Below are 271,313 nucleotides of genomic sequence, written 5' to 3'. Positions count from 1 at the left end.
AACCCCCTCCCACCTTTGTATAATCTTATATAACCACATACAATATATGACCATACCTATGTGAACACTTGACCATCAAGCTTTACAGAACTTGAGAATTAAAGGGAATGATGTGTATTTATTTTTGTACATCGCTCTGGATAAGGGCGTCTGCTAAATGCCAGAAATGTAAATGTAAATGTATTTATCCCTGATGAGCAGCCATGGCGACTGTGGCAAGGTAAAAACTCCCCTAGATGTTATGAGGAAGAAACCTTGAGAGGAACCAGACTCAAAAGGGGAACCCATCCTCATTTGTGTGACATTAAGACTGTGATTATAGTATTTAAACAATACAGAACACTGGAGAGTGAGAACTAACACGAGCACTGGAGTGTAAAATTGTGAGTAATGTCCTTTCTACAGTCTTATACAGTCAGGTGATGTTGTGGAACCAGGAGCTACTGAGCAACTCATAAAATAGCTCAACATTTGCGATCATCATAGATCCAACACCAACTTCTCCATGCCAGAGCTTTTCAAACATTCAAAGAGTTCCAATGTCCAAACTCTACATGCAGTAGGATCCAAATGGTGCTGGTACGTCTCTAATTAAATAGGGATTTGCTGGGTCGGCATCTTCTTCTTTGAAGGTCCATAATCTTCATGAGGTGGGACTGGAGCTGGCGCAACCTTTGGATGCCTCAAGATTGGTAGAGAAAGAGAAGCAATGAAAGCAATGGAGAGGAATTAGTGTAGCTGCTGTTTATAATATTAACAAGCACAAGTTGATAATGTGCATGTGATCAGATGTACTGGAGCACAAGGTTATGATATGATGTGTGTTATGTGTAGGACTCGCTAAAAAGATATGTATTCAATTTGCGCTTAAACTTGGAGAGTGTGTCTGAGCCCCGAACACTGTCAGGAAGACTGTTCCAAAGTTTAGGAGCTAAATGTGAGAATGCTTTTCCACCTTTAGTGGACTTTGCTATTCTAGGAACTACTAGAAGTCTGGAGTTTTAAGATCTCAGGGAGCGTGGCGGATTGTAGGGTGTTAGAAGACTGGATAGATAACTTAACAGGTAGCCAGTGTATAGATACAAGATCGGGGTTATATGGGGTGATATATCACATATATTGAAAGAAATTAAAGTGACTTGCACAGAGGCCTGACCCCAGTGAACACATTTGCAATCATTTGGAATTTCAACTTTACCTCAGGTCTTTTTGCTGGACATCATTGCCCATCTTCCTTAATGATCTTCTGACAGAATGAGCAAATCCCCACAATCATCCTCTAAAATCTAAGCCTTTTTAGAATGAAGGTTAATGCCAACACCAGGATTAGCATTTTTTACAGCAATACATTGAGATATGTATTACATTTGCATGACTGATTAACATTATTAAAAGTGACCAAAGCAGTTTTAACTATGTCATAATAGTTTATTCCCTTGTAAACCTTGTTTATGAGACATACAGAGACATACAAATACAGAGCTGTTCCAGTTATTTACTTGACTAATATTGTGCAAAAATGTGCATGCCCTTTTTCCAAAACGATTAAACTAAGAAGCCTCCTTCATTTTCATCACATTTAAACTTATTAATACTAAAACAATCCATTTAGCATGAATGTAATATAAGTTATGTAATTTTGTTTTACTTGTGTCACGTGACTTTTTCAGGTGTCTCCTGTTAGTTTTTTTGCAAATTTTTTTTTTTTTCATTTTTGCTAATTCCTATGGCAGTCATTTTTTTGACACTCACTGGTTGTTTGTGTCGGTACTTCTGACAAATCTGAATGTGTTTTAAGACTTAACAAAGACATGTTTGTGCATATATTTTAAGTCATTAGACATTATATAAATTTGCTTGATAATAAATTAACTATACCATGTCAGCAGCGGTGCAGACATTAGAGCTTCACTTCTGATTGAATAGGTTTAAAGCTCAGACTATGTTGTAATAGGGGTTCAACCGCAAAATTTCATGAAAATGCACAAAGAATTCTGGTTCACCTTATTTATTTTTTTGTACCCTGAAATGATCAGAATGCATGCTGTATGTGTGTATATCCTAAATAAAACAAACTTTTAATTACATGCGATAAGAATAATTGGCATTGCCTACCTTTCACTGTCAGCTCAGGAATTACTTCAACAGTGCTGTGTCAACACTGTACCCTAAACCCCTCAGGAGAGTTTATTCAATAACACATAATGAAAATTAGGTATAAAGACCATTATAATCTACCACACTGGAAAATCCAGCTTGGCTAAAACATCTTTCCAGCTTATTTCTTTCTTGGCTTAACTGATTAATATATTTTTAGAATTTCAATGCCTAACTTGAAGAAGAAGAAAAAACAGATTCCATGTTTGTAGGTGTAAAGCAAGAGGCACCACTTCACTGTGCATGTGCATGGGGTGTTTTCTGAATCAGATAAATATGAGAATTTGAGAAAACAGTCAAAAGTGAGCGTTGCATTGCTCAGGTTATATTTCAGAACTTTTTCAGAACGTCCCATTTTAATCGTATCAAATTTTTGATTGATTGTGATGTTCATATGAAGGCCTTTCAATCTCATTGAGCCATCTATATGATTCATAATGGATTATTTGTGTGCATGTAAAAACTTTTACCAAGTCTATAAACCAAGTTTACGTCTTATAACAATGATGATAGCAATGATGGCAAAACATGACACAACCACCTGTGTGAAGAAAACAATACAACAAATTAGCAGCAGAATGACTGAACACATCACAAATACGTCAGTAAAAGCATATAGTTTTTTGTCAGGGTGGAGGGACTTGTCACAGTCCAACAACTGGTGATGAATTGCAAGCAGTTGGTTTCTTCTTAATACTGTTAAATAAAATGCAACCTTTAATTGCCCTCCTTTATTTGCCAGTTTATTTGCACAGCCTTAGTGCCAGTGTGCACACTGTACCTCTATCTGGATCCATTCTCACACAGAGGGCAAAATCAGGCTTGTGGCTGAGTTGTGTGCGAATTGCCTGTGGATCTGAAGCAATTAGATGAATGTAGACTGCAGGGGGGCAGGATGGCGTCTGCGTGCTGCCCTCACTGGCCATGTCCGTGTGATCAGCTCCTCAAGTCGGCACAGTTCAGACAGGAGACGAGCAGCGAGGAGGAGGAACCCACCGACACAACTTGCGTCCCGACAAACATGGATATAGCGCTTTTAAAAGAGCAGTACAACTCCATCAGGGAGAAGCAGAAACGCGAAACCAGGGTGATCTGTTTTGCAAAAGGTAAAAGGTTTTACTACAAATATTTCTAGGGAAAGAAGGAGAGAGAGGATTCCCAGCTTCCTGCTACTGAACTTGCTTATAACTTTCTGTTGCGCCACAGCAGGTGCGAAGTCATTTTCTTTTATGCATCAATATTATTGTTTTATACATCGAAGATATTTTGAAAGCTTTTCTTATACAAATAATACCTGAAATTAACAACCGGATCTTTCCACCCAGTATGCAATCCGGTTCAATCCCATACTAATAGTGTCCATAGATTTAAAGGTTCTGATAAAAATCAATGGATTATATAATCTATATAATCTGTATACGTTTTATCCATCAAAGGCTAAAGATTTGAAGTCTGCTTTGAAGTATTTGAAGTCTGCTTTGAAGTCAGGAAGGTTTTTTTAGATCTGTAATGGCGTCCAAAACATTTCTTAAGAAATTCCTGAAGTTGTTCCTGCCTGGTGTATTTGCCACGCGCTTACAGATCACTTCATCACATGTCAGGAAAAAAATTGGGCAGTTCTTCAACTCCTGTCCAATGGCCTCCATTTTTTTTAATGGCGTAATGAACAAAAATGACACATTTAGAGGAATGTATTGTTTGTAGTTAAGGATCAAATATGAATGTACTGTCGGAGAAATCTCTCATTTTTTATTTAATTTTTGACGCAGATACTATATGCACAAAACATTTATAAAAAAAATTTATACAAAAATAAACATTGTCATGTCACTAAATCATTGTCATCGACCCACAATAACCAATATAGAAACTTATTGGAGTCTAAATGCTTAATAATATTTTAATGGTCCCCATTGGTGTTTAGTAGATACCAAAATGTGACCTACAAGTTGCCAAAGGTGTTTTTTTGGTCCTTAATGGAAAATAGAAAGCAATAATTTACAAGTAGAGACCTACAGGGGCCATTATTGTTTTCCTGAAAGCCAATACAATTTCCATTATAGCAATTGAATCCATTCTTTGAGAGCTCTGAAAGTTTGTTTTTCAGCAGGGAAGATAAGCAATAGGCAATACTGTAGATAGAAATGCACCTCTGTTCAAATTGCAGGGTTTGTGTTCAAATCAAGATGCATCATGGCAGATTTTCTTTTGCCTTTGTGGAAATATTTTAGGAAATAAAAAAAGAACAATAATAATTGGTTGCTTTGTTACAGCTCTAGGTGAATACCAACTTAGAATACTTTGAGGGGATCTTCTGTGTACATTCCCTTCATATCATTTCCTATGTTTTAAATAGAATTCAGATCTGGGTTTTGATGGAGTTATTTCTTCTTTGTTGACTCTGGGTTCATGCTTTGGGTCGTTATTGTGCTGAAACGTAAAATTGGTCTACATCTTCATATATCAAACAGAGGCCTGCAGGTTATTGACAAAATAGGTTGGTATTTGGAACGTTACATGGCTTAAGTAGAGCACCAGTTCCAGATGAAGAGAAGCAGTCTCTACTCTTCTGGAAAAGCTTTCCACTAGAATTTAGAATGTGGCTTTATGGGTTTACCAGTACTCATATTTTTGCAGCTTCTTAAATGCTGATGTAGGTTTCATATTTGTATCTTTGCCACATCCTTGAATAATGTTTATCAGTTCTGTAATGTCACTGTGGTGTCTCATTTTCCCCATTTGTTAACAATGGCCTTCAGTGTTCCATGCTTCATATGATGTGTTTTTTTTTTTTTTCCCGTTTTTTTTCAACAATGAGATCTCATACATGCTTGGTAAGCTCTTTCTGGATTGTGGCTCCAGGAATTGGTTGACACCAAGATGCAAAGAATATCCTACAGCAACCAAATAAACCAATGTTTATTTGCGGTTACTTATAATAATGCTGATGATCATGTGTTTAGATAATTACTTCTAAACATGACTTTGACTGTGATTTAACCATTTCTGGATGGTTTTGGAAACGTTTCTCCCTTTTTCTTTTCCCTAATTGTTCCTATTTGTTTTTTAACTTGAATTCTGAAGGTTGCTACTGTATATGAAATTAAAAGTGGAAAAAGATTTGATGTGATTTTCTCTTGACATTAAAAAGCCTGCTATATTAACAGGTGTGTAATTTTTCCATCACTGTATGTACAGTGTTGCAATAAATACCAGTTATGTGTATTTATATATATATATATATATATATATATATATATATATATATATATATATATATATATATATATATATATAATATATAAAAATACATTTCGCTGCAGATAAAACATTATCAGTTGAGTCTGAATGGTCAAGTAAAAAATGTTAGTTATGTAGTAAATAATTAATTAGAAAGCATAAAAAGTGCAAACAACAAAACATTGAATTCATGGGTGTACTTTTAATATTAAAATACACACAATTATGAACAATTGACTTTGTTTTACTGAAACTAATCTTCAAATCCTTTAAATGCATTTTCATTGACTTTAAGAATGTTATGCAAACTTGCACTCCTGTATATTCTAGGTCGGGGACAATTTCTTGTTATTGTGTGATCTTTAACCATAATATCTTTCTATGACCTATTTTTCAATCCAGCTGCATCCACCAATGAGGAGATCGCTGGCAAATCTCTGGTCAACGTGGTTCCCATGCGACAGGCTCGACACCCCCTTATGAGGCAGGCATCTGTCCAAGAAACTCAGTTTGACTTTGTAAGGGATCTAGACAACGCCACGTGGCGCACACACCTGGGACTGTACCGCAGGGCCTGCTCGATTCCTGACACCAATCGGTTTCAACCAAGCAACCATAAAAACAGCACTGGAGACTCAACCTCAACAGATATCACTGTGCACAGTGTGGAGGTCACAGATTTAAGTGATTTGTTATCTGAGGACTGTGAAGGTTATGAAAATAGAAATCATGTATGCAGCAAAATGCAGGAGGATTGTGAATCTGAGGGCTTCAGGAAGTTCTCTGCTCCTGCAGTGGTTGCCAGACAGTCGAGTTGTGGGAGCTACCGGTCCTCTCATACACCTGTGAGTTCATACTATCCCTTCCCCCAGCTCAAATGTCCAAAGAAGTCTGAGGCAGCACGTAGGCTTGGGCTTTACTCTTCATTCTGAAAACATGTAAATGCAAAAAAGACTGTAATGTAAATGCTAAAAAATGTTGCTGCCATTCTTTTTTCCAAAAATACATTTTTTCAACAGTTTACCAGCAGCAATAAAATGGAATCTTCTTACATGCATTCATCAAAATGGTTAAAATGATCAAATCATCTAAATGTGCTAATTCTGGGTTTCATTAGTGATCTATTTATTTCTGTAGTAATGGTCTGATTACAATCTTTTTTTTTTTTTTTTTAAAGAATTTGTTCTGTTTATTCATTTCTTCATTTCGTGTGTGTTTTAGTTTTCTCAGTCAGCTTGTCTTTCAGTCAAGTGCACTCTGTCAGTATTTTCCTGCCTCTGTCTCTTAATGAAGGCAAATCTGGATATTATGCTGGCAAAATCATTACCTTTTGATAGGTCCTGTTTTGAATAAAGAGTTGAATTAAGGCTATGCGTTCGCTGTGAAAATGTGAAAACTCCTACCTTTTTATTTTTTCACCTCAAAGCAGTTCATATTATCCCACTGTAGTAAAGGTTTTACAGAGCTGCCTTGCTTAAGCTCACAATGTCAACATATACAATAAAGTTATGGAAAGGCCAGTCCAGTAGTGTATTTTGTATGTTTAACAGATCTGCAATTATAATTATTTTCTTTTTAAATTAGATGGTTTTAACACCTTTTTTTTTTGTTTTAGGCAAATAATCAAATGCTTAACAATACAAGTTTAAGCCTTTAACGCTCAGACAGACTGTGACAGAATATGAACAAAACAAATTGTTAGATTGTGCTTGTTTTAAATAGTAACTTCTCCATAGACAAAGACTGTACTGTAGCATATTTCAGCCGAATAAAATGTCCAAAAATATCAAACGTTACTCTGGAATTTGATAATTTAGAGACTTTTTGACCAGATTAATACTCATATTGACTTTATGGGACCTCAATCTGAATTCATGTGACATACAAATCCCACAGATTGGAATTTGCATATTAATAGACTTTAAAATCTGATTATGTTTAGTCATTTGCATGACTTCTAGATCATTTGAAGGCAAAGTAACACACCTACATACATACAGTACCTACATACATACAGTATTTATCAAAAGTGGTCAAAGGAAGGAACAGCGGTGAACCAGTGACAGAGTCCTGGATGGCCAATTGATATTGATGCACGCAACAAATGAGCTACTGTAGCTCAAGTTATAGCCTATATAGTATAATATATACAGTACAGACCAAAAGTTTGGACACACCTTGTCATTCAAAGAGTTTTCTTTATTTTCATGACTATGAAAATTGTAGATTCACACTGAAGGCATCAAAACTATGAATTAACACGTGGAATTATATATGGAATTATATACATAACAAAAAAGTGTGAAACAACTGAAAAATGTCATATTCTAGGTTCTTCAAAGTAGCCACCTTTTGCTTTGATTACTGCTTTGCACACTCTTGGCATTCTCTTGATGAGCTTCAAGAGGTAGTCACCTGAAATGGTCTTCCAACAGTCTTGAAGGAGTTCCCGAGATGCTTGGCACTTGTTGGCCCTTTTGCCTTCACTCTGCAGTCCAGCTCACCCCTAAACCATCTCGATTGGGTTCAGGTCCGGTGACTGTGGAGGCCAGGTCATCTGGCGCAGCACCCCATCACTCTCCTTCTTGGTCAAATAGCCCTTGATGCCTTCAGTGTGACTCTACAATTTTCATAGTCATGAAAATAAAGAAAACTCTTTCAATGAGAAGGTGTGTCCAAACTTTTGGTCTGTACTGTATATATATATATATATATATATATATATATATATATATATATATATATATATATATATATATATATAAATTCTGCTGTTTGTTGCTAAGGAATAATTGATGGCATCCAGACACTGATAAGACTTTACCTCGGTCTCAACAAGCTAATAATACACATCTGGAGACCATACTTTAGGTAAGCATTGTCCTGAGTGAAAGTTGTTGCCTGTCTGATTGAAGGGGTCTGGTAAATCAATGTTTTCATCTGTTTTTTAATTATATAAATACTGCAATTGTTCTGTATGTGTTACTCATTTTATTTTCACAATCCATGCTTTAAAATGGTGGCACTGGAAATGCTTCAGGACCAGACATGCGTAAAATCATCGCAATGCGTTTATTATTGTTTTCTTCCTTGAAATGGTCTATATAAACCGACCACGCATAACATTATGATCGGTGAGTGAATAACAGATAATCTTCATCATGGCACTTGTTAGTGGGTGTTAGTTGTGGAATAAAGGCTGGTCCATGTTGTCCAATCCAACAGACAAACTACTGAAGCTCAAATTGCTGAAGAAGTGAAAGGGTCAGGACTGTTTTGGCAGCAAAAGGGGGGCCAAAACAATATTAAGCACCTGGTTATAATGCTATGCCTGATCACTGGCCTGGTCAGTGTAGGGACACACTGCAAAAAGCTACTACTCTCAACACTTAAGTAAAAAAAGGTGCATTTGTAAAATGAATGGCTTGACGTTAACACTATTGTTATACATCTTCGGCTATTGATATTGAGTTGGCATTTATATTGAAGGCCAGGTAGCCAGAAAAGCTGTTGTTTTAAAGTCATGGCCAATCATATTGATGTCCAGCCATTCAATCTCAACAATACACACACACTTTCTAAGCATTACTCTTATAAAAACAAACGTGCAATAAAACGTATAAAATCGTCTAAAACTGTAAAGGAAGATATATTGTAACAAAGATATAAAATAGGCTCAGATTGTCCATCTCCATGCAGATCTCCAGGTCTCTGTTGTTACTCCGCCCCCAAGAATATTTTCCACATCATTGGTTTGTGCAAATCTCCGATTAAACAACCTTTTTTTGTCTGTCCATTTTTTTCTTTGTTTGTAAACAAAGCAACAGTTAGTACGAGCTGGAAACAGCTGTTTATGCAAAACAGAGAGCTGCATCCACTTCCTGGTACGTCACAGAAATAAACCCCTCCCACATATCGTTAGAATCCTGTACTCATTGGCTACATTTTCCATCAATCGTTTCTATAATACTACAGGCTTTTTTATTTATTTATTTTACCACCAAGATGGCGTTTTTATGCAAAAGTTAAGCCCTGGTATCTCAAGCTGACACTTTTGGGCCCTTGAGAAAGGCCCTTAACCCTCTGTGCTCCATATATATATACATATATATATGTATATGCGAAGAACAAATATCACTGTGCTGTAATGTATACGTGACAAATAAAGGCTATTCCGTGATCCAAGCCACGTGATTGACTTGTGCTGCGCAATCCTGCGTTAAACTCCCCGGTGCGGGGAAAACTGCGCATGCGCAACGCTCTCACATACAGGAAGTAAACATTGTATGACGCACTCGGAGTCGGGGAGGTCAGGAGCTCATACAGGAATAATACAATAAACTTTAGGAGTAACACGGGTGGAAATGACAACGGAAATAATCCACAGATTTTAAACAAGTGAATGAATTGTGAATGTCTCGGGTATATTTAGATCTCGGATATCGGTGACTTCGCTGCGTTATATAAGCTTGTTATTGAGCTAGCTCGAGCAGACGGGGAATACCCCCCTGCACTGGCTCTACTAGTCCTTTCATTTTCTCTTTGCCTTTAGACGTGATTGTGCTCTGATATTACAGCTTTAGTGTGGGGGAAAATGGCCGAGCAGGACATTCAGACGAGGATCATTGCAATGCTCAAACAGGAAACGATTCAGCTCTGGATTCCTCCTTATACTACAGAAACTGGTGAAGCTGGGCATGAGCAAATGCAGGTAAGAGAGATTAAGAGAGAGTGATCATGTCGATTTGTTGTTTACTTCGAAACTATATCATCTACAGTGTTGCGTTGAGGTCATCCAATGCCTATATCACCATGTCACAATAAAATGCTACACACATATTACTGTAACATATTTTTTAATCAGAATCAAAAGTGTGTTGACACACACAAGGAATTTGGTTCCAGTTGTTACTGACTCTCAAAGTACATATAAAAATAACACTATACATTCAGCTTGGACTATACAAGACAAAAACAGACTATACAATACAGATTTATCTGTATGCAAAAGGAATATTTTTGCTGATAGGTTACAGTACATCCTATTGTTTTGAGCAAGATGTTGTCAATAATTGTACAGTTGTTGATTGTTATAATTTACCCTTTTTGGTTAAAACATCATCTCACCAGCTGAGACAATTCAACAAGAAGTACTGAATCTCTCAGCCTGTGTACCTCACATAAAAAAAGCTTTGAACCAGCATCTTCATCTTGCCTCATGACATCCATGAGCCTGGCACAATGCTGTCTGTCTGTTCTACAGCAGGCTCCTGGTGCTCGGGGAATGGTCCCATCATGACCCTGACCATGATTAAATACTTATTAAAGAGGAACCAATTTGTGTATATTGGTTGTTCTGCCACTGACTGGAAAGTTTCTGTTACTGTGAATGATTAATGTGTTTAAACACGTTACTGTCGTTACTGTTTTGCAGTGGTGTAAAGTATCTGAGTGAATGTACTTCATTACTGTTTTCTTTGGCTACTTTTTTAGTTGTACTGAGTAACTGTGCAACTTTTACTCTCGGCTCAACTACATTTATGATTCAATATATGTATTTTCTACTCTGCTTTTTTAATTAACTGACCATTACATATTACGTTTTGCTGCCGTGGCGTATTTATTCTGCGGAAGAAGGGATATTTACTTTAATTGTATTTGTCCATTGAATAATAATAAAGGTTCTTCTGCTTTGTGATATGAAACTGTCATTTTTATTTATTAATTAAAAGGTACCTGAAATACCTTTTTAATGTTGCCTTATTATTTACTTTTAGTCTTTTTTTTTTTTTTTTTTTTACTTTTTGTTTGTTCTTTGTTTTATTTGTGCATACTGAAGATTCTGATGTGTTGGTTAATACAGTATTAAGGTGTACAATGTGATTTTATATCAGTGGTCCCCAAACCCCGGGCCGTAGACCGGCACCGGTCTGTGGGTCAATTGGTCCCGGGCCACACAGAAACAATACACAACTTACATTATTTACGTTTTATTTATAATCTGATTCTAAATAATGATTTATTTTGGAAAATTACCGAATTCTCTCCTCCACATGTGTCTATGAGTCACTCTTGATGCATATCATGATGCCTCGGTCACATGTCTTACCTTCATCCGCCACCTTCTTAAAGGGGCTGCTAACACATTATACATTACAGCTAAATTCAAACCCCCAAGCGAGCAAAATAAAAAAAACAACACAGTGGATTCACGTTTTTATTAGATTTAGAAAATACCAGTTTTAATGCCGGTCGTATCATTTTATTTTGTTGTATTTATCCGCCACACGTTAAAGGCCGGTCCGTGAAAATATTGTCCGACATTAATCCGGTCCGTGGTGCAAAAAAGGTTGGGGACCACTGGTTTATATTTTAGGAAATAAAACCTCACAAATCAGCTGTGTTTGGCTTGTCAGTAACATGTGTCTTGGTGACGAGGACCTGTGCATCTTTAAGCCTACATTTAAATTCTCATGTACTGTTCAAACTAGAAACTCTAAGACTTCTACTCAAGTCATGTTGGAATTAGTGACTTTTTACTTGTAATGTAATGCAGGTACATTTTACTGTACTTTTACTGTACTTTTACTCAAGTGTGATTTTCAGGAATTCTTTTGGTAGTTTTGATGACAGACTGGCACACAAATAACATCTGATCAATCCTAAGGTGGTTTCTTTCCATTAATGGATGGGACAGACACATCGTGTGAAGTGATAAATGGAATACAAACTGTAATTGCTTCTATAAAATATGTACCGGATGAACAACCCGAAGGATGTAGACACAATTCGAAATATGACACAACTGAATAATTTGTCTTTTCTATGACTAATCCATCACTGTGGAGAGCTGTACAACTGACTTTTTATTAATGACCATCTCACTTTTATACTTTTTCGTTTTTAGGAGCTCGCTGGGAAATATTCCCAAGTTTTGGGATTCCCCCAGCCTGATATGGAGACCGCTTTGGAGGAGATAAGATTACAGGCTGTGAGAAGAGGAAGCGGAAACAAAACTTTCAAGGAGACAAACATTGCAAATCTAGATTTCATTCTACCTAAAAAGGTCATTAGAGCGCTGCAAACATAAAGTGTATTATACTAGAAATGGCAACCCAAATTTTACAGTATATCCTGTGTGTCATCTCATAGGGTCATAAAAGGAGACACAACATAAAATCAAAACTGGATATTACTGCTCAGGATCTCATAAATAAGTAAGTCTAGCTTTCTTTCTTTTTTCTTTTCATTATATACAATTGCACCAATCGCCCAGATTTTTGAGTCCTGATTTCCCCGTTATTTTAATTTTCCTTTTTTTTTTTTTTTAGGATAAAAGAGGAATGTGAACTCAAACACATAAAGCTGATTGTTAATGGGAAAGTTCTGTCTCCTGGTGTGTATTTCACTTACCTCATACATATATATATATATATATATATATATATATATATATATATATATATATATATATATATATATATATATATATTCACTTTGATGTGTGAGAATTGGGGAATATTTTGAGAATATTATTTTCACCACGTGCTCCTTTTCAGATAAGCGGCTAGATGAACAGAATGTAAAGAACAACAGTAAAATCATGGTGCTGAAGTTAAGTGAACCAGAAATAAAAAAAGAGATAATGGAGGTGGAGGAGAAGATGCGTTCTAATGAAGAAAGTGTGCAAAGAGTTCAAAAAGGTTTTCAGATCCTCTCAGAAAGAGGTGAGTACATGAGCTTTTGATCTTGCACATCCAAGAGTTTTCTACCAACATCGTACACCCTCTTTATACATAGTGAGTCATGTGGAGTGTACAGTCGTGGTGAAATTAATGTTGTAGGTGTCATATGGTTGTAGTTATAAGCCTGTTTGACTGGTAACTGTTCATGTCACTGTTCATATTGAAGACAGAGAATCTAATGTGATGATTGTAAGAATGTTTTTGAATTCTCTATACTCAATTACAACAAAAGTCAATCTTATCACTTTGAATGCATTTGCAATTTAATGATTTTAATGATTTTAATTTTCCATTAACATGCCCAGCTTCTCTGCACTTTTCAGATGGTAGTGAGGATCCAATGACAACTCCATTTCTGGAGATTGCAGATCAGAAAGGCAACCCCATCCAAATCCCACTTGATAAGAAAAAGGTGACTGAGTCCCTGCTGTGCTATGTTCTCTCTGGTGCCCTACACATATACAGTACATTTGGCAATACGATTTAAGGCAAACTGTTTAAATAGGACAGTAATCTATCCAGGTTCAGTAACTTTAGAACCCTATAAAGAAACATACATTATTTTACCGTAATTTCCGGACTATAAAGCGCACCCATATATAAGCCCCACTGAATTTTACAAAGATTTTTATTTTGAACATAAATAAGCCGCACCTGTCTATAAGCCGTCTACACTGAAACTAATTTACTTTACACAGGCTTTAAAAAAAGACACGTTACACACTGTGTAACAGGTGAAATATGTTGTGCTTCCTATAGGAGCATAGCGGTATTTTGGGAATAGCCTGGCACTGCATTTTTCCGCTATTACTGCGTGTGTGCAAGACGAGGATTATGTCCTTATTATTTTCTGATGGGGTTCAAAACGTGGGAAATAAGTAGCGGCTTATAGTCCGAAAAATACGGTACTTTAGTACGCTATATGTTATTTAAAGCCGATTCTGCTTTAACTTTTTATGTGTTTGGGGTGTTTCAGGCACTTATCCTTGCTATGGGCTTCCATGAAAAGGCAGAGCCTTAATGAAGCAGAAGGAATATAACGAAGCTCTTTTTTACCTTCTTCAAGCAGAAGACGAGTTCAGGTACTGTTCACTACAGCTATGTTACAGTAAAATAAAGCCAGCTTGTATTTGACTTATGATTGACAAATGAAATGTTTTACATGTAGAAAATGTAATTCTGCGCTTTTGACCACGGTGGATAACTATGCAGTGCTGCAGCTGGACATTGTGTGGTGTTATCGAGCTCTGGAGGCACTATCCTGTTTGACTGATTGCAAACAGAGACTGCAGCAAGCTGAGAATTGCTTCCTCAAATGCTATGGAGAAGGGCAGACGAGACTGCAGAAAATCAAGGTTTTTCACTTCATCCTCTTTAATGTACAACAGGAAAAGACCAACAGTGCCAGCATTCTGAATTTAGTAAACTGAAGCACTGCACAGTTTAAAGTGCTACAACTAATAATGCTTTTCAACCTAATCTTTGATTATTTTAACATACAGTTCCAAAAGTATTCAGACCCCTTTACTTTTATCAGACTTTATAAAAAAATTTGAAAAAAAATTGTTTTGCCATGAATATGTAGGAGAATTACCCATTATGTTATTAAAAATATATTTATTAATTGTATATTAATTGTAATATATTTATTGAGTTTATAAGATTTTATTTGTCTTTTCCCACTACAGGGTGAATCTTATTATATATCAGCAGATCTGCACAAATATATTTGATACAAATTAGGTTAAAAAACAACTTTAAAACGCAGAATGGATTAATTATTGTCACAGTACTATGAGCAGTTATAATAACATTATTTATATAATATTGTAATTCCTATCATTTCCCATCGCTACTATTAATTTATATAATCGTGATCAATTGTTTTCTAAATAATACAGTTACCAATTCTTTTATTTCCAAATGATTTAACAGACGAGTGGGCATATACGTTTTTCTAGTACAGGCTGATATATGGCCTGCAGCACAGTATTTGGATCCAATTTGCCCCATTAAGTGAAGTAAAATCGTTTTCAATAACAGCTCTATTCTACCACTAGGGGGCATAATAGAGCAACAAACATTATTTGACCAAGAAGCCATCAATGTCTTTGCCACTCTCTGGTAAAGAATTAAGTAACTAGGGCGACTTTTATGTCTTTTATTTATCAAATTATGTGCAATTGACATTTCCAACTTTAGTATTTTGGGGTATTTTGTGAAGCTGTATAGAGGTGGGGTGGTGGTGGAGGGGTATTGGGAGGTAGTGAAATTGGAGTCTGGTGTTCAGAATGTAACATTTTAGATAAATATTTAACACATTTAAGATTTAAGAGGGATTGATGTTACTGTTAACTGTATTTAGTGTAATATGGATTGTTTCCTAAAATGTGTATGTCATCCTTGATTTAATTAACTAGTAGTAATTCCTGCTTGATTGTCAGGGGAATACAGGTGGAGAGGGGGTTCTGTTTCTCAGGCTGTATCTTCTCCAGAGTCTGCTGGTGTACCTGGATGGCAAAGAGAATCAAGCGATTACAAAACTCAAGCAGGTGAGTTTGTAATTTTTTATTATTATTTTTTTTTATTCAGACACTGTTGCCCATGATATAATGTTTGGTAGCCACTTTTCTTAGAGAAGCTGTGCTGAACATTGTCTCTGCCTCTTTCTGGAAGAGTGAGGAGCTCTACAATCAGCTGTCTCTGGATCAAGAGAAGATGAACCAGCTGCTGAGTATGGGCTTCACAGAGCAAGATGCACGCCTGGGTCTGAGAGCCTGCAGAGGCAATGTGGAGGCTGCTGTGATGCACATCACTCTCAGAAGAGCTGTCAGAGATCACACACACACACACACACACACACACACACACACACACACACACACATATGCTATTTAAGGGCTTCCCATTAAAACAAATCTATAGCTTAAAGATAGCATACGGATTTAAAAACATATTGTTATAATTTCCATTCCTCATACATGACAAATATACCACATCAAATGTTCATTATATCTTCTTACAGTGCTTTTATTCTAAAACGTTTGTGCATATTTCCATGAAAAAGTCAGATTGTGCCTCAACAGCACACATCTGACTAAAACCACTGTTTATTGTCTGCATTATTTATTTGAACAACAAAAATTTAATTTACCATTTACACATTTTGCAGCAACAACAAAAAAAAAAACACTGCACTGCTTAAGCAAATATTGTTTTATAAACTAAATGAAACCACTTTCTTGGGATTTATTGGCACTAAAATCTACTGCATGATGGGCCACTGCTATTCAGTACACATTAGAGTTAAGAAAGCTATCTGTAAACTAGTGCCTAATTATGGTGCACTCTCACAGGAGCGGGAGGAGATAAAGCAGAGGGAGAGAAATAAGAGAAGGCAGCGGCTGGAAGCCATCAACACCCTCGTCGAGCTTGGCTACAACAAGAAATCAGCAGCCAATGCCCTCCATAAGGCCCATGGAGATTTAGATGAAGCGTATAGGGTATGACCTGACATGCATGTTATATCATTAACATAGCAAACTTAAATTCTTTGCTGCATTTATTAAAATAAAGGCATTTTTCTTAAAAATGAACAAGATTTCTGATTGTATACCTTTTAACGCATAGATTCTGCTGGATTGTGTGAAGCCAGCAGCTCTAGGATCCCTCAGCCAGACACAGACAGACAGACCAAAGTGGATCAGGTAAAGGGCACCTAATGAAGAAAAGATTAAAGTTTGTTTAATAATGGCTTTTGACGTCCTCATTTCTGTCTGGTTCAGTTTTTATTTATTTTTGTTCAAGCGGACACTATGCATATATCATGTCTTGTGTGTTTGTGCAAGTGTAGATTGTTTCCTTCGGCTTCCAGAGGGAGGAAGTGGAGGTAGCTCTGAGTTTGGTTGAAGATGATCAAGCTCAGGCCATTCAGCTACTCCTGGATAACCAGGGTATTATTCCCGCAGTGCTTCGGCCCCCTTCAGCTCCGTCCTCGGCTCCATCCTCCTCATCAGACGAGCCAAGCACTTCCTCAGAGGACTTAACAGGTCAGGAGCATTTATCAGTTGAAGGAATGTACAAAGTTTTTAAAGTCAACAGGCTGTTAAGAGTACTTCAGTGGATTTTTTTTTTTTTGTGTGTTCTTCTTTCTCACACCTGTAGCATATGTGCAATTATTAGAGATCAAAATTTCCGTGCGCTTAATAATTTAGACACTTTAAATAAACATCTACATCAATGAATTACTGAACACTTATATGATAACTGTATGAAGCAAAATCAACAGCATCTACATTCCATTCAGCTTGAAAGAGCAAACAATAACTGTGTTATTTCAGAAAATCGAGACCCTTCCAATTAATTTCTTATGAATTGTAATTTAGTAATAGATTTTTTTTTTTTAATCGATTTTGTTTTATTAGCCACAAAACAAGACAGATGTGATTAAAACTGTGCATTAAACACACTGTTGTCATGTTCAGCATGCGGGACGAGCCCACCCGACAGTGAGCTTGTGAACGAGGTTCTGGAATGCATCCCCCAACATGAAGAGGATTACCTGGATGTGAATCTGGAGGAGGAGGCTGAGCTCATTGCTTTAATGAGATCTTATCTGGAGAAGAGCTCTGCAGTATCCATCTGAAGTGCTGCCCCTACGTATTGTTGTGTGAGGTTAATTTAGTGTGTGAGGATATCTTTAGAGCAGTCAGCCATTAATTGGTTTACTTCCCAACTACTTTTTTTTTTCTATCACATTAGATTTGTTTGTTACAGTAATAACTTAATTTTAAAGAAAAAGTGCAGTGTTAGTTTATATGAATTGAAACAGGCGATTTTTACTTTTGCATGAGGCATTGCTCTTTACAATAAAGTCTCTAGTAGTTATTTTTAGATTTATCACTGATTGATCAACAATGCAGGATATTTGAGTTTTGTGTCGAAATAATTCATGCTTCTAAACATGTGTTCAGCAGTCTTTAATCATGCAGTGTTCTATAAACTGTTCAGCTTGGTTCAATTTTTGTTAAACATGCAATAAATTTAGATTTGCACTCCTTACTTCTTTCTTCCATCCTTTGAATTGATATTACTTTTCAGTTCTTCTGAAAATCATTCAAATTCTTTTTACCATTAATGAAACTAGTGATTTATAACGTGTCTCTCAAGAGTCACCATTATTATATTGCATTTAAAATTTCAAAATGATACTTAAGATTTAATTATATATTCTTGATTTATTTTGTTGTTTGAGCTTAGAGTCTATTCAGTCTGCTAAGTAGTGTTATCGCAGTCAGATGGAATGTGGTTTATGTACCACCGTGGAAAAGCTCATCTAGTCTTATTGAATGCATCATAATGAGACAGACACATTTAATGAAATACTGTCTTTTTGTTATAATACTCAGTCATTTATTTTACATTATATGAGTGGGAATTGTAACAATCTGTGGCCTGGCAGAAGGAGGCATGAGTGGAAAGGGCTGTAGAAGAGAGTTGGAGGTTTAGAAGTAGTTGACGATTCTGCGGATGGACTGGATGTTGGGGGTCTGGGCCTGCCACTCATTGTGGCTGCAGTAGTTTCCTCTCTCCACGATGTACATGCGGCCACGGAAGTTAGGCTCCTCATACATCACCCAGCTTCAGCCAGAAAACATAGAATGTTATAAACTGTTTTGTTAAATGAAAACATGCAAATGAAAAATAAAACAAAAATTTCTCTTAAAGTGAATGTTAGTACAAACTACATTATTCTGAGAGCAATATAAATGATTACTGGTTAAAGTTTTAAGTGGTAAAAGAGAAGCCTAAAAGAGGCGTTTATGGTATCAAAATGTTTCGGTTTTGCTCTGTATGTTGTCATATATCATATGTCATAGGAAGCTAATGTTTGATTGGATTTCTGGCCGATTCAATATTTTAATTATTATAATCTTTAAAATGTAAGCGTTTCCTGAAACGTTGCATGAGCTCGACCTACACCAGGAAATGCTTTATCAGAAATGCTATTCAGACTTAACTTTTAAAATTTAGATTGGTATCTGTCCAGTAACACTGGATACTGCATACTCCCATTTGTATTGATTCCATGCATGTTAATGGCTTCATTATAATTTTAATATAGAACTCATAAATATCTTAGTAACAACACCTCTATCAGAGTATCAAATTGTAATATGAACGTAATGAAACTGTTGGGGTGGGTTTGATCATTAATTCATCTCCAGCTCCCATTATTTATTTTATTTAACATGGGAGATTTACTACAGTCTCATCTGGCGGTTAGGCTGTAGTGGAATGCAGTGAATTACATCTTATTTAAAGATTTTATGCCATGAAAAGAATAGTTTTTCTACTCATTTTTAGTGTTATATAAAAGATGATGAGATTCTCACTGTGTGTGGCACTTACGCTCCATCTCCAAACACCCTTACAGAGTTGACACAGGGCCTGCCATAGCCACAGCTCTGCAGGAAGGGACAGTCTTCACAAAGCTCCATACAGTGACCTGAGTAGTTGCTTCCATCGTACAGCTCGATCCTGTAGTGCTCTCCATGCTGTAGAACAGAAACATACATCATACATCCTCCTTCACCTGAATTCTTCTAAAAGGACATGGATTAATACCAGCTGGTTTTGCTTTAAATGAGGATTTTAATTCAAGGTTACAAATTTTTTCATTCTTTTTTTATGATGTGAAAGGTACAGTTACTCTGTCTGGATAGTCAGGTGAATTTCTTACCATCCTGACAGTCCTGCAGGAGCCCATGTGATCATTGTGGGAGTTCCAGCGCTGGAACTCCGGGTACTCTCCACGCTCCAGGATGTACTGCTGGCCCTTAAAGTCAGGGTGGTCGTAGCAGGTCCAAGCTCCGCTCTCCACACGGATTGAGTTCACCCTGTTCATAAAGCCACGGTCCTGGAAGTTATCGCAGTCTCCAAACACCTCCAGCTTCCTGCCAGTGAAGCATCTTCCCTCGTAAAACACTATCTATGGGGAAGGAGCAGCAGGTAGTGTGGGTTTAAATATCATCATCAAGGAGGGAACAGTAAACAGAAAATTTCGTTTATAGTGGATTTGGACAGATCCGTATTTTACATCCTGATTGCCGGACCATATCTTTATTGCACAGTTGTTGCTAGGGATTTTTTTGTGTGTTTTTGCTTTAGAAGTTATTTAGCTGCATCTGCAGATGTGAAGAATGCAGTTTTGCTCCAGTAACACCTGGAAAATGCTCAAGGATGCAAAAGTCTTGCCACAGCAATCAGAAAAACATATTCATAAACTCGATATTTTACATTTTGTTAATCTCCTTAATAGAAAAATCATTAGAAGCTAGCATCAAAACACAATGAAATATCAATTTGTCTGAAATTATGTTCAATTTAGGTGCAATGATGACGTGAAAAGTGTCAGTCATTTCAGGACCCATTCAATCAATACCAAATTCACAGATTTCCATCAGTCAGTGCATTAGGATGCTGAATGAGACTGTATTCCCATGACATGTGATGATGTATGTGCTCCTGATTGGCCTGGATGCTTACCTTTCCAGAATACTGTGACATATTTCCAATGGAGATTGTCCAACCTGACCCACACGTATGAAAGTGTGACAGTAAAACTTTTGGACACCGCAATATATACGGGTGGCCGTGTGTGTAACTGTATCGCGATGTTTGCCCAACAAAGGCTCCACAATGGAAAGATTATGGCTTTTGCTGTGGTGGACGTTTTCTGTTCACGCTTACCTCTGCTGATTCTGGAGATTTGGCTCAGAGCAGATCAACAATAGATTTTGCTTCGCTTGACGTTGTGCCGTTAGCATAGGCCACACTTCTCTTTACAGCGTTCAGTTCACGGTGTGAGGATACTGAATCCTATATGCTATTGCTTGCGGATTGTGCCAGTGTAACCGTGGAAACCAGGTGGTGGGATGGTAAAAAGGTGTTAACAAAAGTAGAAAGAGAAAAGCTCAAAGCTCTACCTTGACCTTTCCTCTCTCGTTGTCTTTGTTCTGTATGCATTACAGTTGTAACCTGGACAGGTGCAGGAACATGCAGGTGCAAGGTATTTCGAGATATTTTTATTGATTTGCTTGTTTGTTTGTGTGTTGAAGGAAATGATAACGTGCTTTTTTCTACACTCATTATTGTAATACACTGATCACTAAAAAAATATGCTTATACATTTATACATTTACAGCTATGAAACAAATTAAGAGACCACTCCAAATGTTTTATTCCAACACAGGCACACCTCATTCTGCTTAATGAAGCACTGAATAGTTGATTACCTCGATCAAATCTTATTTAATGAGGAAAAGTACAAAAAACACTGCTGTGGTGATCATTATCCTCTTGCAATAGAACCAGCTGGAAGCAAAAACAGTGCTAGTAGTAGCACCTTAAATGTAACTGAAATCAAATAAAAACTAATTGCCATTCCAAAAAAGTGAGAAAAAGAAGGGTTCAATTTACTGGCAGAGGGATACAGTAAGTTAACAGAGATGATGACCACATTATTCTAGTGTCACTTAAGAACAGTAGGATGACATCAAATGACCAAAAATAAAAAAAGAATGGCAAATGGCAGTTGGGGTGAAGTGCGTGGTTAAGACAGTTTGAAACTATAAAATAAAAAAGCCCTTCTTCAATGAAAAGCAAAAGGTTTGCAAAAGACTATAAAAATTGGATTGTAGAAGATTGGAGTGAGGGCTTCTTCTCTGATGAGTCCAATTTTCAGCTTTGCCCAATACCTGATCGCCTCATGGTTAAACAAAGACCTTGAAAGGCCTACAAGCCACAATGTCTTGCACCCACTGTAAAATTTGGTGGAGGATCAGTGATGATCTGGGGAAGCTTTAGCAAGGCTGGAACAGAGCTCTTTCATCTTTGTGAAAGGCGCATGGATCTAGCTACCTACAAGGTTGTCATGGAGGAAAACTTGCTTCCTTCTGCTCTGACAATGTTCACCAACTCTGAAGAGTGTTTTTATCCAGCAGGACAATGCTCCAGGCCACACAGCTAGGTCAATCAAAGTGTGGATGAAAGACCACCAGATCAGCACCCTGTTACAGCCAGGCTAATCTTCACACCTGAACAATACTAAAAACCTCTGTAATGTGATCAAGAAGATAATTGATGGTCACAAGCCTTTTAAAAAAAGCCTAGCTTCTTGAATTTTTGTGCAAGGATTGACATAAAGTCATCCAACAGCAATGTGAAAGGTTGGTGGAGAGCATGTCAAAACACATGAAAACTGTGATTAAAAATTTAGGTTTATTCCTCCAAAGCAATATTTGAATGAATATGAACTTGTTTTCTTTGCATGATATGGGGTCTAAAAACACTGCATCTTCTTTGTTATTTTGACCATTTGTCTTTTACTGCAATTATTCTCTGAATGACAACATGTTTATTTGGTACTTGGGAGAAATGTGTCAGTAGTTTATAGAATAGAACAGAAATGTTCCTAAAAATATATAATTAATTTCTTTAATAACCATTGGATATTTTTTCAGAGCTGTATATACAGTATCTCACAGTGGTGGGGGGTCAGGGCCAGCAAAGCCTTCTCTGCTGGCCTAAACACTATCAGAAGCACTGACCTACATTTACAACCTAAATTCTATTATTTGTTCTATGAAATTGTATTAATTTATTCCCAACAGTTTATTCACTTCATTTCGTAGCATTTTTCTTGACTGCACTGCTTCCAGTATGTGTAAAGATGTTAGATCTTATTTGTTCAATCAGATTTCAGCCTCTATGTGCTGCCATGTCAATCTAATCTGCCCAGGGCCTTCAAAGTCTGTACTGCTGGCCTTTTTACCTCAGTCTCCTTAAGAAATAGCTCTGTTTCTTTAACCAATCAGATTTTATATTCGCCTCACAAGGCAGCTAGCTGGCCTAGAATAGCGTCAGCATTTTTCCGTCCTCTGATTGGTTGGTCAGAGAGAAAATGTTACAGCCAAGTTCGACTAGCAAAAAACGTGTGTAGCGCGGCACACATTAATACATCTGAGTTAGACTTTTTTTACGCCTATCGAGGAAGAGAAATTTATTAGGTCTCGGATATACTTAAAAATCAATTTTCAAGAAAAGCTAGACATCGTGAGGAGGTCGGCCAACCCTGAAGCTAGCTAGCTTGTCTCAGCCCAGGAAAGGGTTTGTTCTCCACTTCCAGACCAGTGAATACGAGCGGTACCACTGGATTACAGCCTCTGAGGAGCGGTGCAAATTATGAATATGCATCTCTGGTGAGTAGATTGTATTTTTTTTTACATTTTTATGTTTTTGTAAAGTTATTAGACAAATATTGATGCTGAACTGCTCCAGGTGATGTAGGTGGCACAGTTGCGGTTGTAGTGTAGAGGTTTGGAGCTTGCTTTAGTAAAATGGTATTCACGCTCCATATGTGAAATTCTCTGTAATGCCTATGCGTGTTTGTATTGTATTAATGGTTTCTATAATTGCGACGTGATAGTGGTGGTATTAAGAGGTGGATAAGGTCGGGGGAAAGTCCCAACTGAAGGCCCAGGTACCAAATGCACAGGTCTTCCAGTCTTCCAGTCCCCTAATGAGGAGCTGCCGGATGTTTACCTTCCACTTAGTGATGCCCCACAGGTGCTGAAAAGGGTTGAGGTCTGAAAACATACTTGGCCACTCCATCACCTTCACCTTCCTCAGTAAGGCAGTTGTCATCTTACTGGTGTCTTTATTTATTAATTTTGGGTATGTGTTTGGGGTCGTTATTATGTTGGAAAACTGCTGTTTAGCCCAGTTTCTGAAGGGAGGACAGTGTGTTCTGCTTCAGAATGTCACAGTACATGTTGGAATCCATGTTTCCCTAGATGAACCGGAGCTCCCCAGTACCAGCATCACTCATGCAGCCCCAGACCATGATGCTACGTCACCATGCTTGACTGTAGGCAAGACACAATTTTCTTGGTTCTCCTCACCAGGGCGTCGCCACACATGCTGGACACCATCTGAGCCAAACAAGATTATCTTAGTCTCATCAGACCACAGGACATGGTTCCAGTAATTCATGCTCTTGGACAGGTTGTCTTCAGCAAACTGTTTGTGGGCTTTCCTGTGAGCCAGCTTCAGAAGAGACTCCCTCTGGGACGACAGTCATGCAAACCGACTTGTTGTTGTGTGTGGAGTAGGATCTGAGCACTGACAAGCAGACCTTCAGCTTCAACAACCTCTAAAGCAATGCTGCAGGACTCATGCATCTGTTTTTTACAGCCAGTTTTTGCACCTGACGCACAGAACAAGGACTCAACTTCTTTGATGGACCCTTGCGAGGCCTGTTCAGAGTGGAACCCGTCTTGAAAACCTCTGTATGACCCTGGCCACTGCACTGCACTTGTTTCAGATCTTAAAGCCTACGCCATCAACAATCTAATTCTCAATTCCTTAAAGAACTCTTTACCATGAGGTGCCATGTTGAACATACAGTGGTCAGTATGAGAGAATTGTATTTAAAGCACCAAATTGTAACTGCTCTAATACAAGACACACAAATTTGTATGGTCCTGACATGCAGACAAAAACTAGCTGCACCGCCCAGATAATTCATCTCTAGCAGAAGCATCAATATTAATATTAATAATTCAATTTATTTTTATTTGTATAGTGTTTTTTAAAATGTACAATCATAAATCAGCTTTACAGCGCTAAAGTGGTTATAAAGTTGTATAAAATAATGTGTATGTTTAGTATTTATATTAATTCATTGTGTACATTTTTGTACATTTTTTATGCATTACAGTTTTCCTGGTGATTTGAAATGAAGGCAAATTGTGTTTTTGTGCAAACCTAATGGGAAAAAACCCCAGCATAAATATATAAATGGTTCATGAAAAATATTAACAACAGTTTTATATTGTTTTGGCTAACCCTTCCTCACCATGTCCAGCTTTTCTTAAAAAGCCTTTCTTGAAAATTTTCTTGTAATTATATCTGCTCCCAAATCAATTTCTTCAAATCAATGGAAAGCAAATACAGTATACAGCTATTAAATCCACATGAATATACAGTATTTAATCTTGTACAGTTTGCTACAGATGCGGATGGTGAGTTCTGACTATTGCGCTCTGTACCATAAAATCAATGAACGTGAAAATACCGACATTATTGTACACCTGCTAAAAAGCCTCTGAAGAATATTTTGTTTGCAATATTTTGTTTACATTTTTGCTACTGTTCACTGTCTCGTTATAACATGTTTACTGGCGGAGCTATTTTGTGTTCTGTGTATTGTCTTGCACTGTCTTGTCTTGTCTTTGCACTGTTTGCACCAGGTTGCACACATGCACTTTATGTGGCGAGGACACGTATTAGTCCTTGGCCCTGTGTTTTTCTGTTTCAGTGATTGTTGTTTATGTTGTTGTATGTAGCATCAGGGTTCTGGAGGATCGTTGTTTAATTTCACTGTGTACTGCGTCAGCTATATATATGGTTGAAATGACAATAAAAAGCTTGTTGCCAGCATGAAATCTGATTGGTTAAACCAACAGCTTTGAGCAACATGCATTTTAAACTACAGACACCCACACGCATGATGTGAGTGCTGAAATTTGACTGGATAGACATTCTAACCTAAACTCACACTTAGTCGCGCAGCTCCTAGAAGCATGCATCCAAAAGAAACACTATGAAATGAGAATAGACTATTAGGAATAATTTAATACATATTCATGTACAAAAAGAAATAAAATATAATGTAGTGATTCTAATAGAGTTTAGGCCAGCAAATACTGGGCGCTGAGATATAGGATATTGCTTCGATTTTTTTATTATATACTGTATGTCTAAGCTTTATGGGTATAGAAGTGTGTGGCTCCAGTCAATGGTTTTAAACAGTTGAACCCAGACGTGTTGAATTTTACATCACACATTTTAACCATTACTGTGATATTATATTTGCATATGATTTTACCTTTGCGTAAAAGACTATCATCTTCTTCATCATTATTATTATTATTATACTCTTTATGATATAGTGTCCATAGACTATGAACAAACTGAAGTGTATGGTTTCCTAAGTACAGGTGATTCATTTACACAGTCAGCTTTTTCCTGGGTGGTGCTGCAGTGGATTCGGAGCTCAGGAACACTTGGCAGGCACCCAGAAATATATGCCGGAATACACCCTGCGTGACCATACACACACACACACACACTTATTATAAATAAATGCTAGTAGGTATCCTAGTATAGCATTGTGCTATTAAACTATATGACTGCAGTGTGTGTGTGTGTGTGTGTGTGTGTGTGTTGGTGGGGTAGGCAGAACTCCCTTGCACTCTGCTTGAACATTAGCTGCTGTGCACTGCAGTGTCTTATTGAATTACACATGCTGAAAGTGAAAACGTGAACATGCTGAATCAGCTTCTAGGGCAGAGAAATCTGCTTCAAAAGATCTAAAAAATGTGTTTGACTACAGAACTTAAAAAAGACATTTATTTGTACTCACTTTATAATAATTGCTTTTAAATAAGAGTCTAACTCATTTTAGATCCTACGTTACAAAACATAATACAGATCGGTTTGGAGTGAGGGATTCATGCAGTGCCTACAGTGTCAAACAGAATACAGGGCATGTCCTGATGACGCCTGCACCTTTCTAGCATCAGTCACTTTAGCACCTCATATAATCCAGTGTCATCACTTAATGCACCTCAACATCCCATTCTATTATCAGAACACTGAAATAAGTATATCTAATTATTTTACCTGATATAAAATATGTGTGCATGTATATATTTTGGGTTTAATGCCTAAGAGCTGTAAATCTGTTTATGACAGACCAATACAATGAAGAAGTCAAGACGTAGTGAAACAAATGCTGCATTTAATGATTACAATCAAAAAAAGTTAAACATCATTCATTACAGAGGAGAATGAATGCTGGAAACTTGATTGGCCATGATTACTGTTTAAGAAATACAATATACAAATTGCTAATATTGTGGAGGGAAAGAGGAAGGTAGAAAAGAAATGAGGGAGAGATGAGTGGCGAGAGAGTAAGGCTCAGTACTTCATAAGGTTTTGCTTGTAGTGTAGAAGAAGGAATGGCATGGATGGAGTGACTGGGAACAGTAAGCGGAGAGAGAGAGGGAGAGAGAGATGAAGAGGTTTGCAGCTGAGGAGTCAGTGTGTCTTCCAAAAGAATATTTATATGTTTTTTTCTAAATACACAACAAAAATTTAAAATGAAATGAAGTATAAAAAAGGAGGTTAAAAAGAAAAGTCAACATTTTTATGGAGGAAAACAGGCAGTTAGCCACTTCAAGTAGAGGGATTTCCCAGTGTCCAGTGTTGTGGTAAGGAGGTGGGAGTTGTGGGGGAATTTTGGTAGGGAAGTGGACTCCAAACAGACTTTTCTGGTGAACATTTATCATTAGCTGTGCTTAAGTGCCACTGTTAAACCCAATCCAAAACCTCAATCTGAACCCCCTGACACCTCATTCTGACCCAAGCCAAAAAAAATTATCTAATGTTCCCTTAACTAAAGGACTGATTGAAAGCATTCTCCAGAAAGGTCCGTGTGTGTGTCCTCCAGTGGACAGGACTGGCAGGGAGTGCGAATCTACATCAGCAAGCAGGGTGTCCGGCCTGGAGGGGCGCCGCCATCGATCTTCTCAGCCTCCAGGATTATCCTCTTGAACACCTCCACTGCAGTCTGAAGAGAGGGACAGAGAGAGAAGCAATTAGTCATGAATTTATATAATCAAAACAAATTTAACTAAAGAGAACAGATAAATGTGATTACACTGAATCATTTCATATTCTTAATGGACACAAAAGATGAACCACATTTCTGTTACAATCCAGACATTTGAAGCAATAATTAAAAAAAAAAAAGCCTAAAATATTTTCTTCGACAAAATCATTTTAATACAGCATCAGTATAGATATAAGAAAGAAAAAGTAAAAGAAAGAAAGATGCTTTATGCTTTTCAAAATTTTTTCTTCGCATATCCCAGCGACACCAGCCAGCGCAGGGTCAGCTATGATACAGCACCCCTGGAGCACAGATGGTTAAGGGCCTTGCTCAGGGGCAGCTTGGCGATACCAGGGCTTGAACTCACCACCTTCCAATCAGTTACCCAGAGCCTTAAACACTGAGCTACCACCTCCACCAAACACTTCCTCACCTTGCTGGGATATGCGATATAATTTCATATAAAAAAGGTAATCTAGTTAAATGCATAAACACTTTCACTTCCAGTCATGTTAGAGCTTTCTCCCCCAGGCAGGCTCATAAAAATGTTTTGCTATATATGACCTTTAAGTACCAATCATGCCTGCAAAAAATTTTTTTTGGGTCGGCATTTAATCTCAAAAGGGAATTCATTAACCAACAAAAATCACAAAAAAATATTAAATAGGCCAAAAATAAACTGTAGTGTTAGAGTCATGGACGGCCAGCTCAGAGAGAACGCAGACATGTTCCTCATCTTGGAGGTGGATGGAAAGTGGGGCTTTGGTATTCAATTATGAACCATCACATTGTCTCCCAGTGTGGAATGACTGGATCTCTAGAGAGATGCAGCTCCTCAGAATGACACCCATACAGACAGGAGAACTGCATTTGTATCACATATTTGTGTTCTATATTTATTTTACGTTTATTTATGGCCTATTTAATAAAACACTATTTGAAGACTAAACCCAATAATAACTTATAGGGGGATCAGTTTTAGGAAATCTGATACACAATTGTAAAAAATTTGATTTATTTTATTCAGAACCACCTTTATACAGCGTTAAAAAAAAGACAAACATTCCTTATTAGTACTTTAGATTTATAAACAAGTATAATTGTGAATATAATAATATTATTTGAAGAGTGAAATATTTTTTGACAGAAGTAACATTTATTAACCTCAAAGTGACGTAACATGAGTAACCTGAGCACTAAGTCATTTCATTGGTCATGTACTTCCATACTCTTCCCTCCAGGTACTCGCTTTTCCTCTGCAATGCATCTCATAATGCCATCACATGACCTTATCGCCATAGCAACAGTATAGCAACTGGTCCTTGCCCCACAAACCAACAGAATTAATCTTGTATGCCTGAAAGAGTCACATACCACAGGAAGGGCCCTTAGCGTAGCCTCTGAGTGACAGAATTCACCTCTGGGTGAGAATCAGGTTACATCAGGAGTTCTTGCTCGGCCCAATATACAGTACTGGTGCTATTTGCTCAGCGATGAACGTAAGGAAGTGTGTGTCTTTTGGGTCCACGAAAAAAGATCTCAGGTCTCAAAGTCAAACAGAAACTTTCAACCTGGTAGAAAGTTTAAGCCAAACTTCTTTTAAAGCTCTTTTTTTTTCAAAGACAGAAATATCTGATTTTCAGCTATATCTACTTTACACAATGAGAGGGACATACAGAGCATGTGTGTGTCAGAGATGGCTTGTTACCTGGTTCTCTTTTGCAGAGGACTCCATGAATGCTGCATTCCATGATTCTGCCAACGCTTTGCCTTCTTCACAGCTGATAACACTGAAAGAGAAAATTGCATTTAAGGTTAAGCGGGTCAGATACTTATTGAACACATTTCTGGCCACAAGCGTTAGAATCCTGAAAGTTGCAATCAGGCTATTCACATTTCTGTGGATGTGCACTGGTTTGTGGAAATAAATGCTACGAATCATTGAGCGTCTTCGAGAAAGAAAGTCAATGTATTGCAAGTTACGGTATCAGATTCTTAAAGTGTTTTTTTAAGCGTTTTGTATAAAGCAACTTTTAAACTGAAGAATTAAGCCAATCTGAGGCAAACGTTCTAATAGGAACTGAAAAAAGGCGATCAGATGGCTTCTTCCTGATCATGTAGCAGGTGGTCAGCTGTATTTAGTAATAAGAAGTTGCGATATTAGAGATTGCACGGCAAACTGTCAAATGCCATTGAGACATATAACAGTACATCTATGAAGAAGTCCAAGTTTCAAATCCAGTCCCGTTTCTCTAACAGAATATATAGTGATAAACCCTGTAACACACAAACCTAAATCTGTTTTATTTCTCAGCTTCTTATATATAAAGCACGTAGAGTACAAACATTTTTACAATGACTTGCAAATTTCTTAAAAAAAAAGAGTAACATATTCTAAAACTGTCAGCATGGTGCAATAAGCTTTAAAACCTGGGGCACATCAACTGTTGATTCTGACTTTCTACTAATTAGATCCTGTGAAGGATGTTAAATCACGCATGCTCATCAGAATACTAATTATGGTCAGACAGTGCTGAGATCAGTCCGATCAGCATAATCAAATGGGTTTAAGCATTTTTTATTTATTTATTTGATCAATATTGGTGATTAAGAAAACACTTGCCATGTATATATTATACTACATACTCAAACACACATTTTTGTGCAGCGAAAGTTAAACTGTACTATTCTAATAAACAAATGTTCAACATCTCTATTACTGCTGTGAGAGCGAAAGCGGTTGCTGTTTATGTGCCTGCACTGCCTCAGCTGGGAGGTTGGCCTGCAGATTGGAGAGCATATAAAGCTGAATGTACCAGTCTCGTTGGATTGCCTTCGCCTATTGACAGAACTGTAATGGAACTATTGAACCTGTATGGTTTATAAATAACCCTTGTGCACACGTTACAATACTGCTGATCTGCAGACAGAGCAAATTCACCAGTCTGCAGCATATTTATGTGATTCACCATTTAATTTGATACAATATTCAAATATAGTATATAAGTATACAATAAAAATTATTAGCAAAGTTTCCACTACAACATTAAAGTATAAAATCTCCAGCTGTCAGCTTTTGGAAGGACTTTTTCTAGCCAGACATATAAAGATATAAGTATGCTAGCAGAGCAGATTTTTTTTATTTTTTGCTCCAAGCCAGTTTCATAGTGTAACTGGTTTTCTCAGTCCATTTACAGCATCCTGAAAGGAACATTTAAACATTTAACTACCCTGTACTGTTCACTCATGCTGAACTGTATTCATGTCCTCACAGGAAGCAAAGCTGATAAACTCCTAGCCCTAACCCTTCCCACTCCCATGCAAAACCTTAAAGATTATATACTCACAACATTTTGATTTTAAAACAAGTCAAGCATTTATAGTTTTAGGAATTTGAGAGCCTGAATACAAAGCAGACATTTTCAAACCAACTGCAGGAGGAAACCTCAGACATTATGCAAAATGTGAATAAATCTCTCTCTTATAAACAGCTTTTTCAGGATCTCTGATCTCTTTATACGAAAATAACTTGACATTTTAAACACGTGTTACTAGACAACCCCTGGAATTGCTTGTGTGTATTATATTTTACACATCGGGTATAAATGTTCTGAGCCCTGCATTGACATTATGCATGGATGGATTCTGGCTGTCAGGATCTTGAGCCTGTGGGGTTTAGGTACCGACTACATCACACCCAGAGTAACAGCTTTACCCACCTCTAATGCCAGACGCACAAGCACTGCACATACTGCACGCAAGTGCGTGAGAAAACGGGGGAAAAAAAAGTATTGGCACAGCATGTAAATTAGCCCTTACAACCGACACTGTTTAAACTGGAATCACAAGTCGTTGTGCTCAGAGCAAAATAGTGTGTGAAACTGTACTGAAACAAATTGTATGGTTCTCAGGGCAGCATAAAGAAAGGAAAGACTGTGGTACACACACACCCTGCCTGCTTTAACGGAGGGAAAAGTTTCACCCATTATTTCATATCCTGTGGAACAACATGCAGGGCCAAAGCAACATTAATTCTATTTCCTGTTTGTTCTCCCTGTAGTTCAGCCTTATGGAATATTCAATAGTGTCGTCTAAAGCACGAGGATAGTTGAACACGTTCCTCTGTAAGGTGCTAGACTACACAAAGCCTCGCGAACGTCTCAGTCTATAATAAATAGACTATCGTGCAGAGAATCTTTTCTCGGCTGATTGCGCACCATCACAGAGTGTTCCCAGTGTGTTCCGAGAGCTGATCCTGTGACTCTGACTGACCTATTTATCACTCTTTTTCTACCCTGCTTACATCTCTACCCATCCTATGTGGATCTCTATGCTAATAACTGAACACTGATAACTGAACACTGGAAAGCATGTTCTCGAGGGGTTGATAAAAAAAAAATTGGACGTATTTCAGCTTTTGTTGCAAATTTTGTTGCTCTGTTGTGACTAAACTCATGTATTCATGTATGTTATTAACGTGAAATGAAGCTCAAGTGGAAAGTGTGCAGTTTTTCAAAGCCTGTCATACAACCCCTATTCCAGAAAAGTTGGAATGCTGTGATGCAAAAAACAGAATGCACTGATTTGCAAATCTTATAAACGCATATTTTATTCACGGTAGAACATAGTAAACAAAATATTTAAACTAAGGAGATATATCTATTTTATTTATAGAATAATCTTTTAGGAAAAAAGAAGGACTTTTTTCAATGCAGTGATGGCTGCAAAAGATCTCAAAAAAAGTTGGGACAAGGCAAAAAAAAAAAAAAAGACTGGAAACGTTACTTAAAAAAAACAGCTGACAAACATTTTGCAAATAATTAGGTTAATTAGCAACAGGTCAGTCACATGATTGGGTATAAATAGTGTATCTTAGAGAGGCAGAGTCTCTCAGAAATAAAGATGGGCAGAGGTTCACCATGTTCCTCAACTTAAAATTGTGAAAATTTATATTTCATAATCAAAAGTTTTCAATCTGGAGAAATCTCTTTGCGCAAGAGAGAAAATCTATGTGATCTCTGCTGTCAGAAATTTACAATGCTTTTTGGAAACCATGGATGCAGTGTCCTCTGAACTAAATTGGAGAGAGACCATCCGCTTTATCATCAGCACTCCATCTCTGATGGTATGAGGTGCTTTAATGGAATAGGCAGCTTGCACATCTGGAAAGGCACCATCAATGCTAAAAGGTTTCAGAGCAACAAATGATTCCACCCAAATGGCATCTTTTGCAGGGATACATTGTGTATTTCAGCTTTATTGTAGGAGATTATTGGTTCTGAACTAGCCTTTATACTAGTCCAGACCTTTATCATGAAATGAAAAAAGCGACAAAAAAGACCCAGGACTGTTATGCAGTTTGAATCCTGTAGACACAAATGGGACAACATTCCTCTCCCAAATTTCCAGCAACTGGTTGTAAACATACACTGCCTGTTTTGTGGTTACACACTGGTAAACGTGCCCTGTCAAATTAATAATTACCTTAAAATGGTACATGAACTCAATGTAAACATTTGAAATGTTTCTATTATGAATAAAATACAGGTTTATGAGAAATCATTGCATTCTTTATTTACATTTTATATACAGCATCACAGTTTGTATTGGTTGTAGATGTTTTGTTTTCCCTTTCTTATTTGATACCAAACCAGTGATAAAAAAACAAAAAAACAATGACAAACCACCTGTTTTAATACGATTAGGGGAGAAAAAGTATTTAATTATTGACTGTTTCAATTTCAAAACTCACATATCTCAAGTTCAGTATGAAACTAAAAAACTCCAGAAGCCATAAATAATTGTTATGCACAAATGGGTTAACAGTTGTTGCTGTCACAGCAGGTATTTGTAGGTTATCAGGACCTTTATAAGCAAGGAATATTATGTAGCTGACCACCGCAATGATTTATTACACACACAACTACATTAAAGTAAAAATGAAACTGTGGCCAGTGGCAAAAATTTGTTAAACCCATGTGTATACTTATTAGATTAATCCAAGCTCATTCCAGTAGAATTTTTTTAAAGTTTGCTTTTAGGCCCAACTCCTTTGTCCTATTTACTAAACTCTCATCTACAGCACATCAACAGGCACAATAAATAGTTCACATAAACCTAACACAAATAAATTATGTCAAAGTAATCAATCCTAATCAGATAACTATTGCCAAAAGACATTACCAATAAAACTAATCTTTTAGAAAAGCTCCATATTTTTTTTATTTTTAGATAAGACCATTTGAGCTGTCAATGAGGAGAATATCTTATCATAAAAACCGTGTATTGCCCCCAATATATCACATGCATCACTTACCGCTCCATATGGAGATCTTTTTTATTTCCCACCAGCATTATTGGCACTCTGTAAAAAAACAGAGGCATGAACCCAGCATTAGTCTGTCTCCATGATATCAAATGTTCAACCGTTTAAACAAAATAAGACATCAGCAAAAAAAATTAAATAAATCAAAAATCAAAATACTTACTGTACTTTTCCCACCATATCCAGTAATTTTTCATGAATAACTTTTACTACTTCAAAACTGTAAGAGAAAGAAAAATGACATTTTTAAGATGGTCAGAAAAAGATCAAATATTTAACCAGGACTTCAAATGTAATCAAACTATACTAATCAAACCCTTGTGTGTTCAATAGCACAATGAGAAAAGTCCTGTTCTCTATAAGAAGCATTTCATGCACTAATATACATGAAATTAACTTTATAAAGATCTAATTCATATATTTTATTTGTTAAATGTATGTTATAACTATTGCATTATTCCGAGTGTGTGTGTATGTGTGTTGGGGTCATTCAAGTGATAAATGTAAAGTAAATGGGAAATTTCCACAATACCAATCACTTTAACTCCCATCACATCCCAAGATCTTTAAAAGGGTTCGCGTATTCACATAACAGGAGTCTGTAAATGTTTTTCTCTAGAGAAAATGTGGACTTCACTATAAAGCCCAGGGGACAATGTGACTGGGTTATGTGACAGTTTTATTTGCAGGCATGCCAGAGTCTTCTCCAAGCAAGTGTCAGTGCAAGGAGCTCTTCAGCACTAGAAAACTAGTTTAAAAATGTCTATTGCCTTCCTTTCTGTAAAGGATTTCCTGTCATTCTCTATTTTACAGTCTATCAGTCATCCTTAGCAGGTAAACCAGAATATTAATTTATAGCGTAAAAAAATAAAATAAATAAAACATGCAATTTGAATACCAGAAGCCCAAGAATATTCAATATACTACCATAAATAATTGGAAGAATGACAAATTAATCAGTAGCATATGTGATGATTGTGTTCTATGTTTCAGTGCTGTCAACTAGGCCATTCAGTGACGCAGCTACAGTGAAGAGACCTAATTCTGTACCCAAACACCACTGATCTCCACTGCCTGAGAAGCCCAGCAGGAAGTGGCATCAACATCTTAGTCTGCTGCTGACTGAAAATAGTGCTGTTGCTGGCAGATAGCGGTGCTGATCTAAGCCCGCTTTAGAATGTTTTGTCATTATCAGGATTGGGAGCTAGATTTGCGGAAGTCAGTGCTGGAGGAGAGCCTGAAAGAGCCGGAGAAGGCATTTCATACCACCATTACAGCTTCACTAAGTGTTTTTTCATGAAATCAGTGTCTTGACATGGTGTGATTTTCTATTAGTGATAATCAAGTGATAATGATCAAGTACAGGAGAGGGTGATTGAAGTAAATGCACCGACAGTGAGAAAGGTAATGGATCTGTCCAGCAATACACTTCAATGCTTTTGCACAAGTTTAGAATTATATATGGTCTACATCAGGGGTAACCAACCTTTTTGAAACTGAGAGCTACTTCTTGGGTACCGATTAATGTGAAGGGCTACCAGTTTGATACACACTTCTGAAATACCAAATTTGCTCAATTCACCTTTAATTATATGTTATTATTAATAATTAATGATATTCATCTATATCCTGTCATCTATATTGTCATATTCAAACCAATGCAAGTGTGATTTAAAAAAGAATAGCAACAAAAAAAATTGGATGCAGCTTACTGGTAAGTGGCGCTATGGTGAGCTATTTTTTAGAAAAGGCCCTTGGGCGACTCATGTGGTCCTTGCGGGCAACCTGGTGCCCATGTCGGTGACCCCTGATCTACATACTATAGCACTGGTTCTAAAGACTATGCTTTAATTTAACTCATTTACTTCAAGAATACAGAATCTGCCCATCGCAGGCATCAGTAATTTAGCCATTGTTTGCCACCCATGTAGCTGATCTGGTAATTCACTGGTAAAATAAAATGGGGTAAAACTAAAGACAAACAAATCAATCATTCAAAAGAAAGTAACTTTTGGCTACAGTTTATTTCACATCTCTAGTTTCAGTGAACCGCATAGTTTTATTCACATACAGTAGAAAGTCCATATTTTAAACCTACCTTTTATTTGACGTAACAGAATACACCAAAATGTAACCATTGATGTCTATGGAATAGGTCTGAGGGAAAATAGAGTACTCATCCTGTGAAGGGAAAAAAGGGAGTGTAAATCATATAAAGAGAGAAACAGCCATTATATAATTTACAATTTTAAACTATCACTTTATAAGTCATTGTTTTTTTTAAACAAAATGCAGATGTGGTTGGGAAAAAAACACCGCCATCATTGTACAAGATGGAGGACAAGATTCAGAGGCTCATCCTTCCTCTCTGCAGTGCACTGCATATGCACAGAGCTTGTATACATGACGCCATTTTCTTCCCAGCTCTGTCACTGGCTACTTGCAGCACCACTGCCTCTACACTGCAAGATGTGCATTTGTATCCATTTTAAATAATGAAATAAAATAAAATCCTGGCTTGGAATTAACCTGTGCATCAAAGATAGTCAGCTCAAGCAATTCTTGCTACCAGTAAAAAAAGTAACAGGAAAAAAAACTAACAGGAGTCTGACCTAGTTCATTCTTGCTCACTTGTGCTACTATACACTGTACTAATCCTGCTTAACCACACCTTACTGTGTGTATGCAAATGTGAGTGTGTGTGTGTATATATATATATATATATATATATATATATATATATATATATATATATATATATATATATATATATATATAATGTATGTATGTATGTATGTATGCGTGTGTGTTCTACCTGCCCTGCTGTGTCGACCAGCTGCAGATGGTACTCTTGACCGTTGACTGTGATCATTTTAGTAAATGCTGCAAGAGTAAGAGAAATACAATGATGTGAGATGGAGCAGAAAAAAGAAAAAAGTGCTCATGAGTAAATGAGAGGTTCGTACATGCTGCAGACCTCAGCTTCTACTCTAGGGAGAATCGATACAAGGACAACTAGGGGGTTGGGAGTAGGGGGTGGAAGCAGAGAACAATATCAAACCGGGAGCTTTTCAAAACACTTACTTCCTTTATAAGCTTTCTGTAACTGACGCCCCAAACTCACAACACAGTCGTTCTTTGTCATTGCATCTGCCACAGAAACCTAGTTTCAGACAGACAGTGATGCTAAATTTTTAGGGCACCAATCTTAAATAGATGTTGTTTACAAAACTCAATTATTTGCAGAATGGATGTAGGACTGAGATCAGTACAAGATTGAGGCAATTGACACAAATGCACACTGAGGCATTTGTAAGAAATGCTATGAAGCTAATACATCAGCAAGAGTGCAGCACTTTGCTGCAGCCTGAAGCTGTGTGGCTGACCTCTCGCGGGGCTAGAAATCTAACACACAGTCACACGCAAAAATCTGAAGACGTGGAAGATCCCCAAGGACAAGTGGAGCCGCCGAGCCGAGAAAGAAAATAGCTCAGCGTGAAGCCGGCACGCCTAGCACTATTACTCATGCGTTCAGACGCATTGAGAGCAACGCACCTCTCGTACTACCCTCCTCAATCTTCTGCTCTTTTCCAAAGTCAAACAAGCAAGTAAAATCGCATCGCAAGGAAAGGAGAGGAGGAGGTCATTCCTTAGCAATAATAGTCAGTCTGTCTTACCACTAAGCGTGGAATGAACAGGGAGTGGGGGTTCATGGCTTGGGGGCATGGAAAAGATAATCACTGCTAACTAAACAATTAACTGCTCCACACCAAGTATGTTTCCATCCAATGTCTTTGAAAAGATCACCAGGCGAATATCTGGCCATGCATAATTACAGAAGTGCTTTTTGAATGCTGGAGTCAGTTCAGCCACTCTAACACCACAGCTAGTGTAACTCATTTGTATATTTATCAGTCTTTTATTAGCTTCTTGAGAGCAGAAGACAGTACCAAACTAAATCTTTGCAGTTTATGTGTTAATTCAACTGAATTTAGTAAGATTTTTAGACTTTTGTATATTTATGGCCTAGAAATAAGCCTCAGTGCCATATGGGTAAAATTAAACAGATCAGATTTGACATAGTTTTAACAGGAGGTCAATTTTATGGAAAGGGAAGAGCAGTAACTGCAGCTGAATTTCCAGCTGCAAAGCAATTTTTATCACACTAACAAGGAGAAAAGAATTTGATGATCCAACTGCAAGACACAAAGCCCAGGCTTCATTAAGCTGTTTGTGTGTGGACAGTTTGTAGCAGAGCTGAACCTGACTGCGTCACAATCGCAGCCTGCACACATCACCAACACAAAGAGAACGATCAAATTAGCAGAGAATTACTCCAATACTACAGTCTAATATTATATATCCATCTAAAATACCAGTTATCTACGCAGCAAAAAATAACTTTTATGTTTGAGCTGTATTACTCATTTATTGATGTATTGTTTACATGCTACCGCCTTCAACTGTGAACTGACTGAACCCAACTGAACACCCACAGGATAATTTGAACAGCTAGCTGATTTCTGACAAACAGTTTGCTGTTTATAAAAGATAAGAGACATGCTGAATAATCTTTGCATACTGCTAAGTAAATTAGCTTGATAGCTTATTAAACAGAATATTAAATAACACATTTCCAGCACACAATCATGTTTTCTAGTGGCTTACTTATTCAACATTGGTGGATTTGTGAGATAAAACATCAAATCTAAATTGAATTTGGCAAAAAATGTTAATAGTAAAGGGTACATGCAGATCCCAACCAAACATTAGCTACCAACCAGCGAAAAATAAACTCTGAGAACTAAGCTAATTAGACCCGTTCAGATAATATATGAGCTCACAAATAAATAGTGCTACTGCGTGCAGCTAATTCCAATTTTGGCATTTTTTGTCAAGATTTTTGCAACTTTTAGCTGGATGTCCAGTTTAACCAGGGCTTACACAAGGCTTTCTACTGCCACTAGCCAAACACTCTCCTTTCAGAAGAATAGCATTCATGCCTACAGAAACTTTCACAGAGACTTGTTTATTTCTCTTTAGCAACCTTTTAAATATTTGCAAACGGAGGTACCTTTGTGTGTATGTGCAAACACATACCATTCACAGATTTACCTACAAAAACTTACCAGGCCTTTCAGCAACCAACCAACAGAATTAGACTATAAATGTTCTGTCATAAAGATCCATGAGTCAGTCAGCATGACAAACAGATTTTTTAAAAATGCATATGTGAAGCTAAGTTAAAAAAAATGTTTTAGATTTAATACTGAAAAAAATCAGTATCAAATTTTTGCAAGAAAGTCAGAACAAAAAGCCCCTAAGTAAGGCTTATACAATTTACTCACAGCACACCTCAGAAGCCTGCAAAGGATTTCACTAAGTGGTCCAAAAAAATGTTCAATAAAACACTGCCTAAATATGGCCTGATGCTACCAATCACTTTTTCTTCATTTGAAGAAAGCTGGAGGAAAAAATGCACTACTCATATCAAGCATCTCAACACAACATCCTGGTGGCTCTCGGCTTCCCTGTCCGATATCCGAGAGTTGTTTTATACTGAATGAAAATGTCAGTAAGAAGATGACGCCTGTGACAGGTAAATACGAGATGCCTCTATGAAGTCGAGGTGTCAGCTATGAGTAGTGCTTTAGCAGGCTCTTGCTGTTTTACCGCTGGTCCGCATGCAAATAGCTGGCTGCGTAAGTGCCCTCTCTGCTCCCTAATGAGGAGCAGAAGTGCTGATTCTGACAGAGATAACTGTCACAGTGCCATCACAACCACACCGCAGCATTCACTGACACACCGAGAACAGAAATGTACCCGGTACCGCTCCAAAGCCCATGTACAGACTCACACACACTAAGGCCATACAGATGATAAAGAGAAATGGGGTCTAATGGTCTAAATAGCATGCACACACACACACACACACACACACAAAATGAAGCAGAAGGCAGCTATTTAACAGGGCCTCTCTGTCCTCTGACTCTATCCTCAGTCTGCTAGATTAACTGAAATGCACTTACTGTTTTCTATAGTCGGGTCATACGAGTCCACAAACTGGCCTTCCACAAACTGTATTGTCAAAGAGGATTTCCCTGCAATGGAGAAAAAAAAGTAATGTAAATAATACTGACACATTGATTTATTCAATACATTGGGTCATGGAAAAGAAGCCTGTATGTATTAACCACATGCATCTATTACACCACACTGCACTCACACACGGCCTAGAAAGGAACTATTTCCAGCTCAAGTAAGCGCATATAAATGTCAAACATTGCTCAAAGACATAAGCTTACTTAATACTCCCCATAATTATTCCATACACACTCAAGATAATGTTAATAAGCCAAAATCGCCACTTCACCGTACATATTTTCAGTGCTTTAAATCTGTAAAAATAAAAATAATGCACTTAATTCTTAATAAACGTGTAAGGATTTAAATGCAAGCGGACGTTTTCTTTATAGAAAAATAACGCATGATGAGGTGACGTCAAACACATGAAAGTTCAAATCTTCTCATCAAAGTTCAAACAGTGTGTTTTATTCCTCTGGTCTTTATTAAAGAACATTCCATTTTCTATATGAATATTGTATACTCCATACTTTGTATCTGCCTTCCATGAGTTTTAAACAGATAGGTCACCTGAACTTCATCATAACTAGCACTATAGAAACTCTACGCAACCAGAATCAGTCTTTCAGAGCAAGTCCACCGAGAACAGGAGTCCCAAATTGAGCAAAGACAACCAAAGGCAGACTCTTTTTTTTTTTCCCCAAGATGATTTTTTTGTGTGTAGTAGAGAAGTGCAGAGCCGAGGTGTCCGAGCGCGTGGGCAGACAAGTACCGCAGCCTGTTGCTATAACAACCGCTCGGCCCCGCCGGCATGTGTAAAATGTGAGCCCTCATTCAGAGGGAAAAGCCCAAAGTGAAGACGTGACTACTCGCACAGGAACACCCAGCTCAGTGAGACGGTATATTTTCCACACGCGTCTGAATGGGCTGCGAGAGTCTATTAACAGGTTATATAACAGTGATCAATCTGCAGGCACTACGGAATGGGGGGAAAAAAAAAAAACAGTTTGATGATACTTTTAAATCATTTATAGACTGGTAGAAAGACAAGATTGTAAAAACCGAACAATTGTAGATGAATGACGATCACAATTCCTTTCTTTCATCTGACAAGAAAGAAATGTTGGGATGAAGACTGGTATTGAAAGTCTATGTATTAAAAACTGTGAATGTCTTGAATGTACATCAATCAATCAAATCAATCGTACATCAGAACAAGTGTCATTTTCAACATTGCCCTGATCTCTCTATTCTCTTTATTTGATTACCCCTTGCCCCCATAGCAGGTCTTTAAAAATGAAACTGCTCCTTTAATAGAAAACCCACATGCTCAAAATCTTCATAATACTACACTAACTCCATTTATACCAATATAGCTTTACAGATCAGACGAGTTTTATGAACCCTCTTGGCTTTAACGAAGATGTATGGAAATTAAAGCATGGTTCTGGCTATAAATAGGCACGGCGACAGAGTGGGTAGGGAGGATCACAGAGCTCTGACAGCTTAGTGCAGGAAAAAGAGATGTGGGTGCAATATAACACAAAAGAACACACAATGAAGAGCATGGATCCTTCGATGCTGAGACTCCAGGAACAAGTGTCGCTTGCCTGCATTTCAAGAATTTCTAGACACAGATGTGACTGGGACAAACCTGTGCTGACGTACAGTACGCATTAGAGCGCCATGATTTGATTCGTTTAGAAGGAAGAATGGAAACCAGAATAGATCTTCATAGAACTGCATATGTATGAGGAATTAATACTTTTATATGTTTTAGAGATCCATTCATGATTCAGTATGCATTTGATGGTCTGGAAAAAAGTGTCTGGGTTCACTTAACAATAACAGCCTTCTAACCTAGTGACCATCTCAACTTTAAGCAACCTTAAAAATATTTTAGGAAATTTTCTTTATTATAATATATTGGCTTTGGCCGCACATGACCCAGTCACCAGTTCACCACTGTTTCGTTCCTAGACCACTTTTAATAGACCACTGCAGTCCAGTACCAGCCCACAAGAGCTGCTGTTTTGGAGATGTTCTGACCGAGTCGTCTAGACGTTACACTTTTTTCAAACTCACTCAAATCCTAACGCTTGCCCATTTTTCCTGCTTCTAACACGTCAACTTCGAGGACAAAATGTCCACTTGCTGCCAAATATACCCTACACACTAACAGGTGCCTTGATGAAGAGATAATCAATGTTATTCACTTCACCAGTCATAATGTTATACTGTCATAATATACCAAAGTTGTTGAGTGGAGCTGACATTTGCACAGGGTATTGTCAAAGAGCAATTATACAGCTACAGTGATACAAATACATTCTATGCAAAAAGGTGCATTTCAAACTTTGTGGCAAGAAAAAGAACATGGTGATAGACAGAAAACCACAACTGTAAGACTCAGGCAAATACACCATACCCAATTTAAACTGGTTTATATCCAGATATAGGAAATATTGTCCAATTAGCGAGCAGAGATTTAGGAAAAGTTTGACATTGCTTTCTAAGTGTCATATCGTCACTATGCAATGAATAATAGTAAAAGAGACATAACCCTAAGCCTTCAAGTTTGTAAATCAGTGCTGGTTGGAGAACTACCAGTATATAAATAAAAATGTGCAGGGCTTTTCCCAGACTGCCCCACACTCCCAGTTCCGGGTTCCCAATTCGAGCCTGGGCTTGAGTTACAGTCTGGGTGGAATTTTGTGTTCTCCCCGAGCGTTTCTTCCAGGTTTCCATTCAACTTCCAGAAAAATGCTGGATGCTACAAATTGCTGACAGGTTTAATTAAGTGTGAATGTGTGTGCATGTGTGTGCACATGAGGTCCTATTATCTCAACCACACCCACTGATACACCACAACCAGGATACATTGTTTAATAAAAATAAATGAATGTTAAATAGATTCCTATCATCCCATTTAAAGATGTGTTGCTGAATGCAAATGGGTGAAAATGTTCCATTACAACAAAATATCTCTGTGACTATTACAATGCCATGTTCTATCACAGTAGCAAGCTACCAGAGTCCAAATACAATGTAAATACTGTGTATTCTATTGCCAAGAGTGCAACCCTCTACACCTAGCTGGGTGTGTGACAGACTAAGTGTAGACAAGTCACTGTGTAGTAAATAGTCAAATTAGCATCCATAAAGCTGATAATAGTGACGCACTTGGTGATTTTATATATATATACCGGATCGGTCGAGGCCCGGGTTAACAATGACCGCCACAGGTATCGTTAGCCGACAGGGTACCGGTGGAAATTGGGCTACTGTTGGCCGAAGGAGGAGAAGGAGAGGAGGAAGACATCTACAGAGACGGCATGGAAAGGAGAAGTGTAGGAGAGTAGAGGTTAGGGTTGGTACTTTAAATGTTGGTACTATGACGGGTAAAGGGAGAGAGGTAGCTGATATGATGGAGAGGAGAAAGGTAGATATGTTGTGTGTTCAGGAGACCAAGTGGAAAGGAAGTAAGGCCAGGAACATTGGAGGTGGGTTTAAACTGTTTTATCATGGTGTGGATGGAAAGAGAAATGGTGTAGGGGTGATTCTGAAGGAAGAGTACAGTAAGAGTGTAGTGGAGGTGAAGAGAGTTTCTGATAGGGTGATGATCGTGAAGGTGGAAGTTGAAGGATGATGATAAATGTCATCAGTGCCTATGCTCCACAAGTTGGCTGTGAGATGGAGGAGAAGGAAAGATTCTGGAGTGAATTAGATGAAGTGGTAGATGGTGTACCTAGGAAAGAACGATTGGTGATTGGGGCAGACTTTAATGGGCATGTAGGTGAAGGGAACAGAGGTGATGAGGAGGTGATGGGTAGGTATGGTTTTAAGGAGAGGAATGTGGAAGGGCAGATGGTGGTAGATTTTGCTAAAAGGATGGAAATGGCAGTGGTGAACACTTATTTTAAGAAGAAGGAGGATCATAGGGTGACGATAAGAGTGGAGGAAGGTGCACACAGGTGGACTATGTGCTATGCAGGAGATGCAACCTGAAGGAGATTGGAGACTGTAAGGTGTTGGCAGGGGACAGTGTAGCTAGACAGCATTGGATGGTGGTCTGTAGGATGGTTTTGGAGGCGAAGAAGAAGAGGAGGAGAGTAAGGACTGAAAGAAGAATAAGATGGTGGAAACTGAAGGAGGAAGAGTGTAGTGTGAGGTTCAGGGAAGAGGTCAGACAGAGGCTTGGTGGTGGTGAAGAGGTGCTGGATGATTGGGCAACTACTGCAGGAGTGATGAGGGAGGCAGCTAGAAAAGTACTTGGTGTGACATCTGGAAATAGAAAGGAAGACAAGGAGACGTGGTGGTGGAATGAGGAAGTGCAGGAGAGCATAAGGAGAAAGAGGTTGGCAAAACAGAAGTGGGATAGACAGAGTGATGAGAAAAGTAGGCAGGAGTACAAGGAGATGCGGCAGCAGGTAAAGAGGATGTGGCGAAAGCCAAGGAAAAGGCATATGAGGAGCTGTATGAGAGGTTGGACACTAAGGAAGGAGAAAAGGATTTATACCGATTGGCCAGGCAGAGGGACCGAGCTGGAAGGATGTACTGCAAGTTAGAGCAATAAAGGATGGAGAGGGAAATGTGTTGACTAGTGAGGAGAGTGTGTTGAGAAGGTGGAGGAGTATTTTGAGCAGCTGATGAATGAGGAAAATCAGAGAGAGAAGGTTGGATGATGTGGAGTTGGTGAAGCAGGATGTAGATAGGATTAGTAAGGAGGAAGTAAGAGCAGCGATTAAGAGGATGACGAATGGAAAGTCGGTTGGACCAGATGACATACCGTTAGAAGCGTGGAGATGTTTAGGAGAGATGGCAGTGGAGTTTTTAACCAGATTGTTTAACAGGATTTTGGAAGGTGAGAAGATGCCTGAGGAATGGAGAAGGAGTGTGCTGGTACCGATCTTTAAGCATAAGGGAGATGTGCAGACCTGCAGTAACTACAGGGGAATTAAGTTGATCAGTCACACCATGAAGTTATGGGAAAGAGTAGTGGAAGCCAGGCTGAGAGAAGAGGTGACCATCTGTGAGCAACAGTATGGTTTCATGCCGAGGAAGAGCACCACAGATGCCTTATTTGCTTTGAGGATGTTAATGAGAAGTATAGAGAAGGACAGAAGGAATTGCATTGTGTATTTGTGGATCTAGAGAAAGCGTACGACAGAGTGCCAAGAGAGGAGTTGTGGTATTGTATGAGGAAGTCAGGTGTCTCAGAGAGGTATGTGAGGGTGGTGCAGGACATGTATGAGGACAGTGTGACGGCAGTGAAGTGTGCAGTAGGTACGACAGACTGGTTCAGGGTGAAGGTTGGACTGCATCAAGGATCGGCCTTGGAGGAGTTCAGGTACCTGGGGTCAACAGTGCAAAGTAATGGAGAGTGTGTTAGAGAAGTGAAGAAAAGAGTGCAGGCAGGGTGGAGTGGGTGGAGAAGATTGACAGAAGTGATTTGTGATAGTAGGGTACCTGCAAGAATGAAAGGGAAAGTTTATAGGACTGTGGTGAGACCTGCGATGTTGTATGGTTTAGAGACAGTGGCATTGAGTAAAAGACAGGAGGTGGAGCTGGAGGTAGCAGAGCTGAAGATGTTAAGGTTTTCGTTGGGAGTGACGAGGATGGACAAGATTAGAAATGAGTTTATTAGAGGGACAGCGCATGTAGGATGTTTTGGTGACAAGGTGAGGGAGGCGAGATTGAGATGGTTTGGACATGTGCAGAGGAGGGACATGAATTATATTGGTAGAAGAATGCTGAGGATGGAGCCACCAGGTAGGAGAAAAAGAGGAAGGCCAGGGAGGAGGTTCATGGATGTGGTGAGGGAAGACATGCAGGTAGTTGGTGTGAAAGAGGCAGATTTAGAGGACAGGGTAGTATGGAGACGGATGATCCGCTGTGGCGACCCCTAATGGGAGCAGCCGAAAGAAGAAGAAGAAGATATATATATATATATATATATATATATATATATATATATATATATATATATTTATTTATATTTATATAAAAATAGGAGTAACCCTGGGACGCTGGGATTCACTGCTGAACCCTCTGGAGGTGTCGTGGGCCAGCAAAACACCCAGGAAGGAGGGTGCCATCACTCAGTTGACCATCCCACGGAGTCTCAACTGTGCCTCAGTGTACTGAGTTACGAGAAAGGAGCAACCTCAGGAGAAGAAAGGACTGAGGAGTAGTGTGGCAGAGGGTGCCATCACTCAATTGACCATCCCACAGAGTCTCATCGGTGCCTCAATTATGCATTAAGGAAAATCAACATCAAGTCCTATACAACAGTTCTCATTGCCACTTAAAAAAAAAAAAAAAACACGGACTTGGAGAACGTGTGAAACTTCACAAAGGTAGTAACATGGCCTTAGGATCAAAACAAGGACCCTGGAGCTGCGAGGCAGGCGTTCTTTCCACCGCACCATCACCACACCAGCATATTAGACTGTTTCCCATTTGTTTCCATTTCCATCTTTGTTATTTCCCAACATTATTTCTTCTGCTTTATTAATCCCTAAGGAAAATTGTCATTTTTGCATATCGCAGCTACTCAGGAAGCCGGGATCGAAGCACTGGGTCAGGTATGGTACAGACTGGAACAGATAGGGTTAAGGGCCCAACTGCTGTAGTTCGGGGCGCAACCATATGAGTAGTAACCCAGAGCCTTAAGCACTGAACCTCTGTTTGCTGTTACTATAAGTTTTATTAGTTGTATTATTTAAAGTATAGACATTTTATATAATTTCTATAAATGCAATTATTTTACTGATCAGAAGGTCAGGGGTTCAAGCACCAGTATTGTCAATCTGCCATGCCAGGGGCCCTAGATCAAGGCCCTTATGTCGCTATGCTCCAATGGCACTGCATCATGGCTGAGCCTGTGCTCTGACCCCAGCTTTCAAACATCACTTGGATATACCAAGAGCACTTTCAATGCTACATACACATAATGACAAATCAAAATCGTCCCCCCCCCCCCTTCTTATAAATATGCAATCTGCCCCATGACGTCACCTCACGACTTTCTGAGCTCGAATTATCCCCATCCATTGAAGCCCTTTTCTTCTTCACTTCACACAAAAGAAAAAAAAAAAACGCTCTCCAACGAACTGCATTAACTTCACCCTCACTGATTCCTTCTTCAGCAGCAGCAGCGGTGATGATGATGATGATGATGATGGTGGTGGAGATTCAATAAGAAGTCAATTACTGCGACTTTTCTAGGGTGTGAAACAATTTATTCAGCCATCTCAACGTCTATTAACACTTTGTGGACTTCCCTGACTCGTTCTTTTAGCCAAACAGACACGCAAATACAGACAGTAAAAGACATTAAAAAAGAATATGAACAATTCAAGGCAAGGTCACGGACAGCATGAGAGCCCATGGAGTTATTTTAGGAATGTACTGTTTCTTCTCTCACACACACACACACACACACACACACACACACACACACACACACACACACAGAGAGAGAAAGAGAGATGAGTCAAAATGAACTAAACAGCCATAACTGGACCTATAACCACTAAGTTTGATAGATAGATAGATAGATAGATAGATAGATAACATTTTATGCTGATTATATATATATATATATATATATATATATATATATATATATATAGAGAGAGAGAGAGAGAGAGAGAGAGAGAGAGAGAGAGAGAGAGAGAGATAGATATAGCATATATTTCAGGATAAAAATGATGCTGGTTCTGAAGGAGCGTGTAAAAAGAATCATTCAACTGTTCCAGTGAATCAGTGAAAGGACACGCACACGCGCGCACACACAAACACACGATTAAGCCGTGCGCAAGCCCACGTTAGCAAACATAAGAAATAATCAGCCCCGTTCCCCATCGCGTCTTGCCCGGGAGCAGCACACGGTCATGCCGGACAGGCGGCACCGAGCGGCGGCTCGCGTCACCACTCACCCACGGATCTGTAACCCAGCACGGCGATCTTTCGAGATTTGGGCTGCGGCATCTTCAAAGTCTCCTGAAATCAGCGAGCCCACGCACTACTATCGGCATAAAGAAGCGCTCTGGCCTGCCCAGTGCACGCGTTTACATTTACTCGAGCTGACACGACGATGTGAATCCAAACGATCAAGAAAAACAAAATAATTATAATACTAATTAATAAAAGTAAAAACCAGGCGTTCCAAAATATGGGAAATGTCTAATAATTTATTTGAACGGAAAAGTAACCGAGCATCTGTATCCTGCTCTTCTCTGCGTCACTGCCCAAAGCCGTTCATGTGAATATTCAGGATTGTCGCTTTCTGATTGGTTGCGTCAACCCCGAGAGGCGGAACTTTTCGCCTGCATCATATTCCGATTGGTCCATGCCCTCTCCTCGTTTCTCTCAACGATCAAGTCATTGGATATCAGGAGATGTCATTGATACACTACGGCAGTCTATCAATAAATGTACACAACTTTTTTATTTTTAGTGTGTGTGTGTGTGTGTGTGTGTGTGTGTGTGTATATATATATATATATATATATATATATATATATATATATATATATATATATATATTATTATTATTATTATTATTATTATTATGAATATATATACACATACATACACACACACACACACACATACATACATACATACATATATACACATACATATATATGTATATATAAAGCATTAAAATGGGGAAAAAAAACATTGTATATACGCTTAAATAAACTAACAATCCAGGTCATTGAGTGCAGTGGTTTAGTGGTTTTAAGTCTTGACTGTGCAGAATAGTAGACTGGTGTTTGTATACATTGTTGTCTTTCAAATGTTGAGTTTTTTTTATTGATTGTACCGCAAAAAAATGCATAATAGCATCAGTTACGTTCTTGAAACGCATATTAAACAAACCATTATATATTATATATAAAGAGAACAGTCAGAAGTTTGGACACACCTTTTCCTTCAGAGTTTTTCCTCGTTTTATTATTATTTTATTTTTTTCTACATTGTGCATTAATACTAAAGTTATCAAACAAAAATGTTAAATAACCCGGAATATTTTATAGTTTAGATTGTCTAAAGTAACTACATTCAGCTTTGTGGACAGCTTGGCAAACTCCTGATGTTCTTTCATCAGATTTACGAGGTACACACCTGGAAAGGTTTTCCAACAATCTTGAAGAAGTTCACAGAGGTTTAAGTGCTTGTTGGCTGCTCCTTCTTCACTCTCTGGTCCACCTCATTTGAAACCAGCTCAACTGGATTTAAATTTGGTGTTTGCAATGGCCAGGTCATATGATGCAGTACTCTATCGCTATCATACTTGAACAAATAGCTCTTGCATACTCTAACGATTTATGGTGCAAAAAAACATTGACACCAGCAAAGTACCCCCACACCATTATACCTCCTTCACCATGCTTCGCAGTGGGAACCACACACTCAGGAACGGTCCATGCAACCTCTCTACATCTAACAATGACACAAAGGTTTGGACCAAAAATCACACAATTTGGACTTATCTAACCAAAGAACAGTTTTTCACAGATCTAATGTCCGTTCTTGGCCCAAGCAACTTTTGCTTGTTGATGGTTCCTTTGTTGCAGTTTGACTATAAAGACCTGACTCAAGCAGTCTCCTCTGAGCAGTGGATATTGAAATAGGTCTGCCACTTGAACTCTGAAATGCATTTATGCAAATTTGCAGTTTCTGAGGCTGGTAATTCTGATTAGCATATCCTCTGCAGCAGAGGTAGCTCTTAGTCTTCCTGTCCTGGGAGATCCTTATGAGATCCTGTTACAGACATGTTCTTTAAACTATACTTAAAGTCTTTGAGATTTTATGTAGTGACTGACCATTTCTTGAAGTACTAATGGACTGTCTTTTCTCTTTACTTTAATGAATGTTTCTTGCAACAATATGAATTTGTGCAATAGTTGTAGTACCTCTAATAGGGAATTGAAAACCATTCCTTGTGTATCTGATGAGAGAACGCTTTGGGTTTTTACAAGCTATCATCAAAGCTAAATATAGCTACTTTGTACAATCTAATATAAAACACATACACACACACACACACACACACACACACACACACTAATTTATATATATATATATATATATATATATATATATATATATATATATATATATATATATATATATATATATATATATATAAAAATAAAACTGGTAGTTTATATTAAACTGGTCTCTACTGCCATCTATGGGACACTTTTCTCAGATATTACAGTCCTATTGCCACTTAATTTATAGGCGCTACCATTTAGATTCATATTTTAACTTATGCTTTATAAAGGTGGGACTACATTTAAATTGAATACATTACTTACCATAATTAATGGGTTATGTGGCAGATTATTGGTCCTGACTATACAAAAGTATGTATACTGTATTCCTGACCATCACACCCATATGTGGATCTTCTCCATATGGTTTCTAACAAAGTTAGAACCAGACATTTGTATAGAATTACTACGTATGATGTAACTTCAAAAATGTTAATGGAATTAGGGAGATCTAAACCTGTTCCAGTATGACAATTCCTATGCGCACAAACTTAACTCCATGAAAACAAGGTTTACCAATGTGTGAGGGGAGAAGCTTTAGTGTTTTGCAGAAAAACCTAACCTCAAACCCCACTGAATCCCCCAGACCTTCTCACCCAACATCAGTACTGCTTCACTAATGCTCTTGTTCATAAATGAACACAAATCCCACAGCCATGCTCCAAAATCAATTGAAAGCCCTCCCAGATGAGTCGAGTTTATTATAACAGGAAAAAGGAACTGCATCTGAAATGGGATGTTGAAATGTACATAAGGGGGTTATTGTCCTACCTTTGGCCATATAGTGTAGTGTATCTTTCTGCATCCTTGTTAATGTGCTGTAAAAATTAAACAACAAAAATTTGACAAATACTGAATTATAGAATTCATTCATTCATTCATATGTTTGTGTATATTTGTTTAATTTATTAAACATAAATTAGTTAGGAAAGAATTACTTAAATAAATTAATTTCTGAAATTATTTGTCTACAGCTGATAATTAACAGTTAAATATATCACAATGTATTCTTCCCCTTTGCTGAAAGATATCACATTGTAGATTTTTGACCTAACAAGATATTTTGATTTAACTTTTACATTACAGTCATAATTGAATCTGCCCAATGTAAGCTCTGGATGACATTTTGTACTAGTTTGCTAAAAACCTGAGCAGGATAATAATAAACTAAATTGACTAATTAATTTCAAGTGCAAAATGTTATTAGTCGAATACTAAAGTAATATAAATAAGATGTGCAATGATCATAGATGAGAAGTAACAAAGTATAAATACTTTGTTACTGTACTTATGTAGATTTTTCTGGTATCAGTACTTTACTATTTATTTATTTATTTGTACTTTTTACTTTTACTCATTAGGTTTTTGACACAAATATTTGTTATTTCTATTAAAATTTTCAAACCAGACTCTCTATTTAAGTTGTAATCTATTTGGTGACATGATCAATATTGTTTCTTCTCATTACGCACCGCTTTCAGCCCATCAACCCATTTCTTTTTATTGCGCGGCTTTTTCAATCTTACCACTGGTGTATCATTTCCTGACACTCACACACCACAGATGTAGACTAGTTTATGAAGATGACAATGAGCAGAAGGCAGCTAGAAGTCTGTGGTTAATGTGGATGAGACAGAGGGAGTCAGTGATGTAAACATAACTGAGATCAGAGACATTCCTGATCATCATCATCTTTTCTCTACTTGTGTTCTATATAGTGGAAGTTGAATCAACTTTAATTCATTCAATAGAGAACATTTGAAATGCTTTTGTATTCTTATTCTTCCTCTTCTTTCGGCTTTTCCCATTAGGGGTCGTCACAGCGGATCATCCGTCTCCATACCCCCCTGTCCTCTAAATCTGCCTCGTTCAACCCAACTACCTGCATGTCTTCCCTCAGCACATCTATAAACCTCCTCCTTGGCCTTCCTTTTTTCCTCCTTCCAGGCAGCTAGATCCTTATGATGTGAGGTCCAGTTACCAGCGTGACACTAAAACAGGTAGAAGTAATGGTTACTTTTTACTTAAGTACATGTCAGAACCTAAACTTCTTTATTTTAACTTGAGTGAAAAAAATATAGTCAGTACTTTTACCAGAGTATTTTAAAAACATCTGTATCTGTACCTCCACTTGAGGGAAGGGTGTGTGAACTTTTGCCACCACAGTCAGAATTTTGCATGTAGGCTTCAAGCTGATTTATGATAATTACTTTATGTTTTGGCAATTTTTGCTTGCTACTAATCATGATTAAAATCTCTGTTTGTAAGGAGAAGGACAGTTGATTGTCCATAGTTACCACAAGCTTGCGAGCATGAGATGAAACACCTGGATGAGGAGCAGTTCTGTTTTGCTAGGGTTGAGTTTTAGTTGATAAGCATTCATCCATGAAGATATGTCTGTCAAGCATGCTGAGATCCGAGCGCAAGCTGTGGTATCTGAGGGAGGAAAAGAAAAGATGAGTTAAGTGTCATAAGCATAGCAGTGGTAAGAAAACCCATGTGAAGATATGACTTCAAGAAGAGAGGGTATAGAGGGAGAAAAGGAGGGGACCAGGTACTGAACCTTGTCGGACACCAATGAAGAGTCAGTCAGATGTGTACCCCCTACATGTTTGGACCCCCTCCATGCATGTATAAAATTTGCCATTGTGCCTAAGAAGTACAAATGAAACAAAAATATTATTGTATTTAGATTCTTGAAGCCCTCTTTTTACACATGACAATAAATATGAAACTTAAGTCTTCATTGCTTGGGAATTGTATGAATTATGTAACAAGGAGGTTTAAATGCAGGATTCTCTGAGCTGGGCCACAAACAGACAAACATAAATCCAAGTGCAGAGCAAAAAGAAGGGCCCCAAGTAAAACAAAGTTTATAATATCAACATTTTTTGGCTCTAACTGTACAGATATATATTTCATTGTATTATGGTTAGCATAGAAATAATATATAAAAAGTCTTGCCCTAACAATAATGTTACAAACCTGATTGAAGAGCTTAAATAGACCCAGGTACAGGTGTAGCTGATAGCCACTGATCATGATTGAGAAAGTGCTCTCTGTCTACATCTAGTGGCTAAAGTTGGCTTAACATCTCTCGGCCTCCTCATAGCAACACAAACAAAAGCATATGCGTATACTGTATAACACAAACATATGCAATGGCAAGTTCGGATTGTAGTAAACTTTACAAGTTGCTTGAAAAATGTTTGATTGATAATTACATTTTTGGAAGTTTAACCATTTAAAAATTTAGCATTTTGTCTTTCAGATCACTGCTCACCTGACTAATACCTGACTATCCCCCACCCCCAAAAAAATAAATAACACACACACACACACACACACACACACAGTTCCTCATGCCTCATATTTACATTTGCACATGTACACTTTATATATGCATGTGCCTTTTCATTTCCCTGAATTTTTGCACTATTATTAATAGATGTTTTGTGTTTTCTTGTTGTCAAGTTTAAATTATATCAGAGGTTGCCAGGTGAATTTGCAGAGTAAGAATTTAATTTGTATAGTGTTACAGACTGTTTACATACAGCAAAAACTGAAATATTGAATCCAAAGTGATTAGTAGGTTTAAGATCATGTGAGGTTATATGTGGTTTTCTGCTTAATTCCCAAAAAAAATGCTGGTACACACACAAAATCACTGCAATAGCAATAACTGCAATGACATAAAACAGTAATTGTCCTGTTAGTTGTAAGGTTTGTAGTATACAGGAGCACAGCATGCACCCTGACAGAAGGCTTTGAGGCCTTTAGCTTGGACAAGGAAATTCACATGCTGATTTTCAAAATATTGTCTATTTTTCCAGCTCTTCGACAGTTGTATTTATATAATACAGGATACATTAGGGTCTTTTGTAAAGTCTGAATTCATATACATAATGTATATATATATATAATGTTGGCTTGGATAATTCAGCTAAACCTGTTTTGACTCTACATCCCCAATTCCAATAAAGTTGGGACACTGGGTAAAATGTTAATAAAACAGAATGCAATGATTTGTATATCTTATAAACCCATATGTTATTCACAATAGAACATAGAAATATATCAAACATTTAAATGTCTGAAAAACGTTGGGACAGGACCATGTTTACCACTGTGCAGCATCCCCTCATCTCTTAACAGTTTGTATACATCTTGGAGACCAGTTGTTGTTGTTATATTTGTATTTTTTGAAAACATTGTTCTATTATACATGTTACGTTCCAACGGCGAATTAACAAATCTTTATTCAATTCAATTCATTTTTATTTGTGTAGCGCTTTCAACAATGAACATTGTCTCAAAGCAGCTTTACACAGATAATGTGGTGATAAAAATGAATACGATGTTCTTTATAAGTAAGTTTGTCCCTGATGAGCAAACCGGTGGCGACCGTGGCAAGGAAAAACTCCCCGAGATGGCATAAGGGAGAAACCATATGAGGAACCAGACTCAAGAGGAAACCCATCCTCATCTGGGTTGCACCGAATGTCTATTTATTGCAGATATCTGATGTTGAGGTGTACAGTGATGGTGATCAGAAGCAAACTGTAGTCCTGAGTCAGTGTAGCAGACTGTTGACATTAACTACAGTCCAAATCCATCTTTAAAGCTCCCGTTCTTACTCCGGAGGCGTAGATGAGAAACCGTCCCAAGCTGCACAAAGTGGCCTTCAAATGAAGAGAACACTATCCAGAGGCAGGCCTGGACAAAGTGGGAAGATCCACGGAGGGGAGAGGGGCAGGAACAGTGGTCACTGGAGCCTCAGGAGCTGTTTAACTCGACCGTGGGAGAGAGAGAGAGAGAGAGAGAGAGAGAGAGAGAGAGAGAAGAGGGGAGACAGGGAGAGAAGGATTTGGATTATTATGTGTCCTTATTGTTGTATGAAAGTTAATGTCACTGTGCAGTTTGGACTCTGGCAAGACTTGCTTTGGCAGCATAACTAAAAGGGAGAACCAAAAGGTAACACAGACATGAGGGATCTCTGGATAAGAGAAGACCCACCACACCACCGTCAACAAACCTGAGTGAACGTGTGAATGTGAGGTGATGACAGCATACAAATATCCCAGTTTACCAAACACACTATATCCATGATCCCTCCAGATCTGCTCCTTTAAAAATCTACTGATAAAAGACTTGACTAAATAAATACATTTTCAACCTCAACTTGAACACTGATTAAAAAGCAAAGGCAGTTCCATAACTGTGGGGTTTATAAGAGAAAGATCTGCATCCTGCTGTAGTCTTCATTATTTGAGGTACCAACAAATAGCCTGCACCTTTTGATCTCAGTAAGTAGGCGTGGAAGATCATATTGGTACAGAAGTTCACTCAGATACTGCGTCGTGAGTCCGTTAAGTGCTTTATACGTCAGTAGTAGTTTTATAATCAATGCGAGATTTAATTGGAAGCAGTGTAGACTGATTAAAACAGGGGTGACATGGTCATATTTTGTAGATCTAGTGAGGACTCTTGCTGCTGCATTCTGAACTAACTGAGAGCTTATTTATGCATTACTTGAACACCCAGACAGTGAAGCATTACAGTATACAGTATATACAGTCTAATCTAGATGTAACAAAAGCATGAACTAGTTTTTCTGCATCCTGTAACGACATCATTTTACAAATTTTAGCAATATTTCTAAGATGAAAGAAGGTGAAGAAGTAATATTATTCACGTGAGCTTTAAAGGAAAGACCAGAGTTAATAATCACATCAAGGTTTTTGACTGTACACAATGAGATAGAAACACCATCCAGACATGCTATGTAATTGGTTATTGACCACGCATATCTTCTAATGATGTAAGAGCTATAAATACTATCAAATAAGCAATAAATTATACTAAAACAAATCGAAATACTGTATACAATATTTTGTATTAAGTAATAAAAAAATAATACAAATGATAAAAAAATTCACTTAAAACTCGCCCTAGTCCAGTGCACATTATTATAGACTCATTACGGTCGACGACTAGCTAGCGGCATCTCTCCTCAATTTAGTATTTTTTTTTTTACTCTAGACAAATTTCACTTCTGGGACAGGTTTCTTCGTACCCGCAAAAGTTCATAAAGTGATTGTTGGTAAAGCGGGGAGCCTTTGTGTGTGTATATATATATATATATATATATATACATATATATATATATATATATATATATATATATATATATATATATATATATATATATATATATATATATATATATATATATATATCTTTCAGCATTGTTGGTGCCAGCCTTTCTGGATCATGTTCACAACATATGGCTTCCTCTTTGCATGTTTGTGGATAGCATGGCAAACTGTGTTCACAGACAATGAACACAGATTCTTGGAATGTTTCGATGATATTATTTACTGTAGATGATCTATTCAAAGTGTTTACAATTTGATTTTGAAGTACATTATTCTGGAATTGCTACACAATTTGTATATTTTTTTAAGACTGGTAAGCCCTGTCCATCCTTACCTCTGAGAAAGTCTGATTCTCTAAGATATCGAATCCATGTATTTTAAAGTTTGTATCTGTGATGTTTGCATACGTTTGTTATAATGTCAACATTTGTTTATGTATTGAATTATGAGTGCTCCTTATTTGTCCTCCTATATGCACTTAATTACATTACTCAGGTACAGGTTAATCTATCCACTCGTCACTATACATGGAATTAAACCCTCTGTTCTTGAGGTACTTTCTGTTGTTGACACTTTCCTTTATACCTACCTGACATTTTTTTTTGATTGAAGGAATCCACTATCAAGGTACAGTATACTTTTATTCGTGTTTTGTTTTGTTTAATTTTTTAAACTTTATGATGGCTTGCTTTGGCAAGTAGCTCCAATTCCTAGCAGACACTGTTGCCTCAAACCAGGGACACAAAGTCCCAGACATTTTCCTTAATATTAACCTGCTACTGATTATCAGTGCTCCTGCCATATTTAAGAGATTCTTACACACAAACACATTGCAAATTTAATACTGACGAATTGTTTTAGTCCTTGTTTGTTGATCTTGCCTGTCCTACTAAATATGTTGATCTGCTATATTATATATATATATATATATATATATATATATATATATATATATATATATATATATATATATATATATCCCTACTTTACCCCGTTTGAATCTCGCCCGGTTTATCATGGAATTGCATTTGCCACATAACTCATTTGTTTGGCTGATTTTCCCGGTCTCTCGTGGATAGCACGAAAGACTAAAAAACTTAAAGGGAATTGTTTTAATTAAGTGTGATGTTGAAATAATGTAATTTATTAATACAAATATAATTATTAATTATTAAATGAAATAAAATTTTAATACAGTACAGTACTGCTACAAAATAGCATTTTGACAAGGTGTTTTGTTTATCGCAGGTGGTTTTGGAAGAATTACCAGGGTGAGTGTGTGTATATATATATATATATATATATATATATATATATATATATATATATATATATATATATATTCAAAAAAGATCATCAAAATAGCGAGGAATATTTTATATGTTGCAGCTTGATAATACTACAATAAATCAAATTCTTTTTTTTTTTCACATTAATTTACACTCACAACCCCATAATGACAAAGTAAAAACGGAATTCTATAAATGTTGCAAATGTATGAAAAAGAGTGGTAGACTATCAGTGCCCAAAAAAGGCCTTTTTTTTTGCTATAAAATTGTAATTGTATTAATTTATTTCCCACAGTTTATTCTCTTCATTTCGTAGTGTTTCTCTTTCGGCTGCACTGCTTCCAGTACGTGTGTGTGTATGTTAGATCCAATCAGATTTCAGCCTTTACGTGCTGCCATGTCAATCTAATCTGCACAGGGCCTTCAAAGTCACTACTGTTGGCCCTTTTACCATAGAGAATATTATGAATAGTTCTGTTTCTTTAACCAATCAGATTTTAAATTCGCCTCACAGGGCAGCTAGCTGGCGCAGAATAGCGTCAGCATTTTTCCGTCCTCTGATTGGTTGGTCAGAAGAACACTGTTACAGCCAAGTTTGACTTCCAAAACATGTGTGTAGCGCTGCAAACATTAATACATCCAAATTAGACTTTTTTACGCCTACGAAGGAAGAGAGGAGCGGTGCAAATTATGAGTATGAATCTCTGGTGAGTAGTTTTAATTGTATTAAAATGTTTATGTTTTTGTAAAGTTATTAGACAAATATTAATTCTGAACTGCTCCAGATGATGTAGGTGCACAGTTGCGGATGTAGTGTAGAGGTTTGGAGTCTTAAGTGGATTTCTTGCATTAGTAAAATGGTATTCACTCTCCATATGTGAAATGCCTCTCTCGCTGTAATTGCCACGCGTTGTTATATTGTGTTTTTGTATTGTATTGATGGTTTTTATGATTGCGACGTGACGTGATAGTGGTGGTATTAAGAGGTGGTGTAGTCCCCACTGAAGGCTTAGGTACCAAATGCACGGCTTGCCACTGATAAAAAAGGAAAAACCTAAATATTATATTTACATTAGTATTCAGACCCTTTTCAACAACACCTGAAATTTAGCTCAACCCAACAGTAAAGCCTGGTGTAGGCAGCATCATGCTATGGGAGTTTTCCTGCAGTAAGGACTGGGTCAGGTTTGTGGGAAAGCTGAAAGTACAGAGAAATCCTCAATCTCTGAAAGGAGACCGGAAAGTAGCTGTCAATCGACAGCTCCCAACCAACCTGTCCCATTTTGAGAAAATATGTGATGAAGAACAACAGAATATCCCCCAATCCAGGTGTGCAATCCTTGCTGTGTAATAACCCAAAAAAGACTTGAGCCTGTAATTGCTGCCAAAAGTACTGAGTAAAAGGGTCTGAATACTTATGTATATGTGATGTTTCAGGTTATTTTATTACAAAAGAAATTTACAAACATTTCAGGAATTCTGTTTTCACTTATGGAGTATTCTACTATTATTATACACAGTGTGATAAATTTAGAATGAATACAAAACCATTTCACCAGTTACAGACTGCACTGAATGTATAGTACTGTATATCCAATTCTGTGGCATAAAAAGTAAAAACCACCACCAGTTCAGTATAGATATGTATGTATTTGTATTTTTTTTATCCATATAAGATAAATAAAAACATAACATCACATCCTGGTCACCATTATTATGCCAAGCCTGACAAAAGAGAAAAATAATAATGACCAAATAAAAACATGATTGTCACTCAATGTGCTTCACAAAAATAAAGGCAAAATACAAACAAAAAACAAAACAAAACAACAAAAAAAACAAAAAACCCTTCAATGAATAAATAATCTGCCAACCTTCAAGTATTTACAGTATTAACAAATGGTCACACATATAAGCTTTGGATCTTTTGACATGACATTAAGCTTGCTTGTGGATCGCGTCGACAATTAACAACATTTCACAAGCAACCACAATAATGCCAATGCAACCTTTAGGATCCGTTCTGTTAATGCCATTTTGAACTTCAGATACACGTCATTCTGTTCGAGTCTGTCAAATTTCATTTACAAAAAAAAAAAATCTGAGAAAAAATAAAATAAATCAGTGATCAAAAATAAACACTGCCACATTAGCCATATATCTATCGCATTCTCCACAAAAATGGAAATGACAGCTATCATCCACCGAGGGTAAAAAGGCAACACAGAGTTGTCACAGGCAAGAGGAGGGACTAAAAAATACAAACAAACAAACAAAAAACCCCCCAAACAATAAAATAATCTGCAGAAACATATAAAGCAGCAGTGAGACGTGGACAGCTGGGGATTAAAGTACATCAGTGTGCTTGTGGAATAGATGTGTCACGTGAGTGTGGGAGTGTGTGTGACCTGTCCAACTCACGCAGAAATGTACATACAAAGAGCAGAAAGGACAGGCGAGGGAACAGGGGCAGAGTTCAAAGTTCAACTGTGGACAGTTCAGCTGGGCAGTGCAAGCGCGCAGTCCTCTGACCCTAAAGACTGGTTTCTGGACTCATTCAGCAACCATCATGGCCATAGAGGTCCAAACAGCACACTTCCTTACATTTCCAATCCAGCACTTCAACATTCATGTGTGGTATACTCTCTATCCAAGGAAAGACAGGGCTGGGGTACAGCAAGGGACTGGAAGGGGGACAGCCACATCTGGACAGCTTAGCCTGAATTCAAGTACTCCAGAGCCACTTCATAGCAGAATTTATACTGATCCTGTGAAAGCAAAACACAACAAGTAGTTTAGATATAACAACAAAGACAATGGACCTATTTAATGCACAACAGTATCACAAAAGTTTTTAAATATAGAAAAGCTCAAATGAGAACATAGTAACTATATTGTATTTATTGTTTTGTAAAGTGTGCAGCATATTTCCCCTAATATAATATATTTTTCTACTAAGAATTTCATTCTGTCCTTATACCAAGGTCAAACACAGGTGAGAGAACCTGTGTGTGTGTGTGTGTGTGTGTGTGTGTGTGTGTGTGTGTGTGTGTGTGTTTGTGTTGTGTGTACACAATACACTATGTGATCTCTGTATAGCCACCTGTTGATCACTGGACATTCATTTCATTCATTGTACAATGAACCACTACCATTAGTACACTGCCATTTGCATTGAGCTGGTCTCGACTTACTGCGCTTTTTTGTAGAAAACAATATTCTATGTACATATTACAACCCCAAATGCAAAATAAAAATTATTGGGATGCTGTGGAAAATGTAAATAAAACAGAATGCAATGATTTGCAAATCTCATAAACTCATAATATATTCACAATAGAAAATATATAAAATATTTGAACTAAGGTAATGTAAAATTTAAAGAGAAAAAAAACATTTCGAATTTGACATCTGCAGCACATCTAAAAAAGAAGGGATGGGACAACAAAAGGCCAGAAATGTACCGTAATTTCCGGACTATAAAGCGCACCCATATTTAAGCCGCACCCACTGAATTTTACAAATATTTTAATTTTTAACATAAATAAGCCGCACCTGTCTATAAGCCGCAGTCACTGATGTACTTTACACAGGCTTTAACGAAAGACACGTTACACACGATGTAACGGGTGAAATATGTTGCGCTTCCTTTAAGAGCAGAGCGGCATTTTGGGAATAGCATGCCACTGCATTTTCCCGCTATTACTGCGTGTGTGTTTAAGACGAGGAATATGTCCTTATTATTTTCTGAATTATGTCCTTATTATTTTCTGAATATAAGTTTCTTTGACTAACCCGTAACGCTGTTGCCAAGAAAAATAAAAAAGCACGAGTTTTGGAAACCTGTCTGTGCTTATATGATTTCTGTTGCAACTGGAGTTAGCGAGCTATCCCATGACCCAGACTCAACGTGTTACAACGGCTTGTATCTAAACAGTAGCCTACCAAGAAAGTCATTGTTCACTGTCTTCCTCCTTTCTTTCACAACTATTTCTCTCAGGAGTTTACCTTTTGGCATCGTCGTGAGTTTAAAAATCACCCGGTGGAAGTTTTTCTCCCGATGCCGTGCAGCTCAGAACACAGGTGAGGTGCGTTTTTTCGTTTCCGTTCGGAAATTTCATTGGTCTAATGTTATGGGGTTCAGTTTTTTGGCTTGAAGTTTGTGAAACCGGGAAAAACCCAGGAAAAATTCATAAATTAGCCACTTTGTTGTTTAAGCCGCGGGGTTCAAAACGTGGGAAAAATGTAGCGGCTTATAGTCCGAAAAATACGGTAAGTGTTACTAAAAGAAACATCTAGCAACTAATTACATGACTGGGTACTGGGTCTCTCGTAAAGATGGACAGAGGTTTAACAATCTGCAAAAGACTGTGTCTACAAATTGTGGAACAATTTTATAATGTATAATGTTCAACATCATCAAACTGTATAGACTTCATATATCTTATTATCTACATTTCATAATATCATTAAAGGTTTAAGAGATTCTGGAGAAATTTCTGTGCGCAAGGACAAGGAGAAAAGGGACTTCAGACCCTCAGGCAGCACGTATTAAAAATAGGCATGATTCTATAATGGAAATCACTGTCCACTGCAATAGAAACACCTCCAGAAGTCATTGTCTGTGAACACAGTTTGAACACCATCTCAAAGGCACCATCGTATATATGTTCAGGTTTCAGAGCAACAAATGTTTCCATCCAGATGACATCTTTTTCTGGAAAGGCCTTGCATATTTCAGCATGACATTTTATTCCAGGGAAATATAATAACCTAATCAAAGATATAATAAACTTATCAGAATATATATTTTAACAATGTTTCCCAGTTATTAGCACTAGAAATTCTTAAAAAGAAGAATGATTATGCACAATGATCTGTAATGTTCTGGGGCTGTTTTTCTTCCAAAGTCCCTGAAAACTTGTTCAAATTAGGGCTGTAGCTATCGATTATTTCAATATATATCGAGAATTCTAATGATTATTCTAGCGATTAATCGAGTAATCGATAAGAAGTAAATTTTCTTTATTAAAGTGCAATACTAAATATACAAGAGAAAATAACTCTTTTCTCGTAATTTCTATTTTCTCATAATTCTGACTTTTTTTCTTGTAAACATACAACATTTTTGGTGAATCCACCGGTAATCATGGTAATCATCAGGTAATCATGGGCCTGAAGTTTGAAGTAGCCCATTTCATTTTCAATGTGTAAAACCTTCTGGCGCTACAGAGGAGCTGACTTTTTTAATGTGGCAGAAACGGGCTTGCATATGAATCTTCTCCTTGTCCCTTGCTGTGTTCTCTTCGTTCCTACATTTTTCATTCTGCAGTGTCTTCTGTGGTTACCTGTCAAGACGATCCAGTGTGTATAGTGGGTGGTGTAGCAGTAATAATGGTCCCCAGGGAAACACAGTGCTCCGTGTGTAGTTAAATGGACTAAACGAAGCATTGAGGCAAATAATTTGTAGTTTTTGTATTCAAATTCTTGTATTCAAAAACTCAAGGAATCGTTCCAGCCCTAATTAAAATACATGACATTAAAGACTAAATGCAGTATGAGAAGATTTTACCAGAATCTCCGGCTATCTCTGCCAAAAAACTATTTATGGATTACATTAGTTCTTTCAGAGGAAAGATAAAAAAGGATCCAAACAAAAATAGCTTGATGACCACAAAATTAAGCTTTTGAGATCAACATCCCAGACCCCTGACTTATACTTAACTGAAAAACAATGACATTAACTGAGAAGGAGAGTCCACAAGGGAGGATCTAATCTGTGTTGAATAATATCTTAGATTCCTAATGCAAGAATGAGTACTGTATTAGGCAAAATAGGGTGCCAATAATTATGACACATGGTTCCATTGAGGGAAAAAAAAAAACATTTTTGATAATTTTTATTTTCTTATATATTTATAAATAAATATATTTATACTGTGAAAGCTCAGTTTCCACTCATATCACTGTAAGTTGAAGCTAATTTACCACAAAAACATTTTTATATATTAATATTAACCAGGGTTGCCAATAATTTTAGAAATGACTGTGTACCAAGCCTGAACAGTTTTGTCTTTTTCAGATAAAAAAGAAGTAAAAAAATTCCTATCTTTTAGATTCCGTCCTTTTTCTACTGATGTTACTGCTTCTTTATTAAAATGATCAGGGAAGAATATTGTGCCATGCTATTAGTAAGGCTAACATCAAAAATATGTTTGTGATCAGTTTGTGACCTGTGTACAGAACAATGAGCTGGAGATATGTGAAATGAAGCATTTGTGTATAACATCTGTACTGGTCCCCAGTGATGATGCTTACCAAGAGATCTACCATGTTGGGCTTGTTGTTCCTCAGTGTTTTGACAGCGTGGAACACATCCACAGAGCGCTGGTGCCGTAGCATCTCACACACAATACTGATTGCACAGAAAGTTCCACTTCGTCCGCCTCCATTCCTAGAGAGAGAGAGAGAGAGAGAGAGAGAGAGAGATAAAGAAAAGAACACATTGAAAGCACACATTGAAAGCTCACATATTTGAGGGCTTCTCTAATTTAAAGTGCCATGCAACTGACTTAAATGAACTGAATTAAAAACACAACCTTTAAATTGGTAGCCTAAAGCCTTATATATATATATATATATATATATATATATATATATATATATATATATATATATATATATATATGTAAGTTTAATTGTTCTAGGAATGAATTACATTTTAATTAACAGAAAGTACGTCTAGAGAGCGCTACTGGATGCATCACCTCTAGATGGCGCTCTTCTTCCACTGATTCCCAGCTGTAACCTTTAAGCTCTAGCACGCAGCAAAAAAAGCACCAGTTTCCTGTTTCCTATTACATGCCACAGCTCAAGTTTCAATGCCTCAGAAGTTAGGAGGACCAACTATTGCTTTCAATAAACAGTAGCATTTAACTTATGAAGCCTCTTATAATCCTTAATGACCATGAAGTGTTGTATATAGTGTTTTAAACTGTACTGTTAGGGCAAGTAGCACTAAACTGGGTCAAAAAGCATTAGTTTGCTAAATACTAGTACCCCTGCAGATGGTAAAGTGCTCAGGGTGGGCAAAATTTTGCCATTATGTTTAATGCTCAGGGTGGGCAAGATTTTGCCATAATGTTTAAAGAAGACAATGCTGTCGTAATGTAAGATAGAAAACGTGCCTCTGTGTGTGTGTGTGTGTGTGTGTGTGTGTGTGTGCACGCATGTGTTAAGGGCTGTGAGATTGGAATCTAGCCGGAAATCTAATGAGAGTCACATGGATCCTCTTTTCGTGGTGGCTCAGTGGATGGGATGGGAATGGAGGCCTGGTCTCAGGAGTGCTGGGCCAGATTAGCTCCACCTCAGCCCAGTCCACACACTCACACACACACACCCTCTCTCGAGCAAGCTGATCTTATTTCTATCTAGGCAGGGCCTCGGGGAAGCAGGCCGCTACTGAATCTCCCTACCATACTGATCCCTACGAAATGGGAGGCGAGATAAGGTAGTGGTGTGACTGCGCACACACACACACACACACACACACACACACACACACACACACACACACACACACACACACAAAAAGCCCAGCCTGAGGGGAAGACTCACAAGGGAGGCATGGGCTAAATCTGTAGAATAAGGTTTGATTTGAATTTATGTACTGTAGTATCTCCAGCACATGACCTACGACAACAATGCCATTCCTATAGCACACTGGGATTCTGTGTAGATATATTTGGGCAAAACCATTTGTAAAATAAGACTGTTTTTGGTATTTGGTAGTTTAGCGCTTACAATGACTCACAGATGCAAAACCTCACTAAAGCCCTATTTAAGCCATATTTGTGTTTTTAAACCAGTTCCAAAGTGTAGTGTCTGAAAAAATCCAGCAACGGTAATTACAAAGTAAATGATCTTCGATAATTCGCTGAACACACAGTGATAATAATCTTGTTCAAATCAATCTCACGGTAATATAATCACTAAAGCGGGAAATAGACACGGCTGTGCAGCGTGGTATTACTATTATTGAGTGTTATGCCTGTCATGTACCCCTGACATGTACACCCAGGCTAAAATGTGGAAATTTGGCAAATTACACAGATACTAACACAAATATCTGACAGTCAAATCCTTTAGTTACATCAGTAAACCTTCTAAAGCTTGTGTAGGGCTATAAATAAGTTTAAATTCTCAGTTTATAGAATTGATAGTAATGTTTCCTTTGTCTGTGTGCAAATGGGTCTGTTTGAATGTGACAGAAATGAATAAACAGAGAGGAAAAAGACTCACAGGCAGTGTACTACAGTGCGTCCTTCTCCTCCATCGTACTCCTCCTGCCATTTGTCCACCTGCCGGATTAATTTGAGGAATGAGCGTTTGGACACAGGTGTGTCTCGGTACATGGGCCAGCCCAGGAACTGAAACTGCTGGACCATGCGGTACCCGTCCTGTGGCTGACAAACAACAACACATTGGGATCACCAGCTGTCTCACAGATAAAAGCATTGAGCAAATCAGTCATGTATTTGTAAGTGCACTTACCCGTGCAGCGTTATAGATGCGGAATATCCGACTAATAATATCCTCCTCCAAATCGGCAGATACAAACTCCACCTGGATAGGTCCATGCCTGTGTACGCCATTCTCAGGCCAGTACTGTGGACACAGCTGCACAAAACCATGTACATCAGCCCCCTTCACAGTACAATCCCTTTTACTATGACAGTACAACAGTGCAGCATATACTTTTTAGTTTACTGTGAAAACATTTTTGCCGCAAATAACATAATGGCATGGCAATTAGATGGGTTATACACATTATAGTTACAGTCTGAATGATATGGGAACAAAAAGCTGGTAATTTAATGTAACTTGTATCTAAACTGTTTCCTGATAATGTTATTTTTCAAGAAATCCAATTCCTAGAATTCCCTGCTAGCAACCATGCCCGCTATTGCTTCCCACCAGTCAGTCCTGCTCAAAGTCTCTCTTCAATTAGACATTTTAACTTGGCCCAGTTCACCAATAAGGGTGATAAAATTGCTTCATAAAAATCTTACACTATCACCAAATGAACAAAATAATTGCATTGTATTTATCTGAAAAAATTTAAGTCAGCAAGACACTACAAGCTTCCTTGCATTCATGCTATTGCCCCTGCTGCATCTGTGCTTCATTTCCATTAATACTGATACACTTAATTACATACAGCATATCTTTAACAAACTGCAGTGCAGTGCATCCTCTGTCATCTGTCTCATAGACACAGCTAAGAGTCCAACACACTTCTCATTATTCCTGCTAGCAAACAGCTTATGAAACCATTTTAATTTAATTACACTGCAAAACTAACATTGATTCTATCTTTAATATAAAAAACATAAAAAAGAAACGTATACGATAAAATAGGATGAATAGGATGAAAAAAAGTTCATCCTATTCACAGAGGACACATCATAAACACACACATTTGCCACACATTCCATGTAACTGCTCTGTATGTATTCTGCCTCCGTGACTGTCTTCTTCCACTTTTGGCTTTTCATGTTGCCATTTTTTCAACCACTGAGCCATCACGTGCACATTTATATATCAAATCATGTATTATTATTATTATTATTATTATTATTATTATCATCATCATCATCATTATTACTGTTATTATTATTATTCAAATTAGCTTCTAACATTCCTGTTTTGTTCTTTGTTTCAAGCCACAAAAAAGCCAAAAAGGATCACCATGAAAAGCTTTGAATTTGCGTGAGTCGTGTGATGTGTCAAAAAATGCATCTTGGAAAACTTTAGGTTTAAATCTGCACTAAAGGCTTTTTTCTGTAAATAACTTCTATTGAGATTAAACCACAAGCTCATGAAATGACCAGGTAGGACTATAATCTCTTCATTAAAGATTAGGATATGGAAATTTGCAGCCTCTTACAGACAGTGCAGTGTGGTGTAGGTGTAAGTTTGGGCTTTGATTCTGACCAGCATGTCTCTTGGCTAACCTGCTGCATTTCCAGAGAGCACTAAATGTAAATGTGTACAAGGCAGAGAGTGAGTGAGCAACAAAAACCCTGTACCTGGGCAGGATCCACATCGTTCAGCATTACTATAGAGGTACAGTGATAGTCCAGGACCAGCCTCCAGAAGTCTTTTACAGTGTTGGGCAAAGGATGCTGGGTAACGATGAAAGCAGATGGTTGCTTGTAGCTCTGTAGAGTGATCCAAAGACAAAAAAGGAGGAGAATGTGAATAAAATGAGTGTGGGAAAAAGAGAGGGTGTCAGCACCTTTTTTTTGTGTGCAAGATTTGCTGTACACTGAGAATGTGAATGTCTTTAGTTAACTAATTGATTTAAGAGGCTTTTCATTTCCGATGTTTTTACTTGTTATGCCCTTATTCTGTGCGAGTGCTACTGGCAGTTCCATTTGCTCTAATGAAAATAAATGCTCTGTTACTGCTCTTTGAACATATTTTCCATAAAAGCAATCTAGATGAAGTCATATAGTGGGGGGGAAAAAAGATCTACGGTTGCGAATAAGTTTTATGCATTTGCATGACAGTGGAATAAATCAAATCCATCTGTTTTTTAATCATTCTCAATAAGCACATAATTGCGCATGGCATATTGAGCGAAGTAGTTCGCATTTATCATGTTTGCTCCCCCCACTGATCTGCTTTGGCTTTCTGGAAAAAACAAGTGATTATTATAGGGATGAATGTGCAATTTATTGTCCCACATGGACAAGCACGTACTGCTGAATCGAGAAATCTGATATGTCCACTGCTCTCCCTCGCTCTTTCCATATGGCTTCCTTTGCTTTCTACAGCAATCTTTTTGCTGTAATATTTTCCACTCTCCACTCCTCTCTTTTCTTTTCCTTTCATCGTGCAATATGACATTAAAAGCATCCTGGTACTGTTTTCATGTCTCTAGGTGAATAAATTCACTTTTATTGTAACTATACTGTACTATTAATGTTGTTAATTTACAAAGCAAGCTAAATGTAACACATGAGATTGAAACCCTGTCAAAACTGTGGATGTTTGGTTCACCCATGACTAAATATACAAAAAAACCCTTAAGGGAAATCTATTCTTGTGAATGCTGTCAGACTTCCAGACTAGAAAATCTGTTTTGCCTGCGGAAGCTTACAACAGTGTTTATGTACTGGTACATACATCCATAAGGGCAGCGTTGATGTAGTTGCTGCTCTCGCCATCAATAGTGATAAGGAAGGGCAGGCAGCGGTCAGGTGGTAGCACGTCCATGCACCGATTCTTCTCATGGTTCCTCGGCAGCAGAGCAATGCTGCAGTCCTCGACACGCAGAGTCGGCGTGACCATGTTCAGAGTCTGAGTAACAACACAATGTAACACTCACGCTGTTAATCCTGTGACCTTTAAATGCAATTCACCATGTTTTTATTACACACTTAACTGGTGCTACGGTTAAACATAAACGCACTCACTCTGAACTCCTCTTTTATTTGGCTTGAGTTGGTTTGAGGATCCAAGCGGTTCATGTCATAATACACTGAACGCAGCTGATTGGCTGGAATGGTGGTGTCACCACACAGACATGCCTCTAAGATGGCGTCATGAATGAACACATACTGCTCCTGAAAGCAAAACAAAACAGTGTTATTTGTTGAAAATGATGGTAAAACAATTCAATAAAACAAAACAAAAATCACAAGCAATATAATTCAAATTATAATATTATATACACAATAATATAAGAAACCAATATAATAATAATTACCAATCAAACCGGATTATTTTCTAATATCAGCTCATCCCAAATGTATTTATTGGTCAAGATGGATAGATAGATACTTTATTCATCCAAATGGGAAATTTACAATGATTGCAAACTAATGATTGAGATTTTTGAATAGTTTGTAGTTACATTTAATGCATTTTAATGTAAATTCTATGTGTGAGTTCTTATTATCACTTGTTATAACAGCTATAAATATTGTTCTCTCAGCAACCCACCTTTTTACTCTCTCGCAAAACTGCCAACTTTTCTGCCCTTAAACATCCTTATATTCCATACAGAAAATTCACTATATATAGTAAGTCCCTGTGAATAAACTGTTACTATATAAATAATATTAGGTTAAGCGCACTCATATACTAACTACATTGGTCAGAGAATATCTAATATAATTCAGCAATATTAAAACAGCAAAAATGGTGTTGTATTGATTATTAGCATGTCTGTGATTACCTGTGATACTCAGTACAACTTCACAATTGTGAGTGTAATACAGATCTATACAACAACCCTATAAACACAAAGTAATGTGGTACTTTAGTCTCAATGGGCAAGTAATTTGGTCATTTTTGTTGTCAAAAAATAAATAAATAGAGCTAAGTAGAGAACAGTGTGTTGCCGTGCAACGCACAGGTTGACTGACAACCTGCGGTAAGTGCAGTAATGGTTTATGTAGCGGACACAGACAAAGTGATAAACACAGCAAAACGTATCAGCACTTGACCTATCACTCTTGTAGTGCCGCTTATCCAATCAAATTAGTGGACTGGAAATAACTGGTTGTGTAAATGAATTTAAGATTTTATATTTCTGTTAGATACTACTATACATGTGTTGCCAACACATTCAGTAGCTGTTTTCATAGATTATCATTATATCGAGCTCAATCACTCAATCAAACTTAATTTCCAGGTGCTACTGTGGTGGCTTGGATATAACCACAGGGCCATCAGTCACTCCTCCACTTTTGTCTCGACAGGCACTCAGACCTGCCTGCCTGACGTTAATCTTTCATGAAGTGACATTTGCGAAAATGGCTTGAGATGTCATATTTGACAAAAGTCCAAGCACCAGGTTCAGTGGCTTTCAGGCTAGTCTACTGTAGCACCGCTGATGATATTCCTGTCTTGCCACGGATTATCGGATTATAATGATTCTGAGTTTGCTCTTATTAAGAAATTCAAGAGAGAAACCAGCTGTTCTTGTTTCATGAAAAGTAAAGGTCTCTTCCCATAAGTACTTTACCATTTTAATAATATTTAATAAATTAGTTACTTATGTCCTGGGTAACCCAGCCATTAGGTTTGCACAAGCCTCTTAGTTCCGGGCCCAAGCCCGGATAAATGGGGAGGGTTGTGTTAGGAAGGGCATCTAGTGTAAAACATGTGCCTAATCAAATATGCGGATCACGAAGGCCTGGGGTTACCAATGACCACCACAGGTATTGTTAGCCAACAGAGTTGGTACTTCAAATGTTGGTACTATGACTGGTAAAGAGAAAGTTAGAAATGTTGTGTGTTCAGGAGACCAAGTGGAAAGGGAGTAAGGCCAGGAACATTGGAGGTAGGTTTGAACTGTTCTACCACGATGTGGATGGAAAGAGAAATGGTGTAGTTATGCACAGTAAGAGTGTATTGGGGGTGAAGAAAGTTTGTGATAGGTAATGAACATGAAGCTGGAAGTTGAAGGGGTGATGATAAATGTCATCTGTGCTTATGCTCCACAAGTGGGTTGCGAGATGGAGGAGAAAGAAACATTCTGGAGTGAGTTAGATGAAGTGGTAGAAGGTGTACCTAGTAAGGAAAGATTAGTGATTCTGGCAGACTTTAACGGGCATGTAGGTGAAGGAAACAGAGGTGATGGTAGGTATGACCTAAAGGAGAGGAACGTGGAAGGGCAGATGGTGGTAGATTTTGCTAAAAGGATGGAAGTGACAGAGGTAAATACTTATTTTAGGAAGAATAGGGTGACGTATAAGAGTGGAGGAAGGTGCACACAGGTGGACTATGTTCTATGTAGGAGATGCAACCTGATGGAGATTGGAGACTGTAAGGTGTTGGCAGGGGACAGTGTAGTTAGATAGCATCGGATGGTGGTCTGTAGGATGGCATCGGAAGTGAAGAAAAAGAGGTGGAGAGTGAGGACTGAAAGAAGAATAAGATGGTGGAAACTGGAGGAAGACTGTAGTTTGAGGTTCAGAGAAGAGGTCAGACAGGGGCTCGGCGGTGGTGAAGATGTGCTGGATGATTGGGCAACTATTGCAGAGGTGATAAGGAAGACAGCAAGGAAGGTACTTGGTGTGACATCTGGAAAGAGAAAGGAAGACAAAGAGACGTGGTGGTGGAAGTGCAGATAAGCATAAGGAGAAAGAGGTTGGCAAAACAGAATTGGGATCGACAAAGAGATGAGAAAAGTAGGCAGAAGTACAAGGAGATGCGGCGGCAGGTAAAGAGAGATGTAGCAAAAGCCAGGGAAAAGGCATATAAGGAGCTGTATGAGAAGTTGGACACTAAGGAAGGAGAAAAGGATTTGTACCGATTGGCCAGGCAGAGAGATCGAGCTGGAAGGATGTGCTGCAAGTTAGAGTAATAAAAGATGCAGATGGAAGTGTGTTGACTAGTGAGGAGTATTTTAAGCAACTGAATAATGAGAAAAATTAGAGAGAAAGAAGGCTGGATAATGTGGATATGGTGAAGCTGATTGGATAAGTAAGGAGGAAGTCAGAGCAGTGATTAAGAGGACGAAGATTGGAAAGTCGGTTGGACAAGATTACATACCAGTAGAAGTGTGGAGATGTTTAGGAAAGATGGCAGTGGAGTTTTTAACCAGACTGTTTAAGATTTTGGAAGGTGAGAGGATGCCTGAGGAATGTAGGAGTTTGCTGGTATTGGTTTTTAAGAATAAGGGAAATGTGCAGACCTGCAGTATCTACAGGGGAAATAAGTTGATCAGTCACACCATGAAGTTTTGGAAAAGAGTAGTGGAAGCCAGGCTGAGAGAAGAGGTGACCATCTGTGAGCAACAGTATGGTTTAATGCAGAGAAAGAGCACTAAGAAAAGTAAAGAAAAGAGTGCAGGCAGGGTGGAGTGGGTGGAGAAGAGTGGCAGGAGTGATTTGTGATAGAAGAGTGAAAGGGAAAGTTTATAGGACTGTGGTGAGACCTGCGATGTTGTATGGTTTAGAGACAGTGGCGTTGAGTAAAAGACAGGAGGTGGAGCTGAAGGTAGCAGAGCTGAAGATGTTGAGGTTTTCATTGGGAGTGACGACAATGGACAGGATTAGAAATGAGTTTTTAAGAGGGACAGCGCATGTAGGACATTTTGGGGACAAAGTGAAAGAGCCCCAATTGCGATGTATTGGACATGTGCAGAGAAGGGACATGGGGTATATCGGTAGGAGAATGCTGAGGATGGAGCCCACAGGAAGAAATAAAAAGAGGAAGGCAAAGGTAAAGGTTTATGGATGTGGTGAGGGAAGACATGCAGGTAGTTGGTTTGAACGAGGCAGATGTAGAGGACAGGGGGGTATGGAAACGGATGATCCACTTTGGCGACCCCTAATAGGAGCAGCTGATAGAAGAAGAAGAAGTTACTTATGTCCTGGGTGTTGAAACACTCGGGCAAAAGGCAATTTGTCCCTAATTTGTTGAATATAAACTGGTACATATGTGCAACAAATCACTCTAGTAGTTTTGAAACTACTTTGTATTTGCTTTTACCCATCTGCTTCCATTTGCAAAGCTAATTAAAAACTAAGTTTTATATGCTGTCATGAAATTAATCTGCTTTCATTATTTTATTGCTCTAAGCTAGATCAATATACCAACAGCTACAAGCTACAAGTTTTCAGGCTCTGTTTTTAGCTGTGTCATGAAGGGCAATGAAAGACACAGAATGACAAAATGTCATTGCAGTACTGATTACATAAGCAAACATATATATGTAAAGATGATCTTTGGGAATCAGTCGGCAGCTGGGCAAGAAAGTGAAAAAGCTAGATACATAGCAAACACATGACTATGTGTAGCTCTGTCCAGGACAACATGTGAAAGTGGTTAAAATCAGATTTTCACTAAAAAATAAATAAATATTATAGGTTCTGTGGAAGTTCACAGTGTTGCAATTTCAAGAGATGGGTGTTTCTGGGTAAGTTCTGAGAAAGTATACATTTCTGTGTGTGTGTGTGTGTGTGTGTGTGTGTGTGTGTGTGTGTGTGTGTGTGTGTGTGTGTCATCTGGCTTTAGTACCTCTGTCTGGACCATGTTGACCCTGCGTGAGCGCAGCTCTCGCACACAGTTATAGATGTCCACCACACCCTCACGCTCAGCCATGTCCAACATGATGTCAATGACGATAAAGCAGCCTGTACGACCAGCACCAGCACTGCAAAGCAGAGTGAGGATGTGTGTGTGTGAGAAAACCATTAAACAATGAAAGACAAATGAATCATACAGAATATAGAGCGCACATAGGAAACTGTCAGGAGCAAAACAAAGTCATAGATGTCTGTTCATATCTACTGACTAAATGCATTCATAAGAGCCACACAGCTACAGAATGGCTGCATTGTTATCCTCACACCTGCAGTGGACCACCATTGGGCCGGCATTAGCTGGACTCTTGGATTTGACTCTGCGGATGAAGCCCAGCAAGCCTGTAGCATGGTATGGTACTCCGTGGTCTGGCCAGCCAGTGAAATGGAACTGCCTGATCTCCCTGATCTCATGAGCTCCTCGCTGCAGTGAACAAACAATCAAACACACATAAACACAGCAAAAGTGTTTTAGAGTGAGGTCTGTTGGCCGACACCAACTCCTTTTCAAATTCCCACAAGTATCATCTCTAAGTATCTGTGGTGTTTGTGTGTGTGTCTTAAGGTTTGTTCATTTGTGGGAGGATGAGAAGGAGTACAATACAGCTAGAGGAAAGAAGACCAATGATTCACCCTCTCACACACATGCACACTGTCAAACACCTACACACGCCCTCTGGTATTTAGCAAAAAGAAGGGGTTTAATGCTAAGTTAGACAGTTGTAACAACAACAAAATGCTTGTTTCTCTTTATAGTGTATATCAGTATTCATAGAAAAATTTTTTAACAAGGCTTTTAATTTAAACATTTCCAAGTCAAACTACTAGCCTTTACCTTTTCCACAGCAAAGGTTCGAATGACATATTCTGAAAGCAGCTGTGTCTCGATCAGTGTCACTTTCATGTCCCGATAGATCTCTGTGTCATCTGGCCAGTACTTGCAACACTTTACCTGAAAGACACCAACACACACATGCACAAAAACAGGCAAATGCAAGTTAGTAATTCTTCATTAACCAGCTTCCAGTCGCTGCCAAATTACTCAGTGATCTAATAATTTCAGCGAAGAGAATGTGGTGAAGAGAACTACATATTTCAGAGCTCATATGCATTTTTTGTATATCAGTAAACAGTTGACATCCTCAGCAATGATGAAACTATATTAAATGGACATTCGGTGCCAGCCAGATGAGGATGGGTTCCCTTTTGTCTCCTCTCAGGGTTTCTACCTCATATCATCCCAAGGAATTTTCTTTTGCCATTTCCATTGCACACAGGCTTGTTCATTGGGGATAAACTTACAAGTTACCATAACCGATTAAATTCTGTAAAACTGATCTGGGAGATTTTCCATTGTTAAAAGGATTATACAAATTAAACTGAATTGAATTAATTTGAATAATAAATTCACGTAATGATTTGTAAATATTTTTCACACAGAGTTTTCTGGAAGGTAAACCATGGAATACAAAAAAGGCTTTATTTCCTTTCATAAGCCAAATGCTACCATCTTGAGTGCCCCAGATACATGGGAAGCTCTGGGCCTGATGATCCCCTGACTAATTACCCCCAGTGGCTTGCTCTTGAACTTTGGTCCACACACAACAGGACCCGAACAAAACTGCTATAATCAGGCCAGGCTTCTTTACTCTAAGAAAAACAAAGAGCACATTTTTATACCACAGTACATGGTCTGTATTATAGCCTTGATGTTGTGATGATCAATACCATTTTGCCCTGAATGCTTTCAGGAGCCATGGGACCGATTCCCTTGCTTTTGTTCCGTTTGATCATTTACTGCCCTCTTTTCTCATTCACTCACATTATGCTACACTTCCCTTTCTTTTTTATTTGCTTCTGACACCATTATCATTTTTTTGCCCCTCCATCTTCTTTACTACATTTTCCTGCTTTATGGCCTGATTAAGGCTGGGCTAATTGCTGAAATAATTATGGTTTAATGGGTGTTTGGAAACAGCCGTAGTCATGCTAGCTCTGCCTGATGGATCTTGTCAGAGAAAAACCGGTAGTGAGATGCAATCTGCATTCTCTAACTGTCAAAATGAGATTATGGATGCAATCTAAATGAGGAAGCATTATTTAGGCAATAATTCATCCTCATTTATTTTGCCAAATAATTCAGAAAACATTTGGGCTTGTCCACATCTGTCATACATACCAAAAGTTAATACTTTATATAAATTCACTTTGATTTCAACAAATTTATCATTCCATTTGCACGTTAATAACTTATTAATAAGTTACATTTGATGCTCTGCTAAACCAGCCCAGAATCATTTTGTTGTTGTCAGATATTCAAAGGGAGTTTTAGAAATCCCATTAGTTTCAAGCCACGGATTTCCACTGGGAATGTTAGGGATTAGGCCTCTGCTTGCCATGGGCATCCTAAAGCACAATGATATCACTGTGTTTTAGTCCCACAGTGGATTGTAGCTCCTTTAGCAGCCATGAGATATGCTAACGTAGACAAATCAGGCATGAACATAAGGAAACCAATATCCTGGATTAAAGCACTATGTATACAACTAATGCTTTGACTGATTAGATTCTGTGGCTAACTCTGAAGGATAAACCTTTGCTAACAATCCACAAATTACCTGATGTAAGTATGCTAATGCTGACACTCCCATTGCTAATAATCCTCAGATTTAATCAGCAATCTGTATTGAACGCAGTCTAAAACAAGGTTTAATGTGGTAGGGAAACAAACATGAACAGAGCAAATGAAAAAAACCTAAACTTAGGCAGTATGTGCAAATATACTACAAGACTTGATTATGATCAGAATGTTTTAAGGTTGAAAACGGTGTTTTTTCTTCTGAAATATTATAATTTACAACACAAAACATGGCTATAAAATGGTAAACAAAGTGTTCAATAATGATCACACAGTATTCTATATCTGGCACAGTTTACACTCCTCATAAATTGCTCCTTAACACTAACACAACACTTATTTCCAGTAGATTAACCGTATAAGTCGTAATGAGCTTTAGAGAAGTCTAAACAGCATTATGTATGTGTACATACTGTGCATGGATATGTATTGGTACATGTAAATGTTTGTTGGTCAAGATAAGGCTCATTAAAGAGGTTAATAAAAATGATTGCTTCTCTCTAAGGTTGCATGAGGTGTTTGTGCTTTTGAAGGAGTGGAAAGAAACTGTCCAGCTGAGAAGCAGCTTGGTGTGAATATGGAGGACACAGAGAGGGCCGAGTCCAAATCCCAGAGTTCATCAGCAATGAGACACAGCAGATGGTGGCAATGATGAAAAGGGAGGGCCGTGATTCGCTGCTGCTGAGACGGATGACTACTCAGTTAGGCTTGATAAAGAATGCAAGTCTACTGGGATATTAGGCACTGTACTTTAAACAACAGAAGCAAGGGACCAGATGTGAATCCAGTGAGGAGTGACTGAAAATTTGAGTAATGCACTCAGGTTTTAACTACGGCAGAGTGTGAACATTGTTGAGTCCCTTGCAATTTTAAACAGTATATACAGGTGGAAGGTTTGACTGTAAAAGACTGTAGAAAGAACATTACTCATAATCTTACATTCCAGTGCTCATGTTAGTTCTCACTCTCCAGTGTTCTGTATTGTTTAAAGACTATAGTTACACTGTTGATGTCACTCAAATGAGGATGGGTTCCCCTTTTGAGTCTGGTTCCTCTCAAGGTTTCTTCCTCCTAACATCTAAGAGAGTTTTTCCTTGTTACAGTTTGCTTGCTCATCAGGGATAGATACACATCGTTCACCTTAACTGTTAAAATTCTGTAAAGCTGCTTTGAGACAATGTCCGTTGTGAAAAGTGCTATAGTGGAGGCCACTCTGTGCAGCTGGGGACGGTTTCTCATCAACGACTTGGGTGGTTCCATGAAATTCCGGAGTAAGAACGGGCATTTTTGAGGATGGATTGGACTGTAGTTAATGTCAACAGTCTGCTACATCGACTCAGGACTACTTTTCGCTTCTGATCATCATCACTGTACCCCGCAACATCGTATATCTGCTATAAATGGACATTCGGTGCAACCCAGATGAGGATGGGTTCCCTCTTGAGTCTGGATCCTCTCAAGGTTTCTTCCTTACGCCATCTCGGGGAGTTTTTCCTTGCCACAGTCGACACCGGCTTGCTCATCAGGGACAAACTTACTTATAAAGAACATATTTACTTTTAATCACCACATTATCTGTGTAAAGCTGCTTTGAGACAATGTTGATTGTTAAAAGCGCTATACAAATAATAATTAATTAATTGAATTGAATATAGAAATAAACTTGACTTGACATGACTTTGCCTCTATACTGGGTAGATAATGCACATGGATACTTATACTTGTTATAAATAAACTCAAACACACACTGAATAGTTGCTGTTGGATCACAAATACTTGTAAAAATAAGCATTCTTAATTTTTTTGTTTTCACAGATTTTGCCCAAAACTGGCTAAAATACTGATCAGGATTAAATAACAAATATTCACAAATATTCAAATTTTGTATACAGTTTGTAATTTTACAGCTTTTACGCATGAGAAGATGGCCACAGGAAATACAGTATAAAACAATGGAATTTACTAATTAACTTACCCTGCCAACTTCCACCAGGTTAGTCACCATGACGATGGTAGCCGTATTCTCTTGCCACACCATTCTCCAGAAGTCGTAGACTGTTTCTTGCATGGGTCCTGACACAGAGAAGATGAGACAAAAAAACGAGTTGTGAATAATTATATAACACACTGATAATGGTTATATAAATAAAGAAATGATTTCTGTGTACACATGGGGCGAACTACAGCACATATTTCAGAGCAAGAGGCTTTTAAAGGAACATTATGTGTATCAGCACCTAGAAACATGCAAAATGATTGCTTACAGGCTTGTGTATCTACATCTCCATTAAGCTCCAAAACACCTTAATAGACCAACATTCAGCAATGAGGACGTAGTGCAAGGAATTAAAATCACACAGTTAATTAATTCTAATTAGCATTGTTTTTAATCAACAGACGCATTACGAAATGACTTCTGACGAGCTAATTAGCTCATGCAAATCTGTGTGCGTTTTCCCCACTGCCGATGCTTTACCTCCAAACCAAAGTAAATTACATCCACCAGAAAAAATTAGGGAAAAGAGATTTGACATATTCAATCCACAAATAACATCGGCATTACCAAACCCTTGGCTTGCCCTGAAAGTATCCAAAATTACTACTTGTATTAGAGAGCGTTTCTCATTACTGGTCTTGTCTAATGTTGTTTATTACAAGTTCTTACTGCAAGAGGTCATGCTTATTCTTGCTTTTACTTCTTAATTGCAGAATATATTAAACATTATGGCGTACAGTGTTTAATAGTTTTTATATCGCTCATTCCAGTGTGCTGCATGTGTAATTTCTGTACGCTTACAAAGTAGAGGTCGACCGATTAATCGGTTTTGCTGAATGAATCTGTACCGATAATTGATTGCAGGAACTATCAGTTATCAGTTGTTTTTGCAAAATTGCGTGCTGCACAGAGAGAGCACGGTGCATGTCATATTTATAATTTATAATTTATTATGTATATAATTATATTCTTTAATTGATATATTTAGATTGATTTCATTTAGCACATTTTTATGACTCAGTAATGTTTTTTATTTTTGTAATGAAGTTCAGTACTTTTTTAATAGACTGTTATGATTGTTTTTTATCCAGTATCCATTTTAATCGATTGATTAATCGGTTATCGGCAAATATGATCCAATCTAGCAATTGGTATTTTTAAAAACCGCTATCGGTCGACCTCTATAACAAATGACACCAGAAGATAGTGATACTGCAAACACACACTGAAAGAGTCTGACTCCTGGAAAGTAGTGGATACAGTAGATGCGGGTCTGGATTTCCAGCCAGTAACAGCAGGTACAGACTAAAAAATGCTGCTGTAATTTGCAGATACACTAAAAAAGTCCTGTTCACCTATAAGTGAATTCAAGCCCACCCAATTAGACTGGGAAAGTTCCTCTAGCATACAGGAAGAGAAGCACTAAAGCAGTAAGTGTGATGGCCTGTCAGACAGCTGCTCTGTCGCCACAGGAGGAATGTCTCGCATGGAGCGTCCCAGTGAGTTTCTCTCACAAGACTTCAGAGACTGTATGCAAAAATATCTCCCATTTTTATAAAGGAATTTCATACCGTCGGATTAAACTGTAGAGAAAACATTATAAGAACATTATAAAAACTGTATGTCACCATGTAAGTGACTGGCTCACATCAGGCAGTTAAGCTCTGTAACTGGATTGTGAAAAACACAATCTCACCATTGGTCTGTACATTGAAATCTGCTGACTGTTCAATGCTTGGTCAGAATAGATTTTCCATTAAAGCAGGCCTGACATTAGCTTTCATTACATCTATACATTATACATTATTTACATTTACATTTCATGTTCTATAATCACAACCTACATAGAAACTGCATGGTGGAACTAAATACGCTCCTGAGTGAACTCAGATTTTAACTATGTTCCACATGTAAAAATGACTGCATTTGGTATTTATCTGTACAGAAACATCTCGAGACACTATTTACAGATTCTATACTCAATTATCTACTCAATAAGGCCTTTATTGATTATAACAGCTATGATACAGTCAAATGGTCTCAGTGATTGCAAGTAAAAAAATAGATAAAATGAAAGAAATAATGGACACAGTTAAGCTTCGTTTGAGTGAACGTATGGTTGGGAAAGAGGGAGGATGTGCTGTCAAGCTTCAAAAAGCCTGTTGAAAATGTCTCTTTGATCTCAAAAACTTCTGAGCTTTTTAACTTTTTCCCACCATAAAGAAAGCCTTTCTTTTGAAATCTGCCCACATTGAATACAGAGTATCATCAGTTGCTAGATCTTCACTTAATTCACAGTGCATGCTTTATTAATTCTGTTTTGCACGCGTTTGCATTTCCAATTACATCTTTTTTACTTCTATAATACAATTACTTATACATAAGACCTCTTATTATAAATGCTGCTTGTCATATACAAAAGCTGATACAGATGCAACGCCACACTTTGCTGGTGGGGGAACCTGGAAATGAAGTCGGGAGAAAGCGTCGAAGGGTTGAGGAAAAGCAGAGAGAGAACTTAAGAGGCCATTTAGACATGGAGCCGTCTCTGAGGACAGGCCAGGCAACGCTCCAATAAACAAGTAATTATGCAACTCCCAATGCCACTATACCAGCTTGTGAGTCTATTAGGAGAAGTGATTGCGTTCAGCGCTGTTTCTCGTCACTACAGCACCTCCACAAGCCACCAGCATGTGGGAAAAACATGGCATCCAAGAAGCTCACAACAATTAACTATCAATCAAACGCTACCTCCAGGGGCTTCTCGGAGAACGGGCACTGACCGCCAGATTAACTGAGCAACAGAGTGCGCAAGTATGTACGGACTAATCCATTTATTTATTACTCACATCCTTTAACAGCCATCCCACTCCGCCGCCTCTGCCAACACTAAGGCTGATTAATTGTTCCAAGACGCTGCTTCAGCACAAGATGGCTCAATAAGTCTGAGTGTCTCTATGTGAGTGTGTATGAATATATGGTTAAGTGTAAGATGGAACCATCCAAGAACTATACTACACATCTGAGGGTTGTTTAGACAGCATAAGAAAAGAAAAGAAAAGAAAAGAAAAGAAAAGAAAAGAAAAGAAAAGAAAAGAAAAGAAAAGAAAAGAAAAAAAGACAAAAGAGCTTGTATTGTTACCTTGGGTAGCTATGTAGTGATTTGGTCGATGGTATCCCTGTAAAGTAAAAAAAGAGATAATTATTATTACAAATTACAAATAAAAAAATATTTATTAGTTATAAAAAATTATTACATATAAAATAATAATAAAAAAAATAATAAAGACTGCCATTAAAGTTCTTTCTAATTCTCTGCAATGCACTGAGGAAAGAGGCGAAACAGAATTATAACTTAAACTACTATTGGAAAATATAGAATGGTATTTGAGATAGCACTTATTCTTCACTAAAACAATAGTTTTTTGTTAAATTTATTAGAATAGTTTTAAATATACAATTACCATCTTAAATGAATGACATATTCTAATATGAGAAAACACACATACATACACGCATTTCCACCCTAATGTTTTTTTTTATATAAATTGTTATATTATATTATGGAATAGGCTCATTCTCTGTGGGATCAAGCTAATAACCTCATTTTATTTGTCAAGCATAAACTGTCCCAGCACAGGCTCAGTGTGCAAAAACTAAGCATTAAGAGGAAAAAGCTTTGGTTTTGGCTTGTTCAAGACAACCGTTAGTGCCTCTAACTTATTCTTGTACACTTATCTGCATCATATTTAACGCAGTTCATCTGTAATTAAAGTTCAGAGCTGGAATAAAAGGCTTGACAGAGGAAAGGAGACATGCCCTTGTTCTTCATCAGGGTACTCTGCCTTTTTTTTTTTTTAATAACTTCTTTATTTTTGTGCATGCTGCAATGAAATATGTTTATACCAACCCTGCACTTTGTCTAGTCTGAATGGACATGTGCTGAGGCCGTATCAAGTGGCTTAAATTGGTTGAGTGGTTACTATTAAAATACATATAGAATTTTAATAGTAACATATTTACCATTATTCATTGTCCAATGAAATACCCAAACTTTTAATTAAATGACTTAATTTTCTACTTTCCATTTCGATGTCTACTCAGCTTTCCTCTAATTGAAACATCCAGTCTAATGCTTTTGTACAGGCAAGTGCACTAGATTGGTGAAGCAGTTACTACGAGTCTGTAAATTACTTTAAGCCTACAATTGTCTTACAGTTTATATTTATCATCTACATTTCAACTTTTCATTTTTGAGCTACAAGTGCCTGATCAGAGTGACCTAAATGATCAAAAAATCCAGTTCCAAAGTAATTTAGATTTTGAACACATTTTTAGTTGATACACATAGATTACATTAACATCATCATTAGTCTTATTATAAATGATATAACTTTAATCCATTACCTAGTTTAACCAACTAAATCAATACATGGTGCTTGACATTTATTTAGAACATTTTAATGTATTGTGATACATTCAATGTAAGGTTTCTTATCTGACAGAAAATACTAAAGATATATGGGACAGCATATATAAAGTTAGTAAATTTAATCCTAAAAACCTTGTTTTAATAACATTTTCATGATATAAATGTCGAGGACATCTTATAAAGCAACTTTCATTGGTACCATTCCCGAGTTGACAAGCAGCACCCCTCCATCTCCCAAATAGCAATTGAACCCTAGTCCTTGAATAGACAGAGGTGGTCCGTCCGGAGCAGTGGTGGCTGAGTGGTTAATGCTCTGGAGGTCTAATATTTATTGGGCCCTTGAGCTAGTCCCTTATACCTCTCTGCTCCAGGGGTGCTCTATCATGGTAGACCCTGCCATCTGATTCCAGTCTTCTTACTTTACTTTAAAAAAGGCCTTAAAATAATTGCAACCCATTACAACGTTACAATTGTTTACAATACTCCACTTACACAGTACTGACAAGCTCTAAAAGGAACAATAAAAATGATTGTATATTGTTTAACTAGCCTGAAAAGTCTTGTCTTTATTGTAAGTAGGTTGAGAGGACAATCAGATGACCCAGGTGCCTTACACATTCCCTAACAATGTACTCTAAAAAGAACCTAAACCAAGATATATTCATCTGGAAATAAAGCTTACTGCATACCAGGTATGTGTATGCACAAATACCACACTCTGTTTAACTGGGCCCTTTATCCTTTATCTGCAGTAAGTCTATACGGCTTTGTGTCATGCATTAACTAAACTGCACACTGTTAGCATGTCTGAAATGACACAGTAAATGCTATAAAGCATGAAGGAAATTATTTTTAGATTTGGAATACAGCATACACGCAAGATTAAACCTCCTTCACATAGCACTCCTTTGGGCATGTACAATATAATGATGATGTCTGACAACGAGACATGCTTTCACTAATCGCCCTTTGAGATGCTAAGTGTCCTGACCGTATCGTGGCGCGTGCTAAAAGCTGGCCAGGTAAATAATTCAGTGTGTGAAGAGCTTGCTCCTTTTGCTTCAAGCATCCATGGATCTGTTTGCAGGCAAGCGTAAAGTGTCCTAATGACAAGTGAATAGGCATGCTAAAGAGGGAAAATAGAGATGGAAGAGAGATTGGGAGAAGGCGATGAGTATGTGTAGGGGCTGCTAGGGCATGTTGATCCAAAGTGGGTGGCTGACAGGAGGTGAAAATAACATTTAGTTTGTCCACAGCTTCAGCTGGAAGTGTAAACATTAGAAAGAAATGTTTCAGGGGATTGGGTGATAACCCAACACACCGACAGACAAGCACAGACAGGTGACAATGAATATTCTTTTTATCTTTTGACTCCTATGACAAAAAAAAGGCATTGATCGACAATAGTTCAGTAAACATTCAAAGTCACTCCAGGTTGCTGTGCTTCTCCAATGAGGTCAGAAGCTGAGCTCAGCCCTAAGCAGCAGTGAAACTACAGCAAGCCTCTATTATTCAAAACAACTTCCTTTGAAGTGCAACCACTTTGCTCTTTCAGTGAAATTATAAAAAAAAAAAAAAAAAAAAGCCCAATGGATAGAGCAAAGAGAGTGAAGACAATGGACTGTGCTTCTCTACATGTAACTTCATTAGACAGTGTGACCCGACTGAGGTTCTTTATATTAAAGCAGGAAAAAAAATAAAAAATGATATACTGGGATGTTAGACATGTTTAGCCATCCCTTTGTGCCTAAATGTCAATACCATGACTGTTTCTTAAATAAAAGATAACTGCCTTAATGCTCTTTTGCCTATGTTGGCAAAGTAACAGTTGTCTTATAAGACAGCACAAGGTAAACACACGTGGACAAAATTGTTGGTACCCTTCGGTCAATGAAAGAAAAACTCACAATTGTCACAGAAAAAAACTTTAATCTGACAAAAGTAATAATTAATAAAAATTCTATGAATGTTAACCAATGAAAGTCAGACATTGCTTTTCAACCATGCTTCAACAGAATTATTTAAAAAAATTAACTCATGGAACAGGCCTGGACAAAAATGATGGTACCCCTAACTTAATATTTTGTTGCACAACCTTTTGAGGTAATCACTGCAATCAGACGATTCCTGTAACTGTCAATGAGACTTTTGCAATTCTCAGCAGGTATTTTGGCCAACTCCTCATGAGCAAACTGCTCCAGTTGTTTCCGGTTTGAAGGGTGTCTTTTCCAGACGGCATGTTTCAGCTCCTTCCAAAGATGCGCAATAGGATTGAAGCCAGGGCTCATAGAAGGCCCTTTTAGAATAGTCCAATGTTTTCCTCTTAGCCATTCTTGAGTGTTCAGTCACAGTGACTACCTGGAGCCCTATATATAGGCCCATTGACTGATTACAAGATTGTAGACACCTGTGATGATAATTAGTGGACACACCTTGAATTAACATAATTAACAATTATTTTCAATCTTTTCTATGGGCACCATCATTTTTGTCCAAGCCTGTTCCATGAGTTTATTTTTTAATAATTCTGTTGAAGCATGGTTGAAAAGCAATGTCTGACTTTCATTGGTTAACATTCATAGAATTTTTATTTATTATTACTTTTGTCAGATTAAAGTTTTTTCTGTGACCATTGTGAGTTTTTCTTTCATTGACCGAAGGGTACCAACAATTTTGTCCATGTGTGTAAAAGGTATGTTACTGATCTACATTAACCTTAACCTGAGAAATGTGAAAAAGTATTGTTGGAGAACATTGAACAAATATTAACAAACTAATATAAAAACATAACAAACAAACTATACTAAACAAACTATTTCTTCCAAAAAAGCAAAGTCTTAAGCCGAAAACAGTTACAGATCATTTTGTTTTCTGAGTAAATTTTTACATGCTGGATGGCACACGAGTAATAGCTATAAGCATGCATGTATGCTTGATGCAAGTACCTGAGAAGACATCTTTCTATGCAAACATTAAAAGCCTTCGGGCTATAGCTGGTCTTTAACCTTCGCTTGTAGCATTTCTATTTCAACACAAGTCTAGAATGCTAAACGTCATTTTTGGAAAATGGTCCCACTTTTGCAAATTTGCATGAATCAATCTGATGAAGGTTAAAGTTTAAGTTAAGAATTAGTATTTTAATTTATATAAAATCTAACAATCAACCATAAATAAACCAAATCCCCCCCATTAAATCAAATTAGTATACAAGTCTCTTGGGCTCAGATTACATTTTCAAGTTGAAAAATCACTATTCTCAGGTTTAAGAACTACAGAAATTAGAATATTATACATCCTATTCATATTAATTGGATACACGATACTCCTTCCACATCAGATAGTGAGAAACATATACTTGCTTTGTGTCAACCAGATTAAATTACTATTCTCTTAATTGGCCTAGATAAGAGCTCAAGTAATAATAGGCTTATGTATGGGCTTGAAAAGCCAGGCTAAATCTGTTAGCACTGTGTGGATTATTGATGTAGTGGTACGTGTATAGAAGGGTTGAGAATGTAAACCTTAACCATTTCCATTAGATTATAGAGAACCACATCTACATACGACCCCATTGACCAGAAACATTGACCTCTGTGTGCAAGCACTGGCAAGTGTCCATACTTACATCGATGTAATTTGCATTAATATAATCCGAGCTCTGCTCTCCCTCTATAGCCTGCAGTCTGACACGAGAGTGATCATCTACAAAAAAAGAAGAAGGAAACAAGGTGAGACATTTAATAATAACATTACCACTTAAAATAAATGAATGTGAAAGAAAGTTTGACACAGAAGGGTAGTATGTGTATTTATAACTCTAGCAGAAAACATTATAAATGTTATATTAGTGCTAAAGAGCTAGAGATGAATTTTATAATATGAAATGTTTGTTTCAGGTTATAATGATAATAATGATTTTACAATATGTACAGTGACATTGTCAATGTACATCAACAGATAATAACAGTTAACATTGTGAAATAAGCATCTGTGGCTCTGTCAGTCACTAATATGACTAACTAAGACTAGTTCATGTATAGCAGCTTTTCCCTCCTATTCATACAGGAGATACTAAATTGTTGTGAAAGATTTCCACTATGCAACTCTGCCAGTCCTTTGGGAGTGCTCTCTCTATCAGGTCTAACATGGCCTAGGGCTCATGCTCGCCTGGGATTGGCTGGTGCCTCATTATCCAGAAACAGGAAGTGTGTGGAGCCAAACTGAGCGAGCTGTTTCCTCTCAGAGGGAGAAACGGTTTATAATGAGTTCGCTAGAAGTAGAAAAGGTGACTGATTATGAACTCCGGTGGAAAAAAATAGACTGTTGCAGCAAAGGCCTCATCTTAAACAGCATTCTGATCATTTTTTCTTTTTATATGGATGTATATGTGCAAAACAGGCACACACATAGCAGTTTGAATGAGAATCTTCACTATAAGGTAAAAAGATGGGAACGTTATCAAAAAAGTAATTACACATAACAGGAAGTCTAGTGAGCTACGCTCTGTGTCACACAGATGCATGCTGATAGTGAGACCAAATTAAGATTATCATCACATACATGCGATGATGTTTCCATAACGGTTCTTCATCCTGTTCTCATCTTTCTTTGCAGAATCCCAGGGTGCAGACTGCCCTTCGAAGAAACTCTGTTAAGAGAAATCAAAACAGGCAGAGACAAGCGTTAAGAAGCAAGAGCACAGAAGGCACAAAAAAAGGTCAAAGGTTACCATCTTAAATGATGGCTGAGTTGGACTTCAAACAGAACCAGTAGAAAAGAAGACAGTTGCACTAACTACATTCACATCATTATTTGACATCAAGGGACAGGAGCAAGGAACCCCAGGAGTAATGTCAGAACTAAAGGCTATTAGAGGTGCTTCGGCTCAGAGTTTTGTGGCTGAGACAAAACAAACTCACTGCCTGTCTCTCTAGCACCACTAAAAGGGCTCGAATGGTAGAAATTAAAGCCAGAAAAAATGCAGTCAGCGGTGGATAAAAAGCTGACACTCTTCTGAACAGTAACTGATGATGAAATATGAATGCAGTGTGGGGAATCTACTCATTCAAAACTTCTCAGCCACACAATTAAAGCTAATTATGAAGACAAACTTCAAAAGCAGATCTAGTTTGTTAACGTTGGTGGGTGGGTATTGGAGTGCTCATGGTCGCAGGCATGTCTGCTCATAGTAGCTTCTTAATGCTGCCAGCTGCCTGCTTCCCTCTGGATAAAGTGCGTATCTGAGGTATAAATAGAGTATAATGATGCATTATTATCCACGAACGGCCGCACAGACAATTGATATGATTGCTGGTGATTGCAAATGACTACTGCTCTTTCTGTTAGGGAAGCTGAACATCCTTTGGCTATGAATGCGATGATGACACTGGATGTGTCTGAAGAACAAAGTGCCTTGATCAGCCTCAGCGTGGTTAATGACACCGGCAGAGTGATGATTCCCGCTTTTCTGCTGAAGTTCCCCACAGAGAAAGCAGAAGGCAGGAGGGAGCACCTGGGGATTGGAGGCATGCTGTAGTCCTGTCTCCTGCTGACTGGGTGCACTCACAACCTTTTAACCATTTAACTGACTTGTGTTGGGATTGTTTTAAGTAAAAGTAAACCATTTGCTGGTTTTGGATCCTAGCCATTACTCAAGACTTAAAATGCACAGATCATTTTTCAATACGAGGTAATACAAATTCTGTCATATTACAGTTTGCACAGTCCTTAATATGCAAACAGTCTCAGATACAGGCAAACCTTCCTCCTGGATAAAAAGAATGACATATCACATGACCTTTCTGCTGACCAGGCAGGGCCTTGAGATAGGTCAAAGCAGTCTGACCGTCTCAGGGAGAGACACTTTGAAGGGCAGTCATATTTAATGCAGATTGCTTTCCTTTCCAACGCATCCATTGAAGGTTAGTTAATACATATTGACAACAATGTGAAGACTTGGCTTCTCTCTCCTGTTTCTCTCTCTCTCTCTATCTCTCTCTTGATCTGTCTCTACCCAGACTCAGTTTAAATTTCAAAAGCAATGCTGGTTTGTTATTCATCGCAGCTTTGTGTCTTTGGAGACAGCTGTCCTTTCATGTCGGGTGAGTGACAGCCAGCCGTGGCATCTCTGAGCCTGTGGAGGGCGGGGGAGTGACGAACACCTTTAGATGCTTGGTGTGTTTGGCAGGCGGTAATGAGATGCAGAGTCCAACAGTGGGACTGCAGTAGGGGAGAATAATGAGAGCACAGACGAACTAGTTCAGACACGTGTCGAACTTCTGACTGTGCCATGTCAGCTGGAAAAAAAAAAGCCAGCGGAGATATTCATATATTCAAAACTGAATAAGCAGTCGCCTTAAAGACTGTTTATAAAGTACAAATTCTGTCAAACTAATAGTGAAATAGACTTTTTTATGATTGCACAATGCTTTAACCGGCATGCAAAAAAATAAAATAAATCCTAAATTTGAATAGAAAACATTCAGAGCAAAATGGAGGGATAAACTCAGTAGTGCTTGACTGAAATTTTAGAGTATAATGATTTCCAGACTTTGCTGCACGTAAAAAAATATTTTAAATATATATCTATGGAGCAGAATCATTAAGATCCAGTGCAGCATTGCAGCAGATGGAGACAGAATAAAAAGCAAAATAGCTGAGAGGGCGCTCCAGGCTGCAGCTGTCCCTCTAGGCCTCTGAATACTATTGGTTGCGCGTTATCATCTCAGTCAATGAGCTAAAACCTAATTGGTGGGCTAAAAATAATGAGTCCAAACATGTATACGGTTGTGTGCACGTTCAAAAAGTCACTCAGGTGATTTTTCACAGTGGATTACTCCAGGAAAAATCAGATGGCTGCATCAAGGGACCACATCAAACTCGGAGCACAAACAATAATTACAGATTCATCACTGCCATGCCTCGAAGCAACTTTTCAATAGATAATAATACTCAGGTTCTTGCTCACATTTGACAAGCACCCTTGTTGTGTCTCACAACTTTGTGTGTTTTGTCTCACTGCCTAGGAGGATTAAGAGGGAGGGTGGTTATTAAAAATCAGTCACCTGTTTCAGACAAAGCATTGTAATCTGCACCTGTACCGATGGCAAAACACAAAGTCTTTGGAGTTTTTGAAGGGTATCATGTCAAAGCAAACAAAAAACTAAATAATAATATGACAGTAAAAATGCATCACGGCTCCTGATGAAAGAAAATATCTCCAGTAGGTGAATATGATTTGCTAAGTAGGACATGTTCCTGGATCATCAAATCCCTGCTACTAACATTAATGTGCACCTCCTTTTCCTTCCACTTTAAAGTAAGTTAAACATCTTAATAAGAAGGAAATTGAACAACGTCCTTTAGCAAAGTCCTTGATTCCTTAAAGCTAATAAAGCCACACCTGTTCCTCATCTGTTCATTTAATTAAATAAGAACTCTAACCCTATGTTCACAGTAGTCTGTGCCTTGTCTCTTGTGGGCAATATTTTATATACCTATATTTACACTCATAAATAGCTTTTAATATGGGCATCTTCAAATGCCATAAATGTAAACACTTCGACCAATAGAAATAATAAAAGAAGATATGAACTACAGTTAAAGTAGGGAAATTGGAGAAACATTAAACCATGCATTCCATATGATTGGACATAGAAATGATTTAATCCAGTCATATGAATATGTTTCTTCACTGAGTCATAACAAATTTGCCAAGAATTGAGAAAAACTCAGTTGAGAGATCACTCTTGCCACACAGTCATTCTACTTCTAGCTTCTGCTGCTAAAATCATAGTTCTGTCTCACACAGAGACTTAATGGCCACCTGTCAGTTTGTAGATTTTTGTAGAGAATTGTAGAGTTAGTACTTTGTATTGCGGCTATCTGAACCGCATAGCTGAGAGTAGCTATGTTTGCAACAATACCTACACAGGAACACTACTAACTGCTATGCCAGTGTTTCAATATTTACTACAAATACATTAGTTTTGCTGTGAAAACGTTTATACAATGAAATGGGGATAAAACATTTGAAAGAGCATTTGAGGGAATTTTAGCTGAACACACACACACATGAATCCTAAAACATGTCCTTCTTGAAGAAATCATGTCCATCATCAGCACACATAATGATTTTGCTTAGACAGTTGCTCCTGAGTAAACAAGATTAGCTGAGCACAAAGTTGATCATATAATATCAAAATAATTAATCTGATGTTAACCAAGACACATACCTGATTCCTGGTTTGGCAAATGTTAGCTGGCTACACTAAATTGTCCAAAGTTATGAATGCGTGTGTGAATGTGTTTGTAAAATATGCAATGCAATGGACTGACTGGTGTGCGACCAAATCCTGACCAGGATGGAGCCGTTTCTGAAGACCAATAGATACTTGTTGGACAGCCTAATGGGAAATATGTTTCTAAGATTTAACTACACAAAATAATTATCCATGTATCTGGACAACAAGCTTGAGAATACTTAGCAATGTTAGGTAGCTGACTGGATTATCTAATGTAGACAACTATGATTTGTTTTAAATGTAATATTCATGCTAAGCAGTGTGTCAACCTGAAAAAATAAAATAAATAATAATAATTTAGAAGCCAGTGATATTATATGATCAAGTTTGTGGGTAGATTATCAAATTGAACTTAAACCATTTGACCATTTTCCATTCAACACAGTAAGTGACATTCGCACAGGAGAACATTCTGAACTCTATCCACAGCCTCCTGCATGCTGGTATGACATGGTTAACATATACAGCCGTTAGCATGTATGGATGCAGTGCAACTTCATAGCAAAGCATGGTGTCACATGTTGTCCAGAAACAAACTGGCAATGGTGTGCATTAGCATGAATGGCAGAAAGGTCCATAAGAAAGGCTGTTAGTCAGATTTATATTCGAATTGATTATATCTTTCTTAAAATATAATCAAAAAGGTTTGACCTCCAATTAATTTGAAAGAGTTGTGAGTTAAGTCATTAAAAAAAAATGATAAAGATACTAATTAACTGCATTGAATTTACATACATGAGATAGACACTGCACATGTACATGGTGAATTGTCACACATCCTCTACAGCCACAATATAGGACCTATATGACAAGCTATTGGACAGTTTTAAGCTGGCAGCTTCTGGCAAGTCATAGTGCAAACTAGCAAGCAGCTATAACAACTTATAATCACATCCAAAAACGTCTGCTTACCTCATTTAGCTTCCCAATGTTAATGTATGGAATAACAAGAAGCATGGATCAGGGAAAAGATAAGTTCAAGAGTTTAGTGCTCAGTTTTAGACCTCATCAGCTCTAACGTATATTTAGCTAAGACAAGTGAGTCAAGACAGCAAGCGAAAGCACACTACAATGACGTTGTGTTTTTTCCAGCTTAATGGGCATTCAAAATGAAAGAGAAAAAGAAAACATTTATACCAAGCACTTTCACGTGGAAGGAGGAAAGGGGGAAGTGAATGCATCTAAAAAAAAACCTGTATTTTTAACCTGCATAGCATTGCTACTAAATACATTTACTCTAAAAATCTTTATTCATAATGAATCGAGCCCTCAGGGTAGCCTGGAATGAGGGCTGAATGAGGGTATTTAAGATGAAAAATGTATTTCATTCTGGTCTTATTTAACAATGAAGTGGCAGGTGGAGGAGGAGAGCATGAAACGTGGGTTGGTGGAAAGAACACACTAAAGGTGAATCAGGTATCATTTGATATCGAAAGTGGAAGATGAAATGGACAGAGTGCGTGCACACAAATGGATGAGACAGTGGATGATGAGAGTGTGTGTTGAAAGAGCCGTTTGTTTAATGTCTGTGAGTTGTGGGCTCAAACTCAGGCGCTTGGCACCGCTGACATCTCTCAGCTGTCTTAGCTGTTAACAAACAGTCTCAGTCACTGAATTCCCCAAGTGTATCTGCCAGCAAGTGTGAACAGGGGACTTTCAGATTTACAAGCTAATTTTTCCACCAAGATAATTTGGGGTTGCTAGGTGCTTAAACAGATTCCTGTCTTTGGGCCTTAAAGAGCTAAGCATGGTGCTATGGAGTCAACAAACTGCAGGAGCATGAATATGGAGCTGTAGGAGTGGAGTGATGACACAGGCACTAAGTGCAAGGACATAAAATCTGTGCTTTTTGCATATTCACAGTTCACGAAACGTCCATTAGAGAGATAAAAAAAACACATTTATGAACTCCATGCACAACAAGCAATTATGAGTCACATAGTAAGAAGAAAAATAAATAAAAAAGGGAGGAAAAGGGAGGGAAAGAAAGAAAGAAAAGAATGAATGAAAGAAAGAAAGAAAGAAAGAAAGAAAGACAGAAAAAAGAATGAATGAAGGACAGAAAGAAGGACAGAAAGACAGAAAGGAAGAAAGAAAGAAAGAAAGAAAGAAAGAAAGAAAGAAAGAAAAAGAATGAATGAAGGACAGAAAGAAGGACAGAAAGAAAGAAAGAAAGAAAGAAAGAAAGAAGAAAGAAAGAAAGAAAGAAAGAAAGAAAGAAAGAAAAAGAATGAATGAATGAAAGAAAGAAAGAAAGAAAGAAAGAACAGAAGAAAGAAAGAAGGACAGAAAGAAAGAAAGAAAGAAAGAAAGAAAGAAAGAAAGAAAGAACAGAAAGACAGAGAGAAAGAAAGAAAGAAAGAAAGAAAGAAAGAAAGAAAGAAAGAAAGAAAGAACAGAAAGACAGAGAGAAAGAAGGACAGAAAGAAAGAAAGAAAGAAAGAAAGAAAGAAAGAAAGAAAGAAAGAAAGAAGGACAGAAAGAAAGAAAGAAAGAAAGAAAGAAGGACAGAAGGACAGAAAGAAAGAAAGAAAGAAAGAAAGAAAGAAGGACAGAAAGACAGAAAGAAAGAAAGAAAGAAAGAAAGAAAGAAAGAAAGAAAGAAAGAAAGACAGAAAGAAAGAAAGAACAGAAAGAAAGAAAGAAGGACAGAAAGAAGGATAAAGGTGGTATCTCACCTCATACTCCTCCTTGAATCCATAGCCCTCAGCACATTTCATCTGGGTGATGTGCTGAAGCAGATCTGCCACTCGGATGGCCGGGTGGAGCTGCCCTGTCTGGTAGGGAACATCCACTGCCTCCCTTTTCTTAAAGGAATGAGTGTGGGACTGAACCAGACTGCTGGTCTCACTTGTCATCGTGTGGTTCTCATCTGCAGGAGGTCAGAAAAACAGGGAGGCCAGAGGGAACTGGTCAGGCCTGAAGTAACATGCACAGTTCTTCACAAATTTCCGACAGCCCATCAGAGAAATGGATGAATATAGGATTTTACGATCGAGTTACAACATGAGATCAACATGAGGAAATGAGCATTAGTATCACAGTAGGTACAGTACTGTGCAAAAGTCTCAGGCACATGTAAAGAAATTCTGAAAAGATGCCCTCGAAATGAAACACTGCTAGATATAAATACTGAGTATAAAGAATAACTATAATAACTAACAATGACTATTGAGAAAAAAACAAAACCAAGTTGATATTTGGTGCGTCCAAACTTTTGCATTTATGAATACAACTTCTCACTGAGGTTCACTAGTTTTGTAAAGATAATGTTTTTTCCTACATCTTGGAGATACTGATCCTGACAAAAAACTGTGACTATCACACTTGCTGCCTCTAGATGGTCTATTAGATAATATTTTTCTTAGCTAGCATCTTCATGGCAAATGATTGCTTGAAGGACATTGAAAAAAATTGAGTAACACTTAACATCAAAACGTGGCTGTTCAAGAATATTGCACAATACTGTATGTGTAAAGCTAACAATACAACATAAACATAGAGCAGATTAAAAGTGAAATGCTGATTAGATTACCTGACTAGTCATTTCTAACAGCACAGTGTTACAATAAACTCCTGTTCTGATACGCTACCTGACAGCTCAGTTCTCACAAACTTGCTATGCAGAATTAGATCAATGGCAAAATGGCTGCACAGATGGTGAAAATGGCGAATATCTGTGGTTCTCCATGACACATGATATAAAACAGGGTGGGTGACCTTAGCAGTTACAATGACGATGTCAATGTCAGATGGAACACCTTCACAACAAAGTGACTGGGGTGTGGGAGTGAAACCAAAGAGTAGAATAATAGGGTGCAGGTGGGAGGGGGGGAATGTCACATCGTCCACGTATGCATGAAGAGGACGCCCACGGGTGACGGCCATGCTAACTAAATGGCTGCACAGGTGGACAGGGGAGGGCGAGATGCTACGCAAGGCCATGCGAGGCAACACAGTTTGGGGGAGAAGGTCCCTTCGGCATGACCCACATACATCTCCACCCCCAAAAACACAGGGCAGACTGGCAACTTACCATTAATTGGCACTTTTTAAGAGGATACATAAGAGGTTAAATGTGAAGAAAAAAAGGAGAAGAGAAAGGAAACAGGGTATAAGCAACAAGATAGTTGAAACAAGAGCACCTAGACATATTTTACTCTTGTCCACAAAAGGAGCCTATTCTGAATTTCTGGCTGGGATGACCTACCGTTTAAAATACAGTAACAACAATTAAGTGTTGTCTTACTGTAAAACAAGAACTACTTGGCCAAATTAATGAGTAAAATTCATACTGTATACTGTCCTCTTCTAGCATAGTGGATTTGTGCCAAATGTCTGATTTGATGACACATTGTGAGTATACTTTGTTTGAAAGCTTATGAGACGGACAATATTGAAGTTCTTCCAACTGCGCTATCTGGACTTTTTTGCTCTGTCATTAAGAAATGTCTAGATGGCCGTGGGCTGTTGTTTTCTTTATGCGTTTGTTTATTTATTTACTGCACCACACTGTCACCCCCCCCTCATCCAGTCCACATTATCTGTCCATGCACATGAGAGGTCATAGACATAAGTGACGTCACACGCACGACACGGAATGCGGATGGGATGGGGTGAAGCCAACCTGAGCTCAGGGAGAAAAAGACCCTCACCTCACAGAGAAGAGGAAAGCAGGCAGGTATGGATGTGAGGAAGCCATCATCAGTAACAAAAATAAATCTCTCTAATCCTTTCCTCTCTCACGCTTACTGTCCATTATCCTGATGTGTCTCTTAAAAGCTATCACAAGAATGCACATGTAACAGCTCACATGACATAAAGCTAGGTACTGGAGAAACAGGAAGTAGAATATTGTCTCACCTAAGATAGCAGTTGGCACAAAGGGGTCTGCTCAAAACCGTGGCAGATTTTTGAAGGGTATAAAGAAGAGAAGAAGTGGGAAGGTGAACACAGAAGAGAAATCAGCATGAAGGCATGACAGTTACAATTAAATAGAAGACACTTTAGTTAAAATAAAAGGAAGAACAATTCATGTCTAGTAAAAATCTTAAAACAGATGTCAAACTTACATTTTCATAAAAAAAAATAAAAAAAAGTACAATATGCAGCCCTTGTGTCATGATTTTAAATGAGTTGTATTGTAAACACAGTTGGCCCGGTGCCAACTGTTTCCATCATGTTTGGATGTTAGTCTAATTTACAATGATTAAGCTTTCTGTCATGCAGGTAGTGCAGATGGAACACGTACATTGCGAATTTGATGGACAGTAGCGCTACAGTGAGTAGTTTAGTGTATTAATGGTGTTTCAACATATTCTTTACTTTTTGTGGAATAAATTGAATGAGTGCCTTATGTTTGACATCTGGGTTTTTTTTTATTTTATTTTATACAAATGTACTAAATTCCAGGTATGCATTTAAATGTACAATTGTTATTATAAAAATATGAATGTTGCTAACTATATTCAGATATTCAGATACATTTGCATGTATAATTTATGTAAAGTAGAATCAATCCGCTATTATTATCCCCACATGTAATGTTTTTATTGTATACATTAACCTTTGGACATGGTTCTTCCTCTTAGATGTCAGATTAAAGTTAGTCGTAGAGCAAAAACATGAAATAGGAATTATACTTTCTTTTTCAAATTCAAGATCAGAAAAATACTGCATTATAGTCCTACAATTAAAAAGTAAGAGTATGATGGAGGTCAGAGGTAAGAGCTGAGGTTACCTGGGTAATAGGTGTTGGGCACTGAAGTGCTGAGTGTGTTAGTCTTCATGGTAAATGATGACGGTGAGGAAACAGCTTTTAATCAAGAGAAGAGAGAGAGAGAGAGAGAGAGAGAGAGAGAGAGAGAGAGAGAGAGAGAGAGAGAGAGAGAGAGAGAAGTAAATTTACTTCAAAGAAAAACACATTCCTTTGTCAAATATTCCATGACCTCTTTAAGTAAATGACATTTTCCTATACCAAACATGGTTTGTGCCTTTCTTTGCATGTTATTTTAAGATTTAAGGCATCCATAATTCCCAACTGCCAGTCTAATTCAGTCTATGGTTGTCTAATTTGCCCTAAAATGCCCCTGTGACGTGAATGAGGAATAGCTTGAATATTTTTAAGACGTAGCAAAAATAAAATCAAGCCCTCCCTGAAAAGTCATATGTGGTTTACGATGAAGATGTAACGTTAAGCCAGTAGGTGGTGAAGAGTTGAATGGACAGTTGACAGTGAGCTTGGGCAGGTAGGTTCTGGCTCTCTGACAGCTGCCAGAAGGCACTGTCTAAAGTGACCTGCCTGTCAATCATAGCTATGGTGGCTGACAGCAGGATAAGGTCACGCATGAACTACCCTGGCGTCTGTTGCACTTCTGTCCCGGTCGCTAAGAGCGCATGTTTATTTATTTATCCTTGCTTGCTGGCCACTTTGCTGGGTCAAACATCAGCCATGTCGAGTGGAAAAGCAGGTGCAGTCTGGCTGAAGTATTAACCTCTACGAGATGAGCAAAGAATGATTGCTGTCTCAGCACCATTTTCTTATTCCGTGACATACAAAACACCGCGTGAAGCTACTGATAAACATGCCTCACAGCTTCACAGTCCTACAACAAAACACACATTATAATCAACACTAACTAACTATAATGATGCAAATAATATTTTGTTAAGCTATAGATGTTCCAAGGTACAAAATTCAAGTAAATATTAGCTCACGGGTGGGGCCATGATCTCTTGCTGTCTAGGTTTGCATTACTCTTTTCTGTCAATCAGAGTGACATTAGTTAATCGTGGGCTTGTGTGAGCTTATGTATATTAAGAAGACGGCAGTTAGTGCTTTCCTCTGTTACTCAGCATGAACAGCATTCAGAAAAGATGCAAATTAGACGAAGTACAAATAAAATTGACAAATTCAAACAAATACAGCTTTAATGTTCCTTTTAATGTCACTAGCCATACCCTAGTAAGTTTAAAACGCCAGAAAGCTCATTCTAAGGAAAGCTTTCTAAATGAACAGACAGCTGGATAAATAAGTGAATTTGTCCCGAGCCAGTAAATATCGGAAAATCCACATCATATGCTCCCATTCTTTAAAATCCTGGACATCACACATATCAGTGTTCTCCTATAATTACACACTTTATAAATAGTGAGAAAAACAGAGCTGGAACTTGAGTTTGTATGACAAGTTAACAATATATACTTGTGCTCTGTTGGGTGTTTATGACTACTGCAAATCATTTAAATGATAAGAACTCCTGAGCCACCAGTCTCTAACAGAAGACTACTGATTAATCCCACAAAGGGTTAGAAAAGTTCAACATGTCCTCTGGGCTCAGCAGCTAGAGAATTGAGGCACCAAAACAAGTCTAAAGCTTGGTACTTAAAGTGAACACTGAGCTCAGAAAGGTAAACCAGGCAAGGCTCTTAGCCACAAAGGTTAAGAGGTCACTGGTTTTAATAGTTCTGAACTGTTAGCACCTTTTAACAACTATTATTCAGCTGTTCTTGAAAGCACATTAATTAGTCAGTGCCTTAAATGATTCAGTCATTAGAGTTAAACTAATAGGAAAGGTGTACAGGTATAAGAGAAGAATGTAATTCTGGGTCTGCCAATTGGTCCTCAGAGATTAAAAACATAATGCATTTGATTACGAAATAGCATTTTAATACAGAATTCCATCAGTAACCAACTCACTTCTTCCATTTACGTTGTGGGTGTCCATGAAAGAGATGGCCTCATCACAGTTAGTGCCCTGCTCTGTGTAGCTTTTATCCATGGAGTTCACCATAACCGTCATCTCCTGTCTTGTGCTGCTGCTCAGGGTCTCCTTACGTTTCTTTGCAAGTTTCCTTTATTTAAAGACAAAGAAATCATACTGTAACTTATGAAGACTTACCAAAGAGTAAAAACCTAAAACATGATAAAATGGATGAATGAATAAAAAAGACAAACGATGACAAAAATATGTTTCACATTACTGTTTTCATAAAACAAATAAAACAACAAAGAATCCTGTTTTCATTTTGCAATTATGGACTGCTGATTCCTGACTTCATGCTACGCTCACATTAAATGTCAAACAAGTCCTCTGCCATGCTCAGAGCGGGACAGTCACAGCCTTAAATACCTGCACAATGACTACTACCATCTCACTAATGCGCCCTCCTGAGACATGTTGTCACTACGAAGAAGAACACACTCTATCTCCTTGACGAGAGAGAGAGAGAGAGAGAGAATATGCTGATGAAGAAAAGAAACAGTCTCTGAAACAGAGGAGCATCTAGCCTCAGGCTATGTGACGCTGCCAGGGTTGACTTCAGAGTTTTGAAGGACACGAATGTGCGCACAGCTAACTCGAACAACTCCGCCCGGTCATTGTCACTGTGTTTCTGCTATTAATTGAAGGAGTCAGTAAAGCGTGATGTGGCACTTTGGTTATGATGACACACTGTTGCTGTGGGAATTGATGCAATGCTAGTCCTTATCTCTAGCAACCTTGCCAAGGTGTTGGTTCAGTTTCTTCAGGGCTGCCTCAAAGCTAGAGAGACACTAACACTGCAGATGTCTTTATACATTTCAGAAAACATTAAGCTATAATTAGTCTGGCAGCTCCTGAGCAGCAGAAATAACAAGCCAATTGTTTTACACCAAACATTTTCTTAATTGTCTGGTTGAAGTTAAAACTAAATTAATATTGGTGTTGCCAGGTAACGTCTGTTCCTATAATCAATTTGACGTTAACCAAAGATCCATTTTTTTGGGGGGGCTCAATCAACCTACCTGGTAAACCAATTACCAACCCTAACAATTAACTCTCAAATGCTCTTGTGCAACAAACCAACAGTAATTGCTTTTTGTTCTATTTCTTGTAAAATTGTCAACACATTCCACTGATAATAGCAGTCCTTAGATATTGCAACAAAGTCAGGAATGGGATAACTACAGGCCTAACCATGGCAGGCAAACATTCGCTTGCGTAAATAAAGCTCTACTGCCATCATCTGCAAATGAAGACTGCAAATGTGATTAGCAGGCTGGTTAACATCCCAGATGCCCCCCAGAGCAATCACACTCTCCAGCATGTAGGTCCAGGAGCTGGATGCCATTCTTATGCAGACAGCGGCGCCTACCATAGCTGCCACCGCCAGGCTATTAGGAACCTGGCTGGGGACTTGGTCTTATCACTAATGGAGGTCTCTTCCCCAGAATCTGATGGATCCTGCGCAGCATTAAGTGGTCTTAAAAAAGGACATCAGCAGACAGCCAAACATGGCCCTGTAGTCTGCACATTAAACATAAATAAATGAAAGTAAAGCCATCTCTCTCTTTCCTCTTCACCTTCAAGCGTTTAGCTGCTGAAGGTCAGAGAAATTGGGGCTTTTTACAAATGGAAAAAAGTGGAAAGCTCTCCAATAGCCTGAGGGGATTTTTTGGGTAAAAATGCATCACTCCCATGCCATCTCATCTCATGGCTTCCTGCTCTGAATGTGAACTTTTCTGTAGCCCTTTCCATCAAAGCAAACTTTGACATTATACAACACTGTTCAGTTCTTCCATATGGCTAAACGGTTGTTTCAAAACACCACTCACTCATCTTCAATAAACCCTTTATCCTGGATAGTCAAGATTCTTAAACACTATGCTATTGTTTATATTTGCATCCTATGCAGGACCATATCAATAAGAAGTCCTAAAGAAGCAGATAAATGATTACCTGATTCTGATGTTATCACAGTGTGACTGTGGTGATTAACCTGCACCTTCGTCCCTATGTACTGCATGGCATTTCTTATTGTCTGTTTAGATTAAATCATATTAATCCATATGATGTGCTGTAGCACTGCTGACCTATTCAGCACAAATATCTCCCATTGGGAACTGCAGGCTTCTAAAAAAACTCTTACAGACTGTATTCTCTTTATAAGCATTTATGCTAAACTGCTATTTAATGGTTAAATGAAACTGCTCTCTGATTTTAGAGTGCTTTGTCTTGAAAACTACACCTGCCATATACATATGCTTGCCTAAAGCAACTGATTGGATATTTGCTAAATGATGCCTAAACCACCACAAGACATTTGCAACATTCGAGTCGACAAAGAGCATTAAAGTATTTGTATAGAGAAAAACACTCTGACCAGATGCATATAAATAATTTGCTGTTTAAATGGCCATTTGACAACTGTATGCTAATTGATGTTTCCAATTAATTAATTCTGATTCAGCGCAGGAAGCTTTCATTGCTAGAAACACTTTAGATACAAGTACACAGATATTTCTGTAACTGCCGATGCTTAAATCTCTCTTGCAGCACTCTACAAATACTGGCTTAAAAATTTACAGGCTCTTGTCCTCCTCAAACCCGGCATCTCGTCTCAGATGCTTGCAATGGCAAAGATTTGTCACCATGCAGTCATTCTCCCGCTGCACGTAAAAACAAATTAAAGTGTCTGCAAAAAGTGTTGGAAAATTACAGTGGGCACGATAATCACAAAGATGGCAGAGCTGAGCTCATTTCAAAGCATTCATGTACAGGGAAATAATCAGAGCTGGTAAATTGGGGACAAATTCCAACTTGCACAACACTAATGACTCAAGAGACAGACGCAAGCTAAAGCGCTGCAGTGCAAACACAAAGAGCAGCAAACAATACAGAGTCCTGCCGTTCAAAATTAAGGAAACGAGAACAATATGAGCTTATTGCACATTTCTGTCATAATGGATGATTCCTCCTCCCTTTTCATCTCTTTGAAGAGAATGGAAAATCTCACTAAGCTAAATGACAGCAGGAGTTTAAAAGCGAGACCTCGCGATTCCACTGAAAGCCTGTGGTACATTTGATGGGTATAATTGTATCTCATGCCGTTACTGCAACAGTTGAAAGGAGAAAAGCGGCAGGTGACCTTTAAACACAGCAGTGCGTAGTCTCCGCTAATAGAAGGCCAGGAGCTAATGAAGCTCTCCCACAGTCACCAACTCTTCATAGGTCTCTGACATTCAGTTCGCTTCCAGATGGCCGCCAGCACCCTTTACTCTCTCGACATTTCTACAAGTGGGTGACTCAACAGGAAGCTAATAGTTTAACGGTTTCTCTAAATTTGTTTGTTGCCGAAGTGACACTTTAACGTACATTGTCATTTAATGTGTAATCTGTAATTTGGTGCCTGGGAATTAGTTCTATTAACACTATAAATACAAAAGGCACCCGAGGGGGAGACACACAAGTTCACTTTAACTTATTGATTCTCATTAAGACTCATCTACACAGCATGTTTAATGGTTTAAGAGAATGATGTGTATCCTTAAAAAAAAAAAAAAAAAAAAAAAAACACAAAATGTCATTATACTGGAAAATAGAGCTAACACAGATGTCAAATTTTGTGGATATACATGCGGATCATGAATACGGATGATCCGTTGTGGCGACCCCTAATGGGAGAAGCCGAAAGAAAGTTTGGTGTTGCAATGACTATTTGCTTCATCTGCTTCATAACTATCTCTTTCTATATATACTAACCAAAGGGTTGCAGGTTTTAGAAAGTGAAAAAATAAATATTCTAGAATGCACCACATCATACGACTTACATTTGTATGTTTGGTACAGGGCTTTTATCCAAAGCAACTTATGAGTGAGATTTAAATCAACTGAGAGGTTTTTACAGCCGTGGTGAAGTACACAGTGGTGTAGTTTGGTGGTGCTGGGGTTTGATCTCACAACTTTTCTTCTTAGGAGTGCATAGCTTTAAACACCGCAGCATAAACACAATATCCAAACACAAAATAGCATTTAGTTTGTTTTTATTAAATCTGCTGTTCAAACAGCAAAAAGGCAAATACAAAGTTCATAAACACAGAATTATTTTTATATTCTTCCCTAAGCTTTTTATTTTACTGGTGTCAGCATTTTGCTGTTCACGTGTAATGAAACAGCTACAATATATAACATATAATGGCTCAAGAGTACAAAATTACCGTTCAGAGATTTTAACACATTGACATGTAGTGTGTGAATGGATGTGCTCTTTATCAGCAACATCACACTTGGCAGAAAAATCCTGATTGACCAAATGCATTCCCTCAAGTGTTTGTCCGGGTTTTATTTTCTACCTAAAATGATAAGGTTTTCAACAATACCAGATGCCACAAACCATCTGGAAGAACGCTAACTTCTCAATAACAGAACACAAAGTAATAATGTTGGTTTCTATTAGAAAAGTATGTACATTTTTTAGTGTAAAAACTTTGTAGGCACCATAACTATGGAACATTTTATCCATCTTTTCGATGTTTAAATTGTCTCTATTTCATGTAGTCACCTGGGAAAGAGGAGCGATTGAAGGCCTATCTAAAATAACGGCAGGGAATTTGACAAAAGTGAGAACAGCCTATTTCCTTGCAAATGTCAGAATGCACTTTGTTTCATGGTGCAATGAGGACAGCAAGCAGAGAGAAAATGGAAAACAAATGTGAATGTGCTCTAGCAGATCTTCTGATAAGAGATGATGAAATTTTAGGGACAGAGACCATGTCTAGAGATCAGACGCTACAACGCCTCCACTATGTGTAGAAGAGTTATAACCCATCTATAAGGCTGCCTTCGATAAGTATATAATAATTGCATGGATCAGGAAAATATTCATACTTTGACTAAAACAACTACACTCAGATGAAAATTCTGACATACCTTAAAAAGCACTTTCTTCACTGTTTGCTGTTGAGGAAAGAAAATGACACGAGACAGAAGACATGGTAGTGCTCAGTGGCGGTACTATCAATCCTGAGAAGGAAGCCAATGCTGGAGAAGCTGCTAAGGGGCTTTAAGAGTCTGACACCAGCTGATAGAGAAACACATCACTTCAGATGAGTGATGCGTCTTTGTAGCCGCTCTGGCACCTCGGCAATCCTGCTACAGTTCCACCAGTCTGGGTCTTAAAGAGCAATGCTAATACTGCAACAAGTTACACTTTAAGAGTCCAGATGGTGGAATCTCCTGTGTTTAGAATCCACACTGCATTCTGCCTATTTTTTGTGTTTCTGGAATGGAAGTGCCCCCCACAGGATTTAGATTTCACTATAAATGCTGGGACATGTTTGGGTTTATTCAGTGGCTCCCAGCTATGCTGAAATGGTGGGCAAAAGAAGGACAAGCTGAAGTACACAACCACCCAGGAACATCCTGCTGTGCTTTTACCAGACACATGGAAAACACATCTACTGCCCATGCATACCATATGCCTGTCACTGTCCCTACAGACTTCCTCTCTAAACCTTTCAATATCTCTCTTCTTTTTTTTTTAAACCAACCAGAGCCATTTTTATTTCTCCTTTTCATCTGCCCTTCCATTTGAAAGTAGATTCTGAAACCATGCACATAGAAAGGATTGAGGATGGAGGAGAGGAAAAACATTGTAAGATCCTTTTAAATAGAAGTGCGTTTTCCTTTTTTGTAACGGAAAAACATAAATAAAAGCTCCCGCCATGCTGTACGTGGTTAGAAGCTATGATGGCCAAGGCCTCTGGAGAGCAGAGCTGCAGATATACCCTTGAGTAAGGCACTCTGTCCAAACCACCAGTGCTCAGAAGCACATTTTGTTCATCATTTACAGCTATAAATCTGGATGTCTGACACAGGGTGCACTGACACTGACCTTGGGGTAAAAGCCGAGGTATTACACACAGGAGCACTCTGGCAACTTCATCAATAATTAGACAATATACTTGGACAGAAATATTGTTGTTTTTGACAAAAAATAGTTTGTGAGATGAAGGGCAGTGGTTGAAAAGTTGAAGGAAATAATCTCAGTGGTGTGCATAAATGCTTTCTGTTTAATACCCACTGAGGAGCAAATCACTATTATGGGTTTACACAGATACACACATGACTGTAAAAAAACAGAAAACTTTGACTTCATACGAACTGCCTACGTTTATTGTAGATCAATTTATTGTGCAGAAACGCATGCATTCAGATGTTTTACTGTTAATATAAATTCCTGTTTGGACCAAACCAAAATGCAGAGCCAAAAAAGCCCCATGATGAATTATCAGGACAAATTATCTATTAGTATGTATGCCGATGATGAAAGGTTTTCAAATGAGCAGCGAGCGCACTGGAGCTTGGGATGAGCTGTCACTATGGCATCAACTGCATTTCTACAAACACACGCTGGGGTCACCTTTAGGTTTTCTCTGACACATTTCCAATGTGTGTTATTTCAGGATGACATTTTTGTCAGAAATCCTTATAATGAGGGCTTGTATTTTTTTGAGGGGCTTTGCATGAATTTTTCTTTGCATGAATTAACCCTTTATGGTCTATGCTTATTATTCAGACTGGAGTGAAACATATAGAAAATAGATAGATACCATACTGAAAATATGTGTGAAGTGATGTGGTCAGTGGCAGCAGATTTAAAGGCATTGCGACTAAAGACAGTGATTTTTGGACGATATTGGCAGCTTTAAAAATGTCATGCTATTTCTGATGTACACTAGTTAATATGTGATATCAAGGATGTTCTAAATGAATACTAATAATTTTGTATAACCATGAATAATTATACAGGATTTAAAAAATATATAATTTGCACTCAAGAATCCCTTCCTCTCCAGGCATACCCACCATGTTTTACTTTTTGCAGCAAAAACATCTGGGCAACATTTACAATTTCACTTGATTCCTGAAACGATTCCTGGGCAATCATTAAAAAAAGGATTTTTTGACCTTAATATAGACTGAACCAAATTTGCAATTATAATTTGCATGTTTAGATGAGCAAGTAAATTCAGACTGCATTACGATTCAGATGTGTATCTCATGCGTGAAGGATCATACAGGATGACGAACCTTAAGACATTACACGTTGACAGCTTAATTACACTGTTGCAGGTGATGCACACCATCTTCCTTCAAAACATCTGCTGCTCATCGCCAGACACTTGTAAGACCTTACATCAACAATCTGTCACAGCACAGACTTATCAGCACCAATGAGGCTTTACAGAGAAGAAGAAAAAAACAGCTGGCAACTTCATTCAAAACCAGCCTATTTCTGAATATTTCTGAATGCCTGGTGGAAAATTGCAGCTCAAAAGGATTGGAACATAAATCAGTCCCTGACTGTACTGACAAACCATTTATATATGATCAAATATTTTGTGGCACCGAGTAACACCTTAATCGATGAAAAAACAACAGCAAGACATCAAAACCAGATCATTAACCAAAAGATAAAACAGACTTTAATTCACCCATAGAAAAGCACATACAGACCTATTTTTAAAATGTTCTATGCTTGGTCTTGATCTGGAAAAATCCTTTACTCAGCTCCATTAGCACTGACCCAGACACACTGAGCTGATCACACAGTATAACTGTATACATTTAAAAACTGCTCTCAAAGAGATTCATGTTTGCTAAAGACTTCCTTTGGACTTTTCCCCTACCATCTAGGGATGTACCAGTGCCAATTGGATCCCAATACATGTGTGGAGTTTTGACATTGGACCTCCTGGAGTGTTCAAAGGATCTGGCATGGAGAAGCTGGTGCTGGATCTGTGATGATCACAAATGTTGAGCTCAGTAGCTCCTAGTTTTATAACCATAAAGATTGTATAAGACTGTAGACAGAACATTACTTATAATCTTATACTCCAGTACTCATGTTAGTTCTCTCTCCAGTGTTCTGTATTGTTGAAAGATTTATGATCAAACTCTTGATGTCACCCAAATGAGGATGGGTTCCCCTTTTGAGTCTGGTTCCTCTCAAGGTTTCTTCCTCATAACATCTAAGGGAGTTTTTCCTTGCCACAGTCGCCATGGCTGCTTATCAGGGATAAATACACATGGTTCACCTTGACTGTTGATTTCTGTAAAGCTGCTTTGAGACAATGTCTGTTGTGAAAATGCTATAGAAATAAACTTGACTTGACTTTTCTACATTTGAAAAAAAACTAGAAATATGTTTACAGCATTCATTGGATCATTCTAACTACATACACTCTATGGACAAAAGTATTGCAAAATCTGACTATCAGCACAAAGTTGGAGGCACACATTTGTATAGGATGTCTTTAGATGTAGTAGCGTTAAATTTTGCTTTAATGTGAACTAAGAAACCCAAAGCACAAATTGAGCTCCATGAAGGTAGGTTTTACATGGGTTGGAGTGGAAGATCTTAAGCCTGCTATTGAGCTCTGATCTCAATTCTATGGAACAACTCTGAGATAAATTGGAAGTCTGACTGCACCTCGAGCCTTCTCATTCTACAGTACATCAAGGGTGGAGGTTATTATAACACCGAATGGGGACTAAATAAAAAAAAAAAAAAAAGTATTGTATGGTTTGTCCACTTGTCCATATAATGTATTTATACTACTGTATTTAGCAGAAATGTTTAAGTAACGTTTTGAATGGAGCTTCCAAACACATGTCTTCAGATACAGAGAAGTCTTCAAAATGAAGAGCTTTTTCCATTAAGGTTTCTAATTTACCATGATCGTCATTTGTATTAGATTCAAAAGAGCAATGAGTAAGTGAACAGTTGTTTATAATGTATCTGATAACAGGAACTTTTCTTGTGGATGTTTCCCATGACAATAATGTAGCAACAAACATTTCAAATTTTGATTTGTCATTGTTAATGCATTAAAATGTGCAATCATTGCTGTGGTGTAAGAGGAATAAAACATTTCATGACATGCTGATATTAAAACTAATCCCCTTCTGCTTCACATGGTGCCACATCATGGCTCCTGCACATGTTTATTCATTCATTCGAATATTTATATTATTATGTTCAATATACAGAATTGACATTTTGCAACTAGATTAGTCTCATGAAACACAGTAATGTAGGAACAGAGTACCTGCTATCAAACTACTACAAAGAGCTACACTGTAACAGAATAAATCTTTGTAAGGTTTTCTTCTTTGAAAGCATTTTTCCCTTTTTTCGCCTCCACTGTAACCTGTCAGTCAATCATATTAAAACTGTCACAAAGCAATATTAATAGATTGCTGTTTATCCAAAGCACCAGGGACAAAGCTTTATACTGAAAGGGCCTCTCAGTCAGCTGCAAAGTTCTCTCAGTGGTTTCTAATTTAGCCTTTTGTATATTTTCACTAGGCTTCTCAAAAAGCCAGACGTGCAGTGAGTTCAACGACTGGCCTCCAGCAAGCAGAGGGTCTTGTTCTTTGTAGAACTCGGTCGATTGTGTAGGTAGTAATGTAGCAGAAATAACCTTTGCCATCTATTTAGCAGTAGGTTGGCACATATGTCTCTTTTTTTCCTCTTAGTAATTTTCTTGCTGAAAGGTGGCTGTCAATAAAGAGCTTCAATGGCCTTTTGATCCCAAGTACAGAAAAAAAAATGTCTAATGCTAATGTTTGTATGCTCACTGGTTGGGTTTTATAATACTTTTCTATATCTTCAAAAGAAACTGAAAATGACATCACACCGTGCAGAATCTTTAATGTTTGCCAATATGTCTTTTCCGTCCACAGGGCTGTATGGGAGTGTGCCTGCTATGTCTAAATCCCCAGGTGTATTCTCATTCACCAATTAACACTAATGAATTAACTTCGGGTCGTGTTGGAGTGTCTGCTGCTCAGCCAGACCCAGTGAATAAATTACTGTTGCTGGCAACTCATTTACAAAGTGTTACTAAGGTGGCTTTTCATATCCCCTTGCTGTAAGAAAGGGGTCAGTAGGATGAACTGCTAAACTTGATTGAGGTTTACTTGGCAAACGAACAAGGCACCTGGACAAAAGGTGACACTTGATGACTCCCTGATCTAACATGCTTGTGGTAAGAGAGTGCAATTTGCGTTGACTTCCCTCTACACTTCCTCTACCTGCTGCTCCTCTTCAGCACACAGACGCTGTCAAATGAGACAAATGCACAGCCCCTTGTTGCAATTAATTTGAATCTTGTTCTGCGTGAGCTCTCGGTGCAGGATTTAATTAAGGCTCGCGCACGCCGGGGCTCACTCTGTCGCAGGCCTGAGTTAAATGGGCCTGTCTCCCTGCCTTTCCTGTTAAGCACTATCGAGTGATGGAGAGAGAGAGAGAGAGAGAGAGAGAGAGAGAGAGAGAGAGAGAGAGAGAGAAGGGAGATCCTACCAGAGACTGTTCCTTGCAGACTTTATGAATGCCATATCGGTGAAAGTGTCTATCTGAGGAAGTGATGGAGAAAGTGGAGCCACCGGAATGTTTTTCGGGGATGACCAAACATTCCTTACAAAGTAGCAATTGTCTTTTAAAAGTCCAAAAAGGTTTTAGAAAAAGGAAAAAGTCTGATGTAAACATTTTTCTTTACACATTGACTGTTTGAAAATATGAGACTCAAATCAAAGACTGTTAATTGCTTATATAAACTATTATGCAAGTAAACTAACAGGCTACTATCTAACAGCAGTAATATCACACACACACACACACACACACACACACACACACACACACACACACACACACACACACACACACACACACACACACACACACAGCTATATGAAGTTGCTCAATGCATGGACAGATTTGCTTTAAAGTTATGAGAAATAAATAAACAAATCTAACATGCTTTTCAATATTATTATCTTGCTATTTTGCGATGAAGGGAAACCCTGTTTGAATAAGGAGACCCTACCAACATTAAAGCATGTCTTCAAATATTCCAAATATTTAAATATATTGTGTGGGAAAAAAAACCTGTTCCTTTCATCACAGAATTAACTACAAGCCCTGTAGACATTCTGCAGAGTCTTATTTAAATACTAGATTGAGGAATAGTGACAGCTAGCAATCTGGCACACACTGTAGCCAACAAAATCCCACTAAAAGGCTATTTGGTACCAACGAGAAACTCTTCTGAACCGATTATCACAATCTAATTATGACTCAAAATAAACTCAAATGCACATCTTGACATTAAGGTGTTTAAAAAGCACAAGACTGTACTGCTCTCTCCTCCCTCTGCAGCTTGCCTCACTCTGGGCCTAGACAGAGACGTCTGGCTCTTTCAGGTCTAAATGACTGCAGACTAATAACAGAGAAAATAGCTTTTTAAAGCGTAAAGCAAAAGAAGGCTTTACATGCTGTCAGCAATGCCATGCACAAACCAAAGCAAAACATGGAGAGAAGAAAACCAACTGAAGCTGTGAGATGAGCGTTGGTTTAACGGATGATTTAAAGCGTTAAGAGTAATGAATAATGGCAGCGTGAGACGGATTCAGTATAGGGTTACGCCAAACAAGAAGACACAACCGTGGTTGGATTTGTGTCCATTTGATGTTTGTGGGATGGCAGAGGCTTCAGGTTGGTCATCATTCCATTGCATTAAGATCTGAGCAGCACACAGCTTTCCCATTGTCCTCAACATGTAGCAAGGGGAAAACTAGTAGCTCATTGTTCATTAAGGAAAATGTCCAAGGGATCAATAAATAGCAAATTCACCCTTCAAACTGGAGCAGTGCAAAATCATCTCATGATGTTAAATGCCATATTTCAAATGGTTTTCGTTTGTCAAAATACAGCACAGTTTGTGCTCATGTATGATTTCTATGTGAATAGAATGACAAAATAGACTTGGGTGGCACAAAAGATCAAAATATCAGAGTGGACCCTGAACGACAAACATCTTCAGACAAAATTGTGTTATTTCAGTGCCAGCAAGAACACTAGAAAGCTTGTGCTTCAGTTTGAAAGGAGGAAGGAAGCCACTGGGTTTCATGCATAGAATATCAAATGGTGTGGTGAAGAGAAAGCATGGCAACTAAGATTTTCACAAAGTGGTTACTTACAGGTAATAAGTGTAGGAGTGATAGGTTCTTCTGCCGAGTGGGGTGGTGGAAGGATTAAAGCAGTGGTGGAGAGGGGAGAATGTAAAATGGAAGGAAAGAAAAAGTAAAAAGATTAATGTCTGAAAAATAGAAAATGAACAAAACCTGATATGGTGACACAAGTGAGGAGCTACTCGAGTGGCTGTAAGGGCAAAGACTTGTGATTCCTGCCTTTGACTGACTGAAGGAGGGGGGGAGTGCAGGGAAGGATGCTTACTGCCAAATAAACTTCTTCAGGTCTTAAGTATGCACCACAAGAGAGAGGTAGGCGAAAGGAACTCTGGGAAGCTGTTACTCAAGCAAAATTGCTGCTGTCACATTAGATAGCAGAGATGGAAAGATCAAGAAAGACAGAGTTACAGGTAAAGCTGTTAGGATAGAGTTTGATTTCCCCAAAGGATTCACGCATAAACATTATCTGTAACACTGTATAGTCTTGGAGACTCGGTCTAGCGGTTAAAATCATTTTAACAATAAGATGCTTTTGGGAAAATGGGCCCCGTTTTTTTTTTTTTTAGGTATAGCTAGAGAAACAGACAAAAAGTTTCCTATACAGCTACTACATTTTATACTACATATTATGTACACTGCTGGCATTAACACTATGACAGTGACTAACACATATTCCAGGGCTAATCAAATAACTATACAGTACCGCATACACTTGATTATGTGTCTGTCTTAATCATGATGTTAGTCCCTTCCCCATCAAGTCACATTTATTTATAACCTGACATGCCAAGCTCATTATGCTAAAACTAAACTACCATTGCAAATAATCGATTTGATGTAATTGCCTGTCTTGCTTTGTCAGCAAAATAAAGGCAGCCTCTTTAAATATTTGGCTATTTCTAACCAAAATCAATAAAGATGAATATCCTTATTGAGATGAGGACAATGACACGGATTAAATACATATTTTCTCCGTCTTGCTTTTTTCTTTCAAATTACATCCTGTCCATTTAAAGTCACTAGCATACTTACAGAGTGTGTGTTAGCAGCTCTGTGCACTATAAAGACGTTGGTCTGTTGGAGAGTTTTTCATCCTTTTTTTTTTGTGCAGAACTCAAAAGGCTTTGCACTCCAGCTGAGGACGAGAGCTAATGTAAACCTCCCTGAAGCAACATGCCCTAGGCCTCTCTTTGGGGGGAAAAATAAGCTTTCATCAAATTTTCCCTCTTATCTTGCTTTGCTTTTTCACTATTGCATGTGATAAACTTCAGAAATGTTTTCCTATTTCCTGTTTCAGGGTCATTAATGCATGTTCATTTGTTTGATTATAGCATGGAGCAAAAAAAAACGATGAATATTTCATCATGTGTCATACACTGGTGCCACGGCCAGTTTAATGGCGGTTATCAGAGCAATCAAATCAATTATTCTGTCTTCAGCTGACAAAAGGGCGTGTTTCAGAGTCGAGAAAAAACAGAGCGGATTCACTAGGGTTCACTTTCATGTGATGATATGCACACAGTCGCTAAGCTTTCATTTATATCTGTTTGCTACAGAACCATAACAAGAGGCTTGACTAATTGATCAAAATCAGTATTTTAAAATTGGAATGAGAGTGCATTACATTTTGGAACTGCTATGGCAACAGCACACATGCATTACTGAGAAACTACAGAGCTAGGAATCTATCTATCTTACCTTTTTTTCATGACCAGCACAACACCAAGGAAGATGATGACAAAGAGGAGGATGCCAGCGATGACTCCGGCGATCTTCACGGTGTGGTCTTTTGGTTCTCCTGGTTCCACTGCATCAGGTTTCCTGGTTGCCGCCCCTGAAACAGAGTTAAACTTTAGTCTGTGTCATCATTTATGTAAAATGTTTTGCTAAACAAGTTCTATGTGCATTTAGGACAGTTATTTCACCTCAGATTAGAGAAATGCATTAGGAAATCACAGGAGGGGCATGTTGAAAGCTCAGATATTAAGCTCATGGGCAAAAAGGCTGGACCTAGTAGTAAACTAGATGTATTTAGCCAGTGAGTTGCTGGTGCATATTTACTGTGTTCATTCATCCTCAGTAAATGCTTTAGCAATGTTGCTAATTACTAATTGGTGTATATTTTGGGAAATAAGCCCAACTAAGTTCATTAGTTCATTATAACTGCAGGAATGGACAGGGCTGTTAAACTTTCCCTCTGCTCACTGTTCATCTTGGGTCTTTCTGAAAAGTCATCAAATACTTATTAAGCCTTTGGGCTTTTTTGTCATCTCAATTAAACCCGAAAAAGAAATAAAATGCGTTGGCTTGTTCAACATTATTCACCCATCCCAATTTGTTTATTTAAATCTTCAGCTTACAAACCATATGCAGGAACAGGATAGCTATTAAAACAATTCCAGAAACACATTTCAGCTTATATCCCAAAGAGATACAGCACACAAACCTAAGTGTCTGATCAGATATACACCACTTGCTTCTTAGGGCATAGAATGATTATTCTAATAGAATTTTTAATGTGACCCTCAGATTACTTTTTTCTTCAAGGCCTAATCCACTGCTCATCACCTACTGTGGAAACGTCACTTAAATCTTGGTGGTCCGGCATACATAAAGTAGTTATTATACTCGTTATATTATCATGCTCTATCCTACTTTCAGAGCTTCTCTACCTGAGAGTAGGTGATAAACCCATTAACCATGCTTTTCCAATTGTATTGTTTTTTTTCCCTTTTGTTTTTTCTCTCCATGGCTAGAATATAGCCTCTCCGTCGCCTTTGGATATTCAAATCTGGGTCACATATGGTAAGTGGCAATGTAAAAGAGGCAAAAACAAGCCTATTAAATGAGGGAAAGAAAGAGTGAGAGGATAACTCCTTCCAGGGCCATTTATTCCTTAATCAGGCAGTAACTACCGATCACACTATAGGTCCAGGGTTTAATATCTGTTCGAGTCAGATAACCAGTACATCTTACCACCTAGTCTATTACATCAGTGTGGAAGGAGAGAAAGAGGGAGAGAGAGACTGAGGGTCTCACACATACACAAAATCTGTGGTATGTGAATGAGCTTGGGGGGGGTTATTGTATAATGTAATAACATGTCACTTATGAACCGGTTGAAATATCAATTTCCAACACCTTAAATGATTACGGGATAAAAAATTGTCGGGACACGGCATTCAATTTGACCCTGGCTGTTAAACTATTCCCGCTGCCAACTCAACTTTTTCAATCAGTGTGAGACAACATCCATCACTCCAGCCTGAGTGGCATGGTTACTTTCGTGGCAGTGAGCAAGGTCTAATTTTTGGGAGAATTTCGGCTTTTCTGCCAATGACGACAAGATGAGACCATGAAGACCGCAAAACTGCTTACAACTTCTGCTTTACCTCTGAGAGCTGATATAAATATTAGCTCATAAATTAATACACAATGAGTTATATCATTATGGGCTGATAATCCGATCAGTAATACATCAGTACTTCAACAGCAATTGCATTCTTAAGATTATTAACATTATGAGATGAGGAAGCAGGCTTCCAGGCCACAATGATCTGTATTTTGAGAAATCATGACTCATGACTAAATTAACTGATCTTTAACATAAAGAAATTACTAGCTTCCAATTTTCCTTTCTTTTTATGACATTAATACCATTTGTACCTGGGTGAAGAAAACAGTGTAGTGTTGTAACAGTGCAAAACAAGTGCTACTTTCTTATTTAGAAATATTGGCTGAGCTTGTCAGTGACTTAAACGTTCTGGTGAAAAATAACAATAGAAATCCTTTGAGAAATGTTTATGGTTTTAATAGCTATAATAGGAACTGTATAAGTATTAAAGAAAACTGTAATGTCTCTGTGGGTTTCTACTGGTGATTAGTTGACATCTATTGGTGGCATCTTATGCCTAGTGGATACCATTAATGACCAACTGAACACCTTTGCCAACTTGTACTTTGTACTCGTTGTTGACCACATGATGGTATTTATCCAGATATACATGTATATCAACATATGAGGGGAACAAATAAAACTCTGCACAGTATTCTGACAGTAACAAAGCTCAGGATTAATGCAGAGACTCTGGAGCTATAAGGTTACCCTCTGCACCAGTGTGTAGAAATCACATTTCTTAAATAACTTCTGCGTTTAAAATAGTATATTAAAAGCACTCTTTTACTTTACTTTAATTAGCATGTAAAAATGTTAGCATGAGATCTAAAAACACTTTCACTGCAATTTTAAAACAAAATTTGTGTTTGCCAATTGTTGACGCATTAAAATACCTAGTAGACGTCAGAATATGTGTTTATATCATATTATACTGGCATTTTAGCCCTTTCAATTTCCTAAAATGGTTAGTAAATGGCATAGAATTGGTCAATAAATGCTCTTTGCATACTTGGCACTGATTTCCATTATTCTCTTATATCTGGCTATGTGTGAATCATAAGATAACGCACATCCAAGCTGCTCTGACTTAATATCTGATTCAGGCACAGTCTGAAAGAACATACTGTGCATCAGGCTTTGAAATCAAATGCATAATAAACATAATGGAGGAGTCTGTAATAAGTCTTCTATGTATTCATTTACTGTATATCTGCAACCAATTAAAAGTTATCAGACCTCGAGCACTCTGAATTGAGCTGCCTTTCAATCCATTTCCTTCTTCCTTTAAGTTCCACGGCTGTATGTAATTATCAGTAATTCACAAAGCAACCCATTCAGGCAAGACGTGCAGTCAGGAGAAGTAGTGAGCAGTGTCTTTTTGGCTGCTGCAGAGGTGCTGATGCTCATGTGTACATGCCAGAGGGACGTGTGGCCTCCGAGAGCACTGAGTGGGAGGGAAGCTCTTAAGACAGCCTGCAGTCATAACAGCTGCTCCTTCAGTACACAGTAAACAAACCCCTCACTTCTAATGGCAAAAGGTGAACGACACAGAAACACACACACATGCACAAACACTGCATGCACATACACAAACACAAAAACTTGAGGTTCGGACATAAAGACACAGTTTACTTTCGATTAAACAAGTTTCCTGTTTAGACTTAATTTTTTTTGAGTGGCCAAGAGTGATTTTAATCATATTTTTTTGTAATGTTTGGCTTTATGCTTTACAATATATATATATATATATATATATATATATATATATATATATATATATATATATATATATATATACACATTGCGCAATAAAATTGCTTGTCGTTTTTTATTAACACAGTTAATTATAATTAAAGTTTTTAAGCATAATCAGTTTACATTTTTGAAACAATTTTCTATAAAATGCCTGCTTGGTTTTAATGCAATACACCTTTTATTATATTAAATAATTTGAGTAACCAGTTAAATTGGCAGAAATTTAATTCATTAATTAAAATTAAATAAATGGAAAAATGTAAGTAAACAGTTTACATATGTTAGACCCTATTTGTGTAATACAGATGTGTATGTAAATATGTGTGAGTGTGATTTACATTAAATATTAAATTTTTTATAGATATGTTCTACTTAACTGTTCTACTTATTCTAGCATACAGCATACAAACGTCTTCATTTCTTTCATCCTTAATTCACTCACTTGATATGTGGGACTGTCAGGATTTTCTTAAAGTTGGGCATAAAATGCAAAAAAACCTATAGTGCTAGCAGTTAGCGGTTAGCCACTTCCTAGTTAGCGGCTACTCTAGTTTCTTTTTTATACCCCTGGCATTGTTGGGTATGTTGAATAATTTTTAAAAATGCACTCAAAGTGCAAGACTAAACAAACTTGCAGTCCACCACTTCAACTATCTATGTTCTGCATGCAAAAAGGACTGCTTCCCATATCGAACCGAAAGCCCTGTACCGAAGACGTGTACCTTTACACCCCTATATATATATATATATATATATATATATATATATATATATATATATATATATATATATATATATATATAGCGGCTCTATCCTTTTCCCTATTCAGACATGGCAAGCATCCAAGCACCGAAACAAACAAAACAAAACAATAAAACAGTAACACTTTTTTTGCAAAAGTTTGCAATTCTTAAAGGACTGCCGCCACCCGCACCCCCACCCCCACCCCAACAAACACCCCAGAAAGTTTCCATCTGACACGTCGCTGCTGAGGCTGGTAAATATTTAAATGTAATGTTCTGACAGCAGGTTGAACACAACAGCTTTCCACCCCACAAAGAGATGAGATTCACACGGCCTTGTAGTGCTGTATTGATTCCCTCTTTCCATTCCGCTCGGAAATCCTATTCTAATGCTGAATAAAAATGAGCCAATGGCTCTTTTTTTGGCCAGAAAATGGTATTAAGTGTGCAGAAAGCAACACCAAGGCTAATCCAATATGAGCTGACCTTCTCCATTAGATGAATTTTAAATAAACAATGTGGCTTGAACCTGGCTGTTCTCTAAACACGGAATATTTTAGTCCACTGAGACTTGCTAAAAAAACAAAAACAAAGAATCAGTTGCACATACAAAATTAATGACAAGCACAAAACTAAAAGTCTAGCAGCACAAAAATCACTGTTAAATGGTAAAGTGAGATTTACAATGAACACACTCTACTGCTTAAGACTGGATGGTCTTCAAAAAAATTTATTTTTCGAAAGCAAAAATTTAAGATTAGACATTCAAAAACACTATTTGTCAAAAGGATGGGGACATGTTTTAGTTTATTTTAAGAGTAATACTTGATTTTTGGTGACCTCAACAACATCTCAAAGCTTATATTTGGAATAACCCACTAGAGATGCCTGACAGGAGTCAAGTTAGAGAGAAGAGAGAGAGAGAGAGAGAGAGAGAGAGAGAGAGCTCTAAACATCACCAAAAAGCTTATGGGGTACAGAGAAGCATCTTTGGAAGGAATGGCCAGGAATAAATGACTTAAGATCAAGCATATGCAGCCTTTGAAAAATAATTGGAAATAATTGTTTGATAATTGTGAAACTATTTCTAGGTTTTCATTATGGTTAAAAAAATAACTAGATGTCCTCAAACCTTTGATGAGTAGTGTATATGCACACACACACACACACACACACACACACACACACACACACACACAAACACACACACACACACACACACACACACACACACACACACACAGAAGTGCGCACTGCATCCCGTACATCAGCTGGCGGTTTAGTGACACACACAATCACACAAAGAGCTGAAAAGAGGCTGGACAGAGGGAGGTCTGACCTGTTAGCTGGCTGTCGCCTGCAGCCGGTGCGATGCGTACGTACGGCGTGGTGAGCTGCGTCACAATAATGGCGGCTAAAAGGAGAGTTCCAGGCAAACATGCACACAGGAGAGAGATACAGAGAGAAAGAAGGGCAGGCTGAAGCCAGAGGTTGGCCAAATATATTCTTTAGTCACAGTGCTAGGCAGACAGAAAGACAGACAAGCCTACTGTTATTCAACACATTTAAGAGTTATCAGATGGTAAATTCAGCACGTTATTTGATGCTGTCTGAGTGTGTTCTTGAGGTAATCTGCACTATTTCTGCCTGTCTTACTTAGGGATCCTACACTGCAGCACAAGGTTAGAACATATTATACCACAGCGCTGCATGATTCTGATTGGGTGATTTCATAATTGCAGTAATATCCATAATCATTTTTTTTTAATAATTATGCACTGAATCCAGATTGTTAACATAGCTACAGTAACAGCAAATTTATCTTCAAATAATCAGAACCTCAAAGAAAACATAATACACATGCTGTTATTTGTATAAATAATCCTTTATCATTTACTTTTTTTTTTTTTTTTTTTTGTAAAGAGACTTTTTTAACATTTATGGAAAGAGTTCACAAGAATATTAGTCTTCAGGACAGAGAGCACAATCTCTATGTAACATGAGCAGCTACTTACCTCTGACAAAACTGATAAAAGATTATTTTAACACATATGAATGATGTGGAATACAAAATAAGGCATTATAAAATGTGCTATTAAAGGAAAATAATCATTTGCAGGGTGCTATCAGTAAACCCATTTCACATCTGGCCACATTACACCATCAGGGCATTGATTATTTTGATCAATGAAACACACCTCCAAGTGTTTTACTTGGCTACATTCAGTGAGAGTGACAGACTCTAGATAAAAAATTCATGCCTGTACATTTTCACTTGAACAATATAGTCTTATGATAAAAAAAAAAAAGAACAAAACATCTCTCGTAATTGTTGCTCTGGGGAGACGGTATTTCGGTGCATTTTGCTGTCTTGAAAAATAAAGTGAAAAGGAGATCATTTGCATAGCACAGCTCTGGCACCATTAAGAGAGATGGCATGTAGTAAGGAAAATAGATTATCTACCATCTGTGCTCAATTAAATTCCAAACGATGTTGAGGCTAGTGTCGGGGATGAGCCTGTGGCTTCCTAAGTGCCTTTCGTGTTTGCTAATGGTCCACGGGAGGTCAGGACTGTACCACTGCCAGGTAGTTCTGGGACCTGAAATCAAACACGCTTCAACTTTCAGCAGAGCTGTGATCCATCTGTCAGGAGGAGCAATGTTTCCCGACAGCACCATTAAACTCTGCTCCTGTTTGTCTTTAGAGCTAGACTGACGCTGACATTCACTCTACTTTAGATCCAGTATAGGATTCTGACTACATGAACAGGGAACTGACTGAAGCTGTATGTACTGTAGAAAAACTAAAGGGCCTTTTTAATGTGCACTTCTAACAGTATATCTGTGATTAATTAAATGTCTAATGATTCTATAATCATAGCAATGATAATAAACATTAATTACTGCTCATGATTGTCATTACTAGGTATAATGAATTAGCATCACATTTAATCTCAGACACAGAGATATATAGTCTGTCTCAAATATATTGCATTGTCAGTTTAGGAAGTGATTTTCTAAAAGAGCAGGCTGTAATTTAAAATTACAGGTTAATGTGCTTTTTTCAATTAATTATGTATTATGTATTATTTATTCAATTCAGTTGATTGATTTCTAGAGCGCTTTTCACAATAGACATTGTCTCAAAGCAGCTTTAAAGAATGTAAGAGGTATATAACAAATTTCAGACCTAATAAACAGCTACATCTACATCGAGATAATATAAGACTAATGATAAATGGATTTAAAATTCATGATATAGTTTCTCTATAGAGATGCACCAATTTTGAAGATAAACTACTTTGCGCTTTCCATTTGCTCAGTAACATGAGTGGCTACATTTTTGGCAAATCGCTGTGGTATAAATGGACCAAAACAAATATATGCAGTTATTGAAAAATGACTTTGTTGAGAACTTTCCTACAACAGCACGCCCCATCGTTCTTCATTCCTAAGAGTATCTGATGTGCATACTGACAATGTAAGCGATCAGTACATTGCTGAAGCATCTTGTGTTATTTTTTTTGTCAGTAATGTTAATACATGTTAGATATCAGAGCTCTGAAGCAGAGATATTAAACTGTAAGATACAAGCATCTGTACGCTTCAGTAAGACATGAGAACCATGTGAGATGACAGGGATCTCTACAGACATGTGAAAAGAATCAAGACATCTTTCACGCATTCACCAACATATAATTAAGCTTCACACATGATGGTTGTAAGACAGTCCTACCTTTAGTGGCTACCCGAACACAATCGATTTTTGTCTCCTGTGAAAGAGAGAGAGGGAAACACAGAAAGGAGAGTGATAGAGAGAGTGAGAGAAGAAGACAAAAACACACAAAAAAGTGGGGACAGAGACAGAGGGAAAAAGGAAAACGTTATTTTAATTTTATTTTGTCACAAAAATTGCCTCCTTTTCTGTTTATACTTTGCTGAGCATTTTGATTTGATGGTCCTTGATAGGCCAGTTTTGTAAATTCACACATAGTTAACGGATTTAGTTCTCTGGTGCATTTGGGGATAAAACTATGCTTAAAGAAATGGAGGGTTCTATTTTTAGAGTTTGCAAGTGGAATGGAAGTCCATGTTGGAGTTGCAGCTGCTTCTTCCTGCCACGATATAAAACCACCCTTGGTTTGTGTTTGACAGCACAGCTGAGGAGCATTGAATATAAAAGCTAATTCTTAATTCAGTAGTCTGCAGTTGAAACCAGAAAAAAATAAAAAACTGCAGTCAAGAACTAGTCCATAACTAGCAGTATAGGTGTGAAAGTGGTGGATGATAAAACATCTTCCTTAAACAAAACTCAGCAGCTCCAAACTAGGATATGTGCACTTCTTCCCCTGACATTTCAAAACAAGACAAAACAATAGACGAAAAGAAGACAAAGCGGTGACAGTGTATGGAGCTGCATTCATTGTCTTACAAAACAGGAACAAACAGGAACAAACAAAAAGAAACCGGGGACATGAATATTCAAAAGGCTGTAAGTGATGGAAGAGCCTTTTTTAATCCCTTTAGCTTTATTACAACAAAATGCACTTGTGAGGCCTGATGCATTATTAAAGAAATGACAAATTAAAATACAGGGCTTTGAATTATTGAGGCTGGTGGCAGGATGAGGAGGAGCAGGTACGGCAGCACTCACTCCACCGAAGTTCTCAAACACATCTCAAATGAGCAGAATGAATGGGTTAAGACAGAACTAATGTAAAGAGGTGAGGTTGAATAGTGGAAGCAGGCCAAACATGAATAAAGCATGGATCCAAACATAGACATTTAAATGATAGTGTGTTCATACTCATTATTGTCACAGCTTTTCTGGTAAAGTTTAGGCTTTGCATGATTTCAGTAAATGCTTTATTCTGGCCAGGGTCATGGAAGACCCAGAATCTACACTGAAAACACTGGGTGTGATGTAGTACCCACTTAATGGGATATCAGTACATAGTCACACACTTTTTAACCCCTAGGGACAATTTAGAACACCAAATTCACTCACTGGAATCTGACAATTTGACAAAACACAATCAGAGAAATTTGAAAATAAATTCTAATGACTATACACTATATTGCCAAAGGTTTGTGGACACCTGGTCACAAGTATGGTATGTGCTTTTTGACCATCGCATTCCTCGTTTCATCACAATTTGCTCTTATATTTCTCTCTTTTCTTTTGAAAAGATCTTTCACTAGATTTTGGAGTGTGCTTGTGGACATTTATGCTTATCAGCCACAAGGGTGTTAGGAAAGTCAGATACTGATGTAGGGTGTGAAGGCCTGGGGTATAGTCAGCGTTCACATTCCTATAAAAAGTTGTGTAGAGTGAGGTTCAGATCAGAGCTCTATGGCAAGCCACTCAAGATGTTCCTCTCCAAACCATGTAGGCCATATCTGCATGGAGCCAAAGACATCCAAAGACGTCCTATACAACTGTGTGCCTCCAGCTTTGTGGTATGTTTTGAGAAGAACCACAGAAGGCAAGAAAGCTTATAGTGTCCCAATACTTTTGTCCATATAGATTCTATCAGCTTTTGTCCACACATACTGTATACCTTCTTGTTCTTTTCTTTGAATTGTACTAGCAAGTTAGTCTAACTGGGAGGGAATGATGTCAAAGGTGTTTAAGGTACTTTCATTTAATGGTTAGTGCTCGGGAATAGAATGTACAATGGCATTGAGGTTGACTGAGCTACTGGCCTGTACACATTCACCTCTCTTGTTAAAACTGAGCTATTTCCTAATCACTTAAGGTCAAAGAGCATGAGAGGGTGAGAGTTTGGCAGGAGAACCCAGAGACTCTTTACAGAATGAACCTGGGAGCTTGCAAGCAATTTGCACTGAGCTGCCTTCTTTCTGAAATGTCACTGTGTAACAATTACTTGAAAACACACACACACACACACACACACACACACACACACACACACACACACACACACACACACTTCACTATATCCTGTTAAAAACTGAGTCACAGTGGCAACACATCCACATGAATGCAGTGATTAGAAAGGGATGTGTGTCTTTAAGGTCTGTAAGGTGGGCAGCAAATAGAACACACACACACACACACACACACACATACACACACACACACACACACACACACACACACACACACACACACACACACACACAAACTCATACCCTGCAGGCCGAGTGCGTCCAATTAGAGTCGGTGAATTATCTAATGGCCTGAGCTTCACTCTTGTTCGTTGGCACTGGAATAAAGGATTGGCTTTTCATTAAGGTCAATTTGCATATAAAAACGGGAGATGGCTGATAATTCTAATTTCCAATTAAACTGGAGTGTTAATAACGCAGCCGTGAATAGCTGCCTTGTACAGTACTACTGAGAGGCTCACTATGAAAGCATTACCCCCTCACTGATAGTTTCATCTGCCCCTGTCAGCTTCACTGTCCTGTCAGTGCAAAATTCCCCTTTAACGGTCGGAAATTCAATATTTCTAAATTGAGCATATCAATCTGCTGATGGAAAAGGGCTTGATGGAGAAGCATGCTGGTGAACTAGTGATATATCACAAATCATCCTCTATCGGATACTAATCCACGCCTCACTGTCTCCGATTCACCGTTCATACAGGGACAAATGGATTCCACAGCAGAACGAAGCGCTTCTAAAGTAACTGATCGACAAAATATTTTTTTCATGGCCATGAAGGCCTTTTTTTACTGTCAGATTCAAAACATGATAACTTGACATTCATTTAATAAAAATATTGTGTTCTTTAAGAGTTACTTAAGAGATTGACTTTATAAAAATTTTTCATTTGGAAGAAAATGCAATATTATTTAAAAGTTAAATTGGGTTGCAACTATAGACTGTTCATAGTGAAGGTAGGGTAAAGACGTACACCCCACAAACCATCTGTATAAGATATAAACCCGTAAATAGCAGTATTTCACGTATGTAAAAAGCAACAGTCGTTTAACTGAGCACACATCTTGATTAATAAAGCAATGTATACCGTAAGTGCTAGTATTTTAAAAGAAACCACAGCCATGTTTGTATTCAGTTTTTGTTGTTGTAAATGATTGTTCTTTTCCTTTCCAACAAGTGATATCCTGATCCTACTTTGTCTTCATTTGATGCAATGATGACCTTCTTTTAGACAGATAAAGTTTGAATTTAATGTCAATGACCTATGTCAAGGATTCTCAAAGTTTTTTCACCAAAAGAACGCTTTTAAAAGAAATTCCATGAATATGCTCAGTACAGATTTACAGTTCTTGACAATATATTCTTATTCAAACTATTTAAATAAAAGGCTCATTAATAATTTGTGTACAATAATATTACACCTAATAACAAGATCCATATAGCTTTTTACTCCTGCACTAAAATATTGAAATATTGGAACCTTCTGAAAGCTTACTTTGTAATTAAGTGGTAAGTCAAATGTGCTAAAAACTACAGAAACTCAACAATATACTTTAATAGGCTTACATAGAATAGTCATACTTTAGCCGCAAGTTTAGTGAGATGCAGATGTGTCTATGCTAACATGATTTAAGCTAGCATGTTATGACCCATGCATCAGTGTTGCTTACTCATGAAGTCTGTATTCATCATGCACAAACTTTTGGTTTCTCAACACTCACCCCATTAGCTTTGCTGACAGCCTGGTAGTAGATGCTGTAGCTCTTATGGGGCAGCAGTGGGGTGTTCCAGTAGCCCTCATAGGTCTTGTTGTCTCCAATGGTGAAAGCCAGAGAGCTGTGGACACGGGAAGCCGGGAACTCAGCGGTGAAGTAATACGGTGAGCTGAGCACAGTGGCGTTCTGGAAGTGGATGGGGATGGGGTAGCAGCGTAGAATCTCAGCTGTACGCTGCGCTCGGCGGGGCCTCTCTTCCTCTACCACCACCTGATACACACTGCAACAACACAGGATCAAACATTAGAAATGTACACTTTTTCATAAAAAAAAAAAAACATCTGACATCAAGGTTTGTTATAGGGAAGGCAGTGAACCAATATTGTATACGAAACGACATTTTATACTGTGAAATATCTGTTAATCAAAACATACATTTGACTAAAAACATCCAATTTATATTTTGATTACGCTTGGTAGTATTTACTAAAATTGTAATAAAGCTAACCCATATCACACAGTGTAAGACACTATGCAAACACGCAGTGTAAGATAATGAGCACTGTTAATGTGTTAGAAAACACAGTGTGTGTGCAGTTCATATAATCTCAGACTGTAGGTAGAAACTATCACTGTTAATATTTTGTCTCCTCTGGTTGAGTCTGTGCAGTTTTTACTAACTAGCCTATGCCTGGGACCTGGGGTAAGTAAAAAATAAATTGTGAGAAACAGCCTGCTTTCTAATTCTGAGTGTAGCTTTCCCAGGGCCAGAACCATCTACGGTGAGGATTTAAACAGCATAGAATAAAAGCCTCTGGTATGAGACAGTAGTCTTGCTTTCGTCTTTTCGGATATTAGACTCAGGCAATCGAGAATGAATATTGAGTCGATAAAAAACAAACAAAATGAGTCTACAAAAGCAAAGCAAAAAAAGAAGAAAAAAATTCATATCAACATGCTGAAATGACGGTCAACGTGTAAGAAAAAGATCAACAAAGGAACAAAGAGCAGGATTGGTGATATGATATGTTGGATGTTGGATAGGTGTATTCGCCCAGCGGATCAAACATTCCTGAGCCCAAAAGCCCGGTCTTTCCCACCGCAATAGAGGGGGATATTGGTTGGTGCTGAGAAGCCAAGACAAAATGAAATGGAGCTGAATTTAAAGGCAGGTTGGATTGATGTCTGGTTATTGGAAAGGGGACAGAAAAGCAAAGGTGAACAAAACTTCAGTGGAGCAGTGAATATGATTGGCTCTTCTTCTCCGACTCAAGTGAAAAAAATAAATAAATCTGAAAGCGAACAGACCTTGACTTCTTTCAATAAAATAATATAAAAAATATAAATAATAATATAAAAAAATACTAAACAAATAATAATACTAATAAACAAATAAATAATTTGGATACTACCATAGCATTAACCATGCTGGGGTATTAACTTAATGTAGAAAATGCAGTTTTCTTGTCACTTTGGGATCTACAGCTATTCCAAAGTCTTTTATTAATCCCTAATTTGATATCCTGCATGAATAAGAATTTGGGTTTGCATAGTTTGTACATATACTCACTAATTAACAAGGCTCAACTGATAAATCCTACTAACAGTTAGAGTAGATCGGCCACAGCTAAAAGACAATAAACTATGTAAATGCTTAAAGCACTTCTCACAGCCTGCAACGGAGACTTTCTGCTGTGTCCTAATTGTGTTTTTACACGGACTGCTGCATTACGCGCATCTGCTTTGTTATTATACCCCCCAGACATGTTTTATCACACCTTATAGATCTGAAAGCACATGTAGGACTAGAAAAACCTTGAAGCCATTTGAATATACACAAGAGACCCATAATGTAAAAGACAGGACTGAATATCTTCACAGCAAAGGTTTTTTATTATTATTATTTTTCTCAAACAAGATTCATTTGCACTTTTATATCTATTATAATAGTTGTGAAAATGTAGTATTACCTTAGCCTGAACTATTGCTATATAAATATGAATAGTTTCCAATTTGTTTCTGAGCACCGAATAAAATCCTTCTAAATCAGAGATTTTAGTGTCCGTATTTTGTAAGTGACACCTTTGCACATTTAACTGTGACACATTATAAAAAAAATTCCCTGCACTTTGCGCATGCTGCCCTTTTGCTGAGCGATAACACAATACAGAGTGCCTGCTACAGTATTTAGTGATAAAATCTAATGTATGGAAATAATAATTACAGCAGTAACGAACGGTGAGAAATATGAAGTTAATTACTGTAGTTCATTGAAGAGAAGAAAGGCCAGGACTGGGTCTATAGTGGAAAAAGAATAAAGTAGCTCCCATGGCTGAAAGAGAGAAAGAGTTGGGGGGCAGTGTTTCATCTGGATTTAAGACCTCTTTAAAGGCCAGCCATTAGTTTAAGTCTGTCTCACTGATGATTTACAGCTCTTTTGTCCTACAGAGAGACCAACATCACTTCCAGTCTCTGGAGCAAACTCATGTTAATACCTCATACTGCCTGATTAGATCACAAACATGCTATAATTCAATAAGTCGGTGAACCAGGTGGAGCCATGCGGGAAACCCTTCAGGATAAATGCAGTGTGATGAAATACAAAAAGGGAAGAAGAATTGGAGTTTAAATCTAAAAACACAATATTAGTTTATCCAGGTGGAAATCAAACGTAACTGTGTACTACAGAAATAAGCTTGGCACACACGTTTATTAAACATGTTGATGATTAAGTGTTTAAAGTGCAAAAATTCACCATTGATTTTAACACCACTTGGCAACAATGAACATGTAGCAAATAAGTGATTTTATAATAATACATTTCATCATTAAAATACTGAAGTGCTTGTTATTATTAAACAGGATTTAAACAGTTTTTAATAGTTTGATATATTGATGCAATATGTGAAGTATTTGAACCCGCAGCCAGCAGCAGCTTAGATTTTTTTAAAGGTAAGATTATTAAACAAATTAGTAAATAAATTAATTAAGGTGAGAAAAAAATTCCCCATACACTAATCCTACCTCATTTGTCCATGGCTGACTAATATAGAAAGCCCTAAATTGTCTCTTTCACAACAATCAATATGGGGTCTCCAGGAGCGAGATGATTTTTATTTGCAGTATGCCTATGCAGCTACTGTGGGAAATACCTTTTCCAGAAACACTGATTGGTTTTAGCTGTACTTTATCATTTAATTGGTGAACAGAGGCTGGACATGGCCTTGGAGTATTAGCTTTCCTCTCACACATTCCCATGCCCTCAAAAGGAGGGTCTCAGGCTTTATATCCCTCTCTCCTCACAGATACCCAACACCTTCATCGGTTTTACTCAGCACATTTGGCCTTTGAGCAGCACTGCCTCAGAAACTGTCTCACTAATTAACACATAAACCCAAAGCCATGGGAATGGGAAAGCATCCAGCTAGCATGCACTGTTGTAGTCGTTACACACACCGGTACAAGTGTGACGGGATGTTTTGAGAGGCAATCAGTCCAGCAGACAAAACAAACCATATAAAACTAACAACAACACTAAGACGTACCTGGTAGGTCATTAAAGAGACACGGTTCAATGGAAGGGGATTAGAAGGTGCATTTTTGTTCCTGTGACCCCCTGACACACCAATTAATCCTGCTCACACCATTAAAGCTTTGTAAGGTCAAGTGACCAACTTCTAAACACAAGCTATTACCCAACAGGCACGGTCGGAATGAGACCAGGATTTTCTGTGAATGGACCATAGTGAAATATTGAGTTTTATACACGTGCAATCAGTTCTAGTACTGTCAACCTTAATAAAATATAATGTAAATATATCACAATGAGGTTCTATAATATATATATATATATATATATATATATATATATATATATATATATATATATATATATATATTTTAGATACTCTATACAAATAAAATGGAATTAAACTGAACTCTTTTTTAGATTGAACCAATATATATGTCCTTCGCTTGCACCTCTGATGGAAAATATGTCTGGAGTGATGGCTGCACTGAGAGATCTGAACAGCCCTTTCTGATGCCTGTAGAAATTTATTTATACCCTTGTCCATAAATGCACCCTGGAGACACAAATAAAGGAAACCACTCAGTTTAAAAGTCACTTAAATCTTCACAAATGCTGGGCGTCCCCTATGAATCCTCAGCAGGAAACTAGATTTGGGAGGCAACCAAAATGCAATAGGAAATTAGAACATATCAGCTGTGATATGCTGTGATATGTAGTCCTGTTGTATGACATGAATTGATTAAGTGGCAAAACAATTTATTTCTAACTGGTTTTAATGCTGAAAACAGAGGTTGCGGTTCATACATTTGTTGGTCTTTATCCTGGTTAATGGGTGTGATTAATCTAATTGGGGAACACGTGGTGGAAATATTCCCTGGATTGAATGATACTCTTACTATGTGCACACGGTTACACCTAAAGGCAATTTAAATTAGCCGATCCACTTACTGGTAAGTTTTTGTGAGGTGGGAGGAAACCAGAGAATTCAGCAGAAACCCACACAAAACTCTCCACACAGAAACTGGAGCATTGACACATCAACACTACCTACTCTGTGTTCTGTGAAATCAAATCAGACCTACTACATTACAAATATTGTTATCAGTTACACCCTGCAATGGAATGTCATCTCATGCGTATAGTGTATAGTGTATCCTTCCTCTTGCACAATGTTCCAGGTCTGCAATCCTTTCCAAGATAAAATGCTTACTGAGTACAAAAAAATGTATAATATTATTTAGTTATTAATTCTTTCTTACTATTTCAACTTTCAACCAGGAATCACTTGTTAATAAGATAAATAAAAAACCTGCATAAACCGAACAAAAACAGGAGAGAGGTTGTGGGCTGAACACGTGAAGCTGAACATATAAATGTTTCAGTGTGTTTGACAAACTCTCTACTTGTCTTATGTTCTTTTGCGATTACATGTTACTGTCTCCCTCTAGAGACTTCAGTAAAACAAGAAACATTTACTGTGTTCTGCAAACTGTTGCTCAAACACTGCCAGGTTACTCTACTGTGAAAATATGCCTATTCTTGTGGAAAAAGAGCAGACCCGGGAACATGGTGTCCCGGGGGAAGAAATTGCAAGAACAATCCAGAAAACTACAGGAGTAATTGTTGCCAGAAATAGGCGAGTAAGCTTAGCGTACTCTTTTCCTTTTCTCCTTTCACTGTTTTCCATTGGACTTGGCTAAAAATTAGCTTCCTTCAGCGACTGTAGTGATGCTAGCGCAGAGCTTTATGAATTCTTTTCTCCCCATCCTGCAAATAGGACTGGGGTTGGCACGAGGCTGTGTGGGAGGTGTGAGGCCACGATGTGCCCAACGTGGGAGACGGAAACATTAGTGTAGCGCAATGTGAGTGACAGACGGGGAAGCTAATCCTCTTAGACTACATGAAGAGCTTTCCCTCGCTGGTATAGGCCATTGTACCAGCCTGTATGTAGTCCTGCCAGACCAGACATCAAAACGCAACTCATCATTGGGCACTGGCTCGAGGTGAATTCCACACATAAATACATCGGGATGGTGACATGAAGCGAAAGCTGGCAAGCATCATTTACACACAGAAACACGTATTCAGTCAAGTCAGGAATATTTTTTGTTCCTACGCATTCTTACTGGAGGAAAATCATCTTAATAGTTGACATATTATGATCAATGCATTCTCTAAATAGTATCATAGTGAAACATCTGTTATTTGAAATACAAACACATGGTCCCTGCACGCCTTGCACAGTTTCCTATGAGCTTAAAGGGTTTTTGTGTAGTTATGAGTACTTGAGTACAAGGTATAAACATCAAAAAACATCAGCTATATTTGCACTGAAACCCAGATTTATTAAACCCCCAATACATGTAAAGTGTTTGATATGATATGAATAATTTTTTATCAAAGTTTATACATTAAAAGGAATCTCACTGACTGGTTCTGGGTTTCTCAACCTTGTAAATACAGATGGAAATGCTATAGCCATGTTACAAATACAGGTGCATCTCAATAAATTATACTATCATTAAAAAGTTGATTTATTTTAGTAATTCAATACAAAAAAGAGAAACTTGTATATTATTATTTATCACTGATAAACAGTGGTCCACTGCGTTTTATCAGGTCCAAGGTCAGCACAGCCATCTACCATTGATTGGCCAGCAAACTCACCTGACCTAAACCCCATGGAGAATCGATGGGGTATTGTCAAGAGATATGAGACACCAGACCCAACAACGTAAAAGAGCTGAGGGCCGCTATCAGACCAACCTGGGCTTCCATAAAACGTCAGCAGCGTCACAGACGATCACCTCCATGCCACGCCGCATTGTTGCAGTAACTCATGCAAAGGGAGCCCCAACCGAGTATTGAGTTCTGTACATGTTCTTACTTTCCAGTAGTCCAACATTTCTGTGTTAAAATGTATTTTTTTTTTTTAATTAATATTCTAATTTTTTGAGATACTGAATCCTGGGTTTTCATTAGCTATAAGCCATAATCATCAAAATTAAAAGAAATAAACACTTGAAATATATCAGTCTGTGTGTGATGCAATATACAAGTTTTTATTTTTTAATTATTAAATTACTCAAATAAATAAACTTTTTAATGATATTCTAATTTATCGAGATGCACCTGTATTGCAATTTAAAATTGCAATTTATAAAATAAAGCTTCTGGAATAGCCTTTATTTGTCACCTATACATTACAGCACAGTGTAATTATTTTCTTTGCATATCCCAGCTTGTTTGAAACCTGGGGTCAGAGTGCAGGGTCAGCCATGTTACAGCACCCCTGGAGCACAAAGGGTTAAGGGCCTTGCTCAAGGGCCCAAAAGTGGCAGATTGGCGATACATCCCCATTCTTCCAAACAGTAACCCAGCACCTTAACCACTGAGCTACCACTCCCCCACTCCCCATTTTTTAGATTATCTACAAAAAAGGGTTAAAATAACAGTTTGCAAATTTACCACATAAAGCTCTTGGATTATTTTTTTCTTTAAAATTATGCTTTACACTGCCTTTTTGATTTACATATTTTGCCTCTGATACACACAATAAAACCAACACTGTGCTTTTCAGTGCTTTCAAAATCCTGCCATGAAAAAAGCACCCTTTTCAAATCTGCTTCTTTTCATCAACCACTACTTCCTTCCTTTTCCACCCCCTCTCTTTCACGTTCTCTGTACAGTGTCATTTCCTTCTCTGAGCTCAATGAATCAGGTTTTTTCATGACAACCCAATAAAAGTCTAATTTTAGTTGCCTTCTATTGTTATATATTTTTGCATAACATTCCCCTCTCTCTGCATGCACCCTGCACTGCCAGTAACGCTGCTCACTTCACATTAATTTACTGACTACAAAACAACAAAGAAGCAGAACGCTCTAAATCCAACGCGTCTTTCTTTATTCATCACGTTCTTGATCATCAGTATGATTCTGTCCTCATTCTGCCATGGTAAAGATGGACATTATAATGCCATGACACATTAGTTACTCAAACTGTCTGGAACAAAATAAGCTTGAGCCAAATCCTCCCTCAATGTGCAAAACACAACTGGGGCACACTAGCTGTAAACAAAAGCTGGCCTTATGGGGTAATCAACAAGGTCTGCAATTCATTAAGACGTGCTAACAGTAATTAAGACGACAACACTGATGCCAATGACAGGGTGACAACATGGCTGATGACTGCTGAAACTCCTTCTCCCCTTCGATTAAGATCAAGTAGAACAGCATGTGTGCTCAGATTTGTGGAAGATGACAGAAATTTTTTATTTTAGCACATTTCTAAGGTGCTATTACTCCTGACAGAAAATAATAGCATGTGTGAATCTAACATTACAACAACAATATAAAAGAGTGCACGATTTAGGTTCTTTCCTGAAAGGATCACAGCTCTCTCAGAAGTGTTGGCACAGATACAGAAAGGAACTCAAAATCTACCTTTATGCTTTTAAAGTGCTGTCTAGAAACGGCACGCCTTTAGTCAGACTTCTGTCTGTCTCCATTAAAACCACCGCAGACATCCTGGGAGTCCATGTAGCACTTTGAATTCTTCATGACAAAGCACAAGGTGCAAAAACTGCATTTGGGTTATTCATACTGATGCATTTAAACTGCCTTTCTGATTCAAGCCAACTATAACAAAAGCCTTTAACCAGAAAAAAAGTTCTACTAACTTTTGGCTCAGTGCAATGCAGGAGCACGTCCTGAATTGCCGTTTGGTTATAGTTTCTTGGTGGGTGGAACACTAGCTTATCGTATGTGTCTGTGATATCATGCATAAGACAAAGAGAGGTTAGAGTTTGCGTTTGAGGTTTCAGCTGTTCATGTGAAAAGATGCATTTTTTCCATGTGTCTCAGAGGAAGCATATGTTATCCTTCACCCTTCTGGGCTGGTAGCTGCCATGTCATAAGCGAGAAGTCACTAGTGACTGGGATTTATGTCAGACAAGCAAATTAGGAGAGAAATGGGTTTAAAAAAACTCAAAGGAACCCTGTCAAGATAACTCATAACAACATGTAATGATGTGATGTGAAGCAACATGTAATAATGTGATGTGCAGCACCATGTAAAGATGTTTATCTTCGGATGTCCATTTGACACCAGCAGGCATAGCACTTGTGTTTGCACAAAAAGAATATTAAACTGGCATGTCTTTTTTTTGGCGGATATTGTGTGTAATGTGAAAATTCCTGTTTGTATAGAAAGTTGACCTACCTGACTGGTGCTCCTCTGCTCTGTGCAGGCTTCAGCAAAACTGTTACAGTGCTGTCTGTCTGGTTGAGTGGTGTCTCCTGATCATAGGCAGGCATGTGCGGAGCTGTCAGAAAGAGCATGCACATAAACATACACTCACAGACAGTTAACAGCACTAAAACAAGTTGCTCTCATTCACATCATACACACACAGACACACACACACACACACTCATATGCACACTATTTGTGTCTTTGCCACAGCAGTTATAACCTTACATGAGATCTTAGTGGTAAACTGGGTGGAGGCTGGGGAACCGTAGCCTTTGACAGTGCTGGCTCTGATGGTGAATGAGTAGGTAGAGCCTGGGTACAGCCCAGTAAACACGTGAGACGTTTCATTACTGGGCTTTAACACTTTCCCACTCTGATTGGCCCGGCTGAACTCTGGGTCAAATGAGCTCACGGCCTTGTAGAATATCTGTGGGAGGGAGAGAGAGAGAGAGAGAGAGAGAGAGAGAGAAAATTATGGTTTCATAAACATTAACATACACAACTGTTATAAACCCTCAATGCAGACCACATTACTAAAATAATGTATGATTCAACAGCAATTTTGGGATGTTATCCAATGGCTGATTTGATTACCCAAAGCATACTGAGATGTCTCATAGTTTCAGTAATTTGTACTAATATTCTTCCCTTTATTGCGGATATCACATAATGATTATTTAAGACACAACTCCTGCCCAACTGCCTAATATATAAAATGGTTCAAATGGTACCAATGCAACTACCTTGTTCTGTTAGGAAAAGATAAGATGTAATGTTACCCGGAAGACCACACATAATTACTTTATTAATTATGATTTATTTTTATGGGATCTCCTCATCGTTTTACAGAAGGTAAAATACCTCACCTCTCCATGTAAAACTAATCCATTGTTCATGTTTTACTGCTTTAAAAATACATTAAAAAATAATAAGCTTATTTAGATAACACCTAGTCCTTTACCTTACACATTAAATAATGAATTATTCATATGGTTTTAATAGTTATGCCTCTGTTGGTGTTATTTTGCTCTGTTCTTGTCTCTTTTAATTAAAACTCTTACATCCACTGTAAGCTATAAATCTGTGTAATTATAACAATTTTGGTTAGTGGCAAATGAGCAAGATTTAGGACACCTGACAATGCTAAATCACAACTTATTAGCATTGCTATCATTAAATGATCGTATCAGAAGCACTGATTTAGATTTATCACTGGAGCTACCATGGAAGCATTCAAATATAAAAATATTCTTGACTTGACTATAGTGGAGACCTGCCAACTAATCAGTATTCTACATAGCTATATCATAATTTGATATACTGTTGAGCATATACACAAATAATTCTGCTTAAAAAAGATGCCTTACTGTGAACAGGACTATGTCTGATAGCCACAATCAACAGAGACAACCCTGTTTATTTATAGTTAGACACATAAAGCGTCCTGAAAGCCAAATGCATGAAACGTCTAAGGCTATGAAGACCCCTGGGGACAAACAAATATTCATAATAATAATGCTTTCAGGGTCTTTAAAATGATCATAGTTAATGTATACTGTACACCTCTTTTTATTCTTGAATAGATGAGAGGAAGATCCTCCTCGTCCTTCTCAGTGAACTGTATCAATGTGGTTAAAACCTACATTTGAATAAATTGTTCCTCATGGTGGGTGGCCTCTCCATCATACTTTCATTCTGATTCCAATTAAAGAACACAAAGGAAGTTATAGGAGCAGCATGGATAGAAGCTGTCAGGTGTGAAATGCTAGTCAGCCTCCTTCCATTAAACTCCAGTGCAGTCGGGCATCTGGAAGCTTTCAAGCAACCATTCATAGTCAGAAAAAGAGCCTTTTGGTGTAGATCTGTCGGAACTGTGAGATGAATGGGGACTGGTGTGGTGATAAAAAAAAAAAAAAAAAAAAGAGTGCTTGTCCAAAAGGGTTTCATAAACTCCAGGATGATTTGTATGGAAGGCATTTGAATTATGCTTTGGCAAGGAAAGATGTGGGAATTTAGCAAAACATATGCCGCTATTTTTAGTGTGTTACAAAAAAACTTGCTATTAAAGGAGCTTCTCCATTAGCAAGTGTATCAGTTCCCAAACCCCTAGAGTGCTATTGGCAATATGGATGCATAGGCTCACCTCAGCAGCCTTTTACTACATTTACTACAGACACTATAGCAGACATCCACAAGAGAGAACCATCATGCGTCTACTGAAACCAATTTCTGACTGTTGCGATGTTACTGTTAACGAAATGATGTCAATAGAAAATGCAACAATGCGTTCTCTATGACAAATAACATGACAATTCTTTAAGGATATATTAGTAGCAAACATGAATAGGCAAAGAGTAAGTATTTGGAGCTGTTCCTGTGTGTTAAAAAAAAACAATGTGAAATGTCTATTTATCAAAGTTCAAACTTGAGGAATTTTTTTTCTGTACATAGCAGGTGTGTTATTTTCGCAACTTGCTGCTTTATTAATTAATGTACACAAGTGACTATTTTAAAATGGCCACTTGCTCAAATTCAACAGTTACACAAACTATAAGCCTTTTAGACTCTGTTTGTTCTTTCATTATTGCTGTTCTCTTGTTGGTGGCTTTTAGGGTTTAATAAAAATTATCTAGTTTTAAAAAGCCATCTGTCTTTACCCATATTGGCACTAATTTGATCAAAGTCACTGATCTCAAATGATGACCACATACTTCTTTGACCATGAAATGAAAATGAAATATGACAACATGACATGAGTTGCCCAGCTAATCACAGCACAATCAATTCTTAAAATTAGATCTAAACAACAAAATGGTCCTTGGACCAAGAAATGTGCTTATATAATCACACCAAAATGTCATATGAACTATAGAAATGGCAGAAATCTATCAGACTTTAATGAGGCGGAAAGCCTTGATTTATTCCTTTTCCTTTAAAACTGGAGCGGATCATACTCGTGACACGGTCTAACAGGCAAGAGACGTGACAGAATATAATTTCATAATGTGAACGTGACAGCTTAATTGGGAGAATTTTCACAAATGAAGTACTGCTACAATAGCTCTTTTGAATTGCTACATTGTGTGGAGTTCCAAAGAGTACATCAAATCATATGGTCCTCGGATGCACACAAAGTTGAACATGACAATAAAGCATACACTTAAAAAAAAATACTTAAGGTAAACTTTTACAATGAGGAGACTCTACTCCGAAGAGTATCCAGTGTGTAACCTTTTGCAGCTATACTTCTAAGTGCCTTTATAAGATGCTTATTTTGGATAGGAAATTAAATGTGTTTTGTCTTGCCCAATCTTTACCCATAATAACTAGGGATGCACCGAAATGAAAATTCTTGGCTGAAACCGAAAACCGAAAAAGAGGAAAGCAAGGCCGAAAACCGAAAACCGAAACACCGAAAGAAATTATGCCAATTATTATTACCATTGCATTTATGGCTATAACTGTGTACTAAACTTACTTAAATCAAGGCATTTAAATTTTTGTTTTAAAGAATAAATCAATTACAAATTATGAAAATATTTATTCATAGCACATTGCAACAATGCACAGGATAAAATTAATTAAAATTCAAACTTAAATGTTTAACTTAAATGCACTCATGTGTACATTAAATAATAATGTACAGGCCCTCTGGCCTGCTGAAAGGTTGTAAAATTAAACATGTCCTTTCATAAAAATACAACAATATCACTGTTAAACTTCCTTCCTTTTCAAAAACGTCCACCACAGACTGAGTGCGCATGCTCGGAGGGGTTTTGCTTTTCTGTGCCGCGTTCCTCTCATATTCAGCATAGCGATCGGGATGTTTGGAGTTCAGGTGATAAATTAAACCAGACGCACCCCCTCTTGAAATTTCGGCATTACATGTTTTGCAAACTGCTATCCGTGGGTCTTTCTCCAAGATATACTGAAATACGTCCACACCGACAAGCACGTGCAGGCCGCGGTTTCTGTTTGCGTCATCACAACAAACTGTTTCGGACGTGTTTTTTCAGTGTTCAAATGGCCCAAAAATGCACTTTTGGGCCATTTTCGGCCGAACATTTTCGGTGGCCGAATATTCGGTGCATCCCTAATAATAACCCATAGTAATGTGTGATGAAGTGCACAGGTATGCACTCATCACTTTACACATGTTTTTATTGGAATGAAACACTAAAAAAACTCCCAGAGGAAACATGTGGCAATGTCACATCATCTCTACATGCTTTCACTGGAATAGTAAACTGTCTTCAATGAGCTAGAATATTCTTTTCCTTGAACTTTATTTTCACTCAGACCTTGTCTGACACAAGTCAGACAGCAGACAGGCGAAAGGTACTGTAGATAGTCGGGTTATATTGCAAATGTAGGTGTTAGAGAGACATTAAAACTGGACAGAGAGTGAGTGTGACACTGTGTAGATAATGGAGATGATATCACGCTGCACACTGGCAGTTTTGCGGTCGGATTAGCCATATCACAGGCCTTTGCTGGTAATAGATTGTGTTAACAAGCTCCTGAGCATTGAGGGCTTATGGTTATTAGGTTAGATTTATTAGTCAATTAAGAGCCTGGAGTGAATGAAGGATGGAGGAGCTGAAGGCAGCATGGCAGGCTAAAGATGGATGTGTCGTGTGGAGTGGTTGGAACTGGGGAAGACTTACTTCATACTGTTTAATGATTCCATATGTCTGGATAGGCTCTCGCCATTTAAGAGCGATCTTCTCTTCATATGTGCTTCCCTGGATAGACTCGACGGGCACGGCACCTGGTACTGAAATTTAAAATAAATAAATATTGAAATGAAATATTCACTTAATCATATAGATTCATACTGGGAATATAGACTTTCTCATCTTCTTCTTCTTCTTTCGGCTTCTCCAATTAGGGGTCGCCACAGCAGATCATCCGTCTCCACAACCCCCTGTCCTCTACATCTGTGTCTGTCACACCAACTACCTGCATGCCTTCCTTCAACACATCCATGAACCTCCTCCTTGGCCTTCCTCGTTTCCTCAGCATTCTTCTACCGATATAACCCATGTCCCTCCTCTGCACATGTCCAAACCATCTCAATCGGGCCTCCCTCACCTTGTCTCCAAAACGTCCTACATGCGCTGTTCCTCTAATAAACTCATTTCTAATCCTGTCCATCCTCGTCACTCCCAATGAAAACCTCAACATCTTTAACTCTGCTACCTCCAGCTCCACCTCCTGCCTTTGCCACTGTCTCTAATCCATACAACATCGCAGGTCTCACCACAGTCCTATAAATGTTCTCTTTCACTCTTGCAGATACTCTTCCATCACATATCACTCCTGCCACTCTTCTCCACCCACTCCACCCTGCCTACACTCTTTTCTTTACTTCTCTAATAAATATAGACTTTCTCATGCTATGAATAAATACTCTCCTACAACCCTATCTTAGACAAAGGACTTCTCACTTTTAATGTCATTTTGATTACAGGTACGATCACAATAATTACATATAACTACCCATCTAACAGCATGGTGAAATGGAATATTCAATTATCCAAAGTTCTTTTAGCTCTCACTCTGCAAAACCTTCTCTACATATTTCCCCTGACCTCGGGATAACCTTGTTGTCTTGTTACAGACTCTCCGTCTTAACAGACTATTTCTTACCAAAGGCAGTTTCATAACAGACTAAAATAAACCAAAGGAAAGAGTTTTGCTCGCACACCATATACACCACAGCAAAACAAACCACCACTCAGGTCAAGGATGGATCAGAACGACCAAATACAACAACAAAAAAAAAAGAAGCAGAATTTTTCATTTCCGTAATCAAAGTGAAAGGTCATTGTTTATTTGCTCTCTCTGAATAACTAAGATGTTCAACAGGGAGCTGCTATCGTAATTGGTGCAATTTATAATGCTCAATATCTAACCATGAATTAGATGGAAAGTCGATACCCTTTGAAACCTTTCAGAGCATAAAGTTCAATCGCTATAAAATACATTAACTCAGGCAGTTACTATTAATCTTACAAAAATTTAATCCAAACTCTTACACTTGTCTTAAATGAAGAGCATGAAGTGGTTAAATAAAGCAGCAGTGCCGCTTATACAGATAATCATTAAGTGACATGAAAATTTCATAATCCCAAAAAAAAAAAGTTAATTAAACAATTTACCATCCTCGTCTGTGAGAAGATCTAGCTCCTGACTCTCCTTTTCACCCTCTCGGTTTCGCAGCACCAGCTTGACGCTGACGTTGGTGTAGGGCGACAGGTTACGGATAGTGTGTTGCGGAGTTGGGCTTTGCAACTCGTAGCACACTTCCTCTCGTTTTTCCTCCTTGCCGTTCACTTTGTAGCGATACTCCACTGTCAGGTTGTAGCTGTGGCATCGGGTCACGTTGTAGCCGAACGGCTCCCAGCGTACAGTGATCTGCCTGGACTGGATATCCACCACCTCCAACTGTCGAGGGCCGTGCATGGGGTCTGAGAGAGGAGGTAGTGACAAATCATTTATTACTGAGATACTAAAACACAATGAATTTCTCATGAAACAATACAAGTTCAAAAATAACATCCGATAAAACCTGCTCATTATTTAAATGTTTTATGTAGCAGTTTGAAAATATATTTATGCTATTTAATGCACATTGTCTGTATTCTGACTATAGCACATGTATAACCAGTTTAGGGTTTTTGTATATGGATTTTGATTTTGATTTTCTTGTGCCTCAACAAAAGATGCAACACACTGTTGGCCAGGAAAAACTAAGCAGCTAATAATCTCATTATTTACAGTACAGTGAAAGGCTGAGATTATGGATATTGTTCCATGGCACTTTCCATGGCATTTTTATAATCTTACATGTGAAAAAAATCTTTACTGGTTATGTCACATTTGACTGACTTTCTTTCCCCATGATTATTATATTATATATCCCAATACATTATATCCCAGTATTTAATACAAGTCATGAATTTATATATACAATCTCCAGTAAACGTTTGATCTTATTCATGGTGACTGGGCCTGAGACAGGAATACATGCTGGATGAGATGCCAGTCTAACACAGGGCACCAGGCACACACATTCACACCTGTGGGTAATTCTGCGAAATCAATCCCTATTCTGATTGGACAGATGGGAATTACCAGTAGATCTGCAATATTTGTTTATCTTTCATGCAAGTGTTGCTTTCTACACTATACCTGGTTTGATCTTGAAAGGTTACTGCCAGTGTACCCTTCAGAATCATTTTCCCATATCCTCATGTACCCATATTTTAATCAAATCAAATCAAATTTCACATACACATACATACAGGATACGACATACAGTGAAATGCTTATTACGAGGGTCCGGCATGAGGAAAAAATAAACCAAGAAAAAGAAGGCAGATAAATAAAGTATAAACTATATAAAGTATATAAAGATATATATGAGAAAAAAGGTGTATATACAAGGTTTGCTGATATGCATATGACAGTAAACAGTAAACAGTAAAAATTTTAGTTGGTTGATGTGATTGTCCTTAAAGTGGTAAAAAAATATATATATATTGGTTTCCTCCAACTTCACAAACAAATGCTGGTAAATGGATTGGCTTTATTAAATTCCTAAGCATGAATAAACGTGTTTATGTGTGATACTCGCTGATTTGGCATCCATTAAGGGTGGATCCCCGCTTTACGGACAGCGTTTCCAGTAAAATTAATCTCATGTACTCATGTAAAAAGTTTAAATTAATGCAGCAGCAACATATTTCCACTTTGCTACCTTTCATCAATGCAGATCTAAGTTAAGACCCTCAAATCTTAAATTGACACGTTAAACGGTACTCTTTCTCTGTTGGCTTAAGGAAGGGCTGCTACAATAAGAGTGTTGCAGCCGTTCCCCCTTCCTAGGCCCGGTTGGATGAACCCTGTCAGGGATCAGCGCTCATTTGCAGAAAACGTCTCCTGGGCAGACAAGCAGCTCAGGTTCTTCCCACCATCAGGTCTAATGAGAGACACATGCTGCCTGCACACACCTAGCACAGGCTCCCAGAGGAACTCCAGGTCTGGTAATAGGATCAATTTCCATCCTGGCTTCAATTTGTGGACCATTTCTGAGGAATTTAGCTCTAAAACACTACTTGCAGGGTATCTGGCTCTCACATACTGTAGACTGCTATTTTAACGAACAATGGGATGCACCACTAAGGTAATCTGGTGTGCTAGTAGTACACCCTGATGAGGACTGACGAGATCTAACAGCCTCTTGCTCCTTGTTAAAAGTTGTCACAGGGACAAAGCAGTAAGGTGAAGCAATATCACATAAGCCTCATAATTTTCCCACACTCCATGAACAAGAATATACAAATCACAAAACCTAAAAATAATTTGTTTCTGTGTTTCCTAACATTCCTTATCCAACATTATAATCTTTTTTATCTTTATCAAACACTTGATTAAAATGCTTTACATATGAAAAGCCAATTCCTCTGTACGAATGTCTTAGAGGAGATGTCTTTATATATTTATTCAAAACATGTAGAACCTAAAGATTAAAACAAGAAACTAGCAATGGAAAACTTTAATTAGAGTACTTGTAATAAAGCTCTGAAGAAGACTGTTACGGCATCTGAGGATATTTGTAGTGTGTAGGTAGAACGTAATGAGAGGACATGGCATTAATCACAAAAAAAACATGCAATCCAATTAAAAAGGTGAAAGTAATCCAATAATCACTTTCAAGGTAGTAGTTAATCAACACCAAAACAGAATAAGATACATCTGGTAAAAAGGGTCAGTGAATATTGGATTTATTTATTAATTTATTTTCCATATATCTTTCCAGGTTGGGGATCTCCAGTGGCAACAGGATGAGAAAGTCGGTCCTGACTATGCTATACTGTACCTGGCTGTAGATACTACAGTAGGGCCTCTGGGGATCCCCCAGGTATTCTAAGGCTACCGGGGTGATCGTTCTAAAAGGTCCTATCCTTGCCACTGGGTCTTTATCTAGAGGTATATTCCTGACACAGCTCTTGAAGCTGGCATGCTTTTTAGATAACAACCTCAACTGTCTGCTCTCCATTCAGAGATGAGAAGAAGCAGCTCTAGTTTAAAGCATTGATAAAGTCAAAATTTTGTTGCAATTTTTTTGCTACACACTAAAGTGAAAATATTTATTGGTGAAACACTTTTTATCGTATTCAGTTGTTTTTAATTGTTTTACAAATCAAATGTTCATGAATCCATATAAAGAACAATGTCTATTGTCTACTACAAAAATGTGACCTGAGGGGGTAAGTGTCTACATTTTCTTGTCCCAGGTTAAGATTTGTACTTTTCTTTGAAAAAAGAAAGATACAATGAAATGATCAACATATTGAAATACATTTTGGATTGTTTAGAATTTCAGTTCCAGTTAAAAAAAGGAAATCCTGCTGATCACCTTGTCATCTTGCTTTACCTCTATCACTTTAATATATTTAAAAAGCACATCGTGATCCATATCAGCAGTGCATCAGACACTAACTACAATTTTGATCTACCCCACAATCACTAACAGACATCTAGGTCATTTTTTTATTTTAACCCCAAAGTAAAATGAAATGATGGGAAAAAAAGTTAAAGGAGAAATACAAAACATTACGCTTATTACTGTATATACAGAAGAAATACAGAAAGTTAAATTGTTAGAAAGAAAACATTTAAATTGTTGTTGTTTATCAGAGACTCATTAGGTGTTAAAAAGCACTGAAATGAGTGAATCAGTTCTCCTAACGCATTTCAGTGAAGGTCACGTTTCTCAAACACTGTTTGATTAATATAACTGTCATCGTCTGCATACATGGAACAGGTTCTTATAATAATAATTTACATGGAAGTGGAAAAAAGAGGATGGTATAATTCATTTAGAGCACAGTAATCAACATCGCCAATCCCAAGAGAGCAGCAGCATCTTTCTCAAAAGACCTGTGTTCATTGAATTCGTATAGAGCAGCAATTTCCGCACACAAAGGAACTCAAAGTTCCTTTGCCTGCTGTTACGCCACAAGGAAAGAAGTGTCTTCGGTGAACTAAGTGCAACCGTGGGTTTGCAGCCTTTTCCATCACAACAGAGACGTTGATGCTGGAAGAACGGAGATGGCTTTCTGAGCAGGTGCGTGATTGGAAAATGCAAACAATGCCTTTTCTGTTCCTGCAGCCTTTGATGGCACTCCACAAGAGCCCATGACTACAGTCAGATGAGGGTTTGAGAAAGCCTCCCAGCATGAGAGCCAGGCCTTGTGCTCTTTGAAATGCTTTTGGCTTAGAATGGCAACAAACATCATCTCTAACTGAGCGGACTACAGCAGACGTTATATCAGACTGCAACAGGGAAACGGGTTAAATGAAACAGCTGGCATGAGATCTATATGTAGAGACATGCAAATTGGCTGCTTGTTAAATCCAAACACTGAGCTGCATTCAAATGTATAATTCGGTGCCAATGACAAGGTAAGGAGAAGCGTAAATTATACTGCCAGCCATGCACAAGTTCAGTTTGTCATATTGGAACCGGAAAATCTAAAAGAAATGCTTATATGTACAGCATATTTGGTGGCATTTGAAGTTTTAGGTGAAATTACCAGAGGTCTTCTTCTATTTTGTGCAATGTTATATACAGCATTAGAAAGTCTGTGTGTGTGTATATATATATATATATATATATATATATATATATATATATATATATATATATATACACACACACACACACACACACACACACACACACACACACACACAGTAAGTAATTTAATGTGCAGTTTGTATAGCAGTACGATTTACTGTTCTCTGTAAATAACTCTAAATAACTGGCAACAAAAATGAGTACACCCTGAGTGAACATGTCAAAACTGTCCAAAGTGTCAATATTTTGTGTGAGCACCATTGTTATGTAGCACTGCCTTAATCCTCCTGGGTATGGACTCCACCAGAGCTGCACAGGTTGTTGCTGGGATCCTCTTCCACTCCTCCATAATGACATCACAGAGCTGCTGGATGTTAGACACATGGTGCTTCTCCACCTTCCACATGGGAAGGCTCCTTCTGGGACAATGGCCATGCAAACAGACTTGTTGCTGTGTGCGGGGTCTGGTCTGAGCACTGACAAGCAGACTTTCTGCTTCTGCAACCTGTAAAGCAACGCTGGCAGCACTCATGCGTCTGTTTTTTTTAAGCCAGTTCTGCACCTTACACACAGCATGAAGACTCACTCAGTGATACCCGTCTTTGAAAACCTCTGTATGAACCTGGCCACTGTATGAACCTGGCCACTGTAACTCAGTTTCAGGGTGTTACTGATCTTCTTATAGTCTCGGCCATCTTTGTAGAGAGCAACAATTCTAATTCTCAAATCCTCTTTTCTTCTTCTTTCTCTTTTTCTCGTTTCTTTGCCATGAGGCGCCGTGTTGAACATCCAGTGTTCAGTATGAGAGAATTTTATTCAAAGCACAAAATTTTAACTGCTCTAATACAAGATACACAAATTTGCATGGTCCTGTCAAGCAGACAAAAACAAGAACATAATGAATAGGACATGTGGCTTTGCATGATTAAATAACGTACAGCTGTCATCACTTTGGGTGTACTCACTTTTGTTGGCAGCTATTTGTTCAGTTATTTTCAGAGGACAGTAAATCTGTACTGCTATACAAGCTGCACATTGACCAGTCTAAAATATATCCAAGTTTAATTTCTATAGTATTAGTATAGTATACCTGCATATCGCATACAGTACATGAGTAAAGAAAATAAAGTGTACTAGCGGTAGGTGGCAAGTAGCCTCTGATTGAAGACTCACTGTGAATGAGTGAGTGAGTGAGTGAGTGAGTGAGTGAGTGAGTGAGTGAGTGAGTGAGTGAGTGAGTGAGTGAATATGTGAGTGTGTATGAGAAGCCCTGTGATGCACTGGCCTCCCAATCCGATTGTACAATATCATCATAAATAGTTTTCCATGAGAGAGTCTTTAGAACGATTGTGATTGTGACCCTGACCAGGATAAAGAGGTTACCAAAAATGTATTAATGATGAATTAATAAAGCTCTACAGCGTAAGTCTATCTATTAGAACCAAAAATATTTGGTGAAGAATTAAGTGAAAAACTGCTTAAAACATTGAATTTAGTATAGAAAAAAGAGAATATTCGATTTTCTTTTCATTCCACTCTTTTTACTCTTTCATTCATATCTCCATCTCGAACATCAATAAAAGCATAGTGCCATATAGCGTGTAGTGGGAGAGTGGGAATGAAGAGTGTGAATGAGAGAGGAGGTCAGCCTGGATAGCCTGTAATGGCTGCCACCTGCTTTTGTGAGATGATGGCAATGGGTCTGATTGAGAGGTGACTTGGGGAGAGGAAAGTGCTATCTGCAGAGCGAGCGGGTGAAATTCCATGGCTGATTTTGAAAAGCGGCGATGAGTATGAAACACTGTGCATTATACAGATCCTGAGAAATGAGAATGAGAGAGAGAGAGAGAGAGAGAGAGAGAGAGAGAGAGAGATATAGAGAGAGAGAGAGATTACTGCTGCAGTGGACAAGAAAAGTTTTCCCATTCAGGACAGAGTGATATAGACACTGAAGTGCACATTAGCACATTTACTGATCTGAATCCAGAACTACTGGCGCCCTAGTCAGGCAACTGTGTCCGTTTTCACTTCCCATCTATATAATGACACCCATGAAATCAGCAGGAGTTGAGAAAGGTAAATAGGTAAAATAAGGTAAAATAAATAAATAAATAAATAAATTAAAAATTAAAAAGATTATTAGTTATAACACTGCAACCCCCACCCTTTTTTTTTTAACTCCCTTCATAAATGCCTAGTGTACTGAGCACACCAATAACTCACACTATTCTGCTGGATAACCTTTAACCTCACCAGAGCATCTATGAGGCCAATGAGGTCACCTCTATTAAAATATATCACGGAGGGCATTCATGGAGTCACTCAAAACAAGTTACACATCATAATTACACAAGAGAGGCTATTTGGAGGCCGTGCTCAAGCCAGCAGCTCAGACTGGAGCAGAAAAATGTGCACTGCATAATGTCATGGGGGGTTAAAACAGATTACTGTGCAATCTTTCATCACAAAAGCAAAAAAATACTCTAACAAATGAGCATTTATGATTTACCTGATACACTATATGGTTTGTGGACACCCGACTGTAAGATTCATTTGCTTTTTGAACATCCCATTCCACATTTAGTCCCCATTTGCTGTTATAATAACCTGCACTCTTTTGCACAGCTATTCCACTAAATTTCTGTAGTGTGTGTGAAGTCATTCAGTCACAAGTTCGTTGGTAATCAATAGTAGGGTGTGGAGGCTTGGAGTGTAGTCAGCGTTCCAATTCAATCCAAAAATGTTCAGTAGAGTTGAAGTCAGAGCTCTGTAGCATGTAAACTATGTCTTCAAGGAGCTGGTTTTGTGCACGGGGGGATTGTCATGTTGGAACAGGTTTGGGTCTTCTAGTGAAGAGACAATGAAATAGTACTGAATCCAAAGATGTCCTATTTAATTATCCGCCTCCAACCTTGTGCTAACAGTATGGAAAACAACCATATAAGGCTGGAAAAATCAGTTGTCCCAAGTCCATATAGTGTATTTGCTTGCAGGAAAACCTACAGTGTGTAGTTAATCTAAAAACCCAAAAACCATTTCAGAATGGAACCCGAGAACCATTTTAGAGAAAAAGAGAGTGGTGCAGTAAAACAATGTTGAAGCAATTTATAAGTATGCTGCTATTAGAATGGAATACAAGTCTTTCCACTCTATGGACTGATGGATTTGAAGAGAAATATAACTAAAAGGTTGACAAACTGTATTACATATCATTTCTCATATAACATGTTTCTAATTTCCACCCCTCAAAAACACCACAGTAATCAATCTACACTTTCACATATACCTGGACTTTGAAACATCTCAATTACATTTTTAAGCCATTGATTTCCTCCCTGCTTTCTCTGCTGGTCATAACTCATAGTGACAAAGAGTAAAGTGTGTAACAGCCTATTGATTAGCCTAAGCTGTGCAGCACAAAGAAAAACTCCACCAGACAAATTGTTGTTTATTTACACACATTATCTTTCGCTGATGCCCTCTTTTTGTGTTTGTGTGTGTTTGGAAGGAAGTTGGAAGAGAAGAGTAAGAGTTATACATATTTACTGCATATTGCAGTTAAACTTGATTTAATTTTCTTGCCTTTTTATCAGTGCAGTAAATTTTGTGAGGCCCAATCCTACAATCTTAAAATTACACAGGTCTAAAACACACAAACACATGCCGATGCACACACACACACACACACACCTTCTGCTTATGGAAGCCCTGTATTCTGTGTTAAAAGGAGTCCTAGCAGGCCATGTGGATGCTCTGCCCTGTAATTCTGCCCTGTGAGAAGATGCAAATGACCATTCGACTTGGCATGCCTAGCAATATGTCCATAGTTTTCAGAAGTACTGCTCTCCAAACAGCATTACAACACAACAATAAAAACGCCCACATTCCCTTAACTGAAAATGCCTTTGGATTTGGAATATGGTTAAAACTTTCTGAAAAGTTACACACTTTTTTCTTTACAAGTTGGGTTAGGACCAAAGGGTAGTATGGAGATTGTAGCTTTTGTAAGAAAAATAATAAAAATGTCTTGAAATCACATTTTTAATCCACATGGAATCCCATATAAAGGAACTGCCACATTTTTGGAAGGCACATACTTTTATATATAACGTTTGTAACCCAATACTTCAATCATTGAGCCACCACTGCCCTGGTAATATCAAATAAAAGTAAACTCTAATTCAGATAATAATTAAACATTCCTTCTAATGACAAGCAATAACAACAGTGTTGTATGATCACTACTCAATGACAATATCAGTGCTTAGTGCAAACTTGTGTTTTAGTTCCATGTGCATTTTTGCATCAGCTCTTGAGAATGGTGAGTAAGTGTAAAGCCGGCCAATATATATCCAGAAAGGACGCTTAAGACCCATCATGAAACAGCTTGAATGGCTTCAATCAGGAAAGGACCAATCTGAGCTCTCGTTCAGGTAATAGCTTCAAGGATCTGACACTCTTCTGTCATGAAAATTGAGGGTGAGGGGTCAAGGTTGACTGAGAAGTGAAATTTCATTATGCCTTAAGACTTAGCTAAGGGGCTTTGCACTGACACCCATCATAAATTCTGTAATGGATAGCAAGGAAACTGGATTTTTTTATTACCCCGTGCTTTGAAAGAGATGGTGGACATGTAGGTGACAGATGATGTCCTCCATATTTTGCTGAAGACAGATGTGAGAAGAGGCTAATAACCAAAAGACACGGTCAGCGTAGTGGCTTTTATTGCCTGCGAGTTTCAGCACTGAATTTTCTGTTCAGGTTAAGAGCCACTGAAATATGGATTGCTTAGTATTTTATTCAGTGGATATATCACATTTCTGCCAATGCAATCAAATAATTCTAATTTGACATTTAGGTACCAACTATTCACATATACCAAAGACTTGACATTTAAATAATGCTGCCTCTCATTAGCATCTCATCTTGGCCTTTTTGAACAGTGGTAATGGGTTGCACTGGCAACCTTTCTTCATTGAAGCCTCAGCTGTCCACTACACAAGTCGAGGTGAGTCATGAGAAAGAAAACTGGAGTTTCAATTTTACCATGAACATGCAAGAGTAGAAAATAATGCAATAATCCTGACTTTTCACTGACTACCTGCTCTGAAGCCTCGGAATTGCCCTAGTGATGTACGGAGAGCACTGGGACAGAATAAAGGTATTAGTCCTGGATGAAGGAGAACAAATGGGCCGTGGATGTGGACATACTTTTTTATCCTGAATATAGGTCGGGTGATTTAATTGGCACAGAGAGATAGAGAGATGTTATCGTCTTTTTGTCCTCTTCAGCATGCCAGAACAACACTTGTGGTCCAGCAGATCAATGCTTGCTTCGTCAGTGCAAGGCTTTCTCTAGGATTGTGATCTAGGTGCCTTGTGAAAGTGCTCTGCTAAAATAATGCTAAAGATTTATAATCATTTGTAATTTAGCTTTATTCTGGTACAGAAACCGACCCGAGGTGTAGGAGTGAAAGCTAAGTTATAATTTTTTGGTATGGATTTAGACCTATTTTCTCCCCGAACTGGTAATTTTCCAACCCACCAGCTAGCACTCCCTTATTACACGACAGCTATCAAACAGCGAATAGCAGTCATGTGTCGTCTAAAACCCATGAACCAACTGCAGTTTTTTTAACTGCTGTGTCACAGAAGAACAAACAAAAACTGTGACCCTCTTCCACATACATAAGCTAACAGGCAACAATAAATGTTTAACGTCAGGAAGATCATGGAGAATGCCTTGTATATCTTCCAATCAAAAATCTCTGATGGTTTGGTCATTGTCAGCAATAAAAAGCTTATGAAATAATTTCTTAAGGTTTTATAATAAAGATTTACTTGGTTGATGTTTAATATTCAATATTCAATAAAATAAATGATCACTGGTTATTTTTCTACTATTGACATTAAAACTGTATTAGATGATGAAGATATGTGATGTGATTTGATGTGATGAAGATAAAATATCTGAATTGCCCTAAATAAACTCTCTGGGAAAACTCTAGTTGCCTAGCACCAAAAGGTACCTTACAGAAAAGCATTCATTACAGAGTTTTACATACAGTTTCTCCCAGAGGCACATCCCAAGATCGCTTAATGAGTCTAGTTGGACCTAAGAGGGTATACCTGCAACCACAGGTTTGCATATAAATTTTTCATGGTCACATGATCACTTCAGCAGCAGTACATGTGAACAATTTGATGACTGAAATCCTGCCCTGTTTATCTTTACTGTCTTTTCACTCTGTCACACTATGTTATATGTGGAACAGATTTCAGCTCTGGCTCTGAATTGAGTTAACGAGGTTATGAGAATAAATATTTGTGCTTTTTAAAGCAAGTTACCAAACAATAATTGACATTTTTTTTTACATTGATGCCATTTTTGAGAAACCAAGCTCTGAGTGGAGAGAAATCAGTATCCATGGCTGTATTTATTCAAAACAATATATGTAACATGATCTTACTGCGAAAAGAATCAAACTAAAACAAAATTCTTACATTTAAAGGTCATTCGGCATGCTGTATTTAGAAGCAACATTGCTAATATTGCTTGTAAGAAATTCTTAGTATGCAGAAAGAAGAAAAGAAAAGAAATTCCAGCCATATTCCACCACATTTTATCAATGGAATACATTTTCTGTCACTCAGATCTAAATGTCTTTGTTGGTAGCATAGAGACTAGCGTCATACTGTGATCTTAGTAGATACTGTCCTAAACCACTGCCAACAACAAATTTTCACAATTCCGTGTTCCATACTGCATGCAGGTGATTCTGGAGAGAATGTGTGAACATAAGCTAGCAAGCTAATCATATAATCAGCAAGTAGCAACTATTAAGACAATGCAGTAAAATGCAGGGATAAAATATAGCTCCAACACCTCTACTATATTCATGTTCTTGTGCTGTTATTTATCTTCAAACACACGTTACATTTATGATAACCAGGCCAAAACTGAATGTGTACTGTTTCAATTGTCATGGAAAGTTCAACTGAGGAATTTTGGAGGCTGTGCTGTGACAGTACAGATGTGCCTGTTAATGCAGCGAAAAGACAGCACTTCACATTGAATGAATGTCCACTGACAGAAATGCCTCTAAAACAGAGACAGGAAGCACTACCATTCTGATCACAGAGGCCTTTAGAGGATGCTTCGTAGAAAAGGCAAAAAACAGGGCGCTTATCAAAAACACAACCTAAGGCAGGATGCCACTAGAGGATGCATTTCATGGTCGTGTCGGATTCTCACCTGCCTATAGTGTGATCTCCTGTCACTTAATTTGATTGCTCTAGAGCCATGCAGCGCTGGCCCAGCTGGGAGAGAGTACGCCAGTGATTCACTATTAGCAACCCGGTTTCTCTCGACTATTATTAAAAAAAAATCGGCAATTGAAAAAAGGGCAGCAAGAGGATTCATGCAATATCAACACTACCATCTGGGTAATAACGAGGCTTTCATCCTTATCAAAGGCCTTTTCATGGCTGACGGAAGCAGAGCAATAATGATGGCTTTTTGACAACCGACAATCAAAACTCAATTTCTCTCCCGAGTGTGTTCTGCTACACAATGGCACCGCTGCAAACATGGCACACTCCTCATGGCACTGCATGTCACTGTGAGAGCTGCTTTCCGGCACAAACCCGCCATGAAAACAGCCACGTCTGTGGCGCAGCTGCCATTTTTTTTATTCATAACACATGTTTAGACGTTTGCTTCCCAAAAGGTTGGCTTTGATGCATCTTCATTCACTTCCTGTACTGATGTCAGTTTCTTTGTGAATAATGCGAGTTGATGTCATAGTTGCCATGGAGTGAAATTGCTGCATGAAATGTGCGTTTGTACCCACTAGAGAGACGAAAAGTTAAAAAGTAAATATTCTGTAACTTTGCACATTTATATGCAAGAATGTAACCCACTTTAGGCAATAAAACATTGATCTATTATCAAGCTCATCTGTATTTTGGCTTAAGGAATGTACTCAATATATGTATAGATAAAATATATTGTATTGCTTAAAGGTGCAAATTACAAACAAATAGTGTCATTATGTTGCAATGAAGTAGACTTGTTAAATAGAATAGAATAAAGTTGAAGACACACACTTGTATAGTATGCCTTTGGATGTGGTAGCATTAAATTTCCACTACAATTGAACTAGAAGACTCATACCTGTTCCAGCATGAAAATGCCCCTGTGCACATAGCCAGCTCCATGAAGATATTTTTCACATGGGTTTGAGTGAAAGATCTTGAGAACCTTACTGAACACGATCGGAATAAATTACAATGCTGACTGCACCCCAGGTCTCCTCACCCTACATCAGTACTTGGTTTTACTAATGCCCTTGTGGTTGAATGATCAAAAACCTCTGTAAGCACACTCCAAAATCAAGTAGAACATCTTCCCAGAAGAGCGCAGGATATTATAACTGCACATGGGAACTAAATGTGGAATGGGATGTTCAAAAACCACATACGAATCTTATGGCCAGGTGTCCACAAACATTTGTCCATATAGAGTATTTAGTGGTAAAAACGATCTTGAGAAACATCGCTCAGGGTTTCTGCATTGTATGAGGGCTCAAAATTAGGTATAAATTAGGAATGTAACACGAAAATCGAGCTTTGTCTGTTTACTGCTATAAATATATGATTTCAGATTTAAACTTAAGTAAGAATTACCTCAAAGAAAAAGGCTATATCAACCATGAGCAATGTTACATTATATTTGTACCTGCCTACATTATTTTCTTACAAGTTCAGTTTCTCAATTACTTAAATATGAATAAATTAGTAGTCCAATTTACAATACTGACCAGACAGCTGCTAAGGATGCTATAAATGCCTTACTTTTTTTCAGGTTAAGGAACATAGATGTCTTTGTTGTTCTAAATATTTTATTTGTATTTAGTTACACCCTTAATATAAATAGTTAAAGTGCCCTAGCTGTTATTTTTTGGTTTCTGGCTCAAACTGTCAAATAAATCAAAAGAAGCTTACATTTGAAAGAAGTTTGGATAAATCATATTAGTTACTTTAAACAAATAGACCAATCATGTGGCCAAAGACAGACAAAGACAAATCTGTTTTTGACTTATCCAGTCTTAAGAAACGAACAACATATTAGCCAGTCGTGTAAACATGTCAGCGTTAAAGAGAATTAAAGCTCAGTTCAAATAAGGCCTTGCTTGAGAAGACAGAAAGATGTCTAAGGTGTGCTCTCACAAACAACAGGTCCTCTATGTCAGTGTGTCTGGACATGACCAGAGGTGCTATCCTGAGAAATAGCCCATTTAAGGCAGATGGGATTGCTCTGGGTTTGAAATGTAGACTGCATAATGATGTCTGGAAGCAAGCTATAAGACTCCAGCTCTTTATGGTGAGTTGGGGGATAAACATGGTTCCTGGGCATTCTGAAACCCTAGATCTGATGATTAATAAGGGCAGCTTGGGACACAGGAAAAGGGGCAAAAACAGACCAAGGATTCCTGGAAAATGAATGTGAGCTTTAAGGGAAGTGTTGATCTGCTTTCAAAAAAACTGTGGAAAGATAAGGTTCCTAAGGAATCTCAATGTTCGGAACATAACATTCAGAAAATTTCACATCCACATTTAGACTATACATGTTATTTCCTGACATGCTAAAATTTTACATGTCAGGCCTCACACCCCACAGATATAACAGTGAAATATGTTCCCAAGTAATTTAGGACTATAGTAGGGCATGGAATATCAAGTTAAAGTTGTTTGAGGTCCAGCATTCCAGTACCATTCTCACCCATATTTAATTACATATAACCACATAGTATATCAGTGTCTGCTGGCTTGACACCGACGACCTTTTTAAGACTTTTTTTACTCAAGACCCTGCATACATTTTTGCAGAATGAAAACCTGAAAGAAATCAGAAAAGATTTTGTTTATGAGCAAAAACAAAAAAATACTTGACCAAAAAACTCATACAAAAAAGAGCCCATTTTACCACCCTTATGGTTCTTTATTAATAATCCCGCTAATATTAAAAGAAATAAGAAAAGTCCATGGTATTAAGGCTGTAAATAATGAAAGAACGGCTGGAATTATCTATAACAAAGGATAAAGTGGAGTTGAATCTGTGTATACGGGCCAGATCTGGGACCGCAGGCTATACAATAATGAAACTGAGAGCTGGCGTAAATGAGAGGATCTTTCCTTCATTTCCTCCAAGCATTTTGTATTATATCTAACTTTCATACACATTAGTCCCCCCAATAAACCACATAACTGAACTTAGGCACGCTTGCATGCTGATTCCAGTAACTCTGGCTCTGTTTAACCTGGGGCACTTCTATAAATGCATTTAGTATGGAAGCCAAAGTAGCCCCACTTGGTCATCAGTTTCTGAAAAAATAGTGCCACTGTTTGATGATGGCCCTAAACCTAATAAAAAGTATGAAAGAATAAATGAACGTCCATCTGCTAAGAATACCCTGGTCCCTATTGCACTCAAGACTGAGATGTAAGAAACAAATTTAGTCTATTTCCCTTTCCCTTTAAGTCTTCCTATTTATCAGTACCTAGGGTGTTTTTGTCAAGATAAATAATGGCATAACACTACACTTGCAAGAGAAGATGAGTATGTCAGCTTTCATTTGAGCAGCAGTAACAGCTATTGGGCAACATATGCAGAGGAGTTGATGCAGGACAGACAAGGGGGGGGGGGAAACAGAAAATTGCATTGCCTGTTCAATAGGCCAATGAGATTAGGCAGAAAGAAAAATTATCATAGAAATGATATTTTTGAGACATTGTCAAAAAAAAAAAAAACCCTGATTGTATTCAGGACATGGAAGAATTGTCACAATAAAAACACAATAAAACATCTTTTTGTTCCTTTAAATAAAAGGTGTGCATAAAAAAAACCTCTTCTTTTGAAAATATGATTTTCTCATTGTCTGTGTGGGAGTATTTATGACGCATGGCAAATACTGTGTGAATTCTTGATGTGCCAGATAATAGTGCATGTCTGTGTACACTGTACATGAAACAAGAATTTTATGTATTCTTTAGTACTCTAACAGAAGTTCCTCCAAGGCTATGGAAGCTGCCAGGAATGTCATTAGTATTCATACTGCATACTCGTTCCCCAGGTCCCTGCACATGTTTAGAAATGTCTTATTTTCCAAGGGTACATTGTAATGTACTGCATTGCACAGTATGTAACTCGTTTATATAAACGATGTATTAAATGTTAGAAAGAAAAACTTTTCTAGTAATTTTGTCTTTGCAGAAAAGTTTGGAATAAATGGTAATATGAATATGAATATACGTACATCTACGTGACAGAAAGCATAATGTCACACTATGATGGAAAGTAAAACCTCAGGGGAAATCGGATTTCTCAGAGTTCACTGCTCATACGTGTGCTAGGCGTTTCTATGATTACTAAGGACAGCACTGAACACAAAGCATAAAGTTGGATATGATAGTACATTCACATTCGCATAGCACAAAAATCTAAGTGCAAAACCTTGAAACTGATTTTTAATTAATGCCTTGAAAAAAATATTTAATTTAAAGCTTTTATAAACAGTTTGGTATCTATGTATTATAGGACACAAAGCCACAATGCTTTGACCCTCAATACACAAAAAAAAAGATATATATGATATTTAGTTCTATTGTTTTATTGGATGTTCAGTGCCATGCATGCATTTCAGTGGCATAATACATTTGAATGGTTTAATGTAATTGCATGATGTGTAAAAATTAAACAAAGCATGACACAAGACTTGTGATATAAAGATTATGAGTTTGATATAGTTTTTCATTTTATCACACTTATTCTGGCATTTTTCTACACAGTTTTGTAATTCTTGAATCTGATTGGTCCAGTTTTTTATAACTCAGGGGTGGGGCCAGGGGTGGGGCCAGGGTGTGTCATTGCTTTATTGTTTCTTAAGTAATCAATAATTGACAGTGATTTGTATACTAACCATGCCATGTATTAAAGTCTAATAATAACAGATGACTAATTAAAGGAGTCTCTGTTGTCAGCACTTGTCAGCAAACTGTGTAATTTTTAGTTTGTTTAATGGATCACAATGTTGCGTTCTTCAGGATCTTGGTAACAGGAGAAAGTAAAGGAATGACAGTGTATAGCTACTTTCGAAATAACAGGAACTACTGCAACTTGATTCTTCTTCATAAATAAAAAAATGTAGTTGCTGACAATCCACTCTGTTATAAAGGGAATAAAACAATATGGGAATATAATTAACTTCTATAGCAGAATGTGCTGTTGTGTTTTATCTTATTCAGTGAATCTTTCCTATTTCCTACTTATAACCCACTAGTGTAAAGACAAAATAAAAACAGTCAATGGCAAAGCTAAAACAATGTTGCGTATGGGTTTGGTTAAAAAACATTTTTAAGGACAGTGAGAGCAGCCAAAGTTATCTCTAGCAGGCCTGTTGTGTTTTACAGCCCTGTGTGGGACTGTGTGGTTACAGTAATTGAGATGTCACTGTGCTTTATAATCCAATAATGGACAAGGCTTTGCTTTGCAATCTGTTTGGCTTGGGCTTAGGTTGTGAAAATAAACTGTGTGCATGTGTGTGTGTGTGCATATGTATGTGTATGTGCATTTCAGGGAGGCTGGGGCCACTTAGTTGTTGTGCATTCAGCACAAATTCCAGTCCCTAATACAGGCCAAATCTCCAGCAACACTGGGTGTCTAGCTGAAAGCGTACGGCTTGAATAGTCAATCTGAGCATCTCCCTAATGTGAGAGCGGACACCACCAGCAGCCTGCAGCACAATAATGTGGTCAGCGAGCAGACTGGCAAAGTAAAAATTTCGTTTGTGATGGCCATGGGGAAGGAGCTCACAGTGCTGATCAGAAGCTGAGACTTTTCACTTCGCCTGTCTCTTATCTGTCTGCAGAGGACAGTTCCCTAAGGTAGTGATTGGGGTCAGAGCAGGTGTATGTACAAGCCTTGTGCATGGTTACAGCAACCTGTCTTTGCCCATTGCAGCTGTTAAGAGAGAGATAGAGAGAGCACTGAAACACTGCGAACACGAATTTACGGAGAGCAGACGATCTGTTCTGCCTCAACAGGGGGAATACAGGATGTCACGCTAAGCTCTGGCAAACTCCTGCAAAATGAAATGTGACAAATGGTGACAAGTTAGCGAATCAGGTTCCCTTTATTATTCCCTCATTCTCTCTCTCTCTCTCTTTCACACTTCCTGTCCAAATTTCTCTCTCGGATAGTCTGAAGCACTTGACTAGCAGAGCATGTGAACGTGAGGCTGTAATTGACAAATTTTGATGGGCACCCGAGTGGCAAGCTCCCATGGTGCCTGGCGGAGACTGAACAATACCCTCCAAATGCAACAGAAATTGTACGAGAGAATTGTATAATCTGACACACACGCACAGACACACACACACACACACACACACACACACACACACACACACACACACACACACACACACACACACGAATGCACTCTAACACTCAATCTTGAACAATCTTGATCAGAGTTCTTGGCCTTGACTATTTTATCTGAACACTGAACATCTCATGATTTTAACAACACAATCACATCTACATTTACTCCACAATTTATGTTCAAGGTGCACGGTTTATTTCCGTCTGCGAGAGATATACAACAGGCCCTTTCACCAAAGCACTTCAACCGCTGATAAGAGTCGCAGCAGCTATGGAGGCCGGATGATAGCAGTGCGCCATACTTCTTCCCCTGGTATTTTCTCCAATCTGATCGTTTTTCTTGTGGGGAGCAACAGTTTCATTTTGAAGGTGACTTTCAAGAGTGTTTTGCTCTCTCTCTTTCTGCACTTCTCTGGCTGTCTCCCTTGCAGTCAGGCCTATATGAGATTTAGTATTTCATTTCCACTGGGATCATCATATTTAATTTGCCTGCTGGGAGGAGTGAGGCAGGGAGGAGGAGAGTATGTGTGGGTCTGTGCATGTGTGGGTGTGATAGAGAGCAGGAGAGTCAGGCAGGGGGATCATTTATCATTCATTCAGATAATGATAAATGCTAAATATCTGCAGTTTTTTTCTTGCATTCCATATATCTTGAAGTATATGACCATTACATATTACTCCTGGAAGAAACCATCAAACATGTCAGATTATAAAACATGTCTTGTATCCTTCTCTCACTCTTCTCTTAAACCTCTAGTACCTTATGCACTGGGATATTAACCTATACAGAATACATACATTATCTATACTAGCATACATACAAACACATTTGCTACATAAAAAGCATATTGCATACAAACACATGTTTGTGGACATCTGACCATAAGATTAGTATGTGAGTTTGTGGATTCCACATTAAGATGTTCCACTAGATTTTGGAGTGTGATTTGTGCTCATCACAAGGGTGTTAGTGATGATGGGTGAGTAGGCCTGTGGTGCCATCAGCATTCCAATTCATCCCAAAAATGTTAAATAGGGTTGATGTCAGAGCTCTATAGCAGCCCTATCATGATCTTCCACTCCAAACCATGTACAGTAAACCATATCTTCATTAAGCTCACTTTGTGCACACAGGAATTGTCATGCTGGGACACGTTTGGGTTTTCCTTGTTCAAATGAAGGGAATAGAATTACATATGGCTGGAAAAGTCAGGTGTCCCAATACTTTTGTCCATATAGTGTATATTTAAATAATGACTGTCATTGAAAAATACGAAAATATTCGAGATATGGACACACCTAATATCCTACCTAAAAAAAAAGCTAAAAGAAAAACACTTTCTAAAAAGGCTTTTAAGAGCTTGTTGGAGTTTTGAGTATGTAGTTGTCTTTGGTACCCAGAGAAAAGAGAGTGAGGGGACAATAAAACAGGAGCCGGAGAGATAAAATGGTTCGGAGGGAGCCAAGCGTGAAAATCAGGCGTGTTATGAGAAAAGGATATGAGGCAGAAGCTTGGACGAGGAAATGGAGATGGGGAAGGAAAAAGAGACACCGGAATGAGTCAAATGTAGCAACAGGGCAGCAAAGTGGAAGATATATGAGAGTACATTTGCAAAGAGACTATTAAAAAGCCCTTGAGGACATGTAGAACATACACAGCGCAAGCTTTTAAAACAGGGCCTTGTTTTTGCAAACAGTTCACAACCAGCCATCCGCTACACAGTTCCATTAGTTACTGGAATGGACAAATGTCTTGTAATATCAGAGTATAATGAGGTATTACAGTAATAATTAAAGTGCAATTTGTGGAGTGGGGTGAGAAGCCGAAGTCTCTATTTCAGCAGTGTTGTAAGAGCGACCAGTGAGCAGTCAAATCTTCTTATGTTTAAATTGAAATGGAATTGAACTTACATGGATAATGCGTATGATCTATGCTCCAATCTAAATGCTCATATTTGTTTTATTATTCATTAATTTTTTTTTTTTTTTTTTCATTTAACTAAATGGAAAGGAAAACAGTAAATATATGTGGGTTGCAGTTTTCTTTGGACCTGTATTTGATCATTTATAAATGCTATTTATAAATGCTTATAATCTTGTTTCATCACCTTTAAGTTCACACACACACACACACACACACACACACACACACACACACACACACACACACACACATACAGATAGGAAAGTCAAATTTTGTCAGGCAATATCTACAATGTGTACTTTGTGCAAAAGATGTTAGTGTCCTGGCATATGTGCATGTCCGTGTGTGTGCTGATTGTGTTGGCACACATTTAAACCCCCCCATGTTTCCATTAGCCACACCCTGCTCTGTGGCAGAGGAGTAAATGGGTTGTCAGGATTGAGTGAAGTTTTAAGTTTGGCAGTCAGAGAGCTGCTGCACTCGAAAAGTAATACAAATGACCAGAATTAAACTGAGCAATGAGCCTACAGATCCCATCTCTCTTTCTCTCGATCTAACTCTCTCTCTTTCTCTCTCCCTCTCCTCTCTTCTACACACATGGACGAGGCTGAGTGAAAACCGCCTGAGATAAAAAAAAAAAAAAAAGAAGGTGGCTAAGGTAATGTAGCGAATATGTTCAATTTGAAGTTTTTTCGCAGTGAGGTCGTTTTATAGATTTAATTCATGAAGTGCATCATGAAATCATCCCATCTGTGCAATAGGGGACGTCTTTGATATGACTGTGTTCAGTTTCATAGTTCATCAGTCAAACAAAATCTGCTGCAAACTAAAAACTAAAAAAAAAAGAATGAAAGAAAATAAAAGAAAAAAAAAATGAAAGAACCGGAGACTACTAGGACAGGTCAGTAAGACGTTATCAGATTATTAGACGATACATGTTGCTTTGAGATGCCAAAGATATGTTCCTTGTGGCTCAGTAATGAGAAGCTGATTGGACATTATAATCTACTTTTGGACTAATTAATCCATTTAACCTCCTTTTCTTTAAGTCATTACCTCCACTGGCAAAATAAAACATTGTGAAACATAGTGTGAATTGAGAAAATGCCCACACACTCACACATCGCCATTTAAACCGCTACAATTCAAATACAAAAATGCTGCATCTATTTACTGAAATATTCAGGCACTTTTAGTAAATAAAGAAACTTAAAAACACAAAAAAAAAACAAAGACGAATCCAATTTGAGAATTTGGTCCGAGGGGGCAGAGACGGAAAGCCAAACTCGAGTTCTGATCCTGATAAAGTTTGTCATGTTACACAATCCAGGCTCTGCTCTGCCCCTGCCAAACAACAGTGTAAATGAAATGGCAGGAGACAGAAAGGCTGAAGGGTGAGGGGGAACATTTCTTTCTATAATTGCTTTGGATATTTGTTTTCCTGTTTACCTCATCTTAGAAACTTGTCGCCTGAAAAAAAGTGCATTAGCGGCTACATGCTCAGTCACACTTTTACACACACACACACACACACACACACACACACACACACACACACACACACACACACACACACAGAGAGACGCCCTCGCTGGCACAAACACACAGGGTGTGACTGCACATATCAGCAAGTAGTTTTTTTTTTATCCTTTTTTGGATTGGAATTTCCTATTTTCAAAGTTTTTCCAACAATGGACACACACACACACACACACACACACACACTCCCTGTTTTCCAGGTTATCTGCTACCTCTACACTAGTCACTAGTTTACAGACCTATTCAATAAAGCCAACACACATTCACACATTCTTTCTTTCTTTCTTTTTCATTTGTTTCAATTTTTATTAGCAATTTTAGTTCAACTGACTGTAGAATCATTTCAGCACATTGACACCAACATTGTGACGACACTGTGATCTCAGTTATACTCTAGTTTATAAGGCTGAAACGATTCCTCAAGCAACTTGAGTAATTAGAATTTATTACAAATTATTTGCCTAGATGTTTCCTTTTGTCCATTTAACTACACACGGAGCACTGTGTTTCCAAACGGACCATTATTAATGATGCACCACACCCTAAAGTCTGAAGCGCTCTGGGGGTCTCATTTATAAACCCGCCATACGGACAAAACGGGGCTGAAGATGTACGTACGCCACTTTCCACGTAACGGTTGTGTTTATAAAAAATAATAATTTGACTGGAGAATGTGAGCACCTGTAAGTAAACTCTGAGCCTCGGGTATGCACAGTGTGGAAACACAGAAGGCAAGAAGGGGAATTGGCGACACATGAACTGAAATCAGATTGTAGGAAGTATATGTGAGAAGAGCCTCACACACATTAAATTTTACTCCATATCATACGCTAGATCCATGTTATCATAAAGATTCAATCCAGCAGTGTTATTTGCATGTGTACTAAGTGATAATTGTTTCATAAACACCATATTGTAAAATCAACTTTAAAATCAAAATTCATTGTAAATATTTATTCAGCGCTGTCTCACCGTCACATTAGTCCAGTCTGGTATATCACAGCTGTCCCTAAATGCCATAAAATTAAAATGCGATTTAAAGCAATGTCTATTTTCCCAAATGTAATAGGCGCAATTGACAAATTTGTTTATTTTAAATGAAAGGAGTAGAAACATAGTATACCTTCAGATCTGACCACATTTTCTTTAATTCTGCAACTCTCCGTTCTGTAGCACACGTTGCCACTCACGCGACTTCTTTTTATTAGTGATTCCGCTGCTGTGGCAACCAGATAACGTATTTTTCCAGGGCCTCCACCTCACCTACAAGTGTGTGTATCTAAGTATCTGAGAATTTATTTCTTTGCTCTTATCTCACCTGCTGCCATTATTCACCGTAACGAAAGAACAATTGCATTTATTAGGTTATTTGCATTGACTATTTATGGTTAAAAGTGGGCATGAGGCTGATTCATGCAAATGATACATAAATCTGTATATATTTTTGGGCATATGCTATTTTTGCCTTTCGAGCACACGCACTCTTTTGTGGGAATCCTATGCCCAGTTTTATAAAAGAGACCCCTGGACAGATAATCGGAAAAGACGCTGCAGAATTAAAAATGGCGGAACGGAGACAAACCAGCGAGGAGAAGATTCAGGCCAAACAAAACCACAGAAAGTTTCCAAAGTTTGAGATCATTTCAAACTAAAACATAAAAACATAAACATAAACAAATACTGTGCAGCTACATTTTTTAAGTAATTTGAAACTAATTTTTATATTTTTATTTATTATTTTTTTTATTTATATATACTGGTACACCGTTGAGAGGTTAATCATTTCTGCAGAAATATAATAGCACAATGATTCATTTGATTAATTATAAACAACCAACAATCCATAGACCATTGCTACAAAATAACAACAACAATAATAATGATAATAATAATAAATATAAATATAATATTTAATTGTAGTAATAGTTTTAGTGGTATATTAGTAGTGATAATATTACTGTTACTTGTATTAATAGTACTTGTATTCCTGTATATGTTTCTAGCCATTTTTCTAGCTTTATTCTTGATGACCAAAAAACAATATTTTTTGTTAATGTTAATACTGCACTGGCAGACAGTGATATTATTCAGATATTTACACAGTATAAAAAAACATTGCTGTTGAAGTTCAGATTTAGCCTAACGTATTGCTACAGACATGCTACAGTAAACTGACTGTTTGGAGCAGTCACACAGGTCGCTCCCACGTCTGGTCAGTGTCTAGGCAGTGTGTGGAAGTCAAACATTAGCCCTCTAATGAAATATACACACTTCATTATAACAATTAGCACGGTTCACTAGCCAGGGGCATGGTGTAATTACAACTATCACCACACCTGCAATTAAATCTTAAAATCCACAGACCTGCTGCATCTACCAGACTGCCATCTAACAGCCAGTTTACTTATGTTATGTGGGAAGAAACATTACAGCTTGCATTACCTTTTATATCGTTGGGTTCTTGAAAGACTAGACTTTTATTCATTAGTGGCCATTTTCTTCAAAATCAAATTCTGTTAACACACATGTGTCCCCTCAGCAATGAAGCCTAATTAGCTGTGATGTTTGGTGATTAGTTTCTTACCTGACATGAGAGTGATCACCAGGAGTACTCAGTGGACAGGGTTGAAATGTGTGACACACAGCATGATTGGTATGTCTGTCTGTGTGTGTGTCAAATGTCATACTAATGTGAGGGGCATGCTGGTTGGGGGCCAGGGCATGTCCTGGCATGCTGTAAAGCACATTTGGAAGCATGTTTGTTCTCTGCCTTGCCTATTGTATCTTTCTAAAAGCTCTGGCCGATGCTATATGATATCCTCTGTCTCTGTCTGATGGGTGCACTCTTTTCTGCACCCTATCGCCTTTACCAGTTCTAGACAATGACGTGTACAGTTCGGTGCTCCTGAAAGGGTTCAGTGTTTTCCCCTGGAGCTGAAACTCTGACTTCATACAGTTTATTATCATCGCCCTGTTGGCAAGATATCGCTTTATTCTCGGTCTTGTTTTTAATTTAATAGTGACACAGCTGATAGTATCTGTTTTTGTACGCCTTACTATCCTGAGGGGGCTAAAAGCTAATGTTGACCAGACAAGTGAATAAATAATAAAACTGTGATTTATGGAAATGTGCTTTTACTATGCCCTCAGCATCCTTTTGCTCATTGGCTGACGAACAACACGGTGCGCTAATGGTTGGTTAGCACAAAAGCAAATGGAAAAGCGATTAGCTTGGCGTGGGAGAGCGATACAGACACCCTTCTGCATTCCTACCGTTGCTCTAATCACTGCAGTCATTTGAAAGAAGAGTCATTGCACCTGTTTAATTACTGTGATAATTGCACACCGTTTGTTTGTAGCCCAGGGGGTCCTGATCCATGTTGCTAATGTTCCCAGCATTTTTGACGAGTCCTTAATAACGTTAATGTATCTATGCCATTACAGGAGATGCATTTCCTCCCTCCAGGCGGGATACATGCACTGGACAATGTGTTAGATGGGGCGGCTGCTTACCATGCAGGAAAAACATTGGAGAAGTAAACAATGCCAGTGTTTATTCGATTGTAATGAACTTAGCATTATCTGTCTCATTGCTTGCTGTCAGTGTTGTTCCGGACAAGTCTTATGGATAGGGAACCAATAGTTGCCTCCTCAAGACAGACTTCAAAAATAAAGGGGCTATACAGCACATTTTTCTGCTTAGTCTGTTCTAACACACTTTTAACACACATTTTGGGTTGAGTCAGGTGTGTTGGGAGAGTAGAGAACACTAAAAATTGCAGTGTAGCGCTAGTCCTTAGCAGAATAGGGAAATATTCCGGAGTCTGCTTTTTGTTTCTACACATACGTTATATAAAACGTGGAATGAAATTGTTCCATGGTTTATCAAATCTATTAAGGTATCTGATACCCTCAGTCTAAAAAAAAGTGTCCGTAAACAGGAAAATGAAAATGTGATGAAAAATGAACTTGTTTGTGAACACGTGCTATGACCTCTTACACATACTGGTGTTGAAACAATAGATTTACAAACCAAAGTCAACAGAAAGGCACGGATGATCGAAACGGTGGTCATATAAAGTATAGTTCCACAGACGCTTATAACACCGTGAGATTGTACGGGATTTCTCCAGCACAGTATGCCAATAATCATGCTTCTTATTTTCTTCTGACCAACCATTAATGAGAATTGAAAAGCACTGTGGTATATTTATAGCTACTATTAACACAATATGGATAAAAGTTTGTATTTCTTGAACACCCAATTCCACATTTAGTCCCTATTTGCCTTTATAATAACCTTCACACTTCTGGCAAGATTTTCCACTAGATTTTGGGGGTGTGCTTGGAGATTTGTACAGCCACAAGGGTGTTAGTTAAACCAGCTACTGATGTAGGTTGTGGAGGTCTGGGGTGCAGTCAGTGTCCCAATTCATTCCAAATATAATAGGGTTTAATAGGGTTGAGGTCAGAGTTTTATAACAGGTCACTCAAAATATCTTTTACTCCAACCCATGTAAACCATATCTTCATGGAGCTGACTTGCATGGGGCATTGCCATGCTGAGACAGGTTTGAGTCTCCTGTTTCAAGTTAAGGGAAAACTTCATGCTACCACATCCAGAGACATTCTATACAATCGTGTGCCTCCATCTTTGTGTAGACAGTTTGGGAAAGAGCCACATATTTCTGGAAAAGACAGGTGTCCCAATACTTTATTCCGTATAGTGTATACTGTAGCTAAATTACTAACTGAATTTAACTGAATGTTGCTCATTAGGTAAAGACAATTATTCTGTAAGTGTTGCAATATCCAATATCATAATATTATTACATTTTTCAATCACCAGAAATTTTGGTCAGTTTAGCACAAATTATAAATGTTAATAGTGGGCAAATGTCTAATCATTTGTAGATTGAACTGGTTCTTTTCAGATATAAGAATCTATCTGCAAATACTATGCTTAAAATATTGTGAGTTCTTTAGGGAAACATACACGCAAATAAAAGGTAACTAGTTCAAAATTGTAAAACTATAATGTGCTAATATTTTATATTATATGTTATTTAAACTACATATAAATCAAGCATTTCAAGAGCTTCTGATGTGTAGGTATGGACAGTGAAAAAGTCATTGTATCATGAAAATATTATTGGAGAGCTTTCCAATTTGGTGTTAAGGTTTACACAAGGGACATCTTTGTATTTACTTATAATTCTGCACGTACAACTGCAGTCATATTCATGAATAAATGACACAGGAGAAGACAACAGAGGCTTAGGTACTTACCAGCACACTTGGTCCTGGCTCGCAGTGGTGGACCTGGAGCTCCAGTGCCGCCCTCGTTGGGTCTTGTTAAAAGAACACTGATCTCATACTCTGTGTCTGGATCCAGGTGGCCGATCTTGTGGTTCGGCTTATCTACGGGCTGGTTGTCAATCAAGCTTCCAGACATTGTGCGGTACTCAACCTCCTTCTCGATGATAGGGCCATCGCCGTTGATTGAGTTAGCATTGAGCTGGATCCATAGATAGGTTGCACCGACTGCAGTCAGCTGAGGTGGTGCGATTGGGATCGGAGGTTCTGAATAGGAAAAGGAACATCTTTTTTAATGACAGCTCTTCGTTTACATGCACACTGTACCACATATAAACATTATGCAAGCAAAAACAAAGCATACCATATTTCTATCCATTTATTGGTGCCAGTTGAAAGAGGTGAAGAGGTTAAAAGGTGGGGTTTGATACTATCTATTCAAATTGTCTCCTTCTCATTCAATATAAATGTTAGATGTGCTCATGCATATTATATTGATATTATACATACATATTTATAGTTCATATCAAGATTTAAATCATAGCAATGACGGGCTGACTAAAAAACTTTTAGCAAAAGTATGTGGAGGTTCACTAATATCAAATTGAAATAAATATATATATATATATATATATATATATATATATATATATATATATATATATATATATATATACACACACACACACACCGTATTTTCCGGACTATAAGCCGCTACTTTTTTCCCATGCTTTGAACCCCGCGGCTTAAACAACGAAGCGGCTAATTTATCCTGGGTTTTTCCCGGTTTCACAAACTTCAAGCCAAAAAACTGAACCCCATAACATTAGACCAATGAAATTGCCGAACGGGTTCAGATGAACCAATGAAACTCTTTATATTAAATCGCGCTCCCACTGAATCGAGCCGCACCACATCATAAATATGGATGAGGTTCCTCTGATGTTAGATCTGCCGCTCAATTGGACTGTCTATAGAAAAGGAGAATCATTCATCAAGCTGAAAACAACCGGGCATGAAAAAACGCACTTCACCTGTGTTCTGAGCTGCACAGCATCGGGAGAAAAGCTTCACCGATGGTGATTTTTAAACACACGACGATGCCAAAAGATAAACTCCTGAGAGAAATTGTTGTGAAAGAAAGGAGGAAGACAGTGAACAATGACTTTCTTGGTAGGCTACTGTTTAGATACAAGCCGTTGTAACACGTTGAGTCTGGATGAAGGGATAGCTCGCTAACTCCAGTTGCAACAGAAATCATATAAGCACAGACAGGTTTCCAAAACTCGTGCTTTTTTATTTTTCTTGACAACAGCGTTACGGGTTAGTCAAAGAAACTTAGAAATGAGCATCAGAAAATAATAAGGACATATTCCTCGGTCTTGCACACATGCAGTTATACCGGAAAAATGCCTCTCTGCTCTTAAAAGAGCCACAACATATTTCACCCGTTACACCATGTAACAGACACTGTCTTTCGTTAAAGCCTGTGTAAAGTTCATTAGTTTCAGTGTAGGCTTATAGACAGGTGCGGCTTATTTATGTTCAAAATAAAAATCTTTTGTAAAATTTAGTGGGTGCGGCTTATATTTTATATATATATATATATATATATATATATATATATATATATATATATATATATATATATATATATATATAAAAGGTATTAAACATATATTATACAGTGGAACCTCGGAGCTCATGGCCTCAGCGCCGCGACCGCATGCTCCCGACTTTCATTCCGACCGCGACTCTCATTCAGATCAGCTCGTGAGCAACCGCGAGCTGCTCAAAACGCTAGTTTTAACATTTCTAATCAAGGTTTATCTCATTAATTATTATGTCTAATAATTAAATGTTATGGAGTGAAATAGTGTTATTTACTCATTTAAATCGATTTCGTATAGTGTTCTTTGGGTTTTTACTGGGTTGGAAGGGGCGTATCAAAAGGTCGCGAAAATTCGGAACTCGCGACCGGTCTTGGTCCCTAACCGTCGCGAGCTCCGAGGTTCCACTGTATATATATATATTATATAATGTTTGATAGGTGTGAAGTAACTGATATGTATATTTTACTTTTTTTTACTGTAATATTTGCGCCATGTGGTCCTAATAGGTCCTGATGTAAATAATCGCAACACAAAAAAAACATTTTAGGGTTTAATTTATGTTGGTGTGAGTTTTTAGTTGATATGATGTAAACTGGCTACAGAAGACAGTTTGCACAGAGGTACTGACTTAATCCAATTAATTTTTGACCCTCATTGATTTAGATTATGAGCTGAAATTCATTACTTATCACCCCTATGGTCCTGTTCTATTTCACCATTGACCCATTTTAGTGGGGTTTCATTATAAAACACAAGCAGACACACATGCATAGACACATGCATAGTACTTCACTGAAAAGGATTTGATCTACTGCAGTGCACAGCATAAAAATCTATTACAATAAATACAAACATAAAGTCAATTTGATTCTGTGTCTGGGGAGAATTTTGTAATTGTATAAAGCCTGATTTGATGTCTTTGAATGATGTTGCTTGTCTAACGGAAACCCAGTTTGTCATGGAAACCTTGTTTTTTTTGGAAACCATTTGGACAAAACTATTTCATATTTTGCCTCATTATGCCCTTGAGCCTTCTCATCTTTCATACACTCTCTGTTATCTTGGAAATTGTTGCCGTAGATCTGTGCTGAACTGCATGGCGATGTACTAATGAAGAGATGAAATGGCTCCGTCTCTCACCAGAGCCTCAGAGCAGTCGCAGGTTTGGGTAACCCAGCAGCTCTGTGGTGCAGAGCAAACATGGGATATGATATTGATTTGGGCCACAGAGAGTGCCAATTACAGCTGCAGTAATGGGGTATCCATCTTCCTGACAGTTGTGTCCAGGTGTGACCAGAGCAGGATGGTTGTAAAAAACAGCAATGTTTCTCTCCATCTTCTTTTCTGATGGAATCAGGATTTCATAAAGTTACATTGTGTAAGGGTCCAAAGTGGCAAGGCAGCTGAAAATGTCACTTGATGCCTTTTGTGAAACGTTGTAGTAAACACAGGGCTAACAACTGATGACTGACATGCATACAAGAAGGCTGCAGCATCTGAAAACCCAGTATCATGGAAAAAGGCTGCATCCTAAAGTAAACACTTTTGCATGTGACAATCATATAGTGGACCCTGGTTTAAATCCTAAGAACAGGCACTGCCTGTATGTATGTGTTGTACCTGTGGCCATGTAGGTTTCTTCTGGGTCTTCTGGTTTCCTTTTAGCATCAAAACATGCTGCTATTTAAATTGCCTATCCTGAACTGATGCAAATATTTCGTTGAATGGGTGTATATCAGGGGTGTCTAATCTGTTCCACAAAGTGTGGGTGGGGGTTTTCATTCCAACAAGGGCCACACCTGATTGGCATTGAAAATGTAAATCATTAGATTTAAACAGGTAAAATTTGGTGTGAACTTTCTGGGTTGCAATTAAAACCTGCACCCACATCGGCCCTTTGTGGAGACCCCTGGTGTATATGATGCACAGAGGCATTGGTGGCTTGGTGGTTACAACTCCAAACTGCAAATTAGAAGGCTATGATATTGAATTAAAAGAAGTGAAAAAAGTAATAAAGTCTAATCTAGGGTGTATTCTCAGAATATGCACCACATGCTCATAATAAAAATCTAAGTAAATTCAGTGCAGTTGTAAGTGATTTGGGATGAAGCCAATCAAGGAAGCCTAGCTACCTATTTTTAGCTGTCGTGAATCTATTTAATATGTCTACTCAGCCGTTTTGTTTTAAAAATACAACTAGCTATATCTGATTATCAGAAGTGGAGAAATGCTGAGCAGATGAGTCAAGATGAAAAAGATGAATGAGATATTCGGTATGTGTGCTCTCTAGAGATTGCTGTTTGCTTGCTTTGCTTGCAAGGCTGAACAGCCAATCATAGACCTTGCACTGCTGCCAGCAGATAGGCATTGGAATACACAATAGATGGATGCATCAGGGCACAGAGTGTAAATGCAAAATTTCTAAGCAGAACAAGTCTTCAGTGTTGATCATGCTGGTATCCTATCAGTGTAAGTGTGAATGCATTAACAAATACCCAGCCATTATCATAAATCAGTTTAACACAGACTGTGTGATTGAAAATCAGTTTTTTTTTGAGTAGGCTGGTTAAACTTACTGTTTCTCTCTCAACTGAATCATATCAAATTGCTTTAATTGCATTGAAAAGACTTTGCCTTGAACTTACAAGCAGCTTTGGCAAAATGCAAAGTGCAAACAAGGTGTGAAGTGCAAACAAGGGTACCCAGGCAAAACAAGAAATGTCTGGGAGCTCATATTGTATCTCTAACAGCATGCAAACATATGACATGGTCCCCTTGTCAAAACACAAGCCTTCATGTCTGTCTCCACTGCTGTATAATATTGCATGTGGCAATTTAAATGTATTCCTCTTTACTCCTTCTCTTGTAAGCCCACTCCCTGTCTGACATCTCAATTTCAGCCTGGCAGACACAGAACAGGTGTGGATGCCCACAGTGAGGGGGGCAAGGTATTGTCTCCCCCCCAAAAAAACAACAAAAAAAAAACAAGCCTTCACGGCACAATCATTCAGCGCCGGGTTAGGCTAGATAAATTGACATTTCAATCTGGAGTGAAAACACATTTTAAAGCAGAGATTGTACGGAGGATTGTACAGAGACAGAAATGCATCATTGGCTTCGTTCTGTCCGTGTGTCATTGCGTTTATTTATGATTTGGCAAGAAGGGGCATAGGGGTCTGACTGATTTGACATTCTTTTACCTGTTTTTTTTTTCTATGCTATCATGTGAAAACATAGCCACTGATGCATCTAACCACCAGCCAAGATAATATAACTCAGGCTTGGCACATCTCAATGGATATTGATCATTTCTAGGATGGTTTAAAAAACGCTTTTTCAGCATCCAAGCAAAAAAATAATTATAATAATTTATGGCCCAGAAATAAATTAAAAATAAATTTCAATCAATTCGAATTCAAAAAGATTAAACATACAAAAATTAAACAAAATGCTAGAGAACACAATCAGAATTTATAAAATATGCAGCATTTATTATTACATTATTTAAACTATAATTCATTCAGCAACTACAATGAAAGTAATGTATCAGATTGGGGAATCTAAGATGGGACCTTCTGGCTCCCAGGAAGTTAAGGGGTTAAAATTTACAGGTCACAGGGCAAACTATTACAACCATGATGTGCTGTGCTGCTTTGGAAGAATGACTGCTGCTTGCCATACTTCATGTGTTTTACAACACACAGCTGTGTGTCTCCATGCCATTGCACCCGGCACACAAACCCATTCACTAAATCCTATTCCACATTCGGATATATTTAGAAGCATATGGTCATGCAAACTGACCCCTATACCCACATGATCTCTCTGATATAATCCATTCATTTCTGTGTAAAACTGCCAGAGATGTTGCTGTCACCCAAGGAACCTATTTGTTATTTTGAGGGTCAATGTTTCTACTACCCTGTTATTTGGACTTGGTTTGATCTGGTTTCACAAAGTTTTCCAATGCAACACAAGCTCTTGTAGATGTCATGAATTTAAGGTTAAATGCTAGGCAGGGAAAGCAAAAGCACTCCAAACTTTTTCTGGGAGTAAAGTTTTTTTCTTAGAAATCAAGGAGCACTTCCTACAGCACCTCAAGCACGCCATCTGTCTTTACAAACTATGACACACCAAGACAACTGTCGTCTATTGTGTCAGCACCTTACACATTGTCTAAAAAAATATCGAATTCTTGCACACCAAGCACCAAGCTTTAAAATATAAATCGATTCGTAATGGTGTAAAAATGGTATTAAAGCTAAATCCAACTGCACAACATCAAAACAGCACACGATACACTATATGAACAAAAGTAGTGGGACCCCTGACTTTTCCATTCATATTTGGTACATATGTGGCACTCCAAAATCTAATGAAACATCTTCCCAGAAGAGTGGAGAGGATTCTAAATGGGGACTAAATGTGGAATAGGATGTTCATGCAAATCTTATGGTCATGTGTCCACAAACGTTTGCATATAGTGTGGATTCTGATGTCTGGTTGATAGGCACCATACTATGTAAGAGAGTAAACAAATACAAAACCAATTTTTAGATAGCTTTCCAAAGTTCACATAGCAACAGGATAAGTTTAGAGATCATGTACAGTATATATCATTCATTAATTTATCCATTCATTTATTGAGTCATTGATCAATAGGGGGATATGCGTATTGGGATATATGAAAGAAAAATGTATCTGACAAGATAAAAAGCTCCTCTTTCCTCCTTTAAAATAACACTCCCAGACCTCCAGGGATAAAGCTGAGGTTGCAAAAATTTCAAAGCCAAATTTTACACTCGTGCTTACATTGCTGTCATTTCTACTTCAGTTTTTTTTTCTCTCAATGTTAGGTAGGGGGTCGAGTTTGGAACATACCCACAGACACTGGTATTGTGTTACAGCCTCAGTACAGGAAATTTGACTTTTCCTTTCACACATATTTTTTTCTCTGCAATGCAATTTTTTCCCCAGTTTTCTTGGTTGAGTTCTACTTCTCTGACATCTGCTGTATTCCTCTGAATCTTCTATTCCCTTCTGGCCACCCACCATGCAGGAGATTAAAAATACAAAATGAAAGAAAAACAGTGAGATAAAGCACACCTGTGGCAGCTGCAGGTGTATGCTACAATGCCAGTATGCACACTGCTGGCACTTGAAGGCGTGTAATGGCCGCATGGGGTGTGAAACAATGTATAAGAGCAGAGTGTGAATGATTTATGTTCGCCATCATGCAGCCTCAGGAGGGCAGGTCAGCTTTGTTAACCTGCAGGCTTTGGGCATGCTGTTGTACATGTTGCCCTCGGCCAACTCTTCGTGGTATTGAACTAAGCACAGCCTGAATTAGTGCTCCCTTCAGCAGACGCTCGTAATGAGATGCATCAGCCTTGCAAAGTGAACAGGTTGTGCTCAATGAGCGCATCGGATACAAGGCTGGGAAATGGGGCAATGTTTAATCGGGAAACGCGGCACAGCTACAGCAGCTGAAAACACTGAAACAAATTTGGGCAAATAACTGAAAGAAGTTGTTGTCGTTGTAATGCACTCCAATTACAAGCTCGTAGAAGTGACACCTTCTGTAATACTGCCTAAATAATGATGAATAATGTGAGACGGCAGGCAGGAAAGAGCTTCTGCTGCGTGTGAAAAAAATCATAGCAAGATTTAGTGCTGAACACTTGAGCACCCTTCAGCTCATTTACACTGACAGGTCTCATATATATCTCACATACCGATGACTGCACAAACACACACACACACACACACGCACACAAAGACTCACCACACGCATTCTGTATTTTACATTAAGATATTGTAGGAATTACAGACTGACTCAACCCAGATTCCACCCCACGCTATATCAAATTAAGCTCATCCACAAAACGGCTTAAATTTGATAAAAAAGTAGTTATGTAGTTTGATGTAGAATTTCAGTTGTATTAATCTCAATCATAGTCTTAATTCAGACTTAAATTAGTCTGATAGAGGCAGCAAGCCATCAAGGCTAACCAAAAGGTGTCTGAGACCATGATTATCATTTAAACAATACCATTACCTGACCTGCTGTGAGGGCCGGCACTAGCAAAGGTGTAAACAACAGGGACCTCCGGCTCGATAGTGGTATCACCCAGCAATATGTTCCTTTACTGATTTCCTACACTAAAAGCTAAATCCTGTCTACATTTCAAAGGGAAGAACAATATAAAATATCTGAGCAGAGTTTGTTCTGGGTTCTTTCTGACTCAGATGAACCCAAAGTATGTCATGTATTTTGTCACTGCTACGCTGTTATAAACTTCTTCTTAATTACAATTACTGTTGTCCTCATCATTTTTTCTTACAAAATCGATTTAGGAAACACATGCTGTTTTGTGGAATAAAATAGTGCAGAAATGTATGGAAAAATAATTAATTGATAAATCTATTTTAATACATAATCAATGAATAATCTGAGTTGTGGCCTTTCATGAAACCTGTTTACCACCCAAGTCCATTATTGTCTATTAAAGCAAATCTCAAAGTGTTTCATTCCTGCTATACCACAGATTATTATTTTATACAGAATTACATCATATTTTTATCTATATATCATTATAGTTAATGTTAGTGAAAGTAGCTTTATTACATGTTAAACAGTTATTCCTTCTCTTTCTCCTGAAGTCAAGAAGACCAGAAATTCTTTAAATGCAGTGAACGACCAAGAAAAAAAGCTAATCACATCGGTTTTACAGAACACATCGATTACAATGTATTGATTTGCTGAATGGAATGTTTCATTTCAGCCGCACAAATCTTTATGTATGAGCTGCTGCTACTGTGTAGTAACAGAATATAAGAACAAGTGCATTACTACAAAGCCGTGATATGAATTACAGCCAGGCATACTGTCAGAGCTGTCACTGAAAATGAATCAACACCTGCTGACTGTTAAACAGCTCTGTGGTATAATACACTAGAATTTACTAATTAAAATACCAGCATACATGTATATAACATGTATATAAATACACAGTACATTAATATCTCACTAGCGTAATGTAGCTAGTCAACAAACTAACTGCAAAGAATTGTCCAAAAGTGGGATTTCTCAGTGCCTATGACTTGACTGGCATTGTTATAGTCTTGGGAAATTTTTTACCAGTTACCAAAACCGATTTTACTTTTTTATTACTAACATTAATAAGACAGGTAGCTAATTTCTAGTGGCAAACTGACAAACTGAAGCTCTTACTGAGTTTTTTTTACAGGCCCTCAGACATATGCGCTGCCTTGACAATGTGACTTGTGCTTTCTTGACAAATTTGCAACCAAAACAATAACCCCCTTTTTTGAGTTCAGAGGTACTCTAGGGCCACAAGTAATGAAATGAAAGAAGCTAACCTATGGCAAGAGCGCTGAAAACGTGCTTTCGGAGAAATGAAATATAAGGAGTTAGTCTGAGGCCACACACTCTGCTGTTTAACAAAGTACAGTACTACAGAGGAAGAAGGGTGTTTCCTGCTGTGTTATGATTTACAGTGTAATGATATTCTCACTCAGATGGAAAAGTATTTAAATGTAGCTCTCTTTTATTTTGGCTGTTGCTCTGTCAGAACTGGAGGCAGCCGTTTTGGGTTGTGTGTTTGAGAATTGATCACACACACATGCACACACACACGATTGGGCTGTTAGCTGTAGTTTGTTCTCTCCCACACAGAAAGACATATCTATGCTTATTTTAATAGAAATATATATTTGATTACAACGCAGGATACATTGGGTGGGCTGATCTAAATCACTATGATAAGCTGTAACAGATTAATCTGACTTAAAAGTATTTTCTTTGTACAGATAAGTTAGGGGTTATTCTATACTATGATTTTCTTTGAAGCTGTTGTATTAAATTTCAGTGTATTTTTTGTTCTATGACACCATTTTCTTTACTATTTCAATTCTATTCTGTTGTATTCCATTTGATAACGGCTATTCTATTTTAACCTATTATATACTATTTTCCTATTACTATTATATTTTGTATTTTATTTTAATCTGCTCTTTGCTACTCCACTATTTTTATTCTACTATATATAATATACTTTATTCTGCTGTTTTATTCTACTAAATTTCCCTTTTCCCTTTTATGTTTTGCTTTGTTTAATTCTATTTTTTGATTAGATTTCAATGTTGTATTCTATTTTCTTCTATTTAACCTATTCTATTCTATTCTATTCTATTCTATTCTATTCTATTCTATCAATGGCTGAGCACTTAATGGATGATTAAGTGAAATCCCAGCAATTTGTAATATGATGTTTAATACTTACGCTTCACTATAAGCTCAGCATAGCTGGACACTCCCACTCCCTTGTCTGATTGGACAATGCAGCGGTAACGGCCTGAATCCCCCTTGGTGGTGTTCACCACATCAAATGTTGCCATGTAGCGCCTGAGGTTCACTGGCTTGGTGTCCTTCATCGGAGCCTCTCGGCCTCCGATACCCTGAGAAGAATAACAGGAATTTCAGATATTCCTATCATGATACAGTAAACAAACACATTCCTGTCTGTTAGAAAACATTCCTGTGACCCATATTGTGGTATAAGTGCAAAGATGCTGTAAAATTAGCCAAAATGGAAAACATGAACATGAATAGTTCAGGCAATTAGAGGAGCTTGGCATCCCTGAGGGATAATTTAGAGAATAGTTTGAGGCATGCTTTTGATGTCTGAGCACGAGGTCTGGACATTCCTCAGGAGTGTTTATCAGTGAATGAAGCAAAAAGCAGGCATGCAGCTGCTAATCTCTTGGGAAAGAAGCATACACAGCCTTGGATTGCAGGAAGAGAAGGAACTTTGTGGTGTATAAAACTTTTAGAGAGAAGTGCAGCTCTAGCCAAACTTACTCAATGGACTGGATACATTTTCACAAAATCTAATCACTATCCGACTATTCAGCTACACCAAAAGCTTTGTACATAGTTGTGTGTGTTTGTGTGTGTGTATTTATTTCTGTACTCCTTCTCTGTTTATATATCGCAATAGTGCATTCTCAGAGAAAAAAAGGGAGTGAGAGCTGTTTATTCTTCCTTGGGCATGCACTCACTTGCCTCTGATTCTCTACAGCTGTCACACACTCACACACATTTACACGCACTTTAACATCTAAAAAACACACAACTGTGTGTTGTTTGTGCATGCACATCCGCATGCTGTGGACAGATGGGGACATTTATTCCTCAGAAATATTTCTCCATTAATGTCGTGAGACGCATCTCTCTAATCGACTGTGTTTCATCTTTGCTGTTACAAAAAGACGAGGACGACATCAATAACCAGAAAAAGTGGGCAATATAATGAAGCACGAAACCGTTAGCACACATGAAGCTGTAGTCGTGTTACCTGTAGCCACAGTTTGTAGTTGGCGTGGTCCTTGGGCTGGCCGTTAATAGTGCAGTGGAACATAGCGGTTTGCCTGGCATTAACCTCTACACCTTTAATGTGCATGAAGTGTGGCGTGCTCACTGCAACACAAAAACACAAACATGAAAGTATCCATTTATATTTACACACAGTACATTTCTATCATTTTTTCTATCATTTAGAGCACTTTAGACTTAGGTAGGTATGTTGCATTGAAAGGGCAATATTTCCTCTTCTCACTCCAAACCTTAATAAATATGATGTAAAAGTGCACATGTCAGCTCTCATTCATAAAACTGGTTACATTAATATTGAGTTAATCATACAGGAATCATAACTCTTCATGATACTCTCAGTTTTCTTTCCAAAATTGAAGGATATTTTTGTTTACTATGAGCAACACTGAATAAATTAATATTGTATAAGGGCAATTCTTTTTTCGATTTTGTACTTTTACATATATAATTATATTTATACAGCACTTTATTTCCCAACCACCAGTACTATAAGTAAGTAAATATGTCAAATGTACAAATTATTGTCCATTGTTATTGCTCATACTGTACATTAGAGCTGTACCAAGCAGAAATGAGACTGAAACAACCCTGAAGTATTCCTTTAATATCTTAAATAAAAAACAGTAAATAATTTACATTCAAAATGGATTGCTCTGTCGATTCCATTTTGTTTATCCGATTCAACTGTGTATTGGTTTTGAATTGGTATATTATACTGGTGATAATGTGATGAGACCATGCAGCGTAGTTAGAATACATTCCAGGCAGTGATTGCAGTCTGTCAGATTTAGTTCAGTTAAAGGGAACTTGAAGAAAGCTTTACCTGACACTAGCAGACATCAGATGCAGTGAACAGTGAACCCCTGCCCAACAACCTCATTAAAAGCTGATTGTAGCTTAATGTTATTCTAATTTCATGGCGGGACTGACAACAAAGTAAAACAGGAATCTGGGGTGATGTGAATACATAATAAAAAGTTCTATATAAAGATCACAGGTAATGATGAAAGTACATATTTTTATATGAATCAACTCTCATTGATCTCCAAATATAGCACTGTAATTGCTAGACAATTGTACATAGCACACAGTCAGCAATGAAGCAGGTTTAAGAATAGATCTCTGGCTTGCTGTTCTCTTCAATCATAACTTGTTTGAGTTGGATAAACTGTGAGACTCTTATTCCAGGACTACACCTACAGTGGTGTTAAGCATTTACAAAAAGCATATTTTTGAATTTCACAAATAAAGTCACAAAGATTGTTGAAGTAAAAAAGTATGATTTTTTATCTCTGTGGCACTGCCTGAAATTTAAACATTGAAACTAATCAGTAAATAGTAGTTATATGGGGTGGTTATGCGTTATGTTCCTGACCTGAGAAAGCTATAGAGCATCTGGTTATAGTTTATTTCAGGATTGTTTCACTACATATGCCAGGTTTCATATCATGTACCTCATGTTGTCAGCTACATAGTAATATATTATCATGTTAGCACTTTATTACCATTGTGTAATAGGGCGCTATAAAACTTTAAATAGGAATTTGTGAGTAGAAGAGGAAAGTAAGAGTACAGGCAGAACTTATCAAAATAACTCAAAAGCTTTACAACATAGAAATATATATTGATATTTATATAAAATAAAACATGAAAGATTTGTTTTTCAAGCGGTGATTAAATCTTAAATCAGACACTTTTGGTAGAAATCTTTTACGTTGGTGTACAAGGTAGAGGATGTCAAAAAGGAAAATGCACTAAGATGGAGATATAAAAAAAATGCGATGAGAGAAAGTAATGTGGGAAATATCACGAGGCAAAGATCTGATGGAAAGCTGAAGGAATTATGGAATGTCTGATGGAATAAGCAAGAGACTGACAAAGCATGTGAGAAGAGAAGATGAAGGGGTGAAAAGTCAAACGCTGTGCGAGAGAAGTGGATTAGCAGGTGGAAGACAGAAGGTGAAAGCTGAGATGGAGAGAGGAGCGGCGAAAAAGATTGAGACACGAAACAGATCAAACAGTTTTACAGGAATCGCTCTTCTTATTTTCATGTCTGTGCTGTGAGTAAGACAGTAGGTTTAAATAATACGGTAAGAAACGCGTTAATATGACCACTGGCATGTAGCCTATCACAAATACTTTATCGTTACTAAAATATTAAACAGCTGGTTCGAGAACGAAATGCATTATCGCATCTTGACAAATATCATAACAGATATCGGGCCATGCTATCAGAGGTAACAGTGAAAGACAAGTCAAATTAAATGCAAATTATAAAGTTAATGCATCTGTCCGCTCTCATTTCCACAGCTCTGATATATGAAAATATGATTTGATGTAAGTTTATGAACAGATAAAATAACATAAATTTGGTGTACTATCTTAAGTCAGTAAAATAATATAATTAATCTATGATGCAATCAATTACCATATTAATAATAAATCAGTATCATGCCACAAATCCATTGTCACTTTTTGTCATGATTTCCTCTGCCAAGTGACTGGTCTAGTAAACTAAGTGCCCATGCTGAATCTCTTGGGAGTCATGCATACTGAACAGGGGAATGTGGGTGGAGCTGTAAATAGTGCAGAGCACTGATGACTCAAACAAAGCCGTCATTCAAACCAATAAACCGCCATTATGAGGAAAACCGGGACTGGTGCAGTGAATATTTTTATTCTTCTTTTAAATGTCATTTTTGGTGCATTAAAAGGAAGACACCATCACAGCTTGTATTTAAATACCATGGTTGGGTTTAATTTATATTAACTTACCAGCAGTAAAAATCTCTTGTCTTTGGTATTTATTTTAATGTATTAGATCTTTGGTAAACAAATATTTTGTGCTAGACACTCTATAATAAAAGACATTATATATATATATATATATATATATATATATATATATATATATATATATATATATATATATATATATATATACATTAGATATTCATATCTAAAAGTTTAGTTAACACTTGCTTAATTAGTCCACTACCAGGAAACAGTGCTGGATTAGTAAATGTAAAAAAGCATCCTGACTAGTTCAGAATTAAGGTTCATTAAAGCAGCAAGGCACAATAAAGCTGGTAAATGTTTATTTTACTGTACATTCTCATAATATTTTAGTATTCAGGCTTTGGCACGTTGGAACAAAATACATGTGTTTCATGGTGCATAGGTAAAGAAAGAGGAGAGAGAGAGAGAGAGAGAGAGAGAGAGAGAGAGAGAGAGAGAGAGAGAGAGAGAGAACTTACTGCACTGATGTCCCTGGAGGGAAATGTCCTTAATAGCCAGCAACCCGGGCTGTCCTGAGGTCACAACTTCAAAGATGAGCTAGTGAGTTAGAGAAAGAGAGAGTAAGAAACAGAGAGTAAGAGAGAGTTAGAGAAACAGAATATAAGAAAGAGAGAGAGAGAGAGAGAGAGAGAGAGAGAGAGAGAGAGAGGGAGAGAGAGAAGGAGAAGTGCAGAGAAAGAGCAAGAGAGAGAGAGAGAGAGAGAGAGAGAGAGAATAAAAGGAGAAAGAAAGAGAGAGAGAGGCAGAGAGAGAGAGAGAGAGAGAGAGAGAGAGAGAGAGAGAGAGAGAGAGAGAGTGAGAGAGGGAGAGAATGAGAAGGAGAGAGAGAAAGAGAGATGTTTAATGACTAATATGACACCAAAACACTTCTCAACATGAAGAACTCAGGTTACTGTTATAGAAATGACTCAGGAGTTTCAGATTCCCATGGGAGCAGGTGGTGACACATGAAGTTTGTCATTCACCTCATAGCATGCATGTTACTGTATTCATCCGTTCATAATTAGTAACAAGATTATTTTGTTCATATTTATCAGAACATTTGGAGTGTAAAAAACAATAACTGCAGGACTGGTCAGACTGTTGGAATGGCTCATAACTGTACAAGCAATGAACAGCTGGTTAGTTGTAAGGGGCCCACTGTATTTGTTTGCTCCTATATATTTAGAGAAGGATTGACTGTGTTAGGTAGTCTGTTCTTTACATACATTCATCAGATCCAACAGGACGCTTGCTGTTGTGAGAAAACTAAATTCCCATTGGCCTTGGTGGAGCACAGAGTCAGGTTTCCATGACCTCTTTACATTACTGTTTTGGGTTACTAATAGCAGCTGCTGAGACCGGTCTAACAATTGATATTTTTTTTTAAACACTACTATGTAGTGTCCTACTCTCACTCTTAACACCAGACCACACAACAGATGGAGAGAAAGCATGACAGAGGAAAAGGAAAAAGTCTCACTACTCCTATCACTCAGGAAGCAACTGGTTAAAACACACATGCTGCTTTTTCCTGTGTGCTCGGATTTCTGGAGGCTTGCTATGGACTTGACATGTGCAAACAGCACCTACTTATCCAATAATTTCCACTCAGTGTCTCTAATTATCTTTTACTTCTTCCATCCTTCTGCTAACTCAATAACTTTTGAAAGTGACTTGCCAATTTGTGAGAGGATAGGAAAAATGGTCAAGTTATTATGTTTCGTAGTTTTTAAGGCTCTGTCAGGACTGTGGAATGGTAAAAAGACAACTAATGGAAAAAATGTGTTTGTGAGAGTACAGATACAGCGGAAAATATGAAATGCAGAGAGTGAAAAAGTAATAATCTTAGCGATCTACACGGAATCTGAAAGCTTTAAATGCAGTCCAATACTATTTACATGGATCTGCAGAATATAAATAACAGTATTTACAGGACATCAATTCTTCTTAAAGAGCTTTAAACAGTAGACTTTTTTTGCACAGTAGCTTTACAGAAATCAAGATATAGAGTTTGGATTTCAGTGGCAGTGCCAATGGTAAAACTCCAAGAGATGACATGATATCTTGAGAGAAACTCAAGAAAGTAGACCTCCTCCTCATTATAAGATAAATAACATGCCAAAAAAATATGTCATGCAGTGAAAATGTCTTCTTCTTCTTCTTTTTTTTCTTTCTCTGTCCATAAAAGTGTAAACTCTTTCAAATATATTTTGTCTGCCCTTGATTTAATACAAAAATCTGTATTATATTGAAAAACAGGGCAGTGGTCAGCTTGTCTAAAAAATCATTCTATTTAATAAACCTTTCTTTCTACTATTAAATGAAATTCATGGATCAATAATAACAACAGGTGACAGTTTTCCCTCAAACCCATTTACGTTGCCTAGTATGACTCGAGTGTGTCACTCCAATGTAAAGTCATTAGCACTAAATAACACTGAGCAGCCGTTCAAACTAGATGCTTTTTAGACCATTCAAATAGGTTTAAATTGATTTCAATTCCGCATCAGTCTGAGAAACAGTTGTACGTTGTCTGGCCACTAATTAGAGCTTTATGAGGGGCTAATTTAAAAGAAAATGAAAATCCAGTCTTGGGCATGTTAAATGTCATGGCGAGCTGCCGGGAGATTAAATCTTTGGTGTTGATGTGTGTCACCACACTGCACAGTAAAAAAGTTTTGATCCCCATGGGTTTTATAAATATGGCCAATGTGCCACAGGCTCTCTATTGTTAGACTGTTTTCATTAGCTGAATTTATAATTGCTCAATTACAAAACCTATGATGGCTACTTAAGAATCAACATACATTATAACATATATACATATATATATATCATTGTTCTTCGAGCTGCAAATACTCCCCTTTCATTTGCAAATCTGATCATGCACGAGTGGTGTTTTTCCTCACATCTAATTGTAATCCAGATGCTATAAACTGAAGCACAATAACATACTTCAGCACAAAATGTCAGTGAAGATCAGAGAGCACCAGGCCATAGACATTAGCATATTCAAACTGTGTGCTGTTATTTATTAAAAGTTTTCCAAATCGACCAAACTGGAGAAGTAATTAGAACTAGTGATGTTCTCACATTGTACAGTGGAAGAAAAGTGCAAAGGGAGATGAGAAAGGAGAAAAACACAAACCCTCTAATTACAAAATAAGAGACAAAGTAAATTCTCAGTACCAGGTGGTTTCATTTTGACAAACACTTAAGATACTGTGCAATTATGCAAACCCATAATTACCTCTCCATTGCTAATTAGCTACAATAACATAGATTGCACGTTCTATTGTTAATCATTGTACTATTAAGAAGTCGCAACTGTATTCTCCAATAACAACTTGCTGTGGCATTGAAAAAGAGAGCTGCGAAGATGGAGAAGTGTCTCCTGCCAACCACCCTAAATACCCAGTAAGTGTTAGTTATTTCTCTAGGGACCTCAAGTTTCATTTAGAATTCCCTTTGTCCTCTAGAGAGCTGCAACCATATGATAATAATTTACATCGTATACATGGCTACATGCAGCTTGTCTGTTGCTGGGAAGCAGTTTAACTCTAGATCAGGGGTCATCAATGTATACGACGACCCTTGTATATTTTTAGAAATGATTTAACTAGCAGCTCATCAGACCAAAGATTATATTACATATTTGTTTCTTTTCTTCATAGAATGTATTTATTATATTGTGTATAATAATATATAGTATGCATTTATTTTCCTTGCACACAATTTTAAATAGATCAATTTAATCTGCTCATAGATCATTGCACTAGTCAAAAGTGTTAATGTGTTGTACCAGCGCAAAACTTAATCACTGCAAAATGAAGTAGCCGTGAAGTAATCATTAATGGTTAAGCATTCAAATTAAACCACTTCAGCCATTCAGCTGTCTGAGTTAGTTCTGCATTCCTTTGATGAAGGAATTAAATAAAACTGAACATTTACAAATTCAGTTTTAACCTTGTTCTAGGTAACAAAACTCCATTTGCAAACCATTTGCAACTACTAGATTAGCATTAACCCACCTTCTTAGTTTAGAAATTAAACGCAAATTTCTGTGACTGAATGAAGGGGAAAATTGATAGAAGCTGCTAGACGTGGATGAGTAACCTTAATTACCTCCTGCTACTGAGAAATATATTGATTAAAACTGGAAACTGTATAAGCTCAAATGCTTTAACTGTAATTAAAACAGGAATAACACAATACCAAAAACATGTGCAAGTATTCCATATTCCATTTTTTTGAAATATCTATCGCAGAGGCTTTTCTTGTTCCTTCCTTCCGTCAAACTCTTGAGCCATCAATAATTTGTATAAATATAAATAAAATAAAATGGAAAAAAACATTTGATTACCGTAATTTCCGGACTATAAAGCGCACCCTTATATAAGCCGCACCCACTGAATTTTACAAAATTTTTATTTTTAACATAAATAAGCCGCACCTGTCTATAAGCCACAGGTGTCTACACTAATGAACTTTACACAGGCTTTAACGAAAGACACGTTACACACGGTGTAACGGGTGAAATATGTTACGCTTCCTTTAGGAGCATAGCGGTAGTTTGGGAATAGCATGCCACTGCATTTTTCCAGTATTACTGCGTGTGTTCAAGACGAGGATTATGTCCTTATTATTTTCTGATGCTCTGATTTCTAAGTTTCTTTGACAAACCCATAACGCTGTTGCCAAGAAAAATAAAAAAGCACGAGTTTTGGAAACCTGTCTGTGCTTATATGATTTCATTTGCAACTGGAGTTAGCGAGCTCTCCCTTCACCCAGACTCAACACGTTACAACGGCTTGTATCTAAACAGTAGCCTACCAAGAAAGTCATTGTTCACTGTCTTCCTCCTTCCTTTCACAACTATTTCTTTTGGGAGTTTATCTTTTGTCATCGTCGTGCGTTTAAAAATCACCCGATGGAAGTTTTTCTCCCGAAGCCGTGCAGCTCAGAACACAGGTGAGGTGCGTTTTTTCGTTTCCGTTTGAAAATTTCATTGGTCTAATGTTATGGGGTTCAGTTTTTTGGCTTGAAGTTTGTAAAAACGGGAAAAACCCAGAAAAAATTCATAAATTAGCCTCTTGGTTGTTTAAGCCGCGGGGTTCAAAATGTGGAAAAAAAAGTAGCGGCTTATATTCCGAAAAATACGGTAATCATAATTAAATACAAATGGCTATGTAACAAGTCTGGAATACATTAAAAAAACTATAGTAAAAATTTGTCTCTGAACTGTTTAGACACCACATCATGTCCAACGTTATAACGGCATATTTCTGAATTTTAGTTCAGTGAATTCACAAGTTGCAGATGTAGTGCATGCTTATCAAAACCCAAGGTAACAAGCAAACTGTTGAATGCCCAAAAGTTAAAACGACCTCCCTTCTGACCTTCTGGTGAATCCCTTTTTGTAAAAAGACCACTGAAGTCTTTGTATTAAGGGCTACAGAAGCAAGTTCTCTGAAGTCCTTCCTATCTTTAACCTTATGTTATATCCTGACAAACACTGAGTAACACGTCCCTTCTCTGACTAAACCATGGTACTTTTGCTGCCTCTTTTCTCCCAATTGTGCTAAAATGTTCATCTCCAGTTGAGTCAATGAAAGATCTATTCTGTCACAAAAAGGTTTCCTATGGTGCCACTCCTTCACACAATGACTTTCAACCATTAACGGTGCATGCTGTGTCCTTACTGAACGACCGAAGTGCAGAGACTGGTTCTTATTCTGCCTCTATTCAGCCAGACCTTGAGGAGCAGTAAAGAATCAGCTGCAAGAGCACCGGGAGTCGATTTTGCAAGAAGTAATTGGAACTTTCTGTTGCAATTAGAATGGATTCCCTACAAGGATCAACAGGCAGTGCTACTCCAGCATGGCATGTGTCAAATCAGCCTACCAGGGCAGCCTACTGGTTACATCTTAAATGTGAATAAGCTTGTTATGTGAACTGAATTAATTAGGATTCTCTGTAGTGTATGATACCAAAGGAAGCTCTGAAATTCACAAACATTATGATGACAGTAGCACCACGTTTTCTATTAAGGTTAATGATATCAAGCCCAACATTTCTAACTGTTCTATAGACACTTTTTAAGATTCTTCTAACGATATGGTTTGGGGTTTCCATACAAAATGTTTAATTTGTTTATGTGTTTGTAGTTGTTTCGTAGATGAAACAGAAACAATTTATAGTCTTATTCTGTAGTCAGCTGTCATAAAGACTGCTTCTGTTAATGCTGACAGCACAGCACCTGTTTCAAGCAACCTAGATCATTACTGTATGTTGGGATAATGTATATCTATACAGGTGTGTAATGATGATGAGTTATGTGTATTTTCTCAGTATCACAATCTTTATATGTTGTGTTGTTTTGTGAGGTGTTGTGTTATGTTATAACTTATTTCTAATTCTGCAGGGAGATTTTTGCATTTTTGTTTCATCATCTACCATTGTGGATGATTTCATATGAATATCCTGAAGATCTGTGCATCCCAAAAGTAGTTTAACCCTAAGTATCATACCTAGATAATCCTATCTGGATACTGTAGACTTGTAAAGAAGAACTGTGGTGTTCATAAAGTGTTTGTTCCAGGACTATATACAATATACACATGCTATACATCCATTCAACATCCTTGGTACTGTTTACATTTGCATTTCCCCAGTTATATATAGTAATAAGCAACTCCCCTTTGACTTGCAAGGTTTTTAACTTGTGTTTGTCTCAGAGAAGTTTTTCGTTGTTGTGTTAAAGTACTAAACATTTTTTTGAACTCAAAGGGCTATGACAGCATTGTGCGAGAGTTCAGTATATTTGTTCTGACCTTGAATTAAAGTTTGTTTTTGATGTTTTGCTTATTAAATCATTATGTGCATTAGGTGACTCAGTGTTTAAAAGCACACTGAGCTTAAACACTAATCGGCGAGGCGTTCTAACTTAAGTCAGTAAGTCAGTCCACAAATACATCAGTGCTATATGAACCATATATCAACAAAAAAAACCAAGCTCAGCTGTAGGAACTTGTTCTGAACATTGAAATTGGCAATCATAGTCTCTAATTCTGGAACACACCTGTATAAACCATGAACAAAACCTTTATTTGCTTTTATGTAGGTATATATTAGCAATCATGCAGAACTCATGCATAGGCATAGCCACATGGATAAAATATTAATTATATTTTATATTACAACATTTGCTAGACTTACAGTTACAGAACATTAGAAGTTTACCAATGATATATAAAGAAACAAGAGTTCCCACCTGGTAAAAGTTGGGCCAGAAGGTGCTGACTGCCAGTTCAACTTGCCTCCATGTATGAAAGGCAGGTCCAGAAGAGTTCCACACAGGAAAGCCCAATGGACTGTTGTTCTCTTTGACATAGATGTAGAGCTGTCCTGGACTGGAGCCCTCACCACTGGCTGCATAATACTGGAATATAAGGCAGTGTGTATCATTCTCCTTCAGCTGAGGGACAACCAGTTGAGCTTTCTGTCCAGAGAACCTTCCAGAAGTGTTGACCATCATAAAGGCTGAGCCTGCACAAAAAAAAAAAATCCATCTTTGAGTACTTTTACATTGATGTATGTAGCATTTAATAGCCTCCTGTCAGACGGAAAAACAACAAGCAGGAAAAATGGGCCACAGAAATTAGATTTGTAGTTCTTATGATTTACATATTGTATATACTATATGCAGAATATATCGCCAGAGTAAGTCTGACAAATACCATGTGTTCAGGGATTTGAAAGACTATTAAGCCAACAGACATCAATTATTAAACGTTACACGAATATGTATAACACAGAATATGAAACAGCGTATGTTATTCCTAAAGACAAGAGCATGCAATTCATCTAAATGAGCAACTTACACTTGGGAATATTATTTTACTCAATTTATTTCTATATAACACAGTGTGTAAATCTTACTGGTAAAGCCATTATAACTACAGATAACTGAATAATCATAAAAGAAACATAAATTAAGCCAACAGTATGTCCAACAAAAGCGCACACTATATATATATATATATATATATATATATATATATATATATATATATATATATATATATATATATATATATATATATATAGTGTGTGTGTGTGTGTGTGTGTGTGTGTGTGTGTAGCTATCTATCAGAGTCACATACTAATGAGACACACTTGCAATGGAAAAAGGGTGACCAATACTATTAGCAGACTTGTGGACACAGTAACCGATGCAGCTGTTTGTCCCGGAAAGACAACACTCACTAGATACATTGTTCTCAGCAGCACAGTGCAGACACACCAAGGTCAGCAGATACACATGCTACTTCCTCCATCCCAGCAAACACAGAAACACACTCTGCATATTTCTTTAGGTTGGGCATAAAACTATTCAACCACCTAACAAAGTCAAGTCTCAATGTTTTTCTGCACATTCATTTATTCATTGAAGTAAAAAATTAAAGCTATGACCAGTGAGCAAACAGAAACGTGTTTGTCGATGATATAAACCATATGCTCTAAAAAGCATGAATGTGTGAACAGTTTGCTAAGCTAACACATTGACAGAAGGAAGGGTTCAAAACACACAGAGGAAGTGTGTCTTCGGAATGGTTAATGAATAACCTCGGCATAACATTAATAAGAGCTTTTTTACTCTTCGAAACCCGAGTATTGACTCAGGAGGCTGTGTGTTAACACAGATCTGAGAATGTGTGTGTGTGTGTGAGAGAGAGAGAGAGAGAGAGAGAGAGAGAGAGAGAGAGAGAGAGATGGACAGACTAATCAGGAGCCATTTTCACACATTTTAAGTGCATGAAATGGGCTTGGCATGTTTGTTATAGTATGTCAAAAGGGGGAGTTGCTCTGGCCTGCGTCCCCCTTCACTCTATACACTATCACATTTATCACTGTGAACCAAAACTAAATACTGCTTGAAACATGTTTGAATTTTGTTGTATTTTTTAACTATTTGGAACAATATATATTTTCCTCTGCAAAATAAAATGTTCAACAAATGTGTACCTTTTCTTCTACTTGCACTTATTTTTTTATTCACATTTAACTTTCTTTTTTTTTTTTACATTTTACATATTATCCTGCCTATTTTGTCATGTTTTATCTCTGATAGATTATTCACTCTCTACACTAAACCTAATGGGAAAAGGCATATAGTTACAAGTGCGAAGAATGTATTAAAGAGGTTAAGAGAGAAAAATCCTATCCACTGTGGCTAAAATTAATGTAGGAACTGCACTAAAACAACAATTCCTCCTGACAAATTTTCTTAACAGCATGAAAAAAAAGGTATGTAGTCTCCATAGCCTGCAGTCATAATACTAGTGAAGTGTCAGAAAACACAAAAAACAAGCATATTCATGACAGATCCTTCAGGCAAGGGTTATGTCAGAGCACACAGCATGCATTTATCACATATAAATCTGAAACAAATCCTTACGTAAACAGACGAGAGATACAGCCAGACCCACAGTGAAGTTTTGTTGAGCCACAGACTGCTGGAAGCGCTTGTATCACTATCAGTGTTCAACTCTGCACCCACATTTGTTCTAATCCCTTTCTAACATCTTTTTTTGATTTTACTGCATATAGGACACATAAAGGCTTCTGTACTGGCTGTTGAAGCCTGCATTGTTTGTGTTTATTTTAGTCCTAACAAATGGCCCGATTCCTTTTGCATAACTTTAGAAAGGATAAGGTTATTAAGGTATTAATACTGTCATCCAGTCATTTTCATAACCATTGGTTAGCTAAATGTTCCCAATATGCCACTGCCACGTCTGAAAGCATATCATCTGATCCCCAGAAAACAGTGTGTAAAAAGACTGATTAACTGTAGGCAAAATACAGCGTGTATATGGTGTATACCATATGCCACAAGTCATCACACAATGAACTCATTACTGAACTGCTGAGACTGCAGTATATTGGAGCCATCACCTCTTAGTAAGTAACCCAAGACATCTGTGTGTATGTGTGTGTGTGTGTGTGTGTGTGAGAGAGATGTGTTTGTGAGCAAAACAAAGAGAGAAGACTACAATAAATCCATGCCAGGAATACAATAAAATGTTACCCGGGTTATTTGTGTTCATGACTTTTTTTGGTGCCTCCAATATCCCACTTCACGTTGTGCCAGTTAGCACCTCAAGACGGATGATCCAATGTCATTGTCTAGCACTGAACTTGTTAATTGACCCATTACAGGGCCCGTGTTTAGAGCAGGGATTTTTGCGAACAGTTTTGTTAACCATGAAATTCACATAAATAAAAACTCATTTGTTTGCACTAAGCAAACCTGAAAGTCAGACATATAGACTAAAGGTCAGTCAAAATCCAATTCTCTAGAAAGAGATGAAAGAAAATGGTGTGTTGTTTAATTTCAGGCCTTCACCTCCTTCAGCTGCACTGCCATCCTGCAGGGTGTACCATGGAAACGAGAAGTGTGAAGCAGGGATGCAGCAAACAGGTTAGTCTGAATTAGTCCATTAGTATTTCATGGCTACCTTTCAAACGTGGCCTTGAGCTGAAGCCTAGAGAGAGGTGGATCAATAAGACCACAATACTTTCTTAAGAGCAGTGAGGGGCAAATTGAGCTTGAGAGGCTCCATGCCAGCTCTTGACAATCACTACTCCGTGGGTCAAGGGTTATTACAGAGGCACTCCTGTCTATTTCAGGATTATAAATCCCTAATCACAGAACACTATTCTTTTAAGTGGAAAATAAAGAAGGACCTTTGGATAACAGATACATAATGTTTATTTTATTTTATAAATTGAAGGACAAACACGACAAATTGTGTGTGTGCACTTACAGCTAAATCTGAGTGCAGTAGAGACTCAGCATCAAATATGAACAAGAAAAATAAAATAATCATTCTGGTGAACTCTAATTAATACTTCAACATGCTTTTATTCTAAAAAGGACATTTTGTCAGGTCTAATAATGAGTCATGCTGCTAAATAAAAGAAACAAGGGGAAATATGAGTGAGATGAGCTGACTTTTGTGTGGCAGGGCATGACTTATAATTTCTTAGTAGGTGCCTCAAAAACTTAACCAGTTAGCCACTAGTTTCCTTTTTTCTAAATCATAAGCAAAAGAAACAATTATATTTCCATACATTTTTTAATCATGTCCATTACAAAAAAGTCTTCAAATTGCTGTTTGTTAAACTGCCCTTATTGACGAATAAATAATTATTTTAACAGCCCTTTGTTCACACTATCAAGTAGCAAGTCTTTTCATTTGTTTTGTCATGGGGGTGTGTTAACCACAACCACTGATGCTTCTGGGTGTATACCATCTGCATTTTTTTCAGCTCTGATATGAAATATTAGTATCCAAAAATGTTTGTGTATATATAGTAAATATGTACATGTGATAGTTACCTTTATTTAAAATGCATTATATACAATAAAGACATGTTTTCTTGCTTTTTAAGCACCAAGTGAGCGCTAGAGTATAGAGGGTGCTGAGAACAATGTACAACCTGTGCTTTGAAAATGACTGGACAAATCTACTGAATCCAATTGGACTTATCTCTTTACAGCCTCATACCTGTATCCTGGTTATCTGTAGCTTTGTCACATGCTAGTGTGAATGCAGTGCAATTGGCCACTCCACTTAGGTCAGTTTAGATCCACATTTAATTGTTAGTAAATGTGTTATTATTAAAGTATTTTACTGCTACAACTGAGAAATGGTAGTAATCAGTTTAATTACACTAAAACCACTGAATGATACACATTGACATTTACAAAGCATAGAAAACTATAACAATGAACAAGCTCAGCTGGCTGCTTTATAGCCCATACTGGAGCTGCCTTTAATCAGTGAGAAATCTCGCCACTTTGAATTTCCTCTGTTAGGGTCGGTACCTGGACTATGCATGTTTGGACCTGTACCCAATACACATGTAATTATAAGTAGGGGAAAGCTGCAAAAAGACACCTTTACATTGACTTAAGGGCTCCTTTGTGGTAGCAGATGCAAAACAATGAGCGAGGCAAAGCAACATGCTCAGTCTTGTCCATTTGTGCTTTCCGGTATCTCACTGAAATTGAAGGTTGGGGTGTTAAGTTTCCCCCTGGATGATTCATTTCCTAGACAATCATATCGTTTATCTCTTTTAGCCTCTCTGAATTGCAACGGGCAGTGATTTGATCATTCATAAGCACGGTAATGCTGCAGCATCTTAAGAAAACCAGAGAGGACTGCGATAAAAACGGGAGAAAAGAAGCCAAGACAGGAAGTGACCCCTCAGTCGAGATTGAACCTCCCTTTGAGATCCTTCATTAAAACCTTCTATTAAAACCTTATTGCACAGAACTAATTTAACTGAGCTTTAATTATTGACCCCCTAGAGAAAGAGAGGAAAGAGATTGAGAGAGAAAAAAGAGCAAGAGAGGAGAGAACATGTTTGATCCAGCATATCGTTCCACTTTAACATGTCTGGGACATTATCACATCAGCGTGTGTTCCTGACATTTCAGTGGATAGAAGAGAAACACCATTTATAAGGGTAAGCTATTAACCACCAAATAATAGGCACATGTTAAACTTTCAGCCAGCTATATGTGAATGGCAAAATGAAAATTAATGATTTATATTTGCAGTGTCTAAAATACATATTTATATATTAACATATACTGTTATAGTGTCCTTCAAACTGATTTCATGTAGACTTTCCAGTGAGAATTCTCCTCAAACGTGTCTTCCAATATCCTTCGAGAGTTTGCAGGTCACCTCTTTTAAACCCCTAAAATGTCAAGAAAAAACTTTGCACCATCATTTCCTTTAATCCTACTTTGGCTACTTTAGTAATCTTCCAGTAAAAAAATTAAACACTTTAAGATACAAAACCAGCTTTTTGATTTTGAAGTACGAGCTTACAAGCTCAGCTTTTACATTTCTCACACTGTTTTCTGTGGAGCTCACACAAACCCAATAGCCTGCGCTCTCACTGGGTGGGAAATACACCTTATTTCTCTCTTCATGTGGATACCCAGCAACGCGAGCAGATCGAAAAGATCTGAGAGAAACGCAGCAGTCCGCTCTCTCCTCAATTCACATTCAGCCGTTGTGCAACATTTGAGCGGGAGTCCAAAACAATGTGGTGATTGACTACACATGTTACTGCCATGAAACAGGGAAGACCTGCAGTGAGTGGTAATAGAGTGGGGATGAATATGAAAAACAAAACAAGAAAAACCCTACATCAATTCAGATAACATCTGGCTGATGCTACATTTCACATTTCTGTAGCAATTTCATGGAACACTTGGTACATATTAATGAGCGGTTTTTGATCAAATATACATTATCAAGAACGTGAACCTGATAAGCAAACTGAAGTAGTTCGGAGTATAATTATAGCAGATTCTCATCCAAATTTACCTGAATATCTAATAACTTTTTAAAGCTTTGACCTGGAGATAAAGTTTAATGACTTGCCTTCGATTATACGTGCTGAGTTGAATGTTTGATCACCTCACAGTTTAGGAATAAATCTAAATACGTTAAAGGTCTTTAATGTATTCTTCAGTCTGACTCGGCTCCAACATTCTTTCTCTCGTTCACGTAATGTCTCATTTCAAAATAGCATGGAAGCTTTGGCTGCTATAAACCCGACGTGTATAATCTTAAGTTTCTCACCTAAACTAATAGTGATAGCGTAATGTATTGAATTACAACTTGCTGGACATGGCGGGCTATAACAATTCTGTGCTATAAATTCAATTACAATAGCAGATGTGCTCATGTTCCTGGTACCTTATTGTTTTATGGCTCTTCTAATGTACTACAACTGCTTTAGTGGTGCTATCAGGTATCACCGTCTGGAGCAGAAGTATTTTTTGTTGCTTTCCTGAGGCCTCTGATGGCCTTGCGCATTCAGGAGGCATGAAAAAAAGCCGGGTCCCTTGAAAAATTCAATTATGGCTGCATTGCGAATAATGGAGTTGGCATCATCTGCATATTACACACCTGCCACGTGCCGTTTTTATACCTCATTAGACTAACAAAACCATTTTTCCCCTCATACCTCCAGAATAACCGAAGCAATCTGTCTGTGATTTGTGTGCAATAGCATGCGGGACGCGAGTGTCTCAGCGCATGGCCATTTCTGTTCGTGGCATTGTTAACAGCATGCGAGCAGAGGTTATGCATGCATTACGGCTGGCCAGTCTTAAAGTTTGTAGAGGGTGAAAATGCTAAAACAACAGAGGCTGGAGACAGAAGGATAATAACAGAGAAGGGCTATCTGTTCATCAAATGGAGAAATTAGAGGCTGTTGGTGTGCGCTGACAGAGAGCCAGGCAGCCACTGGCAGAATGGCAATGCCTAAGTATCTTCTGACAGGAGAGAACTGAGTGAACACCCTCATTACTCCACATCTGCACATCAACAGGCTCTGCAAAACGCTGTCTCCAGCCATGGTGATCCCAGATAAGCTCCTAGGAAGTGTAGTTACTCAGGGAGAATGCTGACATCCAGTCAAACAGTCCATTGTCTCTTCTTAAATGAGATATTGAATGTGCTTTCTTTGTGGCATCAATACAGCCTTGTGTGTTATGTATAACATCAACAAGAACAGTAGAGAAGCTCTAAGTGGAGGACGAAAAACTGCAGTTACTGAGCTGCTCATTTAGCTATGATCCCAGGTGTCGTTTTCACAGGATGGCAGTTTCTTGGGTTTGATAGAAATGGCCTCCCAGTATCGTAGATCATTCTATTGCTGCTGATTGCCATCAGACTGCTTTTGTCTTTCCTTAGGGATAGGTCCGTTTAAAACAAGTTGTACACATTCAGGTTTACAATGGAGACAAAAAACAGTGAATAGGAAGGCAATGAGCTGTATGACCTTGTACCCCACTTGCATCGTTATAGCGAAAACATCATTAGGTTCGTCTGGCTCGCCCTCCCCTGAACGGCGAAAACCCAAACATTAGTTTAGCTTTCACAGGCCTCGCCCCCTCATGCTTTCCACCACAAAATGGGTCGGGTAATTTCAGCAGTGGTATGCAATTTCCAAAGTATTTTGAGAGCAAATGGCTTTTAAAAGCAAGTGAAGAGCTGTTTATTCATTTCCATAAAGGACACTTTAAAACTGTACAAATCACAGACTAATTGCTTTGTACTTTTATATATATATATATATATATATATATATATATATATATAAAATACTATTCTGTTCATGCTCAGATAACGTTTTAGAAGTGCTTTGTTTGCTTAGAAATCATTACTTCTGAAATCTTCACAATATTATATGAAAACAAAATGTAAAATCCATGGTCGGCTGATGAACTACATCGATGGCGAATATAAAAAATCTATTTACAGTGATTTCTTATCTATTCTTTGCATTATTTTTTTGGGAGTTTGCTCAAACTTGCCACTTTGACTAACTAATGATTTTCCAAAAACTATTCCCGTTAGGTCGCCACAGCGGATCCTCCGCATGTTTGATTTGGCACATGTTTTACGCTGGATGCCCTTCCTAACGCAACCCTCCCCAATTTATCCGGGCTTGGGACCGGCACTGAAAGTGGCTGGGGATGGTTCCCTGACCGAATCGAACCCGGTCGCAGCGGTGAGCGCTGCATCTTAGACCACTAGACCACCAGGGGACCTACTTTGACTAACTAATGATTTTCCAAAAAAAACTATTCACGCAGGCTGTAGCAGAGAGCATCATCTAGATGATGACCACAACTGTAAGATTTTTAAAGTTGGTGTGTGCCAAAAGATGGACCGTCTTTTTTCCCATCCATGGCACGCAAACTCTTTTCAGAATTGATTTTAGCTAAGTGCTGCCTGGCTCTGAAAGGAGCAAGTGCATAATGATGGCGTTAATTCCAAGTTAATGGAAGACACTGTTCTGATGCATGTTTTAAAAAAGCATTATGCAAAAATGCCTTGCCCTGTGCTGTCTACAAGGCCAAGTTCACCAGTGCACTTAAATATTTTAACGAGCTACATGATTGCAGAGGATAAACGTGAGGGAAAAAGCCTGTACATTGTGAGAAAGAGGGGGCAGGATAATAATGTTGGTCATGTTGTACAACTGTCTTGTTGGTTCTGTTCCAGCGAACTTGTTATTGGATGTAAACACCTCCTCACGAATGAGCGCCATTGTTAATGAGATTTTTCTACTCGGGAGGAGACACCAGCTTTCACATTCACATGGATCAATGATTCTGCATCAGACATGATGGATTCGAAAAATAGGTGGGTTACAATCAGGGCTGTTTGTTAAAGTATTACCTTCACAACAGCGCAGGGAAAGAGTGTGAGCAATCGGGAGCTGTTGGCATTATTTCAAAGTGAACTCTTGGCAACAGAAATGAGTATACTGTATTATTAACAATTAAATATTAACAATAAAAAATAAAAGGGTGGCAGGTTGACACAGAAGGTAGCTGTCCTATCCACATTACTCCAGGATAAAAAAAATATTGCTTGGTCTTTTTTCCAGTTTTTAAATGTCTAAAGTTTTGGTGAGCTGTTTGATATGAACTGTTTTCTGAGATGCTTTTCTTCTCATGAAGGTTGCAAAGAGTATTTAGTCTAGCCTTCCAGTTAGTTTAAACCTATCACCCCTCATATCACCCCTGACACCATCATGGCTTTTCTGACTACAGAATTGCAGCTTACTGGTTGTTTGCACCATTCTATATAAACTATAGACAATGCTGTGCTAGAAAGTCCCAGAAGATTTCTTAAGTACTCAAACCAGCCCCTACCGAGAGATAAGCAAAGTCAACAAGCTCACACTAGCGAGAGCATCGTGTTACTTATCCGCTTGAACTTTTCCCGGCGGCAGCGTAACAACTCGTTAGTTGATGCTCGTGGAATGATGAGATGGACAACATTAGCCAATGCATAACCACTTTACTTGTTTTTATGAAGATAGATTAGCAGGGTTACAGTCTTTTCCGAAGTACAATACCCATAATGAATTTCACTCTGGACTTCAATAGCAACTGATAGTAGCCTTAAAGAAACAGCTCTCATTTTCCCTCTAATGCAACAATTGTCTCAGCGTTCGTGTTAATAACACTGTCTTTAATATTCTATAATATAATATACAGGCACGTGCACAGGTAGGGCTCAACCTGTGCAGAGCACATGCCCTTTTTGCCCTTATACTCCGAAGTGCCCTTTTTTTGGTGGTGTTTTTTTTTAATCAATGCTATTGGTCACCCTTTACGTCTGTCTGTCTGTTTTTAGCAAATATTTAGCAAATGAAAGTTCTTAAAACGAGCTTGTGTAAATCTTATTCGATCCTCAAGCTGTCAGTACGCTGATAACTCTGCCCCCTCTATATTCATTGAATCAACTGAAGTTCCACAGCAGCCGCACTGTAGACAACAGCTGAGCTTTTGCGAAGGGTAAATAAATATCTTGTTGTTTGAATAAGTACTACTAAACACTATGTCTATAAAGGCTAATATTTTATTTATTTGATGTCTGACTGACTCACTGACTGAGACATGTGGGACGTCGCCTGAGAGAGAGGGCTAGCATTTGCCATCTAGTCATAGCCAATACATAGCCAACACTTAAATAGCCTGTGCATACAGTAGCATTTCATCTTTTATAAAATGCGATTTTGGCCAAATGCATTTTACCACAGGAAAAACTGAGCGCTCCGTCTATATAAACCCTGTTTATCTATATTATCTAATTATCTAATATTATTATTATGGTTGTTATTAATCGTGAATAAATCTAAAGCTTTTGAGACTATTATTTTGTGTTATTGAATTTGTCATGAAGATGTGACCATTTCTTCCTTTTATGCAGGCTTACTAAATAATCTTGATATAAAAAAAGGGAGGGGGGTGCCCTTTTTCAGTTTCAGCACATGCCCCTCAAAAGGTCTGTGCACGGCCCTGATAATATATAATAATATATAAATAATATAATATAATAGGATTCTCCTTCCAAACAATAACTCTCCCTCCTCCCCTTCTACGAACGTCGTCTCCTGCAGCGAGTCTTCTCAAAGGGAAAGTACCCGGTAAAGATGTTTTCCTCTTTTGTATGTTTTTATGTGGTATGGTTTTAATATAACATGTTAAAAGTAAATAATATTAGTGAATATTGGCTTTATTTTTATTTAAGTAATATTTTTGGTTGTCCAGAACGAATTACCGAAGTTTCTGTTCCTTATTATGGGGAAATTTGTATCGGGATACGAACTTTTCAGGTTACGAATAAAGTACCGGAACGAATTCAATTCGTAACCCGAGGTTCCACTGTACTTAAGTTCACAGACATGTTTTAGAATGACATAACACTGTGTACAGAACAACCTATATTAAGGATAGTATGAGTCCTGCACCTCAACCCCACCAATCTGCACCCCAGATCTCCTCACCTGAAGGGACAACACCTGAAAGAGAATGTTTAGAATGCACATAGTGATGTGATTTTCAGGTATACACGTATGTTTGGCTACATTGTGTATTTTAAATAGAATAAAAAAAATTGTGTGGCAACTGAATTACATGGTGCATAATCTTATTCAGCCCTATGTCTGATGTTTTCAAGTAAAACACATGACAGACATATGTTTCTCTCTATCTGAGAGCTGACAATTGTAACTCTTTCAAACACCAAAATGTTTTCCATTAAAGAGTGAGTCGGACAAGGACAGATGATGGTTGAAGTGATATTGCTTGGTGCAAGTGCTCCAAACAGAGAGGGTCAAAAACAAGACTACACTACACAGATCTGTTCTCAGCATAGAGCAGGAGAACACAGCTGCATGTATTCATGATGGATAACAGGCATTGACAAGGACCGAAATCTAATTAAACTACATTCATAAAAACTCAATCTCGCTTTCCATTCAACTGATTAACCTGAATGGTCCTTCATCTGCAATTTTAAACCTCTGTAGTTATATATGAGTAAAGGCATAGCTGAATACATAAGACAGCACAACCAGAGCTAGCCATTATCTCACAAACCCTTTAATTTTATAGCTTATTGTCATTGCAATATTATTTGGAATTCAGTAGCATTGTGCAATTCCAAAATTGGAAATTGCCATAACAAAAGACACACATGACACTCTCTGGAAAAGTCTTGCAGGTTCATGAACATGAAGAGAACACACACTCACAGAACTAATTTGCCTCAGTGGCTCAGGGGGATGCTGATGAGCACATTTGTTTGTAATTAGATGGGTGTTTTCCCTGTTTTTTCATGTGGGATTAATGGTTGCAACAAGGTCCCTGTGCACATGTAGCAGGACATTGCTGCACCTGCTTTATTGATTAACCTTCATGTGTAAAGCGCTGTGTAAATTGAAGCCAAGGCTTATTGGAAATGGGAATTTGCATAAAGCCGAGGTGACAAATCATTTCCATGTGCAGGATGGGACCATTCGGATCCATCGGGCTTTGGAGGGAGGGGTGATTGCCTGAAGCGGGGTGTGGTAATTGAGTTTATAACTCATTTCAATACTAGCTTCATGTGTAAACATACACAGGAGCTTCTGGGTCCTATTAAGTAAAGTGCTTTGCACACAGAGATGGCTGGACAGTTCTCAGCTGACCTTTACTGATCTCTGTTCTTAGTTTAACGTGAAGCAAATAGTAGGATGACGCTGCTCAGTTTCCATGAAAAAATGCATGGATGAGCAGGTTAAATTTCATTCATTTGAGCAAAAAATTTATTATTTTTGCCATATGATATTCGGTCCAAACTTCCTTGAAATTATTCCAGCGCACAATTGCATGCCCACCAAATTAGGTGTCAAATTTGCATACTTTTCCTCATCAACCATCAGCTTTTCCATAGCAATGCTGGCTGGTACTGTCCACTCTTGAGACCAGATGCAGCTGTGGGGCATCTGGGTGGCAGTGATTCTAAGCACTCTTTATGGAGACTCCCTGATGGAACTCAGAGATGGCTGTGTGCTTTTGGCTTAGCTTTACTCCTAGCGAGACACCTGTGACATGGGCTCAAGGCCTCAGCCTGCTGAAGAGCTGTAGCTTTACACTGGAAACAGAGTGCCAGCAATGCTCCACTGTGCCAGTACAAAATGAAAAAACATTTTAATCAAATTCCCATCCAAGCCCTTGATCCTATCCAACTGCAATGGCATATCTGATTACTAAAGGAAAGATTTTTCTACCATGGCTGTTCAAACTTTACTGGCAACTCATGCATTCAACCATTGATATATCTTCAGTTGTAGCATCAAGAACAGTATCGTGGAATACTGAATTAGTATCCCATAAATTATTTTAAATTTGTTTATTTGCTCTTACATTCTGGGAAGGTTTTGGAGTGTGCTTGTGGAGATTTGTGCTCATTCAACCACAAGGGTGTTTAGTAAAGTCAGGTACTTATGTAGGGTGAGGAGGCCTGGGGTAAATTTCAGTTCATCTCAAAGGTGTTGAAATAGGGTTTAGGTAAGAGATCTATAGCAGGCCATTTCAAATCATTCACTCCAACCTTATTGTCATGGAGCTGGCTTTGTGCACAGGGGTATTGTCATGCTGGAACAGGCCTGGGTCTCCCCTTTCAAGATAAAGGAAGGTAAAGGAAACCCACCCAGAGACATCCTACACGATTGTGTGCCACCAACTATCTGGTAACAGTTTGGGGAAATAAACATATATATGGCTGGAAAGGTTTAGGTGTCCCAATACTTTGGTCTACGTAGTGTATTTATCTATGAAAATCAAGAATGACCTTATTACATGATGGGTCAGAAATCACGAGATTGTAGCCACAAAATAGGATTTGTTTTTGGGATTAGGCCTCCACCTGCCTGTAAAATTTGCCCTTTATACTATATATATGCTTGTACAACATTCTTGTTTGCTTTACTCTGTCTTCTTTGTTGGGATGAGTATTCATATCCATGTTGGTGGACATCCCCCAGATGCATTACCGCTGTGCAGCAGGCAGGCGGTGGACCTTGGTGGATATAAAAGTCGCAGCTGCACAATGTGGAACCCCACTTACCCACACAATACAACTGTTGACTGAATGCATTTAAAAAAAGCCTTTTGTTGTTTGACGGAAGTGTGGCAGTGACGGTGAATGTACACCGGCCGTCAGAGATATTTTGTCTCGCTGTTTCCTGCATGTGGTCCAGTAAGAGTGCAGGAAACCCGATTCAATAGAACACATGAAAAGCAGCCTAATCAGGCAAAGACAAATAACTCTAGTAAATGTGCTATAGGAAGGGGATGATTGTCCTCTTCAGTCCATCGTAGCATCAAGACGTTTCAGGGAAAAAAAATAGCAAAACTATAAAATACACTTAGCATCGGATGTAATATACGTGCATGAATCTGCTGCATGTTGTTATTTTAATATGGATTGTTGCTTTCTCATCAACAGAACTGTACATTGTGCCTGATTACAATGTAGTAAGAATAACATCTTAGTGACAGATTTTGTGTTTGAAATGATGCAGCTCTGGTGATTGTGAGTCCAAAGAAGGTTATCATGGCTATCAAAACGAATACACTGTATGCACCAGAGAGTGATAAAGCTGCACATTTGCCTTAAGTACAGCCCATGTTTTGCTCATTCTAATAAACTATTGATGGACGAACATAATGGTTTATTCTCAAGCATACTTTAATGCATTTCATTACAACATCAATAACAGCTGTTAAGCTATATATCTCCAGCGAGTATAGGCTTTCCCTTTAATTTCATTACACACGAGCTCTAGATTTAAAACTATAGGAGAGCATTAAGATTAGGAAGCGAGGCTTATAAACACTATTGTGAAATCACAATAACCTGTATGTGGTCCAAGGTTCCCCCCTCTTTTTATAATAATAATTAATAATACCGTAATTTCCGGACTATTAAGCCCACCCATATATAAGCCGCACCCACTGAATTTGACGAAGATTTTTATTTTGAACATGTCTACATTGAAACTAATGAACTTTACACAGGCTTTAACGAAAGACAGTGTCTGTTACACAGTGTAACGGGTGAAATATGTTGTGGCTCCTTTGAGAGCAGAGCGGTATTTTGGGAATAGCCTGCCGCCATATTTTTCCGGTATTACTGCATGTGTGCAAGACCGAGGAATATGTCCTTATTATTTTCTGATGCTCATTTCTTTGACTAACCCGTAACGCTGTTGCCAAGAAAAATAAAAAAGCACGAGTTTTGGAAACCTGTCTGTGCATATATGATTTCTGTTGCAACTGGAGTTAGCGAGCTATCCCATGACCCTGATACAACACGTTACAACGGCCTGTATCTAAACAGTAGCCTACCAAGAAAGTCATTGTTCACTGTTTTCCTCCTTCCGTGGAAGGTTTTTCTCCCGATGCTGTGCAGCTTAGAACACAGGTGAGGTGCGTTTTTTCGTTTCCGTTCAGACATTTCATTGGTCTAATGTTATGTCACTCAGTTTTTTGGCTTGAAGTTTGTGAAACCGGGAAAAACCCAGGAAAAATCCATAAATTAGCCGCTTCGTTGTTTAAGCCGCGGGGTTCAAAACGTGAGAAAAAAGTAGTGGCTTATAGTCAGAGAAATACGGTACTTCTTGATTACTTTTAGTCTGTCAATCACCTATAAACATACAGTAATGTTGGATTGAAGGAGTTAGCGTTTTTATGTGCAGCAAGCAATCTCAGAATCCTAATTTTCCGTTTTATTGTACATCCGTTTTGCTGTCAACTTCAAATGTTAATTAGCATACTTTGGGCAGCTGTACATTTTCCGTTGCCTACACACAACCTGCTCTTTCAGCACTCTGTTGAAATGTTTTGTAGTGGGGGGGTTATAATCAGGGAGAAGCTTTACATGAGAACAAACAACTAAATCACGAATCACCCTAAATTAAATTTTTACTTTTTCAAAAACACAGCACGCTCATGATCATCAAAATCACCACATAGAAAACATGCTAGGTAATGCCAGACAGGATATGATTTCAGTCCTGTTGTTTGAAATTGTGGTGGCCTTGCAATGAGAACATACCAGAAATGTGTTAGTTTCTTTGTGAAAAGCTCTGCATTTTAGCCCTTTGCGCATGAATACCTCATTATAATCATTACAGTCAATTTGTATATTCTGTGCTTTCTTTTTCACCCTTTCTTCATCTGTGACAGTTCGTTTTGCCCGTGCAGCCAATTGCCCCCCCCTGTGTGAGCGCATACACATACACACGCAGAAATGCACACAGAGAAGTGTCAAACTTCTGCTGCCAAATTCAAGAAGTACCATCTGCTTCCTTAGAGGTGACAAGCTTACTCTAGACTGGAGGTACTGCAGTGTGTGCATGTGGTAAAAAAAAAGAGAATTCACAAACGGAAAGTGTGTTTACGCTCCTAGTGGCCTAAAGGTATAAATTGTAGGATGTCTCCCTAGTGGATTCCCCCTATTTACAATGTAAACAGGCGAACTGGTGCAGAAAGGGGAGAGGTTTAGGGAGGATGCAGGCCCATGCCATGACAAAGTATGCCTTTATAAACTAGACTCAGAATGCCTAAAGGAAGAGCAGAGTCTAGCCAAACCTGTTTTGTTTAGGGTTATCATTATTTCATGATGCTGCCGATAAAAAGATACCAATGTAACTCTTTTCCAATTGGATTTTTTATTTGTATTTTTTTAAATAGAAAAACATAACAAGAACTTTCTTACAAAGCAGCTATATTTGTGCTGAATGCATACACTCGAGAGAGACTTTCTCTTTCTCTTTTTCTTAAGTGCTATTTTTGTTCCTGTTTCTATATCATGCATGTAGGAACATTCAGTCCATGGCTGCCTCGGATCAAACCATCATCCATCATCATACATTTAGGCTCACTACCAGGGTCTGGCTCCAGTTCAAGTGGACCCTCCCCTAAACATAGCCTCTGCTTTAAAAATCAATTGACAAACACTTCTATTTAGTCTTAATCCTCTAAAAGCATCCTGGTCACCTCTGAGCTCACCTCTGGCTGCATGTAAACATGGGAGGAACCCGGGAGGACCATGAGTCTGACTCTGTCTGCGTCTGCGGTCACCTTCAGCAACCTCTCTCCGAGTTTTGAACTGACTCCATTTCAATCTGGATTTTATTTGTCCTTTGAATCCTGAAGCGCTCTCCTCTGCTCTCTTCTCTCCTCTCCTCTAAGTGGATCACTCCAGGCTGGATCACTTGAAACCAATCTCATATATACACATACACCACCTCTCACACAAACACACTTCCAGGTGATCCATCATTGTCTTATTAAGCTCTAAACATGGAATTATTTCTGGTAATTGTGCCGTGGCGATGGTGATGGCGCGAAGGCCAGCTGCAGTGGCGGGCTCGTCTCAAACAGCACCTTGTTACTGCCTTCTGATAAAAGCCGCTCTTCACTGGGCTCCACTCATTACTGTTAAAACAATCTTGCTCATGAAAGTGATTAGAAATAATTGGTGCAGGTTGTTGCTCTTTCCATATTCAGACTTCCAAATCAAAGAGACCAAAGGAAAGTAAATGTGAGCTCAGATCAGTTTGGGAATATATTTGTTCACTTATGCAGTAGCACCTTAGAATATTAATGAACTTAATAACCTTGTTTTTTTACAAAACACTTGTGTACCTCTATATCATTAGAGATACAGGTTTTAAACTAAGTGCTGATCACTAACCAAATGTTCCCTTCTCCACTTTAGTCTAGAGGATGCAATGTCAATGGTTTCCAAATTTTTGCCTGACTACAGAATAGTTTTTTTCACTTTGCCTCATTTAATTTTACATTAACTTTGGACCAGAGAAGACAGCAGTGTTTCTGGATCAGGCTCACATATGGCTTCTTCTCTGCATGATAGGTTTTTAACCTGCATTTTATGGATGGCACTGTGAACTGTGTTCACAGACACTGATTTCTGGAGCGGTTTCTAGTCCCATGCAGTGATTTCCATTACAGAATCATACCTGTTTTTAAAGCAGTGCCACCTGAGGGCCCAAAGATCACAAGCATACAATATTGGTTGAATGAGGGTCAAATCACGTTCTCACTGCAATCACGCCAAGGTTCGTTTAGCGGATGACTGGGATCATTTCTGTCAGGCTTTGGTCTATACAGAGTGTAATGTGAGGCGTTCTCACCTGCATAAATAAATCTTGCCAAGCGGACAAACTGAATGAACTACATGTTATATGTGAAAACACCAAGCTACTTGCTTGAGGTATAAGCAGGTTTTTTTCTGTTATGTGTACCCTGTACGTGGTCTGAAAAGCCTTGGTCTAACAAGGGATACATTTTTATTAACATTATGGCCTGTATGTGTACTGGTTCCTGACTAAATGACTTTGTTCTACAAACAGGTGACTGCTATCAATTCAGTACAGACATAAACATGCATTAAACACACTGCTGCTCAGATTGACAAACCAGCATGGACTGCTGTTCTTTATAGTGTCACAGTTACTCATCCGTCTCCAGCCCAGATGCCAACTCGCGTGTGAAGGGATTCTGCTGCAATAGCAGCCATGAATTGATATTGTCAGGATCTTCCACTATCGTGGCACGTGCTTCCAGTTTTTCGCGGCCATCTTGCTGTTTTTCCCGCACCACCTGCTATTTAAGGACACCCAAGACATTTAAAATGATTATGACCACAAAACCGAGCAAATAAGGTTACGGGCATTGATGCAATTTACAGTCATGGGGTTTATTCCATCATTTATAACTCTCAAAATGTTATGCTGCTGTTAAACTGGCGTTGAGGTGGTATCAAAAAGTTTCGAGACTAGCTCTGTTTACAAGAAAGTACTTAATTCATCTACGTTTACACACTATCACCTTCAAAATTAGTCCCCCTGCACAGCAATGCAGGACTCCCAGCATTCCTGTAATTTCTGGAATCTGTCCTGCAAATCTTCTTTTCAAAGCATGTCAAGCACCTTCCGTGATTTGCATTGGATCTCTGCAATGTTGTCAAAACAGAGACCTTTGAGCTGGATCTTCATCTTCGGGAAGAAGACAAAGTCTGCAGGAGCCCAATCTGGTTAGCAGGGTGGGTGTGGAAGTGAGATCATGTGGATTGTTCTCTGATGATCATCATGCACAATTTGCTGAATGGTTTCGACATTTTCTTGGGTTGATCTCTTGTCGTCTTCCAGGGTTGTTCTTCGCTCTTGAAGCATGTGTGCCACTCAAAACACCTCGAAACACCTTCTCTGTCCCACAGAACTTCACCTCTGCTTTTTGTTCTAACTTGCTGCCCATGATAAAATTGCAGACATAGTAACGCATGTGGTCAGAATAGCACCAGTTAGCACTATTAGTCCCGAAACCTTTTAAATTCACCTCGTATGTACGTGCTAATAGATACCATCAAGTGCCAAATACAACAAGTTTAAAATAGAGCACATGCCCCACCATGATTGGTGGATTTCTGCGTGCTTAACCAATTAAGTTTTTATCCACTCATAAATAATAAAAAAAAAAAAGATTGATTTGGCAAAATAAAGTTCAAATATCTTAATGTAATTAAAATATTTGACTTTGAAATGTAGTGAATTAAAGTAAAACTCTCCCCAAATAGAAATACTTTAGTGAAGAACAGATATGCAAAAAAGCTACCAAAATACAGTAACGAATTACATTTATTTGCTACTGTCCACCACTTTGAGAAATCCATGAAAACTAAACTGGCTATTGCTGCCAAGCTGCATCTCCTATATGACAAGGCTTAAACTGGATGCCCAAAACAGAAAATCTGACAAATTTAGCCTGCCTCACATGGCCTGACTGCATGAAACCGAGTGCCTGCTCCAACCACGTGCATGCTGCACTATTAGCAATTTAATTCGGTTTTGAAATTTACTTTCTAGAGCTACAAAAGAGGCCAGATGATGATAATTGTGTTATTTTATGTAACTTGGCACTATTACTCTGCACATAATAGTACCATGGATATAACAGATGACAAAACGGTGCCATTTTATATCTGAACTTTGTAGTGAAATTAATCAAATAGATCTCATTGTGTAAGATTCTATGTATAAAAAGATTTTTGCTTTTTATGCTTTATTCTCTTACAAATTCAAATAAGCATCTTCAAAAAAGAGAGATAATGGTGAGAGAAGGCATTGCTTATTATTCAAGCAATGTCTCCTGTCCCATCTCCTCTGGGGTCTGAATGACCGTTTTATATTCTGGCTTTGGAGAGATATAGAGAGTGGCAGATACTAAAAGACAAACCAAAGGAGAGAGAATGTCTTTCAGACCAAGAGACAAAAGGGAGTGATAGGTGTGGCCTCTCTGCTTCATCACTGGCAATAAGGTGCACTAGATACCCCACATGTAACAAATGCTTTGAAAGCATTTTGCCTGCCAAGTAAATGCAATGATGTGCTTGACGAAATACCTAATTCATTAGGTGGAAAACGGTGGCTAACACGCTAACAAAACTTGCAACGTAATTTAATATTCATATATTCTAGTTAGCTTATTAGCTGAGTAATACAGACTATGAAAATGAACAAGTAAATATTAAGTTAGAATAGGAATGACAGACATAGTCATTCTTCTGTACTAACCTCAGCGAAACATCACACAGGTGTCAGCCAACGATTTTTCTAAGAGCTTCTGATATCTGAAGAGAATATATTATTTTGAGATTGTCTAGCATATTTATTTTGTTTACATGTTAAATCATGTGGTGACTATGTGCTGTATTACTTTATGGTGTTATAGCTATATGACAGATTTGTGCTCCACGGTTTCCACATGCCTCTGTTTTCCTGATACTGAAAAGATTATCTGTCTCCTGTGCATGCTTTTTTAATCCACCTTTGCCAAATGTGTTTATAGCAGCATGTGGTGCATCACACCAGAATCAACTTTTACTTATAGTAGTAATAGTAATATTGACTTCATTTTCTGAGTTTATTTTAGTGCTCTGTTCCGCTGTGAATACCTACAAGAAAAAAACAACAACAGCCCAGCCACTCAGTCAACTGATTTCTCCACTCTTGCCTAATGTTTCAAATATCATTTTAGTTGCATCTACCAAATGGAGCTGCTTATTTGTATATTTTTGTCCTTTCCCCGTCATAACAGCACTGTGCTCTCTTTTTCTCCAGACATGGTTCACCCCAAGTCCCAGATCAAATCAAAACATGCATCCTCCCTTCCCTGAACCCAAATTACATGCTGGCTGCTGAAGGGAAAAGGTTTCTGTCAAGGGCCAACCTTGCGCCAGCTGCTGATGTTAGCGTTTGCTCTATCGCACAGTCTTCCTGCACTATTAGCCATTCTATTAGGCCACAAACCCCCTACTCTGGTCTCAGTGCCTGTCCTTTTGATGATGAGCTCCTCGGGTGAGCAGGGTGACTTTCACAGAACATTATAAAGTGATAGAAGGCATGCTCAGTTAGTTATATGAAAGGGGGGGTAAATTCCTGCAGCACAAGCAGACAGGCTCAGTTGGGTTGCCAGGGACCCTACAGGGTGCTCGTCACATTATCAGTGTTTGTTTGCGTGGAATTAGTGGGACTGGGTTTAATTACTGCCATGTGCCTGCTGATTGGTGACTATAGAAATCAAAAGGCTGGGCCTGTGGCATCAGGGTGAATTAATCCGCTCCCTTATGACAAACATGCAGCTTTCAAAGCCACTGCCGTGATAGAGGGTTTGCATAGTCATGATAACGGGTTTTTGACACGGAAAATTAACCCCAAGTTCCCAGCACCCAACAGACCCGCAAATAGCTTTTTAATGTTGCGCATTAGAGCGAATGAAACAGCTCTCCGGTCCGATGTGCCTAGGATAGATGTCTGAAAATCATTCTGATAAGATGATATTGTGGAGCAAAAGAAGGTCCTTTTCATAAATTCAAGATAAAAGTCAACCCACTTTGGATTATACAGCGTTACCAATTTGTAATGAATTAAAAAGCATGAATTAAAAAGTATCCACAATTTTGAATTTGCAAAACAGGGCTGATGGAAAAAGTCTGACACAAGTTTAATTATTTCTATAACAAGGTCTTGTGTTCTGATTCATGCTCTGCTTTGCTGAACTCCATGTTAAGCTTATACACAAAGTTCACACAGAGTGAAAATTCCAATCAGGAAACATGTAGTGGCCTTTTTAATGTAATCTTTCTTAAACAAATCCCACTGCCTTCCCTCACAGAGAAAACCTGTGCAAAGGACAAAAAAGGGCAAGTGTGCAAACAAAAGCATGTTCTCCTTTCTTTAGTGCAGTGGATAAATACTGAAGCACCATGGCATTTTGTAAGGCTTTTATATGCCATTTGGTTTGTGTCTATGTTTTCTTTCAGTGTGCCATTCGGTGTGCATTAGTGGTTGTTAAAAGAGACAGTGGGCCAATAGTTCAAGCTGAATCCGTTGCAATTACATGTAGTGTTAGCAGTTTAATTATCTAAAACACTATGCTTTGCCATCAAAATTTCACAAGGATCAACACACATATGCAAGGGTTAAGCACAGAAGTGGAGTCCTGACACTGTTAGTGGATGTGAACAGCAAGCAGAAGTGAAATCCATCTACCCATTTCATATGATAAAATACGCTGACCTTTAGACAGTTACAAGTTACCCCCACCACCCCCCCATGCGGCATTAATTCTTCCAAACTGTTCCCCAGTACTGCTTCACATTGATTTGAATCCCTGAACTTTCAAGTTGATCCTTCCAATTTTTATAATATATTAGACAAGTACAATTAATCCTGCTGTTTCATAGTAACTGACAATGATTATATTATCAGAGTACTACTTTGTATTCTGTTGTGCTTTATTCTGCTATAACATTATCCTCAGTAAACTGAAGTTTGTGGACAACTGACCATAAGGTTCAATGCTTTTTGAACATCCCAATTCACAATACGTCCCCATTAGCTGTTATAATAACCTAAACTCTTCTGGGAAAGTGTTTTACTTAATTTTGGAGTGTGCTTGTAGAGATTTGTGCTCATTCAGCCACAAGGGTGTTAATAAAATCAGCTACTGATGTAGGTTGAGGAGGTCTGGGGTGCAGTAAGTGTCCCAATTCGTCCCAAAGGTGTTCCATAGATTTGAGGTCAGAGCTCTATAGGCGCCCACCAAAGCTTTTCCACTCTAAACCATATCTTCTTGGAATTGACTTTGTAAAGAGGGGCATTGTCATGTTGGATGTTAATGTTACCACCTCCAAATATATCTATACAACTGAGTGCCTCAAACTATGTGGTAACAGTTTGGAGAAGAACCACATATGGCTGGAAAAGTGAGGAGTCCCAACACTTTTGTCCACATAGTGAACTACCTGTTGATTATATAACCAAACAGCCAGCCTTTTTCATTTGCATAGTCAGTCAGGGTTTCTGAAAAAATTCAACAGGTAGCCGTAGAGTATATCTTGTGAATGGACATTTTATATAAGATTAGGATAAGGGATAAGGGAATTTAGCAGAAAAAGCTAAATATATGCTAGTGTTTCTTTGCTAGCTTAACACTATAAACAAATAAATATTTGCCAGGAATAGCAAAAACAGTGTTTTTACTCTTAGCGATTCTCTGTGTAGAACAATTCACAATCTGCTTGTCTGTATTCAGGATGAGTTCCTGTACAGCAGGTCAGATAGAACAACTCTTCCCTCCTCAATTCCCACAAATCTAATAAAAAAGCACCAATGACATTATTAGCCTGGCAGATGTCAGTTATTTAGCTTATGACAGCAAGGTCTTTAATCACAAGAGGCCATAAACAACAGTGTGTCCCTTTTTTTGCGCAGGTGTGTACGTGAGCTCCTTTAAATGCTGTGTGTGCTGTACTGTGACATGTTTTAATGTAATAAAGTCATCTTTATGCACTTGCTGCTCCCAATTACTCCCCCAGCTCCTGATGGGCTATTGTGTCATCTCATCTCCCCTGGAAAGGATATGCCTTGCATTTTACACAACACCCTCTTCCGTGACACACACTCACACACGGCACACACACTTCCGTTCCCCACCCTCTGTTTTTGCTCCTTTGCATAATTTGTGCTCTGAAACCATCCTAGAGGCCAAGTTAACATCTCAAACAAATATTGTATGAGCAATTAGCTGCCCCACCCTGGCTGTCTGGAGTGAGTCAGAGGATAGCTAGAAGGATTGCCAGAGGAATAGATGAAGAGTTAGAGGTCAAGAAAAGAAAACCCTTTGGGAATGCAAAAGCTTATCTGATGACCTGTAGAAAAAGATGGACTCGGGACACAGAAGCAAAGTGTTCTGGCAACAGTTGAGAAACAGAAGTGTTAGAGTCTAAGAGTAGCTGGCAGCCCTTTTTAACTAATAACCTTCTGCTTCCTAAGAGACAGTTTTCAACAACAACAAAATATTTTAATAAAAAAAATTACAGACAAACCAGTGTGACACATTTTCTCTGCACAATGAGATTTGCCCTTATATCATATGTTTTGTTTTGGGTTTTTCATGTGCTATTGTCTTAGATGACCTGTGCCACTGCTTTGGTCTCATCTCTACCCTCTTTTCTCATTGGTTTGTCAGTCGATTGTGTTCACCTGTTCTATGTTATTTTTTTATTAGTTTGCTTACATTATCCTATAGTGTATTGTAGCAAAGTCTGATGCTATTGTATTCATCAGGTCAAACCCTTTTTCCTTGTTTATACATTCACGTTTTTTTTTACTCTTGTATTTTATGTATTGATAGAGTTATACTAGTTTGACATTGCCTGTCTATGTTTTGACCTATGAAGGTTAGCATTAGTCTTATTTTGATCAGCTTTCTACCGATCCACTTAAATTTATTTTAACAATACTTTCTCAAAAATGTATACTATTTGTAGTTATCATCTTTACAGAGTGTATGTAAAAAATGAGTAAAAGGATCTTAAAAACATCTACAGGCCCACTTTAGACTCTGAAATTCCAACTAAGATGTCTGCACTTTTGAGATCTGCAGTTTTGAGATCCTGTTTACTAGAGTGAAGATCTCTCTGAGTTAGTGGAAAGTGGGAATCTGACGGATGTGTGGCTAGATCTGTGCTTCAGTGGTGAGTAAAATACATTATTCTGCATGTGGAGCTGGTCACTTTAATTAAGTCTTATAAGCAAGACTGTAGCCAAAGACATTAGCTGTCAGCATTTTTGCTGCTGTATTGTAAAAATGCCAAGTACACTGCTCCAATTCTTTCCATGGATCTGCTTATCAATCCTGTCCTACTAGAGCTCTTCCAGGGAAATGGTCCAATAAGACGAGAACATGAATTCGTGTGCAGACTACATGGAAAGCATGAAACATAAAAAGCAACAGCAAATGGTGGGCATCTATAAATACATATATGAATCTGCATATGAGTAAATCTATTTTCATATCTGGCATCCGACATCATTCATGTCCACTGTCCATTTTGTTGCTGGGTGCTTATATTGGCCAGTTCTGGGCTCTGCTCCCAAATGATCTGCCAGAGAGCAGTTTTGTGCTGCCATTATTGTGTGGACACATAAAAGGGCCACTATGTCAGTCTGAACTGCAATCTTCACTTTATTTACTTGTGAGCAGCTGTGCTTGCCCTGATAACATGGCAGATTTAAAACATTAATAAGTGCAAGCTCTGAGCCGAGCATTTTGACTCTGCATCGCCCTCAAACATTTAGCATTGCTTACTACATAAGCACAGTGTCTTATGGTCAGGTATTAGAGATCAATGTGGTGGTCATGCTGCCACATTTCACCGTGAGCATGTTAGAAGTATCTTTATAGAAATTATTGGCAACCTGAAAAACGGATTACCTTGTTAACAATTGTCGGGTCTAATAAGCCCTTTTTATTAATATTACAAGGAAAACTACTAGTAGAAATGCTATAAAGCAAGTCCATGCTTGTAATAATAAAGTAACCCAAATTGGCCTCAAAATAGATTTAAAAAAACTGTAAAAAAAAAAAGACATATTTTCAGCATTCGTTTCTGTTTTCTTGATAGTCTACCCACAGAGGACTGCTAATTCCTTTCCTAATAAAGAAGTGTCTTAACAAAAAAAAAAAGATATTTCTTTTATTACCTTCTCAGTATCTTTTCCTGGTATACCATGTCCTTATTTTGTCAAAGGAATTTGTAAAAAAATAAATAAATAAAATACACCCACAGACAGACAGACAGTTAGATAGACAGACGGACGGACGGACGGACGGACGGACGGACAGACAGACAGACAGACAGACAGACAGACAGACAGACAGACAGACAGACAGACAGACAGACAGACAGATAGATAGATAGATAGATAGATAGATAGATAGATAGATAGATAGATAGATGGATAGATATCAACTAAGCATGAATAATTTTGGCTTCCCTTTATAATTAAAGAACTTTTAATCAATATATGGGAATTATAGGAACACTGTAGAATGGACATCTGCTATAATGCCTTTTACATTTAGCCAGCAGATAATAGTGTTACTATAATACATATAGTGTAATGTTATAAGGGCAAGCTCTGTGTGAAAGACTTATCAGATGTCACTTGCAAGCCTTAATGTGGTTCAGTGTGTAGTAGTATCACATTCTTCACATAATCTGCTAGTAAACTTAATTACAGCATGCACTATTTAAGACCACCAGAATAAAGCCTTAAAACGAACCATCTCAAATATCCTGGTGCGCATGATTCACCCAAAGAACAATTCTCCTATAATGCTCCTTTGAATTCCATGAGCCAGGAGTGATTTAATGGTAGCACACCAAGATTTGCAGGATTTGTGGACTATGCAATTGAGTCACTTCCTTTTCCACTTTTAAGTGATACATGAATGTTGAAAACACACCTATTACTGCATGGCTTTGAGATGATTACTGTATTCTGGAACACATTTCCCTGCACATTACCTACATTGGATGAGCAACCAAATTATGGGAAAATCACTAACATTTCACTCCAGGTTTTTATTTTTCATACAATGTCACTCACTGCTTTTGCACCAAGTCTGCACAGGCTACTTAAGTCTAAACCCCTTAATCATGATCGTCAACTCAAAATCATTTCACATTTATGACATTTATGTTTTCTTTTTTAGGAGGGTGAACAAAACCAGAAAAGCTTTATGAAAATCTATACAGGGAAGAAACAGGCAAAGCCTGTTCTGAGGGGAAACCTGGGTTCTCTCCATTGTACCACCATGACACCCCTTTATTTGAAATGGCCTGTTCCTTTTGAAACCATAATGGACTTTAATCATGTTTGCATCATTAATAAAAATATTAATTATAAAAATAGGATGATATCTACCCATCATATCGCAAGACTGATACAAACAACTCCAATACAGCATACTCCGTTAAATATAGAGAAAGGTCATGCTCATGAGGATTTTCGCCAGTCCTAACTTTAGCACTTCATGCTTTCATGTCCAGTGTGCCATAGGAAAAAAGATTGAAGCTGTATTCACTGGCGATGTTCAAATATTTTCAAGAGCAGCAAGAGCATTTTCACAATTGGCCTGTTAACCCAGCCTGACACTGTACCCAGAACAGCCAAATCATCACCCCCTGAGATGGCCAGAGGGGCAACCCTCATCAAAATGAGGCCTTGTTTGTCAAACACCTTTATCTACAGCAACTGACTACTGAGGTGGGCACAGAATCCAAGCATACTTCAGAGCAGATGACTGGGTTCGGTGGCAAAATCTCTTAACTGTAAGGTCAGATAAATCTAAGACTACCACCCTCCATTGTGCCATGTTGATGTCATGTGTAGCTTTAGACTGCCACCATTTTAATAGAGGGTAAGTGGCCATAGAAAAACCAGGCCACTTTTCTGAGCACTGACCACCTTGTCCTGTTTTTCCCTCTCACAGTCCCTGTCCCACATTCCCAAGCAGGGTCATTTGATTTATTATGTGGCCACAGGGCACGCTATTATCAAGAAGCTAATGAGAAATAAAAGAAAGCTAAAATGTTCTGACTTCCCTCAGAGGACATTACTTTAATGGTGACTAGAAGGAGAAGCGTGCCAGCTGTGTTCTTTTCTTGTAGAAAGCATGCAAAGTTGGTCCATGGGCCATAGCATGAGAATAGTGTTGCTTTCACTGAACTCAATTCTAGTATCCATGGCTGATATACACCAAATGAAAAATATGAGCCTTGACCTCTCAAGCAGTGCAATGGAATCAGATAGATAAGACCTGTCATATATATTGGGGGGGAATGAACTATTTCAGACTGACTTGCCACGCTTATATCAGCTTCAGGTATCGATTACTGCCAAAAACCACTTTCATTATGTTGGCATGGCATTTCGTGGTGAGTGCTGGGAGATCTGTCATGGTCACTGAATCTCTGGAATGAAGAAAGTGCATCCATTCTTTGCAGGACTTCTTTAAGCACAAATCTCAATGGATATACTAACTAAGTAGAAAAGCAGTGAGAGGAGACAGCAGGATGAAAGAATCTAAAACTCTCCAGATTTTAGGCAAAAGAATCACTTTTCTCACATCACATTCAAATGCTGCACCCTGTTTTGGTTTCGGGATGTGAAATCAGTGATATGAAATGCATGAAGCAGCGTCTAACATGTAGGTCACTGCCCCGCAACCAGGCTGGGCTTTAACCTTCTGCTGTTTCCTGGCAGGGAAACATAAATCAATTATGGCAGAAAGGTAAACACTTCCCATTTTTTTTTCAATTCTCTCCTGCCTGTTCTCTGTTGTCAGGTAATTTCTCTGAGAGTCAGTGGTACGTGCTGACAGAGGTGGGATGAAATTAGCCAAGTCCTTGCAATTAATTCTGCTGCTGCAATTGCTTTGGAGGAGTCAATGAAGGTGGAGCTCGCGCGTGGTTAGGCATCAGATTTAGAAGCTGGAGCAGTATTACGGGCTTTAAGTTTATGAGGGTGTGAGAAAGTGGATCTTTGATCAGTCATGTATCTCAGATGTGAACTGAGGGGAAAACACTTGCCCTGATGCTTGAGGAATAAATCATGCACATGCTGTAAGTCTCCTGAGGCACTGCTGGTGCTTCACTAGCTGTTTAACCTATTGGGCAAATTACTATAATAAAGCAGATAATTACTTAAATATTTTATAATACCTATCATGAAAGTATTGCGGAAATGAATATTTAATTGGATTGATTTAACAGCGCCCCAGAGTAAATGCACCTTTGCTCAATATATACTTCAGTTTCATTTTATTCTAACATTGATTCACAGTTTATTTTAACCATTTTTTGTTAAGGCTCCACAGTGCTAATGAATTAAATACCTGACAATCCAAACGTATTGAAAACACACTGAGCCGAGATGTGTACCTGTGTGGAAACATTCAACCAGACCCTTCTTGTGCTTCATTATTGAACACTGAATCGATACTGAGGATGGGGAAACTATATGCTGGTGTAGAGAAACTCATGTAAAACACTACTTTTAGTTATAAATCTGCAGAGTTTTTGTCTTTTGTTAAGAACAAGCAGTATATGTGAAAATACTGTGTGCACATGCTGTGACAGCTTGAATTCTATATTTCATATTTAAGACTCAACATCTGATAAAGGCACTTTGAGTGATGAAACATCTTGACAATTAAAGCATAAGTCTATTCAGCTCACTGTATTCCAAACAAACTGAATAATTAAAACACTTTTCTCTTTAGTAGAATCTCTCTCTTACAAAGCTAAGTTGGTGTCTATAGCTGTTTTTACATTTGGCTGAATTAAGGATTAATTTTGGCTTTAGGACTATCACAGGTGTATTTTCATTCAGACAAATTGCTTTCAAACTTTGCTTTTTATACATTAGATGTGTGAACATTTTTTGCCAAACGGAGACAACAAAACACAATATGCTTTTTATTGCCACTGGAATATGTCTAAGCAATGTAATGATTTTCACTGGCAATTAATGTGACAAATTTAACCATTTGCATGATCTGGCCAATAAAGGTATTAGTATCATGAAGTAAATCTTAAACTTAACCATCTCCCCGTTTGAGAAAACAGCTTTTCAACATACCAAATATACTAAGCAAATGTCCTCAAATCTGAAAAAATTGTGTACCTGTATAAAACTCCCTAAAATAGTAATGAAATCAGTTGTAGTGAAACACTGTGAAGGCTAGACTTAACTGACCTGCTGGTATCCATGGGTCTGTTGATGGTCTCAGCTTTGTGTTGACCTGTTCCCAGTCAAAGTCATCATCTTTGCCTTGGCTGTAGCCACACTCCGAGTGGGGCCTCTCAAAGTTACAGTCTCCTGAGAAAAGAAATGGGATACATATGGTTGATTAAGTGAGAGAATGACACACTTATTCTAATAGCAAAGTCATCATCAATCTCTGTCAGCAGAAAGAAGTCCACTAGTGTTCAAACACGGGGCCTGTCACCGTGGAGTATTAACGCTGTATAAGCAGCAATTAATTCAATTCCCTCTCTGCAGGTTCCCATGGTAGAGTATAATCACCGCTTACTGGCCTGAATTCAAAATCTCTGTCACTCAGAGAACCACAACATTAAGATGAAGAGCAAAAAGACCTAGCCACAATGTTAACAATAGCTTCCAGGTATGCACAAGATCTGAATGTGTCTACAATGAGCATTCATCAATGAGCAGGAAAAGATGAGTTGAGCAATGGCATGGTCCCCTAAAGCTCATTCAACCTCAAGGGTACAAACAGACCCACAAAATTGCTTTTCATTGTAAGGTTTGATCTGAATATATACTGCTCCCAGTTCCATTTGCATTACATGCAGCAGAGGAATATGACCCAGTTATGATTGGCATTCAGTTCATTCATAATTTCATCTCATAACCAAGTGAGGGACACAACAGAGAGCCTTAATAAGACACAGCTTTACTTTAACGCCTCAGAGAACTGCTGAAATATTGTTCCAAACTCGGCGTGACTTCCTGCGAATTTGGACAGAGGATTTAAAATATCAACATTCTTCCCTAGAAGGCACAATGTCTTCCATATAGTCAAATCTTTATACGATGCAAAAAAAAAATCCCCTTTCCAGTTATGCTATGAATATCCCCAACAGTGCTATACAGTATATTATTTATCATTCTTCTTTGGTGTCTAATGTTATGATTCCTTGTAAATAAATATGTTTCTAAGTCCCATAGGCTTTTGACACCTTGTCAGTTTTGTATGTGATCACTGCAAGATGCATGTAATATGAGCACTTGTAGAGGGAGAAAGCTGTCATCACCTACACGACTGCCACAACAGAATCACAGCAAGACTCTGATATCTCCTTGTTTATGTTGACGAGTGTGTCAAGTGTTTCCTGCACCCAAGTAAAAGAGAGAGAGAATCTTATTAGATAAACTACTTTCCTGAAGAGATATCAACTTTCATCCAGTGGAAAAATCACATTCATTTGGTAGGATTATAGTTGATATTTCACTGTGTATACACTTGAAAGGACTCATGTGGCCTTTAAGCCCCTGGCCACCAATCAAAAACACCAATCAAAATAAAACCTTATTATTCTTTTCGTTTTTTTCTTTTAAAAAAAAGGTCCTCCGGGATTTTTTCCCTTTCAAACTAATGAATTCCAAAAGCTTTGCTGAAGCGGTAAACAATCTATTTTGTTCCACGCTACATGGTTTCTGGTTCAAATCTCTTTATGCCGCTTCTCAGAGTTCTAGTCCTAGAGGGTCACATCTCTGTTTAGCATTTTCTAACACACCAGCCAACTTCATAATGAATTCAAGATTATTGGAGACTCATAAGCACCCCTTTGTTATGTTACAACCCACCACTAAAGTATAATAGATCGCTAAAGGCCTTGCACATTGTTGCCTGCAAGTCAGTAGAATCACTTGTGTAGAGAGATCTGAGTGTCTGTCCAGCTTGGTGAATATTTGCAAGAAAAGAAAAAACCCGGAGTAACAAATCATGCCAACAACACTCTTATAAGGGCACACATTGAGTATTACATTTACTTTTTTTCACTCATTTTATTCACTCAGCACTTTCCTCTGGTTGGGGTCACAGTGGAGCCAAGCTGGAGCCAATCCCAGGAACCCTGGGCATGATGCACCACTGTGCTGCCCTACTTTTGCTAATCTCCTTGTTATTTCTTAACCTCCCCTCAATGTATGAGCTACCTAAGCAAGCTGTTTAAAAAGATTCAAAGAGGCATGAAAACTAGCTAGGCCTGATTGTATGGCTCTGCATCCTTTTGCACAAAATAATACAACCAGACACTCTGCCACTAGGCCATAAAAAATGGACTTTAATAAGTGGAATCAGATGCTAGACCTACTATTTAGTATACTACTTCAAAATTATGTGTTCTCTTTTTAAAATATTAATTAAACCACTGCCCCCTCCTGGTTTGGAGACTTTCCTATCATTCAGGAACAGGATGTATGCTCAGGTTTCCTGTGGATCTCTTTCTGGTGTGCTTGAGTGGAAGATGTGAGGTAATGGTGAGGCAATGATGAGGCAATGATAAGGCAACGGGAGATGATCATTAGTTAGCCTTGGTTGGCGCCGGCTGTTGACGATACACGGTGTGTCACAGCCTTTACAACATCTGTTAGATAGTGTCAATAACGTGTGGATTATTTCAGGGAAATTACACCATTCTTAGTCTAAATATTCAAAATCATTGTGTTCAGGGTCCATTATAGTAAAAATGTGCATAAATACGAATACAAATTGCACAATTTTCTTTTACATAAAATCCTTTACGTAAGCTTTGACTATAAAAGAACAAGGCAGAAAGGTCTACGTATTCAACAATGTGAAAACAGGAGACGGTCAGTGGTTATCAAAGGACATGACCATGATAATTAGACATTCCTGAAATAAAAGTAACTAATTATCGTGTCAAAGCACACTCTGAACAATAGCCTTTCTGTCTATATGCACATTTCAGGTTCATTAGACCAGATAAACACCATGATCCTCCATTCTATTTGGAAGGCAAGTGCATGTTGAGTGTCTGTGTGTGTGTGTCAGAGTGATTGTGTGTGATATTTGGAATGTCTGAAATGAGCATGGCTGTAGCACTTTTTTTTCTTTTATCTTCTTTAGCTTCTCTTTCCAGTCTGATCAAATAAATGTGCTTGGATCTGCGTGAAGCCATTAAATCTATTAAATCCAAAACAGTTGCAGAGATGCAGCAAACGAACACACAGGGATCATCCACACACATCTTTGCTCTTTTGCTCTACCTTGTTTGCTCTTGTAATCTTACTCTGACTTGGGTGTTCTCAGACCTGATAACCTTGTCTGATAAGCAGGATCATCTTGAGCCAATATCTTCAAATACTGTATGCTGGGGGAAAGTGTTTAAGATTTGTTCCTCAGTGGCTAAAACTTTTTTAGAGACACATCTGCAGAAGGTCATATATAAATCCTCTGTTCCAGTCTGGCGACAGCGACCAGCCTTCGAAGAGAGGGTCTCCGAACGGTGGCTAAGCGTGGGCGGATGCCGAGAGAAAGGTGTGCCGGTCCGTGAGTGTGCTCGGGCAGCTGCTAAAAAAGTGAAAGGGTGCAGATCTGCGAGTGAGACTGGCGGACAGTGAGGAAAGACAGGCCGATCTGTGAGTGGGCGGACGCTGAGGAAAGGCTTCCGTAACCACAAGAGTGTGAGTGAGTGCTAAGAGTGAGTGCTGGGAAGGAAAGCGCTGGGGTGAAAGTGAAAGTAATTAAAGAACGTTCTGCTTGGTAAACAATTGCCTGTCTTTCTTTCTTCCAGCACGAAACCAGTGACATTTGTTACAGTGGTGCCGAAACATCATGCTGGAAGAGAGATATGATGCCAGGAAGACTTTTCCTGCGGAGAGAGCACGACTAGACCAAAAAGAATTGCTGTAGCCGCCGCGGTCGCCACTTGCGTCCTGTGTGGCGAGATGGGACCGGCAGTGGAACAAGAACTCCATCGTCTTGTATCAGAGCAGTTAAAATTTGGTGCTGTGGGTACAATTCTCTCATACTGACCACTGGATGTTAAACATGGCACCTCATGACAAAGAAACTCTGTGAGGATTAAAGAATTAGAATTGTTGCCTTCCACAAAGATGGCCGAGGCTATAAGAAGATCGGTATCACCCTGAAACTGAGTTACAGTACAGTGGCCAGAGTCATACAGAGGTTTTCCAAGACGGGTTTCACTCTAAACAGGCCTCACAAGGGTCAATCAAAGAAGTTGAGTTCTCGTGCTCTGCGTCAGGTGCAGAAACTGGCTTTAAAAAACAGACAGGAGTGCTGCCAGCATTGCTTCAGAGGCTGCAGAAGCAGAAGGTCCCCTTGTCAGTGCTCAGACCAGACGTCACACACAGCAACAAGTCAGTTTTTATGGCCGCCGTCCCAGAAGGAGCCTCTTCTGAAGATGGCTCACGAGAAATCCCTCAAACAGTTTGCTGAAGACAATCCATCTCCTGTGGTCTGATGAAACTAAGATAAAGTTGTTGGGCTCAGATGGTGTCCAGCATGTGTGGCAAAGCCCTGGTCAGGAGAAAATTGTGTCTTGCCTACAGTCAATCATGGTGGTGGCTGCATCATAGTCTGATGAATAGTCTTTGCATAGACTAAATCTTTAGTCAAGGCTGGTCTTTACCAATTGCCTGGTCAAAGCTATAGTTTTTTATATGTTTAAAGGAGGTTCTTGTTTTACAAATACAATTAATAACATTGCATCATATTTGTAGTTTGTATGTTTCCCCAACACTACAAAAACATTTAAGAGCATTATGGCATTGATGCGGCAATGCTCATACATGGTTGCATAATGTATATGTATAATGTATACCCTAGAACAACACACACTGTCCTCTACACATATAACAGCATCCCTTCCCCAGGTCTTGCTTGGCATAATTTCAATAATCACCTGCAATTGGAGCTACATTGTAAAGTCCCTCACAGAGTTATCAGAGGACACAGAAGGTATTGGAGATGGCTCGCTGCATCTGGCCTGAGATGATGTCTACGTTTCTATCAACCCCTGAGGTTAAAGATGATTACATCTCCATGAGGGGTGCAGAAGCACACCAGCCGTTTCTAGCTAGCTACAGACAGACTAGATGAGGGTTTCAAACTGCACAGTGTCTGTACCCGTGTAGCATCTCTTCAAAATCAGAGCAAACCTGTCTCATGGGAAAATGCTGGTAAATATATCCCTTAGAAGATATTTTGCTATGTTTAAAAAAAAATTCGATTCAGCTCATTAAAAGATCACTTTTTCTCTGTACTGACAAAAAAAACAGTAGGGTTTGGTATTGTGTTTCGCTGCCCCAGACACAATTTGTTGTGTTTGGTGTGATTTGCTCTGTAGGACCTGGTGGCACGTCAATAGATCCATGCCTCTTGGTGGTCATATGCAGCAGTTTGCTGCCAAAATCAACGAGTGGTAACTAGCTCATCACATCAATCATGCAGTCAGCAGATGGTTTCATTGAACTGTCCATAGATGTCAATAAAGTGCTCATCAGGTGTTGAATGAAATTACCAAAACATTATCTAGTGAACAAAAACAGACATACACACCTGCACACCCACATATTCACATCAGGGGCCTCTATTGTATTGCTTTCTAAGGGCCTGAATCTTGCCGTGAACAGAATCTAAACACTATAGACAGCTGCTTTAAGTGATATCTAGCAGAGAGATTGAGCTTTACGCTCACAGACATTGGGCTTTCACATGAAAGGCTCTATGAGTCTCTGTGGGACTTCCTCCCTTCACCATCTCACCAATCGATAGTTTCTACCCTGTCATCTGTATTCTCTTGCAAAAAAAGTAAAAACGGCCGAGCAAACAAAGCCGACACGAAAGCCTGTACAAAATGTGTGCTGTAAATATTTCAAATGCTTCCAATGTGAAGAGAGTACGGCTGTTTTCTTAGACTTGACGCACTGTGCATTTTTAAAAATCCATCTGTCTTTTTTTTCAGGCCACAATCAATACTTCTCCTACTCACCTACGAATATATTTTATCCAAAGATTTCCAAGACCAACATGAAAGAGATTCTATTGTTGCACCTGCCACTAGAGTACACAGAAGTCCACCGAGGTGAATCACTGACAGGCTTGCAAGTAAAAAACATAAGTTCAGTTTAAAACGGCTTTTTTGTCTGTACACGTTCATATAGTTTTCCAAATCCTTACTGTGGAGTGTCGAAGTATTAAATACACTGTGAGCAAATAACATTACATGTATTTAAGTGTAATAGTTTGACTAAGAGAAAATAGGAAGTTTTGGTTTGTTTACTTTTTGTTTACGTTTAGCTTTTTTTCACACTGTACAAACACTTAAAAAACCAAAGCAAAGGCAAACCAAAGCAGCCAAACCAAACCATCTAAACCAAACAAACTAAAACAAAGCAACCAAACCAAACCCAAGCCAAACAAAACACAACCAAATCAAACCAAAACAAAATCAAAATCAATCCCAAACCAAACCAAACAAACGGAAACCACACCAACCAAAAGAAAGAAACCAAAACAAAACAAAACAAACCACAAAAAAACAACAAAAAAAAAACAAAGATTGTCCTAAGGGTATGTGAGGTTAAAAACATAATCATAAAATTATTTTCTTCTTTTGTATGAAATGCAGTGATGAAAAATACAATTAGGAAAGCTCTGCTAAGTGCGCACAGGTTTTAACCAAGCCTACAGAACCAAGTAACCCTAAATAAATAGAAATAAGTATTTTTGATCTATTATTTAAATAGTTTAATCCAGCCAGGCTCACCTTACACAGTAATTTTTCTGTAATCTCACCTTTCCGAGGTGAACTGTCCCATGTCTTAATTCAAACACACTAAATTAAACACTGCATACATGAAAACAACCTGAGTGTCCCCAAACAGTGTCTAAATTACTACAAGGCAGAGAGCTACAGCCGATACAATGCAGCCTGACACCCAGGCTTTGGATTATTCAGTGTATTTATTGTGTCTCCCACCTTTATGGTATTGCTTTCCCGTTGCACTGACACCACTAACAGGTCCTGCTGTAATAGCTAATGCAATCGAGATGGCTGATAACCTTCCTCGCTACCAGCTCAGCAATTGCACCTCTGCAATACCCATTCTATGCAACAAGGAAGGTTTTGTTGCACATTATCATCCCAGAGGTCTTGCTGGCTAAGATGCTCTTTTATGAGCAGTCTTGTCTTCTGCAAGGACAAAAGCTATAAAAGTAATATTGGGTAATTTGACCCAGTGCCTGCAATTCTTCCCTCTTCAGGTAAAACCATGTGGAGATGACAGGCCTATTCCCTACTCGAAGATCCATCATATTACTTATCACCACCTAAGTACCTGGGGTTTCACACAAGCCTTGAGAACATGGGTTTTGTTTCCGAGCACTAAGCAGTGCTTTAGATCTAGGGTCAGTGACTGTTCTCAAGGACTGCACACTGCAGATACTACTACACCAATCCTATTTCAGAGGGAAAAAATAAATCACATGACCAGGCTAACACTGCTATGGCTAATCTGTATCTGTAAAATGAAATGCCAGCCGTGTACACACGTACAAGAGATAACAGCGCAAAGTAAGGAAATGAGAAAACACACAAATGCCCAGAAGGAAATTAGATCTCTTAATCTTAGTATTGATGTATTTATGACTCCTTAGCCTCAATGATAAAGTGCCACACACACACACACGGACACACACACAGAGATACACACAAAGACACACACACCCTGCATTCAATCAGTGAATAAAGTTATAACGGACCCTTAGACGAATGAGAAACAAGCTCTCGCTGCTATACTGGTTCACATTACCACCTGGTGATGATGTGTTCTGGCACTGGAACAAGACATTACTGGAAAACTGATGCGTCCTCAATTGCCCATTTGGGTGTGTAGTACTGTGTATGTTTAAGCAGACTTTTTCTTCTCAAATCTTTGCAGAATATTCACAATTCACAGGAACACATTTACAATGTGTTTCTCAACTCCAGTACTACCGTTTTGTGGTCTGACTCTAACACACCTAATTTAACTTACAAACACACCTCAATACTTTGCTTGTACGTTAAAAGTCCTCATATGTAAATTTCCTATTTTGTTTACAGTCTCCAGGGTTGGCATTTCTATCAAAATACACTATGTGGACAAAAGTATTGAGAGACCTGACTTTTCCATCCATGTGTGCTTCAACCCCAAAACTATTAGCACAAAGCTGGATGCTCACAATTGTATACAATTAATGCGCTAACAACATTTTCTTTACATAATCTAGAAGACCCATAACCCTATTGAACAACTTTGGGATGAATAGGAACGCTGACTGCACCACAGAACTCCTCACCCTATATCAGTTTCTGACTTTACTAATGCCCTTGTTGCAGAATGAGCACAAATCTCCACAAACACACTAAAATCTTCCCAGATGAGTGGGAGTTATTATAAGAGCAAGTGGAGGGCACGTCCCGTTCCGCATTTAATCCCTGTTTGCTTATAGTCAGGTGTCTACAAGCTTTTGTCCATATAGTGCATATGTGGCACTAAGGATTATTTTAGAAGCATTATTTACAAGAGAATTAATGAACAGATCAAATATATGTTGGTAAAGTGTATTTATTGTAAGGCAGTTGTAAGGTAGGCTGTTTTCTGCCTTGCATGCATGATAGTCAGCAAGAAAATAGTTACTGCAGATTCATCCTTGACCAGACAAAATGTGTGAGAATGAAATTTAGGCACGATGTGTAGAAAAAAATAAAGGTGGGAGTGTGTAAATGTGATTGTATACTAACACTTTAAATGTTTAACAATGCCATATTACATGTCGGGAGAAGAAAACATTTTATTACCCAATTAACAAAAGTGCACCCCTATGCTGTTAATGTTTCCTATAGATAACCATCGTTGCAGACCAGTTTGGTAGCTAACATTAGCACCTAGTTAGTGAAAGATAAGTAGCCTGTAAGATGGCTACGATTAAATGATTGTGCTAATTGAAATTTTGCTTATTTTTATTTAACTTAATCATTTAAAACAAAAGGAAAAAATAAGACCTAATCCCATTACAACAAGTTCCAGTGAAGGAGGCACAACAAACAAGACTTTTATATTTTACCAATAAATCCAACTGTATGATTTCCTGTCAGAAACTCAAGTTACTGATTTGACATTTTTCCACAGCTATCACATTTGATATCTAATTCATATAGCAATCAGCCCTTACTACCACACACTCTATTTACAGCAAATGCAGTTGTGTAGATATAATTTATACAACTAGGTAATAGCACTGTAACTGCAGAAGTGTTATTAAGCTGCATTTTGCTGATCCTAATGTTTAATAATCAAGAATTCATTAACATCAAATAATAATCACATTAATATAATCGTTATGGTTTCATTTCTACTATGACATGCAAATTATAGATAGATTGACTGGTCTATTACATTAAAGAACATGCATCAGTGTGTTAAAACTGGCTACTTTGAGTACACACAGTAATAATCACATAGTTTTAGCTAAAGCACCCAACCTTTCTGCACCTAATTCAGACTTGTTATTTAAAAAACAGTTCTGTGAGAAGTGATAGCATTGACTTGCTTTGTTATTCTGACTGCCAAACTGTGGCCGATGAATGATTTGTTGATCTCTGACCTGTTTAAGCAGCAAGAGCAATAATCTGGCCTATATATATATATATATATATATATATATATATATATATATATATATCTCCTTGTGATAAAGGTTTTCTAATCCTGAAATATTTTGAAATAGAAAAATAAAAAAAATCCCCTTTTGTTAGGATAATGTACATAATAAATGATTTTCTATACTACTCCATTTACCAAAGCTTCAATACAATGCACATGAAGCAATCCTTTCTCTCACATTTACACATGGCCAGCCCATGCTAGTTGTTGTTTATGTCTGCAGAATACCTGTGGGAAAAACTAATCATTAAAGCATCGACTAAACAACATGGCTATTCAGGAGTCAATTATGTATTTATCAATAAGGGCACATAAGGCTGAATTTCATTCTAGGACATGTTTAGGCGGTGACCCTTAAAAAAATTTTAATTAATCATATTACACTCGTATTGAGTATGATATAAGTATTCAGTTTATGAATGGGACAGCACAGCGTTGCTTGCATCTTCTCTGCTATTTAGCTTTTCTCAGCGATGCTGTCAGTTCCCTAATTAGATCAGAGCATTTAAATGGGAAAGATTCCTCACCTTTTTAATGAACTGCATTCAGGTTAATAGTGTACTGAAAAAGCATGTGATTGGCAAGGAGAGGAAATGTTACATAAGGTCCAGTTTTTAAAATACTGGAATTAAACTATTGTATGATCAGCTGAAATACTTGCAATATTGGGACTTATGTACCAGCCAAAAGGGTACAAATGCAGAACTTTTTCCCTTCTTTTTAATCAGTTTAAGGAAAAATAGGTTTTAAGTAGGAAACCCATCCATTAGGGTTGCAAAAGCCAGTACACTCTTAGTGCTGGTCCCAAACCTGGATAAATGGGGAGGGTTGCATTAGGAAGGGCATCCAGCGTAAAACATGCGCCCAAAAAAAAAATGCGCATCACAAACCTAAATTTTATACCGGCTCGGTCAAGGTCTGGGTTACCAACGACAATTGTACTGTTAGCCAACAGGGTACCAGTGGAAATTGGACTAGTGTTGGCCAAAGGAGGAGAAGTAGAGGAGGAAGGCGTCTACAGAGACAGCAGGGAAAGTATGATGGAAATAGTAGTGGTAAATACTTATTTTAAGAAGAAGCAGGATCATAGGGTGAAGTATAAGAGTGGAGGAAGGTGCACACAGGTGGACTATGTTCTATGTAGGAGATGCAACCTGAAAGAGATTAGAGACTGTATAGTGTTGGCAGGGGACAGTGTAGTTAGACAGCATCATATGGTGGTCTATAGGATGGCGTTAGAAGTGAAGAAGAAAAGGAGGAGAGTGAGGACTGAAGGAAGATTTAGATAGTGGAAACTGAAGGAGGAAGACTGTAGTGGTGAGATGCATGGAAGAGGTCAGACTGGGGCTCATGGTGATGAAGAGAAGGATAAGAAGGAAGTGAGAGCAGCTATTACGAGGATGAAGAGTGGAAAGTCGGTTGGACCAGATGACATACTGGTAGAAGCATGAAGATGTTTAGGAGAGATGGCAGTGGAGTTTTTAACCAGATTGTTTAACAAGATTTTGGAAGGTGAGAGGATCCCTGAGGAATGGAGAAGGGGTGTGCTGGTACCTTTTTTTTAAATAAGGGAGATGTGCAGAAGGAGTTGCATTGTGTGTGTGGATGTAAATAAAACATATGACGGTGTATGAGGAAGTCAGGTGTGTCAGACGAGTATGTGAGGGTGGTGTAGGGCATGTATGAAGACAGTGTGACAGCAGTGAAGTGTGCAGTAGGAACGACAGACGGGTTTAAGGTGGAGGTTAGACTGCATCAAGGATCGGCTCTGAGCCCTTTCCTGTTTGTATTGGTGATGGATAGGTTGACAGATGAGAACAGACCAATCATGTTGGACATTTTGGAGACAAGGTGAGGAAGGCACAATTACAGTAAGATGGTTTGGACATGTACAGAGGAGGGACATGGGGTAAATCGGTAGGAGAATGCTGAGGAGGAAAAGAGGAAGACCAAGGAGGAGGTTTATGGATGTGGTGAGGGAAGGCATGCAGGTTGTTGATTTGAAAGATGCATATGTAGAGGACAGAGTAGTATGGAGACGGATGATCTGCTGTGGCGACCCCTAATGGGAGCAGCTGAAAGAAGAACGTTTTAAGAAGGAGTTAGGGTAAAGAAGAGAAGTCTTTCATGTCCTGATTAAACTGACAACACAACAACATTGTTTAATAGGATAACCTAAAATATAGTGGATTAGAACAGGCTTTTATTTGGTTATAGGCTTAGGATTTTAAATGGTTATTCTATAAAGCAACACTCAAACTGTCAGGAAACCCAGAATAAAAAAACCCTAACCCTTTAAAGTATGCTTTACTGTCAGACAGAAGGCAGATAACAGAGCTATTGAGTTTGAGTCGTCACCTCTTATTACTACAGTCAGATTATCAGACAATCTGAGAAGCACTAAAGTATGATAAGTAGTCTGAAAGCGTGTAAGGCTCAATGGGTGATCAAGAAAGCTTCTTAAAATCACCCAAGAAGTTGTGAGAGATGGCAACCCGTCTTTCCGGCCTAACCATTAAATGATGATGGATGAGAGCCGGTGTTAAAGCGGAGCTCGCCACGTTTCCCCGCTCCCTCTTCCATGACACTCATGAAGCACTTCCACCTCATAATTATGCCAGATCCATCTCCATTTGTACAACCTGACACTGTACAATTAGGATGAATCTGGGCTTCATTGGTGTGGCTCAGAGCACCAGCATGAGGCCAGGCATGAGTGCTCAGTGCTGCACACAGACCCAGCTGTGCAGCAGGCAGGGACAGGCCTGGGACAGAGACTAATTAGATTACGCAGAGAATAGAGCATTCTAAGTGAATAGTGAATATGGGAGGCATGTTCAGGCAGTATATCATAAAGCTTCTCTCCAGCTGAGGTGATGCTGTGAACACCAGGGGGCCATTCTCGCAGACTTTAACATACCAAATGCTCAAATCTGTGTGTTTTAAACATTAAATGCAACTAACTAAATTTCAGTGGCAGTACTATATAATTTTATTTAGTTATTTATTTTTAGCCCTCGGTGTAATTCTTTTTTGGGTTATCAATACAGATAAACACACTAGTACCAAATTCTTTGATGTGATTGGTTAGAAGGCTGCATAAGAATATATAAGTTATATTAACAAACTAAGACTTGTATTGCAGACACTTTATAGGCCTAATAGCGAATTGATGAAAAACTAATTGATTAGTTTCACTTTTTTAATTACTGATTTTGTACAAGGAGGTGGGTTTTTTCAACATTTATGGAAGGAGTGTTTAGTGTCAGTTCTCTGTAGTGGTTAGTAGCGAACAGAGGTCTTTGCTTATAACTGCTTTAACCTAAGTGATAACTGGACTTAACTTGAACATTAAATTTATTTCAACATTGAAAAACATAAATGGTTAAAAAGCACAACCAGTCATTTATTAAAAATAAACTTAATTCTTTAATTTAATAATCAATAAATAAGTTATTTTGAAATTGTACAAGAGAAAAGAAAATACAAAGAATAGTATCCATTGTGGTGGAGGTAGCTTAGTGATTATGATGTTGGATTTCTGATCAGAATCCCTGCACCACCAAACTGCCACTGCTGGGCCCTTGAGCAAGGCCCTTAACCCTCAACTGTTCAGTTATGTGAGATACAGTAATTGTAAGTCCCTCTGGATAAGATCATCTGGCAACTTTTTTTCACAATTTTGGACTGTTGATTATTTTAATATTACATCACCCCTTATCATGTTTTTTTATTGATATTTCATTGATGTTTCATTATTGAGTACAACCTCAGGTACAACCTCTATTCTCTTTCTTTCTCTTTCAAAGAACTTCAACAAAGTGTCTGACTTTCATGTGCTTCTACGTATATTAGTAAATGATGCTATAGTTGCCCAGTGGGTTGTTCCTTATGCCAGCACATCTGTGCACTGCTAACATGCCAGGCTCTGTGATACGGGCTAATTCTCAGCGCTTCTGTGTGACAGCAGCACTGAGGCGCCACTAAAATATGACCTTGCGGCTCATAGAGTGCAAATTACACCCTTAAAAGCTCCGCACATAGAAGCACATTTGACGCTATTTAATTTTAATTTAACATATGCTTTTTTTCTGTTTGGATCCACCGTTACACACAGACAGTGGCATGAAATTGAACACAGCCCTTGAAAGATACTTTAACACTGGTGTGCCAAAACTATAAAAACAGGGAGTTCAGCTGCTATGCTTTTACAATAAGAACAAGTGTAAGATTTTTCTTTTCATCTGAGCTGCTTAAGGGGTTTTATCAAAACACCTATCAAAGAGAGACAAGGACTCAAGAAAGAGTACATGGATGGAATAAAGGAAATAAAAATGAAGACACAAGGCTTTGACTTGCTTATTATTCGCTACAACTACCTTACACAATGAAATACAAGACTTCACAAGAAAAAACCTGCTGAGATATAACACCAAAGTAATGGATAATGTATATGTATATTGGATAAAAAAATGAAATGCAAATCCTCGACTCAATCCACAGCTTAATTTTCCTCCATTAATACAAATAGGGCTGTAAGAAAAGCCTTACAAGGACAGACTGTTTGCTCTGGCTCTCGGTATAGTGAATTCAGTAGTACAGTGACCTTATAAAGGACGAATATATCTTAGAAGTGAGTTCCTCATGGTTCTTAGTTATTATCTTCTTGAGTTCAGATAGGTACATATGTAGGCAATGTCAGAAAAAATTATACTACGGCCCTCTAAAATATTATTTCCTCAAATAGGGAATGGAATACCAACCTAGTGCTACTTGACCTCTTCTTCTCCAGGAAAATAATTGTTATTTATTAATGCAATTTGTTTTATTCTTTCATTTTTTCCAAAATTGCAAACCATATTCTTTCAAAGAGAACAGCAAATGGACTCAAAATGAGCTTTTTCATTCATTATTCTTAAAGTACTGTATCCTGGCCGTGTGTTTTAGTGAAGATGAAGTCTATCCTAGGAGCACAAAGTGGGAATACATACTGGATAAGGTGCCAGTGAAAGCAGGGAGCCATGCACACACACTAACACACACATTCACTCAATCATTAAGATCTGGGGAATAAAATCCAGTTTGAACAACCTGGAAGAAACCCATGTGAGCACAGAAAAAGCATGTGAAACTCCACATAGACAGGAACCTGAGCTCAGGATCAACCGGGGACCATGAAGTGGCCATCACTCATAACTAGTGAAAAAATTAATGTAATTTTTCAATATCCACCGTGTTTACTGTAAATGTAATTTTATTCCAAATCATTCCGTATTATTGTGCCTCACTTTGCAGCCTATGCTTAAGATTCATTTATTCAATATATAAAACAAACAAGCTTGGTGGACCAGGCAGTGTGAGGATTCGATCCTGAGCTCGGGTTTTTGTCTGTTTGCAGCCCTTAATAAATAAATTAAGAATAAATGTATTTGCTCATTTCTTCAAATTTTCGATGGTGTGTTAACTAATGCACAGTGAAGCAAAGCAAAGTCATGTCAACAAATAAACACTCAAATCAAACAGCACAATCCTTGATGAACAAACATGAACAAAAGCATCACAGCACACACACTTTTGTGCAGCAGATATCGTCTGTTACACTCTTGTGTCCTATAGTGTATCCTCCAATGTTGTACCAAACAGACCCAAACAAATCAAACGTCCCACCAACGCAGCTGCACTTCCTGTTGCCCTGGCCTCCCTGTGGCTATGGCAGCCAGGAACATGATGGATGGTTATTTTTGTCGGGGCTGATTCACTCGGCGATGACGGCTCAATATCAGGAGGCTCCCAAGATGATTTATTCCCGGCCTGCTCCCATTCGATTAGCCGTAGGCTGTCGTGGGGCTGCTGGGGCCACGGCGCTCCGAATAAGAAGTGGGCTCAACATATGATGTAGAAGAGGGGACTGGAATGGCACCTTACTGACCTACCCTCCTCTGCCTGGCGAGGAAAACTGAAATCTCATCCCTCCCACCTAGAGGCAACGAGGCTTCCCATTGCTGCAAAAAACCCACACAAAGTCACAGAGATACACAGAGCATACCAAGTTAAAAGGATGGGGGAAGGTGGAGTTGCCGCTGTGTTTACACATCTCTTCATTTACCCCTCGCTACGCTAGGCCTAATTTCTCCAAGCCTGTGTGTTACTCTGCCAACAATTACTCTGAGGAATAAAGCTTTTCAGATAAGCAGCGTGTTAGGTTTGATCTCATAATCAAGAAGGTAAACAACTACACCAAAGGGATTTTTTCTTTTGCATTTTGAACATGAGCTGAGTAAACTTTCATATAAAATCTTCACACTGACAAGAGCACATGTTATTTCAATTATTTGTATAACAAAAATTCAACTCAACTCATTCAATTCCACTTTTAAATCTTCTGAAATGTCAGAGATAAATGCCACAGTGCTGTATCATTTGTAGCATTTCAGTGTAAAAGGGAAGCAAAATACTGTATAATGTACAATGTGAGCCTTGTTTTTACACTTGATTAAGATGTAGCTAATTTGTTAAGAAGCTCATTTTTCCGATGTGGAAATAAAGACCCTTAATAACTTTGATCTGAAATATATGGAACAGAGTTAATAGAAAGACATTGTGTTAAGACTTTGAGTCCGATTTGTTTCAGGCAATTCCATTAAAGCTGGCTTTAAATTAACACCAGTATAAGTATGTGATTTCTTTACTTTTCTTTTCCTCATTTGACTCACAAATCTGAGCCATAAAGCTGCTCTTACAAACATTTGTGTATTCCCCTAATTTTGATTCATCTCATTTCCTGGAACTCAAACATTATTTAATAAATGATGGGTGACTATAAGTTCAGGACCATGTAGGCCTAATAAGCTGTTTCTTTTTAGGGAAGCACTTTTTAGATTTTTTGGATCTGAGTATTGACAAATACCCAAATACTGAACTCAGACATTGAGTCACTGCAAGCTTCTACAGAAAACAGACTTCTGCTTTAAAACGAATAAATGTGTGATGAATACTGGACAAAGACCTCGACAAGAAAAAGAGAAAAAAGTAAAAGCGAAATTCACAGGTCTCGCTTGCTGCAGGAATGAATAGACTTGTAATAACCTTTAACCTACCAATGAATTGGCAGAAACAAAATATCACTCTCTAATAAAGTAAATAGCATGCATCCAATTCCGAGATAAATGTCACTGCAAGGACACCCATTATAAAATGAAAATAGAAAACATACATAAAAAACTTATTTTTTTGTCCTTTTCATTAATTCAGGCATTTAGACTCTCATTTATCTGTCTTGCAGTAACAAGGTTATTAACTGAGTCTGATTTGTTCTTAAGACTCTAAAACTGCTTAAGGTCATAACTGAGAGCCATTGCTTGACCCATTTTCATCTGATGAACTGACAGTCCATTTTTCATCGAACTCCTCCTACTAGCCATCTGCCTTTACTGGGAGAATTTTAATAGATTTCTGCACTGCTCAATCAAGAGTTTAAGCTCCGGGCACCATCTTGGCGATCCTAAGGGATTATAACAGAGGATTTATGGAGAGAAAGCAGCTCTCTGTGAAATATCATTATGGCTGGAGAGCTGTCTTGTAAATTGCTGTATTGGTGAAGTTTAGTGTCAGTCACACTGCCAGGCGGCCTGATTTATTCATGTGTTTAAAAAAAATGCCAGCCCTCCATCTCAGGGATGACTAGACTTCTGGGTAATCCTTTGGAATCAAGCCTTGACTGTATCATATGTTAAATATGGCACACATCGTTTTAATGGGCTCAGTGTCAGATTTCGGCATCATAATTAAAATATTAAGCTTCATTACATTATTAGCATAAACAGAGCAGATTAGTACACAAGAGCACTGTCAGCATATTGTTTTGTTTTTCTTATTAATTGCGTTAATTTCTTTTTATGTCAAGTGTAAACTGCCCTGAATGGTGTGTGGATAAATTGTTCACGGAAAACAAATGAGTTTAGTAAATTAAAAAATTTCACTACTCAGGAACGACCTGGAAAAAATCCAGCCTCTCTGAACTTGTGTTAACTTTAAAGTAAAGCAAAGGGACATGTGTTAAAATAATTTCCCTTTGGAATATGGATCACGTTTGTTCTTTATTTTGATAAATGCATCCTTACTGGAATCAGTGTCTACCTTATATACTTCTAAGCTTCTTAAACTAAAATTTCATAATCTGGGATCTTCTTCATCCCTTCCACAACTGACCTCATCAACAAGAACCCACCATCATCTCTGAACTGTCTCCAAAACCATCTTTTATGTGTTACATTAATACAACCAACATAGTCTACTATACTGCAACCCTGCACCATGGACTTATTTGGAAATATTATTTTCATTGCCTCAGTTTTACATTTAATTTGCCCTGCCTCCTTTTACATACCCTGCACAAATTATATAGGCAAGTCTTTATTTTTATTTATTACTTTATTATTTTATTTTCATATATTTTATAGTTTTTCATATTTGATAGCACCAGCACATCATAAAAAATTCCTTGATAATAAATAAAGCAAGTCTGTCAGTCTGAAAGACCTCCTTAAGTCTGTGACAGAGCAATACAGTGTCAGCATCAGGAGGGGTTTTCTTTAGTCTGTTCCTAGTCGAAGGTAAGAAATGACAAATCATAAACTTTATCAAAAACAGCATATATATATATATATATATATATATATATATATATATATATATATATATATATATATATATATCCTATAATATATAATAATATCTAAATACTGTAATGATAGTCTGACCTTGTTGGGACATTTGGCTGGTCAACATGCCATTTAAATTTTGTCACAAGAACAGTAAGACAAACATGTGTGTGTGTGTGTGTGTGAGAGAGAGAGAAGGAGAGAGAGAGAGAGAGAGAGAGAGAGAGAGAGAGAGAGAATGATTAGGGGGGTTTCAGGAATAATGATAATAATGGGGGGTGTTGTTCAGGAATAAGCTTTCAGTTGTTCCTTAAACAGTTTGTGACTAGAGCATTTCACAAGCTTTGCCTCATACTAAGAGATTTCTCGCTGTTACCTACAGTGTACACCTGTTGACTATGGAGGAGCTGTTTTATTTAGACTTGCCCCGGTGATATTAATACCTAATACATTCCTTGGATTGCTGGCAGAGAAACACTTTACACTATGTTCTGGAATGACCCAGGGAACTACTCACAAGTGCTCATGTAGGTGTTAAAAGTCAAAATGAATGAGAATGCAAGGCTTGAACTGTTAAAACCCCCCTTCCTTAAAACCTGCTCATGCCCCCTGCTCCACCTTAGTGACCTAAACATTCCAGAGAAGACTCACTTCAATGTGAGAATGAATCTTCAAAACCCCCCAACCGTGCTCATAAATTTTCGGCTAAGCTTTTGGCCAAAGTTTACAATAGTGATTAAACTGTCGAGGCTGCAGACTTGCAGAGAGTGTCTCCGCCCGCTGAGCCTAAACGGAGTTTTCCCAAAGCCCCCTTTCTTAATAAGTTCTTAAGAATACCCCACCTTTGTGTGAATGTGTCAAATAGGTTTCTCATGACAAAATAAGGAAAGTAGCCACACTGTTTGCCAGGACCTGAGGTGGTCTGCTAATGAGGTAATTCACTGGAGGCTTCACATTATACGTAAATGAGAAGGAAGAAAATGTCCTGCTATAGTTAAATGTAAATCACATAAAGTAATCAAGTTTCACACCACTTTATTGACTGGATTATTGAGCTGCTACCTTGTCACAAATCAACAAAAACGATTGCTCTGAGTGTGATTTTTCCCCAGTCCAGTTTCACGTGACTGAATTGCAAATTCAGTGCAAACGTCCAGTCGAGCTGTGTCATGAAAGGCCTACTGTTCATCTGGCTGAAACCAAAAACGTGCTTGATGTGTCTTCTGCAAACTAAAATGGGATCCAATCCTTAGTCTTTGATCTAATTTTAATGCTGTACAAAAATATCAGTAGAAGCTTCGTATTTTTTCTGTTTGCTTTACTCAGGAAGAGTCGTTCATTAAAAGCAATACACAGACATGATCAGATGAGCAGAGAGGCCAACGCTGCTAACAAGAGAATCCTAAGAGGCAGAGAGGAATAACATTTTACCACATGTCTCTGGAAAGTGTATTTTTTCTCATATGTGCACCTAGCAACGGTAAGAAAACAAAACAAAAGTCCAATATGACCACTCTTTATAACCTTCATTTTCTGACTGTCAAAAGAGACCACAGGTTTCTCCTAGCTCATGAGTTCACCAAGATGAAGTCGACACGTGTCTTTTCACCTCAAGGTTTTTCACCCAGTCATTTTTTTCAGAAGCCATAATTGTAACTAGTAGCAAGGAGTTAAAAATCATCAACGCTATACCTAAACTGTACATGTTACCGACTCTGTGTGTGAAAGCAAGCAAAATCTTAATATAAAAGAAGGAAATCTAAAATTTGTGTGTGCGCGTGTGTGTGTGTGTGTGTGTGTGCGCGTGTGTGGGTGCGTGTGTGGGTGTGCGTGTGTGTGCGCGTTTCTCCAGATGCTCCCATTTGTACATGTTGGATTTGTTCTTTGTGTAGAAGAACCACACCCTTTTTTCACTGGTCTAGGAATCTTTATAACACAAAATGAGAAATTGCAAGAATAACATGGTGATTCCTAGCCATGCTCACAGACTCCTACACATATATTTTAACACAGACACACTCGTCTCTTTCCTCCCTTCTGCATTCCCAAGTTCAGGAGGTTCCTGGCCAGCCTTCTCACACCCACAGAACCGAAAATCACACTCGCACGGTGTGTTCTGCACAGATCTCTCCCTTATGGCTCAGTGTCCTTGACAGGCAACTCTTGCTTGCTGTGTAAGTTATGAGGTCATTTCTGGCGATTATTTGGAAAGTGTTAGTCAGGACATGAGGGTACCTCTTTCCTCCCTATGAAACCCATTCCTCACAGGCCTACTCCCTGCATCCTGCAGATAGTACACAGGCGAGAACGGCGGCGAAGGGAGGAAAGGGAAAAGCCTGGCGCAGTCAGGCAGAAAATACCACGCTTGACAACAGAGGCCACCTCATTTTTCACCCTCCCCTATTCCCTATATACGTGCAAAATAAATGCTCCTTAAGACATAACTGCTGCATAAACACAAAGCTAACGAAATTAAAAGTAAAGCTTGAGCAATTAACTGTTTCTTACTTCCGACCGCACTAAATTAATTTATGGTGTCTCGCGGAAGAACAGTTTGAGGAGGAGGAAGGAGAAATGAAGTGCCTTGAAATGTAGGTAATAAATGGATGACAATGCAATGGACAAGGTACGGAGCTGTGATTTATGAGCAGACAGATTTAAGAACACAGCAGAGAAAATGAAAATGAGGAGGCTGCTGCTGAAGGAGAACACTTAAGAAGATCTGACAAGCAAATACAAAGATGAATATGTAAGAGGCATGTTTTTTTGATTAAATCTGTCCCTGGGAGGAGACACTGAGACGGGATTACATTTTACTAAATCCGAATGATCTTTAAGAGAGAGCATAAATTTGCCTGAAGATTTGTGCTCTTGTTTTGCCATATGTGGCACCAGAATTTAAAGGGGCTTTTACCCCCTCCCCAATATGCCAATCTCATATTCACTTACTGGACATCAGCAGATTACTCATAACCCACAAAGAAAGGACAGGAATTGCACTTCCTGTAGAAAAATGCTATGTCTATGGGCACGCAAGAACCCAGACTGATTAAATGCGGGTGTATTATCTACTTTACTCACCTCGACCCTACATGCAATCTGTTTTTCACAGTAAATTGGTCATATGCCATGCCCATTCCTAGACGTTAGCAATTTAATGTCGGAAAAACTAAATGGGGAAAGCAACCCGCTTGCTGTGTAATTGTGGAGGAATATTTATGATGGTATTGCTCAGTAGCGGGCTGTGCGTGCCCGACAGGGTGCTCCAAATCTCAAAAAACTAATATCCATAAACACCAACACCAGGGGAAAATAATTGCATTATTTCAGGAGGACTGAGCAGCAATAAAGGTCTCCTCTAATTAGCGGGAGGCATGCGGCAGTGTTTGGAAAGTGTCATTCATGACAGCAGATCGACTGTGACACGTCTCTGGCTGGTGACATGCGTTAGCGGCATCTCCGTCCTGAGGGAAAGCTTGCCGCAATCGACGCAGCTGGAGTGGATACGCTGTGACAGCATGAGAGGGACAGAAGCACAGCACCATCAAACACGCTTTCACTCTTTTCCTCCAACTACACACCACAGCATGGGCAGCCTACAAGCTTACGGACTGGAGTGGGGGAGTACAATCACAAGCATCCAAGATTCTTGACACAATTATATTCTAATGGTTTATTCACATTTATTCGAGACAATCGAAATCATTTGACGTGATCGCGATGAATCGTTAGTTTCTACAATCATGCTCTATTATTGGTTTTCTGATTAAGTAGAAACAAAGTAGTATATATTATATTTTAAAGCCGTAACTACTTCCAACTAAAAAACACTGTCTGGGCAGTTTCATATGTCCAGATGGATTGCTGCTGATGCTTTTAACTAACAATTTTTACCTTAGGCTGGGAAAAACAAAGAAAACACTTCAAGTATTTTTGTAGCTACAATGAATGGAGGTTGCGAATTTCATGATTCTGATTCGGTGTAAAGGGCCTAGTAAGATGAGGTGACAATCTCTCAGCAAGTACTCAAACTCAATACATGCTATAAGACAGAGCCATCAAACTGAATTAATTCTAGCCTAAGGCAGGAAGTGAGGACAATGTGCTGGACAATGGATGAGAATGGTGGCATATGAGGAGTTGGTTTTGAAGTCTGAAAGGCCTCTTTTGTCTGTGAGAGTGCATGTTGTGACATACTCTACAAGTATCTGCAGATTCCTTACAGCACCACCACAGACATGAGCTAAGTGACGACAATGGTAACATTTGTGTTGCAGTTGGTACAGTTGCTCTACATACACAAATGCATAACTTTGAATAGTGTGAGCTGTATTAAACAAAAAACTTTCAAGTGGGGGAGGAGAGACCACCCAAACTACCTAATACAATACTTTCCCAGTATGAGAATAGTGACACTGATGGTATCCTACATTCCTACACTCTGTGGCCTTGTATTTGCTTTCCAGTTCTCATACTTTTTCTGATGTTTTCTTCCTTACTTTTTACTTTCTATTATCTCCCCTTAGCCCTCCTATCTGGTTCTTTGCATGCTGGACATGTTTGGATGGAGCCAGTGCAGTTGGCAGGCCGCAGCGGTTCATGTTACAGTAATGTGCACACACTGTTTCAATCTAACCCACTCCCACACACTCCCTCACACTCGCCTTCTACATTGATTTCTATAAACGGAACATTGATTGCAAACAAAGTTCAGGAGTGAGAGCCAAAATTCCTCCCCACTAGTTCCTCCCCTGACAACACTTGCTACACACATATGTACACTACACAGGACCAAAGCTTTTCCTCTGTGTTAACACTTCACTTCTGTGAAAACACCTTAGAGTGGGGTATTTATGTGTGTGTACTGTGTGTGTGTGTGTGTGTGTGTGTGTGTATGTGTGTGTGTGTGTGTGTGTGTGTGAGTGAGATTAGGTGTGTGTGTGTGAGTGTATGTGAGTGTGCAGTTCCATGGTGTACTGCGCTACTTTGCTGATACTCATTCCTTGAATTTTCATAAACGCTTTTCCATCCGTAGCCACAAGTTATACACACATGGAAATGTTAGGAAAGAGAAGTGGAAACCTCTTGCCTAAGGCCTTTAATAAATTCCGGCAAAACATCATAAGTATAAACTTTTCTGCTGACTTGCCTTACTTGGTGATTCGGTGATCTAAGCAAATTGAAGTAAACAGACTGCAGTGTACCTAAACAACAGTTCCGATGCACATAAAGGTCGTCTGCCTCTACCTTCTTTTATAAGAATATACAAACAGACTCTTAAACAGACAGTCCTTACATTCAAACACACACATACAATCACAAAATTCCTCTCTCTGTCAGATCCTCTCTAGGTTACGTCTGTAACCCTGGTTCCCTGAGGGAAAGAGACGCCGCTTCAAACACACTTTGGGAACGCTTTTGCGTTTCCGCGCTATGAATCACGTGTGTAATCGGTCCAACGGAAAATGTGTGATGTCACCGGCGAAGTGGCGTCACAACCAGGAAGCTAAAAAAGCACATGCCGTGGAGACGAAAGTGAAGGAAGTGCTCGCAGAGATGCAGGGAGTGTGGGAACAAGTGTCCAATTTCACCAGACTGACTTGTCCCTGCCTAGCATGATTGGGCACAGCTAGGTCAAAGGACAGATGGGCCAGGTGTGGCACTAAGGTCAAGGCTGTAAGACCTGACGAACATCAACAGGGTGGACCAGCCCACAGCGTTGAAAATGTCTTGGAGAGATACCCCAGAGGACAAGGCCTTAGAGACTTCACTTGGTCAGGACTCTCAAGCTTCTCTTGGTCGGGGGCCTTAAAAGGAGGAGGATAGAATGCCTGGTGCACGAATGCTCGTGGGACGACAGAGGGCACCTTGGAAAAAAAAGGCCTCTGGCAATGCCTGGAGTCTACAGAAAAGAGGTCGCCACGTAGGACCACAGGTGGCCACACAGGTGGCCAGTAGGAACACAGTCTTGACTGTTTTCTAGGACACCTCAGACAAGGGCTTGAAGGGAGGCTCAGATAGGGCCTCCAGGACAATGGCCGGGTCCCATACCAGCATTCTGTATCGCACCTAAAGTCTACCACAGAGGAAATGTGTCACTAACGGGATTTTCCCTAGTGACTACTCAGCAAGCGGAGCATGATAAGCCGCAATAGCGGACACGTAATCTTTTGGTGGAAGGAGACAAAACTTTGGTGAACTTCCAGCACTTGGCCACCCGGACAGTTAACTGGGACCATGTAGTGAACAGGTGCCACTTTGCGGCATACGTCCTCCTCCTGGATTGGAGAATGGTCTCTACAACGTTGACCGAAAGACCAGTAGCCTCCACAGATCGGGGCAGGGTTGAAGCAAGGCGCCCCCCGTGCAGGCAGCCGGCTCAATTGAGAGATCACCAAGCATGCCCCACCCGAAGCAAGCTACACACAAGCTGTGTGTATCCCCGTGATAAAGCGGGGGGAAGGAGGAACACACAGCCTGTAAGACCGCTTGCCTTTATAGTTCTTTTCCTTTCTTTGGCATTTTTTGTTTTGTTTTGCATTTTACGCCTACCAATACTCTTACCTGAGTTCTTCGGCAGACTCAGACAAACAGAGCGCTTCCTAAACAAACAGAAGCTAGCGCTGTCTCCACGGCATGTGCTTTTATAGCTTCCTGGTCGTGATGTCACCCTGCCGGTAAACCGATTACACACGTGATTCAGAGCACAGTAACGCAGAATTGTTCCAATGTGCTAGTTCCTGAAAGGGAACTCTGCTTTCAAGGGCATGAGAGTTCATTTTTCCAGTCACTCTCTTCCCATTTTCTTTTAAAATTGGATAAAGGGGGAAACATGATCACCATAAACAAACACTAATTGGAAGCTAATTTTGTTAGCTCTGACTGAGTTATTGCCTTTGGGCTGGTATGAATAATTTATTAGAGTGGCATACAGCAGGGCGTTTGCAAACTGGGAGGGTCTGGATTCATTACGCCACCATGTTGAGTCTCTTCTGGCCTCTCTCCCATGTCATTTAAAATAATATGCAAATAAACAGCCTCTGTCCTTGCCTTCATGATTTCTTCATCTTCATCCTATTCTATTCTTCTGGTGTTACATCCAATACCGCAGCCCCACTGGTACCGCTAGCAGTGTGCACTAAAAGGCAAAGGATGCAGGGAAGGGAGCCATGTGCCTGCATTCACCAGTTGTTTGGAAAACAAGAGCCGGGTGAAGGAGAGACCGTCTCGATAGACCGGTTGACATTTTGTTGGTGCTCGAGTGAAGGGAATTAGGCGCAGGCTGCTCAGCATGGGAACTAGCTGGTTGTTTGGCTGCTTGTGGGCAGCATGTACCAATCTTCACACAGAGCTGAATTTGTGCCCAAAATCACTGTAAACAGCCAGCTTATTTCACTACTTGCTCAGGTCATGAAACCCCCACCCAATGTTCTGTGGCATAGGCTAATCAGTACAACACTGAAGCAGCCCACAAACATTCAACAACACTGTCATAATGTTTGCCCATAACAAAAATACCTCTCATGTAACTAAGGTGATTAAAGCCCAATACTAAAGGACAGTAAACACACATGCATAGTATGGTATCTGGCCAAAAACTTAATATGAAGTTTAAAAATAAGCAATTCAAGAAAGATCATAATGTAAACTATACAAAAACTTATTTTATTTTTGCTTTTTTTAGTATTCAGCTGGCCAATCTGTACCCATTGTGTATTCATATTCTTGGTTATGGCTGACTGAAGTGCAACCTGTTGTGGTTTTCTACTGTTGTCTTCCATCTACCTCAATGATTGATACATTTTGAATTCTGAGATGCTTTTCTGCTCACTACAGTTGTAAAGAGTGGTTATTTGAGTTAACAAACCTTCCTGTCAACTCGGACCAGCCTGGACAGTTTCATCTAATTTCTTACATCAACAATACATTTCTGTTTGCAGTTTGTGTATAGTCTCTGCTGATATTTTTATATTTTTATACAAACTTTTCATATTGCATTGACAATGCAAACACTTGATGAGAGAGAAGAGAAAAGGCATTTCGAGACTTTGTATGTCTGCACACATGGACAAATAAAAACCATGAACCTCTACTCAAACTAACCTCTACTCTGACACCAACAAACACAACCAAAATGAATGAGACCTACATGTTTAAACAATATTTGTTTCTACTGTTCCATGTCACATGTGAAACTTTTTGGAAAGTGCTGATGTGTATGGGCGAGTGAAGAAAGGTGAAGAATGACAGCAATATAAACAGTGAAAAAATCGGTTAAATGGCAGAGAGTGCCCAGTCAAGGCATTTGCACCCCCTGAGTGCTGCTTGTCTCCCTCAATATGTCAGAGTCATGAAGACGTGCCACCTCAGGAGAAAACCTGCTGCAGCCCCTGGCAACCACAACTAACTATGCCCTTTTTCATCCTTCATCCCTCTCCTCCTTTTCTCTTCTTCTCCCAACTCAACTCACTCGCTCTTCTCTATTCTCCATTTCTCAAATCCACTCAGTCTATTTGTCTTCAATTCCACTCCTCTGTCCTGATATGCCTCAGGGCCATAGGGGTTTTGTGTGTGGTCTCTTACTGCATCTTTCCACCTTGCTTATTATCACACACTATCAGGCCAACAGCCAGAAGTCCACATCAGAGACCTTATGACACAAGCGTAACTGTGCATCACCACAAGTGACAGCTGATACTCTCTATCTCTCTCTCTCTCGCTCTCTCTCTCCTCACACACACAATAAACACACACATGCACGAAGGAGCCAAAGGGAAGTGCTTCACACTCATAAGCATTGCCCCAGGCTTTGTTTTTCAACTCTGTAAACATACAATCCTGACTTTTTTCCCAAAATGTGATATCTCACTGTCTGTATTCCAAAAATCACTCTTCTATCTTTGACGGTCTTGTATTTTAGTGGGAAAAAAAACAATGGTAGCAACTATGAGCTATTAAAAAATAATAAATAAAATACAAATGTGTGTGTGTGTGTGTGTGTGTGTGTGTGTGTGTGTGTGTAAAGCTGAATGAAAGTCCTAAAACAAGCCTCCTGACCTCATCATGAAGGATCTTAAAGTAAGATTAGTAAACTCACCACCTGGTAATCATCTCTATCCCCAGATTAAGACATATCATAAGTGCAGTAAGGAAGGACCAAAATTAAAATGTGAACTTTTTTCTTGAAAAAAAGGATCATGTGACTTTATCTACTCTTAGTTCTATATCTTCATGGAGATAATGAAACACACCCACTGGCTTTTCTCCTTTATCTTAATCTCCCAGCTAATGAAAAATGGCCCACTTAGGAATATTAATAACACACTTCAGGTTGGAATGTGCTCACAGATGCAGATTAAATACGATTTCCTGCATTTGCTTCCCCTGATACGAGATAATGCACAGACGAGCAGACAAAATCCCAAGGCTCCTAATCCTGACCTTCACTGAGTGGGCCCTCATTCAATAGGCAGACAATGAGGAATACACTTCTCATGAATATGAAGTAATTATTAAAAGATGCATTTTACATCAACTGCCTCTTACTTTGCAATGCAGCATGCACGACAAACAACACATTACCATTCATGTATCTAAGAGCTTTTCCAAGGTCCTTAGACAGGACAAATTGCAAGTGACTGCTGAAAAAATCTAGAAAAAAAGCTCTAGTCTAAATTTGTAATGGGAGAATGCTATGCGCTAAACATCCAAAAATTAGCACATTCTGTGGTCTCTATGTGAGTAATGATGGGGAATATTTCATCTGACTATGTCTTGCTGTTTTCATTGGCCTGCTCTGGTTATTAATGACTCGTTCAAACAGCGACAGCACAGCACCAGAGAAATTCTCCACCATGCGAGAACACAACACCCCGATCAATAGGCCATGCAAAGTACAACAGAGCAACCTGCAGGGTGCACAGCTATGTTTGGCTAGCAAAATGTATCTATATGTGACAAATTGTGCTGTTTTTCTGTTTCTGCTGTCACTATAGGAAGGTGTTGTCTTGCTGCTGTCATTAAAGTGACAGTTACTGAATAATTACTAGCATACATTCGAAACAAAACTAAAAAATTAGTGGTGACTAAAAATGGGCTTTGCTTTTCCATTCACCAAAAAAGTAGCATTTATTTATTTAACACTTGTAATTCTTTTGCCCTGTTTAGGTTTGAGGAGAATCCTCCAAAAATACTAGATTTGTAGTGTGAAAACTCCCTTGATAATGCTGTGTTTGATTTACAAGTGGAAGTCTGACCTTAGATAAACATCACTGCAAAGGACATTTTGTGAACAACCCGCTAGTAAGCTAACATTAACTCTCGTGATTTTATGCAATGCAATGTAATTACTTACAAAATTTTGCCAGCTCTACAATCAATAAATATAAATAGATGTTGATTGATCCAAGGTATGTACCACTGTAAACTCTTTCATTGATAATGAAGTGAAAAGCCATGTTGACATCAAATGATGAACTCAGGGTTGAGGAAAGTTAGTAGAGTGAGGTATTTTCTTTGTGTTTACTAGTTGAGGTGGGACGTTCCGTTTGACGAGCTTTAACTAAATGCAGCATGAGATAGACATTCACACCAAAAGTCAATTTAGAGTATAGATACATCAAACTGGAAAGGCCAAAGCTGTGACTTCCTGCTGCAAAAATACTGGGACTAAAAAAAGATATTGTGTTTGTCTTCAGATTTCTATTTTAGTCCAGTTTTAACAAGCAGTGTCACTCAATAATCCCACATATGGTAGGAGGAAGTTCACTGTTTTAGGTCGAACAATGATTGCATTTTACCCTAAAATAATATAGTTTAAAATATGTGGTCACGAGTTGCAGGCAAATTGTGCTACATGCAAATGTCTCCACAAAGACTCCTACAGACTCAGGATCAGCTTTAATGCAGCTGTCTACAAGTTGCCATTTTTAACTGAAATGTTACAACAGCTGAAGGTAAAGGAGAAACGCATGGTTCCAGCTGGGACACACTTGCAGGAGTGCTGATTCAAACCTTTCCTCATGCCCAATGGAGAAGGTTTATTAAAAAGAAGAAGACAATCAAAGCTTTGTATTCCACTAGGAAGGTGGCTGACCTCTGTGCCTTGTGACCCTGTTGGAGCCTTCCATCCCAAGAGCTTTGAACTGACGTAATACTGAACCTCTGAAATACAAGACACACTTGCACATGCACACACACACATTCTCACTTTCACTCTAATTTCCCACCGAGGTTGTTCACCAGGCACTCTTACAGGCTTTTCTCCCCTAGAGGGATTTTAACTAAAAGCCTCCAGTTCTCTCTGTCCGAACGCTGCAATCAATATGGCGATAAATGAAGCTCGGCAATTGACTCCAGTGCATTCATTTATTATTAAAATCACACACTAAATGGACTTGATTTAAGGCACCAGTCTGTTGACATTAAGCCTCAGGTTTAGGGATCTATTACAAATCTTAACACAAAGAAAATTGGAAAACTGTTAGCCTGTTCAAGCCAAAACTCATAGCAGCAAACCCTTTGCATTCAGCACATGCTGACTTGCTGTTTATCTTATTTTTCCCCCCGCTAAACATGGAGGGATGCCATATTGAGCTAATTTAAAAAGGCAGCAAGACTAGGACTTTTTCAGCATGGCATCCTTTAAACAGCAGCAGGGTTTAATCATCATAAACTCTCCATTTTACTGACAGAACACATCGACCAGCTGTAATCAATATGAAATAAGATTCAGTGGAACTTGGGTGCCATGTTTTAGTGCTTCAGCAGATTGTCACTAAATCTCTGTGCGGCGAGCTCTTCCCTCAAGGCTCCTGTCTCCCCACCGCCCCGTTCTTTCCTCTCTGAGGTTTAACTCAGCTTCTAAGGATTAAGGTCACAAAGATAGGAATTCAGAAAGGTGTATAAAAGACATTTTCGGCTGTATCATTCAGCAGCCTAATTGAGGCTCTCTGGTACATGTACAATTCCCTGTGGGAACAAAAGTAAAATACTGTCAGGGATTAGCACTAAGGAGGCATGGGCTATCCAGCACTCTGAATACACTCTCAGTATTGTGCATTAAGCAGAGTTCACACTACATGACATTAAAAATCTCTCCATCTTTTAAGCACTCACACTACACACTTTCGTCACTTCACACAATCATTAGTTTTGTGGATGATGGGGTGTGCATGCTACACAAGTGATCAAAGACAAAGCACACACACACCACATAATATATTACCTGGAACAAGCCACAAATAAGCATTCCAGAGTCCTTCCCTCTCACAAAAACACATGACAGCAACTAAATATGACATCTATCATGCCAACTCTGGTTGTACAGACGATGGATGGAGAGACATGGCAGGATTGTCTGTTTTGCAAAAAGTGAAGTAGAGTACAAAAGTTTTTGCTGGTTTTATACTGCGTGCTGCTAAGAATTTTGTCATGGTTTTCTATTCCTAACAACCATTTGGTTTTGCCAAATGATTTCTATTACAAGCTATGCTATTGCACTTATATTTGGCCCTCACCTTCACAAGAAATAGATTGATGATAACTGGAAAAAGGAAGTGCTGTGCATGAGAGTAAATGAATTTGAGTTCCTCTTAATTTCTAAATATTTCCCAGCACTGTTCCTCCTTCTTGTAATAGAGGTTCTCACACTACATGATTCATCATGGAGATTATCACACCTGATTGAAAAAATCGGCACATCTGCGACAAAACAATCAGGTGACCAAAACCATGTAGTGTGCTCTTAGCTTTAGTTAGGAAACCAAATTCTTCAAGTCATTACAAATGCTATTCTGCTTTTGAGAGTAAACAACTATAGAGCCTGGGAGCAAAAGAAATCCTGACACCCTTTTGTGAAAGTGCATGTCCAAATGATGGTGTCGAGCTCTTGATTTCCACTGCATGAGCTCATGGCCTGATGTGATCTCCACTGCTGTTCTTCTGCTGCTCTGTTTCCTTTTGCCGGCTTCCTGTGTCTCCCTGCTGTCCAGAGAGAAAGCTGATCTCACCGGGCAGCAGCGTGCACTCACTCGCTGCCACTTCCTGTAAAGATGGAAAGTCTGGGCGAGAGCAGAAGGGGGTCAGGGGCTAAATGAAAGATAGAAAAGTAAAGTGAAAAAAATATGTTTGATGTGTGGGAGAGAGAAAGAAAGAATGAATAAGGGAAGAGAAGCAGGCAGGATTGAAAAGAGAAGACGAGAAAGAAGAGGGGCCGTGGAGATTTATCTACCCCGAGTAGCATAAATCCTCAGAAAGGCATGATTCCCCGCAAGCGTGAATATCTCAGCACATGACATGCCTTTTGGGCTGGGTTCCAAACATCTGATGTAAAAAGAGAGTGGCACTGCGTGGGGTCTCGATCTCAGAAACATGTAGTAGGTGGTTTGACAGTGTTCCATTAAAACACACTTTCATGCACGTATACCCATCCAGGCAAATGTCTGTAAAAGGTCAGAGCTGCCACCCCGCCTGCCTCAGCCGAGACACGATCCAGGAGAGCCACAGCTCTCACCTTTTGTTAGTGGAGTGATATTCCTGCCTCGCTACGGCTGTGAGAAGGTCATCTCCAGTCGCCAGCAGGAGTCTGGCTGCCTCCGAAGACCTCCACCTATTTACCGTGATTCACAAAGGTCTCCTCCTGAGCTGCTTCATTGTGAATCTGCTTCTGTATCGCTGGCTCATACTGAACAATGTTGTCAAGCAAATGCAGCTCATATGTGACCACAGTCAGAGTTGTGAAAGTAAAAAAAACAGAGAAAAGGTCTATATTTGAATCTTAAATAATATGAGTATAAGTATAATCAGGGGAAAAAGTATAGTAAAACAAGCCAGTCAAGAGGATATTTATTGTGACAGTTTTCTATAAAACACTGGGTCATCACTAAGAAACTGAAGACTTTCTCGACGCATGCTTAGTATTCAATTTTGAAAGAACAAGCATTAAAACTGTGCTTACTGTCAGACATGATTATAATTAAAGCAGCACGTGTCTGCTGTAATCTTCCAATAGGTCCTATTTGCATACCTTGCTAATTTCCAATTTCAATGTAAAAATGACCTCATCCATCGGTGCTCCACTGTTAGCGTTAAGCTGCAACACGATCTGCACGCAACGTAAACAATGGTTCATAGAGTATATAGACACATGCCACACTACCCCAGGCAGAGCGCAACAGGTTTACACAAAGGCGCAAGAATGTAAATTCTGAACCAGTCTTGCTCTGTAATGTCACAATCAGTATGCTCTGTTCCTGCTGTTTTTATACTCTCAGCACTGCTCCTGACAGACAGAACAGGAATGATCCGTCTCTGCTTGCCTAACAGAGTGTGGCCACATAAAGCAAACACTAACCATGACATCCCCAGTCTCGCAAGTCTTATTTGCAACTTATTCTTGCAGAAATGGACTACTCCGTGACAGTCAGTATGGCGTTCTGTGTGCCAGGCGGCTCTGAGAGAACTGCACAAAAGCCATGACACTTGATGCTTATGCTGGAGAGAGGGAGCAGCAGGGCCATTTTGTGCTGCCACACTGGTGACAGGCCATAACGGAGCCCACAGCTCTCCCGCTTCTCTCCAGCAATTAGTAGTGTCACAGTTTCATTAAAACGTCAGCGATCGGCTTAAGCCTGGTCTTTAGAGTACAGATAATAGGGAATCTATCCATGCCTTTCGCTGTGGTCTTTGTTGAAGAGGGCAGAGACAAAGCTCCAACAGTGACAGTAAGTAATATTGAGCAAAACTTGAAATTTGTGCAATAAGGCAAGCGACTTTCGATTTGTTAGCAAAAGATATCAGGATACAAATTGCAAAACCATTCAATTCAAATAAGCAAGAAGTGTTTCCCATGTCTCAGTGGGGCATTGAACCATATGGCAATAGTACTTAAAAAAAGTCCTTTGTTCTTCCTTAACATGATACTCCCATCTCATACTAAGCATATAAACAAATGAAATCCTAAACTAAGAGCAAGGACAGAGTTTGATCAGAGTTCCAAAAAAAAAAAAAGAAATCTTTTTTTTTTCCCATTTGAAGCCAATAGCTTATGTGTGGGATCTGGAGGAAAAAATTATTGTATTATTTGGCATGTTAAGAAGCCGGAGCAACAAGTGTTGACCTGGTTGAATGAATGAATGAAGCAGTGAGAAGGCATGACATGAGAAAACTTTTTAGTTTTTCATCACAAACATTCAAACGTTTATTCACAAACATTACCTGATTTCTAATAGTACAGTTGAATTACTAGATAAAAAAGGACCAGATCTGAATGTTAACCATATTCTGCATTTAAAGCTTTTTTCCTAATAAGCTATGAATGTGTATGTGAGCTTGTACAATGCATGCTCCCTATAAGCAGGCAGAATGGTCAACCCTGCTGTTTGATATTGCTTCTCCTACAGTGACTAAACAGGGGATATAAAAAAAACTGGATGGCTGTAGTCAGCTGCTAAAGTCCTATTAGCCGTGAAAGAGAAGTCTATTCAGCTCAGCGAAGTAAACCCTCTGTGGAAACCCGGGGACCGTTCGTGCTTGAAAGTGATACATCAAAATCTAACAACAAGCCAAAGCTCTCCGATTTAATCCATCACTTACTTGAGAAAAATTAGTGATAAATACATGCCTTAATTACTTGCCTGCAATGAGACCACATTTACACAAAAGGTAAGGGCAAGGCTGCAATTCTCTCAGCAATTAGATTTCACACAGCAGAGTATCCAAACTACATTACAAAGTTTAGCTTATAAAACTTACTATAGCTGATCAGGATTAAACGATGACAGATTTACACTCTTGGGATTTATAGGATCATTTAATCTCCTCTTCATGTTTTAAGATGTCTCAGATCACTGCATAAAGAGATGTTGATAAAAATGCGGTGACGGGCTTAAGCCCTGATTAATGTTGGCCTTTAATCCAACATTTTATCGTTACTCCCATTGCCATGTGAAATGTGGTTTCTCTATTCGACAGTCAGGTTTCCGCAGACCTTATTTCTAGTATTATATTCTAAGCTTATATAATGGCATATTAAAAAAAACAAAAAAACAAAAAACACAACAACAAAAAATGCACAAAAGAGCATCTTTTCCCTGTCTTGTCAAGCCAATTCAGTTTGTGATTATAATCATTTTGACCCATATAGTCAATTTACCACACAGAACCTTTCAGTTGTTTTCTCTTCAAACATCTGTGCATCATCAGCGTGCTGCTATTAAAGCCATATTGCTTTGCGTATATAATGTGTTGCATCATTCTTGTACACTGATCACAGAATTCACAATCACACAACTGCTATTTCAAATGAAAATGTTTGAGCACTGTCTCATACTTGTATAAATATAGTACTAATTAGTATCACAACATATTATAAGAGTTCTTGTTTCAGGTAAGTTTACTACAAGTGATGTACAAGCTGTTTAGAGTAATAATGTAGTATATGGCTTAAAAAGTAGCTTATATCAGTATCATCACTTATTTCAGTCAGTACATCCACAACCTCAAGGCAGGTATAAATAGATCTGTCTAGTGTATAAGTGCTTTGTAACACGTAGTTTAAAACCCATGCCAAATGTGGCATAACTCCTGCTTTACCCATGTCAGAAACAACATTTTCTTCAAATATATGTGAGTAATTTTTCAATATGGCAGCCCATATACGTACTGTATAGAATAGATGTCCGCTCTAAAAGCTATGTCGGTAACGGGATGAAATCCTGGAAGGCTGCTCCTGGGCCTGTCCTTGTTAATGTAGTGCCCCTGGATAAGCCAGTGGCCCAGTGACTCCAAGAGCATGTATGTGGCATGTCATTTCACCTCCCTGTATGTCTCTCCCAATGCCTGTCAAATTGTCCCCACTGTCCTCTCTCTCTCTCTCTCTCTCTCTCTCTCTATCCTACTTTGCCTTATATTCTTACATCGGAATTTCTAGACAAGCCTTTACCAAACTGTCTTCCTGTCTGTGTGAGTATGCAGGCTAGAAAAAATCCCTAACAGCTAACAGTCAACCAAAACCACTACAAAACAACCTTAGCCACTTCTAAAAGCACTCACTATGCCGTAGTCACCAGTCTGCCACAGAGTTCTAGCGTTTTATCGCTAATGCTACTCTACAGATGAACAGATGAGCAAACAAATCCTTCAGACTCGGCGGTCATAGTGAGGCAAATTTCACTATCTGTCCTCTCTTCAGAGATTTAAATAATTGGAATGAGAACTTGAAGAAACAGAAGCCAAGTCACACACAACACATACAGACTTCCTTTTTCAATTATCTAAACAGAGAAGGGATTTGGCATGAACTAGCATTTGCCACTGGAGATTTGTCTCATTTATCGTCTTGGAGGGTTTATATCAGTATTGACTTTCTGCTGAAACTCTTCTGAAATGCTTGGAGTGAGCTATGGTATTAGTGATCCTGTTAGTCTGTTTACCACAGCAGTCCTCTTCAGAATAACCCTCCAACCCATGGGAAAGCACTCCATAATAACAGTGTTCAAGCAGCACTAATGCAAGGTCTAGTTGGCTGTGGAAAGGTGTCGCCATTCCACTCTCTTAAAGCATTCATACTAACCTTGGTGCAAGCTGACCAAAAAGTTCTGTTCTCTCAGGCCCAGAAGTATTATCTTTTGATTAAATTATTCAATGTTTAGTCGCACTGCATAAGGAAATGAAACCAACTGCCAAGTTTAAACTACAAATCTGTGAATCTACTGGTTTTGAGGCAGGAATACACCCTGTATAGGATGTACATTTACAACTTTGGACAATCTAAATGGCTCACGCTTTTGGCCAATCCACCTACTGGCATATTTTTGAGAGGAAACAAGAGAACCCAGAGAAGTTCGCTGAAAGACACAGGGAGAACATCCAACACTCTGGATCAAACCTAGAACTACCTGATGCACCTCCACACAGTCATTTTCACCCAAGTATATATTCCGATATTATATATATATGTAAATTTTAATTTCAGTATTATTCTGATGTCTGACATGTAATGCGTAGTTTAATTGTCTTACAAAGGCACCAATGTCAAGCTGCTTGTCCTGTTTTCTTTAAAACCTCTCCTGATAACAAGGTTAGCTCCTAAAATGGTCATCTGCTCTAATTTTAAGTGTTCTTAACCTCACTTAACTTTATTCATGCCACTCGGGACTCTTCCTGTGTTTCTTGCAAACAGCTCCACCCCTCCCCCATCTCTAGCCATCTCTGATCCTCTCTCTCATTTATACAAATGACATACATGCAGGACTTCATCAATCAAACACGGATGAAATATGGGGTGCAAAGAGGAGCTGGCCAAGCCCCAAGATATTTAATACATCCATAAATCCTCCAGTTGCAGAGTGGTGACCCAAAATCTAATCCAAAAACAGACACGTGTAACACCACAGATACACAGCCTACATGCTACACCTGGCATAGTGGCACAAAAGTATTAAATGATAACTAAATAAAATAATAGACTAGATAGACTAAACTAGATAAATAATTCTTCTGTTAAATCCTTATGTTGACATATCCTGTCCAGCGAGAACTTCCTGACAGAGGTCAGATTAAATAGATTCTCAGAATGACGAATAAATATGAATGAATGATTGTATGAATGAATGAATGAATGCATGAATTGATGAATATTTACTGAAGCAACATGAGTTAACCACATTTCTCATAGTGACAGAAGCACTAACCTCTGCCTGGTAAGCTACTGTTCCCTTTCAGGAACTTGAGCTGCGTCAAAAACGTCAACATCATGGCTGAAATGCAAACAAAATTTCGCATGTGTGCCACACCTTGCGTGTGTGTGTGTGTGTGTGTGTGTGTCTCAGATCAAGTCAACTCTGAGAACTGGAATAATGGAAAATATGATGCTAATTAAGAACTGTAACATCCAATTAAACATTTTAAATCATTTTAATTTAACTGGTTATTTTTAGAATTTGAGAGATCTTTACAACACTACTGACTTACTTATTCTGCAGTTATTAAATCTACTCCAGACATGAATAATGGTCCCTTGGGCACAACATCCAAAAGCACAAAAAAATGATTGTTGAAATGACATGGTAATAATATGTCATGTTTATTACTCTAACTTTTTTTCTCTCTTGCTCTGCTCTACAGAAAACACCAGCATTAATGGCATATATGGATCACCTTTTTTATTTTAAAAGGGTCAAAGAACCAAACTAATAACATTCTGCATTATGTTATGGTGCTTTCAATTACTTTTCATATTAATGAATGAGCGCAAAGACACTGACCTCAGCTAAACAAGTTTAAAGTGAATCCGTTTTCCAAAAATAACCTGTATCTCACAGCAAGCTCATGTTTGGGGTTTTTTTCATAGTAGCCCAGAACCAGTTAGGACCCCGCCACTGTTTTCATTATCTATATATAGGGACTTTTTATAATAATTAAGGAAGACAGAGAACAGAAGCAGACTGAACCACTGAACCATTTTTTTCAGCTGAAGGGTTCACAAGGTTCTTGTGAGATGAGGTCTGCAAAGTATACTGTTAAATAAATGTTAGTACTACATTGGCAATTGCAATACTAATATCCAGTTTCCCCTGTTTGAGCATTGCATTCAGGTCCTACTGGCTTTGCATTTCCATATAAAGGATTTCCATGTAAATACTCTATTTATGTACACTATTAATATTTCACATTCAGTCAGTAACCTGGTAGCCCTGCTATAGCCAGCAGCAAAGCAGGAAAACAAGCAAGGCTACTAAGCAATAAGTCAATCTATCTCTCTCTCTCTCTCTCTCTCTCGCTCTCTCTCTCTCTCACACACACACACACACACACACACACACACACACACACACACACACAAAACAATATACATATATACAACAATAATGTCACTTGCACCGACTGCACTGCATTTTGGCCCTGCTGCTCTAGTTCAAAGCAAAGCCAGTTAGGTTACACACTCATTTGATATCCATTTATCTAAACGTGGGAGGTTTGCCCAGTCCAATTCTTTCACTTTCTTTGTTTTTTGCTTTCGGCCTCCACTTTTATGTCTATAATCACAAAGCATTCTGACACTTTTTGCCAAGTAGGCTGGCAGCTGCTGCACTGTTAAAAATTAATAACTCCAAATAAGCAAAGCAATGTAATTAGACCGGCCATTAAAAACAGCTAAATCGCTGGATGACATTAGAAACATCCTACTGGATTCAATTTGCATTCCCCAGACCTCCCAAAAATCTACCAAATTGGAAAAATTTGGGATTATCTTTCAAATACTGCAACATTAGCAACAACAAAAAAAGAATAATAATGCAGCACTTCACAGACAATTTCTTTGAAAAATAAAAAGTGTAATGAACCAGGTATAATAGTAAAGGCATTTATATGGCACCATAGTGGTGTAGTGGGCACTGTTTTTGGACTGGTTACACTAAACCATGAATAGGTGGGTGTGGTGCCTTATGATAGACTGAGGTCTCACTGGTACTCTGACCAGGGTAAGGCAGTTAATTCAAGTGAGTGAGTGTGTACTTGTTAAAGGCAGATGGAGCAACCCTGGAGTGGTTAAATGGAGTAATTTAACTGTTGGATGGTGTTGTTATTTACGCTTCTACAGATCAGAGTAAGTAATTAGCCACACTGTAGCTTCAGTGCCTGGGCCTTCCTGGTGCAAGCGCATCAGCTGCCGTGCGGTAACACAAATCCCTGCTGTTATTTCAGACGCTTACTATACACTATATTTGCTAAAAGTGTGCAGACACCTGGTCATAAGCATGGTATGTGCTTTTTAAGCATTGCATTTCACATTTAGTCCCAATTTGCTCTTATAATATCCTCCACTCTTCTGAGAAGATGTTCCACTAGATTTTGAAGTGTGCTTGTGGACATTTGTGTTCATCAGCCACAAGGGTGTTAGTAAAGTCAGGGACTGATGTAGGGTGAGGAGGTCTGGGGCGTAGACACTGTTACAATTTATCCCAAATGCGTAGGGTTGAGATCAGAGCACTATAGCAGGACACTCAAGATCTTCCTCTACAAATTGCGATGGTGAGACAAGTTTGGTTTGAGTGAATAAAATATTTTAATACACCACATCCAAAGACATCCTATACAGTTGTGTGCCTCCAGCTTTGTGGTAACTGTTTGGAAAAGAACCACATATGGCTGGAAAGGTCAGGTGTCTCAATACTTTTGTCCATATAGTCCATACATGGTTTTATATACTATAAGAAAACAATTTCTCCCAGCAATTTTTACAGAACCATTGTAGTGGATTTTACTATTTGAACAAAACTTATCTAAATATCTTCCATCATGCACCAAGAGTTTGGAACATTGTTTGTTGCTTCTGTTCAGATCATGAGTAAAATTAGTACTGTATCAGCATCAGATTTGGAGCGAACAGCAGAGAGACTTGTTCTCTCTGGTGATGCTGATGTAATGTGATCTTCTTTGCTATGCTTAAATGCAATAAATCTAAAGCAGAGTTAAGCTGCAGCACATTTCGCAGACACAGATAGAGAAACTGTGATTATCAGCGTCAGCCCAGAATATTCTTATCAGTGAATCCCAAATGAGGAGGTTATTCCTGGAGCAGCAGGAGGCTCCAAAACCAAATGAGCCCTTATCTGATTTGAAAAGGCCTCCTTTTTGAATGTGGCTGCCTTTTCAGCGGGACATCGGGATTGTAAGAGCACAAGCACTTTCTCCTGGTGTCACCTCCAGAGAGCAGACAGCTTCGCCATCACTGCTGAAGGAATATATAATAATGTTCTTCAGAGTTGTTGGACTTTGTATGCTTTTTCTAGAGATTTAACAGAATCTAAAAACATTCATTGGAATGAATAAAAATGAATTTTTCTAAAAAAATTTTACTTTTTGTTGGGGGGTGAAAATAGCAGGAGAGCTGTACTTTCATTTGAGGAGCACTGGGGGAGGAGTAAATGCCACATTCACTGACACAAATGTAGTGCTAATTTATTCATCCTTAAATAATAAATGACCTGTCAGGGTCATAATAAAATCGTTTAAATTTGGTTAAAAAAAATAGTGCACCAGGATTCCTGGAGCATTAAAAGTTAGTCATTAGATTACGTCCGTACTAAATGCAGAGAAGATACATGAAGAATATAAAGGGAAACTGTTTGCTTCTAACATATGATGTCTCTTATTGATGGATGGGTCAAAAATGTAAAAGACAGACAAATTAATTAATAGAGTAGTGCAAATTTTGATTGGCAGCAGAAAATTGTAATTTTCATGTGCAAATATAAAGCAGTTAATCACGTTCTTGGACAAAGACCATGCTGAAGTCCTCGCTGCTCTCTCTTCTACTGTCTCCAATTAAAACGACTAATAAAGAAACCCTCAGAAAAGGTCCCCTCAACTTAATCTGCCACAAAATACCACAAGCATGATGAAAATGCATGAGGAAATAATTAGAACATCATTAAAAAAACAATTTGCCCCTGCATGGTCTTTGCATTCTGAGCAAATATTTACACCTCCTCGATTTAGCGGATGTAAATAAATCTCAGGGATTAATACTCGCCACTGATGCTTGGCAACAATTAAAAATGTCACTGGATATGCAAGAGAAAAAATCTCACAAGACTGAATTTATGGCACCTCCCAGGCAGCTACAGGCTGGCCAGACAGAGACAACTATTGTTCCTACCCTGTGTCATTTCGCCTTTGAAACGAGCAAGCTCGCCGTGCCGAGTTAGGCCAATTTCCTGTCTAAAACCTGTGCCTACGTGCGCTAGCCGGGGCCTCTTTTTTTTACAGCTTCCTTTTTGTAAAACAATGGGTCTGGTCACAATTAGGTTGGACAAACACTAAGACAGCGCTGTGGTAGAGCTAAACCAGGCCTCCAAGCTGCTAATGACTCAGTGGAGAGACATAGTGAGTAATAGAGATATCTGCCTGTGGTGATGTTCGGGGAGGAGAGACAGAGAAAAGCAGCCACCTGCCCAGCATGTCACCTTGTTCTACCTCAGCGAAAGCAAGATGTCAGTATCACCACACAAACGCCGATAACCCAGGCAATTTGAACAGCTAATAAAACCACCTCGGAAATTGGGTCAGCGCCGGCCCGTTGTGGATTAATTAGCTGTGTTTTCCAGCACACTTGGTTTGACACAGTCACCTACAAAGGATTCTCACTCTTGTAAACAGCTCAACAGCATCATCACTGCGATCCTGTTATGGCTGCTTAATCGCCTCTGTGTTGGTTTATTTGCAAGCATTTATGGGGCGCGATGGTATCGTGTGTGGCACTAACAGACCACCTGTCCACCCTGCACTCCTCAGCAGGCCTCTGATAGGGTGAGCAGCTGATCCATTAGCTTTTATGTTCGTTTTTTTGGCCCACTTGAGGACGAGACCCACTTTAATTAGTGTGGCCATGTTTGCTCAGCATCTTTTACAAAGTCACAGTGCTGATGGGAAAATGGGAATTGCCACTATAACCGACAATTCTGGGGCAATACGATCCTAGGACTTTAATGACTACAAAGGAAAGCTGTTAAATAGGCATTAAAGATGGCAGGGTATATCCGTGTATGTTTGTTTTCTCAGAATATGAAGAATAAAAAAGTGAAATTTATATGTGTAACGTGTATGTGTATATTGAAATGTATAAAGACCTGGGCGTAAGTCACGCAACGGGGAATGATCAGCGGCTCCAGCAAACACTAAAACATAATTGCAGTAAAAACAAATGTCATGCACATGGCAGATAAGCGAGCAAACACGCTACATAATCAAGCCTGTGATTGGTCATTACAAACAAGAAGTGCCTGAACCGTTAAATTTCAAGTATCAAATAGCATAAGCTTCCTTTTCTTTGCATGTCATTATTTGTGTACTTACAACTCGGCATAGTTGATTCTGCTGGTACTTTGCAGCAGGCAAGATTTTTGCCGTAGTTGTGGTAATTGTTATTAAATTTGAATAGGGCCTCCTGCAGTACAGGAACACTGGTTGCACGACAGCCAATGTGAAACTACAGAGAATAGCCTATGCAACCTTGAAAGCTCGCCAAGGAACTTTCGTCTACATGCAGTTCTCATGAATGTCATCCCTGCATTAAGTATGCTGAGGCATTAAGTGTCTGAATTTGCATGTGAAAAACAGATCGAAAGAACAAGAAAACATGCAAAAATGTATGCGTGTTTGCTTATGAAAGCATTTGAGGCAAGTGTGTATGTGTGTGTTTGTGTGTGTGTTTTGGGGGATGGGCTTGACCTCGGACAAGAGCAGGGTCACACATCCAGTGCGAGGTGTTTACAGAGCTCAGCCACTACAAATACCAGACCATTGGAATTCTGTAACAGGATGCTAAAAATGCACATAGCAGACCTGTGACAAATGGGAGGTCATTTCCACGCCAGATACCCAGCACAGGAAGAGTATCTGTGAACACTAAATGAGGCAAGTCTTAAATGAGAAAGGGACTCGATATTAATATTCTGAGTTAATGCTACATTTTAACACTGTTATTACCCTGGCTGTTATAATCTGGCTGACTCGTGTATAAGGGGGATCCAATTTCATTCTCCATTGACTCGAAAAGATCAACTGCGAACATTATATGGTACAATTAAAGCATGCTGACAGCTGGTCTGAGACTGTCGTTTCTTAGACACTAAACCGCTGTGATTACACATAAACCTGACTGATCACCTAACACTGCAGAAATACTCAAATATCATTTAAAGTTTAGGACATACAAGACGGAGGTTCAGTCACACAAGCTTATCAATGTTTTCAACAGGTCAAAAAAAATGTCCAAAAAATTGTATTATATCGAAAGTTTATTTTAAAAAACACAATACCCACTATTGCTGTGTAAGTGCTGTATGCAGATCTGAATCATTTTCCTCGTTTGCATTCAATTTTTATAAAAATTAGGAACATCAATTGGCCATGTTTACATACAATAGTGAAATATCTCGCAAATAGCTGACTTGCTTACAATACAAAGCGCTTGTAATAAAAAAGGGCACTTAATAGGGTGAAAAAAATTACAACCCTTCTAGTACCCGCTTGTAAAGTATATAACTATACTATAAATATACTGTGATCAGTCGGATCTTTTTGTGGTGGTCATGCGAGTGAATACACCAGCAGCAGAGCTTACAGAAACAATGGGACTCAAACACAATGCCGAAAAAAAGCGGGTGTGCAAATAAATCCACGGAAGAGAATGTAAAACATGACCCAGCTGGGAGATTCAGACAGGATATCCTTTCACGTCACTGGCCAAATTGAAATAAGCAAAAATAATACTGCCGGTGCAATAGGGTGCATTAGGGCACAAGTATATGATATAATATGACATGATATGATATGACATGATATAAATGCATTAGAAACTGACAGTAAAAACTGAAAGTAGAAAAATAAAGATTTTCTTTATAAACAAAAAACATCGAGTCCATATATTTATAATAAATATGATGTGTGCAGTATATAAAAAAATATATATTTTGGTGTACTAAAAATAGTACATATGTTATAAAAAGTTTGCAAAATTGTGCTTATCTTTATTAAAAAAAAAAAAAAAAAAAGGACTGTGCTGTTCCAAGCATATCAGTTCTTCAAAGCCAGAAAATCACAAATGACTCACACTTGATCCAGGATAGGATCCAAAACCTGTTCCTAAAGTATCCCTTAAGGACTCATCTAACACACCTGATTCAACAAATCAGGACTAAAAGCATAATTAACAGTCTTTGCTGAACTCAAGTGTGTGGTAGAGAAAAAATAATACTAATATGTGTGTAATGACAGAGGATAGTGCAGATCCAGAGCTGGGAACTTGCAGTGTATGGTGTGAAACACATTATTATATCATCTACGTTGGAAGTAACGGTATGAGCTGCTGGAGGTCCGCGTGTGCGATGCTGCCCCCATCAGGACACTGTGAAAACTACAAAACACGCGGTGCCCGTGCCAGCTGTGCGCCATGTGGGGAAGAAAAAATCATGCAAACACAAAAGAATAGAACATTACCACAAATACTGGCTTTGTGACCAAAAAGTATAGATATATTTGCCTATAATACAATGGTAGTAAAAAAATAAACAAAAATACAGGAGTAATGGCTGTCAGACGAACTCCCTAAAAGAGTTGTTTTCCTTAGAGGTATTTTTTTTATAATTCTTTATTTACAATTTACACCCAGCAGAATAAACAGCAAGAGGTTTGGAGATCACACACATTTTCCGAAAGTAATGACAAGCACACTGAGCGAGGGCAAGAGAACAGAGCAAAAAGTCAGTTTATTCAAGCTTGTGCATTCTGTCCTGAAAGCAAATGCAACGCATGTGCCAGGAAAACAAGAATGGAAGAGAATGGAAAAGAAACAAAAAAGGGAAGAGAATGGAATGGAAAAGAAAAAGGGAAGAGAATGGGGAAAAAAGGGAAGAGAATGGAAAAGAAAAAGGGAAGAGAATGAAAAAAACAAGAAGGGAAGAGAATGGAAAAGAAAAAGGAAGAGAATGAAAAAACAAAAAGGAAGAGAATGGTAAAGAAAAAGGAAGAGAATTCAAAAGAAAAGGCAAGAGAACAAAAAAGGAAGAGAATGGAAAAGAAAAGGGAAAAATGAAAAGAAAAAGGAAGAGAATGGAAAAACAAGAAGGGAAGAGAACGGGGAAAAGGGAAGAGTATGGAAAAGAAAAAGGAAGAGAATGGAAAAGAAAAAGGAAGAGAATGGAAAAAGGAAGAGAATGGAAAAAGGAAGAGAATGGAAAAAAGTGAAGAGAATGGAAAAGAAGAAGGGAAGAGAATGGGTATAAAAGAATATCGACAGGGACACAGAGAAGTTCAAGCAGGCTTTCAATGGATTATTCACTATGTTGAATGATCTTTTTGTTTTTGTTTGTTTTTTGCTTCTGTAAGTTATGCAGAGGAAAGTGTAGCTCGTGCTTGTAGGTTCAGGCAGCATGTAACTGGAGTCTAACGCTAGAGGGATGATCAGTGTCTATAAAAAGTAACGGCTTGCTTTGATAAGATTAGACTTCTAGCCGGTTAGAGCAGTTCAAACAAACAGCCTGCGAGCTGTGTGTGTGTGTGTGTGTGTGTGTGTGTGTGTGGACTCAGACCCGGATTATCCACTCCTTTATGCTGGCCACTTGAATGCATAGGGGGAAAAGTTTTGTTGAATATTTACAGAAATAGAAAAGTTTGTCTAATCAGAGCAAAAAAATAAGGAAAAAGTCTTTAATGGGTTTTTCCCGGTGCACCTTATAGCAATTCCTCTGATATCCTGTGCAAACATTCCCAATCCCAAAATATGGGAAAATGAAAGTCATTCAAGTCAGAAGCTCTAAAGGTTTATAAACATTTGCTGTTGATGTTTTGGGAGTATTGGCAAAATATTATGATTCATCAACCCTCTTTCTCCTAAAAATAAAAAAATACACAAACACACACGTTTGGACACCTACAGTGTTCACTCGTACATGTGATACTGCACAAATGAATGCTTGATTTGCTTCTTTTGCAGTGGACGCAAACGAGCCAAGAAGTTCGAGATGGTGCAGCTCCAACTCAAAGTTTGCGCAACGGTAAATCCACTCATTCACTCACTCATCCACACACACACACACACACACACACACACACACAACCCGACAAGCCCAATCCGAGAGAACGCGTCCACTGCGCGAGCACCCGAGCCGCAGCTGAGCGCTCGTGAGAAGTTTGGTTGAAGTTGCACAGCGCATACAGGAATGTGCAGCAGGACATCGCCTTATCCGGCTCGTCAAAAAAAAGTTCACGTTTTGCGAAAACCATGTTCAGAGCACAACGCCAAACCTTCTGTAGAGTATCCCAACCTCAATAAAACAACATCAACAACAACAAAAAAACCCACGCACGGGTCTGGAAGCGCCATGGCGTGATTGAGAAGCAGCAGCAGGACCTACCTCGAAAGACTTGTCCTCGAACTGAAACCAGGAGTACAGCCAGGAGACAAGTTAAAACTCTATCCATTGCAGGAGAGTAGCGGACGCTATAACCCCCGAGCTCCAAGGGGGAAACAACGCAAATGTGGCGGTGTGCGTGTGTTTGGTGTACCGCACTTCCACTGCTCCAGTACTGCCGTGTTTTATTACCGGGTTTTACGCGATACAAGTAAAGTCGACTCCTTCTCTCCCTCTCTCTCTCTCTCACACACACACACACACACACACACTCTCTCTCTCTCTCTCTCTCTCTCTCTCTCTCTCTCCTCACTTGGTTAACAGTACGCGTGTGTTTGTGCGTGCGTGCGCGCGCTTGGCTCCACGCAGCCGAAATGACTTCGACACAGCGGCACTCACTCACACACACACACTCACACACACACACGCCGAGGTGTTGACGTCACCGCGCGCGCACAGCCCAAAAAGAAGCAGGGCTGCCTCCTAACCAAAAAAAAAAAAAAAAAAGTGCCCACTAGCCCACTATATAGTATGCATTCATTATTTAAAGTGTACTGTGCAAAATCTTGAGTACTAATGTACTAATGGATAGTACGCGTTGTCTGCGTGCACTCTGGTGCGCTCCCATACTGACGCTTTTTTAGTTGTTAGACGGATGGGGATTACTGCAAGTTATGCTGGCTTTTTTTTTTATCTGTTTTGCAAGTATGTGCGTGGTTATAGTAACGCGAGCTGTGTCAAACCTGGGAACGAGGAGTTTCCTCGCGCAACTTTCTCGCGTGGCGCTCGCGCGCGCGCGAGGCGGATACCAGCGAAGCACGCCCGAAATGCGTTCCGTGAGCGTGCGCGCGGCAAATATGCGCCGTGATTGCTGACAGACCGGAGTTCAGAAAGCTCGCTGAGCTCCAATCCAGACATGAAGATGTGTGTATACAGCGGCAGGGAGATAAGGGTCTGTTTCGTGTTACGCTTTTCCATCCCCCCTTCGCTTCCCTTCCCTCCCTTCTTCTCCATCAACACTGTATCTGCTCAACACACTTTCATCAGTCAGAGTCTAGGAAAGTCTTTCTGGGAACAGGATGGACACATTGTGAAGGGGAATAAAATGCACTAAAATGTGCCATTCCATTTCTTTGTGGAGCTACTTTTACCTTTCACACCTTTGGGCTCTAAAGTGTGCTCTCAAAACCTGTTTGATCCTTCTTTTTTTTCCAAACTTTGCTCTCAATTCTAAAACAACGTGAAGGAAAAAATATATGTTTAAATGTAAAATTGCATGGCTGAAACCCTTTCTAATGCCAAGTTTGTTTATTTGCGACATATTTTAAACTGGTTTAGGTTTTTCCTTCTTCTTGGATGACATTGTTTATCTATCTTTACAATGTCCTAATATGAAAGCAGTTATCTTAATAAAATGACCAAACGTTGTACTAGGAGTTAGCAGGAAAATGTCTCAATCAGTGCTGTCTACATTCTCCCTGTAAATACAGGACCTTTCTTCATCACTGGATTGAAAATGAAAATGAACTAGAGATGTAGTCAAACTCATTTGTTTGTAGCATATAACTTTTTACATTTAATTTACATACATTATTACAATATCCTACTATGACCACAGTTATCTAAATTCACTGAGCACAAGTTGCATTCATTTATTTATTCAAGCAACAACAATAACAGAGTTTATATTCCAAGTCAAACCCAATTTTCTTCTTAAATCCACTACGAACAGATTTCATAACTGATTAATCTGGGTGATGACGTATAACACGATACAACAATGCATTAAGCAGTAACTTCAGCAAAAGTTTATGAAATCACAACAAAAAAACTTTGACATTTATTTTTCAGTCTCAATTATTCACTATTGCATGTCATTTTTCTTACCTTAGTCCCTTTGTTTCCTTTTTAATGATCTCATTGGGATGCATCAATTTAAATTATATTATATCTAGAATGCAGTTCCAGTGGAATGGCGTGTGTTCCAGTATACTATGCCTGAATTCACCCTGTTTTTTTGCTAGTAAGGTGCATGTGTGGCTTTAACGCCTTACTCTAAACACTGAATATGGTTCATATATAATGTAACTTGATTATTTCTAGAGATATACTGTATCTGTTTTCCCATCACCATCAAATCTTTTTTATTTTAACAAGTAAATAACATTTAAATATGCTTAGAACATTCAGTCATTTTCAGCAAATGCTTCATTCTGCTCAGGGTCATGGTCAGGGAGGATCCTTAAGCTTATTAGGAACATTAGTTGGGAATTACTGTACACATTTATTTATGTACAAAGTTCTATAGTAAACTCTTTATCATACCTGACACACAATACTGTCATTTGCACTACCATGCACTCACACTTTATGTACATTACTGATCTGTCATTTAATCTGTATCCCTATTTAATACTCATACTGTCTATATTGTTTCACATAGTCTGTATTGTCTTGTCTTGTCTGTTTTTGTCTTGTATAGTCCAAGCTGAATGTATAGTGTTATTTATGTCTGTACTTTGAGAGTCACTAACAACTGGAACCAAATTCCTTGTGTGTGTCAACACACTTGGCCAATAAACCTGATTCTGATTCTGAATCTGATTCTGAATACACTCCAGATGAGGCACCAGTTTATTACAGGGAACCATGTACACACATTTCTACACACCTTCACACCTAGGGGCAATTTAGTATAGCCACCTACTTGCATTTTTTGGGGTAACCAGAGAGCCCATATGGACACAGAGACGATGCATAAACAGTACAGAAAAAGTAACCTGAGCTAGTTTCATTTAAATGTCAGTAATATTCTGACTATCTATTATAGACATAGAGATTTTTTTTATTCCCACTATCTTAATAAGTTAGGGTACCTGGTGGTCTAGTGGTTAGGATGCGGCGCTCTCACTGCTGAGGCCCGGTTTCAATCCCTGGTCAGGGAACCAACCCCAGCCATTAGGGTTGCACAAGCCTTAGTGCCGGTCCCAAGCCCGGATAAATGGGGAGGGTTGCGTTAGGAAGGGCATCCAGCGTAAAAACGTGCCAAATCAAACATGCGGATGGTCCGCTGTGGCGACCCCTAATGGGAGAAGCCGAAAGAAAGTTTTATCTTAATATGTTAGATTAAAGTTATGTAGGTTTTTGAGCATTACTGTGGAAATCTTTGCTCATTCACCAACAAGACTGATTAGTGAGATCAGGCACTGATGTTGGCCAGAAGACCTGGAACCCATTCCAGTTAATCCTAAAGGTGTTGTAGTGGAGTTAAAGACTGAGCTCAATGCAGGCCACTCTAGCTCTTTCACTCCAACCTGTCAAACCTGGTCTTCATGGACCTTAGATTGTGCACAGGGGCATTGTCATGTTTGAACGAGTTTGGTCCCTGAGTTGCAATAAAGTGGAATTATAATACTATACAGCATAAAAACACAGTCTAGTGTGTTGTATACAGTGGGGCAAAAAAGTATTTAGTCAGCCACCAATTGTGCAAGTTCTCCCAATTATAAAGATGAGAGAGGCCTGTAATTTTCATCATAGATACACTTCAACTATGAGAGACAAAATGAGAAAAAAAATCCAGAAAATCACATTGTCGGATTTTTTAAAGAATTTATTTGCACATTATGGTGGAAAATAAGTATTTGGCAATGACAGAGATCAAAGGTTTTCTGTAAGTCTCCACAAGGTTTTTACACACTGTTGCTGGTAGTTTGGCCCATTCCTCCATGTAGATCTCCTCTAGAGCAATAATGTTTTGGGGCTGTCGCTGGGCAACACGGATTTTCAACTCCCTCCAAAGATTTTCTATGGGGTTGAGATCTGAGACTGGCTAGGCCACTCCAGGACCTTCTTACGAAGCCACTCCTTCGTTGCCCGGGCGGTGTGTTTGGGACCATGGTCATGCTGAAAGACCCAGCCATGTTTCATCTTCAATGCCCTTGCTGATGGAAGGAGGTTTTTAGTCAAAATCTCACGATACATGGCCCCATTCATTCTTTCCTTTACACGGATCGGTCGTCCTGGTGTCCATGATGTTTCCACCCCTATGCTTCACAGTTGGTATGGTGTTCTTTGGATGCAACTCAGCATTCTTTCTCCTCTAAACATCGGATATCAACAGCTTTACAAAAATGCATATTTAAAAAAACAGTGAAGGCGACTTAAAGGAAATTATTAGGGACTGTTTTAAGTTTGTTATAAGGATAGTAACAATGAGCTACCAATATTTTGTCTCACTCAGAACTGTTCTACATTCAACCAAGTTCAGCACTTCTCTGCAGCACATGATTTTAAGGTCATAGATGATAGAAAATATCAAATAGGAAAAACCAAAACTGAAAAGAACTAGAGATGCAGTCAGACACATATAGTGTCAATCCAGACTCCAGACAAACGTCCACTTTCACTGTCTCACCTCATCCACTGAAACACTTTTCATCTATTCAGTCTTGAAGATAAATTGTTTAGATGTCCTTCATCCTTTAGTTATCACAGTTCACTTTGACTCACCATTAATGTGTTATTATTTTGAGTCCTCAAAAGAAGGTAACATAATTTTCCTCAGTGCATCTCATCCAGATAAGAGTAAATACCTAAATTCAGTTATGATGGGGGCAGGTAGTGCTGGCTCACAGCTTCTGGATATGTGATTCAATCCTGAGCTCCTACAGCCCAAAAACATGTTGGTAGGTGGCTTGGCTGCTCTAAATTGCCCCTGGGAGTGAATGAGTCATTGGCTATAAGGCTCACCTGCAAGTTAAATTTAGTGACTGAATTAAGTAAGGACACATGAAGGGAATTAAAACAAAGTTATATGTATCAGTTTCACTTTTGAACACTTTTGAAGAGCCATTGAGCCCTTTAATAGAAAATAATTGTTGATTATTAAAATATTTAAAATTATAATCATCTTTGAGAAAATCAAATTCTTTAAATATTATTTAAGAATAAATATTAAAACATAGATTTTAGGATATCATTTGGTTTAAAGTTTATTCGTAAATAGTATTTAAAGGATTTTATTCTTTCACTGTCCTTGATATGCTTTCCGGAACTTCACAGTTTTTCATAAAACATTTATATAGTACATCTGATGTACATGCACAGACCAGGCATAACATTATGATATTATAAAATTATGACTAGTGAGTGAATAACACTGATCATCTCTTCGTCATTGTACCTGTTAGTGGGTGGCATATATTAATTCAGCAAGTGAACATTTTGTCCTCAAATTTGATGTGTTAGAAGACAGAAAAATGGGTGAGCATAAGGATTTGAGCGAGTGGGATGTTCCCAGTCTACAGTGGTCAGTATCTATTAAAAGTGGTCAAAGGAAGGAAAAGTGGTGCACCAGAGCCAAGGCTCTTTGCACGTGGGGAGTGAAGGTTGGCCTGTGTGGTCTGATTCAACAGACGAGCTACTGTAATTCAAATTGCTGAAGAAGTTAATGTTGTTAATGCTCGATGGGTCAGAACTGTTTTAACAGCAAAAGAAGGGCCAACCCGATATTAGGCAGGTGGTCATAAAGTTATGCCTGATTGGTGTATGATCTAAAGCAGTAATTCATGGAAGAGCATCATTAGATTTAAGCGGCATGCATAAAAAAGACAGACAACCCTTTAACTATTGTTGTTCTCAAGAGAATGGGAGAATGGCAAAAATGACAAATATTGGTATCACTTTTATGTTCAGCAATGGCATTTTCTCTCTGTGTGCAATTTTCAAAAAGAAACGGTTGTCCTTGAAAAAAGAAAATTTTTATTTACATTGCTTTCAGTTTCCAGGAACTCTAGCATGACCCTTGGCTATTTCCTGTTTCCTGAGGTATGTGCACATGTTCAAATCTTTTGTCATCATTCACCATGGGGAAAAACCAATGAACTCTGGAACACAGTATAAACGAATGCTTGTTGAATACACACATTTGGTAACCAATTAAGGTAAAAGTTGATGTATAAAATCTATTGTGTTTACATGTGAATATACAGGTTTGAGCCCTGTTTGAATATATGTATTTTGTTTATTTTCATTATAAATGTGGCTGCAATTTTGACCTTAACTGTAAAGTGTGCTGGATACAAGTTGTTTTTATGATTTGATAAAGAGACTCCAAATCTCTGTTTTGCCCCCTGGTAGTAGGAGGGTACCACAGTATACATGAAAAGAGTTTTTATTGGCTTTATCTTGGTTTGGGGTTACACAAAACTTGGTTTACAACCTGCCAAATATAAGTTACATCAGGGAATGCAATAAATTTAACTACAGATTTAAAGTAAATAGAGGAAAATGTGACTGATGTCAGAATGTCAAGACTTCTATCATTTTTTGTTTACAAGGGCCACACAGACTGATGTTAGCAGACAACCTTTGATTTTTTTATATACTCTTATATAGCCACATTAGGGGTTCAGGATCACTGGTCTTATGTTAAATAAGAGTAGTGAATTATGAGGAGCTCTTTATATTTGATGCCAGTAATCTTAACAATACATGGAGGTCCTAGAGAAAGACTAACTGTAGAATCTACACATTATTCAGCCAGATACAGTCGGGTGAACTAAGGGAAAAAACAATATAACGCTTTTTAAAAAGGTGTTTACCAGGTCACCAGGAACATCTTGGTACAGATTCTGGAAGTGTGTAATTAAAGGATAAACACCATCAATGTCCACAATATATTACCTCAATCTGTGTTTTCATGATGATAATGGAAAAAATCTCATTGTTGATGTACTAGGTTGGCATCTGATGACTACAAAGACCACAGATGTACATAATTTTCATCCTTCATCAAACCCTGTAGGAGCCCTGTAGGTTCTCAGTAGATGTGGGTGGGTCCTCCTTGATGAGACCATTTATTCAGGATATTACATTTCACTACTGGGTAAAGTTGGTCATATTAACTTTTTGGAGTGATATCTTTCTTCTGGTACTAGTGAACTCAAGGACACTAGGTTACTAGTGGACCGTACCAGTGAAATGCAGGACATAACAAAAGCTAAAGTTTTTTTTCTTTTAATTTGTCAAAAGGCCTGTATTTTAGTTACAGGCCTAATGTGATATACTCTATAACAGCTACTGTGAATCATGGGCATATCAAAATGTTTCAAATTGTAAACACACTGGTTTGAAAGGATCTTAGCTTTTATTATGCACCAGTCATCTGCTAGAAAATGCTGACATGCATTAACCCTTTCACAAACAAATTATTTGAAAACGTTTCCGAGATTTTTTAAACCTCACGTGTCATGAATATGAATTCAGACTTTCTTTTCTAAATATTACTTAATTGAAAAGTAAATGGATTGTCCATGTTTGGAAGTAGCATGAGTGCAAAAGGATAAAACATCATACCTGAGAAAAAGATCCCAAATTCGTTATAACTTAACATATTTGTTCAGGCAAGTATAAAAGTTTGAGCAGAATTATAATTAAAAGAATAAGCACAATGGTAGACAAAATCGTTTTAACAAAAAATAGCGAAATGTTCCTAAAAGCCGACTCGAACTGACTGTCGATAAGTGTGAACACTGTATTAAATTAAAGGTTAAAGTTAAATACAATTCTAAATAATATAATGGTCAGTCAGAAAGATGGGGATCACACTATGGTCAAAATATATTATGCGTCTCTGCCAAAGCATTTTTTTACTCTTCAATTCTAATAGATGGAAATCATAAGGCACCAAAATCCCTGTACTACATGTTTGTGCAGTTTGTATAAAGACAGATATCTAAGCTTGTAAGCAACAGTTAGTTGTAACCAGAGTTGTAATTGTAGTGATGGTTGTTGCCTTGGTTACTACTATAGCCATTATGTCTAGGACTCAGGTGTAGTTCATTTGAAAATTGCTCCTGGACAAAACAGAAGAACGCTAAGTAATGAGAAATTTTAAAATTGGGTCATCAATTCATACTCATTATTATCACCATCATTGCAAAAAAATAATCTTAACAGCAAGTAGAAGCAAATATATCATCTTATTTCTTCGCATTATTATGAGATTTTTATTTTGGAAGTGTTTTATGTAGCCAGGGGAT

At 38.3% G+C, this 271,313-nt stretch overlaps 5 protein-coding genes across 19 annotated transcripts; 2 read left to right on the top strand and 3 right to left on the bottom strand.

The window, feature by feature from the left end:
- Positions 1 to 2,730: 2,730 nt before the first annotated feature.
- On the top strand, positions 2,731 to 6,917 carry LOC124383877 (TBC1 domain family member 30-like). Its single transcript, XM_046846222.1, has 2 exons — positions 2,731 to 3,263; positions 5,800 to 6,917. The coding sequence occupies exons 1-2, from the start codon at positions 3,053 to 3,055 to the stop codon at positions 6,327 to 6,329; spliced, it is 741 nt and encodes a 246-aa protein (XP_046702178.1). The 5' UTR covers positions 2,731 to 3,052; the 3' UTR covers positions 6,330 to 6,917.
- Positions 6,918 to 9,653: 2,736 nt separating this feature from the next.
- nub1 (negative regulator of ubiquitin-like proteins 1) lies at positions 9,654 to 18,203 on the top strand. The gene is given in 16 exon segments (XM_046848077.1): positions 9,654 to 10,108; positions 12,305 to 12,463; positions 12,550 to 12,614; positions 12,729 to 12,793; positions 12,957 to 13,124; positions 13,466 to 13,554; positions 14,119 to 14,143; positions 14,146 to 14,224; positions 14,311 to 14,497; positions 15,587 to 15,694; positions 15,819 to 15,971; positions 16,499 to 16,645; positions 16,773 to 16,782; positions 16,785 to 16,849; positions 16,996 to 17,191; positions 17,627 to 18,203. Coding segments are annotated over 16 exon segments (1,794 nt in total). The 5' UTR covers positions 9,654 to 9,991; the 3' UTR covers positions 17,788 to 18,203.
- Positions 18,204 to 18,321: 118 nt separating this feature from the next.
- crygn2 (crystallin, gamma N2) lies at positions 18,322 to 20,733 on the bottom strand. The gene is made up of 4 exons (XM_046848078.1): positions 20,691 to 20,733; positions 19,885 to 20,133; positions 19,554 to 19,699; positions 18,322 to 18,782 (listed from the first exon to the last, which is right to left on the bottom strand). The coding sequence occupies exons 1-4, from the start codon at positions 20,709 to 20,711 to the stop codon at positions 18,647 to 18,649; spliced, it is 552 nt and encodes a 183-aa protein (XP_046704034.1). The 5' UTR covers positions 20,712 to 20,733; the 3' UTR covers positions 18,322 to 18,646.
- Positions 20,734 to 26,989: 6,256 nt separating this feature from the next.
- On the bottom strand, positions 26,990 to 48,563 carry rheb (Ras homolog, mTORC1 binding). The gene is made up of 8 exons (XM_046847796.1): positions 48,235 to 48,563; positions 40,237 to 40,308; positions 37,023 to 37,090; positions 36,306 to 36,388; positions 34,371 to 34,427; positions 34,199 to 34,246; positions 29,591 to 29,672; positions 26,990 to 27,840 (listed from the first exon to the last, which is right to left on the bottom strand). Exons 1-8 carry the CDS (start codon positions 48,284 to 48,286, stop codon positions 27,748 to 27,750), a joined length of 555 nt encoding a protein of 184 aa, XP_046703752.1. The 5' UTR covers positions 48,287 to 48,563; the 3' UTR covers positions 26,990 to 27,747.
- Positions 48,564 to 59,441: 10,878 nt separating this feature from the next.
- ptprma (protein tyrosine phosphatase receptor type Ma) lies at positions 59,442 to 263,699 on the bottom strand. 15 transcript variants are annotated; one of them, XM_046846529.1, is made up of 36 exons: positions 263,272 to 263,699; positions 217,164 to 217,286; positions 187,354 to 187,628; positions 180,557 to 180,635; positions 177,262 to 177,383; positions 176,188 to 176,362; positions 166,242 to 166,535; positions 139,559 to 139,867; positions 138,062 to 138,171; positions 133,620 to 133,821; positions 133,362 to 133,464; positions 124,613 to 124,886; positions 120,717 to 120,753; positions 118,320 to 118,394; positions 112,784 to 112,919; positions 111,095 to 111,124; positions 98,986 to 99,140; positions 97,027 to 97,101; positions 96,150 to 96,176; positions 95,323 to 95,334; positions 93,965 to 94,158; positions 92,199 to 92,207; positions 87,544 to 87,631; positions 86,609 to 86,685; positions 81,694 to 81,730; positions 78,531 to 78,628; positions 74,753 to 74,869; positions 74,187 to 74,341; positions 73,853 to 73,988; positions 69,295 to 69,444; positions 69,005 to 69,178; positions 67,903 to 68,034; positions 66,365 to 66,490; positions 66,113 to 66,276; positions 64,130 to 64,265; positions 59,442 to 60,579 (listed from the first exon to the last, which is right to left on the bottom strand). In XM_046846529.1, exons 1-36 carry the CDS (start codon positions 263,336 to 263,338, stop codon positions 60,526 to 60,528), a joined length of 4,527 nt encoding a protein of 1,508 aa, XP_046702485.1. In that variant the 5' UTR covers positions 263,339 to 263,699; the 3' UTR covers positions 59,442 to 60,525. The 15 variants fall into 15 exon arrangements, with proteins under 15 accessions (XP_046702485.1, XP_046702486.1, XP_046702487.1 ...); XM_046846530.1 differs by lacking the exon at positions 92,199 to 92,207; XM_046846531.1 differs by lacking the exon at positions 95,323 to 95,334.
- Positions 263,700 to 271,313: the final 7,614 nt, after the last annotated feature.

This window comes from Silurus meridionalis, chromosome 4 (assembly GCF_014805685.1).
Source record: "Silurus meridionalis isolate SWU-2019-XX chromosome 4, ASM1480568v1, whole genome shotgun sequence".
Classification (NCBI taxonomy): Eukaryota; Metazoa; Chordata; class Actinopteri; order Siluriformes; family Siluridae; genus Silurus; species Silurus meridionalis.
Note: the sequence above shows the minus strand (reverse complement) of the source record. Positions and strands in the feature narration are given on the sequence as shown.

Excerpts from the sequence above, each read along its gene's own strand:
- LOC124383877 (XM_046846222.1), top strand. The coding sequence starts at position 3,053 with ATGGCGTCTGCGTGCTGCCCTCACTGGCCATGTCCGTGTGATCAGCTC. Across the intron at positions 3,264-5,799 it reads GGTGATCTGTTTTGCAAAAG|CTGCATCCACCAATGAGGAG; the intron begins GTAAAAGGTTTT and ends TTTTCAATCCAG.
- crygn2 (XM_046848078.1), bottom strand. The coding sequence starts at position 20,711 with ATGTCACAGTATTCTGGAAAG. Across the intron at positions 20,134-20,690 it reads TGTCACAGTATTCTGGAAAG|ATAGTGTTTTACGAGGGAAG; the intron begins GTAAGCATCCAG and ends CCTTCCCCATAG. Across the intron at positions 18,783-19,553 it reads AGGGTGTTTGGAGATGGAGC|CTGGGTGATGTATGAGGAGC; the intron begins GTAAGTGCCACA and ends TTCTGGCTGAAG.
- rheb (XM_046847796.1), bottom strand. The coding sequence starts at position 48,286 with ATGCCGCAGCCCAAATCTCGAAAGATCGCCGTGCTGGGTTACAGATCC. Across the intron at positions 40,309-48,234 it reads GCTGGGTTACAGATCCGTGG|GGAAATCCTCTTTGACAATA; the intron begins GTGAGTGGTGAC and ends TCTCCATTGCAG. Across the intron at positions 36,389-37,022 it reads TGGTCGACACAGCAGGGCAG|GATGAGTACTCTATTTTCCC; the intron begins GTAGAACACACA and ends TTCCCTTCACAG.
- ptprma (XM_046846529.1), bottom strand. The coding sequence starts at position 263,338 with ATGGATAGAGTTTTAACTTGTCTCCTGGCTGTACTCCTGGTTTCAGTT. Across the intron at positions 111,125-112,783 it reads GTGCTGGTCATGAAAAAAAG|AAGAACCTATCACTCCTACA; the intron begins GTAAGATAGATA and ends CCCACTCGGCAG. Across the intron at positions 69,445-73,852 it reads TCAACATGGTCCAGACAGAG|GAGCAGTATGTGTTCATTCA; the intron begins GTACTAAAGCCA and ends TTTTGCTTTCAG.